A 243793-nucleotide genomic window follows, 5' to 3' on the forward strand; every position below is an offset into this window, starting at 1 on the left:
GCTCCATTGCGTCTAACTTTTGCTGTGTTTGTCTCTGATTTTGTTCCATTGTGTCTAACTTTTGAAGATTATGTTCCATTGTGTCTAACTTTTGAAGCTTTTGCTGTGTTTGTCTCTGATTTTGTTCCATTGTGTCTAACTTTTGAAGATTTTGTTCCATTGTGTCTAACTGTTGCTGTGTTTGTCTCTGGCTTTGTTTCATTTGTTGCATTAATTCTAATAATAATTTATTACTGTCTGGAATCTGATCCTCTATGCTTTTCGGCAGTGCATTTGCACCGGCAACATTCACAGTTTGACAAGCAGAAAATGTGTCTCGACTTATTTGAGAAAACGGTGAGGACGCAAAACCTGAATGTACAGTATTTGCAAGATTGTGTCCTGTCATATCGGATTCCTGACGCGAGCTGTTGCCGACCGATCGATCGATAATGCTTCCCTGTTCACTAACTGTTTCACTTCCTACACCATTATTTGCAGCCCGCTCCATTTCCCTATGCACTATTACCAAATTACTACTTTGAACATTTGTGAATTCATTACATGGTGGCGCTAACACATTGCTTTCGTCTTCACTGTCATTTCTCAGTTTACTTTGGAGCCTAGTATTAGTTTTTCACACGCCATTATTGTCACAATATTTCATACGACAACACAGAAAAACACAATTTGAAGAGCAAAAATACGAGAACACATTAACATAGCACTGAAAATAATATCTAGTTAATTGCAAGCGAAGCTGCGAAATACTTGGTATATGGGTGCCACAACTGTTTTACTGTACAACAATGAAAGACTGCAACTACAAAGGAAATTCTCTCTATGATTACGCGCTAGCAATAAACAAAGGCTACACTAACTACACAAAGTACAAGAAAAAATCAGAAGATTCCAGTGAGGTATCCTTGGCTAAGGGTCGACATATGAAACGTCCCCTTTGAAAAATTATACAAGACTGGTCTATATGAAACGTCCCCTTTGAACAATTATACAGGACTGTGCTTAAGCTGACACACAATATTTTTAGCGCAATGCAATCTGACTTCCAAAAATCCCTACTAAAGAATGGCCCTGATTAACATTAACCTATACGTTTCACAAATCACTTACCTCACAAAAATCTTTGTTACTCGAACTACTGCAATACAGCGAGCACCACTACTGCCAGCTAAATAAAAGATTCAAACTACTGAAGGCACTAACTACTGATAGGCATAGTTAGCGAATGAAAGATTTTAATAGAGAACAAACAATGTATTTACCTTAATAGTCATAATATATATATATATCAGTTCATGACACCAATTCTTACAAATTTCAAAACTCCGCCATCTCTCTCCCCACGTCCACCACTGCTGGCGGCTCACCTCCAACTGCGCAACGCTACGCGCTGTTAGCATCCAGCTGCCGCTGCCCAACACTACAATGGCAGACAACAATGCAAACCAGCCACAGACTGCACACGGCACAGCCAGTGATTTTCTTACAGAGCGCTACGTGGCGGCGGCGTTACTAATAAAAAAACCTAAACAGGCTACTTACAGTCTGTGTGATTTAAAATCTGATTTAAGAACTTCTTCAGTAACACATTTCCATATGTAAAAATAGTCAAATTTATGAATCAGAATGTTCAGCATCACGACTATAGGGTGGGAATTCGGGTCTCCCACCGGAGTTGACATAAATTCTTCATTATGGCACCTGTGATATAGAGATGTGCATGAGTCAAATTGCGACCAACAAGGAACTTGACGTAGCATTCCACAACAGTGGTTTTCAACATACGTGCTGTCCCATACGAATTCTTCATTATCGAATTCATGTCTACCTCGGTTTCTCCTTCAGCAGCTAAGAAACGAATAATGACACGTTGGCACTGTTTTGACACATTTAGAATAACGTCGCCATAGTTCACGTTTCAGCATTTACTGCATGCACATCGGAAAGACATGAGTGCCACACTAAATCCTTGTCTACATATCTGTGCTTACATAACTGTATCACAGTCATGCTACATTGAATATATGCGTCAGAAACGTCCTCAAATGGAAACTTTTTGATCGCTCTTTATAATAATGATATTGTCCTTTAAAATTTAATCATAATATTATGATTATTCCGAATATGAGCAGCTATACAGGGTGTTACAAAAAGGTACGGCCAAACTTTCAGGAAACATTCCTCACACAAAAATAAAGAAAAGATGTTATGTGGACATGTGTCCGAAAATGCTTAATTTCCATGTTAGAGCTGATTTTAGTTTCTTCTTCCACCTACGCTCAATGGAGCACGTTATCATGATTTCATATGGGATTCTCTACCTGTGCTGCTAGAACATGTGTTTTTACAAGTATGACACAATATATGGTTCATGCACGATGGAGCTGCTGCACATTTCATTTGAAGTGTTCGTATGCTTCTCAACAACAGATTCGGTGACCGATGGATTGGTAGAGGCAGACCAATTCCATGGCCTCCACGCTCTCCTGACCTCAACCCTCTTGACTTTCATTTATGGGCGCATTTGAAAGCTCTTGTCCACGCAACCCCGATACCAAATGTAGAGACTCTTCGTGCTTGTATTGTCAACGGCTGTGATACAATACGCCATTCTCCAGGGCTGCATCAGCGCATCAGGGATTCCATGCGACGGAGGGAGGATGCATGTATACTTACTAACGGAGGACATTTTGCACATTTCCTATAACAATGTGTTTGAAGTCACGCTGGAACGTTCTGTTGCTGTGTGTTTCCATTCCATGATTCATGTAATTTGAAGAAAAGTAATAAAATGAACTCTAATATGGAAAGTAAGCGTTTCCGAACACATGTCCACATAACATATTTTCTTTCTTTGTGTGTGAGGAATGTTTCCTGAAAGTTTGACGGTAGCTTTTTGTAACACCCTGTAAATGTGGATATCTGTAACCATGCAAACTTATGAGATATATTTTTGGATTTTAGCGTCCGCGCAGACCTCTGTGTATGGCAAAGCAGTTTATTTAGTTTTCCTCCTCAAAAGACAATCTCACATTAACATTTGTGGGCTTTGTTCCGTGTTTCCCAGGCCTGCAACAGTGTGATGCCTTTGTGCTTTGCTGGTCGGCTACTGGTGCAGTGCAGCCCAGGCAAGTGCAGTTTCTGCACAAGGGAACAGGCGCCACTAGTGATATTTTTTCTTTTAATTTACTGACTTTAGGTGTCCATAAAGAAAACTCAATAGTGGAGTGTCAGTCATGGCAATGTGAACATAAGGACAACAGCAGTCCCAATCCCTGAGCAGAGAAAAATCAGTGACCCAGCTGACACACCTGTGATTACCCAGGCAACAATGTTTTGCAAGAGGGCTTATCTGGGTGTTAAAGCATAGGGCAGCCTTGTGGCCACTGCCAGGAGCCCCACGTGCCCCAGATTTTGCACAATGATGGCCCTCAGCTTGAATTTACTATACACTATATTGTCTTCCTCCGGCCAGCAAATAACCCTCGCTCACCTTAATTAACAGAATTCAAAACAGAAAAGGACCAAAATTTAATTTATGGATGCTTTGTTATGAAGTGGAACCTCGTTTATTTGGGCTAGGTAGGACTGTAGATCATCTGGATTATAGAAAATCCAGATGATCCAGAAATCAGAAAGGAATTAGAGTCACATTGACTAAACTCCATAAACACAAAAGCTATATATATTTCCACATCATCACACAAAATGTACATTTTCACATATTTTGATTAGGTAATAAGAAAACATAGTATTTTGTACACTAAAACAAACACTAAAATTCTTTTGAGGCTATTCATACTTCATTTCTATATGGCATAATCATACCAGCATTGCACCAGTATTATTTCAGCCGAAAAAGTTTTTGCCTGGAATTTCAAATGAACAATAATTTTTGTCGCCTCTGTATGTGTCACAATATCTTCAGAATGACTACTAACTTCGTCACCTAATCCATCATCACTGTCATCGTCATCTGCAGAGGAACAAATGGTGTTGACCATCATTTATGCTTGTTGCATCCATATCTGAAAATCCTGGAAGCTTTGCAATAGGTTAAGTTAACTCTGATGGGTCAAAATGTCACCAGTTTCTTTATTCAGCCTGCAAACTGCATCGGTGGACTCGCAGATAGCTGGACAAAGCGTGTTTAACAGTTACCTTCGGACACTGCCACTTTCATTCCCTTTGATGTAATTTTACACTCACAATGCGTGAGGGCAATACCGTAGGGCACAGTTCAGTGTCAACTTGATAAGTGACGCCTTGCCAGGATCCATGTACGGCAGTTAGCTGAATTTAAATTTAGTCGTTGTCACCACTGATTTTAGCTTGTATTATTTCAATATAAACAAATACTGTGTAGTTACTGTACAAAAAAAGAGATCTAAATAAACAGTAGGCATGGATTAATGAAGGTCAGACAAACAAGGTTCAACTGAACTTTAAATACATATGTATTTTGTATTTAGTCTAACTGTAAGTATTTTTGTTTCATTCTGTAGCATCGTTTGACATAGTAAAGAAGTTTGAGGCGATCTTTTCTCTGAAGAAACCTGTAATTAAAACTTTTCAATACTTTCTTAGATAATATATCGTTGGAACATACAATGTGTGTAGGAGAGGATAGGAACACAGCAAACAGTCGCGATGTCATTGATTTTTTTATTAGTCTTGCATATCCAGATTTAAGCTGTAAATAGCCATCTTCAGTGCTAAAATAGAAGGTGAAAGATGTCAAATACTTTTGGCTCACCCAACCTCATTTCTTTAATCGCTCTCTTTGGGACTGTCAATATGAGGGTGACCGGGTGGCAAGGGCTGTAATTACTCTTTGCTCGAATTAAGTCAGTTGATGGACCTCGCAACCTTCACTATTTTCCAAGCTCTGTTGATGGACATTATATAAAGGAGAGGCGACAAGGTGAATTTGAAAAAGTTAGATCTCTAAATCTCAATAACGACACGCGGCAACAAAGAGACAGTAGGCAATGATTCACACCGCTGGCAGCCACAAAACGTACTTATGGAGCTGACGACGTAGCTGCCCTGGATAGTAATTACGTAAAAATGGAAGACATTAGAGACATCTTACTCCAGGAACATGACGTAAAACATAACAACATTGCATTTCGTGTAATTCACATGACAGTATATGACGTAAATTCTACGGCAGTACTTGACTCTGGCAGTCCCATTTCAGTAATTAGTGACACAGCCTTTAGCAAATGTAAGTCGAACGATTGCCCCACACATCCGTTACGTAAGATTAAATTACAAGGTTCTATCGTTGAAAAAAGTGTAGATGTACTCCAACAAACCAACTCACAATTCTTTTGCCAAAGCCACAGTTTCTCTATGAACTTTCTTGTTGTTCCATTACTGTCGACGGAAATTATATTGGGAGTAGACTTTTTGAATGAATACAAAATGTCACTGATATGCAGAACCTTCTTGAGATTTTACAAGCACATTCCACAGTTTTAACTCACAAAACAGGAACAATCAAGGGATTTCAATACCAATTTCGTGTTCGTGAGCATACTAAATTTTGTGTGAGACCATAGGTAATTCCGGCACATTATAGGGTCCGTGTTAGAACAGAAATACAATCTATACTTGACGAGGGAATTAATGAGCCTGCAGTAAGCTCATACAACAATCCATTACATGTTGTTGAGAAGAAAAATGGATCGATCATGCTTGTCTTAGTTTCGAGACAAATCAGTACTATTATCATCCCTGAAACAGGCAGGCCGCAAACGTTGGAAGAACTTCTACAAAATTTTAATGGTGTAAAAGTGTTGTCTTCTATTGATCTCAGCTCCAGCTTTTATCAGATCGAACTTCATCCAGAATGTAGAAAATACAAAGCTTTTCTTTGTTTCGGCGTTTGTTATCAATTTCGGAAACTTCATTTTGGTTTGAACATTTTTTCGGCAGTATTCTTACGTGGGCTATATTCCATGTTACCTGAGTTCTTAAAACGTCACATCACCTTATATGTGGGCGATATTCTGATAGCAGAAGCCTCATGGGAACAACATAATCGCATCCTCAACCGTGTGTTACGTATCTTTGCAGGATCTGGAATTACAGTTAAGTTGGAAGAGTCTGAATTCGGTAGGACAAAGGTGAAGTTTTGGGACACATTATTTCTTCTGAAGGCATTCAGCAGGATCCTGAAAAGTTAGAAGCAATCGGAGCCATTCCAGTTCCATCCACAAAAAAACAAGTCCACAGTTTTCTAGGTCTCGTAAATTTTTACCGTCGTTTCCTGAATAAGCAAATTCTAGTTACACCAAAACTTGGTTCTCTTACTGAAAACAAATACTATTTGGAACTGGGACGAACAGGCACAGTTGGAATTCAGTTCTTTGAAAGGAGCGCTACTTAACGTGCCAATACTAGCTCATCCAGATCTGTCACAAGATTTCTGCCTTAGCACGGATTCTTCTAAAGTCGGTCTTGGTGCCCATTTACTCCAAGGAGCCGTAGAAAATGAGGCTACTGTTTAGAAAACCATTGCTTTTGCTAGCCGAGTGCTAACAAAATCTGAAAAAATTATTCCGTTACTGAATTAGAAGCTTTAGCTATCGTTTGGGCATTTAACAAATTCCGTTTCTTTCTTTCTGGTAAGCACGTAAAAGTATACAGTGATCATTGTGCATTACAATTTCTTATGTCTTCAAAATTAAATCATGACAGGTTAAAACGTTGTTTCTGCAAGAATTCTACTTCACAATAGCTTACATTCCCGACAAGGAGAACATTGTTGCGGACGCACTGTCACGCGCACCGGCTGGGCTTGAGAAAAGTTACACAGAAGGCAACCTCGAGAAAAATTTCAATATTCTTTACATTTAGAAAATCGCCTTTGAAACCTTCATCACCACATCTTTAAAGGACATTGCTCATGAACAAGATAAAGATCCGATTTGGAAAGACATCAAAAGTAAATGGCATGAAAAGACACACACACAGATTCTGTATTATTATCTGGTTAGAAACAACATACTCTTCAAACGCTGCACTGTTGATGACAAGCTATGGGTACTTTGCATTCCAGACGTTTTTGTTGATAAGCTCACCTGGTACATTCATTTCAGCTACGCACCTTTTGGTCCAAGAAAATGTTGTCATATTCTTCGGCCGACTTGTTTCTTTAACACTATGGAAAAGAGAATCCGAAGATCTTGTCTATTTGTAAACTTTATCAAAAAGCTAAACCATCTACCATCTCACATCGTGCTCTGTTGTTTCCTATCATTCCTTCTAAATTAAAAGAATTTGCTGCTGTTGATCTCTTGGGACCCCTTGTCCGAACATTGAATGGATTTTCGTACGTTCTAGTCGCTGTTGAACTTACTTCAAAACTTGTTTCTTTCACACCGTTACGTAAAGCCACTGGACGGTCTGTATCAACGCCTTGTTAAAAATGTCTTACGTGAAGTTGGACTCATTAGTCAAGTCATTTCAGATAACGGACCGCAATTCAGATTTGCTCTTTGGTGACGCATGCTTCGGAATCATAAAATCAAACCTGTTTTTATTTCATTGTACTCACCACATTGTAACCCATCTGAACGGATTATGAAAGAAATCAATAAGCTTTTCAGACTTTATTGTCACAGAAAGCATCAGTATTGGGACAGATATTTACAGTTATTTCAAAACGTGCTGAATGAAATGCCGCATGACTCCACTGCTTTACCACCTATTCTTGTACTGAAGAATGAAGAACCACCGAACAGAATCAGAGAGCTTGTACCTTTTCCTAATACACGTAAACTTCGACACAAAGACATAATTGATTTGACTATTAAAAATATAAATTCTGCAGCAGACAAAAGGAGAAAACTACACGGTAAAACAAATGCAAAGAAATTATATATTGGTCATAAAGTTCTCATTAAAGCTCATTCACTGCTGTCCACCATTGTAGTAGTGCATTGTCTCTGTTTACTAATGGAGCGATACACCTGGAGTGAGTACACTGATATGGTTGGTGCGTACTACATAGCGCACCACAACGGACGAGCTGCACAGCGGATTTATCAGCAACAATATCCTAATCGCCGTATCCCTCATCATACGACCTTTGACGCTGTGTACCAACGTCTGCGTTAGACCGGGTCATTTAGCAGCTTACCTGAACAGGGATGCCGTCGCACGGTAAGAACGCTGCAATTTGAGGAAGCTGTCTTGCAGCATGTGGAGCGGGATGTTTCAATCAGCACTCGTGCAATTGCACGTCACATGGGGACGAATCAGACGAATGTTAGAACAGTCCTTCGAGAGCAGTTGTTACGTCCATTTCACTTACAGCGTGTCCACAACCTGGAACCAGTTGATTATCCAACCAGAGCACAGTTTTCGCAGTGGTACCTGGAAGAGTGTGAAATGCATCCTGCATTTCCATCCTATGTGTTTACCGATAAAGCAACGTTCGGGCATGATGGAGTCTTCAACATACACAATTCGCATGTTTGGAGTGAGGATAACCCATATGCCACAGTTAATAGCGCTCATCAAGTGCGGTTCTTCGTTAATGTTTGGGTCGGTGTTGTTGGAGACTGTTTAATTGGGCCGTATCTGCTACCTAGTTGTTGTCTCTTGCTCATAAAAAAATTGAGAAGTGTTTGTTGGTTTAATTAATTTGCTGCCAGAGAAATCTTCATCTACCGGTTTAAATACTCCTCATGGGAAAAAATTAGATTAGGGAAAAAATTTGTTTTGATGCCCCCTACAACCTCCCACAGTTTGTCGGTTTAAATACTTTTCACCCTGCATAGACGCCTAATGAGGTTTGAATGAGGAATCTACTACACTTAAGTAAGTTTTATTCGGGTGCTGGTTTTTGCGTACGCTTGGATTTGCATGCAAGTAGACTGGAATCAGATTATTTCGAAGGCAATGTTCGATGAAAATTATAGTGATGGTAGTCTTCATTATTTTTGACTTATATTTCCTTACTGTGGATGCAGTCAGTCAGTTGCCTGACGAGATAATTCATTGTAATGATTATTCTATCTCATGATAATCTGATTGGAACAGCAACTGTTTTTCATTATTATATAAAGAAACAGTCTGAGTTACAAAGTTATTTTTATTACAAATAACACGTTTGGCCTAGTTAAGGCGTTGTAGACGGTTTACTTGCCTGATTTTCACGTTTATATGATGTACGTGAGGCTCTACGCTGCGCTTCGTTCGGTGATGTTCACGATTTCCGAGTGGATTTAGTCCGACAGAAATGTTTGTTCATCATCAGTTTTGACAAATCTCCTTTCCAGCCGGTGATATGAAATGCTCTTGATAGCTTTTCATAAAATCTGATGAACCTTAACCAGGCGAAACATGTTATTTGCGGCACGGTTTGATTCCTCTTGCGGTTGCTTCGGTCGGTAAGCAGCACCAATCGTCTTCCTGTGTTTCTAATTGTGATTGGTGCGTGTGGTTTTTCGGAATTTTAGGTCCACAACTTTGTGTCCTAGATTGAATTGCTTCAGTGCCGTGTAAAGTGATTTGGTGGTTTCTTTGACGTATAGATTTTCTATGGGAAATTAGTCCTGGTTCGTTGCTTATTCCAACGGTTTTCTTAGAGGGTCATACGATGTGTCAGATGCGGTGGAATTGCATCTGGATCAACCACCTTGTAAACCTTCATCGTGAGAGGCAGAGGTTTCAGTAGTGGAAAGTTGCTCGCTTTTAGACAAGATGTAGACGAATCAGGGTGAACATTTCGAATATCAGATAACAAGTTTCTGGCAGCTTTGTCTGTTTTCAACGTGCGTTTTGTGTGGTGTCTTGGCTACCACGTTTTGTTTTGCATTGATGGAGATTTGCTGCAGGTAGAGTTTGTTGACTCATTTTATTGTATTGCACGGTGTTGTTGCATGTTGGTAGAGCACTTGCCCGCGAAAGGCAAAGGTCCCGAGTTCGAGTCTCGGTCGGGCACACAGTTTTAATCTGCCAGGAAGTTTCATGTTGTTGCAAGTTGGGAACGGGATGGTCTATGTTTTGTATGTACTACTCGCGATTCACTGCAGTTAACTTTGAGTTACGCACCTTAGCCGCGGCACACACGGCCTGGTCTACCCTCAATATCAGCCCATAAGAATGACTGTCCAGACTGTTCATCCTAAATCTGAAGCTCCCTGAAAATACCCACAAGTCTAGCATTTAAGGGGAATGGAGCACGGCTCACACGATATACTGTAGCTTCCAGCAAGTTTCTCTGAGTAATACAAATCATGTGCAACACAAGCACTAAACAAATATAAAAGTGTCCACGTAATTTTACCTGTGAGAATGCTCCAAAAAAATATCGTTTCGATAAATATGAGAGGGAATTATTTAATATGTTTAATGGTTCAATATTTTAATGCATGCTATACTCTGGAAACACACGTGACTTAGTCTGGTTCGCTTCTATTGTCAGTGTTTCCTGTGATCAAAGATTTATGCAAATAAACTGCACCTCCAATAGAGGTGAGTTGTGACATCCAAACTTGAAGCTGACGTCCGCCAGATTAGATGTCCCAAACATTAACTTCTGGTGTAAGTATTTTTTTCAAAAATGCCAGATTGAGTCATTTACGGGAGCACTAATCGTTCTGTTTACAGTTCAAAGTGTAAATTAATCACAAATCATTCGTAAGTTGACTTTCTCAAGCAATACTTTCTTTTATATGCATGCATTTTGGTTGCGATGTTTATTTTTACTGTAGCGGTTTTATTTCTATAATTTGACTTTTGATTTCCGTTCAAGTCGTAAAGCTCTTTGGGTGAATGGTGCGAGAAATAAAGACTGAAACCGACCAAACACAGCAAAATAGCCTCTCAGCATTTTCGGAAAGAGGACATAGATCTAACATTAGTTTCGTCAGTCCGTATTAAGAAAATTGCTAGATTACGAAAGCAGACTTTTCACATCACATACTTCTCTTCCTGGTTATTCAAAACTATAACAATGGTAAAGTTACATTAATCAGGCCAGTACGTCATATAACTGTATCAAATATGCATGTGAGACCGAAGAAACATCTTTCCTTTCTGAATCTCACTCATCCATGGAAGCACCGTCACATTTACTATTAAATACGACTTTTGTGTGCACTCAACAGAAATGAAGAGCAAGATGCAATTGTAAGCTGCACAGTTTGCTAATGTTTTTTGGATCTATCATGGCGGAGCCGGCTTCAAAGCAACGTACAGTGTTAAATTTGGCGCCATCTGCCCTTATTATACCTCCATAGCACCTACCTCGTGACGTAAAAAGATGGCGAGTGACGCTACAATCTCGGATTCTGCAGGATCCAACGCGGCAACTCCTTCTTACGTATCACCAAATTCACTGTGAAGATTATGGATGGTAGGTAAGCGAGTGATGATCGCTGTAATTAGGAACTTTCTGAAATCCAAGTAGTACCGGTGTTGAGGTGGTCTGGGTGTTTAATACATACAACGATTTCATTAGCATTGGTCACTCACTCAGTTTTTATTTGAACAAATGAGAGATCATTTACTAATTACGAATCGCAAGAAACTCTTCGTTGTATGTCCTTACAATTTAACTCCTGGGAAAACATATGTCCTTCTAGCTCAACTTCTGTTACGTTTTCGTTCTTCCGCAATACTGTTTGCATAAATTCCTGTCTCACAAACGCCATTACTTCAGTCTCGTGTAACGCTGTCCTTCAATATTTTGCGTCCACTTCAAACTACATTTGACACCCACAGACAGACACTATCATGTACAAATAAACACGTGATTGTAAATAAAGAATAACTTCGAAAACTGAGGCACTGGTTTGACGATATCGGTCACGGTTAATTTTGTTCCATCAGAAGAATACTCATGGAAATTACAGTTTGGATTCTCCAGCCACAAACTGTTCATTTCTCCTCCTTGCCAAATTTCTCACAGCTGCAGAACCAAGTTCTTGCCCCGGTCTTATTATTCCTGGGTTCCACCATGCCATTGCTCTGTTCTTCAGCACAGGGAGTGTTGTTTCGCTACAAATGAAAAAAACAAACAGAACTGGTCCCTGCATCATTGTAGCTATGTGAACATAGTACACAGACTGTGCTACACCTTGTGCCTGGTGGAACCCCATTCTAATAATTATACCTATTCCGCTTAACACGACCGCCTTAACTGATAGATAAACAAATTGTTTCTTTGACCCATATTTATCCTTACTATAAACTTTGAGTTTACTCATGGATTTCTTATTACGGAGATACATGTACCCCACAATTCCAAGACAAAGCAAGTTAAAACTTACTGACAGAGAAATTCCCACGAGGAATATTATGCGACTATAAATCAGGTAATCTTTGTTCGTATATTCCAAAGTAAAACTTGCAGCACATATCATACTCCAGGGTATCACTGCATACAGAACGTGACGACGGAATACCTTTCTGGCTTCAGCAGGTTGCAGGTCATTAGGAAGCCTGAGATGACGAATACATGAGTACATTTGATAGCAGAACGTGCTCAGCCAGATACAAGTGAGAAGTGTGAGGGCGCTATCGATTAGAACCATCGTAGATAAGTCTGGGACGCCTACCATACGATACATGACCTCAGAACACAAGATCTGGATTATACCCGTCATCTGAAAGGACATCAATATCTTTCCAGGCAAATTATGTAGCTGGGGAAGGTACATTTGTACTCCGACAGTCAAAAAGCGAAAAAGAATATTTATTGCTATAAATGAGAATTCTAAAAATTTTAAGTTGTCGATTTTAAAATCCTTGTATCTCAAAGTGGCATCGTTTAAACTTTCCTTGAAGTACAGTGTTGTTTTTGTCGGCTTTAAATTTCCTCTTAAAATTTCTATCTCTGGTAGAGTAAACGTTTTGTTCGATCCATCTGCGTAAATTTTGACATCACATAGCTTGGGAAGCTTAAGGGAGGAAAAATCCCGACATTTCAGCAACAGAGTAGCTCTGGAAACAAAGCAGATGGCGTCTTTAACATTCGATTCCAGACACGATTGGTCGTAAGGACTATCGAAATAGCAGCGAGCATCGTGCACGGATTGTATCATACTAAAGGGGACGTCCTGACAAATGCTGAACGAGTTGACTGTCATCCAGGCCAAGAGGCAGATGTTGACGTTTACTCTCTGTGTGTAGGCCAGGTAGCTGGTCACGGGTATGTGGGGCAACCTCTGCACCATATCGTTCCACAGCTGCAAACGGCACTGCTCGCGTCGTTGAATGGTTTCTGGAGGCAGATCTTCCAGTGGACACGTGGGGTCGTCCAGCGAGTTCGCCAACAGCTGCATGCAGGCGGTGTCCACAGAGAGGGTAGCGTTGCTTCTGTCCTCCAGCAGCCACTTCTCATCTGCAAAAACCAGTCACGTCAAATACTTGGTGGTGGTGATGATGATGGTGGCGCTCATACACTAAAGGTAGCTGAACTCAAAAGCTCCTCTGGACGATAAGATTGGGTGCTGTTTATGTAATTATCGATTACCCATGGTTAGAATAGGTCACAACCAAATATCCAGGGATAATTACACAAAAACATGTAAGGCGGAATGTAAATACATATTTTGGTGTTCAGAAATACAGATATCAGAGTTCCTGCGAATGAATACTTCGCAAGTTTTCTTCGTTTGCAGTGTGTCTGAGAAGCTCCCGTATCGCTCTTGGCTTTGCAGATTTGAGAGGTGGTGTTGGTATCCCTGCACTGAATCTGACTGAAAGCGTTGTCGTCAGTAGCGTATTGCTTTGTTTCAGTATTTCATGGTTTGAACTGTGAATCCATGGAGATATAGTTACTCTGTAAAGGAGAGATTAGTGCTGTGTGTGTGTGTGTGTGTGTGTGTGTGTGTGTGTGTGTGTGTCTTTTACACGAACGTCCAAAGGTAGGACAAACAGTGACAGAGGGAATGAGAGAATTTGCCGCGGTCCACCTCGTAAAGCAACTCTGCTAGACTTAAAGAAATGTGCTTTTTTTTTTTTAGGCAGTGCCTAAGACAGGTCGTATGTTGGACGTACGGAAACGCAAGACGAAATGTGTACCGCCATCACCCAATAGCTCAGTAATCTCCAGTGACAACCATTAGCAAAAACAAGGAGCTCAATTTCAGGTACCACAGTCAGCTGTGTGTGGCAATATTAAAAAAGAACTGAAAAAACAGACTTTGTCTAATGTTTGTAAATGTGTTTCTTATTACGACATGGAGCAACGAGTCTCCCTCTGCTGTGCTTTGTTGCTTCAATTTCTGCTATATCTCGCTCAAGAGTGTTATACACATGTATTATTAATTAAAGTGCCACGCATCGTTTTCCCGTCCGAATGCGAAAGCGGATCTCAGGAACTACTGTGGGGATCTCGATACCGTTTTCGCAAGTAAATACACTATGTGATCAAAAGTATCCGGACGCCTGGCTGAAAATGACTTAAAGTTCATTGCACCCTCCACCGGTAATGCTGGAATTCATGAAAACACGACCACACCATAACACCACCACCTACGAATTTTACTGTTGGCACTACATACGCTGGGAGGTGACGTTCACCGGGTATTCACCATACCCACAGCCAGCCATCGGATCGCCACATTGTGTACCGTGATTCGTCACTCCACACAACGTTTTTCCACCGATCAATCTGGCAACGTTTACGCTCCTTAGACCAAGCGAGGCGTCGTTTGGCATTTACTTGCGTGATGTGTGGCTTATGAGCAGCCGCTCGACCATGAAATCCAAGTTTTCTCACCTCCCACCTAACTGTCATAGTTCTTGCAGCGGATGCTGATGCAATTTGGAATTCCTGTGCAATGGTCTGGATAGAAGTCTGCCTATTATACATTACGACCCTCTAGAAATTCAACGGTCTCTGCCAGTCAACAGACGAGGTCGGTCTGTACGCTTTTGTGCTGTACGTGTCCCTTCACGTTTACACTTCACTATCACATCGGAAACAGTGGACCTGGGGATGCTTAGGAGTGTGGAATTCTCGCGTACAGACGTATGACACAATTGACACCAAATCACTTGACTACGTTCGAAGTCCGTGAGTTCCGAGGAGCGTCCCATTCTGCTCTCTCGTGGTGTCTACTGACTAAGGCGGTCGCTGATATGGAGTACCTGGCAGCAGGTGGCAGCACAATGAACCTAATATGAAATACGTATGTTTTTTTGTGTGTGCGGCTACTTTTGATCACGTAATGTACACTAAGTCGCGAGGATCGCTTGTGTGTATAGTTTACAAATTGCTCAGCCATAGACACATAGTGTTACCCTGTTAAGCTGGGACGGATCATTAGTTTCCTAATAAATGTACGAGATATTGCACACATTAGGATTATTGTTTTCCAGTAAATGGAAAATCCTCATTGCGTGCAAGAGTTGGAGAGAAACCCTCTTCGCGTTATATGCGCCAGGATGTCACACTGCTCAGACCACATTTTTAGAAGTGAACGTGAATGGAAATTTTTATTTTGACGTATTGCAAACGTGGTTAATACCTCAGTTCGGAGACAAGGCACCCATCGCTACAATAGGACGGAGCTCCAGTGCACTTTTTTTTCAGGTGGGTGGGTTTCTTAACGTACAACGTCTCCCCTCATTGGGCGTGGTCGTGTAATATCTCCAGCCCCAATGAAATGCTAACCATGAATTCTGGACCTTACCACGCCAAGAACTCATTGTTGTTGTTGTTGATGTTGTGGTCTTCAGTCCTTAGACTGGTTTGATGCAGCTATCCATGCTACTCTATCCTGTGCAAACTTCTTCATCTCGCAGTACCTACTGCAACCTACATCCTTCTGTATCTGTTTAGTGTATTCATCTCTTGGTCTCTCTCTACGATTTTTATCCTCCACGCCGCCCTACAATACTAAATTGGTGATCCCTTGATGCCTCAGAACATTTCATACCGACCGATCCCTTCTTCTAGTCAAGTTGTGCCACAAACTTCTCTTCTCCCCAATCCTATTCAATACTTCCTCATTAGTTATATGATCTACCCACCTAATCTTCAGCATTCTTTTGTAGCACCACATTTTGAAAGCTTCTATTCTCTTCTTGTCCAAACTAATTATCGTCCATGTTTCACTTCCATACATGGCTACACTCCATACAAATACTTTCAGAAACGACTTCCTGACACTTAAATGTATACTCGATCTTAACAAATTTCTCTTCTTGAGAAACGCTTTCCTTGCCATTGCCAGTCTACATTTTATATCCTCTCTGCTTCGACCATCATCAGTTATTTTGCTCCCCAAATAGCAAAACTTCTTTACTACTTTAAGTGTCTCATTTCCTAATCTAATTCCCTCAGAATCACCCGACTTAATTCGACTACATTCCATTATCCTCGGTTTGCTTTGGTTGGTGTTCATCTTATATCCTCCGCTCAACTGCTCTTCTAAGTCCTTTGCTGTCTCTGACAGAATTACAATGTCATCGGCGAACCTCAGAGTTTTTATTTCTTCTCCATGGATTTTAATTCCTACTCCGAATTTTTCTTTTGTTTCCTCAATATACGGATTGAATAACATCGGGGATAGGCTACAACCTTCTGTAACTTCCTTTCCAACCACTGATTCCCTTTCATGCCCCTCGACTCTTATAACTGCCATCTGGTTTCTGTACAAATTGTAAATAGCCTTTCGCTTCCTGTATTTGACCCCTGCCACCTTCAGAATTTGAAAGAGGAATAATTAAGTCCCACGTGCCTCAACATTACAAGACTAGTGAAAAATTTGCGCGGAAGTGCTGAGGAAGCCTTTCGAAGCATAACTAAAGAGACAGTTCGCAAGACGCCAAGGGAAGTGGGCGACACACTGATATCTGTGTAAGGCACGATGGTCGACATACAGATCCCGTATACATGACTTTTTTATATATCTGAATACTCTGATATACAATACACTATTCTGACGTAGGGTACGAGACTTCCGGACACGCTGTATGAAGGAGGACGCATTCTGAGTTCTCGTTTTTCCGATACTTCAGTTTTGTTCGTCAGCTTAGCGACGTTATCACGGTGAATTAAGAGAAGTGACGGAGCAGATTCGTCACCAGTTCGTCTAGTTAGCGCGAGAGTGTCAAGGAAAAATTCATCAAACTCCAGTAGTATAAGATTGAAGAAAAATCTTATGTCACACTGAACGGTTTATTCTTAATATTTTGTGAGCATGACTTCCAAACCTCCTGTAGAAATGTACAAGTGTTAGTTCCACAATATTTCGATATATAGCATGTAAAATACGTTTTTCCGTCACAAATTTTGACCTTGATTTTTTCAAAAAGCAGGGAGTGTCTGGCAAAAAGTTGAAACAGGCGTCTCTTTATTTTGATAGACTCCCAGAGGGAAATTTGGAGTAGGAATTAAAATCTAGTGAGAAGAAATAAGAACTGAGGTTTGCCGATGGCTTAATTTTGTAAGAGACAGCGAAGGACTTGGTAGAGCTGTTGAACGGAATGGACACTGTCTTGAAAGGAGGATATAAAATGAAGATCAACAAAACCAAAACAAAAATAATCGAACGTAGCAGAATTAAATGAGGTGATGCTGAGGAAATTAGATTAGGAAACGAGACACTTAAAGCAGTACACGAGGTTTGCTATTTGGGCAGCAAAATAGCTAGTGATGGCCAAAGTACAGAGGATACAAAATGTACACTGGCAATGGTAAAAAAAAAGCGTTTCTGAAGAAGATAAATTAGTTAACATGAAATATAGACTGAAGTGTCAGGAAGTCTCATCTGACAGTATTTTTATGTAATGCGGCCAGTGAAACATGAACGACAAACAATTTTGACAAGAAGAGTATAGAAGCTTTTGAAATGTGGAGCTACATAAGAACGCTCAAGATCTGATAGGTAGCTCACGTAACTAGTGAAGAGGTATGAACAGAATAGGGAGAAAGGAATTTCTGGCACAACCTGGCTGAAAGAAGGGATCGATTGATAGGACATATTCTGAGAAATCAAGGGACCACCAATTTAGTATTGGAGAGAAGTGTGTGAGGGGAGGGGGTCGAAATAGTAGATGGAGACCCAGAGATGAATACAGTAAGCATATACAGAAGGATGTAGGTGGCAGTAGTTATTTGAAGATGAATGAGCTAGTAAAAGATAGTGTAGCATGGAGAGCTGCATTAAACCAGTCTTCAACAACTACTACTATCTATTGTAATGGGTAAATCACTGTACTCGTATTAGTTGACCATATCATTATTGCACCAGTGAAAAGAACACCACCAAATATCTTGCTTGCCATACGAGGGTTGCCCAGAAAGTAATGCACCGCATTTTTTTTCCTTCGACGATTCTTTATTGAACATAATGAGAATTACACACACGGAAGAGTAGTGTTTTATCTACACACCCTATTTTTCCATGTAATCTCCATCCTGTTCTATGGCTTTTCTCGAGCGCCAAGCAAGGGCATGTGTGCCCTGTCGGTACAAACCCTTGTCCTGGTGGCGGAGCCAGTGCTGCCCTGTGTGAATCACCTCCTCATCGTCCGCAAAATATCTTCCACGAATGGAATCCTTTAATGGACCAAACAAGTGGAAGTCAGAGGGGCTACGTCAGGGCTGTCAGGTGTGACAGCCGTGGATGGTCTCCCCGACCGCTGCAAATCGTGGAGCTCCGTCGAACCTCCTTCTGATGACCTCACCCTCTGTGCCCAGCGACTAACTGTACTTCTGTCGACAACAGATGCTCCATAGACTTTGCACAAGCGTTTGTGGATATTCCCCACGGTTTCTTTCTCTGCAGTGAGAAATTCAATGACGGCACGTTGCTTGTACTGTACATCACCTACAGACGATATTTTGAAACTGTCCTGAAGCTACGCTATCTGTAGGAAGTGTCGGAAACTTGGCGCGCTCACTCAGGAGACTTCAAATATTACAAACGTAACGTTTTGCATCCACAGCATTGTTTTCGGCTGAGAAAAAAATGCGGTGCATCACTTTCTGGGCAACCCTCGTAGAAAACCGCGGAAGATCTAAAACCTGATGTCCAGAGGGGTATCTGAACATCATTCCCCGAATTATAATACAGTTGACAGTCATCAGTGCGTAAACATAAAGTGGATACGTCCTTGTATTAAACTTACCTACTGGGCTTCTTTCTATAGCAGACAAATATTGTGGAGTGCAGAACCAGTAGGAATGATAGAAGGAGTACAGTGCGTCAGCTAGACCGAACATTTGCGATGCCTCTGGCTGTTGCACCTCGCATATCTTACTGAAGTCGTCACGAAAGTAGGGATACCACCCTTGATGAGTCAGTAGCTCACCACTCAACTGCGGCCGCCTGCAACATACAAGTTGGAAAGTTAAAAGTTAAAAACCAGTAAAATTGGCATGCCAAGTCACGTACAGTGTATGCACGAATGTAAAAATATCCATAGTGAATTTTCACTCAGCAGCAGAGTGGGCGCTGATTTTGTAACCTACTGGCCGATCAAAACTGTATGGTGGACTGGGAGTCTAACATTGGACCTTCGCCTTTTTTTAAACTAAAAGTCTTGTTGTTATGAATTGGAAAATTATACAATACCATTGCCGGCCGCTTTGGCCGAGTTGTTCCAGGCGCTTCGGTCCCGAAACGCCCTGCTGCTACGGTCGCAGTTTCGAATCCTGCCTCGGGCATGGATGTGTGTGATGTCGTTAGGTTAGTTAGGTTTAAGTAATTCTAAGTCTAGGGGACTGATGACCTCAGATGTTAAGTCCCATAGTGCGCAGAGCCATTTGGACCATTTTTTATAGAATACCATTATCAACATATCGTTTAAACTGTTTACATAAAACACAGAACTTTTAAAAAGCGACAATACCAGTGTACAGTTGGTACACACTACTATTTCTTGCGGAATATTTTCTCTGATTAGCGGTTATGCTTGAGCAAAGAAATTAAACAGTTATAGTGCAACAATAGGCACAGTTACATGTCATTTTCAGATAAGAATTTCGTGTGTATTGCAATGAAGTGAACATATGATATTTATGTTAAAGACATGAAATATTTGTTGAAATTTGTAATAGATAGAGGTGATATGTCAAATATGTATTAATTAAAATGTATACACAGTACAATCAATACCTCAAATAGAACTCTGGCTAAGCTGGCCAGACACAATTCGCGACCGCCGGCCGAAGTGGCCGATCGGTTCTAGGCGCTACAGTCAGGAACCGCGCGACCGCTCCGGTCGCAGGTTCGAATCTTGCCTCGGGCATGGATGTGTGTGACGTCCTTAGATTAGTTAGGTTTAAGTAGTTCTAAGTTCTAGGGGACTTATGACCACAGCAGTTGAGTCCCATACGGCTCAGAGCCATTTGAATTTGAAGAATTCGCGACCTGTCCTCAAGGCCAGTACCTCATCTCCTACCTTCCAATCTTCACTCAAATTCTACTGCACTCCTTGCAGGACTAGCTCTCCTGGAAGAAAAGATACTGAAGAGATATGCCCAGACAGTTTTTCACGCTGTAGCTGTTTGTTCGTTCATTTGAAACATCTGGGATCCAGTCCCGATTCGGCACACAGTTTAAATCTGCCAGGGAGTTTCAGATTAGTGCATACTCTAATACAGAGTGAAAATTCATTCAGAAAACAATCCGCTAGGTCGTGCCTAAGCCATTTTTCGACAATATGCTTTGTTCCAGGCGTGTTAGTCTCGAAAGTTGTGAAGTGGATTTTCTGTGAATTTTTAAAGTATGGAGTGCTACGGACAGAAGCAGAGTTGTGATGGAAGGTCTTGAGTGGTGCCTGCGTAGCTCAGTCGGAAGAGTATCTGTCCCCAAAAGATAAATTTCCTGGATCCCAGTCCCGGTCCACACACCAATTTAACCTGGCAGAAAGCTCCGTGACTGGATTAACTGATGGGACAGGTGCAATACTTCTGCAAGACTGGAAGGACTGCTGAAATCAGAGGTCTCAAAGCAAGATGATGTCTAATCAATAAACTTGAATGTAATATGTATTACGGTATGTCATATGGGATTCTGTCTGGTTGAGTGCAGTGCGGACACAATTCGAGCTACTAGCCAGTCGGCGGCCGTGCTGTGGCCAGGAGGCGAAGGGCAGTAGCTCGCTTCCAGCCAACGCAGTCTGGCTCCAGAGGGGTTTTTCGCTAGCGGGGCGTGACTTCAGCGTCGGGTAGCCGTTGAGTCTTTCCAGTTGTACTTATTTGCGCATATGCAGCGCAAACTATGCTGATTACATGGGAGCACGAGGTGTCAGTCGAAAGAAAATTTGATTACGAATCCAGTGGTATACAGACATGACCTGCAAATCCTATATGAGAGGATATAAAGAGAAAAATAGATTTGAATACAAGTAATTCATTAAATAATTTGTACCTTTTCAAGTATTCGTTCCACCAAAGAGATCGAGGATTCAATTTGTAGCTCTTCATAAGACGCATTGGTGAAGTCTCTTACAAAGTTTCGAATCAAAACACCTTTCAGACATCTAAATTTCCAATTGTTATTCTATCGAGCAACCAATTTTGGTGATATATTACTCCATCTTCAGGGCCACTGACCGATATATAGGAAGATTCCGATCTTTGGTCCAGTGAAACCAGAAACCTGTACCATTCAGAGTTATATGATAAACAGTAAAGCTACCACGAGTATAAACAATTCTCGTCACTGCAAGAACAGACTGTAAAGGTTTAAACTTTGATTTGAAGGCAAATTATGGCACCTAAAATTGTTATTATATAAGAGTATAATGTGGGATTCTAACAAGCAGGCAATGGTGCAAACGGAACTTTAATCTAACTTAATGTACAAATAGTTGTAGAAAAGGATAGGTAATCACATGAAGCCCATACGTGGCGTCAGTGTCCGCACTTTTCGCTGGTGGTGGTGGTGAGAGTTGGCGAAGGTTTTCTGGAGGAGGTGACCAAGTCTTTTGAAGGTCGGCTGCCAACTTCCTCACAGTCAATCAGTAAGGGAATGCAGCAGATTTAGTTTGGGACGAGTTGAAAGATGTAGCCTCTGCCTGGGTATGAGTGGTGGTACAGCTGCATTCGTTGAGTGTTTGTAATAGTTCGCGTTCCGTGGGACTTAGAAATATTTCTGCACTGTTCAGACTCTGTTTTTACCGTGTTGGACTTAAGTCTCAAGCTGACTTATGGAAACTTCATTTAAATTTATTAACTAATCGACATTTAGGACAGTGAATCATTGCATCAATTAGTCAGTTTCTTGGTGACCATAGTTCAGTAATTTCATAGCCTTGAATACGGTCTGATGTTTTCCAGATAATTTATTTATTTTTTAAATTAATATAGTGAGTGGCTATCCTCTGTTTGGGGCTCGAACCATTTTATCATTTCAGCATAATAACTTGTGTTGCTCACCAGTCGACCGTTTAGTGAGAGATTAATGGGACAATAAACTATTTTACTAAAACTTAATCATCAGTGGTTGTAGAGTTACCTATGTAGAACCGAGTAGATGTTAGAGTTCTGATTAATTCTCCGAAACTACACTCATGCTCATAAATTAAGGGTATTTGCAGAATGTGGTGGCACACAACGTGACACTACACAAAACTGGAGCTAATAGCATAGGCACATAGGGAACACACACGACACAGATCTGTAAGTCTACGGTATTGGCGATAAGTTGAGAAAACCGTCCCAAAACACCTGTGCTGCAAAACGCCACTGTTTACTGCACACATACCCCGACATCAATATCGGGTATGATCACCATGCACACGTACACAAGCCACATAACTGGTTGGCATACTCTGGATCAGGTGGTCGAGCAGCTGCTGGGGTGTAGCCTCCCATTCTTGTACCAGTGCCTGTTGGAGCTCCTGAAGCGTCGTAGGGGTTTGAAGACGTGCAGCGATACGTTGACCGATAGCATCCGAGACGTGCTCGATGGGGTTTAGGTCTGGAGAACAGGCAAGCCATTCCATTTGCCTGATATCTTGCGTTTCAAGATACTCCTCCACGATGGCAGCTCGGTGGGGCCGTGCATCATCATCCATCAGGAGGAAGGTGGGACCCATTGCACTTCTGAAAAGGCGGACATACTGGTGCTAAATAAAGTCCCGATACACCTGACCTGTTACAGTTCCTCTGTCAAAGAAATGCAGGGGTGTACATGCGCCAGTCATAATCCCAACCCACACCATTAAACCACGACTTCCATACAGGTCCTTTTCAAGAACATTAAGGGGTTGATATCTGGTTCCTGGTTCACGCCAAATGAAAACCCGGCGAGAATCACTGTTCTGACCATACCTGGACTGGTCCGTGAACATAACCTGGGACCATTGTTCCAATGACCATGTACTGTGTTCTTGACACCTGGCTTTACGAGCTCTCCTGTGGCCAGGGGTCAGTGGAAGGAATCCTGCAGGTATCCGGGCGAATAAACCATGTCTGTTCAGTCGTCTGTAGGCTGTGCGTCTGGAGACAACTGTTCCAACGGGTGTGGTAAGGTCCCGAGAAAGGCTACCTGCAGCACTCCGTAGCCGTCTGCGGGCACTGATGGTGAGATAACAGCCTTCTTGTGGTTTGTACACACTGTGGACGTCCCGTATTGTAGCACCTGCACACGTTTTCTGTCTGCTGGAATCGTTGCCATAATCTTGAGATCACACTTTGTGGCACACGAAGGGCCCGTGCTACGACCTGCTGTGGTCATACCCCGAGGTGATTTAAACCCGAAAACCGCCCACCAGAGCGTTGTTTCACCATGTATCAGCTTTATCCTTAATTTATGCATGAACATGAGTGTATTTTACTGATTTTTTTAAAGCAACTGAACCTTAAGAAGCAGAGGTCTGCCGCAGGTTAGCTGTGAAGTGCCAGTAATTTGTATGAGGGATATACAAAGGTTTACATTTTGCTCAAACGTCAAACAGTTCCAGTTTTGTCTGGTATCGCTGAAACCATTACTACAAACGTTGTGCGACGGCAGTTATTGCAGTTTTTTTTTTCCTTTATTGAGTTTCGATTCACCCCGAAGGGGGCGGGCTGGCAGCAGCTTAGTACGCTGCTCTTCAGCCTACAGAATTTTTAAAACATAAGAAAATAAGAAACAATAAAGGCAGGCGATAAAACGGTGACTTAAATCGTAAAACGGCGGAAAATTGTGGAAAGTTAAAACATAAGACAAAGGGGTTGGCGATGCTAATAAAATACACAGGACGCAGGCAGGTAAAATTGTAGACAGACAATTAAAAAACACGGTGACAGTCTAGTTTGGTTTCTGTTCGCAAGAGATATAAAAATCACACCCAGCGACAGTATGATGTTCGTTCGCAACACTACGGAAAAAGACGCGCAACACTTATCACTGACTGGAAACACTACACTAAAAAGTCGGCACGAAGATGACACAGCACAGCCAAGGGCAGATGGGGGCGCGGCGGGGGGGGGAGGGGGGGGGGGGGGTGCTGGACAGATGACGGGAAAAAAACGGGGGAGGAGAGGAAAAAGGAAGGGGGCAGGGAAACAGACGGAGGGACAGGACTCATAAGGGGGGTGGGGAGTAATTAAGGCGACTGGTGGATTTTCTAATGGTCTACTGTAAATAGTGATACGAAAACCACGGAACATACGCGCAATGCTGCGCTCTGTGAACTAGAAGCTCTGCCACCGCCGTTGCAGCCTTGCACCCCTTATACACACATCAAAAAAAGTTTTGCATCACCCCGGTTCCCAAGAACTCCTGAAGATAGACGTTGACTGTGGATATTGTACCACAAACACAGTCTCTTTGACTATTCAGAGATGTCACTAGACCCGCCCAAAGATATAAACAACCGTGCATGAGCAGCGCCTATTAAACAGAGGGGGTCCGACAGCCGAGCAATTCCAGTCATTCCACCAGGAAGGAGGTACACAGCTCGTGTTGTCTGTAGTTCACCCATGCCTAGAAGATCAATACCGCGGCTCGATCGCGTCCACATTGTTACTTTGTGCTAGGAAGGGCTCACAACAAGGGAAGTGTCCAGGCGTCTTGGAGTGAACAAGAGCGATGTTGTTCGGGCATGGAGGAGATACAGATAACTGTCGATGACATGCTTCTCTCAGGCCGCCCAAGGGCTCATACTGCAGTGGGTGACCGCTACCTACGGATTATGGCTCGGAGGAACCCTGACAGCAACGCCACCATGTTGAATAATACTTTCCTTGCAGCCACAGGACGTCGTGTTACGACTGAAAATGTGCACAATAGGCTGCATGATGCGCAACTTCACTCCCAACGTCCATGGCGAGGTCTCCCTTTGCAACCATGACACTAAACAGCGCGGTGCAGATGGGCCCAACAACATGCTGAATGGACTGCTCGGGATTGGTATCACGTTCTCTACACCGATGAGTGTCGCATATGCCTTCAACCAGACAATCGTCGGAGACATGTTTGGAAACACCCCGGTCAGGCTGAACGCTTTAGACACACTGTCCATCGAATGCAGCAAGGTGGCGGTTCCCTGCTGTTTGGAGTGGCATTATGTATGGCCGACATACGCCACTGATGGTTATGAAAGGCGCCTTAACGGCTGTACGGTACATGAATGCCATCCTCCGACCTATAATGCAACCATATCGGCAGCATATTGGCGAGGCATTCGTCTTAATGGACGACAATTCGCCCACCAATAGTGCACATCTTTTGAATGTCTTCCTTCAAGATAACGACATCGCTCGACTACAGTGGCCAGCATGTTCTGCAGACCTGAACCCTATCGAACATGCCTAGGATATATTGAAAAGGGCTGTTAATGGACGACGTAACCCACCAAACACTCTGAGGGATCTACGTCAAATCGCCATTGAGGAGTGGAACAATCTGGATCAACAGTACCTTGATGAACTTGTGGATAGTTCAAATGGTTTTAAGCACTATGAGACTTAACATCTGATGTCATCAGTCACTTAGACTACTGAAACGTAACTAACCTAAGGACATCACACACATCGAAGCCCGAGGCAGGATTCGAACCTGCGACCGTAGTAGCATTGCGGTTCCGAACTGAATCGTCTAGAACCGCTCGGCCACAGCGGCCGGCGGAGTTGTGTATAGTATGCCACGACGAATACAGGAATGCATCAATGCAAGAGGACGTGCTGCTGGGTTTTAGAGGTACTGGTGTGTACAGCAATATGGACCACCGCCTCTGAAGGTATCGCTGTATGGTGGTTCAACATGCAATGTGTCGCTTTCATGAGCAATAAAGAGGGTGGAAATGATGTTTATGTGGATCCCTATTCCAATTTTTTGTACAGGTTCCGGAACTCTCGAAACCGAGGTGATGCAAAACTTTTTTTGGTGTGTGTGTGTGTAGATCTCTGGCGTTCGACTGCGTATCGATATCGAACTAAAATAAACACACTAACCTGCGCCACCACCTCAACTCCTTCACCTGCAGTCACCTAAAGGTCCTTTGCCAACAATCATTCAGCCTTTCCTGTCTTTTGAAGTGTTTCACCATTCACATGAGCACCAATTTTGCAGCTCCTTCTCAACTGCTGCCATCAAATGCTCCAGTGGCATCAAGGTCACCTAGACCATCTGCACCATCGTAGTCGGTTCTATCGCCCTGACATCGACAGCGCCATCATCAAAACCATTCACATCTTCGCACCGCTATCATACCCACCGCCAGTGCCAATTCAACCATATCTGCCACCATTGCACTGTTATCACCATCATCAGAATCTCCTATTCATGTCCCTACTTACACCCGATTATTGCCACCTACTATCCCATAAACGTCTTCAATGCAGTCATAAGACCGCACAAACGAGATTCAGCAGATAGTCTCATCCTCCATCCCCCCTACTCCAAAAACAAAAAAACTTCACTAAATTCATGGACATGAAACTAAACATCCTCTCAACTATCATCTTCCAATCTGTCCATCCTCCACATTTCATTTCTTCTCCTCGAGCACTTACAACCTCATGCGGTCTCAATATAGATCTAAAGTTCAGAACCCGAAAATACAATTAGAGGAAACCTGAAAATATACCCCAAACTCATAAATGTCCTAAATCATACGTAAGTAAGATACTATCGCTATCAAATCCGTCTACCCTCACTTCTGCAGCCACCTACTCCGCAGCCCTCCTGCTTTTGGCTTCTAGTCTCACCTCTCCTACTGTCCTCACTCAGACAACAATATGCTCCACACCACCCACTGACACTTACCATCATGGTTAAGGACGTCGCCCCTAAAATCAAGGGGAGGAGGTCATGCTGAATATCAACTCTAACCCCAACTTAGAAGTCTGAACTGTCATCCACATCCATAAACAACCAAGGTCCCACCAATTTAGTCCGTCTTTTCTCAGAACTTCTAGCAGCATTTATAAACCAGTCAAAAACAGCCTTCATTTATATACAACGCCATAAAGTCAAACTATTCAAAGCTCAGCTACACGCCATCCACTGTCTTCACTGTCTCGACTACAATGAAGTACAATGGACACCGCATAAACCAGTGCAAAAACCCTCCAACTTACAGACACTGCAGATCTCATCATCTTCACAATCTCTCTAACCTGCAGACAAAGATATAGTAAAATTTGTTAACATAGTTCTCAAAAACATCCACCAAATCAAGTGTCCCCACAACCTAGAAAAATTCTCTCTAGCTGCCCAGTCAGTGGTCCACCTCAATGGAATCATCACCTATTCGCACAACCAGCTGCATTTTCGCAGTTTACCAATTCTATAGCTGACCTCTTCCCTCTACTAACTTTCCTAAATACAGATAGCATTACATTATCCTTTCAACGCAGCCTAGCTCAGTAACAAATGTGCCCGAAAGACTATCCATGCTTTTACCCCACGGCACTATCTACATGTCACCCTGTAATATACAACAAAGCAATAACCCACACACAGTAGCCATGCCAGTTACAGAGTGGGGAACCAATAACCCCCAAACAATAGCCACATGTGGCTTATCGACTGGGTTCCTCAAAAACATCACTATCTGGCTACAAAACCTGTTCAAACCCTGTCCACTCATCTTTCTGTCTGAATCATCCTATCCCATATACTTTCTTCGCTCACACTGAGCAGTCCTTCTCCACACATAACATTGTAGCTGACTGAATATCCACAGTTGTTTCCATGGTTAGCTGAAGTGGGGGCATAGGTTGATTGCCTTTCTTTCAGGAGACCTAGTCCACTTTCTCGGCACACCTGCCTCCAAAGAGACTCAGATGCATAGTTTCAGACGTCTGATGTGATAGGAAGCGATCAGGTCTTAGTCCGACTGTCAGTCCTAATCCACACTCCCCACCTTCATACCCACCGCACCATAAGCCACTTAAATTAATCGAAGAACATCACGACAAAATCTGGGAAGCCTCCTGGAAGCTTATCTACATACAAATCGAAAGCCACTTTCTTGTCCTCCACACCACGAAGGCGTCTCCAATAACGTAGCTTGACAGAAGGTGCAAACACACACACACACACATACACACACACACACACACTAGTGCCATCTAACCCTCTGACTTCTCACTCCACGAGCTCTTGAAAATCCCGTAAGCACTTCCGCTAGTTCTTCCACACCCATGACGGGGAGACTACTACGACATCAGCAGTTACAGAGATATGACGCGAATGTCCTTAAAGTAGAAAGAAACTTGCACTGGCGACAAACATGCTCCAAACTCAATACGACACCATCCATAAACGACAGCAAGTAAGCCGCGCGGGGTAGCCGCACGGTCTGAAGCGTCTTGTCACGGCCCGCACGGCTCCTCCCTTCGGAGGTTCGAGTCTTCCCTCGAGCTGGCTACTCTAGTCGTGCCATGTCGTTATCTTGAAGGAGGTCAGTCATAAGACGTGCACGATGGGGGCGCAAATTGTCGTCCATGAAGACGAATCCCTCACCAACAGCCGTGTACCGCAAGTCTCTAGAGGAACGGAAGGTTCCAAATGATTGGAAAAGAGCACAGGTAGTCCCAGTCTTCAAGAAGGGTCGTCGAACACATGCGCAAAACTATAGGCCTATATCTCTGACATCGATCTGTTGTAGAATTTTAGAACATATTTTTTGTTCGCGTATCATGTCATTTCTGGAAACCCAGAATCTGCTCTGTAGGAATCAACATGGATTCTGGAAACATCGATCATGTGAGACCCAACTCCCTTTATTTGTTCATGAGACCCAGAAAATATTAGGTACAGGCTCCCAGGTAAATGCCATTTTCCTTGATTTCCGGAAGGCGTTCGACACAGTTCCGCACTGTCGCCTGATAAACAAAGTAACAGCCTACGGAATATCAGACCAGCTGTGTGGCTGGATTGAAGAGTTTTCAGCAAATAGAACACAGAATGTTGTTCTCAATGGAGAGACATCTACAGACGTTAAAGTAAACTCTGGCGTGTCACAGGGAGTGTTATGGGACCATTGCTTTTCACAATATATATAAATGACGTAGTAGATAATGTCGGAAGTTCCATGCGGCTTTTCGCGGATGATGCTGTAGTATACAGAGAAGTTGCAGCATTAGAAAATTGCAGCGAAATGCAGGAAGATCTGCAGCGGATAGGCACTTGGTGCAGGGAGTGGCAACTGACCCTTAACATAGACAAATGTAATGTATTGCGAACACATAGAAAGAAAGATCCTTTATTGTATGATTATATGATAGCGGAATAAACACTGGTAGCAGTTACTTCTGTAAAATATCTGGGAGTATGCGTACGGAATGATCATATAAAATTAATTGTTGGTAAGGTGGGTGCCAGTTTGAGATTCATTGCGAGAGTCCTTAGAAAATGTAGTGCATCAACAAAGGAGGTGGCTTACAAAACACTCGTTCGGCCCATTCTTGAGTATTGCTCATCAGTGTGGGATCCGTACCATGTCGGGTTGACAGAGGCGATAGATAAGATTCAAAGAAGAGCGGCGCGTTTCGCCACAGGGTTATTTGGTAAGCGTCATAGCGTTACGGAGATGTTTAGCAAACTCAAGTGGCAGACTCTGCAAGAGAGGCGCTCTGCATCGCGGTGTAGCTTGCTGTCCAGGTTTGGAGAGGGTGCGTTTCTGGATCAGGTATCGAATATATTGCTTCCCCCTACTTATACCTCCCGAGGAGATCGCGAATGTAAAATTAGAGAGATTCGAGCGCGCACGGAGGCTTTCCGGCAGTCGTTCTTCCCGCGAACCATACGCGACTGGAACAGGAAAGGGAGGTAATGACAGTGGCACGTAAATTGCCCTCCGTCACACACCGTTGGGTGGCTTGCAGAGTATAAATGTAGATGCAGATGTAGAATATGCTGCCGATATGGTTGCGCTATCGGTGGTGAGGATGGCATTCACGTATAGTACCGCCGATAAGGCGCCTTCCATAACCACCAGCGGCGTACGTCGGCCCCACATAATGTCACTCCAAAACAATTGGGAACCGCCACCTTGCTGAACTCGATGGACAATGTGTCTAAGGCGTTCAGCCTGACCGGGTTGCCTCCAAACACGTCTGCGACAGTTGTTTGATTGAAGGCATATGCGACACTCATCGGTGAAGAGAACGTGATGCCAATCCTGAGCGGTCCATTCAGCATGTTGTTGGGCCCATCTGCACCGCGCTGTATGGTTTTGTGGCTGCAAAGATGGACCTCGCCATGGACGTCGGGAGTGAAGTTGCGCATCATGCAGCCTATTGCGCACTGTTTGAGTCGTTACACGACATCCTGTGGCTGCACGAAAAGCATGATTCAACATGGTGGCTTTACTGTCAGGGTTCCTCCGAGTCATAATCCGTAGGTAGCAGTCATCCACTGCAGTAGTAGCCCTTGGGCGGCCTGAGAGAGGCATGTCATCGACAGTTCCTTAGCGTAAGTTAGTTTACGTTAGATTAAGTAGTGAGTTAGCTTAGGGACCGATGACCTCAGCAGTTTGGTCCCATAAGATCTTACCACAATTTTTTTCCAGCACGTACTGGAAAGCTTCCCACCAACTTATCAGCCACAATTCTCCCTATACTACTCACTCCCTCACAACTATTATCCCCTTCCTGATACTTCAAATAAAGGAAAACTTACCGCCTCCTACAGGCAAGAAATACTCACCATCCCCAACAATCCTAACATAAGCACTCCATGGCCCTACTTGTCCACCATTGGAGATACACACCCGCTGCCCCAGTCGCTCCCAACCTCAGGCGTTTACTCTTTATGCCATGAATATATTGAAACACACCAATTCAGCACAAATTGTAAAGCCATATCCAATGCCCACCCCCTCCCTCCAGCCTCTCCAGACATCAATCCATTATTTAGTCAATCCTCATCGCTGCTTAGCCTTTTTTCATTTATTGAAACTGTTCATTTCAATAAATGAAAAAATGGCTAAGTACATGACCTTCGGACTCCATTTCTTGCCGAAACAATGCCATTATCTATGCTAGAGGCAGTATTACACGGTATTAGCGTGACTTCTCAATGAGGTCACTAACTCGTTTTGTCCCGTGTATGGTGACGACACGCTCTGTTTTCTTTTCATTTACTACAGGGTTTTAAACATTATAATCGTTTAACAAAATATGAACACTTAGGTAGTATATGGCAGTAACGGAATTATCTCTAGACAAAGTAATAACACGATTCAATGAAATACACTGAGATGACAAGTCATGGGGTACCTGCTAATATCATGTCGGACCTCCTTTTGCCCGGCTTTGTGCAGCATCTCGACGAAGCATAGACTTAACAAGTCGTTGGAACTCACCTGAAAAAAATATTGAGCCACGCTACCTCTATAGCCGACCATAATTGAGAAAGTGTTATCAGTGCAGGACTTTCTCAACAAAATGACCTCTCGATTATGTCCCATGAACGTTCGTTGGGATTCATGTCGGGCGGTATGTGTGGCCAAATCATTCGTTCAAACTGTCCAGAATGTTCTTCAAATCAATCGTGAACAATTGTGCCCGGTGACATGGCCCACTGTTATCCATAAAAATTCCATCGTTGTATGGTCTCCAAGTAGTTGAACATAACCATTTCCAGTCAATGATCGGTTCAAATGGTTCAAATGGCTCTGAGCACTATGGGACTTAACATCTGTGGTCATCAGTCCCCTAGAACTTAGAACTACTTAAACCTAACTAACCTAAGGACATCACGCACATCCATGCCCGAGGCAGGATTCGAACCTGCGACCGTAGCAGTCGCGCGGTTCCGGACTGAGCGCCTAGAACCGCTAGACCACCGCGGCCGGCCAATGATCGGTTCACTTGGACCAGAGGACCCAGTCCATTTCATGTAAACACAGCTCACATTATTATGGAGTCACCACCAGCTTGCTCAGTGCCTAGTTGATGACTTGGGCTAATGGCTTAGTGGGGTCTACGCCACTCTCGGACACTACTATCCGGACTCATCTGACCGCGTCACGGTTTCCCAGTCGTCTGGGGTCCAGCCCGTACGGTCACGAGCTGCAAGTGTCGTGCAAGGCACTCGCGTCGGTCGTCTGCTGCCATAGCCAAATAATGCCAAATTTCGCCGCACTGTCCCAGCAGATATATTCGTCGTATGTCCCACATTGATTACTGCGGTTATTTCAAGCAGTGTTGTTTGTCTCTTAGCACTGCCAACTCTACGCAAACACCGCTGCTCTCGGCCGTTAAGTGAAGGCCATCGGCCACTGCGTTGTCCGAGGCTAGAGATAATGCCTGGTATTTAGTATTCTCGGCACACTCTTGACACTGTGGATCTCGCAATATTGAATTCGCTAACGATTTGCGAATGTGTCATGCGTCTAGCTTCAACTAGCATTCCACGTTCAAAGTCTTAATTCCCGTCGTGCGGTAATAATCACGTTGGAAATCTTTTCACATGAATCACCTGCAGTCAGGTTGGATGATTGTTGGCAAAGGACCTTTAGGTTACTGCAGGTGAAGGAGCTCCGACAATGCACTATCCTTTTGTACCTTGTTTACTCGATACTACCGCTATCTGTATATGTGCATATCACTGCCTCGTGACTTTTGTCCCATAAGTGTAATTTGCTCTGCTTATCTGCTGCGTAGTATGTTGCCCATAGACAAAAAACTCAAAACTTTATGTTTTGCCATACGGCAGGTCTTGTCATGGGGGAGCCTCGTCAGAGAGGTCCACCGCATGAGCGTCTTGGGGAGTGATTCCAGTGGTGGTTTCCCGTTGCCTTCCACTGATGATAATGAAGACAACACAACACCCTGTCCCTGAGCGGAAAAAATCTCCGACCCAACCGGGAATCGAACCCGGGCCCCTTGGCGTGACAACCCGCCGCGTTGTCCGAGGCTAGAGATAATGCCTGGTATTTAGTATTCTCGGCACACTCTTGACACTGTGGATCTCGCAATATTGAATTCGCTAACGATTTGCGAAATGGAATGTGTCATGCGTCTAGCTTCAACTAGCATTCCACGTTCAAAGTCTTACTTCCCGTCGTGCGGTAATAATCACGTTGGAAATCTTGTCACATGAATCACCTGCAGTCAGGTTGGATGATTGTTGGCAAAGGACCTTTAGGTTACTGCAGGTGAAGGAGCTCCGACAATGCACTATCCTTTTGTACCTTGTTTACTCGATACTACCGCTATCTGTATATGTGCATATCACTGCCTCGTGACTTTTGTCCCATAAGTGTAATTTGCTCTGCTTATCTGCTGCGTAGTATGTTGCCCATAGACAAAAAACTCAAAACTTTATGTTTTGCCATACGGCAGGTCTTGTCATGGGGGAGCCTCGTCAGAGAGGTCCACCGCATGAGCGTCTTGGGAAGTGATTCCAGTGGTGCTTTCCCGTTGCCTTCCACTGATGATAATGAAGACAACACAACACCCAGTCCCTGAGCGGAAAAAATCTCCGACCCAACCGGGAATCGAACCCGGGCCCCTTGGCGTGACAACCCGCCGCGCTGACTACTTTTTTTAAAATCTCATTTTTTCTTTATTGTTCGTTGAATTTGTTCTCGGCGGACGTCCGATGACACTCGTTCAGGTTGTTCGTTGATCCCTTCACTCAGTTTTTATTACAGAGGGTAACTAAATCCTCTGACCGAACACGCTGAGCTACCGTGCCGGCAACCACTCAGCTCTCGGGGCGGACTTCAAGCTAAAAGACGAACCCAAAAATTGAAGATTAAACGGAGTCCCAAAACATTTTAAATGGCTAGTTGCTGCAACCATCTCCTTCACTATTGCCCACCAGTCACTTTTTTTAGTCCATCTTGAATTAAATATTTAAGTAGGTTTTATAACAGTAAATAATACGGCCTGTGGAAAAAAAAATGAAAGAAACATTCACGAATCATAACGAGTTCGAAAAGGTTTGAATATACGCTGGCTTATACCTTATTATGTAGTTTTCAGTGCTGTTCTTGTCTTCTTCTATCTTGTAGTTCGCTATCTGCTCGCCGATGAGTCTCATATCGTGTACCCAACCCCTTAATTTTGTGTGCAGCATGTCTCTCAGACGTTCCATGTTCTTAAGCCATCCACGGAGTTGCTCATCATTCGTGTGGTTACCCTGAGAGACACAGAAAATAGCTCAAATTATCCGCATAATATTCACAGACAGCAGCCAGTCTTAACTTACACTTATAGTTCCTGCTATTACATAACAATTAGATTAGTTTCGGCGCATCACTACTCATTCAATTTTGTACATCCTCTACAACATTAGTGCAAAGTAAGTGCCTAGCGATGTCTTGCCCAACACACAAAATTCTTAACCTAAAACATCAGACAAGAGAGCTCTAGATATTTCTAGGTAGTTTCAGCACAAACGTTTGAATGTCTGAATACGTGCTCTCGTGCAACATGTCCGAATAAAATATTCTAGGATTGAGAGCAGCATCAGCCTCCTACGTGTATAACCACCTGACGAAGCTAGGAGCCCAAGAAGATTTTATTCAAACTTTTGAACGATTTTCGAAAAGAGAATCGTTTGGTCGTTGAGTTTCGTGTCGAAATCTTACTCGTTACCAATACTGTGAGGAACGTGCTGTGTCCGTTTACAAAAATGGTTCAAATGGCTCTGAACACTGTGGAACTTAACATCTGAGGTCATCAGTCCCCTAGACTTAGAACTACTTAAACCTAACTAACCTAAGGACACCGAGCGAGGTGGCGCAGTGGTTAGCACACTGGACTCGCATTCGGGAGGACGACGGTTGAATCCCGCGCCCGGCCATCCTGATTTAGGTTTTCAGTGATTTCCCTAAATCGCTCCAGGAAAATTCCGGGAGCACGGCCGACTTCCTTCCCCGTTCTTCCTTAATCCGATAAGACCGATGACCTCGCTGTTTGGTCTCTTCCCCAAAACAATCCAATCCTAACCTAAGGACATCACACAGATGCATGCCCGAGGCAGGATTCGAACCTGCGACCGTAGCAGCAGCGCGATTCCTAACTGAAGCGCCTAGAACCGCTCGACCACAGCAGCCGACGACCATTTACATGTGTAATGACTGACAACAACCGCTCCACGTCAGAAAATTATCTGAATTGGTTGTGCACAAATTAAATGTCAGTTTGATTCAAAACTTTGTATCATTGTGGTTTCGCTGCTCGCTTTTATTGAAAATTTTCGTTTGTTGTTTGTTACTTGGAACGAAATTGTCTATTACTGACAATCACTCAATTATTGCGGATTTGAAAGAATGTAGCACACAATATTTATGGATCTTGCGAATTTCGGACAGGGAAAAATAACTCTACCCCAGTTATTCAATCTGAGGGTAACAGAGAAGCAAAAGCAGAGAAGATATCTCCAATTTCTTTCGTTGTTTACAAAGAGAATATTGTGCAATCATTTCTTTATACACATCAGGGGGCAACCATTACTTTGTCCTGAAAGGCGCACATAAGGCAAAAGTCCACTATCCAAATGCAATTGATTCCTAGAATGCATAACTTCCCGCGGTAGTCTAATGGAAGGGACGCTGCTGAGACAGTGTGTTATTTGCTTATTGTGCACTGATACGCAGTATGGCTAGTCTGTATTTACGTCTCACTTGCAATACGTCTGAAACTTCTGTATTGACCTGAAATCATTCTGCGTTTCTGAATGTGTTAAAGTGTATTTTGACTTGGAGTCTAGTGAAAAACCTGTGGATTCATTTATAATTATTCTCACTCATATTATTTACCACTTTTATCAGTAATCTTTTCTTGTTGTACTTCATGGTGTTTCCTTGCGTATTTGTTAATACAGTGTGATGGAAAAATCTTTCCTCTGCTGGAAATTTAAAAACTAGCCGCTAAATTCCGCAGTTCGATTTTATACTATTGTTTTTACATTAATTTGTTGTCACCTACAAAAAAGTCATCTCCGAAAGTCTTAAAGCATGTTCTTTTAATCCTGGGCCCTTCGAAAGTCAAATTTATAACAGGATAAGGCCTCTTTTACCTTATGAAGAGATATTCTGAAAAAGAGTTTGTAAAAAGATTGGACTCTATGAAAAAAAATGTATTATCAGTTCCTACCTTCCTTGATGAAGGAAAGCAAGGTTTTAAGCATAAACAGTTTCATATTAAGCCACATTTAAAGAAAAGATGGCTTGCGTCACAAACTCGAAAATACTTTATTAATAAAAAAACCATAACTGGCTGCAAAGTACAATTAAAATCCCATGTTCTAAAACTCGAGTTGGCAGGCCATCAAAGTCGTTCGTTGAGTTAAGCGAACGCAGGAAGAGACGTAACACACAGCTATTGAGAAAATATTCTGGAGCCACAGAATTTCCCTATGTCAGTCAAATGGAGCAACGAGAATGTGGAAATGTTAAGGTTTCTAAAGTAGTTAATGATATTACTTCATCTCCTACGCGAGGACCTAAGTCCGCATCTCGTGCTCTAGTGGGGCCGGTACGGTAGCTCAGCGTGCTCGGTCAGAGGGTTAGCTGCCCTCGGTTATAAAAACTTAGCTAACGGATCAACGATGAACTTTAACAGGTGTCATGGGACGTCCGCCCCGAACATATCGAACGAACAAAATGACAACAGCGAAACAAACAAAAAAAGTGGCTAGCGTTGCTGTCTCTGAATCATGGGGTCCCGAGCTCGATTCCCGGCGGGGTTGGGTGTTTGTGTTGTCCTCATCATTTCATCATCATCCGGGAAAAGTGGGGTGACTGAACTGTGAAAAGATTGTGAATTTGTATGGTGTCAGAGATTTGATGTTTTGCCAGATTCCTTATATTCACACTACACTCGTGAAATGGTCGTACGGGAAAATGCCCACTTCATCGTTACCTCGGAGATGCTGTGTCCCATCGCTCGAACGCCGACTAAAACTCCACGTTCAAACTCACTTAAATCTTGATACCCAGCCATTGTAGCATCAATAACCGATCTAACAACTGCGCCAGATACTTGTCTTATATATGCGTTGCCGAGCGTAGCGCCGTATTCTGCCTGTTTACATATCTCTCATAATGGTTCAAATGGCTCTCAGCACTATGGGACTTAACATCTGAGGTCATGAGTCTCATAGACTTAGAACTACTTAAACCTAACTAACCTAAGGACATCACACACATTCATGCCCGAGGCAGGATTCGAACCTTCGACAGTAGCAGCGGCGCAGTTCCGGACTGGAGATCCTAAAACCGCTCGGTCACAGCGGCCGGCACATATCTCTGTACCTGAATACGCATGCCTATACCAGTTTCTTTGGCGCATTTGGTACTGGTAGATTCGATCAACAAGTGCGTATTACGGATATGCTTGTCAACTCAAGTGGGCATCCCTGCAAGGAAGACGATGTTCTTTTCGGGAAACACTATCGGGAAAGTTGAGAGAACCGATATTTGCGACTGACTGCTGAATGATTCTGCTGCTACCAACCTACACGTCGCGTAAGGACTGCGAACACTAAATAAGTGAAATTTTGGCTTGCTCGGAGGGATATTGAGAGTAATTCTTCCCTCAATCCATTTGCGGGTGGAACAGGCGTGAAAATTAAAGAATGACGACAGCGTCATCTGCAAACAACCTAAGAGGGCTGCGCAGATTGTCTCCCAGATCGTTTATATAGATAAGGAACAGCTATGGTCCTGTAACACTACCTTGGGGATCACCAGAAATCACTTCTGTTTTACTCAATGACTTTCCGTCAATTACATCGAACTGTGACCTCTCTGACAGGAAATCGCGAATCCAGTCACATAACCGAGACAGTATTCCATAAGGATACAGTTTCACTACTAGCCGCTTGTGTGGTACAGTGTCAAAAGCCTTCCGGAAATCCAGAAATACGTAATCAATTTGAGATCCCTTGTCAACAGCACCAAACACTTCATGCGAGTAAAGAGCTAGCTGTGTTTCACAAGAACGATGTTTTCTAAATCCATGTTGACTGTGTGTCAGTAGACCGTTTTCTTCGAGGTAATTCATAATGTTCAAACACAACATATATTCCAAAATCCTGCTGCACATCGACGTTAATGATATGGGCCTGTAATTTAGTGTATTTCTCCTACTACCTTTCTTGAATATTGGTGTGACCTGAACAATTTTCCCGTTTTTGGGTACGGATCTTTCGTCTCTTTCACGTTATATATGATTGTTAAGTATGGGGCTATTGCATCATCATACACTGAAAGGAACCTAATTGGTATACCGTCTGTACCAGAAGACTTGCTTTTATTAATTGATTTAAGCTTCTTCAGTACTCCGAGGATATCTACTTCTACGTTACTCATATTGGCAGCTGTCCTCAATTCTAATTCTGGGATATTTACTTCATCTTCTTTTGTGGGTACATTTCGGAAGTCTGTGTATAGTAACTGTGCTTCTGCCTATTTTCGCTCTACGCGAATGTCGCATCGATGAATGGATCTCGTGAGCAGGCATGACATGAGGCATGCAGGCACCCACTTGCGAGAGTTTAGTCACAATTCTGATGTCTGTTTGTGCTGTTCTGTTCGTCTTCTTTCCCCGTTTTTCCCCTTTTGATGCTTTTTTAAAGTATCTGACGACGAATCTACTGGATGTGTTGCAGGTATTTAACAGTGAGTAGTATGGAGTTACTCATTACAGAAATTGAAAAGAGATCAGCTGTTTACAACAAAAAATTAAAAGAATACAGTGATTGTAATTTCAAGAAAAAACCTTGGGCTGAAGTTTGTTTGCAAGTGACTCAAAACTGGAATGGCTGGAATGAATTGGCAACAAATGACAAGAAAACTAAAGCTAATTTTAAATAACTAAACAAGCCTGTTATTATAAAAATGTAATGAAACCCAAAATTAAGAAAAACATATACTTATTATAATTCGTATGTTGCTACTAAGAACATTGTCATTTTACATTTGCACCAACCACGGGCTAGATGCTGCCATATTGCCAAGACATTGAGCCTTAGGGTGAAATGAAGTAATTTGGAAAGCAGTCACTCACTTCAGTACCTGAAAAATTGGCTCATAAACCAAGTCGAGGTATTCCATCCACGGGACAGTCATAATATTAATCTTCAGCGAGTATTCGATCTTTTCTCCTGACAAAGTTGTACAGTGCGCAGCATGCTTTTACAATGTGGTCTGCTAGCTTTGTTTGAACATCTAAAGGACGGTGAAATATGCGCCATTTATTGGCCAAAATGCCAATAGTGCACAAAAGGCATTGGCCATCCAGTTTGTTCATAAGGCAGTATGTGTGCTTGTGAGCTATTTAAATTACCTGCATTTAGCTTCTCACCAAGTGTTGAATTTTTCAAAATGTTTGAATCAGTGTTAGCACCGTAAGACCCTAATAAATTGCTGTGAAGCAGTAGTTAGCGTCAACTTTAGCGAGGAATAAATTGAAAAAAAGTTTTCGCAGTTGAAAAGCAAAGATCCAGAATTAGACGTCTTCTGTATTTTGATGGGTTTGCTGTCAATTCCACCAATGCAGTTAGGGAAATTTATCCATCGGTAAAATTGTTTTGCAATCTCCTCAGTCCTCTTTTGGTTTTGGCTGACATTTAAAGTGTTGTAGACATTTCAAAGTTGTGCACAACCATCTTTTACAATGCTTCCAATAATACTGGCGCCTAAAAAGTATTCGAAGTGCAATGCACTAAAAAGGTTTCCGTTGGTAAGATATCCGAAAATAAAGTCGCAAATCAACTTATAAAATTAAACAGTTTAAATACTAATTAAGTTTCTGCATAGGGCCAATGCATTACAGTTAATGTTTTCTTATTGTTTCAGGGGCAGAGGTTCAGGAAAAGTGAAAAATTAAAGAATTGTTTTCTAAGAGAGATGGAAGGTCAACAGGTCAACGGAAAACAGCATCAGCAAAAAAATAGCAACTATATTCATTTTGATGAACTTTTTTTGTGCCCTTTGATAAGGGCAGAGTAGGTACGTTTCCCGCAGATAAAATGATGAAGAGCAAGAGCGTTCTCAAGAAAAGTTCACCCATAAGGTACCAATTCTGTTGACGAACAGGCTACGCCTGTAACGCCCAGCAATAACAAAAGCCTAGGGGTTCGTTGGTTGGGGAGGGGGGGGGGGGGGGCAAACAGCGAGGTCATCGGTCCAATCGGATTAGGGAAGGAAGTCGGCCCAGCCCATTCAAAGGAACCATCCCGGCATTTGCCTGAAGTGATTTAGGGAAATCACGGGAAACCTAAATAAGGATAGCCGGACGCTCGTTTGAACCGTCGTCCTCCCGAATGCAAGCCCAATGTGCTAATCACTGCACCACCTCGTTCGGTAAAGCCTAATGATGTCGCGTAGTATGAAACATTATGACTGAATATATTAAAAGCGAAACAGAGCTGTGAAGACAATGAAGATAAAAAATTGCATTGATGTTGGTTCCAATGTCAGGAAAATTAAATGAACAACGTAAACATCACGCTAAAGATGAAATTTTAAACATAATGTGTAGTGCTAAATACTTCAATCGTCAGCCACAACCAGCTTATCCAGAATCATCGGAAATTAGCTCCTCGTCAGAATTACTACACGCAAGATCAAAATCTGCATTCACAGAATACTAGATCACTGCAAAGTTTTGCAGTGACTTTTCGGTCAGCCTTGTGCTCAATCTTCCGCAAGTGGGAGCGATATATGTAACCTGTGAAACCAGTAATATAGCTTAACGGTTATTAATATGTATCAATAAAACAACACATTATTAAATTAAATAGGTTGCTAGTATATTTACTTATTATGTATCACGATAGATAATGTCGATAAATGAATAAAGAATAATTTATTACGCTATTTTTTTACTTAGCTTAAAGTTACTGACCAACATTCTTCTGGTGGTATGTACTCTCTCCACGTCGTATCATTATATACTATTCATGGTACAATTATTCCCAACAGTTCGTCAAAACTACTTTTTGCCAATCCATATACTGGAAAAACTTCTCAGGGTACTCGCATAATTCTAAAAATAATTTGTAAAACTGTCCTTTCAGTAATCCTTGATTTGTTGTTGGATGAACCCAATAAGATGTTTGGGTGGCTTACTTCTTGCTCGAAGCAAAAAAATGATCGCACAAGAAGTTTTAATGATATCCATTGGGAAACTGTTTTAATTTAACGATTTATTTTTCACTGTAGGTTTACCTCGTTGATTTTCAGCAACAGCGATTTTTTTTTGTCGCCGCGCCTAGTAATCGCTAGTGGAAGCCGAACCTTTCAATGTTAACTGCCGGGTTGCCACTGCGAATGCGCAGAGAGCTACTGTTCAGAATGAGATTTTCACTCTGCAGCGGAGTGTGCGCTGATATGAAACTTCCTGGCAGATTAAAACTGTGTGCCCGACCGAGACTCGAACTCGTGACCTTTGCCTTTCGCGTGCAAGTGCTCTACCCTCTGAGCTTCCGAAGCACGACTCACGGCCGGTCCTCACAGCTTTACTTCTGCCAGTATCCGTCTCCTACCTTCCAAACTTTACAGAAGCTCTCCTGCGAAACTTGCAGAACTAGCACTCCTGAAAGAAAGGATATTGCGGAGACATGGCCTAGCCACAGCCTGGGGGATGTTTCCAGAATGAGATTTTCACTCTGCAGCGGAGTGTGCGCTGATATGAAACTTCCTGTCAGATTAAAACTGTGTGCCGGACCGAGACTCGAACTTGGGACCTTTGCCTTTCGCAGGAGAGCTTCTGTTAAGTTTGGAAGGTAGGAGACGAGGTACTGACAGAAGTAAAGCTGTGAGGACGGGGCGTGAGTCGTGCTTGGGTAGCTCAGTTGGAAGTCTGCCTTCGGCGGTGCTACGGCACGGACGTCTGTTTACGTCCCTGCCGGAGTAGTTCGCGCTCGCGCAGTTGTTTACCTCTTCGGAGTACTCGCGCGTTTAGACGACTCGATATAGAATGGCACATGCATACCGAAAGTCGACTCTCAAGATTAGTTTTTCGAATGAATATGCGAGACCGAAAGCCTACGAAATAGAAAGGTTCCTACGATACGAAGTTAAACTTGACTACAACGAACTTATCGGAATCCACCTCTCCATAGTGAGCAGTGTCGTTTACGTCAAGCTGATAAACGATGCAGTATGTGACAGAATCATCCGAGATACTAAACATGGACTCAAATTTCGTCACTCTGATGGACATGTTGGAGAAGTAACTATTGATCGTGCAGGACTGGGCTTACGAAACATACGCATTTTCGAACTTCCCTTCGAGGTTCCGTCTGACTTGGTCGTTGACGCCTTACGCCCATACGGAAGAGTGCTTAGCCACGTTGAGGAAAAATGGTACAACTTCACGACTTACCCCGTTCTCAATGGGATGCGTCAAATCAGAATAGAACTGACACAACATGTACCCTCGTACTTGTTCATCGGCGGATGCATAGCTATGGTCATCTACGATGGACAACCCAAAACATGCTCAGGCTGCGGGAAAGAGGGCCACGTACGTTCCGAATGTATGCAGCGGAGGATAGTGCAAGTTCCAAATGGCGAACCCGTACCTCCGTCCACGTTGACGCCGCTGCCACTAACGTATGCGGACGCATTTCGAGCAGATCCCATCCCGAAGAATGACCAGCTACAGAATCCTGACAGTTTACAGCAACCGACTGCAGCAGAGACCGCCTCCAGTGACGAAACGACGCACACCTCTGCCGCTCCGGCGCCGATGACGCCCTTAACCGAGCGGAAAGGATGGCTAGGAGGTATGGAAATTGATCCTGCGGTTGTGCCGACAGCTGCTTTCGTCCCTGAGCACTGGGAGTCACTTCCGCACTCGGATACGGAGGCGCACACGCGCAAACAACGATCGCCGAAGCGCCACAAGAAACGACGGCTAGCGCCGTCAGATACCTGCTTACTGCAGTCCACGTCAGACGGACTTGGGTGTAACGTCGATACAGTGCATCCGGATGCGCAACGGGAGGTTCTTCCCTCCACACAGCAGTACGACGCGAATCATGCTAGACAGGGGTTGAATACAGACACACCGGACGGAAAGACGACGGAAGGAGTCCCTCCACCCACCGCAGCAACGCCACCGCCTTCGGTCAGCCCGGCCCGAGAGACACAACGGGAGCTGGGCCTCCAGCACAGGAATTGGGCCGACCAATCCGATACTGACCCACACATCGACAACGCACCCGCAATGGCGAGTGCTGTGTCCACCGGATGTTAAATTGCCTGTCAAATTGCAATTATTACGAGACATGTTGCATGCGTCAGAAGTCGACAAAGTTCTGCTGCAGGAAGTATGTGTTGAGAGCTTCTCCGACCTCTATGAGTACGATACGTACATTACACCTACTACCGACGGTGGCAGCGGAACAGCGATACTTCTACGTAGCGACATCGTTGCCGAGGACGTGGTGTACCTGCCGTCAGCGCGAGGACTGGCGCTCTCAGTGCTGGGAGTACGGGTCGTTAGCATTTACGCACCGTCGGGGTCCGACAGACGGCGCGACCGATCCCGATTTTACGCAGAGGATATTGCAACACTATTCTTAGGTCGGTATGAACATGTCTTATTTGGAGGCGACTTCATCTGCGTTCTCGCATTAAAAGATCAACACCCACGTTATACTTCATGCCCGGAGCTGCGGCAACTCATACAGGACATGAATCTCATTGATACATGGGAGAAGATACATGGCGACAGACGTGGATACACCTACGTTACGAGTCACTCTGCAAGTCGTCTCGATCGCATTTACGTAACACGTCGTCTCGAACCTGCGATCCTCGATGCGGAATTGTGGCCTGTCGCCTTTTCAGATCACATAGCATATACACTCCTGGAAATGGAAAAAAGAACACATTGACACCGGTGTGTCAGACCCACCATACTTGCTCCGGACACTGCGAGATGGCTGTACAAGAAATGATCACACGCACAGCACAGCGGACACACCAGGAACCGCGGTGTTGGCCGTCGAATGGCGCTAGCTGCGTAGCATTTGTGCACCGCCGCCGTCAGTTTCAGCCAGTTTGCCGTGGCATACGGAGCTCCATCGCAGTCTTTAACACTGGTAGCATGCCGCGACAGCGTGGACGTGAACCGTATGTGCAGTTGACGGACTTTGAGCGAGGGCTTATAGTGGGCATGCGGGAGGCCGGGTGGACGTACCGCCGAATTGCTCAACACGTGGGGCGTGAGGTCTCCACAGTACATCGATGTTGTCGCCAGTGGTCGGCGGAAGGTGCACGTGCCCGTCGACCTGGGACCGGACCGCAGCGACGCACGGATGCACGCCAAGACCGTAGGATCCTAAGCAGTGCCGTAGGGGACCGCACCGCCACTTCCCAGCAAATTAGGGACACTGTTGCTCCTGGGGTATCGGCGAGGACCATTCGCAACCGTCTCCATGAAGCTGGGCTACGGTCCCGCAAACCGTTAGGCCGTCTTACGCTCACGCCCCAACATCGTGCAGCCCGCCTCCAGTGGTGTCGCGACAGGCGTGAATGGAGGGACGAATGGAGACGTGTCGTCTTCAGCGATGAGAGTCGCTTCTGCCTTGGTGCCAATGATGGTCGTATGCGTGTTTGGCGCCGTGCAGGTGAGCGCCACAATCAGGACTGCATACGACCTTGGCACACAGGGCCAACACCCGGCATCATGGTGTGGGGAGCGATCTCCTACACTGGCCGTACACCTCTGGTGATCGTCGAGGGGACACTGAATAGTGCACGGTACATCCAAACCGTCATCGAACCCATCGTTCTACCATTCCTAGACCGGCAAGGGAACTTGCTGTTCCAACAGGACAATGCACGTCCGCATGTATCCCGTGCCACCCAACGTGCTCTAGAAGGTGTAAGTCAACTACCCTGGCCAGCAAGATCTCCGGATCTGTCCCCCATTGAGCATGTTTGGGACTGGATAAAGCGTCGTCTCACGCGGTCTGCACGTCCAGCACGAACGCTGGTCCAACTGAGGCGCCAGGTGGAAATGGCATTGCAATCGTTCCACAGGACTACATCCAGCATCTCTACGATCGTCTCCATGGGAGAATAGAGGCCTGCATTGCTGCGAAAGGTGGATATACACTGTACTAGTGCCAACATTGTGCATGCTCTGTTGCCTGTGTCTATGTGCCTGTGGTTCTGTCAGTGTGATCATGTGATGTATCTGACCCCAGGAATGTGTCAATAAAGTTTCCCCTTCCTGGGACAATGAATTCACAGTGTTCTTATTTCAATTTCCAGGAGTGTATATGCACGGTCTCCTTGAGTCGTCAACAAGTGTGGAGGAGTCGCAGTGTTTGGAAACTGAATACAGCACACCTCAGGGAACCTGAGTGCAGACGCATAGTCGAAGACGCTTGGCACGTGTGTGAACGACGCCTCCCGACATATCCGACGACGTTGCAGTGGTGGCTGGAATGCGTTAAGCCTGCATTGCGCCGAGCGTTAATTGCATACGGAAGAGAGCAGATGATGTGGAGGCGACACACGACGGAATTTTATTTCACGATGCTCCGTGAACTTTCTGTACAAGCACCTTCACAGGAGCGTCGTGCTGGTATAAAACGAGCACAGGCCCAAATAATGTCTATAACGCGCCGCCGTCTGGAGGATGTCGCAATCCGTGCAAGGGCCTTTGAACGAGTCCGTGGAGAATCACCGTCGATGTATCACGTTATCAGAGAAAAACAACGTAGCCGCAGAACCTTAATACAGACGGTCGTACTGCCAGATGGCTGCCGCATGACAACGCAAAAAGATATTGCCAACGCTTTCGTGGAACACTACGGTCATCTCTATGAAGAAGCGGAACACGATGAGGCAGCCTTTCATGAGGTCCGACGAACGCCCACCGCGTGTCTCGACGAGTCGGCCAACCTGGAGTTAACAGGTGAAATCACAGTTGACGACGTAATGGAAGCGATTAATAAGGGAGCGTCGCACAAATCGCCGGGGCCCGACGGGTTTCCGTTAGAGTTCTATCGTACATTTAAAGATCTCATGATTCCACGATGGACTGCCATGTACTGCGAATTGATGTCTCCCAACGTACCTCTTCCACCCTCCTTCGTGGAAGGAATGATCATCCCCTTCCACAAACCATCTGGCGGCACAGGGATACAGGCCTAGCGGCCACTGACCCTTCTTAATTGCGACTACAAGATCTACGCCAGGATACTTGCAGCACGCTTTAAATGCGTAATACGCCAAGTGATTTCACTCGACCAAACCCAGCTAGGAGGAGATAGCAATATACAAACGGCACTCAGCGACTACCGCGATGTTATCGCACTGGCATCAACATGTCTCCGGGGTGTATTGGTATCGATAGACTTCGATCGCTCATTTGATAGGCTGAGTCATGCTTATCTCACGGACGTGATGACGAAAATGAAGTTTCCGGAAAGTTTTGTCACCGTCGTCATGAGGCTACTCCACGGAGCCGCATCCAAAGTGCTCATCAATGGACGCTCGGTGGGGTCCATCACCATCTCACGATCGGTCAGACAAGGGTGCCCGCTGTCAACGATCTTGTATGCCATCGTGCCATCGCTGTCGAGCCGCTGCTCTGCAGGCTCCGGAATCGACTCCAAGGAATGACGATAAAGCACAACTAGTTTATATGCCGAACATACGCAGATGACCTAGTGTTTTTAGCACGGTCAGGCGACGAGGCAAGAGCTGCCTTGCATTGGAATAATTTGTATTGTGTGGCTACGGGAAGTCGCCTGAACATGGCAAAGTCGGGAGCGATGAACATCGGGAGAGGACTCCCGACAGGAAGTGTGACACCATTACAGCCGATCAACAAGATGAAATGCCTAGGAATTATCTTCACTACAGACGTTCGACGCACGGCGGCACTGAGTTACAGACATCTTCTGCAAACAATTCGTGCGAGTGTCCGAAGTCACAGGTTAAGGGCACTGGATATGATACAACGGGTCACCTTTGCCAATACTTTTCTAGCCTCTCGCATCCCCCACCTGGCACAAGTTCTTCCTATGCCGGTGGTGATGGCCCGCCGAATCCTGGCGGCACTAGGATATTTTGTGAGCACAGGTCTACTTTATAAGGTAGGATACGAAACCCTCACCCTTCCTCGTAGTCGTGGAGGTCTTGGACTAGTCCACGTACGCGACCGAGCAGTGGCTATTTATGTAACCACAATGATAAAGATGTGGACACGACACCAGACAAGTCTGACGGGCACCTTGATAGACGAACTCGCTCCACCTTCTCGTCCGCCTCCGGTAGCGGTGGCTCACATCTCACCATCGCTTGCCCATTTGCGAACCTTCTTTGTGGAACACAGTTATGTACATATGGAACTACCGACTACCAGGACGGCAACGGCATGTGATATATATCACATCTTGACTCGACGACGGCCGAATAATGCCGTAGAGCGCCGCCAACCAACAGTTACGTGATCAGTGGTATGGCGTACAGTGCACCATCCACACCTTGATACGGGAACGCGCGTACTGTGGTATCAGGTGGTAAATGGGAAATACGTGACTCGTTCCAGGTTGCATACAGTTCATATGGCGGACGAGCCACTGTGTCCGCAGTGCAATGTTATAGACACAGAGAAGCATCGCCTGATATGCGGTCCTTCGGCGGACGTATGGTGTTTGGTCAAAAAAATGATCGCCTTCCTCCTTCGGGTGGGGCCGCAAACAATAGAACCACGCACACTACTTCTCGCAGATAGGACATATTATCCCCGAACAAAGACAAACGCAGTGACTTGGATTCGAGGTTTGACTGTGCGTTATCTTTTCCGAGACGGCAGTAAGAATGTGCTTGACTTCTGGGCCTTACTACAGGAACATCAGTCACAGCTTATGAGACATCCGAGATATCGAATATATTACGCAAATTTTTTAGGGAGTGCCTTAATTGATCCCCCACCCAGTTGGGGTGTCCCGGGTAGGAGAATGTAATTATTGTCTATAAGTATCAGAACAAGAAAGGACCAGGACAGTGGAGAGGATCCACAAACACACGTGAAGACGTACCCGACACCAACGCGAGGTATGACGGGATTAGCGAGGTACGCGCCTGAAAGAGGAACGTAGACCGTTATTTTTTGTCCTAACAGAAGCAGGATATTTTTTTAACTATTATGTAAAAAAAAAGTTGGTAGAGCACTTGCCCGAGAAAGGCAAAGCGCCGAGTTCGAGTCTCGGTCGGGCACACAGTTTTAATCTGCCAGGAAGTTTCATCTACTGTTCAGTTTTAATACAGGGTGTTTCAAAAATGACCGGTATATTTGAAACGGCAATAAAAACTAAACGAGCAGCGATAGAAATACACCGTTTGTTGCAATATGCTTGGGACAACAGTACATTTTCAGGCGGACAAACTTTCGAAATTACAGTAGTTACAATTTTCAACAACAGATGGCGCTGCAAGTGATGTGAAAGATATAGAAGACAACGCAGTCTGTGGGTGCGCCATTCTGTACGTCGTCTTTCTGCTGTAAGCGTGTGCTGTTCACAACCTGCAAGTGTGCTGTGGACAACATGGTTTATTCCTTAGAACAGAGGATTTTTCTGGTGTTGGAATTCCACCGACTAGAACACAGTGTTGTTGCAACAAGACGAAGTTTTCAACGGAGGTTTAATGTAACCAAAGGACCGAAAAGCGATACAATAAAGGATCTGTTTGAAAAATTTCAACGGACTGGGAACGTGACGGATGAACGTGCTGGAAAGGTAGGGCGACCGCGTACGGCAACCACAGAGGGCAACGCGCAGCTAGTGCAGCAGGTGATCCAACAGTGGCCTCGGGTTTCCGTTCGCCGTGTTGCAGCTGCGGTCCAAATGACGCCAACGTCCACGTATTGTCTCATGCGCCAGAGTTTACACCTCTATCCATACAAAATTCAAACGCGGCCACCCCTCAGCGCCGATGCCATTGTTGCACGAGAGACATTCGCTAACGATATAGTGCACAGGATTGATGACGGCGATATGCATGTGGGCAGCATTTGGTTTACTGACGAAGCTTATTTTTACCTGGACTGCTTCGTCAATAAACAGAACTGGCGCATATGGGGAACCGAAAAGCCCCATGTTGCAGTCCCATCGTCCCTGCATCCTCAAAAAGTACTGGTCTGGGCCGCCATTTCTTCCAAAGGAATCATTGGCCCATTTTTCAGATCCGAAACGATTACTGCATCACGCTATCTGGACATTCTTCGTGAATTTGTGGCGGTACAAACTGCCTTAGACGACACTGCGAACACCTCGTGGTTTATGCAAGATGGTGCCCGGCCACATCGCACGGCCGACGTCTTTAATTTCCTGAATGAATATTTCAATGATCGTGTGATTGCTTTGGGCTATCCGAAACATACAGGAGGCGGCGTGGATTGGCCTCCCTATTCGCCAGACATGAACCACTGTGACTTCTTTCTGTGGGGACACTTGAAAGACCAGGTGTACCGCCAGAATCCAGAAACAATTGAACAGCTGAAGCAGTACATCTCATCTGCATGTGAAGCCATTCCGCCAGACACGTTGTCAAAGGTTTCTGGTAATTTCATTCAGAGACTACGGCATATTATTGCTACGCATGGTGGATATGTGGAAAATATCGTACTATAGAGTTTCCCAGACCGCAGCGTCATCTGTTTTTGACAATTGTAACTACTGTAATTTCGAAAGTTTGTCTGCCTGAAAATGTACTGTTGTCCCAAGCATATTGCAACAAATGGTGTATTTCTATCGCTGCTCGTTTAGTTTGTATTGCCGTTTCACATATACCGGTCATTTTTGAAACATCCTGTACATACCGCTGCCTTCAGTCAGCCACGTCCGTCCTTTGTGTGTTTTCCGTGTTTGTATTACTAGTGCGCCTTGACTTCAGATTGAAGTTACAACGCATGTTAGTATTTAGAAACTGAAAGGCAGAGAACTGAATAGTCAGTCTCGAGAGATTGTGCATAACCTTTTAATGTATACAGAAGATGATTACACTCAGGGAAGGGACATTCTGGTGCAATAGTTTCAGCTGAGACCCCAACTGGCCACAGGAGTTTCGTGTAGCATTATCCAGAAAATAAAAAGGGAAGGCAGGCTATCTGATTATGGCGGAGGAAGGAAATTTGAAAGTCCAGATAAGAAACGTAGACGCAAAACAGTTATAGAGATTTATAGTTTTGATGAGGTCGTTGTTAGAATTGTGTGCAACACTTGTTGTTGTTGTTGTTGTCTTCAGTCCTGAGACTGGTTTGATGCAGCTCTCCATGCTACTCTCTGCTGTGCAAGCTTCTTCATCTCCCAGTACCTACTGCAACCTACATCCTTCTGAATCTGCTTAGTGTATTCATCTCTTGGTCTCCCTCTACGATTTTTACCCTCCAAGCTGCCCTCCAATGCTTAATTTGTGATCCCTTGATGCCTCAAAACATGTCCTACCAACCGATCCCTTCTTCTAGTCAAGTTGTGCCACAAACTTCTCTTCTCCCCAATCCTATTCAATACCTCCTCATTAGTTACGTGATCTACCCATCTAATCTTCAGCATTCTTCTGTAGCACCACATTTCAAAATTTTCTATTCTCTTCTTGTCCAAACTAGTTATCGTCCATGTTTCACTTCCATACATGGCTACACTCCAAACAAATACTTTCAGAAACGACTTCCTGATACATAAATCTATATTCGATGTTAACAAATTTCTCTTCTTCAGAAACGCTTTCCTTGCCATTGCCAGTCTACATTTTATATCCTCTCTACCAAAAAATGAGTGCCTACAGTGGAAGGAATTATAGAAGTATGGTAGAAGCTATAGACTTTCAAGGTAGCAACACTAGTGCAAGGCGGTTATTAAAGAAATTAATTTTCCGTAGAAAAAAAATCAAGCTAGGTCACATTATTAGAGCGAAGCGAGATCTTATTAAAAAAAATGCATATTTGAAGCAATTAAATTAGAGACGAAAACAGGGACACTTTTTACGTTGGTGAAACCTTCATTTTATCATCACGTTTGAGTGGGAAAGCATGGAAGAGAATACAACTGGTCTCAAAGGGACCACTCCCAATAACAACTCTTGCAGGTGATGAAAATGGCTTTATTCCTAAGTTGCTTGTCATGAGGATGTCAAATAAAGTAACGGGAGATCACCGCAACCACATGAACCAACAAAATTATGAAAAGTGGTTGATAGAAAAGGTGATTCCCAATTTAAAACCTAACTCTGTCCTAATTCTCGGCAATGCCCATATCATTACGTTAAAATAAACAAAGCTCCATCTTTCAATTATCCTAAAGAGTATATCAGAAAGTGGCTAAGGAAGGAACATATGTCACTCTCGGATGACATGCTGAAATCTATTGCATATGCATGAACCAAGCCAAGGTCAGTCGAGTACTCTGTCGATAAGATACAACAAACTGCTGGTCATGTTGTTTTATGGCTTTTTCCTTACCACCGGAATTAAGTCCGATACAGAATATTTGCTCTATTGTTAAAGGTTGTGTGGTTTAAAGCAACGTTCTCTGCAATGCAACATCTGTTAGACATTGTGTGATGAGAAATTTAATTCAGTAACTAAAGAAGATTGGATTCCATTGTACGAACACGTTAAAAAATTGAGCAATGCAGCAATAAATCTCTTTCCAGGATGAAATAAATAAAATAATAATACACATATGTAGCGTAGATCGTGCTAGCGAAAGTGATTACAATGATTCTCACTCTGAAGTTGATAAAGAACTGGAAGGAGTGAGTGAACTGCCTGATAGTAACTGAAAGTCAGTGTATCCTGTTCAACGCGCATACGCTTGCGGCGAGCTCCACGGAAGTTCTCTATGTGACGTCACACATGCTTCTGGCTACGAGTGCATATGGTGGAGGTAGAGCTCTGAGAAGTCTGGCAGTGAGAGTACTTTCAATGTGAGGCAGTCTGATCGGGTTTCGGTTCCTCTGCCACTCCCACTCACTTGTCGCAAACGACCACATACAGAATTGAGGAATAACTGTCTTGGAACTGCCATCGTAAGGCTAGTCTGTGATATACAATCATGCTCATAAATTAAGGATATTTGCAGAATGTGGTGCCACACAACGTGGCACTACACAAATCTAGGCACATAGGGAACACATACAACACAGATCTGTAAGTCCAGAGTATTGGTGATAAGTTGAGAAAACCGTCCCGAAACACATGTGCTACAAAACGCCACTGTTTCCTGCGCATGTACCCCGACATCAATATGGGATATGATCACCATGCACACGTACACAGGCCGCACAACGGTTTGGCATACGCTGGATCAGGTGGTCGAGCAGTTGCTGGGGTATAGCCTCCCATTCTTGCACCAGTGCCTGTCGGAGCACCAGAAGTGTCGTAGGGGTTTGAAGACGTGCAGTGATACGTCGACCGAGAGCATCCCAGACGTACTCGATGGGGTTCAGGTCTGGAGAACAGGCAGGCCACTCTATTCGCTTATATCTTCTGTTTCAAGGTACTCCTCCATGATGGCAGCTCGGTGGGGCCGTGCATTAGCATCCATAAGGAGGAAGGTGGGACCCACTGCACCCCTGAAAAGGCGGACATACTGGTGCAAAATAACGTCTCGATACACCTGACCTGTTACAGTTCCTCTGTCAAAGACATGCAGGGGTGTACGTGCACCAATCATAATCCCAACCCACACCATTAAACCACGACCTCCATACAGGTCCTTTTCAAGGACATTAAAGGGTTGGTGTCTGTGGTGTGCGTACTGTAAGACCTTCGGTACACACACCATCAGATTATTTGACTTCTCGCTCTAACGAAGTAGGCGAGTGTCAGCAATATGTCTCGTGGTCTTATCGTGGCGTGTTTATCTTCTGCCGTTAGGTCAGACGATAGAAATGCCACTTGCACGCTTAGAGTAGCAAATTGACGGTGACCAACTTTTAACAGAACTTGATTAATTTTCGCACACATTTATTAAAATAATAACAACATAAAATTACTTAACTTCATTCTGGATGTTATTTACAATTGACAATCTGAAGTTTCTTTGGTACTCGTACGTTAATCTTATTCTCACATATCTCTGATACTTGACAAAGTGTCTATACATTTATCTCCATGGCTATGTACAGGAATATGATAATCTTATTAGGCGCAGACTAATGGAGACTGGTAAATGTAGGTGCAGATAAATGCAAACTGACTAATTGGAGGTCTGTACACCCCCCCCCCCCCCCCCATGAACCATGGACCTTGCCGTTGGTGGGGAGGCTTGCGTGCCTCAGCGATACAGATGGCCGTACCGTAGGTGCAACCACAACGGAGGGGTATCTGTTGAGAGGCCAGACAAACGTGTGGTTCCTGAAAAGGGGCAGCAGCCTTTTCAGTAGTTGCAGGGGCAACAGTCTGGATGATTGACTGATCTGGCCTTGCAACATTAACCAAAACGGCCTTGCTGTGCTGGTACTGCGAACGGCTGAAAGCAAGGGGAAACTACAGCCGTAATTCTTCCCGAGGACATGCAGCTTTACTGTATGATTAAATGATGATGGCATCCTCTTGGGTAAAATACTCCGGAGATAAAATAGTCCCCCATTCGGATCTCCGGGCGGGGACTACTCAGGAGGATGTCGTTATCAGGAGAAAGAAAACTGGCGTTCTACGGATCGGAGCGTGGAATGTCAGATCCCTTAATCGGGCAGGTAGGTTAGAAAATTTAAAAAGGGAAATGGATAGGTTAAAGTTAGATATAGTGGGAATTAGTGAAGTTCGGTGGCAGGAGGAACAAGAGTTCTGGTCAGGTGACTACAGGGTTATAAACACACAATCAAATAGGGGTAATGCAGGAGTAGGTTTAATAATGAATAGGAAAATAGGAATGCGGGTAAGCTACTACAAACAGCATAGTGAACGCATTATTGTGGCCAAGATAGATACGAAGCCCACACCTACTACAGTAGTACAAGTTTATATGCCAACTAGCTCTGCAGATGATGAAGAAATTGAAGAAATATATGATGAAATAAAAGAAATTATTCAGATAGTGAAGGGAGACGAAAACTTAATAGTAATGGGTGACTGGAATTCGAGTGTAGGAAAAGGGAGAGAAGGAAACATAGTAGGTGAATATGGATTGGGGCTAAGAAATGAAAGAGGAAGCCGCCTAGTAGAATTTTGCACAGAGCACAGCTTAATCATAGCTAACACTTGGTTTGAAAATCATGAAAGAAGGTTGTATACGTGGAAGAACCCTGGAGATACTAAAAGGTATCAGATAGATTATATAATGGTAAGACAGAGATTTAGGAACCAGGTTTTAAGTTGTAAGACATTTCCAGGGGCAGATGTGGACTCTGACCACAATCTATTGGTTATGACCTGTAGATTAAAACTGAAGAAACTGCAAAAATGTGGGAAATTAAGGAGATGGGACCTGGATAAACTGAAAGAACCAGAGGTTGTACAGAGTTTCAGGGAGAGCATAGGGGAACAATTGACAGGAATAGGGGAAAGAAATACAGTAGAAGAAGAATGGGTAGCTCTGAGGGATGTAGTAGTGAAGGCAGCAGAGGATAAAGTAGGTACAAAGACGAGGGCTGCTAGAAATCCTTGGGTAACAGAAGAAATATTGAATTTAATTGATGAAAGGAGAAAATATAAAAATGCAGTAAATGAAGCAGGCAAAAAGGAATACAAACGTCTCAAAAATGAGATCGACAGGAAGTGCAAAATGGCTAAGCAGGGGTGGCTAGAGGACAAATGTAAGGATGTAGAAGCTTATCTCACTAGGGGTAAGATGGATACTGCCTACAGGAAAATCAGAGAGACCTTTGGAGAGAAGAGAACCAAGTGTATGAATATCAAGAGCTCAGATGGCAGCCCAGTTCTAAGCAAAGAAGGGAAGGCAGAAAGGTGGAAGGAGTATATAGAAGGTTTATACAAGGGTGATGTACTTGAGGACAATATTATGGAAATGGAAGAGGATGTAGATGAAGACGAAATGGGAGATACGATACTGCGTGAAGAGTTTGACAGAGCACTGAAAGACCTGAGTCGAAACAAGGCCCCCGGAGTAGACAACATTCCATTAGAACTACTGACGGCCTTGGGAGAGCCAGTCCTGACTACACTCTTCCATCTGGTGAGCAAGATGTATGAGATAGGCGAAATACCCTCAGACTTCAAGAAGAATATAATAATTCCAATCCCAAAGAAAGCAGGTGCTGACAGATGTGAAAATTACCGAACTATCAGTTTAATAAGCCACGGCTGCAAAATACTAACGCGAATTCTTTACAGACGAATGGAAAAACTGGTAGATGCAGACCTCGGGGAGGATCAGTTTGGATTCCGTCGAAATGTTGGAACACGTGAGGCAATACTGACCTTACGACTTATCTTAGAAGAAAGATTAAGAAAAGGCAAACCTACGTTTCTAGCATTTGTAGACTTAGAGAAAGCTTTTGACAATGTTGACTGGAATACTCTTTTTCAAATTCTAAAGGTGGCAGGGGTAAAATACAGGGAGCGAAAGGCTATTTATAATTTGTACAGAAACCAGATGGCAGTCATAAGAATCGAGGGGCATGAAAGGGAAGCAGTGGTTGGGAAAGGAGTGAGACAAGGTTGTAGCCTCTCCCCGATGTTATTCAATCTGTATATTGAGCAAGCAGTAAAGGAAACAAAAGAAAAATTTGGAGTAGGTATTAAAATTCATGGAGACGAAGTAAAAACTTTGAGGTTCGCCGATGACATTGTAATTCTGTCAGAGACGGCAAAGGACTTGGAAGAGCAGTTGAACGGAATGGACAGTGTCTTGAAAGGAGGATATAAGATGAACATTAACAAAAGCAAAACGAGGATAATGGAATGTAGTCAAATTAAATCGGGCGATGCTGAGGGAATTAGATTAGGAAATGAGACACTTAAAGTAGTAAAGGAGTTTTGCTATTTAGGAAGTAAAATAACTGATGATGGTCGAAGTAGAGAGGATATAAAATGTAGACTGGCAATGGCAAGGAAAGCGTTTCTGAAGAAGAGAAATTTGTTAACATCGAATATAGATTTATGTATCAGGAAGTCGTTTCTGAAAGTATTTGTTTGGAGTGTAGCCATGTATGGAAGTGAAACATGGACGATAACTAGTTTGGACAAGAAGAGAATAGAAGCTTTCGAAATGTGGTGCTACAGAAGAATACTGAAGATAAGGTGGATAGATCACGTAACTAATGAGGAGGTATTGAATAGGATTGGGGAGAAGAGAAGTTTGTGGCACAACTTGACTAGAAGAAGGGATCGGTTGGTAGGACATGTTTTGAGGCATCAAGGGATCACAAATTTAGCATTGGAGGGCAGCGTGGAGGGTAAAAATCGTAGAGGGAGACCGTGAGATGAGTACACTAAGCAGATTCAGAAGGATGTAGGTTGCAGTAGGTACTGGGAGATGAAGCAGCTTGCACAGGATAGAGTAGCATGGAGAGCTGCATCAAACCAGTCTCAGGACTGAAGACAACAACAACAACACACTGGTTACAATACCTCGCGTGTTCAGGTGTCACTGCGCGAGTGTGATCCGCGAGGAGAAAAGGTTCTACGTTAGCAGCAATATCATTGGCTGCGTTACATATTAATACGCGGATCGGTGGAAGCAGAATTTGGCCGTCTTTATGGCAGCGCCATCTCGTAGAGCCGAGACGGACGAGCGCTGCACCTGCGCTGTTGTGCTTAGCGGGGCGCGCTCTATTGGGAAAGTTGTGTACGCGCTGACTACGCGGAACTATGTACACAACATTGTCTGGTTTCTGGTTCACGGCAGATGAAAACCCGGCGAAAATTACTGTTCAGGCTATACTTGGACTCTTCCGTGAACATAACCTGGGACCACTGTTCCAATGACCATGTACTGTGTTCTTGACACCGGGCTTTACGGGCTCTCCTGTGACTACGGGTCATTGGAATGCACCTTGCAGGTCTCCGGGCGAATAAACCATGTCTGTTCAGTCGTCTGTACACTGTGTGTCTGGAGACAACTGTTCCAGTGGCTGCGGTAAGGTCGCGAGCAAGGCTACCCGCAGTACTCCGTGACCGTTTGCGGGCGCTGATGGTGAGATATCGGTCTTCTTGTGGTGTTGTACACTGTGGGCGTCCCGTACTGTAGCGCCTGGACACGTTTCCTGTCTGCCAGAATCGTTGCATAATCTTGAGATCGCACTTTTTGGCACATGAAGGGCCCGCGCTACGGCCTACTATGTTTGACCAGCCTCCAGTCGCCATAGTATTCTACCCCTCATAACGTCATCAATATGTGTTCTTTGAGCCATTTTCAACACACAGTCAGCATTAGCACGTCTGCACACTTACTCGCTGCGCCGTACTCTGACATGCACTAACACACCTCTGCGTATGTGGACTGCTGATAGCGCCACCGTGCTACGACCGCAGGTCCAATGCACCGCATGGTAATACCCCGAGGTGATTTAAACACGCAAACCGCCCACCAGAGCCGGCCGGAGTGACCGAGCAGCTCTAGGCGCTACAGTCTGGAACCGCGCGACCGCTACGGTCGCAGGTTCGAATCCTGCTTCGGGCATGGATGTGTATGATGTCCTTAGGTAAGTTAGGTTTAAGTACTTCTAAGTTCTAGGGGACTGATGACCTCTGCAGTTAAGTCCCATAGTGCTCAGAGCCATTTTTTGGAGCCGCCCACCAGAGCGTTGTTTCACCATGTATCAGCATTATCCTTAATTTATGAGCATGAGTTTAGATTACGAAGCCAGAAGGTTTGTGCATCGTAGATTCAGAAAAGGTCTATGTGCCAAAGACACTAATCTACTGTGAATAAATATACTAAGAGACAAAAAGGACTCGCTGCGGAGGAATTATCCGAACTGGAAAATTATCGAGACAATAGCACGTTGGTCCACCTCTGGCCATTAAGCAATCAGTTGTTGATAGAGTTGTTAGATGTTCTAAGGGATATCGTACTAAATTCTGTCCAATTGGAGCGTTAGATCGTAAAAACCCCAGCTGACTGGAAGGCCCTACTCAAAATTCCCCTAGAGATCCGGTGACTTTGCTGGCCACGATAGGCTTCTGCAAGCATGAAGACAAGCTGTAGAAGCTCTCGCCATGTGCAGGTGGACATAATATTGCTGACATTACTTAACACTTCCAGACTGAGATGCCGTGGTCCATACATTAAACTCTCCTCTGACGTTTCGCCTTCGACTGCGGAAGGCATCCTCCGAGGACAAGCGGCGAACTGCAACGAGACCGCGGGTGAGCGCGTATATATAAGCCATCCAGAGGGCGCCGCTGTCAATCACGTGACGTCGGCTGTGCTATAATCTCTGATATTGCCAAATTTCTCAATTGGAATTAATCGATTGTCACGCTGTTGCTGCAGTGTTGACATCCATATCTTATCCAGCTTAATGCCTTCATCTTTTCTATTAAAATTATTGCAGTGTTTGTCAATCTCAATGGCCTCTCTGTACATTCACGCATAATAATGCTACGTCTTTGCTATGACGGTCGTCTCACTAAACTTTATTTCATGATCACCTTCCTGAAACACATGATCCGCTACATCTAATTTATCAATATGTCCGAGGTGGCAGTTCCTTTTATGTTCACCCAGACGGGTGTTGACGTTTCTTTTTGTTATACCTGTATAGACCTTTCCACAACTGCACGGAATTTTATAGACACCTGGTGTAGCTAGATGTTTTGTCGCTTATCTTTTACGGATTTTAAACATTCTTTTATTTTCGTGGTGGGTCTGGAAACAGTTTCCACATCGTACTTGCTTAAATTTGTTTTCCAGTGCGATCAGTGACCTTACTGATTAATGGTAAGATCACTTTCCCCTTGTGCTGGTGTCTAGCCTCGTCCGTCGTGGTTGTCAGCCTAGGGCGTAGTCCACCATCTATCTCTCTGTTGGAATACCTATTCTTCTTGAAAGTCGCTCTAAGGTGTTCAATTTCATCGTCTAAGTGAGCTGGTTCACATATTTTTTGTGCCCTGTCTATTAATGTTTTTTAGAAATTTTAACAATTTTCAGCAATTTTAAGCAAGTCCGACGTGGAAACTGTTTTCAGACCCACCACGAAAATAAAATAATGTTTAAGATCCGTAAAAGATAAACGACATTCTCTAGCTACACCAGTTATCTATAAAATTCCGTGTAGTTGTGGAAAGGTCTATATTGTTGTTGTTGTTGTTGTCTTCAGTCCTGAGACTGGTTTGATGCAGCTCTCCATGCTACTCTATCCTGTGCAAGCTGCTTCATCTCCCAGTACCTACTGCAACCTACATCCTTCTGAATCTGCTTAGTGTACTCATCTCTCGGTCTCCCTCTACGATTTTTACCCTCCACGCTGCCCTCCAATGCTAAATTTGTGATCCCTTGATGCCTCAAAACATGTCCTACCAACCGATCCCTTCTTCTAGTCAAGTTGTGCCACAAACTTCTCTTCTCCCCAATCCTATTCAATACCTCCTCATTAGTTACGTGATCTATCCACCTTATCTTCAGTATTCTTCTGTAGCACCACATTTCGAAAGCTTCTATTCTCTTCTTGTCCAAACTAGTTATCGTCCATGTTTCACTTCCATACATGGCTACACTCCAAACAAATACTTTCAGAAACGACTTCCTGATACATAAATCTATATTCGATGTTAACAAATTTCTCTTCTTCAGAAACGCTTTCCTTGCCATTGCCAGTCTACATTTTATATCCTCTCTACTTCGACCATCATCAGTTATTTTACTTCCTAAATAGCAAAACTCCTTTACTACTTTAAGTGTCTCATTTCCTAATCTAATTCCCTCAGCATCACCCGATTTAATTTGACTACATTCCATTATCCTCGTTTTGCTTTTGTTGATGTTTATCTTACATCCTCCTTTCAAGACACTGTACATTCCGTTCAACTGCTCTTCCAAGTCCTTTGCCGTCTCTGACAGAATTACAATGTCATCGGCGAACCTCAAAGTTTTTACTTCTTCTCCATGAATTTTAATACCTACTCCAAATTTTTCTTTTGCTTCCTTTACAGCTTGCTCAATATACAGATTGAATAACATCAGGGAGAGGCTACAACCCTGTCTCACTCCTTCCCTTTCATGCCCCTCGACTCTTATGACTGCCATCTGGTTTCTGTACAAATTGTAAATAGTCTTTCGCTCCCTGTATTTTACCCCTGCCACCTTTAGAATTTGAAAGAGAGTATTCCAGTCAACATTGTCAAAAGCTTTCTCTAAGTCTACAAATGCTAGAAACGTAGGTTTGCCTTTTCTTCATCTTTCTTCTAAGATAAGTCGTAAGGTCAGTATTGCCTCATGTGTTCCAACATTTCTACGAAATCCAAACTGATCCTCTCCAAGGTCCGCATCTACCAGTTTTTCCATTCGTCTGTAAAGAATTCGCGTTAGTATTTTGCAGCTGTGACTTATTAACTGATAGTTCGGTAATTTTCACATCTGTCAGCACCTGCTTTCTTTGGGATTGGAATTATTATATTCTTCTTGAAGTCTGAGGGTATTTCGCCTGTCTCATACATCTTGCTCACCAGCTGGTAGAGTTTTGTCATGACTGGCTCTCCCAAGGCCGTCAGTAGTTCTAATGCAATGTTGTCTACTCCGGGGGCCTTGTTTCGACTCATGTCTTTCAGTGCTCTGTCAAACTCTTCACGCAGTATCGTATCTCCCATTTCGTCTTCATCTACATCCTCTTCCATTTCCATAATATTGTCCTCAAGTACATCGCCCTTGTATAAACCTTCTATATACTCCTTCCACCTTTCTGCCTTCCCTTCTTTGCTTAGAACTGGGTTGCCATCTGAGCTCTTGATATTCATACACGTGGTTCTCTTCTCTCCAAAGGTCTCTTTAATTTTCCTGTAGGTAGTATCTATCTTACCTCTAGTGAGATAAGCTTCTACATCCTTACATTTGTCCTCTAGCCATCCCTGTTTAGCCATTATGCACTTCCTGTCGATCTCATTTTTGAGAAGTTAGTATTCCTTTTTGCCTGCTTCATTTACTGCATTTTTATATTTTCTCCTTTCATCAATTAAATTCATAATTTCTTCTGTTACCCAATGATTTCTACTAGCCCTTGTCTTTTTACCTACTTGATCCTCTGCTGCCTTCACTACTTCATCCCTCAAAGCTACCCATTCTTCTTCTACTATATTTCTTTCCCCCATTCCTGTCAATTGTTCCCTTATGCTCTCCCTGAAACTCTGTACAACCTCTTGTTCTTTCAGTTTATCCAGGTCCCATCTCCTTAATTTCCCACGTTTTTGCAGTTTCTTCAGTTTTAATCTACAGGTCATAACCAACAGAATGTGGTCAGAGTCCACATCTGCCCCTGGAAATGTCTTACAACTTAAAACCTGGTTCCTAAATTTCTGTCTTACCATTATATAATCTATCTGATACCTTTTAGTATCTCCAGGATTCTTCCATGTATACAACCTTCTTTCATGATTCTTAAACCAAGTGTTAGCTATGATTAAGTAGTGCTCTGTGCAAAATTCTACTAGGCGGCTTCCACTTTCATTTCTTAGCCCCAATCCATATTCACCTACTATGTTTCCTTCTCTCCCTTTTCCTACACTCGAATTCCAGTCACCCATTACTATTAAATTTTCGTCTCCCTTCACTATCTGAATAATTTCTTTTATTTCATCGTACATTTCTTCAATTTCTTCGTCATCTGCTGAGCTAGTTGGCATATAAACTTTTACTACTGTAGTAGGTGTGGGCTTCGAATCTATCTTGGGCACAATAATGCGTTCATTATACTGTTTGTAGTAGCTTACCCGCATTCCTATTTTCCTGTTCATTATTAAACCTACTCCTGCATTACCCCTATTTGATTTTGTGTTTATAACCCTGTAGTCACCTGACCAGATGTCTTGTTCCTCCTGCCACCGAACTTCACTAATTCCCACTATATCTAACTTTAACCTATCCATTTCCCTTTTTAAATTTTCTAACCTACCTGCCCGATTAAGGGATCTGACATTCCACGCTCCGATCCGTAGAACGCCAGTTTTCTTTCTCCTGATAACCACATCCTCTTGAGTAGTCCCCGCCCGGAGATCCGAATGGGGGACTCTTTTACCTCCGGAATATTTTACCCAAGAGGACGCAATCATCATTTAATCATACAGTAAAGCTGCATGTCCTCGGGAAAAATTACGGCTGTAGTTTCCCCTTGCTTTCAGCCGTTCGCAGTACCAGCACAAAAAGGCCGTTTTGGTTAGTGTTACAAGGCCAGATCAGTCAATCATCCAGACTGTTGCCCCTGCAACTACTGAAAAGGCTGCTGCCCCTCTTCAGGAACCATACGTTTGTCTGGCCTTTCAACAGATACCCCTCCGTTGTGGTTGCACCTACGGTACGGCCATCTGTATCGCTGAGGCATGCAAGCCTCCCCACCAACGGCAAGGTCCATGGTTCATGGGGGGGAAGGTCTATATAGGTATAACAAAAAGAAGCGTCAACACCCGTCTGGATGAACATAAAATAAACTGCCACCTCGGTCATATTGATAAATCGGCTGTCGCAGATCATGTGTTTCAGGAAGGTAATCATGAAATAAGGTTTAGTGAGGCGACCGTCATAGCAAAGACGTCGCTTTATTATGTGCGAGTGTAGAGAGAGGCTAGTGAGATTGCCAAACACTGCAATAATTTTAATAGAAAAGATGGAGGCATTAAGCAGGATAAGATATGGATGTCAACATTGCAGCAACAGCGTGACAGTCGATTAATTCCAATTGAGAAATTTGGCAATATCAGAGATTATAGCACAGCCGACGTCACGTGATTGACTGCGGCGGCCTCTGGATGGCTTATATATACGCGCTCACTTGTGCTCTCGTTGCAGTTCGCCGCTTGTCCTCGGAGGATGCCTTCCGCAGTCGAAGGCGAAACGTCAGAGGAGAGTTTAATGTATGGACCACGGCATCTTAGTCTGGAAGTGTTAAGTAATGTCAGCAATATTATGTCCACCTGCACATGGCGAGAGCTTCTACAGCTTGTCTTCATGCTTGCAGAAGCCTATCTTGGCCAGCAAAGTCACCGGATCTCTCCCCAATTGAGACCATCTAGGGGAATTTTGAGTAGCGCCCTCCAATCAGCTGGGGTTTTTACGATCTAACGCTCCAATTGGACAGAATTTAGCACGATATCCCTTAGAACATCCAACAACTCTATCAACAACTGATTGCTTAATGGCCAGAGGTGGACCAACGTGCTATTGTCTCGATAATTTTTGAAACTCTTTCTCTTGAATAAATCATCCAATTTTTTGAAACTGTAATCATTTGTTTGTCTGTACATGTCCATCACATCTACTGATTTCCGTCCCATTTGGATAATTCTTTAATGGTGGATCGTTTTCTCGATTGCCTAAGAGTGTATAGCGACGATAATGGAAAGTGTTGCACCATTGAGAGCCAGTTCGATATTTATCGCACTTTCTGGAGATGTTCATCACGTAACGAGTATTAAATGATTAAGCTTCTATTCCATTTGAAAGTCATGTCAATCATCAGTATGAGATGTCACTGCCACAGACATGAGTACACTCTCACATTCGTTTTGATATGGAAGCAAACAGCCTCCAGATGTCATTTTGAAGGATTTTTTGGTATGCTTGAAATACATGCTGCATTAGTTCATAAAAAATATTAGCTAGACGCTGGTATGAAACTATTCGTCTTAGAATCGCATCCCAGATGTGCTCTATGCATTACTCATCGGGGACTGGGCGAGCCAGGCAAGAATTTTGCATTCATCAAGGGATTTCATGGTTTGAAGTGCACTGAGTGGACTCTCGTTGTTCTACTCGCATATTCTATTTGCATGATAACAGGGTGTCCAATTCTTAAGACATAGAGGTGAGCAGTCAGCCTCCTTTCTACAATTACCAAATCAAATGGATGTTCAGATACAACAGTTCTCACACCATGATGCAATGAGTTGGATAGGTATGCATTCTGAGAATCTCTACTTCCTGTGACATTTCATCAGGCCGTCTACGGACAGGCCCCGTACCAGCGCACAGCTTCAATACAATGCTTTATCCACGTTTGCGCTGATTACACACAAATGCAAATTAGTATGACAAAGTAAGATACGGCAAATGAAAGAGGAGTTTGAGGCTAATCAGCCGAGATACTGGTACGATTTATACGAATTTTGTAAACAAATTTGCAAGTCGGCCGATGTGACCGAACGGTTCTAGGATCTACAGTTTGGAACCGCGCAACCGCTACGGTCGCAGGTTCGAATCCTGCCTCCGGCATGGATGTGTGTGATATCCTTAGGTTAGTTAGGTTTAAGTAGTTCTAAGTTTTAGGGGACTGATGACCTAAGCAGTTAAGTCTCATAGTGCTCAGAGCCATTTGAGCCAAATTTGCAACATTTGCAATTTACTGAATAATTTGTAACTTTTGAACCAATGCAAGTACAGAGTAGGGCGAGTGCTCATTTGAAAGGTCTCATCGAAGTGCAACGACTAAGAAATTTGCACTATTAATATTTCACTGGTAAAACACCAATTTTATTAATTTGCTGCTAATAATTAATCATAACAAGCAACACAAGGCAGATACACTATCAGCAAGGCAGTGTCGTTATATCCATTTGAACATCATTAGTCTGCGATATTTGTAATTATTATATGTTGTCTTTGTTTACTAATAATTTTTGCATTGTTTTGCTCATATCTGTTTAACTTTTGTATATAAGTAAATTTTGATCAACGCATTAGAAAGAATGCTTCAAAGTGGTACCTTATAAAGAACTGTGAGGTTATTTAGTGGCACAAATGAACAAAAACTTATTTTCGCGCTCTGCAAAGATAAGTTTCACAAAACATTAAAACATTAATTCTGGACAAACAACTGCAGCTACAGATTAGTGTAATGTACGTTTTTGATGAGAATTTGAGAGCGCATATAATGACGCATACAGAATTAAGATTGCTCTTCTATGTAAAAAGTTATCCAAAGAAGTGGTGATCAATGGAAAGGAGTTAGATGGCGTAGCTTGGAGAATTTGGGTTAGAGGGTATTTAAGCAGGCACTCCGCTGCTCGACTCGCTGCGGCCCACTTCGTTACCGTCGCTCGCCTACGCCACTAGACCATCACAATGTCCGGGCGTAGGAAAGGAGGAAGAGGCAAGATTGCTGCCGCCGTCGAGCTTCTGCTAAAGGCAGTCGGGAGCAACGGTTGCGGTAACAAGAAGAAGAAGAAGCGGAAGTCCGTGGCACAATTACAGTGCTATAAGTGCCAGAAGATGGGACACAGCCAGGAACTATGACGGCGCGGTGCGGTGGCGTGTGTGATGTGCGGGAAACCGCACGATACACGCAACTGCGACAAACGAAGGGGCACCGCGGCCGCGTGCATAAATTGCGGCGGCGCGCACGACGCAAATTCGCGCAGCTGCGGCGACCTGAAGTCTGGGAAGCGGCAGAAAGGGGTCACCACACATGAAAAGATGAGGTGGACACCACGCCTTCCTACTCAAGCAGGGGAGGCGAGCAGCACCACAACAATGACGAGGAGGCCGTGTTTCGCGAAACGTTGCGGAAAGCCAGCCAGGACGCCATTGCCGCGCTCAAATCCGCCGTGGCGGAAGAGAAGGCGGTTGTGAGGGCTGGAACTCGGCGAGATGCGTCGTGAGGTGACTCAATTGAGCGTAGCCCTGTACCTGGCATCTCGCAAGACATCTGAAGAGCCGCGACCCCCACCAGTACGGGGGTGGATGCAGAAACGCAAACAACTGTTTCCCTGGCTGATGCGACAACGTAGGTTGCTAGGGAGGTGGTCACGGAGTTGGAGACACCAGCCGACAGCAAGAAGACGGCCCCCTCGGAAACGGCCGCCCCTTCTGCTTCTGCAGATACGCAGACGGCGGAAGAGGCGGCCATGGAGACCGAGGGAGAAGAAGACGAGCCGGAATTTGAGTGCCTGCCCCTCCCCAATAAGAATTGTGTGAGGGAGGTACTCGGCAAGATCGCAGACTCCCTACGCGACGGCAGCTGTTCCCACCATGGAAACAGATACCGCTTCACTGAAACAGATATCCCTCCCCTCCCCCACAAACAGTATTCCTTCCACAGGGGGTGCGAACCCCCAAACCAGAAGGTTAAAGGGAGGGAACTCGCCCGGCGTGCAGATCTGGAGTTAATAAACTGCTACCCGACCTTCACCGACGACAACTGGAAGTAGATGACGGAACCAGCCGTCCTGTACATCAAACAGAACACGCCGCTAGTGAACACCTTGCGTCTGAACAAAATCGAGTTCTGACAGCCAGGAAACCACAAGAAGAAGAAGAATAAGAAGCCGCCAGAGACATATGACCGATAATTCTTTGTTGCAGATAACCCAGAGGCCCATCCAGAACCAGAGGCAAAACAATCCAACTAGCGAGGAATAGAGGAGGAGCAGCTTCCTAAAGCTTAAACTCCTATGACTCGGGCCAAGGACAAGGCCCGTCATTTTAGCGTCAGTGACAACAGCTCGAGGAGAGAGTTCTGCGCGCCTTTGGCGACGGCAGACTTGCGTTGCTCGACACGACACTTTGGTGATAGTTTTTGCAGATGCAGAAGTGCTGCAACTTTCGCATGTGCGCGCAAACGGAAGACAGGAGTTTTCACGAAGAATCCGGACTTCGGTCATTTTTAGTGTGGAACACAGTAGGGACTTGTGTTTTTCACGCGTTGTGTGTTTTGGTGATTGGTTTTGTAAGCAAACGGGACTTTGCTGCAAAATAGTAGCTGTGGGTCTGTTTCCATTGGAGGGCCGCCACACTTAGCCGCTGAAGCTCTACTGTGGGACTCTTTACTTTGAGCTTTGCGAACTGTGTTTTGGGATATCAACGGGCATTAGTTTCTGATACGGTCAGATTTAACTCTAATTGTTTTTACCACGTTTAGGTGATTGATTCTGAAACAGTACCACTGCACTTTAACTGTATTTAAACCAGTCAGGCTTTGAATATTTTGTGGCATCCGACACCGAATTCGCGTTAGTGTCGGGAGAACTTTATATCATAGCGATTAGGCCATGTTATAGCGAAGTGATCGATTTGCTAAATATCGATCGATGTTATTCAGCATTGAACAACTTTTATTACAATTCATAGAGTTTTCAGTATCGCAATTGGTCACTCGAGCAGTAATTAAAGCACCACGTAACTGTTTGGAAGACGCCAGAATGAGATTATCACCCTGCAGCGGAGTTTGCGCTGATGTGAAACTTCCTGGAAGATCAAAACTGTGTGCCGGACCGAGATTCGAACTCGGGACCTTTGCCTTTCGCGGGCAAGTGCACTACCGTCTGAGCTACCCAAGCAGGACTCACGCCCCGTCCTCACAACTTTGGAAGATACTACCAGAGAACTGTATTTGTGAATTTTAAGAACTTAAAACACACATTGGATTTGTCATTTGAATTCAGCCCTTGTTAACATTTGTACTTGCGGTCAGCAGCATCGAAAGTGTTTTATTTATGCACTTTCAACATTCTGGCAATTACACCGTTTACTTATGTGCCAGCATTTCACATTTGCAGTGGATTATCTCGCGCTTACATTAACCTTTGCTCTTGCAAAGTTAATCACTCAACTATGTCACCTAGACAAATCTGTTCCAGAAATTACATTACTCTACACTGATTTTGTTGTTGCGATTTTTTTCCGTCAGTGTGTTATAGAAAGTTCATAAGGGAGGTTCACTGTACAGCACGGCACTCACAGAACTATTGAAAAAGAGTGCGGAACTTGTGTGGGCAGTGGAATGTCGGAGGGCGTTAGAGGAGCTGAAGACAGTTTTGATGTCTAGTCCCGTATTGGTGTTCCCAGATTTAGAGAGGACGTTTATATAGTTCAAAATGGTTCAACTGACTCTGAGTACCAAGAGACTTAACTTCTGAGGACATCACACACATCCATGCCCGAGGCAGAATTCGAACCTGCGACCGTACCGGTCGCGCGGTTCCAGACTGTAGCGCCTAGAACGCCTCGGTCACTCCGGCCAGCGTTTATATAGTCCTGTGACATTTAATCCTGCTCTCGGGTGTGTTCTGGGTCAGTAGATCAGTGGTGGGGAACATCCTATTGCTTTTGCATCGAGACAGCTTAATAGGAATGAGAGAAACTATATGACTATAGAGAAATCCTTAGCCTCACATACACACATCAAAAAAAGTTTTGCATCACCTCATTTCCGAGAGTTCCGGAACATGTACAAAAAACTGGAATAGAGATCAACATCATTTCCACCCTTTTGACTGCTCATGAAAACCACGCATTGCATGTTGTACCACCATACAGCGAGACCTTCAGAGGCAGTGGTACAGATTGCTGTACACATCGGTACCTCTAATACCCAGTAGCACGTCCTCTTGCGTTGATGCATGCCTGTATTCGTCGTGGCATACTATCCACAAGTTCATCAAGGCACTGTTGGTCCAGACTGACCCACTCCTCAACGGTGATTCGACGTAGATCCCTTAGAGTGGTTGTTGGGTCACGTCGTCCATAAACAGCCCTTTGCAATCTATCCTAGGCATGTCTCGATGGGGTTCATGTCTGGAGAACATGCCGGCCACTCTAGTCGAGAGATCTCGTTATCTTGAAGGATGATGTGCACGATGGTGGCGCAAATTGTCGTCCATGAAGACGAATACCTCGCCAATATGGTTGTACTATGGGTCGGAGGATGGCATTCACGTATCGTACAGCGGTTACGGCGGCTTCCATGCCTACCGGCGGCGTACTTCGGCCCCACATAATTTCACCCCAAATCAACAGGAAACCCCTACATTTCTGCACTCCCTGGGCTGTGCGTCTAAGGCGTTCAACCTGACCGGGTTGCCTCCAAACATGTCTCCGACAATTGTCTGGTTGAAGGCATATGCGACACTCATCGTTGAAGAGAACGTGATGCCAATCCTGAGCGGTCCATTTGGCATGTTGTTTGGCCCATCTGTACCTCGCTGCATGATGTCATGGTTGCAAAAGGAGACCTCGCTTTGGACGTTGGGAGTGAAGTTGAGCATCATGCAGCCTATTGTGCACATTTTCAGTCGTAACACGACGTCCTGTGGCTACACGAAAAGTATTATTCAATAGGGTGGCGTTGCTGTCAGGGTTCCTCCGAGCCATAATCCGTAGGTAGCGGTCACCCACTGCAGTATTAGCCCTTGGGCGGCATGAGCGAAGCATGTCATCGACAGTTCTCTGTATCTCCTTCATGTCCGAACAACATCGCTCTGGTTCACTCCGAGACGCCTGGGCACTTCCCTTATTGAGAGCCCTTCCTGGCTCAAAGTAACAATGTGGACGCGATCGAGCCGCGGTATTGGGCGTCTAGGCATGGGTGAACTACAGACAACACGAGTCGTGTACCTCCTTCCTGGTGGAATGACAGGAACTGATCGGCTGTCGGGCCCCCTCTGTCTAATACGCGCTGCTCATGCAGGATTGTTTATATCTTTGGGCGGGTTTAGTGACATCTCTGATCAGTCAAAGGGACTCTGTCTGCGATACAGTATCCACAGTCAACGTCTGTCTTCAGGAGTTCTGGGAACTGGGGTGATGCAAAAAATTTTTTGATGTGTGTATGAAATGATGTGTTTTTGATGTTACCTTTACAGGAAGCAGTTTGAAGCGGTAACTGATCACATGCTCTGAAGTGGGTATTACAGCTGAAGGACCCATACAGTAGACTAACTAGATGCGCTTTAAGACTCCGTAAGTTTGACTAAGAAGTAATTCGGAAACCAGGAAAGTAACATGAAAATTCAGACACTTTGAGCAGGAGCAATAGTACAAGTACTGTGCCAGGCCGTAGCTAAGTGACAAGGAGCACGGAACATGGACAGCGACAACAGGCAATACATGACGCAACTGCAGTTAAGCACGTGTTACGGTCTCTTGTGGAAGGTCACAAGCTTAGTGTCATGAGTGACGGTAGCACCCACCAAGAAGGTAGAAGTTCTAAAGGAAATGCATGATCTTGTGCTGCTTAATCATAGGGGGTGCAGGGGCAGTAGCATGATGGTTGTCCCTGTCCTCGGGTTATCATACACCAAGGCGGAGGACGGGAAGGATTCTAGTTGTGCCAGAGCTGTACCTCTTCGTCTGGAGCAGGATGGGGGTGTTGCGGAACCAACATCTGGAAGGAGGAGTTCTGTCTACCAGACAAGACGATCATGCTCCAGAAGCTGGAAAGAGAGATCGACTATGCAAAGGCTTCAGAGAATACTATGAACTGAGACTCAGGGGTCATGCATTAGCCAATGCAGTCTGAGTTTACTGTTTCTAAATCTACATCCATATTCCGCAAGCCACCTGACGGTGTGTGGCGGAGGGTACCCTGAGTACCTCTACCGGTTCTCCCTTCTGTTCCAGTCTCGTAGTGTTCGTGGAAAGAAGGATTGTCGGTATGCTTCTGTGTGGGCTCTAATCTCTCTGATTTTATCCTCGTGGTCTCTTCGCGAGATATGCGTACGAGGGAGCAATATACTGCTTGATTCTTCGGTGAAGGTATGTTCTCGAAACTTTAACAAAAGCCCGTACCGAGCTACTGAGCGTCTCTCTTGCAGAGTCTTCCACTGGAGTTTATCTGTCATCTCTGCAACGCTTTCGCGATTACTAAATGATCCTGTAACGAAGCGCGCTGCTCTCCGTTGGGTCTTCACCACCTCTTCTATCAACCCTATCTGCTAGGGATCCCACACCGGTGAGCAGTATTCAAGCAGTGGGCGAACAAGCGTACTGTAACCTATTTCCTTTGTTTTCGGACTGCATTACCTTAAGATTCTTCCAATGAATCTCAGTCTGGCATCTGCTTTACCGACAATGAACTTTATATGATCATTCCATTTTAAATCACTCCTAATGCGTACTCCCAGATAATTTATGGAATTAACTGCTTCCAGTTGCTGATCTGCTATTTTGTAGCTAAATGATAAGGGATCTATCTTTCTATGTATCCGCAGCACATTACACTTGTCTACATTGAGATTCAATTGCCATTCCCTGCACATGCGTCAATTCGCTGCAGATCCTCGTGCATTACAGTACAAATTTCCATTGTTACAACCTCTCGATACACCAAAGTATCATCTGCAAAAAGCCTCAGTGAACTTCCGATGTCATCTACAAGGCCATTTATGTATATTGTGAATAGCAACGGTCCTATGACACTCCCCTGCGGCACACCTGAAATCACTCTTACTTCGGAAGACTTCTCTCCATTGAGAATGACATGCTGCGTTCTGTTACCTAGGAACTCTTCAATCCAATCACACAATTGGTCTGATAGTCCATATGCTCTTACTTTGTACATTAAAAGACTATGGGAAAGCCGGCCGCGGTGGCCGTTCGGTTCTAGGCGCTACAGTCCGGAACCGCTGGACTGCTACGGTCTCCGTTTAGAATCCTGCCTCGGCATGGATGTGTGTGATGTCTTAGGTTATTAGGTTTAAGTAGTTCTAAGTTCTAGGGGACTGATGACCTAAGATGTTAAGTCCCATAGTGCTCAGAGCCATTTTTTTTACTATGGGAAACTGTATCGAATGCCTTGCGGAAGTCAAGAAACACGGCATCTGCCTGTCAACCCGTGTCTATGGTCCTCTGAGTCTCGTGGACGAAAAGCGGCAGCCGGGTTTCACACGATCGTCTTTTTCGAAACCCATGCTGATTCCTACAGAGTAGATTTCTAGTCTCCAGAGAAGTCTTTATACTCGAACATAATACGTGTTCCAAAATTCTACAACTGATCGACGTTAGAGATATAGGTCTATAGTTCTGCACATCTGTTCGATGCCCCTTTTTGAAACCTGGGATGACCTGTGCCCTTTTCCAATCCTTTTGAACGCTACGCTCTTCTAGAGACCTACGGTACACCGCTGCAAGCAGGGGGGCAAGTTCCTTCGCGTACTCTGTGTAAAATCCAACTGGTATCCCATCAGGACCAGCGGCCTTTCCTTTTTTCAGCGATTTTAATTGTTTCTCTATCCCTCTGTCTTCTATTTCGATATCTACCATTTTGTCATCGGTGCGACGATCTAGAGAAGGAACTACAGTGCAGTCTTCCTCTGTGAAACAGCTTTGGAAAAAGACATTTAGTATTTCGGGCTTAAGTCTGTCATCCTCTGTTTTAGTACCATTTTGGTCACAGAGTGTCTGGACATTTTGTTTTGATCCACCTACCACTTTGACATAAGACCAAAATTTCTTATGATTTTCTGTCAAGTCAGTACATAGAACTTTACTTTCGAATTCATTGAACGCCTCTCGCATAGCCCTCCTCACATTACATTTCGCTTGGCCTAATTTTTGTTTGTCTGCAAGGCTTTGGCTATGTTTATGTTTGCTGTGAAGTTCCCTTTGCTTCCGCAGCAGTTTTCTAACTCGGTTGTTGTACCACGGTGGCTCTTTTTCATCTCTTACGATCTTGCTTGGCACATGCTCATTTAACGCGTATTGTACGATGGCTCTGAACTTTGTCCACTGATCCTCAACACTATCTGTACTTGAGACAAAACTTTTGTGTTGAGCCGTCAGGTAGTCTGTAATCTGCTCTTTGTCACTTTTGCTAAACAGAAAAATCTTCCTACCTTTTTTAATATTTCTATTTACGGCTGAAATCATCGATGCAGTAACCGCTTTATGATCGCTGATTCCCTGTTCTGGGTTAACTGTTTCAAATAGTTCGGGTCTTTTTGTCACCAGAAGGTCCAGTATGTTACCGCCACGAGTCGGTTCTCTGTTTAACTGATAAAGGTAGTTTTCAGATAAAGCACTTTAAAATATTTCACTGGATTCTTTGTCCCTGCCACCCGTTATGAACGTTTGAGTCTCCCAGTCTATATCCGGCAAATTAAAATCTCCACCCAGAACTATAACATGGTGGGGAAATCTACTCGAAATATTTTCCAAATTATCCTTCAGGTGCTCAGCCACAACAGCTGATGAGTCAGGGGGCCTATAGAGACATCCAGTTACTATGTCTGAGCCTGCTTTAACCGTGACCTTCACCCAAATTATTTCACATTTCGGATCTCCGTCAATTTCCTTCGATACTATTGCACTTCTTATCGCTATAAACACACCTCCCCCTTCACTGTCCAGCCTGTCTCTGCGGTATACATTCCAATCTGAGTTTAGGATTTCATTACTGTTTACGTCTGGTTTCAATCAACTTTCCGTCCCTAGTACTATATGGGCGTTGTGACCGTTTATTAATGAGAGCAGTTCTGAGACCTTTCTATAGACGCTCCTGCAGTTTACTATTAGCACATTAATATTGTTATTCCCTGTTGCATTTTGCCTAGCGTCCCAGGAGCCGTCTTGTCGGGCTTAGGGAGGGAATTCTCTAACCTACAAAACCCACATGTGCACTCCACACGTACTCCGCTACCCTTGTAGCCGCTTCCGGCGTATAGTGCACGCCTGACCTATTCAGGGGGACCCTGCATTTCTCCACCCGATAGTGGAGGTGGAGAAATTTGCACACCAGATCTCCGCAGAATCGTCTGAGCCTCTGGTTTAAGCCTTCCACTCGGCTCCAATCCAGAGGACCGCGATCGGTTCTGGGAACGATACTACAAGTACTAAGCTGTGATTCAACCCCGCGAGCGAGGCTTTCCGCCTTCACCAACTCCGCCAACCGCCTGTACGAACTGAGGATGACCTCTGAACCCTGACGGCAGGAGTCATTGGTGCCGACATGAGCAACAATTTGCACTCGGGTGCACCCAGTGCTCCCTATCGCGGCCGGCAGGGCCTCCTCCACATCTCGGATGTGCAAGCACACAGAGTGAACACTGGCCTTCTTCCCCGACCTTTCCGCTATTTCCCTAAGGGGCTCCATCACCCGCCTAACGTTGGAGCTCCCAATAACTAACAAACCCCTCCCCCCGTGTGCCTGCTCGGACCTTGCTGAAGGAGCAGCCACATGTCCACTCACAGGCAGAGCGGGCGATGCCACTCGGCCAGCCTCCACAGTTACCCTCCGTCTCGTGCGCCGCGAACGCCGCTAAACCCGCCAATCCCCTTTGGGAGAGGGTGGCCCAGCCGCGCCCGGAACCCGCGAAGATGTCTCGACAGCAGGGACAGTGGGTGAAGCATGTAACACCTGGAGTGTGCATGGGAATTCCAGAATTCAATGAGGGGGCTGGAGGAGGTGTTTTCTGGTTTGCGACAGGTAGCTGAGAATGGGAGAGTATTTGGGGAAGTTGCAGGAGAGAGCGAGAAACTGCATAAAGCACATGAACAGTTATGAGGACACGTACAGCTAGTAGTGTAGGTGGTGTCATGTTCAGTACAACAGCAGAATAGAGGTTGGATAGTCGCTGCGGGTAGGATCTTTACGACTGTGTTTGGAATAGCGGATGCTGGTGACATAAGGGAACTGAAGGGATTAGTGGAGGTAGTGAAGGAATTGGCTGAGAATAATAAGTCAGTGATGAAGTGGTATACCATGCAGATATCGCGTGGAGAGTGAAGTGTTCAACAACATGCCTATGCTCCAAAAGCTGGAAACAGAGATGGACTATGCAAAGGCTTCAGAGAATACTGTGAACTGAGACCCAGGGGTCGTGAAAACACGAGTAGATTGATGAAAGACTCACGATGAAAAGACTACTGCAATAGTTAGTGGACAGCATCTGGGACACGGGAATGGAAATAATGAGTTTTCAAGAGACGTCACGATTACATGGAGAGTCTTGTAGTCACCAGAAGGTCGAGGTTGAGAAAAGTGCAGAGAGAACTTTTGTCAGTTCTAGGATTGATGGATGTGTGTGATGTCCTTAGGTTGGTTAGGTTTAAGTAGTTCTAAGTCTAGGGGACTGATGACCTCAGATGTTAAGTCCCATAGTGCTCGGAGCCATTTTAACCATTTTTTGAACTGGATGTGATTTTGTGTGCTGGTAGGATCCCAGTATTGCACAGACATGTACATTTTAAGTGCTACTCCATACACTCCTATATGGTGAAATTGGGAGCCCAGGGGAAATTTGTGCAAGTGAGGACAGGTGGTGTTGGTGATGTCTGAGGAGGGAGACAGTCATGCAGTGGTGACGGGGGAAGAGTTGCAACAATGCCAGAGGGAGGAAGTTACAGTATGTCCAGCTTGTGTGATTTCAGTGAGTGTAGATGCACGTGCAGCGTAGTTATTGCTGGGCAGCACAAGGGTCTACTTTGCCTGAGACATATTGTAGAACTTAAGCTGTATTTCCAGGAAACAGGAGTATATTGGATTTATTCTGTGTACTATAGTGTGGTAATGCTAGAGAGTTCCTATTAGCGAGAAAGTTTCATGCGGGCGAGACAGTTGGAACTGAAAGACAGTGACTTGTTGATTAACGGGACAGCATGCGACATAACAGGGCCAACTGCTAGCCATGATGACCAGAGTTACTCACTTGAACGTAACACAGCCACAGATTTACAGGTTGGACGAGCCACTGGAAATACTTTCCGAACACAACCTAACCCTTCTGAACCGTAGGTGGAAGTCACACCTCATCCTTTCTCTAGACCAATTAATAGCTGCACAGGAACGAAGAATCTCTATGGAGCAGTTAATGCAACATGTTAAACAGTACTGGGAAGGGCAATGACGAGTAACTTTACTTTGCCCATAGTGACAAACTCTGCTTTGCATAGCCTTCATCTATTTGAGGCAGAGAACTGCCCTGCAGACCAGTCCACTGGTAATACAGATCACAGCACGTACGACCCCTGGAGCGTGCAACTGAATATGGTTTTAAGTGGGATAGATGTAATCAATTAAATAGCATAAGGAGCCATTTAGCATGTAAGGGGTGAAGCGAAATGCACACTCCGAACTTTGGAAATTGTACCACCGGATGTTTTGAATGGGGTAATTATATGCGACATAAAGGTAGGCAACCGATCCTAAGCAAGACCTGTGGGACTGGGTTTTCTTCATGGAGGGTTGTAATGTAGCACTGTTGCCAGGCCAAGAGTAAATTTGTGAGAAGGTGTGAGGGAACTCTACATTAGCCACCGGCGGCTGGAGAGCACAATGTGTCAACATTTGAGCTACAACAAGCTTGTGAGGTTACTGTGAGACTGGCGTGCCTCACTCATCGTAACGTGCCAGCAAAGCAGTAATGCAGGACACACACAAGGCAACGTCTCCACTATTGGAGTTTTGGTGGTGTTGCCAAGCACATGACCAGAAGATACAGTACGAGAAGGAACTTGTCCCCCTTCTTGCAGCGGTGTACCGTAGGTCTCTAGAAGAGCGTAGCGTTCCAAAAGATTGGAAAAGGGCACAGGTCCTCCCAGTTTTCAAGAAGGGACGTTGAACAGATGTGCTGAACTATACACCTATATCTCTAACGTCGATCAGTTGTAGAATTATGGAACACGTATTATGTTCGAGTATAATGACTTTTCTGGAAACCAGAAATCTACTCTGTAGGAATCAGCATGGGTTTCGAAAAAGACGATCGTGTGAAACCCAGCTCGCGCTATTCGTCCACGGGACTCAGATGGTCATAGACACGGGTTCCCAGGTAAATACCGTGCTTCTTGACTTCTGCAAGGCGTTTGATACTGTTCCCCACAGTCGTTTAATGAACAAAGTAAGAGAATATGGACTATTAGACTAATTGTGTAATTGGATTGAAGAGTTCCTAGATAACAGAACGCAGCATGTCATTCTCAATGGAGAGAAGTCTTCCGAAGTAATAGTGATTTCAGGTGTGCCGCAGGGGAGTGTCGTAGGACCTTTGCTATTCACAATATATATATAAATGACCTTGTGGATAACATTGGAAGTCCATTGAGGCTTTTTGCAGAATATGCTGTAGTATATCGAGAGGTTGTAACAATGGAAAATTGTACTGAAATGCGGCAGGATCTGCAACGAATTGATGCATGGTGCAGGGAATGGCAATTGAATCTCAATGTAGACAAGTGTAATGTGCTGCGAATACATAGAAAGAAAGATCCTTTATCATTTAGCTACAATATAGTAGGTCAGCAACTGGAAGCAGTTAATTCCATAAATTATCTGGGAGTACGCATTAGGAGTGATTTAAAATGGAATGATCATATAAAATTAATCGTCGGTAAAACAGATGCCAGACAGAGATTCATTGGAAGAATCCTTAGGAAATGCAGTCCGAAAACAAAGGAAATAGGTTACAGTACGCGTGTTCGCCCACTGCTTGAATACTGCCTACCGGTGTGGGATCCCTACCATATAGGGTTGATAGAAGAGATAGAGAAGATCCAACGGAGAGCAGCGCGCTTCGTTACAGGATCATTTAGTAGTCGCGAAAGCGTTACAGAGATGATAGATAAACTCCAGTGGAATACTTTGCAAGAGAAACGCTCAGTAGCTCAGTACGGGCTTTTGTTGAAGCTTAGAGAACATACCTTCACCGAGGAGTCAAGCAGTATATTGCTCCCTCCTACGTATATCTCTCGAAGACACCATGAGGAGAAAATCAGAGAGATTAGAGCCCACAGAGAGGCATACCGACAATCTTTCTTTCCACGAACAATACAAGACTGGAATAGAACGGAGAACCGGTAGAGGTACTCAAGGTACCCTCCGCCACACACCGTCAGGTGGCTTGCGGAATATGGATGTAGATGTAGAAGTGGTGCATTGGCACAATAGCTGTACTGCAACCTCGTATGAACACCTGTTGATTTTGTAGCAGATTGATTCATAGTTAACAGTACCATCAGGCTGCACGGGCTATGCCAGGCCAGGAGACAACATAAAGTCACACCCTTCAGTCCTGTGTTTGAGTTCATGCTGGAGTAGCTATTGCCTACACTATGAGCGCCCATTACACTCTGTACCACAGTGTAGCTGCCCTGCCGGCCCACTCCAGCAGCAGCCGGACTTCTCCCAAGAGGCAACATGCTACACCCCAAGCACAGCAGCTGCCTACCGACAATGCACTAGGCGCGTCTCTTGCTACTCGCCATGGCCATTTCAGTGTGGTCATTCAGCAAAGAGGAGCTACTTCTGCAAGTTTCCTGTACACGCCACTGATTTCAGTGTTGTGACTCACTCAGAATAGCCATGGGCCCAGCACCGAGTGCAGATTTCAATAAAGCAGTGCCCATGTTGCAGCCAGCTGGCTAACTGATTGCCGGCACACTCCTGTGGGGCAAGTGCGTGATAGCGAATCTACCACGCCACATAAATAATGCATAAGTTAAAAGTAAAGTGTTAATTCTGGCAGCCGGTCCTTCCTGGATCTCATCGGCCTGCCATCTAGCCTCAACCCTGGGCTACCCCACCTCTTGACACTGCCCCACAGTACCCCTAGGGTTGGCTATACAGTGCACAAAAATTTGTCTGATATTTTATTAAATACTGTAATTACTGGCTACGTAACGTCTTACTACCTCCTTCCACCTCCCTCCCTACCCTCCCCATCCCCCAGCCCCCCATCTCACAACCATTGGGAGCAACATATCCTGAATTAGCAAATGGCAGTTATTGGAATATAGACCTATCTCCTCTCAACATGTAACCATCGAGCTTAGGCTTGTGTAGCAAGATCTGGTATGAAGTTTTCCAAATCTATTTAGGAAATTCTGAGAAATTAAAAACAAGAGATATGGACGAATTTCTTCCTCATCCTTGTCTGTTCCGACTTTGCTCTCTTTGTCTAATAGCCCCACATGACATGCAGGAGCATCAGAACACTTGCAGATAATTAACATTACAGTTGGAGAGACAAAGATAGTATGAGCCAGATAAATCAGAAAACAGACTGCGAGAACAAATCTCTGACACTGGCTGTCTGTGCCACATTCTCGCCCTCTTCGTACATATGACACAGCTCAAAAGAGGGAAGAAAGCACCACTTACCATGTGTTCGAATGCGAGGGGAATGAAGAGTTGTGTGGCATGTGTCACGCCATGTGACAGCAGCTGCACATACTCTCGCCAGGAGTTGGACATCTGATCCATGTAGGCCGTCATCGCGGCCTGAATTTCTGGAAAAGAAGACAGACAACGTAAGTAAGAGGACAGTGAGAGTTCTGGCAAACAACTGTTGACACAGAGCCATCACTCCTGGAAAATGCTGAAGTCAGCATTACTGAAATCGCAATATCAGTAAACTGTTCTTTCTTGGAATTTCCCTTCCCCACCTCCCCTTGTGCCCAATGGCGAAACGTATGTGCCTGTCAATGTGGGGGGGGGGGGGGAATCTAAGGCTAGCCCCCAACCTGTCTAGTATTTTTAATTTCTATATAACCTGACAACCAGGAATGATGGCCGGGGTTGCCAATTCATTTCATAGCAGGACCCCTTTAGTTGTCATCCGCGACACCCTTATAGCGCAGCAGTACATCGACGACATTTTACGCCCCATTTTGTACCTCTTCATGGCAAGCCATCCAGAGCTTACATTTCATCAAGATAATGCCCGACCGCACGTGGCGAGAGTTTCTGCTGCTTTTCTATAAACTTGCCAAACCATACCTTGGCCAGCAAGTTGAACAGTTGAGAACGTTTGGAACATTATGGGCAAAGCCCTCCAACCAACTTGGTATACTGATGATCTAACGCGCAAGTTGGACAGAATTTGACACGATCTCCCTAAGGAGGACATCCAACGACTGTTAATCAATGCCAAGCAGTATAACTGCTTGCATAAGTGCCAGAGGTGGACCACCGCGTTACTGACTTGCTCAATTTGTGAACCTCTTTCTCTTGAAAGAATCATCCATTTAATTTGAAATTGTAATAATTTGTTTGTCTGTACATGTACATCACACCTGCAGATTTCGGTGCTGTTTGGAAAATTCCTTCGTGGTGTGTTAGAGTGTATTATTATTGTTATTACGTGTACATTCGAAATTCATGTTTAATGATCATTTTTCATTATTCCAAGAAAAGGCCAGAAAACTCTCACCTTGGTAGTTAAATGTAAGCACACTGGACAAAGAATTAGTCACTCTTAAGAGGTGTCCCGTAACACCAGCCTGTCTGGATAACAACCTCAATTTAGAGAGGAGGAGAGTCGATAAGATTCTTCGGATATGCCATATTCAGCTGAATCCGCTCATTAATGATCCCGTAAAACTAAAATTATGCAGAGCATTGGGGACTGATGGTTACCGAAAGAAGCAGTCACAATCGTTCTGGCATCAGCCTTGTTAAAGAGGGCAGAGAAGCGGCCAGAAGTACGGGCCATCCACTTGGCATTGAGATAGGATGAAGAGGTAGAGAAAGTATTTGGAGATATTGATCATGCAATTCGGTACGGTATGCAAACGAAGATGAGAAGTAGATCATCATATGGCAATTTGACAGGTGGAAAGAACAGAAGATATAGCTACGAGATAATATGAGCTTGGTACTGTAGTGCCCACTCACATTAATGTGACCATCTGTCAAAAGCCTGAACAACCACCTTTTGCTGTGCAGACTGCTACAAGACATGCAGGAAGGAGTCAGTGGAGTTCTTGCAGGTACCGACGGGAATGTGGAGCCATGCTGACTGCACTGCAGTGGCCTGCTGGACTAGTTTCCTCGCTTGAGGATCCATGACGCGAACAACCCGATCTAGATGGTCCCACAGATTCTCGGCTAGTTTTAAATCGGGGGAATTTTGTGGCCGGGGGAGTACGGAAAGCTCATTCTGGTGCTCTTCAAATCATGCACGCACACTGCGAGCTGTGTAACACGTTGCATTGTCCTGCTGGTAGATGCCAGCGTGCCAAGGAAAAACAACCTGTATGTATGGGCAAGCATGGTCCCCGAGGATATTTGCGTACTTCTGTTGATCCATTCTGCCTTCCAGAATGACGAGATCACCCAGGGAATGCCACGAAAACAGTCCCTAGACCATAACGCTCCCTGCTCCAACATCAGTGTTTGTTCGCAGACGTTACACGTCAATGGCCATCTGTCTGATGGAGCATAAAACGTGATTCACCTGAAAAAGCGACCTGTCGCCATTCAGTGCACGTCCACTTACGGTATTGGCATGTAAATTCCAGCCTTTGTCACCAATGGACAGCAGTCGGCATGGGTGAATAAACCAGGTACCTGCTGCGGAGGACAATATGCAGCAATGTTCGCTGAATGGTCCTTTAGGAGACACTGTTGGTAGCCCCTTGGGTCATCTAGGCAATTAAATGATCAACAGTCGCCCGTGCACAACTCCAGAGCCTGCGTTCACCCTCATCATCTATGGCCCATAGTGCACCACATTTGCCTCGGCGTCGGTTCTGGATAGCGTCACTTCACTATGCACTGTGTACTTTAACCACGGCTGTGCACGAAGAGTTTACAAACTTTTCTGTTTCGGAAATGCTTCCACCCGTGGACGAAAGCCAACTGCAGTATCTCGAAGTTGAACACTACTACAAGAACTACACGAGCATATACACTCCTGGAAATTGAAATAAGAACACCGTGAATTCATTGTCCCAGGAAGGGGAAACTTTATTGACACATTCCTGGGGTCAGATACATCACATGATCACACTGACAGAACCACAGGCACACAGACACAGGCAACAGAGCATGCACAATGTCGGCACTAGTACAGTGTATATCCACCTTTCGCAGCAATGCAGGCTGCTATTCTCCCATGGAGACGATCGTAGAGATGCTGGATGTAGTCCTGTGGAACGGCTTGCCATGCCATTTCCACCTGGCGCCTCAGTTGGACCTGCGTTCGTGCTGGACGTGCAGACTGCGTGAGACGACGCTTCATCCAGTCCCAAACATGCTCAATGGGGGACAGATCCGGAGATCTTGCTGGCCAGGGTAGTTGACTTACACATTCTAGAGCACGTTGGGTGGCACGGGATACATGCGGACGTACATTGTCCTGTTGGAACAGCAAGTTCCCTTGCCGGTCTAGGAATGGTAGAACGATGGGTTCGATGACGGTTTGAATGTACCGTGCACTATTCAGTGTCCCCTCGACGATCACCAGAGGTGTACGGCCAGTGTAGGAGATCGCTCCCCACACCATGATGCCGGGTGTTGGCCCTGTGTGCCTCGGTCGTATGCAGTCCTGATTGTGGCGCTCACCTGCACGGCGCCAAACACGCATACGACCATCATTGGCGCCAAGGCAGAAGCGACTCTCATCGCTGAAGACGACACGTCTCCATTCGTCCCTCCATTCACGCCTGTCGCGACACCACTGGAGGCGGGCTGCACGATGTTGGGGCGTGAGCGGAAGACGGCCTAACGGTGTGCGGGACCGTAGCCCAGCTTCATGGAGACGGTTGCGAATGGTCCTCGCCGATAGCCCAGGAGCAACAGTGTCCCTAATTTGCTGGGAAGTGGCGGTGCGGTCCCCTACGGCACTGCGTAGGATCCTACGGTCTTGGCGTGCATCCGTGCGTCGCTGTGGTCCGGTCCCAGGTCGACAGGCACGTGCACCTTCCGCCGACCACTGGCGACCACATCGATGTACTGTGGAGACCTCACGCCCCACGTGTTGAGCAATTCGGCGGTACGTCCACCCGGCCTCCCGCATGCCCACTCTACACCCTCGCTCAAAGTCCGTCAACTGCACATACGGTTCACGTCCACGCTGTCGCGGCATGCTACCAGTGTTAAAGGCTGCGATGGAGCTCCGTATGCCACGGCAAACTGGCTGACACTAACGGCGGCGGTGCACAAATGCTGCGCAGCTAGCGCCATTCGACGGCCAACACCGCGGTTCCTGGTGTGTCCGCTGTGCCGTGCGTGTGATCATTGCTTGTACATTGCTTGTACAGCCCTATCGCAGTGTCCGGAGCAAGTATGATGGGTCTGACACACCGGTGTCAATGTGTTCTTTTTTCCATTTCCAGGAGTGTTGTTCATCCTGTATATTTAAGAGTACAGTGATTGCAACACAAATGGTCTCCATTGACTGACAAAAGAACCAAGCAATCAACTTTGTAAGTCTGTCCTAACAGGGAAATAAGTTCACAACTACATGCAAGTTCTTGAAACAACAGAAGGAAGGCTTTCTCAGTCAGAGTTCGTTCTCTACTACTCAACTATCAAATGTTTAAGTCCTCACTCTCCTTGAGCGGAACATGTTGGAACAGATTAACACCTAAGTTACAGTCTGTACGAGTTCACAGTCTTGTGAAGTGAGTCTGACAGAATACCAACAGGCCGGCAATCTGGTTAAGAGGTCCCTTAGTGGCGCCAGCGGCATACGGTTGGCGGTGCTGGGTCTGGAGCAGACTTCATCTTTTAGCTGGCTGCATCTTAACTGCGGTGATCATCTTTTTTCACTTTATTGTGATTTCATTCCTCTGCGCCATATGGGCAGTGAACAGTAGGCAGCGGCACAATCCGCCGCTCTTCGGCGGAGTGTTAGATTTAATAAAAGATGAAAACGTTAGATATAAAAGGCAATAAAGGGGGACATAAGAACAGAATAAGGGGTGGCAGTGGCGGTTAAAATAAACACATACACGGAGATGTTCTTTGTGGGATAGTTAAAAAAAGTCCACGTAAAGTTAAAAAAACACAGTTGGCGATTTGTATAGCACGTAAGAAACACTGAAGTCACATCCATAAGTTAAAGGTTGGCCACAGTATTAAAACACATCAGAACGACGACACTTTAAAACCACTGTATGAGATGGAGCACAAACGACGATAAGTAAATACTACCGGGAGGGACCTTTTAAGAGAGGAGAGACCTGAGAGGAGGTAAAGGAGGGGACATGGGGGCCAGAGAGGGTGGGAGGAAAAGCAAGAGGGTTGGTGGCGCACCAAGGGGCAGGAGACGGCTGGTGTGGGAGGTAGAGGGGGAAGGCAGGCCAGGAGGGAGCGCAGAGATGCAGAAGGCCATGACTTTTTTTTTTCATATGTGGTATGTTGCAGTACAGCATCACCAGTCGTTGGTGGTCTAACTGTGTTGGTGAGGCAGTAATTTCATTCACAGGGCAGTGACACTGCGTCACTGCAATACACTTTGGAGGTGTAGAGGTGGGACTTGGAGTCCTGTACCACCCTCCAATGGTGACAGTACTACATCTGTCAGGCAGAAAAACTCAGCCCAACGTGGGTAGGTAGCGTGGGAAAGTAGTGGACGTATAATGGGGGGCTAATCCTGCAAAAGGATGCATCCACAGTGGGTATGCCAGGCCAATCGCTAGCTGTGGTCGGAATACGATTCCTCTAGGATGGTTAGAGGAACTGGATGTCAATGCCAGTGGCTTGGAAGTGTGGTCCCAACATACTCCGCATGACAGTGGAATAGCAACTTGTGGTCCATCTGGACCCCTAGATGGTTGGTCGTCGGGGACCAGGACACCTGCATGCCTGCAAACGAAATATTGCGGCGGAGGGCTGGACTCCGTTTTGTGAAATACACTGCCGTAGTTTTGGCGACATTAAGAGCTGTTTTGTTTGTCTGGCACCAGGTGATGGTGGTGTCCACCTGTCGCTAGAGGCGGGCGACGACGGCGTCAGTGATACAGTCAGTGGTATATAGTGCCGTGTCATCAGTATATTGTGCCAGGAGGCACTAAGGGGTGACCGGCACATCATTCACATAGATATTAAAAAGAACGGAGGACGGCACCGATCCTTGTAGAATGCCTGCCGATAATCGGCGAATGCCAGAACGCATTACCCATTGAGCTACTAGAAAAGTCCTACCCCAGAGGAAGTCATCCACAATCTTGACATTGATATCTGGTATAGGGGTCTCTGTCAGCAACTTGTGCATGAGGTTGTCGTGCCAGATCTTGTTGTATGCGTCCTGAAAGTCCAGAAAAACGGCAGCTGTCAACTTGGCAGTATTGACGCATTTGCTGACGTGTTCTGTGGTTTGTACGACCTGAAGTTCGGCAGGGAGGTGCGAAGTAAATCCGAACTGTTCAGGTCGGATCGTCCCAGCCGCCGCCAGAGGTTGGAAAGTCGGTGGAGGATCATAGATTCAAGGAGCTTCGCCATGGTATTTAAGAGGCTGATGGGCCTGTTGTTGGTGGGGACTGTAAGTTCCTTGAACCGCTGGCGATCGCAGTCAGCTTGATTTGCTTCCACTGAGAGGGGAAAAAGCCAGACGTCCGACGATCATTTAAAACCTTGGTGAACAAGAAGAGAGGCGTACACAGAAGGTGGCAGAGATGTTCATTTAAAATTCTCTCCAATCCAGGGCCTGACTGACCACGTTTCCAATGTAGGATCTGCTGGACTTCTGCCTTGGAAGTAAGGTGGAGGGCGACAGAGGTAGATGGTTGCAGAAAACGGCAACGGCTGTCAGGACTTCACGTCCCGCCTAGAGTTCGTACGGGGAAAGGTCCTGGACAAGGGGCTGGTTTTGGGCCTCAGACGCATCCATCAGAGTTTCCACAATTTGGAGGGTATCATACGACAAGCCTGCTGCTTTGCGAATAGGATGGGCAGTCACGAGCATAGAACATCGCAGGGCGCGAATGACAGCCCAGTCAGTCTTATGGTGTAGGAGGAAAGTGGACGTCCTGTCGTCCCATTGTTTGGACCTCCAGTCAGCGAGCCGCCGACAAAATTCGCGCTGCAGGCTCCACTTTGCGTTTGTCGCGAGGATGACAAAACTGCTTCTATCGCCGGCGGTATCAGTTCTTTTGTACCCTCAGCTCCCATAACAGGGGAGGCAAATCGTCCAGGGGGATTAAAGCCCGAGGTACAGTGGAAGTGGAGAGCTTCACTGCTTTCTGTATTTTGGCAGTCAGGTAATTCACGGGATGGACTATAGTGGGTGGTGTTGTCATGTTGAGATCCTGCCGAGTTGTGTTAGTAGGTATCCTGGCGAACTTCTCCCAATCGGTGAGGGTCACAGTGGAACGAACATCAGATGAAAAAACAGAGGTCAGTTTGTGGAGAACTTCCAGTGAAAACTGAGTGGTGATGTTTTTGAGTATGGCCACATCCAGAACGTCTGTCTGGCAGTTGGAAAGGATGGGTATATGTGTAGGTTCATGGGGGCCATAGACCAACATCGCTAAAGTATCTCCCAGGTCAAGGAGGAGTTGGCCTTTGGGGTTAGAGACCCGAGAATGCCAAGCCAGGTGCTTGGCATTGAGATCTGTCCCAATAATGAGCCCGTCGAAGGACATCAATCTGCCAAGGTCCGCTTCAAGCAGTGGCTTGTTTGGTTTCAAGTACGCTACTGCAAAGTTAATGACACAAAGGTGTGTGTAGATGGTAGCCACTGTGTCCTCTATGTGTTCCATTGGCCAGAGAGTATTTTCAGTATGGACAAGAGCTTTGTTGAGAAACACTGCCATGCCTCCACCACAGCGGTCGAGGCGGTCAGAGCGGTAACATACCATGTTGCAAAGGCGGAAATTGTCCGCTGGTTTGAGGTGTGTTTCTGTGACCAGTAAAATATCCACACGATGGTCATGGAGGAAGGTGTTCAGCTCCGACTTCATCTGTTTGATGCCATTGGCATCTCTCTTGTTATACTGGTGGACCAATGGGTTCTCGAAACGGAGCTGAAGCAGTTCCTCCTTGACCTCCTCTGCCTTAACCTCCGGTGGCAAATCCTTGATGACGATTTTGGTTCGGCTATTTCCCGACGTCTGTTGGGTAAAGTAAGGCATCGCCCTTGATTTGACACATTCGAGAATGGTAAGATAGTCGTCCCTAATGTCGAGCAGGTATTTCACACGATCTTTTTGGTAAACAGCCCGTAATTGGCCACAGATGAGCCGCTGGAGCTCAGCGTTCAGCTTTATATAATTAGTGACATTATACACCACAACATGGGGTATCTTCTCTTTCTTCAGAGGGCTTGAAGGGGTGTCTTGAGAAGGGCGGTCGGGAGCAGCAGCCATTTCCTCATCCACAGGACCATCCGGTGTGGCGTCCCCAGGAGGGAGGTACCGGAGCTCGATCCGCTGTCACCACGGCCCGCATGGGCAGGGGAGTGCTGGAGCGTCGGCCAGTGGACTTTCCGACTGGGTCAGAAAACTCGCCACGGTGGCGGGACAACGTAGGAAGAGGTGCTCTCATAGGTAAAGCTGGGTAGTGGTCAGACTCAGCCGTGGCGGCCGCCGCCTCACTACGAGAAAGATCAACTACTAAGTGGTCAGGTGAGGCGTCGGGAGACGACGACACAGAAGAACGGTACCTGACACGGGACGGTGGACAATCGTCACGGTGATGACGGTGATCGGTTTCATTACTGGAGGTATCCTCCGGGGATTTGTGGCGGTTGGCGCGCTGCGAGGTGGCGGAACATCTGGCGCGATTGGAAGCCGGAGTGAGCGGCGATTCCGACGCGATTCACCACGAGGGGCTGCGGTGGAAGAGTCGGAGAGCCGCGAAGGCTCTTCCGCGGACTCCTCCATTGTAGACTTGGATCCGCCTGACGTAGCCAGGGGCCCAGCAAGAGGGGACTACGCACACTCAAAACTTCCCAGCTAATCTGGGGCAAAAACTGCGAAATACCAACTCCAAAAAGGCAGGTAAACAACTTTGACATAGGGTGAAAGGTACAACGATACGACACGGAAACGCACTCGTACAAGAAAACACTTCCAGGGATCCAATCTGTAGCACGCCGTGATCGTCGCGGAAGCGGTCCTAAATACCCGCACGACGGAGATACACTTCTTCCTGATTGGCTATCCGTGGCATTGGCGGATGCAGCAAAAGGTTCGTGGTATCACCGACCTCTCTTGCTGATATACAGAGCCAGTGTACGCGGAGGCCCTCTGCACGTCGCGCTGCAAATGACGGGAGTCGGAATGTCGTGTAGTCGCAGGGGCGGAGCTGGCGGTGTGATGCCGTGTGGCGTCGGCGCTTGACGGCTTTTGCGACACGCCACCAATGATCATGGCTTTCTGGACGTCAGATAAATCGCACAATTTCCGCATTACGACACGCTTTATATATCCTCCACTGCTAGTGCTGTCACCTGCGGTCTGCGAGTGGTGATTGCACAGTTACGTTGAACATATTAGTCACATTAATGTGACTAGACCGTGTAGGAACGAGAGAGGGCCGGCCACGGTGGTCGAGCGGTTCTAGGCGCTTCAGTCAGGAACCACGCGATTGCTACGGTCGCAGCATCGAATCCTGCCTCGGGCATGGATGTGTGTGATGTCCTTAGGTTAGTTAGGTTTAAGTAGTTCTAAGTTCTAGGGGACTGATGACCTCAGATGTTAAGTCTCATAGTGCTCAGAGCCATTTGAACCATTTTCTGAACCAATGAGAGAGGTGAAAGACTAATTGAGTTCTGTTATTAAGTTCAGTGAGTAATAAGAATTATACTATTCATAAATCATAAAAGGAGGAAATAAACTTGGGAAAAATCTACAGACACGCGAACATTCCAGCTGGATTACATCATGGTCAGATTCCAAAATCAGACATTTGACTTTAGAGAATACCCAGAAGTGGATATAGACTCAGATTACAATTTGGCAATAATGAAGAATAGATTAAATAATGAAGAATAGATTAGGGGAATCTTCAGGAAGAATCTATATGGAAAGGAACGGAATCCTGAAGTACTGAGAAATGATGAGGTATTTTGAAGTTATCTAATACTGTAGATACTGCGATAGTAAATTCCACAATATGCAGTTAAGCTGAAGACAAAAAATCATCTCTATAAAGGGCAATCACAGAAACTGGACAGACAAATATAAGTACAAGAAGCAATCGCGGAAAAATCTTGAGGAACAGAAGACGTACTTCAACAGATCGACGAGAGAAGACTGTATACAAATGTTCAGGAAAAGAAAGGGAAGATAAGTGCGAGTATTTTTGTACAATCGGCTCAACAGTTCATCCATGCACGTTCCTGAGAAGAATAATATACAGAAGAAGGAAAAGAAAATTGAGAAAACCCTAGGTGGTCAGTTTAGCTTTACAAAGGTAAAGGCTTCAGTCTGACAGCTATGAAGTTGTTAGTGATAGTAACACTTAAGAAATATCAAGACACGTTCATAGGATTTGTCAACGTAGAAAAAACATACGACAATGTACAATGGTGCAAGATACTACGGACAATAGCTGTAAGCTATACAGAAAGACGGATTATATGCCATATGCACAGGAAAAATAAGAATTGAAGAACAACAACAAAGTGCTCGGATTCGAAAAACTATAAGGCATGGATGTAATCTTAAGCCCATACTTCTCAATTTCTATATTGAAGAAGCAATGATGGAATTAAAAGTAAGCTTCAGAAGTAGGATTAAGATTAATGTTGAAAGGATGTCAGTGATGAGATTCGCTGATGACAATGCTATTCTCAGTGAAACTGAGGAAGAAGTGTAGGGCATGTTTAATGGAATGAACAGTCTGTCGAGCAGCTAAACAAAAGAAAAAACGAGTAATAAGAAGTAGCAAAACTCAGATTTCTGATACATTTACCATCCAAATTGGGGACGACGAAGTAGATGAAGTGAACAAATTCTGCTAGCCTGGAAGCAAAATAACTCGGAACGTACAAATTAAGGAAGACATAAAAAGAAAACTCGAAGATGGCATTTCTTGCTAAAGAAATCTACTAGTATCAAACAACGTCCTTATTTTAAGACAGAAATTTCTGAGAATGTGCGTTTGGAGGACAGGATTGACGCGTGGGACTACGGGAAAACCGGAAAAGAAGAGAATCGAAGCGTTTGAGATGTGCTGCTGTAGAAGAACGGCGAAAAGTAGGTGGACCGAAAAGACATGAAATGAGGAGGCTCTCAACAGCAGAAAGAAGAAAGGAACGTATGGAAAACAATGAAAAAAAGGGACAGCACTTTATTCTTGGTCTTCTACTCTTATTGTTTCCTCCTGGTTCTTGTACATATAGTGTGTTACCCATCTTTCCACATAGCTTACTCCTACTTTTCTCATAATCTCGAACATCTTGCACCATTATACGTTATAGAACACTTTTTCTAGATCGACAAACCCTAAGAATCAGTCTTTTTTTTCTAACGTCTTGCTTCCATTATCAAGTGCAACCTCATAGTTGCCCCTCAGGCGCCTTAACCTTTTCTAGAGACAAACTGGTCTTCGCCTAATAGAGCCTCCGTCAAATTTCTTTTCCATTCTTCTATATATGATTTTTGGCAGAAACTTGGATACAGAGGCTGTTAACCTGATTGTGCCATAGTTCTCGCATTTATTTGCCTTTTCTACCTTCGAAACTATGTGAATTATGTTTTCCAAGAGCCTGATAGTATGTCTAGTGTCACAGAATCCTCAGACCAACTTGAATAGTCCATTGGTTGCCACTTTCCCGAATGACTTCAGAAATTCTAAGGGATTATTATTTATCTCTTCAGCCGGCCGATGTGGCCGAGAGGTTCTAGGCGCTTCATTCCGGAACCGTACTGCTGCTACGGCTGCAGGTTCGAATCCTGCCTCGGGCATGGATGTGTGTGATGTCCTTCGGTTAGTTAGGTTTAAGTAGTTCTAAGTCTAGGGGACTGATGACCTCAGATGATAAGTCCCATAGTGCTTAGAAATATTTGAACCATTTTTTTCTCTCTCTTCACCCTTATTTGATCACAAGACTCCCAAATCTCTTATACTGGATCCCCAGTGTCTTCCAATGGTAGCTCGTATTTCTTCTATCACACTTTTAAAGTCTTTAAAGTCAAGTAAATATAGGAATGAAATACCAACAGACTGGTTTGGAACAGTTTCACAAATCACCCCTTCTAATATCCATCACCATCCATAGGGTAGTAGGCTACCATATGTACTCCTACTTACTTTTATACAAATAAGAAGTCATGTATATACCAGTTTTCTTGAAACAGTTTCATCAAACTAATCAGAAAAAATTTAAATCCCTCCAATAATTTATCTTCCTCCTACTATTTGTCTCTCGCCTCTTCCACCTGGTTCATCATATCCTCTCACACTTCCACCAATCTTCTCATAACCTGCCCCTCTTTCTCTTGCTTCTTGTTCCTTTCCCACCTGTACATTCACACCCTGCCTCTCTTCCACCTGTCCCCTCACAATCTGTTACTCCACCTGTCTCCTCACACTTGCTTCTCTTGAATCTGCCTCCTCACTCCCTCCACTTCTGCCACCTGCCTCCTCAAACTTGTTCCTCTTCCATCTGTCTCCTCACCCCCTACACTTCTGCCACCTGCCTCCTCACACTTGTTCCTCTCCCATTTGCCTCCTCACTCCCTACACTTCTGCCACCTACCTCCTCACACTTGTTCCTTTTCCATTTGCCTCCTCATACCCTACACGTCTTCCACCTGCCTCCTCACACTTGTTTCTGTTCCATCAACCTCCTCACACCCTATACTTCCGCTATCTGCCTCGTCACACACACTTTATTTTATATGAAAACTACATTATTGTTAATTAAGTGCACTCCATGGTTCAATGTGTGTTGTCTATATCACAAACCAAATTATATTTTGAAAATTAATGAAAAATCATTGACGAAAGTGGACACAGAAATGATTATAGTCTTACCCTGATTGATAACACACTTAATAGAAAGAAGAGACAGATTATAATAACACGTCTGTATCCTCCTCAGAAAGCACTAACCTACACTGATAACAAAATTAACACTTATGCTGCCTGTAAACATGTCTCCACTGGTACTTGCAATGAACAAATATCCCGTAAATTTAGGAATACTATTTTCTGCTTTTTGTTGAACAGTAAAGACAAGATTTCAGTTCTAGAAAAGAATGCAGTTTATGGATTTCCTGCAATTTGTCTGGTAATTTACATGTAGGTCAGTTAGGCAGGGCTATAACTAGTAGACTGACTGAACATGAAAGTAGTTGAAGACTGAGAAAGGAAGAGTCAACCTCTGCTGGACATGCTCTGAATGAATGTCAGTCTTTTGATGTTAAATGTGATGTTTTCAATTGAGCAAATAAAGGCCGAAAACCAGCATTATTTGGAATTCTGATTCATAATAAACGCCAATCACAGATCTTTACTTACTCGTTAATGACCAAATACAGTTTCTTTACTCAGGTTTGCTAAAGTAGCAGCAGCTAGTTAACATTTTTTTCTCACCATCAGATAATATAATACTTTTGTTGTAAATAGTATAACTGTTCCTCATGTAGATTCCATTGACTCCTTACCCCCTCTCTACCATCTTTTCCTTGGCAGTTTATCACATTCAGCAGTTATTTAGTGTATAAACATAGTAGTCTCTACCAGTACTCACTTGTGTACTGTTTTGGACTTTACAGTCTAATCTTTGAGTATAACGTAAAAAAAACGCTTATTTGTTAATTGCTTCTTTGCGTATTTCAATATTCTTGTTTTTTTTTTATAGATGTATAGTCACAAAAGATCACATACCCTTGGAATAAAGTCTTTGGTTCATAACGAACTATTAAATAAATATTGTAGAGAAATTTCAGCACTCTCTGTTTGGTGTTTAATTATATTGATGTACTTCTTCCTTTCCTTGTAGTTTCTGTACTTTCTTCTTTCGTTGAACAATTAAACTTTTCTTCTGCTTCGCAAGATTTCTTCGCAGTTACCTTACTTGTACCAATGTTGTTTGTCCAACTTGTTGATTGCCTCTTAAGACCACTAAGCAACTGCCAACACGTAACAGTAGACGTAACTATATTGTAGTCAATTTCTACATCATAACGTTGCCTGTAAACAGTAGGAAGCTACCCATAAACACGATGGACACTTCGCGGCGACCTCTTAATGACTAACCAAGTGAGTGTGTGTTTATATGTATAACCTATCATTTCCTTCAATCTACAATAACGTCTAGTACGACTATGCAGTTTCAAAGGCAACAAATGTACTGGCTGTAGCAGGATGTGACCACACAGTCTCAGGCGACATTAATGTCTTGTAAGCAACAATGTCAGGTGGGGGGAAGTTTCCCAAAGCAATAATGCCAGCAGTATGAGTACAGGGTGGTCCATTGATAGTGACCGGGCCAAATATCTCACGAAATAAGCATCAAACGAAAAAACAACAAAGAACGAAACTCGTGTAGCTTGAAGGGGGAAACCAGATGGCGCTATGGTTGGCCTGGTAGATGGCGCTGCCATAGTTCAAACGGATATTTTTATTGTATATTCGTGTAGTACGTAAAGAAATATGATTGTTTTAGTTGGACCACTTTTTTCGCTTTGTGACAGATGTCGCTGTAATAGACACAAACGTATAAGTACGTGGTACCACGTAACATTCCGCCAGTGCGGACGGTATTTGCTTCGTGATACAATACCCGTGTTAAAATGGACCGTTTACTAATTGCGGAGAAGGTCGATATCGTGTGCTATGTATGCTGCTCGGTATCCTGGAAGACATCATCCAAGTGCCCGGACCATTCGCCGGATAGTTACGTTATTTAAGAAAACAGGAAGTGTTCAGCCACATGTGAAACGTCAACAAATGATGATGCCCAATTACGTGTTTTAGCTGCTGTCGCGGCTAATCCGCACATTAGTAGCAGAAAAGTAGCGCGAGAATCGGGAATCTCAAAAACGTCGGTGTTGAGAATGCTACATCAACATCGATTGCACCCGTACCATATTTCTATGCACCAGAAATTGCATGGCGACGACTTTGAACGTCGTGTACAGTTCTGCCATTGGGCACAAGAGAAATTATGGGACGATGACAGATTTGTTGCACGTGTTCTATTTAGCGACGAAGCGTCATTCACCAACAGCTGTAACGTAAACCGGCATAATATGCACAATTGGGCAACGGAAAATCTACGATGGCTGCGACAAGTGCAACATCAGCGACTTAGGCGGGTTAATGTATGGTGTGGCATTATGGGAGGAAGGATAACTGGCAGCCATTTTATCGTTGGCAATTTAAATGGTGCACTGTATGCTGATTTCCTACGTAATGTACTACCGATGTTACTACAAGATGTTTCACTGCATAACAGAGTGGCGATGTACTTCCCACATGATGGATCTCTGGCCCATAGCTCGCGTGCCGTTGAAGCGGTATCGAATAGCATATGTCATGACAGGTGGATTGGTCGTCGAAGCACCATACCATGACCCGCACGTTCACCGGATTTGACGTCACCGGATTTCTTTCTGTGGGGAAAGTTGAAGGATATTTGCTATCGTGATCCACAGACAACGCCTCACAACATGCGTCAACGCATTGTCAATGCATGTGCGGACATTACGGAAGGCGAACTATTCGCTGTTGAGAGGAATGTCGTTACACGTATTGCCAAATGCATTGAGGTTTACGGACATCATTTTGAGCATTTATTGCATTAATGTGGTATTTACAGGTAATCACGCCGTAACAGCATGCGTTCTCAGAAATGATAAGTTCACAAAGGTACATGTATCACATTGGAACAAGAGAAATAAAATGTTCAAACGTACCTACGTTCTGTATTTTAATTTTAAAAACCTACCTATTACCAACTATTCGTCTAAAATTGTGAGCCATATGTTTGTGAATATCACAGCGCCATCTATCACAAAGGGAAAAAAGTGGTCCAACTAAAACAGTCACATTTCTTTACTTACTACACGAATATGTTATAAAAATGGGGGTTCCTATTTAAAAAAACGCAGCTGATATCCGTTTGACCTATGGGAGCGCCATCTAAGGGGCCAACCATAGCGCCATCTGGTTTCCCCCTTCAAGGTAGACAAGTTTCGTTCTTCGTAGTTTTTTCGTTTGATACTTATTTCGGACTGGCCACTCGGGGCACCAGATGTCCTCAAAGCTCTAGAAATTTGGGAAGAAACAGACAGCATCTTTCTGCATTGTCTCTTTTACCATAACGACAATGAGTGAGAATCTTTAAAGGCAATGTAGGAGTTTTGTGTACCTACAGTCTAGACCAGACGTGGCCAAATGCGCTACTGGGAGCGGGGCCCCCGTGTGTACCCGCAGCGCAACAAGACGTGCTTTTCTCCATGGTGTCGTTAGTGTGTAAGTAGGCTGTTTCAGTTTTTTTATTGGTAACGCCTCCGCCACGTAGCGCTCTTTATGAAAATCACTGGCTGTGCCGTGGGCAGTCTGTGGCTGGTTGGCATTGTTGTAATACTCGCCATTGTAGTGTTGGGCAGCGGCAGCTGGATGCTAACAGCGCATGGCGTTGTGCAGTTGGAGTTGAGCCGCCAACGGTGGTGGACGTTGGGAGAGAGATGGCGGAGTTTTGAAATTTGTAAGAATTGGTGTCATGAACTGATATATATATATTATGACTATAAAGGTAAATACATTGTTTGTTCTCTATTAAAATCTTTCACTAGCTAACTGTGCCTATCAGTAGTTAGTGACTTCCGTAGTTTGAATCTTTTAGTTAGCAGGCAGTAGTGGCGCTTGCTGTATTGCAGTAGTTCGAGTAACGAAGATTTTTGTGAGGTAAGTGATTCGTGAAACATATAGGTTAATGTTAGTCAGGGCCATTCTCTTGTAGGGATTATTGAAAGTCAGATTGCGTTGCGCTAAAAACTATTGTGTGTCAGTTATGCACAGTCGTGTGTAATTTTTCTAAGGGGACGTTTAATATGTCGACCCTTAGCCGAGGATACCTCACTGCAATCTTCTGATTTTTTCCTTGTAGTTTGTGTAATTAGTGTAGCTTTTGTTTATTGCTAGCGCGTAATCATAGAGAGAATTTCCTTTGTAGTTGCAGTCTTTCATTGTTGTACAGTAAAATAATTGTGGCATGCATGCAGTTTTGCACGAAGTATTTCGCAGCTGCGCTTGCAATTAACTAGATATTATTTTCAGTGATATGTTAATGTGTTCTCTTATTTTTGCTCTTCAAATTGTGCTTTTTTGTGTTGTCATGTGAAATATTGTGATAATAATGGCGTGTGAAAAACGTAATACTAGGCTCCAAAGTAAACTGAGAAATGACAGTGAAGACGAAAGCAGTGTGTTAGCGCCACCATGTAATGAATTAACTAATGTTCAAAGTAGTAATTTGGTAATTGTGCATACGGAAATGGAGCGGGTTGCAAATAATGGTGTAGGCAGTGAAACAATTAGTGAACAGGGAAGCGTTATCGATCAATCGATCGATCGCTCGGTCGGCAACAGTTCGCCTCAGGATTCCGAAATGACAGGACACAATCTTGCAAATTCTGTAGATTCAGGTTTTGCGTCCTCACCGTTTTCTCAAATAAGTCAAGACACATTTTCTGTTTTTCAAACTGCGAATATTGCCGGTTCAAATGCATTGCCGAATAGCACTAAGGAACATGTTTCAGACAGTAGTGCATTGTTATTACAATTAATGCAACAAATGGGACAAAAGTTTCAAAAGTTAGACACAATGGAACAAAATCTTCAAAGTTAGACCCAATGGAACAAAATCTTCAAAAGTTGGACACAATGGAACAACACCAGAGACAAACACAGCAACAGTTAGACACAATGGAACAACACCAGAGACAAACACAGCAACAGTTAGACACAATGGAACAAAATCAGAGACAAACACAGCAAAAGCTTCAAAAGTTAGACACCACACTTGAACAAACACGTGAATATTTAACTACTGGGTTACATAACATTGAATCGAAATGCCAAAAAATCTGTAATGAGGTAAAAACACAAATTTGTGAGCATTTTCAACCTATTTTTTCCCGGCATGAAAATGCATTACAGAATCATGAACCAGCCATAAAAGAACTACAAACTATTGATCGTGAAAATCACACCTTGCAAGCTAAAATGGACTCAGTTGCATCCACCGATTCGGTTACGCAACTTGCAAGAACTCAGGAAAACTTAAAGGACACAGTAGATTCGATTTCAACACAAATGGACACTCTGAAACTTGTTTCAGAAAAACACACTGAGGAAATGTGTTCACTATCGGAGAAAGTAGTCGAACTTTCAGATCAATTCATTAACTTATCTACAAAGGTAGATGATGATCTGAATGATACAGAAGAGTGCGAACAAATTAGGAAATTCAAACAAAATCAGAATCAAATTAATACACAACACCAAAGAGAAATCCGGGAAGTGCAAGATCAGCTGACACAGGTAATACAAGAATTACGTATTTCAGAGGACACTCGCGCTCCAACACAGGAAGAGGGACTTAGAAATACGGAAAAGCCACAAAATAATAACACAGGGCATTTCGGAAATTATGAAAGAAATTGACAAGGTGCACCGAATTTTGAGATGGAACCGCCGACACGACGTAACAATGACAGATATGCTACCCGCCGACACGATGATTTTGACTATAAGCTGTTCATTACTGCACGTAAATTCAAAACATTTAAGAATTCTGGCAACGACATCCATCCACAAGCGTGGCTCCATCAATTCTCTCATTGTTTTCCTCCCAACTGGTCATTAGAGCACAGATTAGAATTTATGTGTGGCTACTTGGAGAATGAACCAGCTGTAAGAATGCGATCGGTCATTCACGATTGTCACAGTGAAGGAGAATTTTATCATGCCTTCCTCTCAGCATACTGGTCTCAAGCTACACAAGACCGAGTAAAACATAGCATCATAATGATGAAACATTTCGAACAATCTGAATTTTCCAGTCTCGTCAAATATTTTGAAGACATGTTGCATAAGAATCAATATCTTTCAAACCCATATAGCCCTTCAGAACTCATCCGCATTTGCATAATGAAATTGCCGGAACATTTAAGGAATATTATTTTAGCAGGACGATGCAAAGACGACATTGAAGCCTTTCAGGGACTGTTACAAGAACTGGAAATTGACACTGACAATCGCGGAACGCGAAAACAGGAGCACAACAATTACGGGTCACACCTGTCACAATTCCGCGATGACAGAAATAATACACGACAAGGCTATTCGTACAACGTAAATCGTGACCAAAACAGACACCACCCATATGACAACCACTGGCAGAGTAATAATAGTTACAGAGAAAAATCGCATTTCCGTAGTAATGAATATGACAGAGATAACCATAGAAACAGACAATATGGGAGCCAAAACAATTACTATCAAGGGAGACAGAATAACTTCAGACGCAACGGTTCACCACGCAGTTACGATTCCGGGAGAAATTCTCCGCTACGTGAGCGACAAACAAGAAACTATGTAAACTACCGACAAAACGACAGACCTGAATTGCATCAGAACTGGCGAGCTTCAAACAGGTCAGGGCCCTCTCGGCAAGGTGAATTGGTAGAAGTTAGGTCTCCTAATCCCAATAACGACGCGCGCCAACAAAGGGACGGACGATGACTCGCATCGCAGGGAGCCGCGTGCGCCGGCTGGCTCAGAGAAAAATAACATAGACACTAACCTTGAGAAAAACTCCAGTATTCTTTACCGACTTATACCGCATGATAATTGCGTTGAAACTGAAACTCTGCGTAATAGGAAGAGTAAAGGTTTACACCACATTTCACATGTAAAACCGTTTATTGAAAGATAATCTGCTTTTTAACTTTGTCTTTGCCATAAAGCTGTTCACATCACGTCACTAGTATACTTTGTCAGACTAAGAATCTGTTAACATGCAACAATGTTTTGAAGTTAACTATCCAGTCTAGAACTTAGAGAACTTATTTAGACAGTATTTACGAGTGCTTTGTTATAGTGGACAGACGTCACAGTGTTATTGTGTGTGTACATTCTTGCTTGTTAGTTGCACTATTACATAACGATTATAAGGCTTACATACTTAGAACATTTACCAGTACTGCTAATGAGATTTTAATGCAACATTTTGGTTTACTTGAAAATACATTCTTTATTTGAAGTACATTCGGTGAGATTAAAGATGACTTAGCATTTGGTTTCTCTGATAGCTACACGATTATATCACGACGCTACTAATATGTGACACGATTTACATTGTTGCTTTTGCGGTGTATCTGTTTTATATCTGCACAGTTTTTCTGTATTATTCTGGAAAGTAAAACATGTTTTAGTAGTAACTTTTGTGGTATAGCTACAATGAGACAGCCTTTATCGTAGCACAACAATACGTTACATTATAGTACTTTCTTGATCATGGTAAGGTACGTAATAACTACGATATCTATACGGAAAGCATTTCACTTTCGTTTATAATGAGGTAAGTACATTGACTTCAGCAGAACTTTGCTTACAGAGGACGATAACTACGACAGTTCCACAGAATTATCTTACAGCAAACCGCACATTTAGCATTACAGGGCAAGCATTTGAGTGATTAATTTGGTACTTAAACCATTTAACCATTACAGGGCAAGCATTTGAGTGATTAATTTGGTACTTAAACCATTTATTTATCAAGATTGTTGAATTAAAAAGAAAGTTTTTCGTGGTACATTTCATTCCATTGCTGTAATCTGTAACACCTGAGGGTATAATTACATTAATCCTCAGGGGGGTACACGCTTACTTTGTGTATCATGTGTTTGGCAAGCACAAGGAGCCCTAGCTAATATGGTATTTGCTTATACAACTTTACACATCTGTACCATATTTCTCTAACACATAAATTACACAGCTATCTGGTCATTTAACTGAGAGACAAATATTTTTTTTATTACGTCAGTGACACATGTTTACGCAATCACACAGTTGGATAATTTCACAGTTATTAAATTCTATTTTGTTTGTACTTTGTGAAATGTTCATATTTTTTGGGAACCATCGTGATACTATGAGAGCTTTGAATGATGTATTTGGTATGGGATCATGATTTTTAAAGTACGTTTGAGGTAGATGACACTATTGAAATGAGCAGAGAATATTTTTTAGGTTTTGAAGTTATTGCAGAAAGCTACGATGATTTTGAGATTTAGCTGAGTTTTTATGATGTTATTATGACGATGACAATGTGTATTATGCTGTTGCGGTATGTTTATGATCAATAAGCTGATGGTATAAGAGTTATTTGATTATGCTACGTATCTGTTATTATGAAATATTGAAGAATTGTCGACGAATAAGGTAAGGAATAATGAGTAGTTGTTCGGAACTCTGGTTTGTGAAAAAGGTTGTTGGAAACCAAGAATTGTACTTTAAGAGTTATGAAATGTATGTAAATGCGTCAATGTATTACAATGCCAACGAAAATTTTTTGGACACTGTTATATTTATAGGATTTTGTTTCTACAGATTTGTAACGCAAATTCTTGACCTGTGAAATATTTTTATATGAGTCTGCCACTGGAGCGGAAACTGGTGTCGTAAATATTTCGATAAGACAGTTAAGTGACTACCTGCACGTAATGCGTCGTGGGCACCCAGCTGCGCGACAACCACCTGACAAAAGAAAGCCATTAGTGTGTGCCTTTCAGAGGCACAGGTAAAAAAAGAGGAGGCCATTATCCTCGCTATTGACATTCCTTTGTAGAAAGCACCGCAAATACGACACGCTCATTACTGAGAAAGATACTTACATCTGACACCTGATTATAACAAACGTCTTTCTACGAGAGTTGAGAGAATTCAACTAACTTATGAAATGTCACATGACTATTCAATGATATTTTTATGCTTTGTCCATAGTTGCTTATTTCATTTGATATCTGTTTTCCAGCTGTGTTGCAGCACTGGTTTTATAAAATTAAATGCATTTGCTAATGTGAACACTTTCTGTCGACAGATCTATTAAATAATTATTTTATGATCCACATTCTTCGAAAAAGGAGCTCTTGGAATGGAAAGAGCAATAAGAAGCGACTAATAACAGTAACTGTATATATAATTTTCTTTTCAAGTACTTGGTAATTTGTTGTAGCATTAGTTTTTGTGGTGCACTACTTTCATTACATAGACATTAAGATGTGATTATAGCTTTCCCTTATCTGCATTGTTGTCTTTAGTATACTTTTTTTCTGCTTGTGGGTTTTTTCATGTTTAGATATAAGTTATTACATTTAATGCTGCTTGCTTTGCAAATCTGCATTTTTTTTGGGTCATTGCTGTTTGTGTTAATTTGTTTTGTGTTGCTACATTGCGTCGTCCCTTAGTTTAGCATCTGAGCTCAGTAGGTTTAAGTTAGCTCAAGAGGGGGTAGACTATATAAGAAACTAACTATGATGAATTGGAAGGAAAGCATTGAGAAGCTATAAGAAAATGGTTTGGCCAAGAAAGTAGTGTACAGTGAAGGAAAACTATTTTTGAAAGAGGATGAGAACAGAATACAGAAAGCATGCTTGGATAGGATTTTTTTTTGGCTGGAGCAAATGTTGAAATAAGAGGGGCGATCTATGGAATGAAGTTTTGGGTTGGACTCCAGTACCAAATGTTACCCTGAAAACAAATCCTGTCCTTTCCTTTTGTGTTATCCCACTATGTGTTTGTGTACCCTTGTGTATTTATTTTCTTACTGTCTCTGTGTACTGTTTAATAGAATTTTTTCTATTCTAATACTAAGCTACATTCACTATGATGAGGAATACTGTTATCCTCAAATATAATTTACATCAATAATATGTTTTTTACTTTGTAAAGATGTTTAGACATTATTTATTCTATTTTGTTTTAATGCTCATGTGTGAATTTGATGTTTCGAAATTTATTCTGATTTTTTATGTATGTGCTCCTGTCACAATTCCTGTAACACTGATGTATATGTTATTTCGATTCTTTTGTAAAGCCAGTATTACTGCAAATGTTATCTGTACTATTATATTCTTCAATGATATATTTTGTACCTTTGTTATTGTATTCTCATGTTATAAAATTGTAATTGACACCTGTTCATCAAATTAAGTAATTTGTAAGTTACATTTCACTGCACACATTTCTGTTGGTCATAGTATATGGACAATATGTGAGAAGTAGGGACTGATAGTGTTTGTACGTGTGTTAATAATTCAGTAAGGGCCTGGATAACAGCATTGCTGGTTCTAAGGACATTTCAAAAACAATTTTTCTGAGTGCACAAGTGGTGGTTATGGACTTGCTATATTATCCGCAAGACTCTTCAATGGTGATTGTGCGCCTGCACAGTCAAACAGATGGCTGCTGGCCATCTCTACAAGGACTACAGTGGGTCTACACCTTTGATGACCCACCAATACCATTATTTCTACAAGGACTGCAGTGGGTCTGCACCTCTGGTGGCCCACCAATACCGTATTCTGTACCAGGACTACAATGGGTCTACTCTGTGATGACCTACCTACCAATATTCTTCAAAACTTCGACTGACTCTGCTGTGGGTTTGCTCTGTTGTGGCCCATTACCTGTCTGCATGTCAAGAGTCAGCACTGTCTTTCCGTTGGAAGGACAACACTACTTCTTCAAGACTGCATGGAAATCCACTACTTCCGTGTGCATTTTCTTTTACTACTCAGACTTTGAGAAAAACACTGCAATTTTACTTTGATGAATGATCTGTCTTTATGGACTGTGAGAAAATTTTAGCTTTTGACCAACATTGTATCGATAAGTGTGTGCATTTCATTTCTTTGTTATTGTAATTATGAAATAATTTTTCAAATCTGTATTGGCCACTGCCCAAAACAATTTGTAAATTTTTTTGTGGGGAGCATGGGGGCTATGTAAGTAGGCTGTTTAAGTTTTTTTATTGGTAACGCCGCCGCCACGTAGCGCTCTTTATGAAAATCACTGGCTGTGCCGTGGGCAGTCTGTGGCTGGTTGGCATTGTTGTAGTACTCGCCATTGTAGTGTTGGGCAGCGGCAGCTGGATGCTAACAGCACGTAGCATTGTGCAGTTGGAGGTGAGCCGCCAACGGTGGTGGACGTTGGGAGAGAGATGGCGGAGTTTTGAAATTTGTAAGAATTGGTGTCATGAACTGATATATATATTATGACTATAAAGGTAAATACATTGTTTGTTTTCTATTAAAATCTTTCACTTGCTAACTGTGCCTATCAGTAGTTAGTGACTTCCGTAGTTTGAATCTTTTAGTTAGCAGGCAGTAGTGGCGCTTGTTGTATTGCAGTAGTTCGAGTAACGAAGATTTTTGTGAGGTAAGTGATTAGTGAAACATATAGGTTAATGTTAGTCAGGGCCATTCTCTTGTAGGGATTATTGAAAGTCAGATTGCGTTGCGCTAAAAACTATTGTGTCAGTTTAAGCACAGTCGTGTATAATTTTTCCAAGGGGACGTTTCAAGTGTTGTCGGTGTCGAAGTCTCATTGACCTTCGTCGTAGAACATAATTAGTGAGAAGAGAATGGCTGAGGAGGAGTTTAGACCTCCAGTGGGTATTAGATCTCGCACTTCTAATTGATCTTGCAAAGCATCTGAATGTCGTGGGCACAACTTTTCAGGGTAGTTATTAACTAATTACCGATGTTTTTGAGATCGTTTTGCATTTTTAAAGAAAATTTCCATAGTGGATAAAGCACCTTTCAGGAAGATTAATTACGAAGTTTTCGAATATTGCGCTAGTTATAAATTAATTAAATACTTGATAGGAGTCAGCTATCGAGCAGTTTCAAGAATGCTTTTTAATATCATCTTGAGTGACGTTTTCCTCCCTGAGAAAAGTTCACTATCTTTTAAAGAAATCAGCAACTTCGATATTGTGGGGTATTCTTTCCTGTTATATGTGTCGACAAATTGTATCGGGGCGGCCGGAGTGGCCGAGCGGTTCTAGGCGCTACAGTCTGGAACCGCGCTACCGCTATGGTCGCAGGTTCGAATCCTGCCTCGGGCATGGATGTGTGTGATGTCCTTAGGTTAGTTAGGTTTAAGCAGTTCTAAGTTCTAGGGGACTAATGACCACAGCATTTGAGTCCCATAGTGCTCAGAGCCATTTGAACCATTTGAACACTGCTTTCACCGATGATCTACGGTGGTGTGAACCTCAGTGGAAATAAACTAGCGTGATCACAGCTGTTCAGTTTTATAGCCCCGGTTCGTCGGAGTGATGGTTCTCGTACACGTCTGCGACGATTGAAGAACTCCAGCCACAAAATAAAACTTTTTCAAACACTAAGACGGCAAAAGGCGGTCCTCTGGCTAATATACTCTAATACTGTCTTCTCCTCTGTGTATTCTACAGACGAGAAACGCGAAATCCCAGCCAAAAGGACGGAGTTCAAATAACGTCTCAACGTAAGTATAGGCAGAAGAAGTGCTCTCAATCACTGAAAGCTGCGTACTCAAGGATGACTTCCAAACCACAGGCGAAGTCCAGAATCGTATAAGTTCGCAACCGTTCTAACTATAAACTCTCCTGAGGACAAAGACAGTAAGTCCGCCTGTACCAACAAAGCTGATACTGAGCGACCGCCACACACGGGCGCTCAAAAACGGAAGACCTTTCTTCTCCACCGCTGGCTTCCCAGCAAGACACGGATTCCCTCCCTCGTAACCACGGAAGGCGAATCATATTCTCGAAACCCCGGAATATTCTCCCTCTCTACAGATTCTTCCGAACGCCGAACAACCATATTTTAGTCTTCTATCGTCCAGCGCGGAAAGTTTGCGAGGGCATTCCTATACTCGTACAATGGTACACTTCTGAGTAAAAATCTTTGGAAATAACCCAGTCTGCGTGATTTCCGAGGTGACGCTTCCTCGTTCCTCTCAGGTGTCTACATTTACATCTACATGTAGATTTATACTCCGCAAGCCACACAACGGTGTGTGGCGGAGGGCACTTTACGTGCCTCTGTCATTACCTCCCTTTCCTGTTCCAGTCGCGTATGGTTCGCGGAAAGAACGACTGTCTGAAAGCCTCCGTGCGCGCTCTAATCTCTCTAATTTTACATTTGTGATCTTCTTGGGAGGTATAAGTAGGGGGAAGCAATATATTCGATACCTCATCCAGAAAGGCACCCTCTCGAAACCTGGACAGCAAGCTACACCGCGATGCAGAGCGCCTCTCTTGCAGAGTTTGCCACTTGAGTTTGTTAAACATCTCCGTAACGCTATCACGGTTACCAAATAACCCTGTGACGAAACGCGCCGCTCTTCTTTGGATCTTCTCTATCTCCTCTGCCAACCCGATCTGGTACGGGTCCCACACTGATGAGCAATAATCAAGTATAGGTCGAACGAGTGTTTTGTAAGCCACTTCCTTTGTTGATGGACTACATTTTCTAAGGACTCTCCCAATGAATCTCAACCTGGTACTCGCCTTACCAACAATTAATTTTATATGATCATTCCACTTCAAATCTTTCCGCACGCATACTCCCAGATATTTTACAGAAGTAACTTCTACCAGTGTTTGTTCCGCTATGATATAATCATACAATAAAGGATCCTTCTTTCTATGTATTCGCAATACATTACATTTGTCTATGTTAAGGGTCAGTTGCCACACCCTGCACCAAGTGCCTATCTGCTGCAGATCTTCCTGCATTTCTCTGCAATTTTCTAATGCTGCAACTTCTCTGTATACTACAGCATCATCCGTGAAAAGCCGCATGGAACTTCCGACACTATCTACTGGGTCATTTATATATATTGTGAAAAGCAATGGTCCCATAACACTCCCCTGTGGCACGCCAGAGGTTACTTTAACGTCTGTAGACGTCTCTCCATTGATAACAACATGCTGTGTTCTGTTTGCTAAAAACTCTTCAAGCCAACCACACAGCTGGTCTGATATTCCGTAGACTCTTACTTTGTTTATCAGGCGACAGTGTGGAACTGTATCGAACGCCTTCCGGAAGTCAAGAAAAATAGCACCTACCTGGGAGCCTGTATCTAATATTTTCTGGGTCTCATGAACAAATAAAGCGAGTTGGGTCTCACACGATCGCTGTTTCCAGAATCCATGTTGATTCCTACAGAGTAGATTCTGGGTTTCTAAAAACGACATGATACTCGAGCATCCAAGATTTGCAGAGCTCCCGGTTATCCTTCGGTCTGGCTACAATATCAGTCGGCCGCGACTCTATTGTGCTCCAGCGCTCAGGTGCCCCAACGTCCGTCTTGCTACTTCCTGTGTTCAAGCAGCACCAACACACCTGTGCGGGCCTTCCACCCAGGGTTTGCGTTCCACCTGCCATTTAATTTCCACTGGTGTTCCAACCTCTACTAGTATCGGCAGTCGTTCATTACGCCGTTTTGATAACAAAGACACTCTGTCACCTTTCATGCAAAAGCGTTAACAAGTATTTACAAGGAATACGTGACAATGTCAGTATTTTTAAATATTCATGTATACGACGTACAGCCTATCAAACGATACCTAATTGTGGTTGTAGATGACGGCAAAGTATGTAGATGAGTGCTTGTAAGGTGCGAAATTATAGCCACCTTACAACTTAAATCGATTTGAAATGGGTTTTTTGTGTTTTTCAACTCCTTTTTGTAGTGGGCGTTCGAAATGCTCCTCCTGAAACTCACCTGGAGCTTACTGAATTTCAGAGTAATCGCTTGCTCAGGGAGAGGTTTCACACTGTAGAAAATATTAAAATGTTTTACAATGAGTTCCCTCGAGAACAATTCATGCAGTTGTTTCGAATAGCTGCTAGAGTCTGCAGTATGTTCTCGACCATGTATTTGTATGAAAGTCTTTTCTCATGGATGGACGTACGAAAATAGAAGCTTACGAGTAGTCTTACAGATAATCATCTGACTGGAGTCTGTGTTTGATGACGAGTAAACTGACTCCAAACAGCGAGGTGCTAATAAAAAGACTTTCAAGACAACTGTAGAGTCATCAAAATGGATGCTGCTTTCTCGTTCTAGTAGGGCATCTCTGAACTTAACACTTATATGTCTGATTAAATGAATTAAGATAATCGATGTTTAGTAAAAAACACATGTGTTCATTTATTATGACTGATATTTGTGACCACGAAGATAGGTCGACGATATTTCTTTTTTTTTCCTTGATCTCTGTACGCCGCCCCTCCCCTTTCCTATTTCTTCACTGAACGACAGAAATTGGAACGTCTTATACTGGTTTTAGCTGCTGTCAAGCTGTGCACTGGATTATTTGCGGCTCTGCTGTACTCATTATGGTATTAGTCGGTGAAAAGCTAGTTCTTTATTTGTTTGTCTGTCGCTGTTTTGTGCCTCTACTGAACTGCAGACTGTCAACCGCTTTTCTGCCGTCTACTGGTATCATCTATACGTGCGTGCCTCCTTTAGGCTTTTCGAACGAGGCGGGATACGGCACGTTCGCACAGGGACAGATGTCGCATATGAAGTTCGAAAAAATTTCGCTTACTCAGTAACACAAAAAAACAACTAAACTGTTTTATGCCTAATAATCGACATGCAAAGCCTTACATGTAGGGATGGCCCATAAAAGCATGCACGCTAGCGTAAATTCATTTCCTTTTCTTCATGACAGAATTGTTACAAGCTGTTGTTACTTTTTCATTCGATGGCACATTTGTACAACACAAGACTGGTCTCTAAAGCTACAGTGTCTCAAATATCATGCACCTGTTAACACTGTGTCACAAGCATTCATCACGTTGTCGTACTGTAATAATTGTGAATGAAAAGAATTTTCTAACGTGACTGCAGACTCGAGTGTCAATTGTCGACCGTGTATTATCGGCAGTCCCCAGTTCTGTATGCGAGGGAGAGAATGCGCATTGTGCCTGCACGGTAACACATATGCCCATAGAGCCCGCGGGCGGCCTCGCATTCGGCAGTGCCTATACAAGACAGTATGTGCCTGGCGCAGTTGTTGATCGGTTATTGCTGCTACAATGGCATCTCCGAGGTAGCGATGAAGTGGGGATTTTCCGTACTACCATTTCATGAGTGTACCGTGGATATCAGGAATCCGGTTAAACATCAAATCTCCGACACCGCTGCGGCCGGAAAAAGAGCCTGCAAGAACGAGACTGAAGAGAGTCGTTCAACGTGACAGCAGTGCAACCCTTCCGCAAAGTGCTGCAGATTTCACTGCTGGGCCATCAACATGAGTCAGCGTGCGAACCATTCCTAGAAACGTCATCGATATGGGCTTTGAGAGCCGAAGGTCCACTCGTGTACCCTTGATTCCCGCACGACACAAAGCTTTACGCCTCGCCTGGGCCCGTCAACACTGACATTGGACTTTTGATGTCTGGAAACATGTTGCCTGGTCGGATGAATCTCGTTTCAAATTGTATCGAGCGGATGGACGTGTACAGGTATGGAGACAACTTCATGAATCCATGGACCGTGCAAGTCAGCGGGGATTGTTCAAGCTGGGGGAGGCTCTGTAATGGCGTTGGCCATGTGCAGTTGGAGTGATATGTAACCCCTGGTATGTCTAGATACGACTCTGATAGCTGACACGTACGTAAGCATCCTGTCTGATCCCCTGCATCCATTCATGTCCATTGTGCATTCCGACGGACTTGGGAAATTGCAGCAGGACAATGCGGCACCCCATACGTCCAAAATTGCTACAGAGTGGCTCCACGAACACTCTTCTGTGTTTAAACACTTCCGCTGCCCACCAAACTCCCCAGACATGAACATTATTGTGTATATCTGGGATGCCTTGAAACGTGCTCTTACGGATTTATGGACAGCCCTGCAGGATGCATGGTGTCAATTCCCTCCAGCACTACTTCAGACCTTAGTCGAGTTCATGTTACGTCGTGTTATGGCACTTCTGCGTGCTCGCGAGGGCCCTACACGATATCAGGCAGCTGTACGAGTTTCTTTGGCTCTTCAGTGTATATCTTCACATGGAGCATGCTGTGGGAACTCCCGTCTTCGAAGGTAACATCCGTGTTAACAGGGCTGCATGGGTACGAGCCTGGCTTGACGACCGTTAGGCGTCTTATCGCACGTCGACTAGCTCGCTAAAACACCCAATCTTAATCCCATAAAAAAATGTCAGGAACTAGAGTGTGAAACGTAGCAGTGAACATCCCAGCAAATTGAAAACTCGTCATGGACTGTGCGGCTGATCCTGGTGGAGGTTCGAGTCCTCCCTCGGGCATGGGTGTGTGTGCTTGTCCTTAGGATAATTTAGGTTAAGTAGTGTGTAAGCTTAGGGACTGATGACAGCAGTTAAGTCCCATAAGATTTCACACACATTTGAACATTTTTGAAAACTCTATAAGTTATAATGAATTCCTTCAAATGGCTCTGAGCACTATGGGACTTAACATCGTCAGTCCCCTAGAACTTAGAACTACTTAAACCTAACTAACCTAAGGACATCACACAACACCCAGCCATCACGAGGCAGAGAAAATCCCTGACCCCGCCGGGAATCGAACCCGGGAACCCGGGCGTGGGAAGCGAGAACGCTACCGCACGACCACGAGATGCGGGATAATGAATTCCTTCAGCTTGACGTGGCTTACTTGAAGAAACTTGTCGAGTCTCTTCTTCGCCGAACTCAGGACATTACCAACTCTAGAGGCGGTGTGCTGTACTCCAGTATTAGCGTCATCTTTCGTGGGGGGAGGGGGGGGGGAGGGACTAATTTTTTTTGTCTAATTTGATTACCTGACGTCAACTGAAATTTTTCGTCAACTTTCTTCCTTATTATTGTGTCTAACAGTTACCTTAGTTGCAACTTAGTTGTATCAACAGGCATCGCATTTTTCGTCCGCGTGCAGGGTCAATACCATGTGCGAGAATGTATGTTTGAATCGCGGGTAAGGCTGGTATCACACTATTATATTTTCTTGTCAAAGAAATTTGATCAAATCTTCGTCATTTTCTTTGACAAAAATCTCCTACATGGTGCAACATGGGGTATTACACCGTCATCAAATACATTCTTAGTCAAAAAACGACGCACCACGAAGGAATTATCCGAATGGGACGGTAATCGGTAGATGTGACGTACATGTACAGACAAACAAATGATTACAATTTCAAAGAAATTGGATGCTTTATTCAAGAAAAAGAGCTCCACAAATTGAGCAAATTAGTAATGCGTTGGTCCACCGCTGGTCTTTATGCAAGCAGTTATTCGGCTTTCACTGACTGACACAGTTGTTGGATGTCCTCCTGAGAGAAATCGTACTAAATTCTGTCCAATTTGAACGTTAGATCGTCAAAATCCCGAACTGTTTGTAGGACCCTTCCTATAATGCTCCAGTCTCGACTAGGGAGAAATCTGGCAACGTTGCTGGGTTTGGCAAGCATGAAGACAAGCAGTACGAACTCTCGCCGTGTGTGGGCGGGCACTATCTTTCTGGAATGTAGTGCCATGAAGGGCGACGAAACGGGGCGTAAAATATCGTCAAGGTACGACTGTGCAGTAAGGGTACCGTGGATGACAATCAAAAGCGTCCTGCTATGAAATAAAAGACACCCCAGACCCTTACTCCTGGGTGTCGGGCCGTATGGCAAACGACAGTTACGTGGGTATGTTCAAAATGTGTGAAATCTTATGGGACTTAACTGCTAAGGTCATCAGTCCCTAAACTTACACACTGCTTAACCTAACTTAGCCTAAGGACAAACATACACAAACATGCCCGAGGGAGGACTCGAACCTCTGCCAGGACCAGCCGTACGTGGGTATCCCATCGCTGTTCGGGCATCTGCAGACACGTCTTTGCTGATCATCGCGGTTCAGTTGGACGCAAAATTCATCAGCGAAGACAGTTCTACTCTAGTCAGTGAGATTCCACATGAGATCTAGCCACCAAAAGCACAGGAGATGCACAAAAACACATTTGGCTAACACCCTGAAAAATTAAAAATTCATCAGAATGTAAACAAGATAATTACGGTTAAGTGTTGTTAAACTATATTCTGCTTGGGCATTCCCGAAATCAGTATAGTTTAAAAGCTTACATTAAGGCTGCAGTAATAGTAAGACGCAAACACAAATTCAATCGTTATCATACGGATTGGATTGGATTGTTTGGGGGAAGAGACCAAACAGTGAGGTCATCGGTCTAGGGAAGGATGGGGAAGGAAGTCGGCCATGCCCTTTCAAAGGAACCATTCAAGCATTTGCCTGGAGCGATTTAGGGCAATCACGGAAAACCTAAATCAGGATGGCCGGACGCGGGATTGAACCGTCGTCCTCCTGAATGCGAGTCCAGTGTGCTACCATTGCGTCACCTCGCTCGGTGTTATCATACGGCTCAGAGGAATATCGGTACGCATTAACACTCAGAATTAATCACACTGGTGAACACGGACACAAAATGTCAACGGTACCAAGCATCAAATATTCAATGCTAATCTCAGGTCAGCTCCGAAAGGACAATGTTCAACATAAAATTTTCACCAAATTAATTTTCCCCTGTGACCGTCCTGAAATAACAATCTCACAGCCTTTGGTGTCATGAGCCAATGTTAATGCACTCGGGCTGACGTCTTTCCTAAGGCGCTTCTGGAAGTTAACAGCCAAGCTTGTAGTGCGGGAAACACACCAGAAACAAGGCAGCAAGTGGAAACGTCTCATTCGGCGACAACATGGAGCAATATGACAATGTAGCACATCTCGTCCGTCGACGGTGAAAACCGTCCGCACATCCCGTCTGTCGACGGTGAAAACTGTCCGCATTTACTCCAACTCATGATTCACCTCGCGAGCACGTCTGTTCCCTTAAAACTCGGCGTAACGCTGTTGCCCCTTATCGGCGAGGAAAGTAAAACCTTAGACTGGTATTACACTATGAAATTTTTTTGGCAAAGAGGCTTTGTCAAGTATATTTGACGTTATGTAGGGGCCTCGCCTCAGATTTGATCAAAGAAAGAAATTAACTTCTGTTTACTGTAAACGACTTGCATGTATAAACACACTGTGGAACTAAAATAAAATTGAAACACTATTATTTTTAGTCTATTTGAGAAGATTTCAACACTTCTAAGAGTGATTTCATCAGAATTAAAATGGCCTATAACATAGTTACAAATTCGCAGGAGAACACATTTTTTTATAAAAAAAAGTGTAAGTACTGACTAACAGTAAAAGACAGCCCTTCTAGTCTGTTCATTAATTTATGTGATATACGAGTACTGCCTCTATCTTTTATTGTTAGTCAGTAGTTACACTTTTTATATAAAAATGTCTTTTCCTATAAATTTGTAACTATGTTAATTGTTTTAATTCTGATGAATGCACTCTTAGAAGTGTTGAAACCTGGTCAATAAGACCAAACATAATAGTGACCGAGGGCTCATTTGTTTCAATTTTAATTTATTAACGGTCACTGAACCAAGTAGCCATGTTTAAAACTTTGCGACACTGTGCAACCATTGTGTATTGTGTGTATGGCGTGGAGAAGTAAATACAAAATGGAAAGGAGGTCGTATTTCGGAGCTTACTGTAACACTATAAATATGGAAAGGCGTTTTGTAATCTGGGATGAAACAGAATTATATCCGTTTTCAGACAGGGAGATGCAAAGCCACCCTCTTCATCAAAGCGAGTTAGAATAGCCTGCACTGACAGACTTGTATAAGAAGTGAAAACCATGACAAATGTAAGGCAGATTCATTGCAACCATTGATGGTTATTTGTTCGTTGAAAAGGGAATTATAGATCTGTTGTTATTTGCTAAGGACAGAAAATTACCACAATACAATTGATTGATGGTGCAGCAGTGGTAGCTGAAAGTCAGTAGCAACTGAGTTTTGTTCAAATGGCTCTAAGCACTATGGGACTTAACATCTGAGGTCATCATTCCCCTAGACTTAGAACTACTTAAACCTAACTAACCTAAGGACATGACACACATGCATGCCCGAGGCAGGATTCGAACCTGCGACCGTAGCGGTCGCTCGGTTCCAGACCGTAGCGCCTAGAACCGCACGGCCACTCCGGCCGGCAAGATTAGAACCTGCGACCATAGCAGCAACGCGGTTCCGGACTGAAGGGCCAAGAACCGCTCGGCCACAACGGCCGGCAATTGAGTTTTGTGCTAAATGTAACTGAACATGTGCTAGCTGTAGGTTAAGATGCGCACATAAAGAAGAACGCATCACTGACTGACGTGCTAGAAAACTAAATGTTGCTGCCGGGAAAGAGAAATTTGATAGGTACACGCAAGGCACAGAAGCAAGGACAAGGCCAAAAGGTCTTTTATAATAATTAATTAGATTAGATTAGATTAGATTAGATTAATACTTGTTCCATAGATCATGAATACGACACTTCGTAATGATGTGGAACGTGTCAGGTTAATAAAAGATGTCTGTACAAGAAATTACATTACACAAAATATTGCATGACACTAATGATTAATTTTTTTTTTTTTTTTTTTACTTACTTTATATCTAAAAATTCAGCCAATGAGTAGAAGGAGTTGTCATCTAGAAATTCTTTTAATTTATTTTTAAATGTTAGTTGGCTATCTGTCAGGCTTTTGATGCTGTTTGGTAGGTGCCCAAAGACTTTTGTGGCAGCATAATTTACCCCTTTCTGTGCCAAAGTCAGATTTAACCCTGCATAGTGAAGATCATCCTTTCTCCTGGTGTTATAGGTATGCACACTGCTATTACTTTTGAATTGGGTTGGATTATTATCAACAAATTTCATAAGGGAATATATATACTGTGAGGTTACTGTGAGGATCCCTAGATCCTTAAATAGATGTCTGCAGGATGACCGTGGGTGGGCTCCAGCAATTATTCTGATTACACGTTTTTGTGCAATGAATACTTTTCTACTCAACGATGAATTACCCCAGAATATGATGCCATACGAAAGCAGTGAATGAAAGTAGGCATAGTAAGCTAATTTACTGAGATTCTTATCACCAAAATTTGCAATAACCCTAATAGCATACGTAGCTGAACTCAGACGTTTCAGCAGACCATCAATGTGTTGCTTCCAGTTTAACCTCTCATCAATGGACACACCTAAAAATTTTGTAAATTCTACCTTAGCTACAGACTTCTGTTCAAATTCTATATTTATTACTGGAGTTTTGCCATTTACTGTACGGAACTGTATATACTGTGTTTTATCAAAATTTAAAGAGAGTCCGTTTGCTGAGAACCACTTAATAATTTTGTGAAAAACATAATTTACAATTACATCACTTAGTTCTTGGTTTTTGGATGTTATTACTATACTTGTATCATCAGCAAAAAGAACTAACTTTGCATCTTCATCAATGTGGAATGGTAAGTCATTAATGTATATCAAGAACAGTAAAGGACCTAAGACCGAACCCTGTGGGACCCCGTGCTTGATAGCACCCCAGTTTGAGGAATCAGCTGTTTTAACATTACACGAACCACTTATTTCAACTTTCTGCATTCTTCCAGTTAAGTATGAATTAAACCATTTGTGCACTGCCCCACTCAAACCATAATGATTTAGCTTATCTAAAAGAATTCCATGATTTACACAATCAAAGGCCTTTGAGAGATCACAAAAAATACCAATGGGTGATGTCCGGTTATTCAGAGCATTTAATATTTGATCAGTGAAAGCATATATAGCATTTTCTGTTGAAAAGCCTTTCTGAAAACCAAACTGACATTTTGTTAGTACTTTATTTTTACAAATATGGGAGGCTACTCTTGAATACATTACTTTCTCAAAAATTTTTGATAGAGCTGTCAGAAGAGAGATTGGGCGGTAGTTGTTGACATCCGACATATCCCCCTTTTTATGCAATGGTTTTACAATGGCATATTTCAGTCTATCAGGGAAAACACCCTGCTCCAAAGAGCTATTACATACGTGGCTGAGAATTCTACTTATCTGTGGGGAACAAGCTTTAAGTACTTTGCTGGAAATGCCATCAATTCCGTAAGAGCTTTTACTTTTCAGTGAGTTTATTATTTTACTGATTTCAGAGGGAGAGGTTGGTGGAATTACAGCTGTTTCAAACTGTGCAGGTATGGCCTCTTCTATTAATAGCCTTGCCTCTTCTAGTGAAGATCTAGATCCTATTTTCTCCACAACATTTAAAAAATGATTATTCAAAATATTTTCAATTTCTGATTGTTTGTTAGTGCACTTGTCATTCAATTTTATTGCACTAAAGTCTTCCTGTGCTCTTGGTTGCCCTGTTTCCCTTTCAATAATATTCCAAATTGCTTTAATTTTATTATCAGAGTTACTGATCTCAGACATGATACACATGCTTCTGGACTTTTTAATAACTTTTCTTAGTACCGCACAATAGTTTTTATAATATTGAACAATTTCGGGGTCAGTACTCCATCTTGCTGTTAGATACAGTTCTCTTTTGCGGTTGCAAGATATTCTTATTCCTTTAGTTAGCCAAGGTTTTTTACATGTTTTCTTGGAATTATGTTTAACTATTTTCTTGGGAAAACAATTTTCAAATACCCTTAAAAATGTATTGTGAAATAAGTTATATTTCAAGTAATGTCCAAAATCGTTAAAATCGTGTCTAGTTTTGTGAATGTACACTTATATTCAGAAAAAAAGAGAACACTTTGAAAGTCTAGAGATATTCACAAGACATGTTCATTAGTATCTTCTACAGAAGTGATTAGCATTTCAGTCACCTTGGTTCAGCGTGTCCTGTTGCCTAGTAGGCACAGGGTCCGCCATGGGCCCTGATAACTTGTTCTGTGCGTGACGGCATCGACGCGTGTAAGGCGCGAATGCCATCCTATGGTATAGACATCCATAATGCATTCATGTGGTTGCGAAGTTCATCTGTGGTGGTTGACTTTGGGTCACAGCGCAGCACACATCGTTTCAGCATATGCCATACATTTCAATTGGCGACAAGTCTGGTGATCTGGCAGGCCAGGGTAAAAGGCTAACATCCTGAGACATCAAGAAGGCACGTGCTGGTGCAGCAACATGTAATCGTGCATTGTCTTGGGAGTGTTGTGCGGAAAGGGTACGGCTACTGGTTGCTGGATGTCATTCACGTAGGCCACACTGGTCACAGAGCCCTGGACACGAACCAACTGTGATTTGTGGTTGTACCAAGTGATGGGGAGCTCGTGAATGAGTCGTTGAAATGAACGCTTCACTCCAGTGAAGTGTGAACTAACCACTCAATGTCAATGAACTGGTACTTCAAACTCTTCACAGATAGCACACTCCATACTTTTTTCTAGTTCACTCACTTTCTTTCCCTCTCCCTCTCGCACTACATCGGCGCTACGTCACTCATCCTCCCTTCATTTCAGTCAACCTTTAGTCCTCCCTCTACTGCCTGTAGACGAATCGCACGGTGTTTGTGGGGAACGATAGGTTTACGAGGGGTTGGGGAGGTGAGAGGCGAGGGGAAGACAGCGTCAGCTGCTTCCTACAGTGCTGACATCATTACCTGTGACTATTTGTGCAGTTAATCTTCGCGTTTACGGGTAGCCTACAGTTGACAGCGCTTGCAGACAAATGAATATTAAAGATAAAACGAAGAGGCTGGCTGTGTGAGCACGCACAGCCAACATGAAAATAAAAGGTTTGTTAATAACAATGAAAGAGGGATTTTGCCTGAAATCGTACTAATGACTAAAGGTGACAGTTTACGTTTTGAATATGGAGGATTATTATTCTAAAAAAAAATAAAATCTACAGGAAAACGTCTGAATAATTACTTAACGAAAATATATAGACTTTGTGCCAGTGGTAAACATACTCATTCTATTTTGGATTAAATTTTAATGCCGGCCACGGTGGTCTCGCGGTTCTAGGCGCGCAGTCCGGAACCGTGCGACTGCTACGGTCACAGGTTCGAATCCTGCCTCGGGCATGGATGTGTGTGATGTCCTTAGGTTAGTTAGGTTTAAGTAGTTCTAAGTTCTAGGGGACTAATGACCACAGCAGTTGAGTCCCATAGTGCTCAGAGCCATTAAATTTTAATAGGAACATAAAATTGGACTGCATTTCGTTGTTAGCCCTAGTTTTCAGTCCATGAGTACAACAAATAATGTTTCATTTGGCAGATGAAGACTTTTTTGGGCGCTTCATTAGAAAATGTCGAGGAAGATTAAATGTAATACCTTCATTACATGTGACAGGTTCTCTGTTTATCTTTCCTTTGTCCCCTTCGACCATGCCCTATTTAAGTTAACTCAGACGCTGTAAGAGCATAAAACGTTGCGTGCACGTTACTGTATAGTTCAGCCATCTGTTGGTAAAATTATGAAGTATTACGAAGCTTTATTGTACGAGCGAAGCGAAGCGAGCGTAGCCGCGGCTGAGCGGCGAACTTGGCAACTTCGCCAGGCTTCCGTACTTCATGAATGAACTACTTCATTTGAACACTTCACGGCAAAGAGTGAAATTAACGACGTAGTTCACGGGAATGAACGAGTTCGACCCATCTCTAGTTGTACCCAAAAGCATCCCACACCATAAGGCGAGTTGGCGCTGTATGTCTCTTGCAAATGCAGTCACTGTGATGCCACTCCCTTGTCTGCAGCGAACCAAAATGAAGCCTTTATTTTCAAACAAACAGAACCTGGATTCGTCCGAAAACACTTTATGGTGCCATTCCTGTCCCCAGTGACGTAGTTCCACACCATTGCCGTATAGCATGTTTCCGCACATTCGTCAAAGGTAGACGAAGAAATGGACTACGCCCACGTAACTCATGCCGTAATAAACGTCGACTGACTGTCACTCCTCATAACGTACGATATGTTACACTATTACTGTGTTGCGCCAGAGCCATGGAAGACGCAGATCTGTCCCTCAATGCCATTTGGATGAGATGTCGATCTTCTTGATGGGTGGTCTGGGTGGTGCGCCCTCACCCATCTCTTCGTGTTCTACGGCCTTCCATGAACCATTCTGCACACACCCATTGCACTGTCGCAACACTTCGTCCCACACGAGCAGTAGTTTCATCTACATCTACATTTATACTCCGCAAGCCACAAAACGGTGTGTAGCAGAGGGCACTTACCTCTCTTTCCTGTTCCAGTCGCGTATGGTTCGCGGGAAGAACGACTGCCGGAAAGCCTCCATGCGCGCTCGAATCACTCTAATTTTAGATTCGTTATCTCCTCGGGAGGTATAAGTAGGGGGAAGCAATATATTCGATACCTCATCCAGAAACGCACCCTCTTGAAACCTGGACAGCAAGCTACACCGCGATGCAGAGTCTGCCACTTGAGTTTGCTAAACATCTCCGTAACGCTATCACGCTTACCAAATAACCCTGTGACGAAACGTGCAGCTCTTCTTTGGATCTTCTCTATCTAATCTGCCAACCCGACATGGTACGAATCCCACACTGATGAGCAATACTCGAGTATAGGTAGAAGGAGTGTTTTGTAAGCCACCTCCTTTGTTGATGGACTACAATTTCTAAGGACTCTCCCAATGAATCTCAACCTGGCACCTGCCTTTCCAACAATTAATTTTATATGAACATTCCACTTCAAATCATTCCGTACGTGTACTCCCAGTTATTTTACAGAAGTAACTGTTACCAGTGTCTGTTACACTATCATATAATCATACAATCAAGACTCCTTCTTTCTATGTATTCGCAACACATTACATTTGTCTATGTTAAGGGTCAGTTGCCACACCCTGCACCAAGTGCCTATCTGCTGCAGATCTTCCTGCATTTCGCTGCAATTTTCTAATGCTGCAACTTTTCTGTATACTACAGCATCATCCGTGAAAAGTCGCATGGAACTTCCGACACTATCTACTAGGTCATTTATATATATTGTGAAAAGCAATGGTCCCATTACACTCCCCTGTGGCACGCCAGAGGTTACTTTAACGTCTGTAGATGTCTCTCCATTGAGAACAACATACTGTGTTCTGTTTGCTTAAAACTCTTCAATCCAACCCCACAGCTGGTCTGATATTCCGTAGGCTGTTACTTTGTTTATCAGGCGACAGTGTGGAACTGTATCGAACGCCTTCTGGAAGTCAAGGAAAATGGCATCTACCTGGGAGCTTGTATCTAATATTTTCTGGATCTCATGAACAAATAAAACGAGTTGGGTCTCACACGGATGGATACATCACATTCTCTCATACCAGTAATACGCCCTCTTTCAAACTCACTGATTTAACGATTCGGTTCGCGCGTAGGAATGTGAGGAATCCAGCACGTCTGCTCAAGTTAACTGAGCCATTACCTTCGGCTCATAGCGACAATGACAGCCGCAGGCAGTTTTTACTGGTAGTTGCTGTTGCGCCGCGATATCGATGTTGACCTTGAACCTGAGAACCGCCATCTTACAAACGCTAACCATTTCTGCAGACCATAGTAATGTACGTCTCCTCTGAATATGAACGTCCTGTCTCTAGTCGTTCAAAGTGTTCTATATTTTCTGAAAATGAGTGAATTAAAATGAGTCTCAAAGCCGTAAAGAGATTCACGCAACAAACTGTAATCGGCATAAAGCATCAGAAAGTACATGGCAAGCATGCAGATATACTCATAATCATTTCCTTTTGAACTTAAATGCATCAGGTCACAATTTATTTCTCATGTTGAAGGATTTTTCGATTAAGGATTAATGGGAGAGCTATGTTGCATACTGTGGAAGAACATGAAAAACCATCAAAGATAGTAAGTACACTACTGGCCATTAAAATTGATACACCAAGAAGAAATGGAGATGATAAACGGGTATTCATTGGACAAATATATTATACTATAACTGATATGTGATTACATTTGCACGCAATTTGGGTGCATAGATCCTGAGAAATCAGTACCCAGAACAACCACCTTTGGCCATAATAACGGCCTTGATACGCCTGGGCATTGAGTCAAACAGACCTTGGATGGCGTGTAGAGGTACAGCTGCCCATGCAGCTTCAACACAGTACCACAGTTCATCAAGAGTACTGACTGGCGTATTGTGACGAGCCAGTTGCTCGGCCACCATGGACGAGACGTTTTCAATTGGTGAGAGATCTGGAGACTGTGCTGGCCAGGGCAGCAGTCGAACATGCATCCAGAAATGCCCGTACAGGACCTGCAACATGCGGTCGTGTATTATCCTGCTGAAATCTAGGGTTTCGCAGGGATCGAATGTAGGGTATAGCCATGGGTCGTAACACATCTGAAATGTAACGTCCACTGTTCAAAGTGCCCTCAATGCGAACAAGAGGTGACCGAGACGTGTAACCAATGGCCCCCATACCATCACGCCGGGTGATTCGCCAGAAATGCGATGACAAATACACGCTTCCCATGTGCGTTCACCGCGATGTCGCCAAACACGTATGCGTCCATCATGATGCTGTAAACAGAACCTGGATTCATCCGAAAAAATGAAATTGGTGCACCCAGGGTCGTCGTTGAGTACTCCATCACACGCGCTCCTGTTTGGGATGCAGCGTCAAGGGTAACCGCAGCCACGGTCTCCGAGCTGATAGTCCATGCTTCTGCAAACGTCGTCGAACTATTCGTGTAGATGGTTGTTGTCTTGCAAACTTCCCCATCTGTTGACTCAGGGATCGAGACGTGGCTGCACGATCCGTCACAGCCATGCGGATAAGATGCCTGTCATCTCGACTACTAGAGATACGAGGCCGTTGGGATCCAGCACGGCGCTCCGTATTACCCTCCTAAACCCACCGATTCCATATTCTGCTAACAGTCATTGAATCTCGACCAACGCGAGCAGCAATGTCGCGATACGATAAACCACAATCCTTTTTCAAAGTCGGAAAGGTGATGGTAAGCATTTCTCTTCCTTACACGAAGCAACGCAACAACGTTTCACTAGGCAACGCCGGTCAGCTGCTATTTGTGTATGAGAAATCGGTTGGAAACTTTCCTCATGTCAGCACGTTGTAGGTGTTGCCACCGGCGCCAACCTTGTGTGAATGCTCTGAAAAGCTAATCATTTGCATATCACAGAATCTTCTTCCTGTCGGTTAAATTACGCGTCTGTAGCACATCATCTTCGTGGTGTCGCAATTTTAATGGCCAGTAGTGTAATAACATTAAAAATAGCAGGTTCTAAGTTGATATCATGCAGTTCCTCCTCTTACAGTCCTTGGCGGAATTTAGTGTGTTATACCGTGCAACTACAACTTTACAGACTATTACCAATTTTATTACAATTCCAATGTCTGTAATTTTTATCTGTATCTCTTTGTAAAGTATTTTATATGACGAGAGCAATTTTCTCGTAAATCTAGTCATCTGTTACTACATGGAATTTATTTGGTTTTTTGATGAAGACACCTTAGTCGGTGTCGAAGCCACGTTACAATAAAGTCTTGCTGTAATCGTTGGGCTATATTATACAAATCATATTCTTGTATGGTTGCTGCTCACATAAATGTTCAAAATTGTTTTATGTGTTATTAATTTTACGGGTATTTCTTTTATTTTTGAATTAATTAGATGTTCTTTTATTAAATGTCGAAATATGTTTAATGATTTGTTTGCCATTTGACAGAAGAAAGAGTTAATAAACGCTTTGTGTTAATATCCTGGTTAAAATTATCCCAAGCACCTTACCACATCCTAACTCCCCCTTCGCTCCAATTATGGTTATTATCTAGTTCTAGATTTCTTGTTTTATGTGTACTTTGATTACTTTACAGTTGTCAGCTCCAACACAACCCCATTATGTTCGAGTTCATTTTCTTAGAAGAGATTTTGTTCAAAGCATACCTTAATGGGTATATTACGCTTTACGTGATAATACATCCAGATAAGATACTCACCACTTGTTTGCACCCTCCTGTAAAGAAAATAACCTTCAATGTTGTCCTCACATTTTTTCCTGGCGTGTATGGCTTTTGTGATACGCCGAACAGCGTGCAGTAATTGGGAGAGGATAGGACGCCTCACATCATCCGTTGCCAGCGTTGTCGCGTTCCATTCCGTGTCGTTCAACCTTTCAAAGTAAATTGGAGTCAAAAAATGGTTCAAATGGCTCTAAGCACTATCGGACTTAACATTTAAGGTCATCAATCCCCTAGACTTAAAACTACTTAAACCTAACTAACCTAACGACATCACACACATCCATGCCCGAGGCTGGATTCGAACCTACAACTGGAGCAGGAGCGCGATTCCGGACTGAAGCGCCTAGAACAGCTCGGCCACATCGGCCGGCAACATTGGAGTCACCTCACGTAACAAACGATATTCTGAAAGTTAACTGCCTTTTGTAGATCATAATAATTATAGTTTTCCCATTCTGAAGTTTTTATGTTTTCCTTTGATAGAGGTGCCGAGGTCATTAAAGATGAATCATGGTATTAGCGTGAGTTATTCCGGTGTAAATTATGGGTGGTATGCGAGTCTACTGACACAGTGTTGTGAAGTGAGTGGTTTCTATTGAAACACAAGAATACCCGTACACATACTCATCCAAAACTACGAGCGGACTAGGTCATGCTCTTGTACATGAGGATCATTACATTCGTATGCCTTTACAGAATACGCAGATATCCATAAACAATGTATTCACAGGTTAATGTTTAAATTTCATAACCAGATGGTGACCCTCTTTATCACTTCATGTAAGTCTTCCAGGCTTCCTTTAAAACAGTATATCTCAGTATCTGTTTCTCTGCACCATAGTCGCATTCAGTGCTTTCACTATAGCCCCTCTGCTTCAAGATGTGGCCGCATCCCCCTTGTGCTGTTCTGATGTAGCCAAGTCTTGAGCGTTTGCGACGAGGAAGATCAAACTCTTCTTCAGTTAGTAGAGTCTGGACCAGGCTATTTAGAATTGAGTTCTTATGGAAATCTGTCTTCTTAAGAATTTGCATCTTGGCACATTTGATTCTGAGGTTAGTAGAAGCAATATTGGACGGAAGAGGCGCCACTTAGTGGGTGTTGGCCTGGCAGTCCCCTTAACGGTTCTCATAGCCTCCTCTGTCTTATTTGTACGTGTGCCATTTTCCTATGTAGGGGCACAGTATTCATCAGCTGAGCACATAAGTTAAACTGCAGGATTACTCCCCAATTGTACTGGCAATACGGTGCAGTAGATTTACTGGTGAGCTAAGCTTCTTTGACAGGTTCGTGTATGCTGCATAAATAACAATCACAAGTAGAGGGAGCCACACAAATGTTATCGAAGTAGTTGTGGGAATTTTTGATCCCATCCAATGGCATGTGTAACTGCCTCTGCGACTCTTTATTATGGAGATGAAACACTGTGACCCCTGTTTTCCTTGGGTACTCTTTCAGTATGGTGTTAACGTGGGAGGCTAAGTCGACGCAGGCAGGAGATTGAATGCTGTGACCCCGACTTTGCTTCGGTTTACCTGGAGCCTCGTTTTGTGAAAGTACTCATTCAACACGGTGTCAACTTGGGAGGCTACCTCGACCTATATTTTTTTTAAAGACCCTCCCGGGCCGCTGAAACTTCAAGGTCACTACCCAAGCACCGTACAGTTGGTAGTATAACTAACAGTCCGCAGCTCGTGGTCGTGCGGTAGCGTTCTCGCTTCCCGCGCCCGGGTTTGATTCCCGGCGGGGTCAGGGACTTTCTCTGCCTCGTGATGACTGGGTGTTGTGTGATGTCCTTGGGTTAGTTAGGTTTAAGTAGTTCTAAGTTCTAGGGGACTGATGATGTTAAGTCCCATAGTGCTCAGAGCCATTTTTTTATAACTAACAAACAAGCGAGGAACTGGAGGCGTTGCGTCTTCTGAACCAATAACAGCAGCGAACAAAAGCCGGTTCCGGCGTCGACGCTACCACGTTGCCAGCTTCCGTGTAAACATTGTATGAGGGCTATCCACAAAGTACATTACGTTTTGGAATTAAAAATAAATAAAGTATTGGAATTTTTTTTATTATATGAAGGTGAAAGCCACACTTAAATACTACTTTTCTACATAGTTGCCATTTAAATTAAGGCACTTATCGTGATGATGGACGAGCTTGGAAATTCCTTCGTCGTAAAATTCGGCCGCCTGCGCCTTCAACCACGTGGTTACCTCTTCTTGAAGCTGTGCGTCGTCATCAAAACGCTGCATGGCCAACCACTTCTTCATTGCTGGGAATAAGTGGAAGTCGCTCGGTGCAAGGTCGGGACTGTACGGGCGTTGTCGTGAATCAGCAAGATCTTTGAGCCCAACTTTCCCCTGCGCTTGTTTTGTATTGCTCTTCTGAGGTTGTGCAGAGTTTGGCAACACCTTTGAATGTTTATTGTAGTGCCTACTTCCAGGAAATCCACAAAAATCACACCTTTTCTGTCCCAAAAGACAGTTGCCATCACCATCCTTGCCGACATTGTCTGCATGCATTTCTTGGGTTTTGGGGGGGGGGGGGAATTTGTGTGCCCCCACTGCATTGACTGCAATTTTGTCTCGCAGTTCACATGCTTAACCCATGTTTCGTCACCAGTAACGATGCGATCGAGTAATGAGTCGCCATCTTTCTCGTAAAACGTTAACGCTGCAACCATTCGCTGATTTTTGTGAATCTCTGTCAAGATTTTTGCTATCCACCTTGCACAAAACTTGTGGTAACCAAGCTTTTCGGTAAAGATTTCGTGCAACAAACTTCGTGAAATTTGTGGAGAACTCATAGAGTGTTCCGTTATTGTGAAATTACGGTTTTCACGGACCGCGGCATCGACTTTTTCGACAAGTTCGGCAGTCAATTTGCTGGGTCTTCCACTTCGCTCTTCGTCGTGAACGTTAGTACGGACATTTTTAAATTTTATGACCCATTGACGCACTCCGCCTTCAGTGATTATGTTGTCCCCATACACTTCACAAAGCTGCCGATAGATTTCTATCGGTGTACAGTTTTTTGCAGTCAGAAACCTTATTACAGCACACACTTCACACTTTGCGGCATTTTCAATTAACACTGACATTTCAAACTGTCACAGTAACTCAACGGAGTACAGCACGAACCTCTCACTAGCACGGCAGGATGCCGACTAAGTGGCGGAATGCCATGACACCAAGATGGCCGCGCTAGCCCCGCCCCTAACGGACACAAACGAAAACGTAATGTACTTTTTGGATAGCCCTCGTATGTTAGTGCGCGAACGCCTGCTGTTGTGTTGTGTTACCGCCTCGACTACGGTTTTTGTTTGTTTAACAATGTCACCAAAACAATGTCGTTCACCAAGCGACAATCTATTGCGCCGTGCAGTGCCATTAAATAGTCAGGCTTTGCAATTGTACGGAGTTCGTGTGAGTTTTACGAGCAAGAAAAAGAATTTGTTTCTGTTCATGGGCATGCGTTGATTCCTGCCGATAAAGTTTTAAGGAGTACTTCGAAAACTCTAGGACTCAGTGAAAGAACAGTTATAAGGAAAGGGGTGCTACTTCAAGATTTACAAAACAGTGAAGTAAACAGTATGTAAGAAAGTCCCTGGGGAAGAAACAGTATGTTTTTAAGTATTCCAGGCAAGTAAAAAAAGCAGCCTCGTCCTGTTACAGGTATTAATTCTTTCCAATCCGATGCAATTCAAATGGTTCGAATGGCTCTGAGCACTATGGGACTTAACTTCTGAAGTCATCAGTCCCCTAGAATTTAGAATTACTTAAACCTAACTAAACTAAGGACATCACACACATCCATGTCCGAGGCAGGATTCGAACCTGCGACCATAGCGGTCGCGCGGTTCCAGACTGTAGCGCCTAGAACCGCTCGGCCACTCCGGCCACCCCGATACAATATGTCGACACATATAACAGGAAAGAATACCCCACAATATCGAAGTTGCTGATTTCTTTAAAAGATAGTGAACTTTTCTCAGGGAGGAAAACGTCACTCAAGATGATATTAAAAAGCATGGGCTTCAGTTTTAAAAAGTTAGATGGACGAAAACTGTTACAAGAAAAAGCACATGTCATTGCAGCTTGTACCATTTTCTTACACAAAATTGTAGGAAAGGACATACACTCAGTCATATGGTTAGACGAAACCAGGGTCAACGCTGGAGAATCAGTTGAGAAATGCTGGACAGATGATGCTCCGAATAGCAGCGGTCATCAGCCAACAGGAAGAGGATCCCGATTAATTGTGGCCCATACAGGATCTTCAAACGGCTTTGTGCCTGAAGGACTTCTAGTTTTTCGATCGACCGCCCACGGTTTCTACAGTGGTTTAAAAACTTGTTGCTCCAGTTTAGTGTTCCGACAGTTTTTGTGACGGACAATGCACCGTACCATTCCGTGATTTTAGAAGAAACTACCACCACTAGTGACCGTAAAGAAACTATGGTGCAGTGGTTGCAGGCGAGAGACATTGCTGCTGACATGAGCATGACAAAGCTGGTGTTATACTCGCTCGTGAAACAAATTAAGCCTGTGGCGCCTAAATACATCGTAGATGAAATTGCAAGCGAACAGGGTCACTTGTGTAATTAGGCTACCGCCTTATCACTGGCATTTTAATCCAATTGAATTGGTTTGGAGTGAAGTCAATGGGTACATTAGAAGTAACAACAAGACTTTTACTATAACGGAAGTGGAAAGACTGCTACGTGAAGGTCTTCCTACTGTAGACGCTACCTCATGGAGGAAAAAAGTAGACATTGTTGCTAAACTGATAAGAGAAGCACAGACTCTAGATAGCATTATAAATGAAAACGAACAATTAATGATTTCTCTTAATGATGATGGTGATGACGAAGACGAAGAAAACGGTTTTGGCGCCGATTACGATGGTAGTGAAGGAGAACTGGATGGAACTGCCCCATTGACATCGTAAACTGGTGAGTGTAAATGTATACAGAATTAATTCTTTCTCTCTGCAATCGGGTAGGTTATGCATGTTTTGCTTTATTTCTTTGTTGCTCCAGTTTAGTGTTCCGACAGTTTTTGTGACGAACAATGCACCGTACCATTCCGTGATTTTAGAAGAAACTACCACCACTAGTGACCGTAAAGAAACTATGGTGCAGTGGTTGCAGGCGAGAGACATTGCTGCTGACATGAGCATGACAAAGCTGGTGTTATACTCGCTCGTGAAACAAATTAAGCCTGTGGCGCCTAAATACATCGTAGATGAAATTGCAAGCGAACAGGGTCACTTGTGTAATTAGGCTACCGCCTTATCACTGGCATTTTAATCCAATTGAATTGGTTTGGAGTGAAGTCAATGGGTACATTAGAAGTAACAACAAGACTTTTACTATAACGGAAGTGGAAAGACTGCTACGTGAAGGTCTTCCTACTGTAGACGCTACCTCATGGAGGAAAAAAGTAGACATTGTTGCTAAACTGATAAGAGAAGCACAGACTCTAGATAGCATTATAAATGAAAACGAACAATTAATGATTTCTCTTAATGATGATGGTGATGACGAAGACGAAGAAAACGGTTTTGGCGCCGATTACGATGGTAGTGAAGGAGAACTGGATGGAACTGCCCCATTGACATCGTAAACTGGTGAGTGTAAATGTATACAGAATTAATTCTTTCTCTCTGCAATCGGGTAGGTTATGCATGTTTTGCTTTATTTCTTTCTATGAGCGTGGAGAGTGTGTTATTTGGTATGCTTAGGTTTATATTATTATACGACGTTTTTCATGCAGCTATTACTGTAACAATTTGGAACGACTTTTGATAGATATTGTCATTAACTTCGGGTGTTTTTATTTCCCGGTTTCATATACTATCAAACGCTTAGTCTCCGTCGTCGTTCTGCCCATTGTTAGAATAACGTACTTTGTTGCACTTAATGTATAAACGTTGATTGTAGCGTACATTTACAAAACGTACTTCGGAGTTGTGGACGTGTGCGGTGGCAGCTATTGCAACCTCGCAATCGCAGTGTAGCCAATCACACGCGAGCTGTCAAGTGACATGTTTCACCAGCCCAGGTATAGACAGTATGCAATCAGCTCCACACGTTCAATTTGGCCCTAGGCTTCCATAACGAAAAACAGTACAAACTCCCCATGACCCTTGTGTGCGAAGATGTTGGGCAAGGAAAATCTTGGAATGGAACCTGGATCTGTGGCGTCGGATGCTGATCAGCGGCGACTACAGGATTTGTACGTTGCCTGGCGATCGTCGGTCCCAGTGCAGGTTTCGGCCATGCGGTCACACGGTTTCAGCAGCGGAAATGGGTCCGAAATACTCAGGGCAGGTGTGATGTACGGATAACTGTCGCACCTCTTCTTGACGAGAAGAAGGGATCGGTTGGTAGGACATGTTCTGTGGCATCATTGTTGTTGTAGTCTTCAGTCCTGAGACTGGTTTGATGCAACTCTCCATGCTGCTCTATCCTGTGCAAGCTCCTTCATCTCCCAGTACCTACTGCAGCCTGCATCCTTCTGAATCTGCTTAGTGTATCCGTCTCTTGGTCTCCCTCTACGATTTTTACCCTCCACGCTGCCCTCCAGTGCTAAATTAGTGATCCCTTGATGCCTCAGAACATGTCCTACTAACCGATCCCTTCTTCTAGTCAAGTTGTGCCACAAACTTCTCTTCTCCCCAATCCTATTCAATACCTCCTCATTAGTTATGTGATCTACCCACATAATCTTCAACATTCTTCTGTAGCAACACATTTAGAAAGCCTCTATCCTCTTCTTGTCCAAAGTATTTATCGTCCATGTTTCACTTCCATACATGGCTACACCCCATACAAATACTTTCAGAAACGACTTCCTGACACTTAAATCTATATTCGATGTTAACAAATTTCTCTTCTTCAGAAACGCTTTCCTTGCCATTGCCAGTCTACGTTTTATATCCTCTCTACTTCGACAATCAACAATTATTTTGCTCCCCAAATAGCAAAACTCCTTTACTACTTTAAGTGTCTCATTTCCTAATCTAATTCCCTCAGCATCACCCGATTTAATTTGACTACATTCCATTATCCTCGTTTTGCTTTTGTTGATGTTCATCTTATATCCTTCTTTCAAGACACTGTCCATTCCGTTCAACTGCTCTTCCAAGTCCTTTGCCGTCTCTGACAGAATTACAATGTCATCGGCGAACCTCAACGTTTTTATTTCTTCTCCATGAATTTTAATACCTACTCCAAATTTTTCTTTAGTTTCCTTTACTGCTTGCTCAATATACAGATTGAATAACATCGGGGAGAGGCTACAACCCTGTCTCACTCCCTTCCCAACCACTGCTTCCCTTTCATGCGCTTCGACTCTTATAACTGCCATCTGGTTTCTGTACAAATTGTAAATAGCCTTTCGCTCCTTGTATTTTACCCCTGCCACCTTTAAAATTTGAAAGAGAGTATTCCAGTCAACATTGTCAAAAGCTTTATCTAAGTCTACAAATGCTAGAAATGTAGGTTTGCCTTTCCTTAATGTTTCTTCTAAGATAAGTCGTAGGGTCAGTATTGCCTCACGTGTTCCAACATTTCTGCGGAATCCAAACTGATCTTCCCCGATGTCGGCTCCTACAAGTTTTTCCATTCGTCTTTAAAGAATTCGTAGTAGTATTTTGCAGCTGTGACTTATTAAACTGATAGTTCGGTAATTTTCACATCTGTCAACATCTGCTTTCTTTGGGATTGGAATTATTATATTCTTCTTGAAGTCTGAGGGTACTTCGCCTGTCTCATACATCTTGCTCAGCAGATGGTAGAGTTTTCTGAGGACTGGCCCTCCCAAGGCCGTCAATAGTTCTAATGGAACGTTGTCTACTCCCGGGACCTTGTTTTGACTCAGGTCTTTCAGTGATATGTCAAACTCTTCACGCAGTATCGTATCTCCCATTTCATCTTCATCTGCATCCTCTTCCATTTCCATAATATTGTCCTCAAGTACATCGCCCTTGTATAGACCATCTATATACTCCTTCCACCTTTCTGCCTTCCCTTCGTTGCTTAGAACTGGGCTTCCATCTGAGCTCTTGATATTCTTGATGGTTCTCGTTTCTCCAAAAGTCTCTCTAATCTTCCTGCAGGCAGTATCTATCTTACCCTTAGTGAGATAACCCTCTACATCCTTCCTGTCGATCTCATTTTTGAGACGTTTGTATTCCTTTTTGCCTCCTTCGTTTACTGCATTTTTATATTTTCTCCTTTCATCAATTAAATTCAATATTTCTTCTGTTGCCCAAGGATTTCTACTAGCCCTCGTCTTTTTACCTACTTGATCCTCTGCTGCCTTCACTACTTCATCCCTCAGAGCTACCCATTCTTCTTCTACTGTATTTCTTTCCCCCATTCCTGTCAATTGTTCCCTAATGCACTCCCTGAAACTCTGTACAACCTCTGGTTCTTTCAGTTTATCCAGATCCCATCTCCTTAAATTCCCACCTTTTTGCAGATTCTTCAGCTTTAATCTACGGTTCATAAGCAATAGATTGTGGTCAGAGTCCACATCTGCCCCTGGAAATATCTTACAATTTAAAACCTGGTTCCTAAATCTCTGTCTTACCATTATATAATCTATCTGATACCTTTTAGTATCTCCAGGATTCTTCCATGTATATAGCCTTCTTTTATGATTCTTGAACCAAGTGTTAGCTATGATTAAGTTATGCTCTGTGCAAAATTCTACCAGACGGCTTCCTCTTTCATTTCTTACCCCCAATCCATATTCACCTACTATGTTTCCTTCTCTCCCTTTTCCTACGCTCGAATTCCAGTCACCCATGACTATTAAATTTTCGTCTCCCTTCACTAACTGAATAATTTCTTTTATCTCATCATACTTTTCTTCAATTTCTTAGTCATCTGCAGAGATAGTTGGCATATAAACTTGTACTACTGTAGTAGGCGTGGGCTTCGTGTCTATCTTGGCCACAATAATGCGTTCACTATGCTGTTTGTAGTAGCTTACCCGCACTCTTATTTTCCTATTCATTATTAAACCTACTCCAGCATTACCCCTATTTGATTTTGTATTTATAACCCTGTATTCACCTGACCAAAAGTCTTGTTCCTCCTGCCACCGAACTTCACTAATTCCCACTATATCTAACTTCAACCTATCCATTTCCCTTTTTAAATTTTCTAACCTACCTGCCCGATTAAGGGATCTGACATTCCACGCTCCGATCCGTAGAACGCGTTTTCTTTCTCCTGATAACGACGTCGTCTTGGGTAGTCCCCGCCCGGAGATCCGAATGGGGGACTATTTTACCTCCGGAATATTTTATCCAAGAGGACGCCATCATCATTTAACCATACAGTGAAGCTGCATGCCCTCGGGCAAAATTACGGCTGTAGTTTCCCCTTGCTTTCAGCCTTTCGCAGTACCAGCACAGCAAGGCCGTTTTGGTTAGTGTTACAAGGCCAGATCAGTCAATCATCCAGACTGTTGCCTCTGCAACTACTGAAAAGCCTGCTACCCCTCTTCAGGAACCATACGTTTGTCTGGCCTTCTAACAGATACCTCTCCGTTGTGGTTGCACCTACGGTACGGCTATCTGTATCGTTGAAACATGCAAGTCTCCCCACCAACGGCAAGGTCCATGGTTCATAGGGGGGGGCTGAGGCATCAAGGTATCACAAATTTAGCATTTGAGGGCAGCTTCGAGGGTAAAAATTGTAGAGGGAGACCAAGAGATGAATACATTAAGCAGATACAGAAGCATGTAGGTTGCACTAAGTACTGGGACATGAAGAAGCTTGCACAGGATTGAGTAGCATGGATAGCTGCATGAAACCAGTCTCAGGACTGAAGACCACAACAGCATCGGTTTGTCGATCTATGTGGTATCAGATGTTTATTCCAGTTTGGTGGAGAGCGTGTGACCATCGTATGTTGGCTGGGGCGAGGCAACACACACAGGGTTGAGATAAGTAATATTATTGACTTGGTACATATGTACCATGTATTTGTAAAAAAAAATTATGGGGTCTTGCCGCTGTAAGTGTTGATTTTAGCCTTTAACTATACCTATTTAGGCAATCTGTTTTATATTTTTTTCTGAAGAAGGCGTGGTTACCCACGCTTAAACCTATGTAAACACCAGGTAGTTTGTGCAATCGAGGCGGATTTTTCGTAATTATTTCGATACTTACGATTGCTGAGGCGCTGCAGTGCTGAAAGTTCTTAAATAAGTAATACAATGGTTGACAAAATTTTGTGACTGGTAGAAATAATTTAAAAGATAAAAAACATTACATACATATAATTATATTTTTGGAGAAATAAAGTTATGTTTGTGTTCCAGTTTGAAATATCAGAGAACGGTCATGGTTTATTGAAATTAGTGAGCGTTTCGGTCTATTCAGAGTGAATTTATGACTATTAATGTTACAATTTTCATTGCTGTTTGTTGTTGTGGTCTTCATTCCGGAGACTGATTTGAAGACTTCTCCATTGTACAGTATCCTGTACAAGTCTCATCATTTCTGAATAACTATTGCAACCTATGTTCATCATCTAAAGTTTTAACTAATCGATCCACCCTCTATCCTTCAATTTTCTTTTGTAGCCCAAATTTCATAAATTTCTATTCTCTTTTTGTCTGAATTGCTTACAGTCCACATTTCACTTTCATACAAGTCTACACTTTAGACAAATATCTCCAGAAATTAATTCCTAACACTAATATTTATATTAGATGTTACTAAATTCTTCTTTCTCAGACATACTTTTCGAGCTATAACCAGTCTGCATTTTGTATCCTCTCTTCTTCGGCCACCTTCAGTTGTTCAGTTGCCCAAATAGCAAAACTCATCTACTACTTCTAGTGTCTCATTTCCTAATCTAATTATACTTTTGAATCTCAAATATCTAACTTTCAGTGGTCTAATAAATTCGTTTAATAACTTCTGGATACCTTACGCCACACACCGTCAGGTGGTTTGCGGAGTATGGATGTAGATGTAGATGTATTCTCTGACATTATAATAAAATAAAATAATTGAATTATCCTTCTGCGCTTGACAGAACATGACAATAGTATTTGAATATTTTATTGATGTACTGTAAATGACATTTATTTAATCGCATTCACCTGACCCTGGCATAAGAAGCTGAAACCAAAATGAGATTTCCTCTCTACAGCGAAATGCGCGGATATGAAACTTCCTGGCAGATTTAAACTGTGTGCCGAACCGAGACTAGAACTCGGAACCTTTGCCTTTCGCAGGCAAGTGATCTACCAACTGAGCTACCCAAGCACGACTCAGACTCGGTTCTCACATAGACCTGTGTGAGTCAAATGGCAAAGTGTTCCTCTGAGGCTCCCCATTCGGTAACAGCCTCGGTGCTACCCGAGTAACTTTGTTGAGTACTTGTGTATCTGTGCAGAGACTTCGACACCCATTCAACAGAGTGACACTCTATTACTGCTCTATCGCCTGTTTACTGGTATGCAGAATCTAAGAGGCCTCCCAGCGGTTGCCGACCTGCAGGTGCCAGAGCAGGCGGGTAGTGTCACTGAACTGAATGTCAGTCGATGTCAGCGTAGAGGTAGGTTTTTGAAATGCTCAGGATAGTTGCGCAGGTGGCAGGGAGGGTGTTGGCGAACTCGGGAGTCTTATAGGGACCCTTTGCCGTTTTATTCACGTATGTGTCAATGTTGCATCCGACTGTGATCACGCCAAATGAGATTGCAAAGCAGGCGATTGGAAAAGCATAAACACCCTTTTCTGTTTCAGATCAAGTTCACATTTCCTAGAAGGGGTTTGAAAGGTCTTCAGTGGTTCCATCTACATGATTACTCTGCAATTCAGATTTAAGTGCTTGGCAGAGGGTTCATCGAACCACAATCATACTATCTCTCTACCATTCCAATCCCGAACAGCGCGCGGAAAAAACGAACACCTAAACCTTTCTGTTCGAGCTCTGATTTTTCTTATTTTATTTTGACGATCATTCCTACCTATGTAGGCTGGGCTCAACAAAATATTTTCGCATTCGGAAGAGAAAGTTGGTGACTGAAATTTCGTAAATAGATCTCGCCGCGACGAAAAACGTCTTTGCTTTAACGACTTCCATCCCAACTCGCGTATCATATCTGCCATACTCTCTCCCCTATTACGTGATAATACTAAACGAGCTGCCCTTTTTTGCACCCTTTCGATGTCCTCCATCAATCCCATCTGGTAAGGACCCACACCGCGCAGCAACATTGTAACAGAGGACGAACGAGAGTAGTGTAAGCTGTCTCTTTAGTGGACTTGTTGCATCTTCTAAGTGTCCTGCCAATGAAACGTAGCCTTTGGCTCGCCTTACCCACAAAATTATCTATGTGGTCTTTCCAACTGAAGTTGTTCGTAATTTTAACACCTAGGTACTTAGTTGAATGGAAAGCCTTGAGAATTGTACTATTTATCGAGTAATCGAATTCCAACGGATTTCTTTTGGAACTCATGTGGATCACCTCAGACTTTTCGTTATTTAGCGTCAACTGCCACCTGCCACACCATACGGCAATCTTTTCTAAATCGCTTTGCAACTGATACTGGTCTTCGGATGACCTTACGAGACGGTAAATTACAGCATTGTCTGCGAACAACCTAAGAAAACTCCTCAGATTGTCACCAAGGTCATTTATATAGATCAGGAACAGCAGAGGTCCCAGGACGCTTCCCTGGGGAACACCTGATATCACTTCATTTTTACTCGATAATTTGCCGTCTATTACTACGAACTGCGACCTTCCTGACAGGAAATCACGAATCCAGTCGCACAACTGAGACGATATCCCATAGGCCCGCAGCTTGATTAGAAGTCGCTTGTGAGGAACGGTGTCAAAAGCTCACCGGAAAACTAGAAATACGGAATCAACTTGAGATCCCCTGTCGGTAGTGGCCATTACTTCGTGCGAATAAAGAACTAGCTGCGTTGCAGAAGAACGATGTTTTCTGAAACCATGCTGATTACTTATCAATAGATCGTTCCCTTCGAGGTGATTCATAATGTTTGAATACAGTATATGCTACAAAACCCTACTGCAAACCGACGTCAATGATATAGGTCTGTAGTTCGGTGGATTACTCCTACTACCCTTCTTAAGCACTGGTGCGACCTGCGCAATTTTCCAATCTGTAGGTACAGATCTATCGGTGAGCAAGCGGTTGTATATGATTGCTAAGTAGGAGCTATTGTATCAGCGTAATCTGAAGGGAACCTAATCAGTATACAATCTGGACCTGAAGACTTGCCCGTAACAAGCGGTTTGAATTGCTTCGCAACCCCTAAGGTATCTACTTCTAAGAAGCTCATGCTAGCAGCTGTTCGTGTTTCACATTCTGGAATATTTCATCCATCAATGATTCCATTCATCAATGAGTGGCTTCAGGCTAGAGGCGGAATTTAAAGGTATTAGCATGGTGTGTCCTAGGGGCTGACCAATTGGTTGTGCGGTGTGGTTAGCAATGGTTATTGTCTCGGAAAATAGGAAAAGTAGACTACAGCGTAGGCGAACGCCATTCCCGCAGAGTTAACAACGGTTCCCGTCATACCACCAAAGTTAAGCACTTCGGGCTTGGATAGCACTTGCATGGATGATCATTCCGGTCTGCTGAGCGCTTTTGGCAAGCCGGGTACACTCAGCCCTTGTCAGGCCAATTGAGGAGCTACTCGATTGAGAAGTAGCGGCTCCGGCCACGAAAACTAACAATGGCCGGGAGAGCGGTATGCTTATCACGTTCCCATCCATATCCACAAGCAATGACGCCTATTCGCAGAGGATGAAGCGGTGGTCGTTCGGTACCGTTGGACCTTCCGAAGCCTGTTCGGGTGGAGTTTAGTTTAGATGACATCATACAGAAGAAATTTAAGAAGAAAAGAGGATTAGGCATACGATTATTGGTTGTGGTCCCGAGTGGCGTACGTACCACTGTACAGGGCAGGTATGAACGCAGTCGGCAGCGATGTGGCACACGAGCTGGTTACTGAGTTCCCACGCCTCGTTCTGCGAAAGATCACGAATCGCCGCCATGACGACGTCGCACTGCTCCTCGTCTGCGAGCCACGGGACTCCATCTGCAGACAGCGGCGGTTGGTAGCTCCAGGTGCCCGGTCTCATGTGCGAAACAGCTGGCACCACGGTGGACGGCGGCCTCAGGTTCTCACACGTCGCGTACAGCCTGTAATCACCTGTGAAACGTTGTTCAGTCACCTTGTGGTTTGTGCACTGACTGCTCAGACAGATCTTTCTTAATTACTTCATTACAGGGTGTTACAAAAAGGTACGGCCAAACTTTCAGGAAACATTCCTTACACATAAAGAAAGAAAATATGTTATGTGGACATGTGTTCGGAAACGCTTACTTTCCTTGTTGGAGCTCATTTTGTTAACTCTCTTCAAATCACATTAATCATGGAATGGAAACACACAGCAAAAGAACGTACCAGCGTGACTTCAAACACTTTGTTATAGGAAATGTTCAAAATGTCCTCCGTTAGCGAGGATACATGCATCCACCCTCCGAGGCATGGAATCCCTGATTCGCTGATGCAGCCCTGGAGAATGGAGTATTGTATCACAGCCGTCCACAATGCAAGCACGAAGAGTCTCTATATTTGGTACCGAGGTTGCGTAGACAAGAGCTTTCAAATGCCCCCATAAATGAAAGTCAAGACGGTTGAGGTCAGGAGAGCGTGGAGGCCATGGAATTGGTCCGCCTATACCAATCCATCGGTCACTCAATCTGTTGTTGAGAAGCATACGAGCACTTCGATCGAAATGTGCAGGAGCTCCATCGTGCATGAACCACATGTTGTGTCGTATTTGTAAAGGCACATGTTCTAGCAAAAATGGCTCTGAGCACTATGGGACTCAACTACTGTGGTCATTAGTCCCCTAGAACTTAGAACTACTTAAACCTAACTAACCTAAGGACATCACACACATCCATGCCCGAGGCAGGATTCGAACCTGCGACCGTAGCACATGTTCTAGCAGCACAGGTAGAGTATCCCGTATGAAATCATGATAACGTGCTCCATTGAGCGTAGGTGGAAGAACATGGGGCCCAATCAAGACATCACCAACAATGCCTGCCCAAACTTTCACAGAAAATCTGTGTTGATGACGTGATTGCACAATTGCGTGCGGATTCTCGTCAGCCCACACATGTTGATTGTGAAAATTTACAATTTGATCACGTTGGAATGAAGCCTCATCCGTAAAGAGAACATTTGCACTGAAATGAGGATTGACACATTGTTGGATGAACCATTCGCAGAAGTGTACCCGTGGAGGCCAATCAGCTGCTGATAGTGCCTGCACACGCTGTACATGGTACGGAAACAACTGGTTCTCCCGTAGAGCTCTCCATACAGTGACGTGGTCAACGTTACCTTGTACAGCAGCAACTTCTCTGACGCTGACATTAGGGTTATCATCAACTGCATGAAGAATAGCCTCGTCCATTGCAGGGGTCCTCGTCGTTCTAGGTCTTCCCTAGTCGCGAGTCATAGGCTGGAATGTTCCGTGCTCCCTAAGACGCCGATCAATTGATTCGAACGTCTTCCTGTCGGGACACCTTCGTTCTGGAAATCTGTCTCGATACAAACTTACCGCGTGACGGCTATTGCCCCGTGCTAATCCATACATCAAATGGGCATCTGCCAACTCCGCATTTGTAGACATTGCACTGACTGCAAAATCACGTTCGTGATGAACACTAACCTGTTGATGCTACGTACTGATGTGCTTGATGCTAGTACTGTAGAGCAATGAGTCGCATGTCAACACAAGCACCGAAGTCAACATTACCTTCCTTCAATTGGGCCAACTGGCGGTGAATCAAGGAAGTACAGTAGATACTGACGAAACTAAAATGAGCTCTGACATGGGAATGAAGGCATTGAAACTGTAACATCCGTGTAAGCGGCAGTCTACAAACGTAAGCATTGCACGGCTACAGAACAACACTGGACATAGAAGTCGTATCACGTCGTTTTGGCAGATAGGTCCTCGTTCTGATTACTGCATCACGATGGATGTATTTCGAGTGTGGTGTCTCCGATGAGAGCGAAGATCGTCACGTTGAATTTGTCGTTCACTTATATGCCCAGCACCTGGCGTCATTGTATGGGGTGCTTTTTGGTACCTACACAATACATAGCGGGTAATTTGGACAGCAGCGCTACTTTTATGATTTGCCCTGTTCTCCAGATCTGCGCAACCTTATCTTTCAACAAAATAATTCAAGATTGCATGTTGCCAATGCTGTTCCTACCTATCTCGATACAGAAGATTTCGATTGTTGCCCTGAACCTTCTATTGATCTTCCACCACGGGTGCCCATGCGCAGAGCGGCAAGGGACTGCGGTTCGAGGCGCCCCCTCCATCCCCCACCCACCCACCCACGTGCTCTGAGGGAAAATAAATAACGTGTTATTCCTTTTTTATAGAATGTGAGTACCATGGCCTAGTATTTTAGTCACAGGATGAAGTTATTAACAGGATCGAAACGTAGTTTTTATAGATAACTAAAAGTCGTCATCCGTCTTCCAAAATATTAAAAAATATTCCATATCGACTGGTCTAGTCTCCCCTTCCCCCACATACAAAGTGTCCTGTAGACATCCTTGTGTCTCACCCACTGAAAACATTTGGTCTGGGGTTGACAAGAAACTGGCATCCGCTGAAGCACCACTGAATGACGTACCCATATCTGACATCCGAGGGTATTTCGAGTGGATGCCCAGCCCGACTGTAGGCATTATTGATGGCACCCTTGACAGCAGCATGTACTAAATTATGCACCCTGTATATCCTCCAACCAGCTACAACTGTAATCATATATTCTGTCTATCATACTGTATACGCACCTTACTTTATTTGTTGTCCTTTCTGCTGTGACAATTACAATGACCAGATAAGTCCTTTGCTATTCTGTAATATACTGATTATTCCTTGCTACTGTAGTGTTATCTTTATGCTGTGAGAAAGGAGAACAGGCGCTCCAAGACGCGGAAGCAGAGACGATGCTGAGGGCAGACGAAACTAGGAGAGATATTGTTACATGAAGTAAACCGTAAGGGGAGAGCCTTGCGAAAATGCAGACGCCCCCAGACGCTTTCCCAGGAATTAGCATGTAACTTCATATGTCGTCTAGACGCTGTGGTAGGTTGCCACCGAAGAACTTTGTAACCAACAGGCACGTATTAGCACATAAAGCCAGCTTGATACCAGCCCTGAGAACAGCAACGTCAGTAGGCTCACAACGGTTAGAAAGAGTGCGACAACGACAAAAAGCTATTGACCTAGCAGTCTCTACTCCGGGGATCCCGAGGGGCGGGGCTAAATGACGTATAACAATAATGTTGCAAGCCTTATTTGGCAGAGCAGTTACGCTTAGCTTTCAGCTGAACAATGTTGATACCAAATACGGACTTAGTGCAACTGCATTAACATCCCCGCCTTAGGAGCAGTAGAGGGGATTTAACTAAACCATGATTGGCAGGCTCCTCCAAGAGACCTGCGGGATTGGCTGGGTGGCTTTAAGTGGGAAAAAACAGTGCCCCACGCGACTCTTTAAAACCCCTAGATTCCGCATTTTGCCGGAGTACTCAGTCAGACGATCTGGGCGCCGAATCCGCGTCCGTCGACTCCAGCCTCGGTCCAGCTCCGCCTAAGTCTGCTCTCTCACTTGGAGTGCCTCAGTGAACAGTGTCACATTCAGTATGTTTTGTTTTGCACCTAAGTTGTTGCCTTAAGATGTTGCTCGTGTTTGGCACTGTGGTTAGCATCCACTCCTGGGACTTCTGCACTGGCTTGTGTTGTAACAGTGTTACTCATGTTTTTTCTAACCCTAGAACTAGCCTCCAGTGTATTAGTTAGTCTAGGCTGGAATAAACAGTTATTTCAAAACCCTGTTTGTCCAAGAGTCTCCACAACGAGTTCCCTACCGAGTCTCACCACCTGCATTTCTAGTAAATGCCTGTACCAGTATTGGCTCCGATAGAAGAAAACAATTAAATGCCTTCACTGTGAATTGTCCTGCTGCCTTCTGCTCTGCACCGCTCGGGAGCGCAGACAGACCAGTAACCACTTTTCTCCCTCTCCCACCTATGTCAGGACACGAAAATTCCTAGTTAAAATGGATGTAGACATTTTTGAATTAAATCGTATTGTTTACATTATATGTGATAGTAATTGCATAACAGAGCAGGTCTGAAGTGAACATGTCGCAAGAAAACATAGAATTCACAGTGAAAGGGAGTTGTTCTGTGATTTAGTATCTTTCTTCTAAAAGGGAACATAAGCAAATAAATTTATGATCGTATGCCTGTTACATTGGGTAAAAACTGCCCTTCCTACTCCACTATCAAGAACAGGGATGCTACATCTCAAACAGATCGTTTCAACACTGAAGATGAAAAGCAACAGGTCCGGAAACCGTGGATTCTGTTAATTCCATGACACTGGATGATCGGAGAATAACTGCTGGTGTGGAAACCGTGGATGCTGTTAATTCCATGACACTGGATGATCGGAGGATAACTGCTAAAAAGATATCCAAGACCCGGGGTATATCCCAAGTATGTGTGGATCATATTATTCATGAGATTTTGTACTTGAAAAAGATTTCAGACATGTTCCACACCCATGAGAATCATCTCATTTTTGGGTCTATGGAACGAAAACTGAATATAATCTAATCTAAAATGTCTCAATGTATACCAAAAGCGTGAACAAGTGGTTGCTTCAGTCAATTTTGATCCAATTTCACCGGAATGCTGTGGGAGTTTTGAGTCATCTCGTCATCATGGACAAACATGGATGTACACTTATGATCTATAGACCAAAGAAGGGTTCAAAGAAGGATTCAGAGAATGGAGACGCAGCGGTCCTCCACTTCCAAAGAAGTTCAAAACACAGAGAACACCAGGCAGGTTGCTCCCATCCGCCTTTTGGGATAAATTATTATTGACTACTGACAACATGATAAAACCATCACGGCAAAGTACTACGTTGAACTTCTCGACAAACTGTAGCAACAGTTGGTCTCCAAATGTCAAGGAAAGCTGAGGAAAGGGATCTTGTTTGTGCAAGACAATGTATCTCTTCACAAAGCGCCCATCACGCGACAAAAATTAGTAGATCTTCACTCTGAAATCCTCAGCCATCCACCCTATTCACCTGACTTGGCCCCTCAGACTACTATCTGTTACCAGACCTCAAGAAACGTCTCAACAGAAGACGATTTCTGAATACTGAGGAAGCTAAGAAGGCTGCGGATGAGAAGTTTGCAGCACAACCGAGTCTCTTTATTTTTTATATAGATCGGTTAAAGAAGCTGTGTCAAAGACGTCATAGATGTATTGAGCTCAATGGGGAATGGTCTGAGTAAATAAGTTTTTTTCAAACCCATAACAGCATTTTTTCTTTATAAAGCCATGGACTTATCAGCATCCCCTCGTACATCCATAATAGCGACCTCTGAAGTGTTTGGTAGAGAGTATTTTCCATTGTACTACATATTGGGGATTCGCATTCTTCAATTCAAGTACGTTGCACGGGAAAAATGACTTCTAAATTTACTCTGTGCCTGCAGTAATTAGGGTAATCTTGTCTTTATGGTCCCTATGGGTACGTAGGTGGCTGCAGTTTAATCCCAAATTCCTCACTCAATACTGGTTCGTCATACTTTGCAGGCTCTCGCTGGACAGCAGGCCACTGTGTTACGCCAATTTTGCTTTACAATGTTCCCGTGACGCTCTTCCGAGAATGAAACATGCCTTTAAGCATTCGTGTTGCCGTCTTTATACGCTTTCGACATCCCCTCTTAGTTCCCTTCGCTGTGGCTCCCATACACTTTAAGTAATATTCTGGGATGGATCGCACAACAGTTTCCTAAGAAACTCCTATATAGACCGATTGCATTTTCCCACATTGCACCAATGAACCCTAGTTTATCACCTACCCTCTGTGACTGAGCCTATATGATCGTTCCATCTCCTGTCTCCACAAATTTCTACACCCAAATATTTCTACGAGTAGACTGACTCCAGTTAGTGAAGAGCACAATTCGATACTTCTGAACGTTTAAAGCAAGTTAGCAACCTTTGCACCGCTTTGAAATCATATCAATATCTGGCTGGACATTTATGAAGCTTCTATCAGACAACTCTTCACTATACATAGCTGCATCACCTTAAGTTGCTATAAAGTTTTCTGGTGGGTAAATGACATAACACAAACGGTAAGTGTCACAACATAGATCCCTGTGTTTACATCAACATCGGTCGGATGACCTTCCATTCACGCTTTGTCGTCCCTACCACAATCCGGTCACAAATTACATTGGACACACCATTTGATAGTCCGAGTAGTCTATGTAGTAGGCGTTGGCGTTACAGTTAGTTTAATGCTATTAGAAAATCAATAAAAATACCACCTCATTGCCTTGAATCGTTGTTTTTACATGTTTTGTGTGGGAAGCGCTAGTTCGGTTTCGTTTGAACAATGTTTTTCAGAATCTATGGCAGTTGGAATGGAGCAGATCATTCTGTTCGAAGTGCTTAGAAAGTTCCACGTGATATTCTCAGACAGACAGTTTCAATACTAACTGCTGTCAATGAATCAGATCATTCGGAGCACGGACAGTTCGACGAGTTGTCCACACACGAAACATGTACAACCGTTAAGCCGGAGTCTGTCGGTCCTTAAATTCACCGTTGTCCAAAATAAGCAGCGTGGAATGTACTCGGCTCGACACAGAGGATTTTTGAAATCAAACATTGACTTATTTCTAAATGACTTCATTGGCGAGATGGAGGCTGTGAGTTAGCCAATTAGGTGTATGGAAACGACCACATAAAATTTTGCAAAACGCGGGGGGAGGGAGACACTTACGACATTGCGGGAGACGTCAGAGCGAGGCTTCTTGAGAGTACTAGGATTGTTTCTGGCCATAATTGTTACGTTTGTGAACCGTGACTATGTGGGATAATTATTTATTTGTAATTTCTACTACCAGTCACTTATAATTTATTTTATGTTTAATCTGACATAATACAACGCGTTTCAAAGATGTTCTGTTCATCATTAGGCGTTTATACATACATAAATACATACATACAGATGAATGTTGCTTAAAAATAAATTGTCTTGCACTAAATTAATCTAGAACTTTTTTCTCCATTGTTCGTTACTGTAGTAGTTGGTGTGACATTTGGGAAGTGGGAGGGGAGGCTGTGGATGGCCGGAAATCGATGTCAGTGATGCCTTCTGCTGGTTTTTCTTGTTGTTGGTTATGTCCGACAGGAAGACGTTCGAAGCAACGGCGTCTTAGGGAGCACGGAACATTCCAGCCTATGACTCGCGACTAGGGAAGACCTAGAACGACGAGGACCCCTGCAATGGACGAGGCTATTCATCATGCAGTTGATGATAACCCTAATGTCAGCGTCAGAGAAGTTGCTGCTGTACAAGGTAACGTTGACCACGTCACTGTATGGAGAGTGCTACGGGAGAACCAGTTGTTTCCGTACCATGTACAGCGTGTGCAGGCACTATCAGCAGCTGATTGGCCTCTACGGGTACACTTCTGCGAATGGTTCATCCAACAATGTGTCAATCCTCATTTCAGTGCAAATGTTCTCTTTACGGATGAGGCTTCATTCCAACGTGATCAAATAGTAAATTTTCACAATCAACGTGTGTGGGCTGACGAGAATCCGCACGCAGTTGTGCAATCACGTCATCAAACAGATTTTCTGTGAACGTTTGGGCAGGCATTGTTGGTGATGTCTTGATTGGGCCCCATGTTTTTCCACCTATGCTCAATGGAGCACGTTATCATACGGGATACTCTACCTGTGCTGCTAGAACATGTGCCTTTACAAGTACGACACAACATGTGGTTCATGCACGATGGAGCTCCTGCACATTTCAGTCGAAGTGTTTGTACGCTTCTCAACAACAGATTCGGCAACCGATGGATTGGTAGAGGCGGACAAATTCCATGGCCTCCACGCTCTCCTGATCTCAACCCTCTTGACTTTCATTTATGGGGGCATTTGAAAGCTCTTGTCTACGTAACCCTGGTACTAAATGTAGAGACTCTTTGTGCTCGTATTGTGGACGGCTGTGATACAATACGCCATTCTCCAGTGCTTCATCAGCGCATCAGGGATTCCATGCGACGGAGGGTGGATGCATGTATCCTCGCTAACGGAGGACATTTTGAACATTTCCTGTAACAAAGTGTTTGAAGTCACGCTAGTACGTTCTTTTGCTGTGTGTTTCCATTCCATGATTAATGTGATTGGAAGAGAAGTAATAAAATGAGCTCTAAAACGGAAAGTAAGTGTTTCCGGACACATGTCCACATAACATATTTTCTCTCTTTGTGTGTGAGGAATGTTTCCTGAAAGTTTGGCCGTAGCTTTTTGTAACACCCTCTATGTATAAACGCATGATAATGAACAGAACATGTTCGAAACATGTTGTATTATGTTAGATCAAACATAAAATAAATTATAAGTGACTGGGAGCAGAAATTACAAATAAATAATGACATTAGGACTGACGTAAGGCTGCTCGAGTCTCACTTAAGACTTTGCCTCTCAGAGCAACGACAGTCTGTGCTACTGTTGCTGACGCCATAGGTCGTCCGGTCCATGCTGGGCTACAAACATGCTGCCGCAGACGACGACTTCCCTCCGGCCCCCAGACATTCTGTCCTCTCATCTCCTGCAACTACCCATACTTGAGTTTGCGACGTCTAGTTTGGACGTCACTCGGCGTCGATCACTATATTTCTACAAAATTTTTGTTGATTATAAGATGAAATATCAAAACATAAATGTGGCAATCGGTCCGTCGATTATGGTCTACAAGAACGTAATATTCGTTGTTCTAATAATAATTATTATTACTGTCATTCTGGTATGCGACGTTGTTGTTGATTTTGTAGCTTTCCTAAGTCAGTTCTGAAGTACTGAAATATCTAAAAAGACCAGTGAGGGGCTTGTGAGACAGTCCGTCAGCTACACAACAAAGATGACATGTTCAGAATCAGAGAACTGTACCTCGTTCACAAATTTGAGTATGTTAATCATGCCACGCTTACTAAAGCTGGTATTAATCCGAAGGAATACCTCCAGTTTGTGGATAACTGTCGGGAATTTTAATAGTTGTGGAATCAGATCCGCACCTAACTGTCTAATTTACATGAGTCAAAACATCACATCTTAATTTTTCTTCTCTATTACTCTTTATAATCAGTCTCCACTACAGCTTTAAGTTTCATTACTTCCTGTTATTAATTATAATAGCCTAAAGAGACTATTTGGTTGCATGTCGATTGAAATGAAATAATAATCCTCAGTTTCCTGTTACTGCATTCATCAAGTTTGTTATAATAAATTTACTTCTGACATCTATTCTTTGATTAGTTAGTAATCCTACATCTGTTTTATAGTGTCCATTAACTTTGAAAAGCAATATTTGTGCTTAAAGCGAAAGCAAACCATTACGCATCTATTACATTTACACAACATTGTGCCATTATTAAAGAACATCTCGGCATTGCCTACGAATGTTATCTTTGGCTCCATTTGCCAATATATGAATTTTACTTTTCCGGTATCATATGGAGCTAATAATTAATAACCCAATCCCAGCAAAACTAGAGCTGAATCATGGCAATATTCACCAAGTAGACCAAGAGTAAGGTCTAGCAATGACTGTTAGTTATGCTGCTTTTGACACTAACGTTTAATGTGATTACAATTATATCTACTATTATGAGTGATAGTATATACGTCGTGTAACTGTCTTATACGTTCACTATGATTACATCTACCAACTGAGCTACAAAGGAATAATATATCATTTACGTCCACTTCATTCTTATCCCAACCAAAGGTACCCACGTAACAGAATCCATTTAAAAATATTATATTGCAGTTACCTGGCGCTTCCAAGCTCTATCATCATAGTTTGCATGACAATTTTTTGTCTCTAAATTACAATGACTAGAGCCATGAAACCAAAAATCCTCATTAATTTAATGGGCATGTCAATGTTTTCTTCTTTTAATTACTGTGATTCATCTCTGAGCTGTATTTTGCCTGTAATTGTCTCCGTGTTTACAACGGATATCTTGTCAGGTAACTAACAAACGTTTGATGCAGAAAACAGCCAAAGTTGCGAGATTCATTTCTTTTTATTTAACTTATGATCAGTTTCGCGTATCGGAACCCCTTCTCAAATCATCCAAACAGAAAAAAAATTGTGCATTTGACGGTTGCACGCAAACCGTGTTAATATTGTAGGTATTTGTGTATAAATCTCGTTTTTCAGCGACCATTGGTAGGACAAACATACAACTTGTAACCAGTCATCAATTAAATAAAAGGAACTGAATTTCGCAACTTTAGCTGTTTTCTACATAAAACTGGCTAACACGAGTTGCAGTCCTGTTATCAACCCAGCATGCTGGAAATCCAAAAGTAACAAACTTGCTGCCATTCGTTGGCTTTTACTCGTGTCAGACAGTCGTCGAGTCGTCGTGCTACAGTTTGATGCTTTGTACTTGTGTGAGAACAGAAAAAACTAACGGATTTGAGAGAAAAAAAATGTGATAGCTAATTACCCAACAATGATCGGATCTTTTTAAAATTAATCCAACTGAGTTTGCCCACCGATATGGTGGTTTGGCTGCCCACGAGTCCACGCCGGAAATACTGCCAGAAAGTTTACGGCCAGGCTTTTATGGCTTATTAATGGTATTCTCCCTGCTGATTCCCTTATGAAGAGTAAAACAATAACTGGCGAATGCGACTAAAGTCTTCTTGACAAATTGCATGAAAAAAGAGGCAATGAGCCGTAGACTGCAAGATGCAGAGAAAAAAGGAGAAATTAATGTTTCTATAAATAGAACAGACACTAAGAACGTGAGAAGTGACCTCGGAGCCGTACAGTTCATCGGGCAATCCGTTTCATTAAGGGAGTGAAGATCAGGTTAGCTCGGCCGTGAGCTAATCTCGTCAGCAAGCATTTAAAATTTCCTGTCTGCTCCGTGTTACTGCTGCTTCTGCTGATGTCCTTTGCTTCCGGTGACACTATTATGCAGTGAACTGACAAAGGGTGGCTTTTGATAGGATTGCTGGTAGTTGTCACTATTAACTGAGAAATCATGATGTATATATTGTGTTAAGCACTGCGAACTTTGTAGTAATACACCTGGTATTTAAAAAAAATCATTAAAATCTTGAACATAGCTGTAAAGTGCAACTGTGATGCGACAGGCTTGGTAAGGTGGAAAGAGTCAGCCAACCAGTTACGTAACACAGGTTTATTAGAACCCTTGATCTATATTTCGATAATCATACAATTACCTTCTTCAAAGGGGGATTTTAATGATTGTTACATAATGTGTTGAAAAGGTGAGTTAAAAAAAGTGGTATGTTTTTTGCCAAATAAAAATTCACCTCAAAACCAATAAAATAAGTCACGGTCGTCAGTAATTAAAAGTATAAACACCACAGATAACACTTTTCAACCCGGTTTTAAATACAGTTTTATCCGTGAAATTCACACGTTGTTAACTTATGACGATAACTTGTTATTTCATTGGCTTTGTGGTCAACTGTTACTTGGTAAGAGACAAACGGCTTTATTCTAACCTATCTTTTCAACACAATATGTAGCAAGCGTTACTTTCTCCTTATGAAGAAAATAATTTTATAATTATCGAAACCTAAGCTAGGGTTTCAATAAATCTGTTTACGCGATTGACTGGATGATGCTTTCATTTTTTCCAAAACATAATTAACCTATAAATGGAAAAATTTACTCTCCTAACCGATACAGAAATCTCGGCTGAATTTTATCTGAGGGACGGCTGATTCACCCGGTGCGCTCCATATTCTACTACGTATTTGTCGAGCGACTTCGTTCCTTCTCGTGTGTTCTCCGGAGTCCCTACCCTGTCATCTGTTTAACACAATTTGAACTTTACCGAACTGGAATAATGTCACCATTGTGGCCAATCGGTGAGAGCCTTTCCCTGACAGTTACTACAACAAAACAAATTCTTTTTATTGATATTTGTAATAATTATGACTATACGGCGCCCACTCTGCGGCAGGGTATCTTGTCTCTTAGCCGCGCCTCACGTTACGGACGTGTTGCGAGCACCATACTGTACGGTTCGCCATGAAAACTACTCTCGTTCTCCGCGCATGCGAGCACACTCCCAGTACGGAACTCAATAAGCTCCTACTCGACGAAAAACAGGGCACCTGAAAATGAATGTAGCGCTTACAGAGAGCTGTAACCATTTAATGCACAGCGACACACCGATAAGACCAGTAAGAACATAAAAGAAAATTACGTACTTAATAGGAGTTCTACACTCCTGGAAATGGAAAAAAGAACACATTGACACCGGTGTGTCAGACCCACCATACTTGCTCCGGACACTGCGAGAGTGCTGTACAAGCAATGATCACACGCACGGCACAGCGGACACACCAGGAACCACGGTGTTGGCCGTCGAATGGAGCTAGCTGCGCAGCATTTGTGCACCGCTGCCGTCAGTGTCAGCCAGTTTGCCGTGGCATACGGAGCTCCATCGCAGTCTTTAACACTGGTAGCACGCCGCGACAGCGTGGACGTGAACCGTATGTGCAGTTGACGGACTTTGAGTGAGGGCGTATAGTGGGCATGCGGGAGGCCGGGTGGACGTACCGCCGAATTGCTCAACACGTGGGGCGTGAGGTCTCCACAGTACATCGATGTTGTCGCCAGTGGTCGGCGGAAGGTGCACGTGCCCGTCGACCTGGGACCGGACCGCAGCGACGCACGGATGCACGCCAAGACCGTAGGATCCTACGCAGTGCCGTAGGGGACCGCACCGCCACTTCCCAGCAAATTAGGGACACTGTTGCTCCTGGGGTATCGGCGAGGACCATTCGCAACCGTCTCCATGAAGCTGGGCTACGGTCCCGCACACCGTTAGGCCGTCTTCCGCTCACGCCCCAACATTGTGCAGCCCGCCTCCAGTGGTGTCGCGACAGGCATGAATGGAGGGACGAATGGAGACGTGTCGTCTTCAGCGATGAGAGTCGCTTCTGCCTTGGTGCCAATGATGGTCGTATGCGTGTTTGGCGCTGTGCAGGTGAGCGCCACAATCAGGACTGCATACGACCGAGGCACACAGGGCCAACACCCGGCATCATGGTGTGGGGAGCGATCTCCTACACTGGCCGTACACCTCTGGTGATCGTCGAGGGGACACTGAATAGTGCACGGTACATCCACCGTCATCGAACCCATCGTTCTACCATTCCTAGACCGGCAAGGGAACTTGCTGTTCCAACAGGACAATGCACGTCAGCATGTATCCCGTGCCACCCAACGTGCTCTAGAAGGTGTAAGTCAACTACCCTGGCCAGCAAGATCTCTGGATCTGTCCCCCATTGAGCATGTTTGGGACTGGATGAAGCGTCGTCTCACGCGGTCTGCACGTCCAGCACGAACGCTGGTCCAACTGAGGCGCCAGGTGGAAATGGCATGGCAAGCCGTTCCACAGGACTACATCTAGCATCTCTACGATCGTCTCCATGGGAGAATAGCAGCCTGCATTGCTGCGAAAGGTGGATATACACTGTACTAGTGCCGACATTGTGCATGCTCTGTTGCCTGTGTCTATGTGCCTGCGGTTCTGTCAGTGTGATCATGTGATGTATCTGACCCCAGGAATGTGTCAATAAAGTTTCCCCTTCCTGGGACAATGAATTCACGGTGTTCTTATTTCAATTTCCAGGAGTGTATATGACTCCGCAAGGACAACATATTAGCGATAATCTATTTCAGCCCTGCTGATACTTCTTCCTTTGCACAAACATCCTGTTCCTTCAAACTGCCGATGCAGTCCGAGAATAGCCGCGCGGGATTAGCCAAGCGTTGTGTGATGTCCTTAGGTTAGTTAGGTTTAAGTAGTTCTAAGTTCTAGGGGACTGATGACCTTACAAGTTAAGTCCCATAGTACTCAGAGCCATTTGAACCATCTGATTAGCCGCGCGATCTCATGCGCTGCAGTCATGGACTGTGCGGCTGGTCCCGGCGGAGGTTCGAGTCCTCCCTCAGGCATGGGTGTGTGCGCTGGTCCTTAGGATAATTTAGGTTAAGTAGTGTGTAAGCTAAGGGACTGATGACCTTAGCAGTTAAGTCCCATAAGATTTCACACACATTTGAACATTTTTTTATCCGAGAATGTTGTTGGCGTTTGGAGTGCTACATTGTGTGGCTGACGATATCTTCTTTCCACCGTGATGGATGACGATTGTTAGAAACTGAGACTCAGAATGCTCTCCGCCATTTTCTCTTATGATACAGAAAATTGCACTTACGCATCGCCGTGGGTGGACCGGCTTCCGATTCACGCCGCTTGGGCAACGATCAAATTTGGATTTCTCTATTAAATTCCCTGTAATTCTTATCGCTGTATTGGCAAGCATTAGGTAGTTATAGCCGGTTGTAATCGCTACATTCATTTTGAATTGTCCTGTATTGGAATGTCTGAATCTACGTAATTATGTAAAAAATATAATTATAGAAATACACAAAGAGCCCGACTGTGACAAGATGCATCGCAACCCCTCCCCCTCCCACCCCCCTCCCGCTGACCATGTTTTTATAATGTGGAAACTATCGATCATATCGGGTAACCTTTGACTTCAACCGTTTCTCACACACCCGGGAAATGTTATGAACTCAATGAAAGCGTTACGGACAGCTGTTGGGTAACTTGCAGACTCTGAAAATCATACTCATGATATCTTCTCAGTAGGAAATCCATTGACCTAAAAGTTGAAAATGAAGTGCAGTTGCCTCCCCCCCCCCCCCCCCCCAATAAACATAGTCCTTCACTGCTAGGTTGAGATTGTTTTATCTTGTTTCACCAACAGAATGTGCAAGCCAAGTCACGACTGAGCACTTCATAACTGTACGTTGGATAACGTCGTGTAAATTGATACTATACGAAAATGTACTCACTTCTTTGTGTACAGTAGTCCCACCGTATCAGTTTTTCACCGAAAGTGAGTCCTTTTAGGCCTTTGACGTTTGCAAGGCGGTTGCAGACACAGTCGAGCAACGTGGTGCCATTGGCTGCCAGCAGAACCAGCAACGATGCAGTTGCGTTCACTGGATGCATTGTCAGCAGACTGAGATGGGAACGCAGTGCGTACCGCGGAGAGAAGGGCTCAATATAACGATATGCGTAGCGGAAGTCCTTCCGCAGGATGATTAAACCGCAGAAAGATTTACGTCTCTCGTGCGTATCACAGCCACGTTCCTTTTTGCTGTGAGAGTGACCTGCTGCTAACACACAGTCGTCACAAAAAAAAACTATTCGTTCGATTTATGCGCACGTCTGCCACATGTTTTCAGGACGACAGCGAGTTCCACTAATAGACTTGCAGGAGGTGTCCAGAAGTGATGTTTCATTATTCCGGCACAAAAATCGCCGGGCCTGTCCTTTTTTAGTACTGACTTGCAAGCTGAGAGAAATAGTACATAACTGCACTTCTAGTAAAAATAAATTTGTTGAGCACAACCCACATCTATAAGACTACTCTGCAATTCACACTTAAGTGCCTGGCAGAGGATTTTCAAACCACCTTCAGACTATTTCTGTACCGTTCCACTCTCTAACAGCCCTTGGAAAAAATTACCACTTAAATCTTTCAGTACGAGCTCTGATTTCTCTTATTTTATTGCGATGATTATTTCTCGATATGTAGGTTTACGACAGTAAAATATTTTCACATTCAGAGAACAAAGCTGGTGACTTACATTTCGTGAAAATATCTCGCCGCAACGAAAAACGCCCTTTTTTTTTTTACCTGCCATCCCAACTCGCTTATCACGCTCGCGACACTCTCTCCCCTGTTTCACGACAACACAAAACTTGTTGTCCTTCTTTTGACTTTTTCGCGTGCCTCCGTCAATTCCATCTGGTAAGGATCTCATACAGCACAACAATACTCTGACGAACAAGAGTAGTGTAGGCATCTCTTTAGTGTACCTGTTGCATCTTCTAAGTGTTGTCCCAATAAAACTAGATCTTTCATTTGCCTCCTCCACAACGTTATCTATGTGATGGATCCAAGTTAAGTTGTTTGTGAATTTTTACTAAGTATTTACTACGATGGTATCTGCTCTTTCGGACATGTCCGAAAGAATTGTGAATTGTAATGCCTAGGTATTTAGTGGAATTGACAGCCTTCAGATTTGTGTGACTTATCACGTAATCGAAATTTATCGGATTTCTTTTTGTACTCACACTTTTTCTTATTAAGAGACAATTGCCACTTTTCGCTCCATTCAGATATCGTGTCTAAGTCATTTTGCAATTGTTTTTACCCTCTGATGACGTTGCTAGACGGTAAATGGCAGCACCAGCTGCAAAACAATCTAAGAGGGCTGCCCACATTGTCTCTTAAATCGTGTATGTAGTTTAGGAACAGCAGAGCGCATTCAACACTTTCTTGAGAAACCCCGTGCATCACTTCTGTTTGGCCGGCCGCTGTGGCCGAGCTGTTCTAGGCGCTTCAGTCTGGAACCGCGCTACCGCTACGGTCACAGGTTCGAATCCTGCCACGGGCATGGATGTGTGTGTTGTCCTTAGGTTAGTTAGGTTTAAGCAGTTCTAAGTTCTAGGGGACTGATGACGTCAGATGTTAAGACCCATAGTGCTCAGAGCCATTTCATTTGAACTTTTCTTTTACTTGATGACTTTCCGAAAATTATTACGTACTGTAACCGTTCTAAGAGGGAATCACGGATCCAGTCACACAACTGAGACGACACTCAATTTGAGATCCCCTGCCGCTAGCACTTATTACTTCGTCCCAGTAATGAGCTACTTGTGTTTCTGAATCCGTGCAGACTGTGTTTCAATAGACCGTTACCTTCGAGGTACTTTATAATGCTCGAATACAGTATATGTTTCAAAATGCTACTGCAAATTGACGTTAATGATATGGGTCTGTCATTCAGCAGATTATTCCTCTTTCGTTTCTTGAGTATCGGTGTCACCTGTGCAACTTTCCACTCTTTTGGTACGGGTCTTTCGTCGAGCGAGCTGTTGTATAAGATAGCTAACTATGGGGCTATTGCATCAGCATACTCTGAAAGGAACCTTACTGGTAGGCTGTGTGGACTGGAAGACTTGCCTTTATTAACTACTTTCAGCTGCTTCGCTACACGGAGGATATCTTCTTCTATGTTACCCATGTTGGCAGTTGTCCTCGATGCGAGTTCCTAATGCTTAATGACGTATGCATGCGATCCAGTCACATAAATGAGACCAGCTGTCAAAAGCCTGAATAACCACCTTTCAGTGCAGACATACAGGAAGAGTGTCATTGAGGTTCTGGAAAGCACTTACATGGGGGTGGAGCCATACCGACTCTAGTGCCGTGGTCTACTGCACTAGGTTTCTCTGATGACGATCCATGGAGCAAACAGCCCGATCAAGGTGGTCCCACAGATTCTGGATCAGGTTCAAATCAGGAGAGTTTGGTGGCCAGGAGAGTACGATTCATCTTCATCATCATCCTCAAACCATGCACATACCCTGTGAACTGTGTGGCACGTTGCATTGTCCTGCTGGTAGATGCCATCATGCCGAGAAAAAAACAGTCTGCATCCACTGGTGGACGTGGTCCCCAAGAGATAAATGAATACTTGCGTTGATCCATTGGTCCTTCCAGAATAACTAGATCATACAGGGAATGTCGTGAAAACAGTCCCTAGACAACAACACTCGCTTCTCCGGCCTGGATCCTTCCGACGATCGTTGCAGGAGCGTACATGCCAACGGCCATCTGTGTATGCGTGATTCATCTGAAAAGACCACCTGTTGCCACACAGTGGACGTCCAACTGAACTAATGGAATGCAAATTTCAGTCGATAAACAGCAGTCAGCGAAGGTGAATGAACCAGAAGCCTGCCCGTACACGGCAATGGTAGCTGAATGGTCATTGAGGAGATACTTCTGGTAGTCCCTTGGTTCACCTGGGCAGTCAGTTGCTCAACAGTTGCACGTCTATTCACCCGTGCGCATTTCCGCAGCCTTCATTCAGCAATGTTATCTATGACCCATGCTGCACCACGGCTGCCTTGGCGCTGGTTTTGGACAGCACCATTTTGCCATGCACAGTATATTTTAACCACAGTGGTACGTGAAGATTAGATTAGATTAGATTTACTTTCATTCCAATTGATCCGTAGTGAGGAGGTACTCCAGATGTAGAACATGTCAGGAAAACAACACTGCATGACAAATATTTACAACACAAACAAAAGAGCTAATGTACCATCCCACAGGTGTCAAGTGGCATGGTCCTCATTTTTTAATGAACGCCATATGAAAGAATCATTTTACAAATACTAATGCATTGAACTTAAAATAAAAAAGTTTTTTATTTATTTAAAGCATAATAAATATGTAATACAACTACTAAATACTTATTTACAATGAACACATTACTGCACTGAAATTATGCAGAAGTTATATTGTACTTATATATATACACACACACACAAATCAGTCGGTTCTACTGAGAAATTCATCAATGGAGTAGAAGGAGTTGGCCACCAATAAATCCTTTAGGCTTCTCTTAAACTGAATTTCATTGGTTGTGAAGATTTTTATAGCTGCTGGCAAGTTATTGAAAATGTGTGTTCCTGAGTAATGCACACCTTTTTGTACAAGACTAAGTGACTTTAAATCCTTGTGAAGATTATTCTTATTTCTAGTATTGATTCCATGAATTGAGCTGTTGGTTTGAAAAAAGTGATATATTTTAATGACAAATTTCATTAAGGAATAAATACATTGGGAAGCAGTCGTTAGTATCCCTAGTTCCCTAAACGGGCTTCTACAAGATGTTCTTGAGTTCATTCCACATATAACTCTTACTGCATATTTTTGTGTCCGGAAAACTTTAGCTTGGCTTGATGAATTGCCCCAAAAAATAATCCCATATGACATTATGGAATGAAAGTAAGCATAGTATGCCAGCTTTTTCATTTTTATATCCCCGATGTCTGACACAATTCGCATTGCAAATAGAGATTTGTTAAGACGCTTCAGCAGTTCTGTGGTGTGCTCCTCCCAGTTGAATTTATTATCAAGCTGTAATCCCAAGAATTTAACACTGTCCACTTCTTCTATCTGCTTGTCATCGTCTGTTAGGCATATACTCGTGGGACACCCCTTACAAGTTCTGAACTGCATGTAGTGTGTTTTTTCAAAGTTTAGTGACAAAGAATTGGCTAGGAACCATTGATTAATGTCCACAAATATTTTATTAGCTGACCTTTCTAAGACTACACTTGATTTGCTATTTATTTCAATCACAGTTTACAAACTTAGCCGTTTCGGAAACACATGGAACCTTGGCTGAAAGCCAATGATCACACAATTTTGGACGTTTGATAAATCGCTCCGTTTCTGCATAATGTGTACATCTAAGGAGTCCAGGTTTTACAGACCTTACTTGAGCTTGATCCATAATGACAGGCCGATCCTCAGAAAATAATAATTATATTATATCAACAAACGGCAATTGAAGTTAATCTCACGTACTAAAAACTAACAAAACTATATGTACCACAATATGGACTGGCATGAACAAACAAAGTGAAATGCATTTTGGAGACGAACTGAGCAGGTGATTAATGATATCATAAAACTCCGATTTAGCAAGAGAAGGCGAGCATCAGTGCAGAACGGCCTAAGGCCAGATCAATACATTATTTCTTTTAACCTAAATAAGGCCGAGACTGAGGGTAAATGGCTGCACGTCATTAACAGGGCTAGGCTGCGACGCAGCAAGAAAAATAAAAATGTGTTTATTCACCTCTAGCGAGACAAAGATTATCTGAAGCCACACTTGGCGACGCAGACGGTGGTGAGACCCACGTTATACAGGGTGTTACAAAAAGGTAAGGCCAAACTTTCAGGAAACATTCCTCAAACACAAATAAAGAAAAGATTGAAGGAAGGTAATGTTGACTTCGGTGCTTGCGTTGACATGCGACTCATTGCTCTACAGTACTAGCATCAAGCACATCAGTACGTAGCATCAACAGGTTAGTGTTCATCACGAACGTGGTTTTGCAGTCACTGCCATGTTTACAAATGCCGAGTTGGCACATGCCCATTTGATGTATGGATTAGCACGGGGCAATAGCCGTGGCGTGGTACTTTTGTATCGAGACAGATTTCCAGAACGAAGGTGTCCGTCAGGAAGACGTTCGAAGCAATTGATCGGCGTCTTAGGGAGCACGGAACATTCCAGCCTATGACTCGCGACTGGGGAAGACCTAGAACGACGAGGACCCCTGCAATGGACGAGGCTATTCTTCGTGCAGTTGACGATAATCCTAATGTCAGCGTCAGAAGTTGCTGCTGTACAAGGTAACGTTGACCACGTCACTGTATGGAGAGTTCTACGGGAGAACCAGCTGTTTCCGTACCATGTGCAGCGTGTGCAGGCACCATCAAGCACCTGATTGGCCTTCACGGGTACACTTCTGCGAATGGTTCATCCAACAATGTGTCAATCCTCATTTCAGTGCAAATGTTCTCTTTACAGATCAGGCTTCATTCCAACATGATATAATTGTAAATTTTCACAATCAACATGTGTGGGCTGACGAGAATCCGCACGCAATTATGCAATCGCGTCATACCCACAGATTTTCTGTGAACGTTTGGGCAGGCATTGTTGGTGATGTCTTGATTGGGCCCCATGTTCTTCCACCTATGCTCAATGGAGCACGTTATCATGATTTCATACGGGATACTCTACCTGTGCTGCTAGAACATGTGCCTTTACAAGTACGACACAACATGTGGTTCACGCACGATGGAGCTCCTGCACATTTCAGTCGAAGTGTTCGTACGCTTCTCAACAACAGATTGGGTGACCGATGGATTGGTAGAGGCGGACCAATTCCATGGCCTCCACGCTCTCCTGACCTCAACCCTCTTGACTTTCATTTATAGGGGCATTGGAAAACTCTTGTCTACGCAACCTCGGTACCAAATGTAGAGACTCTTCGTGCTCGTACTGTGGACGGCTGTGATACAATACGCCATTCTCCATGGCTGCATCAGCGCATCAGGGTTCCATGCGACGGAGCGTGGATGCATGTACCCTCGCTAACGGAGGACATTTTGAACATTTCCTGTAACAAAGTGTTTGAAGTCACGCTGGTACTTTCTGTTGCTGTGTGTTTCCATTCCATGATTAATGTGGTTTGAAGAGAAGTAATAAAATGAGCTGCAACATGGAAAGTAAGCGTTTCCAGACACATGTCCGCATAACATATTTTCTTTCTTTGTGTGTGAGGAGTGTTTCCTGAAAGTTTGGCCGTACCTTTTTGTAACACCCTGTATAAAAGCATTTTGAGACCAAAAATATCTCTGTCTTTCGTCTCTACATCTACATCTACATTTATACTCAGCAAGCCACCCAACGGTGTGTGGCGGAGGGCAGTTTACGTGCCACTGTCATTACCTCCCTTTCCTGTTCCAGTCGCGTATGGTTCGCGGGAAGAACGACTGTCTGAAAGCCTCCGTGCGCGCTCTAATCTCTCTAATTTTACAGTCGTGATCTCCTCGGGAGGTATAAGTAGGGGGAAGCAAGATATTCGATACCTCATCCAGAAACGCACCCTCTCGAAACCTGACGAGCAAGCTACACCGCGATGCAGAGCGCCTCTCTTGCAGAGTTTGCCACTTGAGTTTGTTAAACATCTCCGTACCGCTATCACGGTTACCAAATAACCCTGTGACGAAACGCGCCGCTCTTCTTTGGATCTTCTCTATCTCCTCCGTCAACCCGATCTGGTACGGATCCCACAATGATGAGCAATACTCAAGTATAGGTCGAACGAGTGTTTTGTAAGCCACCTCCTTTGTTGATGGACTACATTTTCTAAGGACTCTCCCAATGAATCTCTACCTGGTACTCGCCTTATCAACAATTAATTTTATATGATCATTCCACTTCAAATCATTCCGCACGCATACTCCCAGATATTTTACAGAAGTAACTGCTACCAGTGTTTGTTCCGCTATCATATAATCATACAATAAAGGATCCTTCTTTCTATGTATTCTCAATATATTACATTTGTCTATGTTAAGGGTCAGTTGCCACTCCCTGCGGCAAGTGCCTATCCGCTGCACATCTTCCTGCATTTCGCTACAGTTTTCTAAGGCTGCAACTTCTCTGTTTACTACAGCATCATCCGCGAAAAGCCGCATGGAACTTCCGACACTATCTACTAGGTCATTTATGTATATTGTGAAAAGCAATGGTCCCATAACACTCCCCTGTGGCACACCAGAGGTTACTTTAACGTCTGTAGACGTCTCTCCATTGATAACAACATGCTGTGTTCTGTTTGCTTAAAACTCTTCAATCCAGCCACACAGCTGGTCTGATATTCCGTAGACTCTTACTTTGTTTATCAGGCGACAGTGCGGAACTGTAGCGAACGCCTTCCGGAAGTCAAGAAAAATAGCATCTACCTGGGAGCCTGTATCTAATATTTTCTGGGCCTCATGCACAAATAAAGCGAGTTGGGTCTCACACGATCGCTGTTTCCGGAATCCACGTTGATTCCTACAGAGTAGCTTCTGGGTTTCCAAAAACGACATGATACTCGATCAAAAAACATGTTCTAAAATTCTACAACAGATCGACGTCAGAGATATAGGTCTATAGTTTTGCGCATCTGCTCGACGACCCTTCTTGAAGACTGGGACTACCTGTGCTCTCTTCCAATCATTTAGAACCTTCCGTTCCTCTAGAGACTTGCGGTACACGGCTGTTAGAAGGGGGGCAAGTTCTTTCGCGTACTCTGTGTAGAATCAAATTGGTATCCCGTCAGGTCCAGTGGACTTTCCTCTGTTGAGTGACTCCAGTTGCTTTTCTATTCCTTGGACACTTATTTCGATGTCAGCCATTTTTTCGTTTGTGCGAGGATTTAGAGAAGGAACTGCAGCGCGGTCTTCCTCTGTGAAACAGCTTTGGAAAAAGGTATTTAGTATTTCAGCTTTACGAGTGTCATCCTCTGTTTCAATGCCATCATCATCCCGGAGTGTCTGGATATGCTGTTTCGAGCCACTTACTGATTTAACGTAAGACCAGAACTTCCTAGGATTTTCTGTCAAGTTTAAACTTGGAGTGAAGCTCTCTTTGCTTTCGCAGTACTTTCCTAACTTTGTTGTTGTACCACGGTGGGTTTTTCCCGTCCCTCACAGTTTTACTCGGCACGTACCTGTCTAAAACGCATTATACGATTGCCTTGAACTTTTTCCATAAACACTCAACATTGTCAGTGTCGGAACAGAAATTTTCGTTTTGATCTGTTAGGTAGTCTAAAATCTGCCTTGTATTACTCTTGCTAAAGAGATAAACCTTCTTCCCTTTTTTTTATATTTCTATTAACTTCCATATTCAGGGATGCTGCAACGGCCTTATGGTCACTGATTCCCTGTTCTGCACATACAGAGTCGAAAGGTTCGGGTCTGTTTGTTATCAGTAGGTCCAAGATGTTATCTCCATGAGTCGGTTCTCTGTTTAATTGCTCGAGGTAATTTTCGGATAGTGCACTCAGTATAATGTCACTCGATGCTCTATCCCTACCACCCGTCCTAAACATCTGAGTGTCCCAGTCTATATCTAGTAAATTGAAATCTCCACCTAAGACTATAACATGCTGAGAAAATTTATGTGAAATGTATTCCAAATTTTCTCTCAGTTGTTCTGCCACTAATGCTGCTGAGTCGGGAGGTCGGTAAAAGGAGCCAATTATTAACCTAGTTCGGTTGTTGAGTGTAACCTCCACCGATAATAATTCACAGGAACTATCCACTTCTACTTCACTACAGGATAAACTATTGCTAACAGCGACGAACACTCCATTACCGGTTGCATGCAATCTACCCTTTCTAAACACCTTCTGTACCTTTGTAAAAATTTCGGCAGAATTTATCTCTGGCTTCAGCCAGCTTTCTGTACCTATAACGATTTCAGCTTCGGTGCTTTCTATCAGCGCTTGAAGTTCCGGTACTTTACCAACGCAGCTTCGACAGTGTACAATTACAATACCGATTGCTGCTTGGTCCCCGCGCATGTCCTGACTTTGCCCCGCACCCGTTGAGGCTGTTGCCCTTTCTGTACTTGTCCGAGGCCATCTAACCTAAAAATCCGCCCAGCCCACTTCACACAACCCCTGCTACCCGTGTAGCCGCTTGCTGCGTGTAATGGACTCCTGACCTATCCAGCGGAACCCGAAACTCCACAACCCTATAGCGCAAGTCGAGGAATATGCAGCCCACATGGTCGCAAAACCGTCTCAGCCTCTGATTCAGACCCTCCACTCGGCTCTGTACCAAAGGTCCGCAGTCAGTCCTGTCGACGATGCTGCAGATGGTGAGCTGTGCTTTCATCCCGCTAGCGAGACTGGCAGTCTTCACCAAATCAGATAGCTGCCGGAAGCCAGAGAGGATTTCCTCCGATCCCTAGCGACACACATCATTGGTGCCGACATGAGCGACCACCTGCAGATGGTTGCACCCTGTACCCTTCATGGCATCCGGAAGGACCCTTTCCACATCTGGAATGACTCCCCCCGGTATGCACACGGAGTGCACATTGGTTTTCTTCCCCTCTCTTGCTGCCATATCCCTAAGGGGCCCCATTACGCGCCTGACGTTGGAGCTCCCAACTACCAGTAAGCCCACCCTCTGGGACCGCCCGGATCTTGCAGACTGAGGGGCAACCTCTAGAACAGGACAAGCAGCCACGTCAGGACGAAGATCAGTATCAGCCTGAGACAGAGCCTGAAACCGGTTCATCAGACAAACCGGAGAGTCCTTCCGTTCAGCCCTCCGGAATGTCTTTCGCCCCCCTGCCACACCTTGAGACGACCTCCCACTCTACCACAGGTGAGGGATCAGCCTCAATGCGGGCAGTATCCCGGGCAACCACAGTCTTAGTCCGATCGGGGATGCGTGGGACGAGCTGGCCGTCCCCGACAAACCCCCATCCGGACCCCCACAGTGATGCCCATTGGCAACAGCCTCAAGCTGTGTGACCGAAGCCAACACTGCCTGAAGCTGGGAGCGAAGGGATGCCAACTCAGCTTGCATCCGAACACAGCAGTTGCAGTCCCTATCCACGCTAAAAACTGTTGTGCAAAGAATGTCTGAGCTAATCTACAGAGAGCGCAAACAAATCAACACAAAATTTAAGCGGTTATTAAAATAGAAGATTTCCTAGTAAATGCAGTAATACTGCAACTTGCGCACTGCTGACTCTGCTCGGTGGCGGTAGGAGACTACGCGATTTTACACTTTTCAGGTACTAAAACGCGATGCTACAACTCTCAAATACTATAATACGCCCGAAATTTATGAATTAAACAATGCAAGTACCAAAAACACCGCACAAGTATGTGGAAATAAGTGAAGGTGTTGAGAGCTTTGCTTTCTGCAAAGTGAAGACAATACGCCTCACATATCATGGCAACAGATAGCAAAGCGGTAGTTAATTATTCCTGCGGGAATTATTGTGGGCAAAGAAACATTAAGGAAAGGCAAACCTACATTTCTAGCATTTGTAGACTTAGAGAAAGCTTTTGACAATGTTGACTGGAATACGCTCTTTCAAATTTTAAAGGTGGCAGGGGTAAAATACAGGGAGCGAAAGGCTATTTACAATTTGTGAAGAAACCAGATGGCAGTTATAAGAGTCGAAGCGCATGAAAGGGAAGCAGTGGTTGGGAAGGGAGTGAGACAGGGTTGTAGCCTCTCCCCGATGTTGTTCAATCTGTATATTGAGGTAGCAGTAAAAGAAACAAAAGAAAAATTCGGAGTAGGTATTAAAATCCGTGGAGAAGAAATAAAAACTTTAAGGTTCGCCGATGACATTGTAATTCTGTCAGAGACAGCAAAGGACTTGGAAGAGCAGTTGAACGGAATGGACAGTGTCTTGAAAGGAGGATATAAGATGAACATCAACAAAAGCAAAACGATGATAATGGAATGTAGTCGAACTAAGTCAGGTGATGCTGAGGGAATTAGATTGGGAAATGAGACACGTAAAGTAGTAACGGAGTTTTGCTATTTGGGGAGCAAAATAACTGATGATGGTCGAACTAGAGAAGATATAAAATGTGGACTGGCAATGGCAAGGAAAGAGTTTATGAAGAAGAGAAATTTGTTAACATCAAGTATAGATTTCAGTGTCAGGAAGTCGTTTCTGAAAGTATTTGTATGGAGTGTAGCCATGTGTGGAAGTGAAACATGGACGATAAATAGTTTGGACAAGATGAGAATAGAAGCTTTCGAAATGTGGTGCTACAGAAGAATGCTGAAGATTAGATGGGTAGATCACATAACTAATTAGGAGGTACTGAATAGGACTGGGGAGAAGAGGAGTTTGTGGCACAACTTCACTAGAAGAAGGGATCGGTTGGTAGGACATGTTCTGAGGCATCAAGGGATCACCAATTTAGTATTAGAGTGCAGAGTGGAGGGTAAAAATCGTAGAGGGAGACCAAGAGATGAATACACTGAGCAGATTCAGAAGGATGTAGGCTGCAGTAGGCACTGGGAGATGATGAAGCTTGCACAGGATAGAGTAGCATGGAGAGCTGCATCAAACCAGTCTTAGGACTGAAGACCACAACAACAACAACAATTTTGCAGCAAGAGGATCTGGCAAACGCTTATTTGCTCAGTTAAAAAACGTGGAGTTGAATGTATTGCAGACGCCAGGCCAGTAAAACCGCTGGGTAGGACCGCACTAATGGTTACGATCTGACAGAGGAAGGAAGTGCGCTAGGTGCTCCACGAGACTGGCTCAGGACAGTCGAAGGTAACTAAAAGTTCCTTGGGAGTGCCGCAGCATACATGGAAGAGTACCTAGGCTTAGATGTCTGAACAATCTGGTACTATTTATTTACTTTTTTTTCAATTATTCTTGGATGTTTCTGTCAGTACATGGGTGGTGCAGTCGAATGTGACAGGTAATTTTCCACTGTTCTTTTGGCGTCTGTGTGAGGTATTTGGGGAATACTGTGTTCCAATCTACTTAAGATATTAAATTTCTTTAAATTGTCAATGAATGTTTACTGTGCCTCACAGTACGACTGTATCATCGTAAACTGTCAGTAAGCGCCCTGAATTTCCACTTGGGAACTTGGGAAGCTGATTCACTGCTCTGACGTAGAAATAAAAGTCTGTAGAACATACTATCTGTGGTGTGCGTACTGTAAGACCTTCGGTACACACACCATCACATTATTTGACTTCTCGCTCTAACGAAGTAGGCGAGTGTCAGCAATATGTCTCGTGGTCTTATCGTGGCGTGTTTATCTTCTGCCGTAAGGTCAGACGATAGAAATGCCACTTGCACGCTTAGAGTAGATTGACGGTGACTAACTTTAAACAGAATTTTATTAATTTTCACACATTTTTTAAAATAATAAAAAGCATAGACATTACGTAACTTGATTCTGGATGCTGTTTACAATTGACAATCTTAAGTTCCTTCGGTCTTGGTACGGTAACCTTATTCTCACATATCTCTGATACTTGACAAAGTGTCTATACGTTTATCTTCATGGCTATGTACAGGAATATGATTATCTTCTTAGGTGCAGACTGAAACTTGACTATAGACTGGTACAGAATAATGCAGACTGGTACAGACTGGTGCAGGCAAATGCAGACTGACTAATCGGAGGTCTGTACACTCGTTATAATACCTCGTGCAGTCATGTATCACTGCGCGAGTGTGATCCGCGAGGAGAAAAGGTTCTACGTCAATTGTTCCCTTATGCTCTCCCTGAAACTCTGTACAACCTCTGGTTCTTTCAGTTTATCCAGGTCCCATCTCCTTAAATTCCCACCTTTTTGCAGTTTCTTCAGTTTTAATCTACAGTTCAGAACCAATAGATTGTGGTCAGAGTCCACATCTGCCCCTGGAAATGTCTTACAATTTAAAACCTGGTTCCTAAATCTCTGTCGTACCATTATATAATCTATCTGAAACCTGTCAGTATCTCCAGGCTTCTTCCATGTACACAGCCTTCTTTTATGATTCTTGAACCAAGTGTTAGCTATGATTACGTTATGCTCTGTGCAAATTTCTACCAGACGGTTTCCTCTTTCATTTCTCTCTCCCAATCCATATTCACCTACTACGTATCCTTCTCTCCCTTTTCCTACTATCGAATTCCAGTCACCCATGACTATTAAATTTTCGTCACCCTTCACTATCTGAATAATTTCTTTTATTTGATCATACATTTCATCAATTTCTTCATCATCTGCAGAGCCAGTGGGCATATAAACTTGAACTACCGTAGTAGGCAAGGGCTTCGTGTCTATCTTGGCCGCAATAATGCGTTCACTATGCTGTTTGTACTAGCTTACCCGCATTCCTATTGTTTTATTCATTATTGAACCTACTCCTGCATGACCTCTATTTCATTTTGTGTTTATTACCCTGTAGTCACCTGACCAGAAGTCTTGTTCCTCCTGCCACCGAACTTCACTAATTCCCAGTATATCTAACTTTCACCTATCCATTTCCCTTTTTAAATTTTCTAACCTACCTGCCCGATTAAGGGATCTGACATTCCACGCTCCGATCCGTAGAACGCCAGTTTTCTTTCTCCTGATAACGACATCCTCCTGAGTAGTCCCCGCCCGGAGATCCGAATGGGGGACTATTTTACCTCCGGAACATTTTACCCAAGAAGATGCCATCATCATTTAACCATACAGTAAAGCTGCATGCTCTCGGGAAAAATTACGGCTGTAGTTTCCCCTTGCTTTCAGCCGTTCGCAGTACCAGCACAGCAAGGCCGTTTTGGTTAGTGTTACAAGGCCAGATCAGTCAATCATCCAGACTGTTTCCCCTGCAACTATTGAAAAGGCTGCTGCCCCTCTTCAGGAACCACACGTTTGTCTGGCCTCTTTATAGATACCCCTCCGTTGTGGTGTACCTACGGTACGGCCGTCTGTATTTCTGAGGCACGCAAGCCTCCCCACCAATTGTAAGGTCCATGGTTCATGGGGGTAGGTGATGCGGGTAGTAATGTGTAATACACAGACATCTGTACAGACCATCAGACAATAATTTCAAACTGCATCAGTATCGACTGCAAGTATTATGACATTTTAGGGGGGAGGTGAGAAAACTTGGATTTAATGGTCGAGCAGCTGCTCATAAGCCACACATCATACAGGCTCGCTTGGTGTTAGGAGCGTAAACATTGGACGATTGAACAGTGGAAACACGTTGTGTGGAGTGACGAATCACGATACACAATGTGGCTATCCGATGGCAGGGTTTGGGTATGGCGAATGCCCGGTGAACGTCATCTGCCAGCGTGTGTAGTGCCAACATTAAAATTCGGAGGCAGAGGTGTTATGGCGTGCTTGTTTTTTTTATGGAGGGGGGCTTGTTGTTTCGCATGAAACCATCACAGTACAAGCCTACATTGATGTTTTAAGTACTTTCTTGCTTCCCACTGTTGAAGATCAATTCGGGAGTGGGGATTGCATCTTTCAACATGATCGATCACCTGTTCATAATGCACGGCCTGTGACGAAGAGGTTACACAACAGTAACATCCCTGTAATGGACTGACCTGCACAGAGTCCTGACCTGAATCTCAAGACCACCTTTGGGATGTTTTGGAACCCCGACTTCGTGCCAGGCCTCATCAACCGACATCGATACCTCTCCTCAGTGCGTGAAGAATGGGCTGTAATTCCCCAAGAAACCTTCCAGCATCTGATTGAACGTATGCCTGCGAGAGTGGAAGCTGTCATCAAGACTAAGGGTGGCCAACACCATATTGAATTCCAGCATTACCGATGGACTGCGCCACAAACTTGTAACTCATTTTCAGCCAGGTGTCCGGACACTTTTCATCACATAGTGTAGCTAACAGAGTCATAAGTTTCCTGAGGGAATGCTAATATCATAGCAAAATTTAACACACCTCAACATTCGGTGTGGATGCGAGGCAATAAGTGTGCCCCGAGTGGCCTCAAGCTGCTTTTCTCCCTCTGTACTGTCATACATTTTTTTAATTTTTTGTGTACATATTCTACTTATCTAACTATTTAGATTAATCAGCTCTCTACTCTGTACAGCGTTCAGTTTATCACCCCATTTTGGTTGTACTTCAGTGATAGTGGTGTGGTGGAATGGGAGTCAAGACCGATGTCTAATATGAGCAGCCCCATCTTCATCACTTCTGCTTCTTCCCTTTGACTGTCTGCAGCTTCCAGCTGCCTAGGTTTTATCTCAGTTTTAAGCATATGGCTCAAGCTTCTGTCACGCAAATTTTCAACCATGACGACCAAGTCACAAATCCTGGAGCTGATCATTCTCCTTACCTCGTTTAACATCATTTTACGTTAATTTCCAGCGAAATGAAGGACTGCTAACCAAGATCTTTAGCCTCTTCAGACCCGTTATCATCATGCATGTTTCGAGCAACCATTCACCTGCGTTGTGCCATATCCCCACAGGACAATCGGCCTGATGTAACAAGATTCGTGATTCCTCGGACCAGGCTACACGTCTCCACTGATCCATGAGGCGATCTCGATGTTCACATGCTCAATACAGTCGTTATTGCCAATGTCGTTAGTTCAGCACAGGAACTCGCATGGATCATCTGCTCAGAAACCATGTTAAGATGTGCTCCAAACTGTGATCTGATACACTTTCGTCTGCACCAGCAGTGAGCTTTGCCATCAGATCTACCAGATTGGAACCTATCGTGCTTTACGTTCTATGATGAGGGGTTGACTTCCAAAGCTTTGCCTACTCGTGCCTTGTGCGTCCTTCAAGCACTTTGCACAGATACTCACGACAGCAGCGCGCCAACAAAGGACCAGTTTCGCCGTTTCCGATATGCTCGTTCCAAGGCCAGGGGTCGTGACAGTCTGTCCTTTGACAAAGTCGCTTGTGCCAGCGGATTTCCCCACGCGCAGCCCATATCGTCGCTAGAATGATTCCCCATTCGTCACTTCTGCACTTAAATGAATCGCTCCATGCAGAAAGTGCTTCAGTCACAAAATTGTAGCGGTCGCGCAGTTCCAGACTGAAGCGCCTAGAACCGCTCGGCCACTCCAGCCGGCCCAAAATGCAAGGTAGGAGAGGGGAGAGCTATTTTTGCTTCAAAACATATATAGTCTGTGATATGTCGCAACAGGCATATAATACGATTTGTGGTATTTATAGTGCTCTCTTTTTGAGATAAGTTCATGCATTTACTCTTGTTGAAGCACAATTTCTCCCCTCTCTATTTTTTAATTATCCACCATTCTGATGAATTCGTAGCAAAAAGTACCCACTCACCAGAACATGAAGCCAGGACCTCCAGATACAAACTCCCCAGGGCTGAATGGTGCACTGAATAGCCAGTACATAACAAATAATGCATAACACATAATGGCTAATGCATAACACGTCGGCTCCCACTGATAAGGCTGACGTCACTGACAAAAACTATGACATCATTGATAATTTCATTCATAAGATTGATGACGTCACCAGGTTAATGACTTACGTCACATGATGTTACAAATGTGAACAAAGTTTTCCAGGTTGCCTATAGCCCTACTACCGGTGTCAGTTTCCTCCAGCGCTACTTCAGGCATTAGTCGAGTCCATGCCGCGTCGTGTTGCGACACTTCTACATGCTCGAAGGGGCCCTTCACTATATTAGGCAGGTGTACCAGTTTCTTTGGGTCTTCAGTGTATATCGTACATCGCCGAGGGGGCCCTTCACGATACTAGGCGGGTCAGGATACCAGGTGGGTCTTCAGTGTATATCGTGCATGGCAAAATGGCGATATCCAAAATCAGTGCCGAGGTAACTGTAGTGCACCAATGGGCCATAGGTGACGGGTGAGCAACGGTTACGGAGATGTACGAGGTGCGACATTAAAGTAATGAGACTGATGTGGAAAAAAAAAATGATGCTTACCGTTTTAGTCAAGTTTAGTGTTGTCTCCTTCAAAGTAGTTCGCTTGTGATTGCACACACTTTTTTCAGCGCTTCTGTCATTGATGGTAACATTTCTGGAACTCATCTTCTGTAATAGCCTCCAAGACCCTCGTCACAGCGTTTTGGACATAGTGTGTTGTTTGAAAATGGTGTCCCTTGACCGCCGTTTTGACTCTTGGAAATAGAAAAAGTCGCATGGAGCGATATCTGGTGAAAAAGGTGGCTGTAGTTGTACTGAAATTTGTTTGTACCGGCAGAGCAGTATGAGATGGCGCATTATCGTGATGCAGAATCCAATTATGAGCAATGTTGGCATGGATACAAAGAACTCTTTTACGAAGTTTTTCTAAAATTTCTTTGTAGTAATATTGGTTAACTGTTTGTCCAGGAGGCACCCACTCTTTATGAACCATTTCCTTCGAATCAAAGAAGCACACAAGCATGCATTTCACTTTTGACTTTGACGTGCGAGCTTTTTTTGGTCTTGGTGATCCCTTTGAGCACCATTGCGAAGTTTGGCGTTTTGTCTCTGGACCGTACTGAAAAAAACCAACTTTCATCACCAGTGATAACACGGCTGAACAATTCTGGATTAATTTCCGTTTGCTCTAACAGATCGGCTGACACATTTGTCCGTGTTTCTCGCTGTTGTGGTGTGAGTTTTTTGTGGACCATTTTTGCACAAATCTTTCTCATGCCTAGATCTTCAGTTTTTATTAGACGAACCGTTTCTCGATTGATGTTCAGTTCTTCTGCAATCATTTTCATGGATAATCGTCTATCAGATCGTACGAGTTCACGCACCCTGTCTAAGTTGGCATCTGTCCGTGAGGTTGATGGTCCTCCACTGCGGTCTTCATCTCCAACATTCGTTCTGCCTTCACTAAACATTTTATGATAACGAAAAACTTAAGCTCTTGACATAACCTGCTCTCCAAAAGCCTTCTAAAGCTTACCATAAGTTTTCGTCGCGTTTTCTCCCAATTTAACGCAAAAAAGAGCAGCATACCGTTGCGCAATATTATGCGGTTCCATATCCGTGACGAGAGACACAAACACGTGTTAATTTATTACAGCACAACTCGCGACTGAGCAGTTGCATCGGCGTGCCGCTTGGACTAGAATCAGCTTATAGACCAAGGTCAAATATATTGTGCCTACGCAATCCTGTAGGGTTGCCACATTTTGCAAAGAAAATCAGTCTCATTACTTTATTGTCACACCTTGTATAAGGGTGAATAGATATGCTGTACAATTAATTAATGTTTCTTTAAGGGAACGGCACCTCCACAACTAGGACCGATTGCAAATGGTTTATTACCTCAGCACCTGTATCCTTACCAAGATCAGTCTCACTGCAGTGATCTTAATTGTGCCAAATATTTGTGCAAGACAGATCCTGGCTTTATCGTTGGGGTATGTGTGTAGTGTAAATCTTGTGAAATTACCCTTTCTCAATGCTGCCACCCCTGTAGTAGTGGTGGGCTATGTGTGCACAACCCGTATAAACATTTTTTTGGGCTATACGTGAAACAAAGATTTTAATAACAATAACAGTAACATAAGAGAAGGATTGTTCGATTGGTATCACGCTACAGACACCAGGTCAGCATTAAATCTCGACGGGCACCGATCAGTGTCAAGTCATATGAAACGTTATAATATGGAGCACAGTTACATTCACAGAAACGACCTGCAACAACTGACAGTGTGTTTATACACGTTTCAGTCACAATGTCACCACCGCCTGTGTTCGACGTCAATGTGCAATAACCACTCACAGACAGCAGGTGACAGAACTAGCAGCAGGGAGGATATAAAGTGTTTCGGGGAGGGAAGGGAGGGGGGCGGAAAACAGTTGGTTCATTGTCGAAATGTGGAAACGGACGTATAGATAGGACGTCCAAAACGGCCTGATGATTGACTTTCGGGTCTAAGGTTGGAGCATTCCCAAACGGTTAAGTTTGTAAGCTGTTCGCGTGCCGCCTTGGTTAAAGTACACTCAAGCACCAAAGAAAATGGTATAGACATACATATTCAGATACAGAGATATGTAAACAGGCAGAATACAGAGCTTCGGTCGGCAATGCCTATATGAGACAACAAGTGTCTGGCGCTGTTGTTAGATCCGTTACTGCTATTAAAATGGCAGCTTATCAACATTTATGTGTGTTTGAACGTGGTGTTATAGTCGGAGCATGAGCGATGGGATACAGCATCTCCGAGGTAGCGACGAAGTGGAGATTTTCCCGTACGACCTTTTCAAACGTGTACCGTGAATATCGGGAATCTGCTAAAACATCACATCTCCGACATCACTGCGACCGAATAAAGATCCTGCAAGAACAGGACCAACGACGACTGAAGAGAATCGTTAAACGTGCAGAAGGGCATCCCTTCAGCAAATTGCTGAAGATTTCAATGCTGGGCCATCAGCAAGTGTCAGCGTGCTACCCATTCAAAGGAACATCACCGATATGGGCTTTCGAATCTGAAGGTCCACACGTGTACCCTTGATGACTGCAGAACACAAAGCTTTACGCCTTGCCTGGGCCCGTCAACACCGACATTGGACTGTTGATGACTGGAAACAAGTTGCTTGTTCGGACGAGTCTCGTTTCAATTTGTATTAAGCGGATGGACGTGTACGGGGAAGGAGACAACCTCATGAATCTATGGACCCTGCATATCAGCGGGGGAATGTCCAAGCTGGTGGAGGGTCTGTGATGGTGCAGGGCGTGCGCATTTGGATTGATATGGGACTCGTGATACATCTAGATACTACTCTGACAAGTGACACGTACGTAAGCATCTTGTCTGATCACCTGCATTCATTCATGTCCATTGTGCGTTCCGACGGACTTGAGCAATTCCAGCAGGACAATGCGACACCCCATAAGTCCAGAATTGCTGCAGAGTGGCTCCACGAACACTCTTATGAGCTTAAACACTTCCACTGGCCACCAAACTCCCGACACATGAACAATATTGAGCTTATCTGGGATGTCTTGCAATGTGCTGTTTAGAAGAGATCTCCACCCCCTCATACTCTTACGGATTTATGGAAGCTGTATAGGATTCATGGTGTCAATTCCCTCCAGCACTACTTCAGGCATTAGTCGAGTCTATGCCACGTCGTGTTGTGGCACTTCTGGATGCTTGTGGGGACCCTACACGGTATTAGGCAGCTGTATCAGTTTCTTTGAGTCTACAGTGTATATCGTGCATGGCAAAATGGCGATTTCCAACATTGGTGCTGTGATGCACCAATGGGCCATAGATGACAGGGATGAACGACAGTTACGGAGACGTATAAGAGTGAATAGATGTGCAGCTGTTGAGCTACTGACCATCCAGATGAAACAAGGGGCTACCAACAGTGTGTCAGAAACGACTGTTCACTTAACACTGGTGTGTAAGGGGCTTCGCAGTAGGCACCGTGTTCATGTACCTATGCTGAGCAGTGTTCACCAGCGATGAAGGCTGGAATTTGCACCCCAGTACCACAAATGGATGTCCATTGAGTGGCTACAGGTGGCCTATTCAGTTGAATCAGGTTTTATCTTCGATCTGACAGATGGCCGTAGAAGTGTGTGACGTGAAACGTCTGAAAGTAAACACCCTGTATCAGTCATTGGAAGGAATCAGGCCAGTGGAGGGAGTGAAAAGTACAATGGATCAACACAAGTATGCATCTATCCTTGGGGACTACGCTCACTGCTGCATGCAATTTGCTTGTCCTTGGCACGATGGCATCTACCAGCAGCACAATGCAACATCTCAGACCGCTCGTAAGTGTGTGAGCGTGTTTCGGAGAGCACTAAGGGGAGTTTTCTGTGCTTGCCTGGCCACCAGACTCCACGGTACTACCTCGATTGGAATGCTTGTGCCATGGATAATCCGTCGAGAAACCTGAAGCAGGTGGCCACATCCTTGTCGGTAGCATTCAGAACCTCTCTATTTCTCTTTCTGCACTTCTTTAAGTGATCTGCATTGCAAAAGATGGTTATTCTGGCTTTTGACAGTGAACCACTTCCTCTTGCCAGGATGCTTGCCACATATCCGGAGGCAAATCGTACCTGAATTTGGAACCATCTTCATCTCCCGCTGACGTGCCGGTGATTTGGTCAGAGGTTTTTGGGAATATCTGCAACCAGTCGCGTTTTCAAAAATGGTTCAAAGGCTCTGAGAACTATGGGACTTCACTTCTGAGGTCATCAGTCCCCTAGAACTTAGAACTACTTAAACCTAACTAACCTAAGGACATCACACACATCCATGCCCGAGGCTGGACTCGAACATGCGACCGTAGCGATCGCGTGGTTCCAGACTGTAGCGCCTAGAACCGCTCGGCCACTTCGGCCGGCCCAGTCTCGTTTTGTCAGAATCCAATTTTTCTTTTAACGCGCTTAGCGACTTACCAAATGGTACATAGTTTTTAGTTAGTGTTTGTAGCATAGCATGGGTCTTTGTGGGGCCTTTGAAAAACAGAAAAAATGTGGCAAGGTGTCAGGAACTATCTACGTCACAAGTTCAACTTCGCGGTATTACTGTTATTAGAACCATGGGTTTAATCCTGGTGCACAAATCACTTTAGAAAACATAGCTTACATTTTCTAGATATGTTGATTACACAGCAGTACACAAACTTTTCCACAGACGACAAATCTCATTTGCTTTACAACACGTAAGCAGACTAAATACACTCCTGGAAATGGAAAAAAGAACACATTGACACCGGTGTGTCAGACCCACCATACTTGCTCCGGACACTGCGAGAGGGCTGTACAAGCAATGATCACACGCACGGCACAGCGGACACACCAGGAACCGCGGTGTTGGCCGTCGAATGGCGCTAGCTGCGCAGCATTTGTGCACCGCCGCCGTCAGTGTCAGCCAGTTTGCCGTGGCATACGGAGCTCCATCGCAGTCTTTAACACTCGAAGCATGCCGCGACAGCGTGGACGTGAACCGTATGTGCAGTTGACGGACTTTGAGCGAGGGCGTATAGTGGGCATGCGGGAGGCCGGGTGGACGTACCGCCGAATTGCTCAACACGTGGGGCGTGAGGTCTCCACAGTACATCGATGTTGTCGCCAGTGGTCGGCGGAAGGTGCACGTGCCCGTCGACCTGGGACCGGACCGCAGCGACCCACGGATGCACGCCAAGACCGTAGGATCCTACGCAGTGCCGTAGGGGACCGCACCGCCACTTCCCAGCAAATTAGGGACACTGTTGCTCCTGGGGTATCGGCGAGGACCATTCGCAACCGTCTCCATGAAGCTGGGCTACGGTCCCGCACACCGTTAGGCCGTCTTCCGCTCACGCCCCAACATCGTGCAGCCCGCCTCCAGTGGTGTCGCGACAGGTGTGAATGGAGGGACGAATGGAGACGTGTCGTCTTCAGCGATGAGAGTCGCTTCTGCCTTGGTGCCAATGATGGTCGTATGCGTGTTTGGCGCCGTGCAGGTGAGCGCCACAATCAGGACTGCATACGACCGAGGCACACAGGGCCAACACCCAGCATCATGGTGTGGGGAGCGATCTCCTACACTGGCCGTACACCTCTGGTGATCGTCGAGGGGACACTGAATAGTGCACGGTACATCCAAACCGTCATCGAACCCATCGTTCTACCATTCCTAGACCGGCAAGGAAACTTGCTGTTCCAACAGGACAATGCACGTCCGCATGTATCCCGTGCCACCCAACGTGCTCTAGAAGGTGTAAGTCAACTACCCTGGCCAGCAAGATCTCCGGATCTGTCCCCCATTGAGCATCTTTGGGACTGGATGAAGCGTCGTCTCACGCGGTCTGCACGTCCAGCACGAACGCTGGTCCAACTGAGGCGCCAGGTGGAAATGGCATGGCAAGCCGTTCCACAGGACTACATCCAGCATCTCTCTGATCGTCTCCATGGGAGAATAGCAGCCTGCATTGCTGCGAAAGGTGGATATACACTGTACTACTGCCGACATTGTGCATGCTCTGTTGCCTGTGTCTATGTGCCTGTGGTTCTGTCAGTGTGATCATGTGATGTATCTGACCCCAGGAATGTGTCAATAAAGTTTCCCCTTCCTGGGACAATGAATTCACGGTGTTCTTATTTCAATTTCCAGGAGTGTAGTATGCCTAAATCTAAAGCTCAAAGACTTCGTGTTGGAGCACAGTTTTTCTTACATCAACAGTTGCATTTTCTAAAGCTGAAAATTGATGGAGATAGTTAAATTACACTCTTTATTGCAAAAATAACATGTATTCATTATTACAGAATCAAACCCTGCAATTTAGAAATCCTGTAAAACTAGAGTCCAAGATGCCATTTCTTATATATTTCTTGGTAATGAAATTACGTGTAACAGTTTTGTTTGCTTACTACATATTGATTATAAACTAGACGTCAGAGCTTGTAATGTCACAAGGTCCAAGAGTGGATAATTGTTGTCGCCACATCCGGATTAGCGCTTAACATTTCTACAAGGCTACCAAAGATACTTATGTAAAGTTATTCATATTAACTGTAAGTTTTTCGTAATTTTGTCTATGTTGCGAGGGCAGAGTAGAGACACAAAATAGACGTTGACGATCCAGCGGTATAGGATTATTATCTGTAAATTTTGCGTTTCGTTGTTGCTAACGATTCAGTAGTTGGCAATTTTCATCAGCCCTTATTGACGAAAATTTTCCGTTGCAAGAGCGCCCTTTACGCCTAGTTTGAAAGGTCCTTCGCGCATGGATGCACCAAGGGCGCCACAGAAGCGATCCTGACCGTTAGAGGAAGGCAGTACTAGCCAACCTGACTTAACTTTGTAGCTGGTGCAAATAACTACTGCTAGAATCGCTGCAGAAAATAGAGTATTCCACTCAGTCGGCCGTTTTGTCCGAACCCAAGTGTTGAGTAACCCCCACAGCAAAAGCTTTGCCTCTTGGGACCCGGCTTTTTCTGCAGTCTAGAAGCGTTTCCGTGGGTGGTGCAGACCGTCTCCAGAGCGCGTGGCACTACTGCTTAGATGCTATCTGGAGATAGTTAACTGAGTGCTACAGGTACCAGGAGGTCGAAGTAATGTCAACGGTTAGTCCGATAATAATCAACCCATGGTCTAGCTGTGGCAACCTGACCATATGAAATTACTATGGTCTCTCGTAATTGCAATCGCAGCCGCATGAGCGATGCCTCTATGCAGCAGCTGAGGTAAATTGCTTCGTTCAACTGCTGTGTGCCACCACCAGACCGCATCTGTCTTGCTCGACCCCGCTGACCTCTTTTATCCCTCCCTTTTTTTATTGTTATAATTTATGCGTACAATTGTTCTTCATTGGCCGAGCATTGCCTCTCCGTCCAGTATGCACTAATTTGCGCTCAGGCACCTTTGCCGCCGATTTCCGTGCCTTTTTATCTCATATGAATTCCATTATTGATATGTTTGTGATACTTCCTTTTCAAATTACACCAGTTTAAAATACTTCCTGGCCGATTAAAACTGTGTGCCCGACCGAGACTCGAACTCTGGACCTTTGCCTTTCGAGGGCAAGCGCTCCTTCCTTTCAGGAGTGCTAGTTCTGCCAGGTTCGCAGGAGAGCTGTAAAGTTTGGAAGGTAGGAGACGAGATACTGGCAGAAGTAAGGGTGTGAGGACCGCGCGTGAGTCGTGCTTCGGTAGCTCAGATGGTAGAGCACTTGCCCGGGAAAGGCAAAGGTCCCGAGTTCAAGTCTCGGTCGGGCACAGTTTTAATCTGCCAGGAAATTTCATATCAGCGCACACTCCGCTGCAGAGTGAAAATCTCCTTCCAGTTTAAAATAGTTTCTAGTCGGCTATTATTTCACAAAAGTTGAGGTGGCCCCTTCGCTGTCCTGAATCGAAGATAATTTTGCATCTACTTCATTGTGATCATGCAAACATGGTAGAATTACACATGTAGTAAGGAATGAATCTGATGCTTCAGCCAGCCCTAGATCTATGATATTTCCGAACCTGGGCAAAAACTAGATAGACTTTTCAAAAATATGTTCATTTTATAACGTACATCTTTCTGAACAGTTTGATATATAAAACATATGCATTCGAGAAAATGTGAGACTGCAATTTGGTCTTAAGTGTGCCGAAGCGCAGTGCCACGCCATTTCACACAGCATTCTTCAATCGCATGTCATTGTATTTCGCTCTGTGGAGTTCAAACATGTATATTTTGTAACGGAAGCCATCAAATCTATATTCAGGGCAGTTGAAATTAAAACTTCCTGTGGTGCATCTCCTGCTCTCAGTCAGCCGGTTTGATATCCTATCCCTCTTTTTAAAAAAATCACAATACTGGGTGGGATTATTTGTGGCCGGAAGAATAGCAACTCTTCAGAAAATTTACAGTCTTTATTGCCTAGTAGCTAATAACTTTCTCTTTTGTGTGACATAAAATTAAATATAGGAAACATAAAACCAGTAAAGACAAGAGACAACCAAGACAGTACACATTTCTTCAATCCTTAGGTCCCAGCATTTTTTTCCTCTCTAATCTTGCTACAGCTTTACCCTACGTGCTTTCCTTTCTGCGGAAGAATCTATTGCATCATCGAAGTTCGTCAAACGTTTTGCACACATAAAAAATCAAAATGCCGTTGTCTAATACAGAAAAAGCTGTTAATATGAATAGTACCCAAGATTGATGAGGTTTCTCGATTTTATTACGTCTATTTTATCACTGCCTGCTAGATAAGACGAAATAGACCTTTCTAATATTGCAGCAGTTGTAACACATGCTAAGCGATACTGTTTTAGCACAAATGGTCATTTTTATCTACCTCATTTACATAAATAACACGACGGAATATAATTCACGAAGTACCAATTTAAAATGCCTATTAGGCCTAATACAAGCAAAAAGTTTTTATGTTAGGAAATAGTTTCACATTTCATTCAGATGCTCCAGCATCTCCAGCATGAGATCGGAAAGCAGTAGAAATATGAAATTTTTATATAAATATGGAATCGTCATATTCTTCTATACCATTTGCTTGATGTTCCTGTGCCTTCTCCTTCCTCGTTCTAATTAATAATTTTTTCATCACTAATTCTGTGACTTTTCCTGCCATTGTCAAAACTTATTCTCCAGTTGACTTCGATAACCCTTCCAGAATCACGGGTTTAGTTATGGCGCCTTTATTTTTCGCTTAGGTGTTGTGTGTTTGTACAACGCGTTTTCTGCGCTGTTCCAAAAATACAACTTAAGCGGCTGCTACTGGGGACTGTACAACTGGCCCTTAATAGTATAGCAAATTGGCAAAAATTTTCTGTCGAAATTTCATTTTCTTGGATGCACCGAGAAGATAATGAAGCGTCCGCTAAATCACGCAGGGCTAACAGGTAATTAAGACTTGTGGAAAGGGCCAAGGGAATTGGAGTCGGATTCATTTCACAATTGTAATTTATTATCATTTAGTTCACAAATACACTTTTGAAAGAATTAAATTTGCTTCGCGGATGAAGGCCTCCAAACAGATGCTTTAGAATAAGTTCAATTTTGAAAAGACATGACACACAGTTATATTTACGAATAAGATAAATCGTATGCATATATGAGATGAGCATGTGGAGCGACTGAAGACCGCCGGATTAAATCTTCAAAATTCCAAATATACTATGATGATTACTGAAGGCAGATGGCCACAATGTTTTAAGATGCTAACAGGGCTGATGGCCGACAAGGTGCACCGAAAGAGAGAAACGCAATAAGATGGCTGAAGGCTGCAAAGTTAAATTCTGCAAATTAAGGAAATATATATTGCAACAATCGGTAAAACAATACATCAAGTTTAAAAATTTCATTTTTGCAATACCTACGGCGGAAAGCCCACAATAATTTGTAAAATCTTTCAGAGGAAATTACAATAACCTTTCAAGAGCAGAAAGCGAGAACGTTTGGACTTTAAGGAAAGTCTGAGAACATGTTTCCAGCGCTGAAGGCCCACAACTAACCTTGCTAAATCAAAAATATAAAATACAGTTAAATTACAACATTGCTCGCGGTTCGTGGTCTTGCTGTGGCATTCTCGCTTCCCGCGCACAGAGTCTCGGGTTCGATTCCCGGCGGGGTCAGGGATTTTCTCTGCCTCGAGATGACTGGGTGTTGTGTGTCTTTCATCATCATTTCATCCTCATTCACTCGCAAGTCGCCGTAGTGGCGTTAAAGAACTTGTGGAGTGGCGAGGGGTCTCCCGGCCATCAATACACTCATTGACAACAACATTACCACTGCCAATAGGATAATTAAGAGAATGGCACTCAGGAGTCTCCAGTGGATCGGTCTGCCATCCTTCACTCAGGCGAGACAAGTGGTGAGTCCAACTACACTTAACTCCTGCGAACCCAACCAAGGGACAGTCACAGACTGACCGACACAACCGCTTGCTTGCCACGACGGAGTACACGAGAATTCAAGGCCCCCCGAAAAAATTTACAAGTATCACTACATCTACATCTACATGACTACTCTGCAATTCACATTTAAGTGCTTGGCAGAGGGTTCATCGAACCACAATCAAACTATCTCTCTACTATTCCACTCCCGAACAGCGAGCGGGAAAAACGAACACCTAAACGCCGGCCGCGGTGGTCTCGCGGTTCTAGGCGCGCAGTCCGGAACCGTGCGACTGCTACGGTCGCAGGTTCGAATCCTGCCTCGGGCATGGATGTGTGTGATGTCCTTAGGTTAGTTAGGTTTAAGTAGTTCTAAGTTCTAGGGGACTAATGACCACAGCAGTTGAGTCCCATAGTGCTCAGAGCCATTTGAACCATTTGAACACCTAAACCTTTCTGTTCGAGCTCTGATTTCTCTTATTTTATTTTGATGATCATTCCTACCTATGTAGGTTGGGCTCAACAAAATATTTTCGCATTCGGAAGAGAAAGTTGGTGACTGAAATTTCGTAAAAAGGTCTCGCCACGACGAAAAACGTCTATGCTGTAATGACTTCCATCCCAACTCGTGTATCATATCTGCCACACTCTCTCCCCTATAACGTGATAATACAAAACGAGCTGCCCTTTTTTGCACCCTTTCGATGTGCTCCGTCAATCCCACCTGGTAAGGATCCCACACCGCGCAGCAATATTCTAACAGAGGACGAACGAGTGTAGTGTAAGCTGTCTCTTTAGTGGACTTGTTGCATCTTCTAAGTGTCCTGCCAATGAAATGCAACCTTTGGCTCGCCTTCCCGACAATATTATCTATGTGGTCCTGCCAACTGAAGTTGTTCGTAATTTTAACACTAGCCCCAAACAAGCGTGTATGTGAACTGAGCTGCCAAAACTATACACCATGGTGGGTAGCAACAACAGGTGAGGAAAAGACAGTGCCTAAAAACTACGTTAACGGCCAGGGCATTTAACCAGAACACTAAGGGCCACAAGGCAGAAAATTCCGCTGTTGCACGTAACTATGGGTAAATTAATTTGATCAATTCCACCTGACGGCGGCTATCTCGAACACTTCACTCGTTGTTGCTCACAGGAAAACGTCCACAACAGCAACGTCGAAACCAACAACGTAATGCTCAAAACCACTCAACCTTCACGTCCTGGGTCAGTGAGCAGCGATGCTCGTACCGATCGGACAGCTGCAGATAGGCTCCGACACTGTGCAGAGACCGCCAGCGGGCCCAGTCGACTACACCGCATGGAGATGTCCTCGGACCAACCAACCGACCAACAATCCACCCAAAGTCAGGGCCGCCTTAAGTGATGCGTGGCGGCAACGGTCGAGCGGACGATGTCCACACAGGGCTCACTGCTGCTGCAAGACGGCGACTTGTTGGCCCGGGCTGCGCTCCAGACGCGTTGCAACTGTCTGCCAGGGCCCAACTCACCTCCTCGCACGTTCTGGCTCACTCCATGACAGATGACAACCGGGAAGTAATAGCAGCCGAGCAAAGATCCTATCAGAGGGGATATATCGATACGCGCTACTAGCGCCGATGACGGTCAGGCAAAACAGCATCTCAGTAACACCAGTAATCAACGTTGTGAGATGGAAATATGTTAAAACAGGGAGTAAAATACCAAACGGTGGGACGACGAGCCATGCACGGCTCAGATAATATGTACTCTTTCTTACTTGTTATTCCTGTTAGTCGTTTATTTCCACTCTGGTAGTCTTAGTCTACGGATTCTGCTAATAATTATAACACTTATCATTCGCATACCGAATCAACCACATAAACAAATAGTGATTGACATTCACCCGTTCGGGTTTATTCGGCTCAGCTTGTACATCCCCATCCCCTTTTGTCTGCGGGAAAGGTTTTTTTTATTTCTACTTGCGATGAGGATTCCCCTGCCAGGCACATCACATACAGTATGCACGCATTAAAAAAATCAACAAATGATTCGTTCAGAAATCAACTTAGAATGTGTTCATAAATGTTCAAAAACCGACAGGGCTGCATTTAAAAATCATATGAATAAGCGATAGACCAAAGTGCACTGGATGCTAGGCGCTTTGTGAAGCAAGGTTTTTTTCTTTAAGAATATGAATTTGGCGCCTCCTTAAACTGCCACCCAGGCAGATACCCCAGTTTGCCCCCCCCCCCCCAAAAAAAAACCGGACCTGGCTTTATCCACTATCAGTGGACAGGGCTTTACAGCCATGTCGAGATCCAATCTGAATTTTTACAGCCTGGTGGGACGTAAATTAGTAACGGTTTTGTTGACTGTCACTTCGCTCAGGAACCTGTACCACCATAGCGAACAGGTCTTGTCTATTGGTCCATTCATCTGAGAAGCGACCACAGTACAGAAACGGTACTGGCTACCATTATTCGTCTCCTTTTGCACAAGCAGCTTCAAAAATGTCTTCTCAACAGTAATGTAGGGGTTGCCCACTACTGCGCTTGAAACCTCTCTGTTGTCAGGATGAAGACCGAGAGACTTGTGTGGCGTCGCCAGGCTCAATAAAAGAGGATTAAAGATACGGGTTACTTATAAATGATGGAAAAACGAATTTTTTATGACTTTCTTCAATACTATAGTCTTTCCTGATTCCATTGATATATATATTATAGGGTTTCAAATGACCTATATATACCAAATTTTAAAGTTACAGTCATTTATGCGGCCACGCCCCATTTATTTCTGGTACAGAAACCAGTATTATTTCGAAAAGAACTGTGAACTTTCTGTTTCCAGCGATTATACGTATGATACATTGTGTATGTTGGTAACAGTGCAGATTTCTAGTGTCTGTAAATGATTATCTTTGCTAGTATTTACTTTCTGTTTCGTTGAAGTAGTTTGTTCACGAGTTACTGAATCTTTGTTGCCCAAGTGCTACATATATTTGAGGAAGTACATATCCTTCAGTGTGCAATAAATACGAACTATGGCACGCATCAAGAAATTCAGTAAAAGGAAATTCCGTCTTAACAAGTTAACAAACAAAGCAAACCACACTAGTAACCTATGTTCAGGGAAGAAACTACCACATGGCACGCCTCCTGGTGATTCAAATTTTTGTGTTGACAATGACTCTGTTTGTAGTGGATTTGTTGTTGTTGATGTCAGCATTTTATCTTTTTGATAAAGGATGTGGCGAAATGTAAACAATGTGATGGCGTAGGCTATCTGGAAATAACTGAACAACAAAGTAGCAGGAAGGGTTTAGCGTCCAAATTATTTGTTCTGTGTAGATCCTGCAATAAATTTACCACGAATATGACTTCAAGCATTGTACATAAGGGGTCCAGGAAATGACTTGGGGGGGATCTCTGCAGACATCAAGAGACTCTGGCATAAAATGGGGGTGATACGCGATTACAAGAACTCAGCAAGAGAGTTCTCACAGCCTCTGTCACCTCAATTCTCCAACTTCCTACCTACACGTGGTGCCCTTGTTAAGCCGAGCAACTCAACGGAAGGTTGGGTAACCAACCCCAGCGGGAAACTAAGTCGGTGAGAAGATAGGAGTTGGAGGACAGTGGAAGGCAACGGAAAACCACCACTGAACTACCCCAAGAAAACCCCATGGCTTCGCTCAGCTCAAAATGTTCGGGGTTTCAAGTTCCCCAATCGGATCTCCAGGGGGAACCAGGTTCAGAGGAGCTTCACGAAGAGTAAGATGGCGCAAAGAGAAGCACTGCATAGGAACATGGAATGTAAGATCCATGTATCAAGGAAAACTAGACATAGTGAAAAGAGAAATGGAGAAAATTAACATCGACATATTGAGAATAAGTGAAATGAGGTGGACTGGCATGGGAGAATTTCCTTTGGATTGCCATATGGTGTATTATTCTGGGCACGATAACAACAGAAGTAATGGAGTAGCCTTCATAGTTAGTGATAAAGTGAGAAAAGCTGTAATGGGGTGCAAATATAAAAATGATAGAATGATGTCCATCAGACTTCAAGGTCAGCCCCTCAACATCACAGTAATTCAAGTTTATACGCCAACAACCTATGCTGAAAAGGAAATTATTGACCAGTTCTATGGAGATTTACAAGAATTACTACTGTCAACACTAAAAAAGTATATCGTCTTCATAGTTGAAGATTGGAATGTTGTTGTTGTTGTTGTTTTGTTGTTGTTGTTGTTGTTGTCTTCAGTCCTGAGACTGGTTTGATGCAGCTCTCCATGCTACTCTATCCTCTGCAAGCTGCTTCATCTCCCAGTACCTACTACAACCTACATCCTTCTGAATCTGCTTAGTGTACTCATCTCTCGGTCTCCCTCTACGATTTTTACCCTCCACACTGCCCTCCAATGCTAAATTTGTGATCCCTTGATGCCTCAAAACATGTCCTACCAACCGATCCCTTCTTCTAGTCACGTTGTGCCACAAACTTCTCTTCTCGCCAATCCTTTTCAATACCTCCTCATTAGAATGGGTAGCTCTGAGGGATGAAGTAGTGAGGGCAGCAGAGGATAAAGTAGGTAAAAAGACGAGGGCTGCTAGAAATCCTTGGGTAACAGAAGAAATATTGAATTTAATTGATGAAAGGAGAAAATATAAAAATGTAGTAAATGAAGCAGGCAAAAAGGAATACAAACGTCTCAAAAATGAGATCGACAGGAAGTGCAAAATGGCTAAACAGGGATGGCTAGAGGACAAATGTAAGGATGTAGAAGCTTATCTCACTAGGGGTAAGATAGATACTGCCTACAGGAAAATTAAAGAGACCTTTGGAGAGAAGAGAACCACGTGTATGAATATCAAGAGCTCAGATGGCAACCCAGTTCTAAGCAAAGAAGGGAAGGCAGAAAGGTGGAAGGAGTATATAGAAGATTTATACAAGGGTGATGTACTTGAGGACAATATTATGGAAATGGAAGAGGATGTAGATGAAGACGAAATGAACAGTGCAAGGAAGTTGAAGATAGTAACGGAATGGGGAAGACAAGAGATCTTTATAATAAAATTAGAGAAATTTAAGGAAAATTGCAGGTAAAAATTGGAATGATAAAAGATAGAAACGGGAAAGATCTGAGTGAAGCAGAGGATGTTAAGGAAAGATGGGAAGAATATGTAGAAGACCTATACAAGAAAGAACTGCATAATGACAGGGCTCCTACTGCTGATGTTAATGTTAATTTAGAACTAGAGCCAGACATTTTGGAGAGCGAAATCCAGTGGGCCCTTGATAATATGGCTGATAACAAAACTAGTGGACATGATAAAACACCAGCAGAATTGTTTAAAGTCACTGGAAAGGATGCAGTGAAAGTGCTGCACTCAATATGTCAAAAAATATGGATCCCTCAGCAGTGGCCAGAAGACTGGAAAAGATCAGTATTCATCCCCATTCCAAAGAAGAGAAGTTCTAAAGAATGCTCAGATTACCGAACAATCGCACTTATCTCACATGCTAGCAAAGTCATGGTAAAAATCTTATAAAATAGACTTCGCCAATATCTAGATCGAGAGCTACCAGAAGAACAAGCTGGATTTAGGAAAAGAAGAGGAACTAGAGATCAAATTGCTAACATTCGGTAGATTGTGGAAAAAGCAAGAGAATTCCAGAGAGATGTGTACCTCTGCTTTATTGACTACGCCAAAGCCTTTGACTGCGTCGATCACAACAAATTATGGAACGTACTGAAGAACATGGGTGTACCAGATCACCTCATTCATTTGATACGAAGTTTATACCTTGACCATGAAGCCACGGTGAGAACTATGTATGGAACAACGAAATGGATAATGATTCAGAAAGGGGTCCGGCATGGCTGCATACTGTCACCGCACTTATTCAATCTGTATGCAGTACATGTGTGTTAGGAATGCGAGGCCAGATGAAGGAGAAACAGGGATTAAAATAGCTGGAATAAATGTAAACAACCTCAGGTACGCGGATGATACGATCCTGTTGGCAGAAAGTGAAGAAGAATTGAGAACACACTTGCTGTTGGTGAAAGACGAAAGTGAAAAGGCCGGTCTTATACTGAATGTGAAGAAAACGAAAATTATGGCAACTACACCTGCCAATTCGTGGGATATAGCAGGAGAAATCATGGAGGTAGTGACCACATTCAGTTATATCGGTTCCCAGATATCTGCTGATGGCGACTGCAGCCATGAAATCCGGAGACACCTGTTGCTCTGTAGACAGGCGATGTCAAACCTTGACAAGGTTATAAGGTCCAGAGATATAACACTAGCAACAAAGATCTGTATTGTGAGGGTTATGGTCTTTCCAGTTGTGCTGTGTGGATGTGAGACCTGGACTATTAGAAAGGCTGAACGGCGAAGAATTGACTCCTTCGAATTGTGGGGTTGGAGGAAACTTCTTAGGGTTCCATGGACTGCAAAGAGAACCAACAGATCAATATTGGAGCAAATAAAACCAGATTTCTCCCTGGAAGGTCTAATGTTAAAACAGAAGCTGACCTACTTTGGACACACAATGCGAAGGCATGCCTCGCTGGAAAAAAACATTAATGTTGGGGAAGATTGAAGGAACTAGAAGAAGAGGACGTCACAGGATGAGATGGATCGATGGCATCACAGAAGCAATGTGTTCCAACCTGGAAGGTCTACGGGAGAAAGTCCAAGGCAGGAAAAAGTGGCGTGATTTGGTTCATGGGGTCGCGAAGAGTCGGAAACGACTAAACGAGTAGAGAGAGACAGAGAGACTGTACATAGTTCATATCCTGTGAATTTGAAGTTAGTGTATGCAATGAATGCAACAGGAAGCGGAAAAAAAGCTGCTCAAACGTTTTGTGGTTTGATGGATCTTCCTCCTCCTCCTTCTCCCAGTAGGTTCAGCAAGTACATAAAAATACTTTTAGGTGCCTTGACGGTTGTGTCTAAAGCATCTATGAAACGTGCAGTAAAAGAAACAGTAAATATTAGTGGAACCAGGGACATTGCTGTTGCACTTTATGGGACATGGCAACGTCGAGGACATCGTTCCTTGAATGGTGTTGTAAGTGCTACTTCTCTGGAGAATGGAAAAGTTGTTGATGTTGAGTGCTTATCTAAGTACTGCCACACTTGCCATGGTAACACTGAAGGACATACTGAACATCAGTGTTCTAAGAATTATGATGGTTACAGTGGAGGTATGGAGTGTGATGGGGCTCTAAAAATATTTCAGAGGTCGGTGCCCGTTTATAACGTTAGATATACGAAGTACCTAGGCGATGGGGACTCTAAAGCTTTCAATAAAATTAATGAGTTCAGTGTTTATGGTGATGCCTTGGTAACAAAACTGGAGTGTTGTGGACATGTGGAAAAGAGGATGGGTGCTAGACTGAGGAAGCTACGAAGAGAAATGGAAGGGAAGTTGTTATCTGAGGGAAACTCTCTGTCTGGCCAAGGCAGTTAGACAGAAAGTAAAATATACCTTCTTCAGAGTTATTATGGACTGGGCATCAGACGAACTGCACCTCTGAATGTTACAGCAATGCGAAAAGCTGTATGGGCCATCTACTTTCGTAAGTTGTCCACAAATGTGTAATATTGGACTAAATAGGACCTCAATTTGAGGAAACATTTTGGAATAAAATTGCATCAATTTCTTTGTAATCTTCTAATAACCCCTAGCAGCTTCAAAAATATTCAAAATACTTCTAATTTGTTTAGAAAGTGTGCTACATTACCTGATATCAACAAAAAATGTGTAAAACATATACATTATAAACAGCGCCTGAAAGAAATCGGTGTTGATTTTTACATAATATTGAGCCGGAAAAGTAGCCTGTATCCTTAAATATGACTTCATTTATTTGTGTGAATACATCTCGTCGCTGTATCTATATCGGAGGCCGGTGGCTTAGCAAGCCGGTGAGGAATCCTCTGAATCCAGTGGCTGGCTCAAGCTGCTGTACCTTGCAGTGTCAGCTATCATAGTTTGTTAGTTACGTGTCCCATTGATCAATAGAACAGGAAACCGTTATGATGTGGAACAAGTCAAATGCACAAGAAATGCGCACAGGAAACAATTTTTTTTTCTTTTTTTGTTTACATTATAGTGTTATACCTAAATATTTCTATTATCTATCCCATTCCCTTTAATGGCACAAAATTCATATATTATATCTCCAGATTTCTTTACTCATGGAGTGAAAGGCTATTTACAATTTTTACAGAAAGCAGATGTCAGTTATAAGAGTCGAGGGACATGAAAGGGAAGCAGTGGTTGGGAAGGGTTGTTTCATCTCCCCGATGCTATTCAATCTGTATATTGAGCAAGCAGTAAAAGAATCAAAAGAAAAGTTCGGAGTAGGTATTAAAATCCATGGAGAAGTAATAAAAACTTTGAGGTTCGCCGATGATATTGTAATTCTGTCAGAGACAGCAAAGGACTTGGAAGAGCAGTTGAATGGAATGGACATCTACATGACTACAATTCACATTTAAGTGCTTGGCAGAGGGTTCATCGAACCACAATCATACTATCTCTCTACTATTCCACTCCCGAACAGCGCGCGGGAAAAACGAATACCTAAACCTTTCTGTTCGAGCTCTGATTTCTCTTATTTTATTTTGATGATCATTCCTACCTATGTAGGTTGGACTCAACAAAATATTTTCTTTTCGGAAGAGAAAGTTGGTGACAGAAATTTCGTAAATAGATCTCGCCGCGAAGAAAAACGTCTTTGCTTTAATGACTTCCATTCCAACTCGCGTATCATATCTGCCACACTCTCTCCCCTATTACGTGATAATACTAAACGAGCTGCCCTTTTTTGCACCCTTTCGATGTCCTCCGTCAATCCCACCTGGTAAGGATCCCACGCCGCGCAGCAATATTCTAAAGACGACGAACGAGTGTAGTGTAAGCTGTCTCTTTAGTGGACTTGTTGCATCTTCTAAGTGTCCTGCTAATGAAACGCAACCTTTGGCTCGCCTTCCCCACAATATTATCTATGTGGTCCTTTCAACTGAAGTTGTTCGTGATTTTAATACCCAGGTACTTAGTTGAATTGACAGCCTTGAGAATTGTACTATTTATCGAGTAATCGAATTCCAACGGATTTCTTTTGGAACTCATGTGGATCACCTCAGACTTTTCGTTATTTAGCGTCAACTGCCACCTGCCACACCATACGGCAATCTTTTGTAAATCGCTTTGCAACTGATACTGGTCTTCGGATGACCTTACTAGACGGTAAATTTCAGAATCATCTGCGAACAACCTAAGAGAACTGCTCAGATTGTCACCCAGGTAATTTATATAGATCAGGAACAGTAGACGTCCCAGGACGCTTCCCTGGGGAACACCTGATATCACTTCAGTTTTACTCGATGATTTGCCGTCTATTACTACGAACTGCGACCTTCCTGACAGGAAATCCAGAAATCCAGAAATACGGAAGCAGTCTGAGATCCCTTGTCGATAGCGGCCACTACTTCGTGCGAATAAAGAGCTAGCTGCGTTGCACAAGAACGATGTTTTCTGAAACCATGCTGATTACGTATCAATAGATCGTTCCCTTCGAGGTGATTCATAATGTTTGAATACAGTATATGCTACAAAACCCTACTGCAAACCGACGTCAATGATATAGGTCTGTAGTTCGATGGATTACTCCTACTACCCTTCTTAAACACTGGTGCGATCTGCGCAATTTTCCAATTTGTAGGTACAGATCTATCGGTGAGCGAGCGGTTGTATATGATTGTTAAGTACGGAGCTATTGTATCAGCGTAATCTGAAAGGAACCTAATCGGTATATAATCTGGACCTGAAGACTTGCCCGTATCAAGCGATTTGAGTTGCTTCGTAACCCCTAAGGTATCTACTTCTAAGAAACTCATGCTAGCGGCTGTTCATGTTTGAAATTCTGGAATATCCCATTCGTTTTCCCTGGTGAAGGAATTTCAGAAAACTGCGTTCAATAACTCCGCTTTAGCGGCACAGTCGTCGGTAACAGTACCATCGGCACTGTGCAGCGAAGGTATTGACTGCGTCTTGCCGCTTGTGTACTTTACATACGACCAGAATTTCTTCGGATTTTCTACCAAATTTCGAGACAATGTTTCGTTGTGGAACCTATTAAAGGCATCTCGCATTGAAGTCCGTGCAAAATTTCGCGCGTCTGTAAATCTTAGCCAATCTTCGGGATTTCGCGTTCTTCTGAACTTCGCATGCTTTTTCATTGCCTCTGCAACAGCGTTCGGACCTGTTTTGTGTACCATGGGGGTTCAGTTCCATCTCTTACCAATTTATGAGGTATGAATCTCTCAATTGCTGTTGCTACTATGTCTTTGAATTTTAGCCACATCTCGTCTACATTTGCATAGTTCGGAAGGAATGGAGATTGTCTCTTAGGAAGGCTTCTAGTGACACTTTATCCGCTTTTTTTAAATAAAATTATTTTGCGTTTGTTTCTGGTGGATTTGGAAGAAACGTATCGAGCCTAGCCACAACGACCTTGTGATCACTAATCCCTGTATCACTCATGATGCTATCTATTAGCTCTGGATTTTTTGTGGCTAAGAGGTCAAGTGTGTTTCCGCAACCATTTACAATTCGCGTGGGTTCGTGGACTAACTGCTCGAAATAATTTTCTGAGAAAGCATTCAGGACAATCTCGGAAGATGTTTTCTGCCTACCACCGGTTTTGAACAAGTATTTTTGCCAACATATCGAGGGAAGATTGAAGTCCCCACCAACTATAACCGTATAACCATATACAGTGTCTTGAAAGAAGGGTATGAGATGAACACCAACCAAAGGAAAACGAGGATAATGGAATGTAGTCGAATTACGTCCAGTGATGCTGAGGGAATTAGATTAGGAAATGAGACACTTAAAGTAGTAAAGGAGTTTTGCTATTTGGGGAGCAAAATAACTGATGATGGTCGAAGTAGAGAGGATATAAAATGTAGACTGGCAATGGCAAAGAAAGCGTTTCTGAAGAAGAGAAATTTGTTAACATCGAGTATTGATTTAAGTGTGAGGAAGTCTTCACTTAAAACTTCCGGGCTGATAGGCCGTGGTCGAAGTATAAAACTCTCTCCTGACGTTTCGTCTCCGACTGCGGGAGACATCCTCGGAGGTAAAGCGGCGAACTGCGAAGAGAACTCGAGGAAGCGTGATTATATAGGCAGTACAGAGGGCGCCACTGTTGATCACGTGGCGTCGGCTATGAGATTCTCTCTGGTAACATTCTCGATTGGAAGTAATGGATCGTCACTCTTGCGGTGCAACGCTGACATCCAAATTTTATCCAGTTTAACACCTTCGTCTTTCCTGTTAAAATTATTACGATGATGAACAACGGGCGTTGCAGACTGTCAGTAAGAGACCAGACAGATGGTATCGCTATGTCGATGATACGTTCGTAGTATGGACACACGGAGCAGAGGAGTTTGATGCCTTCCTGACACATTTAAACAGCATTAATCCGAAAATCCAATTCACCATGGAGACGGAAAGGAATATGTCTGTGGTTAAACGACGGGACGGAACGTTGGGCCATAAGGTACATAGAAAGTCCACACACACTGATCGTTATCTACACAAAGAATCAAACCACCACCCTAGACAAAAAAGAGGTGTAATGAAAACTTTGGAAGACAGGGCGTACAAACTTTGTGAACCTGTTTATTTAAAAGATGAGATTGAACATCTACGCTCAACTTTCGTGACGAATGGCTATTCTAACAAGAATATAGATCGAGCACTGCGCTCTAGGCAGAGAATAAGGAGTAACGACGAACAACAGTGGTCCAAGGGCAAAGTTTTTCTTCCGTTCATTATTAAGGTCACAGACCGCATTGGGAAAGTTTTAGGCAAGTATGGGGTGGAAACTATTTTCAGACCCACGAGGAAAATAAAAGAATTTTTAAGTTCAGCAAAAGATGCACGACACCCTTTGGCTTCACCGGGGGTATATAAAATTCCTTGTAGTTGTGGACAGGTTTACATCGGTACCACAAAGAGAAGGTGAACACCCGTCTTGTTGAACATAAGAGGAATTGCCGCCTGGGTCACACGGATAAATCGGCCGTAGCGGAACATGTTTACCAGGAAGGTGATTATGAAATAAAATTCAGCGAGACGAGCGTCATATCAAAAATCTCTCATTATTATGCACGCTTGTATAGAGAGGCTATCGAGATTGATAAACATCGTAATAATTTTAACAGGAAAGACGAAGGTGTTAAACTGGATAAAATTTGGATGCACCGCAAGAGTGACGATCGATTACTTCCAATCGAGAATGTTGGCGTTACCAGAGACAATCTCATAGCCGACGCCACGTGATCGACAGTGGCCCCTCTGTACTGCCTATATAATCAGCGCTTCCTCGAGTTCTCTTCGCACTTCGCCGCTTTACCTCCGAGGATGCCTCCCGCAGTCGGAGACGAAACGTCAGGAGAGAGTTTTATACTTCGACCACGGCCTATCAGCTCGGAAGTTTTAAGTGAAGATAATACCGGCCGTGAAAGCTTACATTGTATGATCAAATGTGAGGAAGTCGTTTCTGAAAGTATTTGTATGGAGTGTAGCCATGTATGGAAGTGAAACATGGACGGTAAATAGTTTAGACAAAAAGAGAATAGAAGCTTTCGAAATATGGTGCTGCAGAAGAATGCTGAAGATTAGATGGGTAGATCACATAACTAATGAGGAGGTGCTGAATAGAATTGGGGAGAGGAGGAGCTTGTGGCACAACTTGACTAGAAGAAGGGATCGGTTGGTAGGACATGTTCTGAGGCATCAAGGGATCACCAATTTAGTATTGGAGTGCAGAGTGGAGGGTAAAAATCGTAGAGGGAGACCAAGAGATGAATACACTAAGCAGATTCATAAGGATGTAGGCTGCAGTAGGTACTGGGAGATGAAGAAGCTTGCACAGGATAGAGTAGCATGGAGGGGTGCATCAATTCAGTCTCAGGACTGGAGACCACAACAACAACAATAATTCAAGAATTCATCTATGGTAGACAAGGAATTGTAAAAGAGGTATGATTTCAATTTGTTTTTGAAACTATTACTGCTGTCTGTCAGACATTTTATTTCATTTGGTAATTTATCAAAAAGTTTTATAGCAGCATATTTTACCCCTTTCTGTGTTAAAGATAGGTTAAGTAAAGGATAGTGTAGGTCTTTCTTTTTTCTTGTCTTGTAAACATGAATGTCGCTTTTGATTTTAAACTGGTCCATGCTGTTGAGAAAAAATTTCATTGCTGAGTCATTGTACTTTGAAGCAGTTTTAAGAATTGCTAACCTTTTAAACAGATGCCTACAAGATGTGCGACTATGAACCCTACACATTATTCTAACTACTTTCTTTTGACCAGTGAATATCTTTTGCCTAAATGGTGAGTTGCTCCAGAATATTATTCCGTATGCCATCAGAGAGTGGAAGTATGCAAAGTATGTTAGCTTACTAACTTCTACATCCTCATTATTCTGATTGCAAAACTTGCTGAACCTAGTTGCTTTAGGAGATCCAAAATATGAATTTTCCAATTAAGAAATTTCATCTATATGTACACCCAAAAACGTAGTATGCTCTACCCTGGCTACTGACTTCTTTTGATGTGCTACGTTTATTGAAGGAATTATACTTTTTGCAGCAGAAAATTCGATGTTCTGTGGTTTTTTTTAAGTTCAGAACAATCCCATTCGCAGAAAACCAATTAATAACTTTTCCAAAGACCTTATTTGTATCATTTTCTATTGAACTTTCTTTTACTGGATTAATAATTATGCTTGCATCATCAACAAACAGTGTCAGTTTAGCATCTTGTTTCACATAAGAAGGGAGGTCATTCACATGTATCAAGAACAGGATGGGACCCATGATCGAACCTTGTCGAACACCTAATGTAATTTCACCCCAGCTATATGAAGTGGCCAGTGACTCCTTCAAGCTCTGCTCGAAGATAGCAATGGCGACAGCGTGTGTTGTGTTGTGTCTTACACACTGTTATGGAAGTACTCTATCCCTGCAGGTCACTGCCGGTGTTGTCACATCTGATGGACCGCGATATCGGACGCCATGATGTCTTGTTGAATGCTGATCCTCGCCCATTGGTTTGGTAGGCCGTGTGACCCAAGCGATGCTGTATTTTAGAGCAGTTTGTGCCCCGCCTGGAACAGTGTTGGTGGGCCCCTGGACTTCCCATCAGTTGCGTGTCGCACTAGACCCATGGCTACAGATTGCTGGTCATCTCTTAAAGCAGCAGGAGAATGACTACTGCTGGAATAATCTCATACACAAGATGTTACAGTACAATAATCAGAGAATCGAGTGCGAACGACATGAAGGCCATCAATCCCTCTGACTGACTCTAGCCTAGCGAGGAGGAGTATTTATAGCGTTGAGGATAGGCTCTGCTTTTTGACATCATTCGTCACGACCGAATTGGTTCTGCTCTTTACGAGTTGTCAGCAGTTTTCGGTTCTGCTACATTTGCTTAACGAATTTTTTTAGTGTCTTACTGCTTTGTCAAATAGCTGATCGGCGTTGTTGTGCCCATAGCGCTTCTTGCATAATATTACAAGAGTAATGGAGGCAGCCTGGTCTGCACTTGTCTAACCCTTTTCCGCTGATGTCGCTCGCACTCACACACAGAAGAGTCGATGTCGCACTCACGGTGACCGACTAACCGTGTCGTAATGTTTTGCGCCTAGAGGCTGGCTCTTGTTGATACGTCCATGTGCTTGATCAATGTTGTTCTGTTTGGACTCCCGTTACCTTACTTTCATGATGTGTAACACTATATTTTCTGAATATATCAAGTGACAGATGTCTATGATGAGGACACAGTCAGTAGGACGGCAAGAGACGATGTTGGAAGCTGTAGACCCATGTCTTATTGATAGCGGCCTCACAGAGGAGGAACTCGAGGGACTTCAAGACCCAACAGTGCCCGCGGCCCCAAACGCAGGGACTGTCGAGTCTGTAAGTTTAAGTTCGATATTAATGGGGCTGAACACTAAATTGAACAAGCAGGCTCAAAAAGCCAAGAAACAGAAGGAAGGTATTAGCTTTCGGTTCACGCCCACAGCCAGGCTGTCACAATCGGGAAGCGTTGGACAGCACAGACACGCTATCAGCTGCCTGTCAGCCGCTTGCGGCTACAGCGGGGATATGGCGCCAGCACTCGTGGCCACGCTTCCCCCGGAAAAGCACACACACACACACACACACACACACACACACACACACACACACACACACGCGCGCGCATAAACACTAGGAGTATTCCTGGAGGACTACCGCAAATGTAAGATTTCGCAAGTACGACTTGGAGACGAGAAACCGCGATTCTGCTACAGGAACTTCCCACTAAACGCTGAATATGTCCTTCAACGGACAGTAAATTGATATAGGAGAGTCTTTGTTGAACTAGTCTGGTGATGCTGTTATCTGCGTGATCTACGCACACCAAACCTGCATCCAGTACAGCCAAACGATCATCTGTTTTGTATCACAACGTATAACGGACACTGATTTGTTATAGGTGCACTGGCTGGTAGTCAAACTCTCAAAACGACACAGTCATTGACCACGAAAATACATTTTCACACCGACCTCTCGACTCAGATGATACACTATCTTAAATGGTAAAAAAACTTGAGACTCATTTCAAATAGGTGATGACATCAATCTACCTCCTACATGTTGACCAAAATATATGTATGTCGGTCGTAGTCGTAAAACGTCGTGTGCGATTGTACTGAATGCTTCCTGCGAAAATTATTTTGAACAATTAGTTCAGGAGCCCACCCGAAGTCCTAGCAATAAATAATACTGATCATACAATGAAGGCTTTCACTGTTGTACTGTTGTTGATAATTCTTCGGGGTTATATGGCCGTGGTCCATGAAATCCTTCTATTCCTAATGTTTCGTCCAATACTACGTTGGACATCCCCAGAGGTATGGCTGGTGCTGCTGAGTCCTGCCAATTGACGAATCGTTCGTCGTAGAGCAGCCTAAATACCGAGGAAAGTGGGCGTGGTCTAGCTTGCACATAGTAGCTGAGAGAAAACTAGTCAAAGATAAAATGTAACTAACGATAATAGTCCGTCATAGATAAAAATCACTTATCGATTCTGTAACGCCACTGTCCATATCTCGCTCAATTTCAAGGCCTCTTCTTTTCTATTAAAATTATATTCATGTTTATAAATTTCAATAGCCTCCCTATACAGTCGTGGATAATAGTTCGTAGTTTCAGAAAACTTAAGTACATGGTAACCTGGCTTAAGTGCATGTTCCGCAACAACCGATTTATCTATTTTTCCCAGTCGACAAAGACTTTTATGCTCCTTTACCCTCGTATTCACACTTCTTTTCGTAGTACCAATATAGACCTTGGCACAAGTACACGGAATTTTATACACACCGCTAGATGATAATGGTGGCATTCTATCTTTAACAGAAGGAAGTACTTGTCCTATTTTTCTGGTAGGTTTGAATACAGGTTTCACTTTATGTTTCAACTTTATGTTAGGAACAGAAGGATTCCATGGACCATGGCCATATAACCCGGAAGAATTATCAACAACAAATAATACTGACCAAATAGCGAACATCATTACGGATACAGAGATTAGTGATCACAAGGTCGTAGCTAAACTGAATATCGCAACATCCGAATCTACCAAAAATAAACGCAAAATATATCTATTTAGAGAAGCAGATAACAATTCACTTGACGATTCCCTAAGAGACTGTCAATACTATGTAAGCGTTGAGCAGACGAGAATTAAATAAGCTCGAAATGTAGCACGGACTTCAGCATGAAATGCTTTTTATGGATTGCACAACGAAAGACACACTGCTCGTGTGTAAAGCAGTCTACACCAGTGGCAAGACACAATCAATACCTTCAATGCACGATGGCAATGTTATTGTTACCGATGACAGAGCCACCAAAGCGAAGTTACTGAATACGGTTTTCGAAATTCCTTCAGCAAAGAAGATGAAGTAAATATTCCAGAATTCGAATCAAAATAGGTTTTCAACATGAGTAACTTACTTTTAGAAGTAGAGATCCTCGGTATAGCGAAGCAACTTAAATCACTTAATAAAGGCATGCGACCCCGGTAGCTGAGTGGTCAGCGCGACAGAATGTCAATCCTATGGGCCCGGGTCCGATTCCCGGCTGGGTCGGAGATTTTCTCCGCTCAGGGACTGGGTGTTGTGTTGTCCCAATCATCATCATTTCATCGCCATCGACGCGCAAGTCGCCGAAGTGGCGTCAAATCGAAAGGCTTGCACCCGGAGAACGGTCTACCCGACGGGAGGCCCTAGTCATAGGACATTTACATTTACTTAATAAAGGCAAGTCTTCCGATCCAGATAGTATACCAGTTAGGTTCTTTTCATATTACGCTGACATAATACCTTCGTACTCAGCAATCACATACATACAGCTGCCCTCCCGAAGGAACATCCGTACCTAAAGACTGGAAAGTTGCACAGGGCACACGAACACACAGGAAGGAAAATAGGAATAATCCGTTCAATTACCGACCAATATCACTGACGCCGATTTGCAGAAGGATTCTGCAACATATACCGTGTTCCAACATTACGAAGTACTTCGAAAAAAACTATCTGTTGACACGTAGTCAGCACCGATTGAAAAAATACGCTCTTGTGGACCAAAATTAGCCCTTTTTTCACACAAAGTGGTGAGTGCTATCGACAGGGGATTTCAAATTGTTTCCATATTTCTGCTTTTTCACAAGGCTTTTGACATCATTCGTTGCAGTCGGCTTGCAATAAATCTGCGTTCCCATGGAGTACCGTCTCAGTTAATGGACTGTATTCGTGATTTCCTGTCAGAGAGGTCATGGTTCGAAGTAGCAAAGGACGTGTTACAAGCCCACGGCAATTCCGCATCTGTATAAACGACTGAGGAAACAATCTGAGCAGCCACCAGATTGTTTACCGTCTAGTATGGTTGCCTGAAGATCTAAAATAATTGCAAAATGATTTACACGAGATATCGCATAATGCTAAAAGTGGCAATTTACTAAAAGCAGTCCGTTAAGTTTCGATTATGCAATAACTCACAAATTTAAAGGCTGCCAATTCAGCTAAATACCTAGAAATCACAATTACTAACAATTTAAATTGGAATGGTCACACAGATAATGTTCAAGGCGAATCAAAGGTAGCGTCTTATTCGCTAAACACTTCGAAGATTCGGCAGATCTGTTAAAGAGATTGTCTACACTACGCTTGCACGTCCACTTCTGCAGTACCGCTGCGCGGTGTGGGATTCTTACCAGATAGGATCGGCGGAGGACATTGAAAACGTTCAAAGAAGGGCAGCTTATTTTGTACACTACTGGCCATTGAAATTACTGCACCATGAAGAAATGCAGATACAAACGGGTATTCATTCGACAAATATATTGTACTAAACTGACATGTGATTACATTCTTACGCAATATGGGTGTATAGATCCTGAGAAATCAGTACCCAGAACAACCACCTCTGGCCGTAATAACGGCCTTCATACGCCTGGGCGTTGAGTCAAACAGAGCTTGGGTGGCATGTACAGGTACAGCTGCCCATGCAGCTTCAACACGATGCCACAGTTCATCAAGAGTAGTGACTGGCGTATTGTGATGAGTCAGTTACTCGGCCACCATTGACCAGAGGTTTTCAGTTGGTGAGAGATATGGAGAATGTACTGGCCAGGGCAGCAGTCGAACATTTTCTATATCCATAAAGGCCTGTAGAGGACCTGTAACATGCGGTCGTGCATTATCCTGCTGAAATGTAGGGTTTCGCAGGGATCGAATGAAGGGTAGAGTAACGGGTCGTAACACATCTGAAATGTAATGTCCACTGTTCAAAGTGCCGTCAATGCGAACAAGAGGTGACCGAGACGTGAAACCAATGGCACCCCATACCATCACGCTGGGTGATACCCCAGTATGGCGATGACGAATACACGCTTCCAATGTGCGTTCACCGCGATGTCGCCAAACACGGATGCGACCATCATGATGCTGTAAACAGAACCTGGATTAATCCGAAAAATGACGTTTTGCTATTAGTGCACCCAGGTTCGTCGTTGAGTGCACCATCGCATGTGCTCCTGTCTGTGATGCAGTGTCAAGGGTAACTGCTGCCATGGTCTCCAAGCTGATACTCCATGCTGCTGCAAACGTCATCGAACTGTTCGTGTAGATGGTTGTTGTCTTGCAAACGTCCCCATCTGTTGACTCAGGGATCGAGAAGTAGCTGCACGATCCGTTACAGCCATGCGAATAATATGCCCGTCATCTCGACTGCTAGTGATACGAGGCCGTTGGGATCCAACACGGCGTTCCGTATTACCCTCCTGAACCCACCGATTCCATATTCTGCTAACAGTTATTGGATCTCGACCAATGCGAGCAGCAATGTCGCGATACGATAAACGGCAGTCGCGACAGGCTACAATCCGACCTTTTTCAAAGTCGGAAACGTGATGGTACGCATTTCTCCTCCTTACACGAAGCATAACAACGTTTAACTAGGCAACGCCGGTCAGCTGCTATTTGTGTATGAGAAATCGGTTGGAAACTTTCCTCGTGTCAGCACGTTGTAGGTGTCGCCACCAGTGCCAACCTTGTGTGAAGCTCTGAAAAGCTAATCATTTACATATCACATCATCTTCTTCCTGTCGATTAAATTTCACGTCTGTAGCACGTCATCTTCGTGGTGTAGCAATTTTAATGGCCAGAAGTGTATTATGGCGAAATAGGGGAGAGAGTGCCATGGATATGACATGCGAGCTGGGTGGCAGTCCTTAAAACAAAAGCGTTTTTCGTTGCGGCGATACCTTTTCACAAAATTTCCATCGCCAGCTTTCTCTTCCAAATGTAAAAATATTTTATTGACGACCACCTGTACAGGGAGCTACCATTTTCGTAATACAATAAGCGACGTCAGAGTTGGCCCGGAAAGATTTAAGAGTTTGTTTTTCTCGCACTCTGTTCGAGGGTGGAACGGTAGAGAAATAGTCTGAAGGTAGCTCGAAAAACCTCTGCCAGGAACTTTCCTCCGAAGACTGGATTGATGCAATTCTCCATGCTAGTCTATGTTCTTCATCTCTTTATAACTACTGTGACGACAGCCAATTAAACCTTCTTACTGTATTCGAGAGTTGGTCTCCCTCTACAATCTTATCCCCCACACTTCTCTCCATTACAAGTTTGACAATACCATAATACCTCATGTCATCAATCGATCGGTTTTTTTTTTTTTTTTGCCAGCGTACCCTATAAATTTTTGTTTTCCGCAATTCGAGTCAATATCTCCACATTAGTCTCCTCTTCTTCGCCCATCTACATTTACTGCGCTGTCCAAATAGCGAAACTCATATAGCACATTTCCAAAATTAATTCCTATATCATCGCCCGATTTAATTCGATGAAATTCCATTACGCTTTTTTTATTTTTGTTGAAATTCATTTATAACCACTTTTCAAGACACTATACATACTGCTCAGCATCTCTCCCAGGTCTTTTGCTGTATCTGACGCCGGCCGGAGTGGCCGTGCGGTTCTAGGCGCTACAGTCTGGACCCGAGCGACCGCTACAGTCGAAGGTTCGAATCCTGCATCGGGCATGGATGTGTGTGACGTCCTTAGGTTAGTTAGGTTTAATTAGTTCTAAGTTCTAGGCGACTGATGACCTCAGAAGTTAAGTCGCATAATGCTCAGAGCCATTTGAACCGTATCTGACAGAATTACCATGTCATCAACAAAGCTTAAAGGTTTTATTTTTTCCTCCCCAAACTTTAATTTCCTCATCAAATTTCCCTTTCTCTTCCTTTACATGTTGCTCGATGTACAGGTTTAGTAACATGGGGAACGGCCTAAAATTCTACCTCAGTCTGTTGGTTGGTTGGTTGGTTGGTTGGGTGTGGGATTGAAGGGACCAGACTGCTAAGGTCATCGGTCCCTTGTTCCACGATAAAATCACACGAAATAAAAACTGTCAGTCGTTAAAAACGGAGAACTGAGAGAAGGGACGACACAATACAAGAAAGGCAGACAAAGACCAGACAAACGGAACTAAAATCTCACCGAGTGTGAAGGTGGTTGGCCGACCATGAAAATAAGGAAAAGCCAACCACCAAATGACATTAAAACCCACAGTTTAAAACCACAGGCCAAAGGCCCAAGTCAATACAGGAAATAAAAGGACAAACACTCAAATCATACGATAAAAACCCCCTGCCCGAATAAAACTCAACACGAGGTCCGCCATAGCATCGTCATCACATAAAAGGGCAGGGAGGGTATCAGGCAGCGCAAACGTCTGCCTGAGTCCTGTTAAAAGCGGGCAGTCCACCAAAATGTGGACCACCGTCAGAGCTGCCCCGCAGCGACATAGCGGTGGGTCCTCCCGGCGCAACAAATGGCCGTCCGTCAGCCACGTGTGGCCAACGCGCAGCCGGCAGAGGACGACAGAGTCCTTCCGAGAGGCCCGCATGGAGGAGCGCCACACACGGGTCGTCTCCTTCACCGCCCGAAGTTTGTTGGGCGTGGGCAGGGTGCACCACTCGTCACCCCAGGCACCAAGCACTTTCTGGCGCAAAAGCGACAGGAGATCACACTCCATAAGGCCGAGTTCCAGAGCCGGTGAACTCACTGCCTGTTTAGCCAGCGTGTCAACCCGCTCATTGCCCGGGATGCCGACATGACCTGGGGTCCAAACAAAGACCACGGAGCGGCCGCAACGGGCAAGAGCATGGAGCGACTCGTGGATGGCCATCACCAGACGAGAACGAGGAAAGCACTGGTCAAGAGCTCGTAAACCACTCAGGGAGTCACTACAGATGACAAAGGACTCACCTGAGTGGGAGCGGATATACTCTAGGGCGCGATAGATGGCAACCAACTCGGCAGTGTATACACTGTTCCCGGGTGCCAGCGACCGTTGCTCACAATGATCCTCTAGAGTAAGAGCGTAACCAGTGCGACCAGAGACCATCGAACCGTCGGTATAGGTCACGGCAGATCCGGGAAACTCGGCAAGGAGAGCAACAAAGCGGCGGCGGAGGGCCGGAGGAGGGACCGAGTCTTTCGGACCCTGTGCCAAATCCAGCCGAATGCATGGTCGGCGCACACACCAAGGGGGCAGACGGAGATTGGCCCGGAAAACAGGCGGGAGAGGAAAAAACTCAATCCCACACAGTAGAGCCCGGATGCGAACCGCGATCGTACACCCTGACCGGGGCCGCCTGTCTGGAAGATGGACGATCGAGTGCGGGAACAGGAGACGGTAGTTGGGATGCCCTGGCAAGCTACAAACGTGGGCAGCATAAGCGGCCAGAAGTCGGTCGCGCCGGATCCGCAATGGAGGAACACCAGCCTCCACAAGTAAGCTGTCAACAGGGCTTGTCCGAAATGCTCCTGTGGCGAGTCGGATCCCGCAGTGATGGATGGGATCCAGCAATTGCAACGCTGATGGCGACGCCGAACCATAAGCCACACACCCATAATCAAGGCGGGACTGGATCAGCGCTTGATACAGCCGGAGAAGGGTGGACCGATCGGCACCCCATCCGGTGTGGCTAAGGCAACGGAGAGCGTTTAAATGCCGCCAGCATGTTTGTTTAAGCTGCCTAATATGAGGCAGCCAAGTCAACCGGGCATCAAATACCAGTCCCAAGAACCGATGCGTCTCTACCACAGCAAGAGGTTCACCGTCAAGGTAAAGGCGTGGCTCAGGGTGAACCGTGCGATGCCGGCAGAAATGCACAACGCAGGTCTTAGCGGCCGAAAACTGGAAGCCGTGCGCTACAGCCCACGACTGCGCCTTGCGGATAGCGCCCTGCAGCTGGCGCTCAGCAACTGCAATGCCAGCGGAGCTGTAGTAGAGGCAGAAATCGTCTGCATACAACGAAGCTGCGACGGACGATCCCACCGCCTCAGCGAGCCCATTGATCGCAATTAAAAACAGGGAGACACTGAGGACAGACCCCTGTGGGACCCCGTTCTCCTGGACCCGGGAGGAACTATGGGACGCAGCAACTTGCACGCGGAAGGAACGAGACGACAGAAAATTCTGAATAAAAATCGGGAGCGGGCCCCTAAGACCCCACCCATGAAGTGTGGCCAGGATGTGATATCGCCAAGTCGTATCGTACGCCTTCCGCATGTCGAAGAAGACGGCAACCAGATGTTGGCGGCGTGCAAAGGCTGTACGGACGGCAGACTCTAGGGAGACCAGATTATCGACGGCAGAGCGGCCTTTGCGGAACCCACCCTGAGACGGAGCCAGAAGGCCTCGAGACTCGAGGAGCCAACTCAACCTCCGGCTCACCATACGTTCTAGCAACTTGCAAAGAACGTTGGTGAGGCTTATGGGGCGGTAGCTGTCCACCTCCAGCGGGTTCTTGCCAGGTTTCAACACGGGGAGGACGATGCTTTCTCGCCATTGAGACGGGAACACACCCTCAACCCAGATGCGGTTGAAAACATCTAGGAGGCGTCGCTTGCAATTCACAGAGAGGTGTTTCAGCATCTGGCTGTGGATGCGGTCTGGCCCAGGAGCCGTATCTGGGCAAGCAGATAGGGCACTCTGGAATTCCCAGTCGCTGAAAGGAGCATTGTACGACTCCGCGTGGCGCGTGTGAAAGGAAAGCCTCCAACTTTCCAACCGCTCTTTCCGGGAGCGGAAGGCCAGTGGGTAATTCGTAGATGCGGAACACTGAGCAAAATGCGCTGCTAACCGGTCCGCAATCGTGTCGGAGTCAGTACACACCACTCCATTCAGCGAAAGCCCAGGTACAGAGACAGGCGGCTGATAGCCATGGAGTCGCCTAATCTTAGCCCAAACCTGCGATGCAGAGGTACGGACGCCAATGGTGGAAACATACCGTTCCCAGCACTCCTGCTTCCGTTGGCGAATAAGGCGTCGGGCACGGGCACGGAGCTGTTTAAAAACGATGAGGTTCTCCAAGGACGGGTGCCGCTTATGGCGTTGAAGAGCCCGCCGGCGATCTCTAATCGCCTCTGCGATCTCGGGCGCCCACCAAGGCACAGTCCTCCTCCGAGGGGACCCGGATGAACAGGGAATCGCAGATGCCGCCGCAGAAACGATGCCGGTGGTGACCGACTGAACCACCGCATCAATGGTGTCAGGGGAAGGAGGTGCGATAGTGGCGAGAGAGGAGAACAAGCCCCAATCAGCCTTATTCAGAGCCCATCTGGAGGGGCGTTCAGAAGAGTGACGCAGTGGTAGTGACAGAAAGATGGGGAAATGGTCACTACCACATAAGTCGTCATGGACACTCCAGTGGATGGATGGTGAAAGTCCGGGGCTGCAGATAGAAAGGTCGATGGCCGAAAATGTGCCATGGACGACGCTGAAATGTGTCGGCTCTCCCGTGTTTAAGAGGCAGAGGTCAAGCTGCCTCGACATCTCTACCCCGGCCAGTAATCGCGGCGCTACCCCACAGGGGGTTATGGGCGTTAAAGTCGCCCAGTAACACAAAAGGAGGAGGCAGTTGTGCTATCAATGCAGCCAACACATGACACGAGACATCACCATCTGGCGGAAGATACAAACTGCAGACAGTAATAGGCTGAGGCGTCCACATCCTTACAGCGACAGCCTCTAAAGGTGTGTGAAGAGGTACACATTCGCTGTAGACAGAGTTAAGGATGTAGACGCAGACTCCACCAGATACCCTCTCATAAGCTGCCCGGTTCTTGTAATAACCCTGATACCCACGTAGGGCAGGGGTCCGCATTGCCGGAAACCAAGTTTCCTGTAGGGCAATGCAGAGGAAAGGGTGACTGCTGATGAGTTGGCGAAGCTCAGCAAGGTGGTGGAAAAAAGCGCTGCAGTTCCACTGGAGTATTGCTTTGTCCATGTCCGAAAAAGGCGTGAAGGGGCCGAGGAGGCAGATCACGCCACTGGGTTATCTGCTGCCACCGATGGAGGACCAGTACAATCTGCTTCCATGGCGTCTGAGGGTCCGGCGAGATCCAGGTCCTCAGCGGACGCCCGGATCTCCACCTTATCCCCGGACGCAGAGCCTGTAGGGAGCAGTGGGGTGGATGCCACCGCATGGTCCTTGGCCTTAGAGGTCTTCTTCTTCGTCTTGTCTCTCTGGTCCTTGGGTTTCATTGGCTGGGAGGGCTCCAGCGAGTCAGTCTCCGGGACGGAGGAGGAGCGGGAAGCCCTGCGATCAGCCGCTGGTCTGCTTTTCTTCCATTGGCTGACGGCACCCTTCCCAGAGGCGGAAACCTGGGAAGGAAGGGACCCAAGGGACCCTTTCCGTGCTATTCGAGCAGGGGAAGTTTGAGGCTTCCCCAGCTTAGAAGTGGGGACTGATGTCCCCGATGGTTGGGGGGTTGCTGCTCCTGAGGCAGGTAGTGCAGGAGCAGCAGGGAGTGAAGTGCCCCCCACCATCAAGGGGGCAGGCGTAGCATTCCGGCTCTGAGAAGTGGCAGTCTGAGGGAGAGCTAATGGGGCCATAACAGTAGTAGCCGCGGCGTAAGAGGCAGGCATTCGAACAGGATGGAGGCGTTCGAACTTCTGCCTGGCCTCAGTGTATGTCAGGCGGTCCAGGGTCTTATACTACATGATTTTGCGCTCTTTCTGGTAGATCCTGCAGTCCGGCGAGCAAGGTGAGTGGTGCTCTCCGCAGTTTACACAGATGGGAGGCGGAGCACATGGAGTATCGGGATGTGATGGGCGTCCACAATCTCGACATGTGAGGCCGGAAGTACAGCGGGAAGACATATGCCCGAACTTCCAGCACTTAAAGCACCGCATCGGGGGAGGGATATATGGCTTGACGTCACAACGATAGACCATCACCTTGACCTTCTCAGGTAAAGTATCACCCTCTAAGGCCAAGATGAAGGCACCGGTGGCAACCTGCTTATCCCTTGGACCACGATGTACGCGCCGGACGAAGTGAACACCTCGCCGCTCTAAATTGGCGCGAAGCTCGTCATCGGACTGCAATAGAAGGTCCCGATGGAATATTATGCCCTGGACCATATTAAGACTCTTATGGGGCGTGATTGTAACCGGAACATCCCCCAGCTTGTTACAATCGAGTAACCGGCGGGACTGGGCGGAGGACGCCGATTTGATCAAAACCGAGCCCGAGTGCATTTTGGACAAGCCCTCCACCTCCCCGAACTTGTCCTCTAAGTGCTCGACGAAGAACTGAGGCTTGATGGATGTAAAGGATTCACCATCAGCTCTCGTACACACCAGGTAGCGGGGCGAGTATGGTTCGCTGGCATCCTTAGTCTTTCGTTCCTCCCATGGTGTAGCCAGGGAGGGGAACGATTTGGGGTCATATGTAGTTGCGTTGTATTGAGCCCTGGAACGCTTGGAGACTGCTGGCGGCTGGCCACCAGCAAGAGATGATGTACCACGCTTCTTTGCGGGTCATCCGCCCTGATGCCACCTACTCCGACCAAGGGCCCTCCCCACGGGCGCCACCCAGCCTCAGCAACGACCACCTGGCAGGATGGCCATTGCCGGGAGTCCCAATGCCCCAAGGAGATAGGCATCTACTCCTTGGCATACGTGGGGAGTTAACGGCGCTGGCATCAGCAGAGCGATCCCTGTGTAGTCAGGGGGCTACAACCAACAGGGTACATGGCGGCCCCACCACAACGGACTGGCTACCGTGCTGGATTTCAGGTGATGTAGTCCAATATCGTCATTGGCGCATAAAGCGGCACAGCATAGCAGACTGCAAGAAACCGCACCCAAGAACAAATCCACGCCCAAGAGATGGTAGGTGAGCGGGACTGCTAAGTGATGACGACAAACCTGGCTAGAGATGGTAATGCTTGATGGACACATCGCTCCTTGTAAGGCGCCCTTCCCCAATCGGCTCGCTCTTCGGAAAATTTAGAAGGATGGAGGTCAAACCCGTTAGGGGACCATCTCACAAGGCCAAAACGTTTGAGACTCCTTTTAGTCGCCTCTTACGACAGGCAGGAATACCGTGGGCCTATTCTTACCCCCGAACCCACAGGGGGTCCTCAGTCTGTTCATGTCATTCGACTCTTATAACTTCACTCGTCTTTCTGCTACAGCTCGATCGAGACTGGCCACTGATTAATGATTAAGAATCAGTGTCAGGTAAAAACAATTCGGACCATGAATATTCTCGGAGTTAAGGAACACCATTTAAGCTAGCAGCGAAACCGTAGCACTAGTTGCTCCGTGGAGTTGACGAAGCGGCACAGACCACACCGCTCACACTTTACAACCAGCGCTCTCCATGGCGACGGCTCAACCCACCAATGTTAAGTACACCAGACAAAGAATTAGGCACCCCAGAAGACAGAATCCAAAAATCGTGCAACGTCGCCTTTAGCCTAGATAATGGCCCCAATATGGCGAGGAATAGAATCCATTTGTGTCATATAGAGCTGCAGTTTGAGTTCTACAACTGCAGTCGGCGACCCATAGACCATTATAAACATGCATAGATTACGGTAGTTTTCCTAGTTCCTTTGGTCAGTTAAAATCGTACCCCCATTATTGGTACGTTAGGTGTTTAGCATACCTATCGGGCGTTACCTCATAACGATCTGTCTCTTTACAAATGGTTCTGAGCACTATGCAACTTAACTTCTGAGGTCATCAGTTGCCTAGGACTTAAAACTAATTAAACCTAACTAACCTAAGGACATCACACACATCCATGCCCGAGGCAGGATTCGAACCGCACGGCCACACCGGCCGGCCGTTTCTTTACATGTGATCAGTGACTGGATTCCTCCAAAAACTGGAAGCTGTAAATTGTCTGGAAAATGAGTCTGGATATATAAAGGACTGGGTAACTATAGAACATTTTTGCTCTATATAGCTATTCTCCTGTTCATTACTTAAAAATAAAAAGTACACTCCTGGAAATGGAAAAAAGAACACATTGACACCGGTGTGTCAAACCCACCATACTTGCTCCGGACACAGAGAGGGCTGTACAAGCAATGATCACACGCACGGCACAGCGGACACACCAGGAACCGCGGTGTTGGCCGTCGAATGGCGCTAGCTGCGCAGTATTTGTGCTCCGCCGCCGTCAGTGTCAGCCAGTTTGCCGTGGCATACGGAGCTCCATCGCAGTCTTTAACACTGGTAGCATGCCGCGACAGCGTGGACGTGAACCGTATGTGCAGTTGACGGACTTTGAGCGAGGGCGTATAGTGGGCATGCGGGAGGCCGGGTGGACGTACCGCCGAATTGCTCAACACGTGGGGCGTGAGGTCTCCACAGTACGTCGATGTTGTCGCCAGTGGTCGGCGGAAGGTGCACGTGCCCGTCGACCTGGGACCGGACCGCAGCGACGCACGGATGCACGCCAAGACCGTAGGATCCTACGCAGTGCCGTATGGGACCGCATCACCACTTCCCAGCAAATTAGGGACACTGTTGCTCCTGGGGTATCGGCGAGGACCATTCGCAACCGTCTCCATGAAGCTGGGCTACGGTCCCGCACACCGTTAGGCCGTCTTCCGCTCACGCCCCAACATCTTGGAGCCCGCCTCCAGTGGTGTCGCGACAAGCGTGAATGGAGGGACGAATGGAGACGTGTCGTCTTCAGCTATGAGAGTCGCTTCTGCCTTGGTGCCAATGATGGTCGTATGCGTGTTTGACGCCGTGCAGGTGAGCGCCACAATCAGGACTGCATACGACCGAGGAACACAGGGCCAATACCCGGCATCATGGTGTGGGGAGCGATCTCCTACACTGGCCGTACACCTCTGGTGATCGTCGAGGGGACACTGAATAGTGCACGGTACATCCAAACCGTCCTCGAACCCATCGTTCTACCATTCCTAGACCGGCAAGGGAACTTGCTGTTCCAACAGGACAATGCACGTCCGCATGCATCCCATGCCACCCAACGTGCTCTAGAAGGTGTAAGTCAACTACCCTGGCCAGCAAGATCTCCGGATCTGTCCCCCATTGAGCATGTTTGGGACTGGATGAAGCGTCGTCTCACGCGGTCTGCTTGTCCAGCACGAACGCTGGTCCAACTAAGGTGCCAGGTGGAAATGGCATGGCAAGCCGTTCCACAGGACTACATCCAGCATCTCTACGATCGTCTCCATGGGAGAATAGCAGCCTGCATTGCTGCGAAAGGTGGATACACACTGTACTAGTGCCGACATTGTGCATGCTCTGTTGCCTGTGTCTATGTGCCTGTGGTTCTGTCAGTGTGATCATGTGATGTATCTGACCCCAGGAATGTGTCAATAAAGTTTCCTCTTCCTGGGACAATGAGTTCACGGTGTTCTTATTTCAATTTCCAGGAGTGTATTTATATCAAAACTGAAATAGTCAATGTTTAATTCAGGGTTTATTCGAAAATTGTTGATTTGTAATGTGAAACAGAGGTATGTTGTAGCAAGATTTTTTGCACGTCTAGTTCAGGACCAAAATGAGGAGCAAATCTCCAAGGTCATGGAATGTGTCAGTACATGAAATTACGACATTAAAGTGATAACAGATAAAATGAAATGTTTATGAACCCAAAAAAAAAGACAAGCCATAAGTTTATGTAAACGCAGTCAACGATATAACGCAGCAACCAGCTTAATTTTTCAAGCAACTCCCCGACAAAATGGAAGGAGTGACCCATGAGAAAACTCATCAGTTTCGATTTGGAAGCGCGTGGATTACTGCTAAGATTTTTGAATTCTTGTGAATTCTTGAAAAAGGATGCAGCGGCATACTGCACACCTTTCTGCACAAGAGTCAGGGAAGTGTGATTCAAATGCAAACTGGATTTCTGTCTAGTATTAACTGAGTTAAAGCTGCTAATTCTTGGGAATAAGCGGATGTTAACAAGAAACGACAGTAAAGAATATATATATTGAGAGGCCAATATCAGAATACACAGACTAATGAACAGGGGTCGATAAGAGGTTGCCCAAACTGGCTGTTTCTGAGCCAAAAATATCCTTTGAGAATGAGAAGAGTTACCCCAAAATATAATACGTCATAAGCGAATGAAAATAAACAAAGTAGACCAATTTTCGTGTCGAATTGTCAATTATTTCAGATACCCTTCGAACCCCAAAAATGGCAGCATTAAGACTTTGAACAAGATCCTGAATGTGAGCTTCCCACAATAGTTTACTATGTATCTGAACAGTTAGAAATTTGAACTGTTCAGTCTCACTAATATGCCCATTCTGTGAAATTAAGACGTTGGGTTTTATTAAACTGTGTGTTAAAAACTGCAAAGATTGAGTCTTACTATGATTCAGCGTTAGTTTATTTTCTACAAGCCATAAACTTCTGTCATGAAATGCATTATTTGAAACAGTGCCAACGTTGCACTCAACATCCTTTACTACCAAGTTAGTGTCATCAGCAAACAGGAATATTTTAGAATCACCTGTAATACTAGAAGGCATATCATTTATATAAATAAGATACAGGAATGTCCCCAGCGCTGATCATGGGGCAGCCCCATTTGACTGTGCCCCACTCAGACCCCACATCATAGCCATCATAGCATTTATCATTTAGCGCTAGGAAATGCAATTTCCTCTGCAAAAAAGTTAAATTTAAGAAATTCACAAAACAAAAATATGTCAAACATTGCTCCAATACTTCATCAAACCTATATAAAACATGTTTCTGTTACTCATAAAAAAGTTTCCATTTGTCAATAACAACAAGAAAATCTCTTGCCTTTGATCATGATGAAGACCGTTCTATTGACTGCAAAATAGCTGCAATAATTATATTTATTTCTTTATGTTTTGCTTGTAAACTGTACTTACATCAAATGTAATTACTTTGGTTACATAAAATCGCAGAAATTACGTGATTATTAAATGCAATTTATATTCTGTAAGTATATAAAATACAAAATGGAGGAACGCTTAATGATGTGTGGTTCTAATTATCTGCAAAAGAAACGAAAAAACAAAGATAAGTCACAGCTCCCAGTGTCACTCTTACACGTTCATTTATGTTTCGTCCCTACTAATGCTACCAATACTACCGCAATCCTATTATTTACTACATCATTAATTTAGTGTTCCAAAACTATCTACTCATATTTTTGGTACTGTGCAGTTCTTGCTGCAGTTAGTCATTGAGGATCAGATCCAGTACATCTACAAAACTGCAGGAATGTTGATTACTGTGTTTCATCTACTCTCCAGACATTTTCCATAGGATTGGGATCTGGTGATTCAGTAGACCATTCTAAGTGCAAATGGTTCAAATGGCTCTGAGCACTATGGGACATAACATCTTAGGTCATCAATCCCCTAGAACTTAGAACTACTCAAACCTAACTAACCTACGGACATCACACACACCCATGCCCGAGGCAGGATTCGAACCTGCGACCGTAGCAGTCGTGCGGTTCCGGACTGAAACGCCTAGAACCGCTTGGTCACCGCGGCCGGCGTTCTAAGTGTGATAAGGTGCCTGAGTGTTCGTCAAACCAGGCACTTACGCGGAGTCCTGTGAAAGCAACTGTTGTCATCTTGGAAGACGTAAGTGTCCTCAGGAGCCTCGTTATGAATATGGAGTATAACAGGCAACTTCTGATCACCAAGAATTTCCAAATTAACATCCTGATTTATGTTCACGGTAACCTAAATGAGTGGGCTCAAATCGTGGTAGGAAGAACCCTCAAAACATCGCAGAACCACCTGTGGCCTGAACTACACTCCATATACTGCGGGTTAAACGCCTCTTTGGCCAGTCGGTGCTTTCGACAAATCGCATCATTGGAAAAGCGGCAGAATGGCGACTCGTCGGGCTCACTACACGACTCCAGTCACCTACTTTCCAGTTTCTGCGTCGTTTGTTCCACCTCCACACCTACATTACATGCCGTTTCCTGGGTAATTTTGCTCGAAAACTGTTTGAGACGGACATACATTCACTGCCTGCAGCAGTTCATGTCGTATTTGAAAACTATTGTCATTGGCAATGTGACAATGCATGGCACTCGCCTCTGATCCCTGTCGATTATGATCTTTTTACGACCACTGTTCTCATGCCACGTAACATGGCTGCGATTGCTGCACCATTCCTTCTGTACACGTTGGACATTCCACTTTGATACACAAACAAATCGGGCTACTTTAGTCACTGTGTGGTCGTGGGCACATACAAACACAGCACCTTCAGTTTCTGTTGTTGGGTGACTACTTGTAGCCGCGGATGGTGTCTCTGTCGTCTCTCCTCTTAAAAAAGAAAAAAAGCACTCCGTGTTCAGGCCACGATTGGCCTACTGGGACCATCCTACCACCGTGTCATCCTCAGTGGAGGATGCGGATAGGAGGGGCGTGGGGTCAGCACACCACTCTCCTGGTCGTTATGATGGTATTCTTCACCGAAGCCTCTACTATTCGGTTGAGTAGCTCCTCAAGTGGCATCACGAGGCTGAGTGCACCCCGAAAAATGGCAACAGCGCACTACGGCGTGGATGGTCACCCATCCAAGTGCCGAAACTCCCGACAGCGCTTAATTGCGGTGATCTCACGGGAACCGGTGTATCCACTGCGGCAAGGCCGTTGCATCTCCTCTTAAGAGTCTGAATAATTTAGAGTTTCGAAAAATGATAAAAAATGGCCTTTGAAAACACACCAACCACCGTTGTTCCCTACCAGATCACTTACCTGCTGATCTGTTGCAGGTATTTCGTCACCCAGTAAAGAAGTGATTTAAAAAAACGGATAGCTGGGTAGCTTTATGGACCAATGAAAGTCAGTATAATCTGGGAATGGTTCGAATCCTGGTGGAGGGTAAAATTTTCACTGCCAGCGTTTGGCCGACAAGGGGAGGAGAGGTGGTGGCGTGAAGTTTCTGATCACCAGTCTCTGCGCCAGTTTCCTGGATTCAGTTCCAAACTTCTCTGCAGCGTCTCCTGTAGTGAGGGCATGTGACACTGTTGATGGTAATCCGTCCCCTGGATGGTAACGTTAAGCTCGACGACCCCCTTGGTGCTTTTCGAGAGGAATAGACTGTGTTGGCATCCTGTTTCACCCTTCCCCTTCTGTTATCATCTCCACACGAACATGACATTACACTACTCGCACACACACACACACACACACACACACACACACACACACTTCACAGTCACCTACACTTAACAGATATACGTATCAATACAGCTCATACTTCGCGAAGGAAAGGTGTCTGCGGGTGCGAGTGATACGAAAAACTTTCCAATTAAGCGGCTGAACCTGCCCTTTAGTGTCTCCCAGCCATTCATACTATACAACTTGGCTCTACTATCTGGCAATGCATCTATTTATAAATGGACACGTAAATGAGAGGTAGTGCTGTCAAAAGCTACCTAAAGTCTCGCTCACAATAACGCAGCCGTCGGGTGAGCGGTGGACCTGTTTTAGGTCAAGGCAAAAGGACAAATCTTCAGACAAACAATGTCCTCAGCACAAAGACCAGTCTCCAGAGAGAGCGCAGAAATGAATTAACATGAACCACTATTACGAAACAAAATAGCACTAATGCGCTGCTTCCTGGACTCGGGTAGGCGCGCCGGCCCCGGATCGAATCATCTCGGCGGCTTAACGACGGAGGCCGGTGGGCCGGCCAACCTGGATGTGGTTTTTAGGCAGTTTTCCACATCCCACTAGGTGAATACTGGGCTGGTCCCCACGTCCCGCCTCAGTTACACGGCTCGCAGACATCTGAACACATTCGCACTATTCTATGGATTACACTAGACACAGACAGTTGGGGTATACTAAAGCCATCCCAGGGGGTACAGGGTGGCGGAAGGAAGGGCATCCGGGCACCCCTTAAATTAACTTTGCCAAATTCGATTAACCATGCCGACCCTGCATCATTGCGGGAAAACAGCGCAAGCAAAAGACAGAAAGAAAGACTATTATGAAACAAGCTAGCCATGGATCAAGAATGCAGTCACAGTGACAGGTGTCTGACTATAGAGCTTACCACGCTACATGTCGATTTGCAGTTCCAGTATTTCGTGGTGCACATGTAGCAAAAGCACAGTCGCAACCATTGTAGTTGCTGCGTGCTTCGTAATTCTAAACACCACGAACAGCTCGTTGATAGCTAATAAAAGGCTGTTCTCATGGAAAACAACACTTGCCACAAAATGGCGGTAACTGCTGCACGATGAGCCTCGCAATGTTGACACCTTCAGGAACTGGAACGGAACTGGCTGGAGAGCAGCTCTCCAGGCTACTTAAAGACTAGGTCGATGAACCACAGCGCATATCTGCTATGCACGGAAACGTCCTTGTAGCGAACGTAACACAGGTTGGAGGTGTAGCCGTTCCTAATGCTCTGGTCGACTGGAGAGGCAAAGTTCCTGCCTTGAAGTTGGATGGCCCGAACTCTCGCGGATTCCCAGAACGTGGGAGACTTTGTATGTCTCCGCCACCGCGTAACCTCAGAAACGATTCTAAATAACTGCCAGGAAACCAAACTAGATTTCGCTATCTTCAATATTAAATAAAATGGAAATACTAAAATTATCCCACTCACTCGAATCGATGATCCTCTACGTAGACAATGCCTCGGTAGTGTATACAGACTTCTGAAAATTAGTTTAGTGCTATTAAATATGTAATTAAAAGTAATTATCAATTAAGTAACTGACACGCCTAAGTATGGTATCAGCTATTCGGAAATTTATTGTCAGCTCGACTCTGTGATCAGAATTAAAGGAGTAAGTTTATTTCTCTTTCTGCTCCTGTGGTGGGAACTGGTCTGGACGGACGCTGTGGCCTCACCACGTGCGTTATTGCCTGACAAAGTCACTGCGTTACAGTCCGTTCGGCTATTCTGTTCCGTCTCCAAATAGGCCCATCTTGCTGCGCTGATTCTATTCAGTCGACTAGCACACACTACCTCACTGCCACGAATTACGTCAGCGGTGGAGGCTACAACATCCCTGCCGTTATACTCTCTTTATTCGCCGCCTCTTACATCTCTTCTCTCTTTCAAGTCGTAAGGCAGGATACGGTGCGGATCAGAAAACTGAATTTATAAGTATTATACTAGCGTCGAGATTGATAAGTATTTATTGTTACCGACAGATTTCCCCCCATAATCAAAGTTCACAGAGCACTATATGCTACTGTCTTTTAACTGATATGATGAGCAATTTAATGGAACCTTGAAACAGTTCGCCTGACCAACTACTATTTCACAGAACTTCTTCGTCATCTGCAGACAAATCGTTTCAAAGTTAAAGTCTCCCGATCGAACCGTACAACTACAAGGGGCGTTCTGTAAGTAATGCAACACATTTTTTCCTCGGTCAGTTTCAGTTAAAAAAAACGTATCATTTGTTGTGAGACTGGGCAAAGTCGGACAGCGCTGTATCTAAGACCTTTTGCAACCCATGGAGAACCAGGGTGAGCTGAGTTAATGCAACAGGACCCTCTTTTTTGACCACTCGTTGGAAATGGGAGAAAGTTGTTGTAGCTCCATCAACTGTGTACAATGTGTTTGGCGAACGCTTTCTCCTGCAACAAAAAGTAGCGGAAAAGACAGCACATGCAGTTATGGGAATTGGGAGAAGGGTGAGGATTTTGCTGCTATATTGTGATGCGTCTCCAAACTACATACAGGTGCAGCAGTAGGAAGGAGATTTGCATCCCTCAGGGAGCATTCACTTCTGTCACCCAAACATTCTCTCTCTATCATCATTATTTTGTAACATCCGACAGAGAAAAAGACTATCCTATTAAACACACAGATATTGATCCATTGGAGTTGGTGACCAATGATTGAAGTCACCTGCACAAACCAATGTAAAGTTTCATCACCTGTATTGTAAAAGGACCATATTCCACAGACTATCAGTCGCAAGAAAAGGTCCCTGTTTTGATGCTTGATAACTTGTTTTCTCTGTTGTAACACTTTTTTTTTTTCATAACGACCTCAAGGTCTGTATCAGGTTCTAATTTAACAATGACACGTATTGATCCATTAGCTCTGAGTGAAAGCTGGAAGCTGCACAGTGTAAATTATGCTGCTGCTCTCAACACACACACAGGATGATTGAAATAAAAGAGAGTCACAACATATGGAATCTGCAAGAGTTTTAGGGTATTGTAGAGCGTGTCCCTCCAAGACTCTTTCCCCATCTCAAACAAGCGATGTCAGTCAGTCATTATGTGGTAATCAACAGATTACCAATGGATGGATGGTATGCAAAAGACACTGTCGATATACTGTATTAAGCATCACAGTTGTTGGTGTGATCAATTTTAGTAATTTTTCTTGTATTCTTCTTGCTGCCACATACAAGAATTGTCCTGCACCAAGCAGGAAACATGCAAGTACTCACGCATTTCGGCGTATTTTCCCTCTAGTTATTCGTATTTTTCTGTAAACTTTTTCCTAATCTTATGTCACTTCTGACAATGTGATCATGACATCACTTCTGGCCACGCAATCTAAAACTGCTTGTAAATGTAGTAGTACAGTACTCAACACCTAGTGCAAATGCGCTATATTTTCAGGTTGGATGGTATAGTATAGCACTGTACTCGAACGCTTCCATCCACATAGTTTACAGTTGCAGCGCATTTGCTCCATTTGCTGTATATCTGTGCTTGTATCACAGATGGTTCAGGGAGGAAGGCAGAGTGGTTTCAGGTCTGTTGTTGGCTCCATGTGGTGCGAATAGTGTGCTACAATGAAGGAAAGCTGAGGTATTTCCCCCGCTACGGAAAGTGTGCTTTTGTTCAGGGAGGGATTAGGTTCAGAGAGAGATTAGACTCAGCGCACCACTCAGGATTTTGCCAGTGTGGCATAGCCCAGCAAAAGACGTGTAGCATATCCAGGTGGGCAGCGAGACACTATGTGTTCTTAGATACAGAGTGCTGTATTATCAGCTGTGGGACTGCAAAATACAACTGCAGAATGGATCGCATGTTTGGCCCTGTGCAGGACTGATTAGGTGTTTTGAACACTAACAAACAGTATTTACAATGTGCTTCTATGTACTTTTCGCCAATCACAGCCTTGTGGTGTCACCTAACAAATACACTACTGGCCATTAAAATTGATACACCAAGAAGAAATGCAGATGATAAACAGGTATTCATTGGACAAATATATTATACTAGAACTGACATGTGATTACATTTTCACAATTTGGGTGCATAGATCCTCAGAAATCAGTACCCAGAACAACCACCTCTGGCCGTAATAACGGCCTTGATACGCCTGGTCATTGAGTCAAACAGAGCTTGGATGACGTGTACAACTGCCCATGCAGCTTCAACACGATATCACAGTTCATCAAGAGTAGTGACTGGCGTATTGTGATGAGCCAAGTTGCTCGGCCACCATTGACCAGACGTTTTCAATTGGTAGCAGATCTGGAGGATGTGCTGGACAGGGCAGCAGTCGAACATTTTCTGTATCCAGAAAGGCCCGTACAGGGCCTGTTACATGTGGCCGTGCATTATCCTGCTGAAATGTAGGGTTTCGCAGGGATCGAATGAAGGATAGAACCACGGATCGTAACACATCTGAAATGTAACGTCCACTGTTCAAAGTGCCGTCAATGCGAACAAGAGGTGACCGAATCGTGTAACCAATGGCACCCCATACCATCTCCTCAGGTGATACGCCAATATGGCGACACGCTGCTAATGTGCGTTCACCGCGATGTCGCCAAACACGGATGCGACTATCGTGATGTCGTAAACAGAACCTGGATTCATCCGAAAAAATGATGTTTTGCCATTCGTGCATCCAAGTTCGTCGTTGCGTACACCATCGCAGGCGCTTCTGTCTGTGATGCAGCGTCAAGGATAACCGCAGCCACTGTCTCCGAGCTCATAGTCCATGCTGCTGCAAAAGTCGTCGAACTGTTCGTGCAAATGGTTGTTGTCTTGCAAACGTCCCCATCTGTTGACTCAGGGATCGAGACGTGGCTGCACGATCCGTTACAGCCATGCGAATAGGATGCCTGTCATCTCGACCGCTAGTGATACGAGGCCGTTGGGATCCAGCACAGCGTTCCGTATTACCCTCCTGAACCCACCGATTCCATATTCTGTTAACAGTCATTGGATCTCAAACAACGCGAGCAGCAATGCCGCGATACGATAAACCGCAATCGCGATAGGCTACAATCCCACCTTTCTCAAAGTTGGAAACGTGATGGTACCCATTTCTCCTCCTTTGCCGCGCGGGATTAGCCGAGCGGTTTAGGCGCTGCAGTCATGGACTGTGCGGCTGGTCCTGGCGGAGGTTGAGTCTTCCCTCGGGCATGAATGTGTGTGTTTGTCCTTAGGATAATTTCGGTTAAGTAGTGTGTAAGCTTAGGGACTGATGACCTTAGCAGTTAAGTCCCATAAGATTTCACACACATTTTTTCTCCTCCTTTCTCGAGGCAACGTTTGACCAGGCAACGCCGGTCAACTGCTGTTTGTGTATGAGAAATCGGTTGCAAACTTTCCACATGTCAGCACGTTGTAGATGTCACCACCGGCGCGAACCTTGTGTGAATGTTCTGAAAAGCTAATCATTTGCGTATCACAGCATATTCTTCCGATTGGTTAAATTTTGCGTTTGTAGCACGTCATCTTCGTGGTGTAGCAATTTTAATGGCCAGTAGTGTATTTACAGGTGACAATATACTACTTTATGTCTGTTAAGTAATAGTGATACATGTGAGTTGACTGCTGCCTTTGATCCTTTCCTGAAAAAAAGAGAACCATCTGCCTCTTAATTGACTTGCATATGCCTTAAAAGATGACAGAAATTAGATGGAATGTTCGGTTGAGATGGAGTTGTAACAGGTTGTGATCTAATGGTGGACTGATGATGCATCATAGAGAGAGGGAGGGAAGAGGTTGCTGCAGGTCATTTAACCATTTGTTCCCGTTGTTCTCTCAGAGTGTAGCAGTTGTATGGCATAACCTGCGTTCAACGCAAATACAACTACATGTTCTGTGTGTGAGTGATTTACAACACTGTCTACCTGTGATCGTTAACAGCAAACCTCTCAGTCATCATGTGCGATTATGACGAAACATGTCCATTCTGTTTCGGCACCCTCCTCTAGATGAACGGAGATTTATGCAACGTACTCAATCTTGTGTCATAAAATCGAGTCTTCAGTTTTATAACTATAATGATTCTAAGTTAGTGACAAGTGTTTGTGAGGTACTGCAATGTCTCTGTATACATCTACTTCACAATTGTCCTGTTTACACAGTTAGTGGTAGCATGGCGTGTAATTTCGCATATCAGGTACCGCTGTTATGGGTTTGTCTGTTTCCTCATAAGACGCGTTCTCCATTACTAACGATCATTTTTTATAGGACTGATGCGAGCATATTATAATTTCTTAAGCATGATGAGATGTGAACAGTGGACACTGTACACCTCTGGACAGCTATAGTGTGCATATATCACAAAGAATCTTACATTTTAAGGAAATAATTTTATCTTCTTAAAGTTCATCACCGTAGTGAGTAGGATAGAAAACTTGCAGGGTGGATGAATGCCAGATGTTCGGCATTTAGTGCATGTCCCGGATTAGAGTGTATGTTTCTTTGTTCTACGATCATTCCTTTCTCTTACCAATATCTTCTTGGTACTGACCCTAGACACCAGAACAATGCTTTAGAATTGATAGCGCCGTTGATTTATCAGATGTTCAAATGTGTGTGAAATCTTATGGGACTTAACTGCTAAGGTCATCAGTCCCTAAGCTTACACACTACTTAACCTAAATTATCCTAAGGACAAACACACCCATGCCCAAGGGAGGACTCTAACCTCTGCCGGGACCAGCCCCTCAGTCCATGACTGCAGCTCCTGAGACCGCTCGGCTAATCCCGCGCGGCCCGTTGATTTATGTAAAATGCTTCAAATACTGTGTCTGGAGTTCCATCATGCATAAAACCACACGTTCTCTTCTTTTTAACTGTCTGTTATATCATCACAGCAATTTCATATTTCTGCTTAGGTTTTTTTTGTGGGGATCTGTTTGTCTTCCCATTATATGTACGAGTGCCTGGTGGTGGATATGCACATGCAGGATGCAGAAGTGATGATTTTGTATGGTGCAGGATACGAATTGTGTTTACTACATTGATATAGTATGTGGTGATATAGCCCAGCTGGAGTTCGGTTTCATGCCAGAAAATTCAAGCTTTCCTTGATATTAGCAGTGCAGTATAATTGAGGAAGTGTGTTCGGCAATATATTTCATATTTCATGGTCCGTACACCACTTATGCAGGGTTTGGCTGTAAGTTAAATATAACTGCTGTATGTTTTTTTCGATCTGTACGAAATAGTTTTGCCGCTGAAAGTCTCGTAAATTGTCTGTGTGCAGAAAATGACGGACAGTGCTCCCACACTGGCAGCAGGAGCAGCAGTTTGGCAATTAAGAACCAATCAGAATGCTCCATTCACAGAAAGTTCCATGGTGTCAGAGAGTCACAAGACATCTTTTGTGCAGGGTATAGGAGCTTCTACAGACTGGTTCGAACAAGAAGGGTCCGAGGTTTCTATGGAAGGTTCTGTGATGTCTGTGAGTCACATGATGTTTTCTTTCTTTGAATGTTCAGAGGCAAGTTCAAGCAGACCATCCTCCTCTAGCTCGGACATGCAAGATGCTGCTCCTCACCCGCCATTGTGGCTTTAGAGTATTTCCAGATCAGCAGCTGTAGGACATCGATAATGCCAGCTATTTTTCTCGTCTGTACGTCTGTATGACAGTACTTCGAATTCTGTTAGTATATGACAGTATTCCACACATTGCTTAAACACCAGATTTAACTACTCCCAAAGCAGTTTGTGTTAAATGACAAAGAGTATCCATGTGCCAGGAATGGAAAGGAGGGAAGCTGTGGGTATTTCCTGTGTGATGGGGAGTTATTACTTTGTGGCTGCCCCTGAGGCTACCATGTGGCAGTGCCATGACCGCAGTGGATGGCCTCTCTCCAAGTAGACGTAGAGACTCTGGGGTGAACGTCTTACCTCTTTTGCTTTGGAAGACTGACTGGACTTTTATGGAATGATCTACAGTTACAGCACGCACTTTCATCAGCATGAGTTGTGAAGTGTTACAGAGCCCCATCCTGCTGCATCTACATTATTTTATGATGTACGTTTGTCTTCTTCATACATTCACCAAATATCATTGCATTCTAAGCGTCATGCAGGCGGTCATCGACATGGTCCTCAGCTGCATGTATAAAGCTAATATACCCATTAAACTCCTTCTCCTGCACAGGCATCTCATTCACTGAACACAGAGTACGCACAGTAAACAATTATGTCCATCCTCCCAGTCCAGCAGCTAGACACAGACTGTGCATAATTTCCCACAATTTTCCCCCAGACCACCATCTTTGATTACATCAGAGATAGGCAGATAGGGGGGGGGGGGGAGCGGGAGGCGAGGGGTCAACACCCTCTGGTGGTGGTATTGTAAACTAGGTCAGTTGGACTCTGGACCTCATGATGAACACACTGGATGGAGCTGCTGTCGATGATAACTCAAATTGTTGAAATAAACAATGCATACAAAATAAAAGACTTATGTACATCCTGTCCAGCAGCCCAGCACAGATTGAGTACTTTTCCTGCTAATTTCAAGATGGAGGAGGAGAGGGGGACTGGGTGGGGAGCAGGTTGGAGTTTCAAGGTTAGCGTACGTAGCCCAATTGGCCTATTTTCTTGCTAAATTTTAAATTTCCTGCCATCACGTCACTGTGATGTTGCCACATCTATGGCTGCGATCTTGGATCCGCCATCTTCAAGAAATTTTACAACAGTGCAGAATGGAGTGACGCTCTTTTCTCCCTACTACTCTCGCCGACGTTACTGGTCACTGCGTTCGTATGTGTACATTGACACTGGGTGGAGCCGCGAAAGCAGCGAACTTACGAGGGACACGAGACATCTGATACCAGTTATACACCGTCTACAGAACTCCAGAGTGACTGAAAGCCTTCTATACCGTTTTCTTGAACCGAACTGAATACATAAGACAGGTAAAAATATTCCGTTTCCTGCAAAATTTTGACCGCAGAATAATTATTAACCCATGTGACCACTGTTTAATAGAAATATTCAGATGGACGAGATGCTTTCACCGTGTAACGGGAAAGAAAATATTTCTATGAACCCCACAGTGTCACCATTACATCTTGTAACGTACTGGCAACATTCATAAACGTGTGTGTGACCTCCTTTACAGACAGATCACGCGGCATAAGGATCTGTTACTTCACTTTGGAAGCCTAAGGCCTATTCGCAACAACGACAAAAATACATTGAGGTGACAAAAGTCATGGGATAGCAGTATGCACATATACATATCGCAGTAGTATCTCGTACACAAGGTATAAAATGACAGATCATTTGTACTCAGATGATTTATGAGAAAAGGTTACCGACGTCATTATAGCCACATGAAGGGAAATTACACACTTTACTTGGAATGGTAGTTGGAGCTAGACACATGAGATATTCCATTCCGGAAATCATTAGGGAATTCAATATACCGAGATTCATACTGTCATGAGTGTGCCGAGAGTACCAAATTTCAGGCATTATCTCTCACGACGAACAACGGAATGGCTGACGATCTTCACTTAACGACCGACAGCAAGGGCGACTGCGTTGGGTTGTCAAGGCTAACATACAAGCAACACTGAGTGAAATAACCGTATAAATAGTTGTGTGATATACTACGAAAGTATCAGAGGAGGGCGAGGAAATTTGGCATTAACGTGCTATGGGAGCAGACGACCGATGCGAGTTCCTTTGCTAACAGCAAGACATCGCTTGCAGCGCCTCTACTGAGCTCGTAGCCATAACGGTTGGAACCTCTTCACCCCTCATTACCTACTGCAACCTACATCCTTCTGAATCTGTTTAGTGTGTTCATCCCCTGGTCTCCCTCTACGACTTTTAGCCTCCACGCTCCCCCCCCCCCCCCCATACTAAACTAGTGATCCCTTGATGCCTCAGAATATGCCCTACCAACCTATCCCTTCTTCTGGTCAAGTTGTGCCACAAACTCCTCTTCTCTCCAATTCTATTCAATACCTCCTCGTTAGTAATGTGATTTACCCATCTAATCTTCAACATTCTTCTGTAGCACCACATTTCGAAAGATTCTATTCTCCTCTTGTCTAAACTATTTATCGTCCACGTTTCACTTCCATACATGGCTACACTCCATACAAATACTTTCAGAAACGACTTCCTGACACTCAAATCTATACTCGATGTAAACAAATTTTTCTTCTTCAGAAACACTTTCCTTTCCATTACCAGTCTACATTTTACATGCTCTCTACTTAGACCATCATCAGTTATTTTGCTCCCCAAATAGCAAAACTCATTTACTACTTTAAGCGTCTCATTTCCTAATCTAATCCCCGCAGCATCATCCGATTTAATTAGACTACATTCCATTATCCTTGTTTCGCTTTTGTTGATGTTCATCTTATATCCTCCTTTCAAGACACTGTCATTTCCGTTCAGCTGCTCTTCCAGGTCCTTTGCTGTCTCTGACAGAAAATCAAAGTCATCGGCGAACCTCAAAGTTTTTATTTTTTCTCCATGGATTTTAATTTCTACTCCGAATTTTTCTTTTGTTTCCTTTACTGCTTGCTCAATATATAGATTGAATAACATCAGGGAAAGGCTACAACCCTGTCTCACTCCCTTCCCAACCACTGCTTCCCTTTCATACCCCTCGACTCTTATAACTGCCATTTGGTTTGTGTACAAATTGTAAACAGCCTTTCGCTCCCTGTATTTTACCCCTGCCACCTTCAGAATTTGAAAGAAAGTATTCCAGTCAACATTGTCAAAAGCTTTATCTAAGTCTACAAATGCTAGATACGTAAGTTTGCCTTTTCTTAATCTATTTTCTAAGAAAAGTCGTAGGTTCAGCGCCTCTACTGAGCTCGTAGCCATAGCAGTTGGAACCTAAACAACTGAAAAACCGTGGCCTGGTCAGATGAGTCACGATTTCAGTTGTTAAGAGCTGATGATATGGTTGGAGTGTGGCGCAGACTCATGAAGCCATGGACCCAAGTTGTCAACAAGGCGCTGTACAAGCTGGTTCAAATGGCTCTAAGCACTATGGCACTTAACATCTGAGGTCATCCGTCCCCTACATTTAAAACTACTTACACCTAACCAACCTAAGGACATCACACACATCCATGCCCGAGACAGGATTCGGACCTGCAACCGTAGCAGCAGCCCGGTTCCAGACTGAAGGGCCTAGAACCGCGAGGCCACAGTGGCCGTCTGTGCAAGTTGGTGGTTGCTACATAATAACAGGGGCTGTGTTTATATGGGATGGGCTTGATCCTATGGCCCAACGGAACCGAACCACAAATGGTAATGAATGTCGTGTAACGACGGCCTCCCGTCGGGTAGACAGTTCTCCGGGTGCAAGTCTTTCGATTTAACACCACTTCGGCGACTTGCGCGTCGATGGGGATGAAATGATGATGATTAGGACAACACAACACCCAGTCCCTGAGCGGAGAAAATCACCGACCCAGCCGGGAATCGAACCCGGGCCCTTAGGATTGACAGTTCGTCGCGCTGACCACTCAGCTACCGGGGGCGGACACCACAAATAATATATAATAATAATAATTTGGCACCCAGATCGCCTTACATGAATCCCATCGAACATTTATGGAACATAGTTGAGAGGTCACTTCGTACAAAAAATCCTGTACCGGCAATATATTCGCAATTACGGACGGCTACAGTGGCAGCATGCTTTAATATTTCTGCCAGAGACTTCCAATGACTTGTTGAGTCCATGCCACGTCGAGATGCTGCACTACACTGGGCAAAATGAGGTCCGACAGTGTATTAGGAGGTATCGCATGACTTTTGTCACTTCAGCGTAGACACAGTTGGATGGTAGCGAATGCTATACCATCCCGCGGATGGACAATTAAGATACCGATGCTCTCTGTGAGCACAGGATTACATCTCGATCTTTGAACAACAGAAGTTAAGTCTCGAAAATCATGAATAGCTTCAATTTTGTCTGGATCAGGCTGAATTTCTGAAGCACTCACAGTATGTCCAGGAAACGTCACTTGTCTCCTACCAGATTTCGATTTCTCGAAATTAACATTCAATCCAAAACCTCAAATACATAGCACCAGATTATGATTCTCCTAACTGTTATCTGCAATAAAGACGTTATCCTCTTCCTTAAATCAACAGGCAAAATGCTGTTGGAAAGACTAATACAATCAGTCGAGTTCACATTAAGCCCAAAAGGGAGGCTACGGACTCAGAAACAAGAGCCATAACACAAAAATACCGTCTTTTTTCGATATGTGGAATAAAATTCAATATTCCAATAAATTGCTCTCAAATCAGTAGGTTACAGAACACTGACTCCATGAAATTTTTCTCAAAGTTCATCCAGCGTTAAGGGTCTCTCAGTCTCAGGTAGAGTGACAATATTTATTTGTCGAGAATCCAACACAAACATAATACCATCTTCTTTCTCCAGAAAACCAACAATGGATTAGCATAAGGAACAACAGCGGGTTCTTTGGCGCCTCGTCGTAGCACTTTTCAGTATCTGCAACTACTTGACACAGCAATGTACAAACAGAATAACGTCAGTTTTCGCTAACGGATCTGGAATATTTTCTGCGGCCGAAAACTGTTGAATTCCCGGATGCGCACATCGGGAAGACCAGACCGCAACGGCGTGGTGGACGGCGGCGCATCTTAACAGTTTACACTATCACTTGAGAACTCAAACATGACGCCAGAGGATAGGATACTGCGGTCATGACTCAGAGTGGCTATAAAAGAGTGTGGGCTTTTTACAGAAGAGTAAATCGTTTCTCGCCTTTTGGCAAGACCAATGTGTAGTTTTATTTATTAGAATGATTAATACACAGTACAGTCAGCCACTAACATAAATTTCGCAGTACCTACATGTCATTTAATTCAAATACATAACATATCATCGAGACTTTATTTGCCACCGCAAGTGATTCAGCTGCTGTTGATGAACCGGTGTGCCGGTCTCTGTGACCGATCGGTTCTAGGCGCTTCAGTCTGGGCAATTCTGCCTCGGGCATGGATGTGTGTGTGATGTCCTTAGGTTAGTTAGGTTTAAGTAGTTCTTAGTCTAGGGGACTGATGACCTCAGATGGTATTCCCATAGTGCTTTGAGCCATTTTAACCATTTGACGAACCGTTGTGTACTCGTACTGGACTTGTGCAACCAGTTTCATTGTGAACCCATCTTTCATCTAAAGTTTCAAGAGTGGTTCAGTAGCTGTCCTATAAAACCGCCATGTCGCTGCATTGTGGTAGCCTTTTTTGTCAAGAAATGCAACTCACTGCTGGTTTGAGCAGTGTGGTCTTTTGTTAGCCGTATTTCAGAAGCTACGATAATACATCTACATCTACATTTATACTCCGCAAGCCACACAACGGTGTGTGGCGGAGGGCACTTTACGTGCCACTGTCATTACCTCCTTTTCCTGCTCCAGTCAAGTATGGTTCGCGGGAAGAACGACCGCCGGAAAGCCTCCGTGCGCGCTCGAATCTCTCTAATTTTACATTCGTGATCTTCTCGGGAGGTATAAGTAGGGAGAAGCAATATATTCGATACCTCATCCAGAAACGCACCCTCTCGAAACCTGGACAGCAAGCTACACCGCGATGCAGAGCGCCTCTCTTGCAGTCTGCCACTTGAGTTTGCTAAACAACTCCGTAACGCTGTCACGCTTACCAAATAACCCTGTGACGAAACGCGCCGCTTTTCTTTGGATCTTTTCTATCTCCTCTGGCAACCCGACGTGTTACGGATCACACACTGATGAGCAGTACTCAAGGACTGGGTGTTATAATTAAAGTGTGTGCTGTAATTATCGTATGACAACGAAACTTCGAAGATATTCTCCTGCGTTAACGCGGAATCCATTTACGCTGGAAAAAGCATTACTTCCAGTTTTGGCCACCAGGTGCAAATCCGGCGCTGAAAGACGTATATAAATATTTCCATATACACTCCTGGAAATGGAAAAAAGAACACATTGACACCGGTGTGTCAGACCCCCCCATACTTGCTCCAGACACTGCGAGAGGGCTGTACAAGCAATGATCACACTCACGGCACAGCGGACACACCAGGAAACGCGGTGTTGGCCGTTGAATGGCGCTAGTTGCGCAGCATTTGTGCACCGCCGCCGTCAGTGTCAGCCAGTTTGCCGTGGCATACGGAGCTCCATCGCAGTCTTTAACACTGGTAGCATGCCGCGACAGCGTGGACGTGAACCGTATGTGCAGTTGACGGACTTTGAGCGAGGGCGTATAGTGGGCATGCGGGAGTCCGGGTGGACGTACCGCCGAATTGCTCAACACGTGGGGCGTGAGGTCTCCACAGTACATCGATGTTGTCGCCAGTGGTCGGCGGAAGGTGCACGTGCCCGTCGACCTGGAACCGGACCGCAGCGACGCACGAATGCACGCCAAGACCGTAGGATCCTACGCAGTGCCGTAGGGGACCGCACCGCCACTTCCCAGTAAATTAGGGACACTGTTGCTCCTGGGGTATCGGCGAGGACCATTCGCAACCGTCTCCATGAAGCTGGACTACGGTCCCGCACACCGTTAGGCCGTCTTCCGCTCACGTCCCAACATCGTGCAGCCCGCCTCCAGTGGTGTCGCGACAAGCGTGAATGGAGGGACGAATGGAGACGTGTCGCCTTCAGCGATGTAAGTCGCTTCTGCCTTGGTGCCAATGATGGTCGTATGCGTGTTTGGCGCCGTGCAGGTGAGCGCCACAATCAGGACTGCATACGACCGAGGCACACAGGGCCAACACCCGGTATCATGGTGTGGGGAGCCATCTCCTACACTGGCCGTACAGCTGTGGTGATCGTCGAGGGGAAACTGAATAGTGCACGGTACATCCAAACCGTCATCGAACCCATCGTTCTACCATTCCTAGACCGGCAAGGGAACCTGCTGTTCCAACAGGACAATGCACGTCCGCATGTATCCCGTGCCACCCAACGTGCTCTAGAAGGTGTAAGTCAATTACCCTGGCCAGCAAGATCTCCGGATCTGTCCCCCATTGAGCATGTTTGGGACTGGATGAAGCGTCGTCTCACGCGGTCTGCACGTCTAGCACGAACGCTGGTCCAACTGAGGCGCCAGGTGGAAATGGCATGGCAAGACGTTCCACAGGACTACATACAGCATCTCTACGATTGTCTCCATGGGAGAATAGCAGCCTGCATTGCTGCGAAAGGTGGATACACACTGTACTAGTGCCGACATTGTGCATGCTATGTTGCCTGTGTCTATGTGCCTGTGGTTCTGTCAGTGTGATCATGTGATGTATCTGACCCCAGGAATGTGTCAATAAAGTTTCCCCTTCCTGGGACAATGAATTCACGGTGTTCTAATTTCAATTTCCAGGAGTGTATAATGCATTAGGAAGGAGACTTGCGCAGAAAAGCTCTGACAAATGAGAAAGGCATAATGTTGATTTTATTATTGACCGCCGCTTACACAATTTGTTCAGTATGCGCTCTGGAGACGTCGACGAGATGCAGCATTCGTAAAACGACGTAATCAACAGTTGCTAGCACCAGTTATGCCGCAATATGAGGAACGTGTTCCAGCATACCGGCCTTCAGATGAGGCAGAGCCAAAAGTCACAACGATTCAAATCAAGTGATCTAGCAGGACATGCATCTGGAAAACTTCTGGAGATAATACGTTCGTGGAAGGTTACATTACACACATCTTTCTCTGGGCGAGCGACATGGGGTGTTGCCCCATCTTGCATCAAAACAGTGGTTTCCAGACATTTGCACTCTTCCAAAGCCTAGAAAATTCAAAGTAAGGCAATTAAATGTGGAAATGCTAATGGAAGTACTCGATGAAATATCAGGTGATACGGGGCCTTGTATATCAGATTGTGGACAAAGATATTTGACAACGAAATACACTATTATGAAGTTCTACATCAGTTTACTTTCGAAGATGAAGCAGTACAGTCGTATGTGACTGAAACTAGTCCTCCAAATGAGGTCCTCCAATGTTTATGCTCCTTACACCAAGCAAGACGTCGTTTGGCATTTACCGGCGTGATGTGTGGCTTATGAGCCCGCTCGACGATGAAATCCAAGTATCCTCACCTCTCGCCTAACTGTGATAGTACTTGCAGTGGATCCTGATGCAGTTTGGAGTTCCTGTGTGATGGTCTGGATAGATGTCTGCCTATTACACATTAGGACCCTCTTAAACTGTTGGCAGTCTCTGTCAGTCAACAGACCAGGTCGGCCTGTGCGCTTTTGTGCTGTACGTGTCCCTTCACGTTTCCACTTCACTATCACATCGGAAACAGTGGACCTACGGATGTTTAGGAGTATGGAAATCTCGCGTACAGACGTATGACACAATTGACACCCAATCACCTGACCACGTTCGAAGTCCGTGAGTTCCGCAGAGCGCCCCATTCTGCTCTCTCATGATGTCTAATGACTACTGAGGTCGCTGATGTGGAGTTCCTGGCAGTAGGTGGCAGTACAATGCACCTAATATGAAAAACGTATGTTTTTGGTGGTGTCCGGATACTTTTGATCACATAGTGTAAGTAAAATAAAATTGCTATTATACAATGGATAATGTTCTGAACTACTTTCTACTGCGCAGACAGATTGACAAGAAAGTAAATGTTGGAAGAAAATTACCAAATAAATTTATATTCCATTCACATACTTTTCATTCAGATTTTCTGTCACTGCCTTCAGAACTGGAGTCTCTGGATGAGGGTGCTAGACTGACAGTTAAAGAATTATTATTTCCTCTCTAACAACTTCTTTCCGGTAATCTTCTTCTTGCAGTATGTCAGTGTGTCGTTCACCCTCTTTCCAATCAGCAACGGTGATTTTGTCTATTGCTTCACAGATCAGCCTTTCAGTGTCGGCTACTTTAAAAGTAATATACACTACTGGCCATTAAAATTGCTACACCAAGAAGAAATGCAGATGATAAACGGGTATTCATTGGACAAATATATTATACTAGAACTGACATGTTATTACATTTTCACGCAATTTGGGTGCATAGATCCTGAGAAATCAGTACCCTGAACAACCACCGCTGGCCGTAATAATGGCCTTGATACGCCTGGGCATTGAGTCAAATTCAACACGAGACCACAGTTTGTCAAGAGTAGTGACTGGCGTATTGTGATGAGCCAGTTGCTTGGCCAACATTGACCAGATGTTTTCAACTGGTGACAGATCTGGGGAATGTGCTGGCCAGGGCAGCTGTCGAACATTTTCTGTATCCAGAAAGGCCCGTACAGGGCCTGTAACATGTGGCCGTGCATTATCCTGCTGAAATGTAGGGTTTCGCAGGGATCGAATGTAGGGTAGAGCCACGGGTCGTAACACATCTGAAATGTAACGTCTACTGTTCAAAGTGTCGTCAGTGCAAACAAGAGGTGACCGAGACGTGCAACCAATGGCACCCCATAATATCACGTCGGGTGATACGCCAGCATGGCGATGGCGAATACACGCTTCCAATGTGCGTTTACCGCGATGTCGCTAAACATGGATGCGACCATCATGATGCTTAAACGGAACCTTGATTAAATCCGAAAAAATGAAGTTTTGTTATTCGTGCACCCAGGTTCGTCGTTGAGTACACCACCGCAGGCACTCCTGTCTGTGATGCAGCGTCAAGGGTAACCGCAGCCATGGTCTCCAAGCTGATAGTCCATGCTGCTGCAAACGTCGTCGAACTGTTCGTGTAGATGGTTGTTGTCTTGCAAACGTCCCCATCTGTTGACTCAGGGATCGAGACATGGCTGCACGATCCGTTACAGCCATGCAGATAAGATGCCTGTCATCTCAACTGCTAGTGATACGAAGCTGTTGGGATCCAGCACGGCGTTCCGTATTACCCTCCTGAACCCACCGATTCCATATTCTGCTAACAGTCATTGGATCTCGACCAATGCGAGCAGCAATGTCGCTATACGATAAACTGCAATCACGATAGGTTACAATCCGACCTTGATCAAAGTCGGAAACGTGATGGTACGCATTTCTCCTCCTTGCACGAGGCATCACAACAGTTTCACCAGTCAACGCTGGTCAACTGTTGTTTGTGTACGAGAAATCGGTTGGAAGCTTTCCTCATGTCAGCACGTTGTAGGTGTCGCCACCAGCGCCAACCGTGTGAGAATGCTCTGAAAAGCTGATCATTTGCATATCACAGCATCTTATTCCTGTTTGTTAAATTTCACGTCTGTAGCACGTCATCTTCGTGGTGTAGCAATTTTTATGGCCAGTAGTGTATTTATCTGCCACATATTTCTTCACCTATACCAAAGCTAGTTCTATTGAATTTAATGAAAATGATCAGGAAGTTACTCGCATCACCCTGTGACCATGTTAGAGAGCTATGGAATCAATTTCGTATTTTTAACGCTGTCTTTTCAAATCTTAACGAGCTTCAACAGCTCTGCTCTTGTTTGCGTTTCACTATGTCATACGCACTTACGGAAAGATAGTGCAACATCAAGAAATAGTTGTGCGACACAAACGACAATTGGTAGGCATACTTCTACATCTGAAAAATGATACTAGTAGCGTCACTGAGAGGATGAAAATTAGATTTGCTTTAAATACAGTCTGTAACGGTCGTGAGTGTTAGTTACCTTTGAGACTGGACGCTATGAATTGAGGTATTCAAGAATGCCTTTAAGGCGGCAAAAACGTCACTATCAACACCTCACTGAGTTTTTGATGGAGGTCTGTAATCGGGCTATGGGTGATTGGTTGTTCCTTCTCTGATATTGCAAAAAGACTTGGCAGTAATGTAGCCACTGTACATGATTGCTGGCAGCGGTGGTCACAAGAGTCTACGGTCGCAACAAAACCGGGCTCCGGACGGCACGTCGCCCTTCCGAGAAAGAAGAGCATCGAGTTAGGCGCATGGCTCTGGCGCATCGTACTGCATATGCAGCAGCAATTTGAACAGCAGTTGGCAGTTGGCACCACAGTGACACAGCGAACTATTACAAATTGGTTATTTCAAGGACAGTTCCGAGCCAGACGCTCTGTAGCGTGCGTTCCACTGATCCCAAACCAGCGGCACTTGCGACTTCAGTGATATCAAGAGATTGGAGGGCAGGGTGATCTATTTTGTTTACTGATGAAAACTTGTTCTGCCTCAGTGACAGTGATGGCCGTGTGTTAGGAGGAGGCCAGTTGAAGTCCCGTAACAAACCTGTCTGTGTGTTAGACACACTGGACCTACACCTGACGTAATGGTCTGAGGTGCAATTTCGTATGTCAGTAGGAGCACTCTTGTCATATCCAACGCACCCTCACTGCAAATTTGTACGTCTGTCTGATGATTTAACCTGTTGTATTCCCTTTCATCAACAGAATTTCAGGGAGTGTTTTCCAACACGATAATGTTCACCCACATATCGATTTTGTAACCCAAGATGCTCGACATGTTGTCTTGGCTTGCTCGATCACCAGATCCGTCTCCCAGTTACATTGTTGTTGTTGTTGTCTTCAGTCCTGAGACTGGTTTGATGCAGCACTCCATGCTACTCTATCCTGTGCAAGCTGCTTCATCTCCCAGTACCTACTGCAACCCACATCCTTCTGAATCTGCTTAGTGTACTCATCTCTCGGTCTCCCTCTACGATTTTTACCCTCCACGCTGCCCTCCAATGCTAAATTTGTGATCCCTTGATGCCTCAAAGCATGTCCTACCAACCGATCCCTTCTTCTAGTCAAGTTGTGCCACAAACTTCTCTTCTCCCCAATCCTATTCAATACCTCCTCATTAGTTACGTGATCTATCCACCTTATCTTCAGTATTCTTCTCTAGCACCACATTTCGAAAGCTTCTATTCTCTTCTTGTCCAAACTAGTTATCGTCCATGTTTCACTTCCATACATGGCTACACTCCAAACAAATACTTTCAGAAACGACTTCCTGATACATAAATCTATATTCGATGTTAACAAATTTCTCTTCTTCAGAAACGCTTTCCTTGCCATTGCCAGTCTACATTTTATATCCTCTCTACTTCGACCATCATCAGTTATTTTACTTCCTAAATAGCAAAACTCCTTAACTACTTTAAGTGTCTCATTTCCTAATCTAATTCCCTCAGCATCACCCGATTTAATTTGACTACATTCCATTATCCTCGTTTTGCTTTTGTTAATGTTCATCTTATATCCTCCTTTCAAGACACTGTCCATTCCGTTCAACTGCTCTTCCAAGTCCTTTGCCGTCTCTGACAGAATTACAATGTCATCGGCGAACCTCAAAGTTTTTACTTCGTCTCCATGAATTTTAATACCTACTCCGAATTTTTCTTTTGTTTCCTTTACTGCTTGATCAATATACAGATTGAATAACATTGGGGAGAGGCTACAACCCTGTCTCACTCCTTTCCCAACCACTGCTTCCCTTTCGTGCCCCTCGACTCTTATTACTGCCATCTGGTTTCTGTACAAATTATAAATAGCCTTTCGCTCCCTGTATTTTACCCCTGCCACCTTTAGAATTTGAAAAAGAGTATTCCAGTCAACATTGTCAAAAGCTTTCTCTAAGTCTACAAATGCTAGAAACGTAGGTTTGCCTTTTCTTAATCTTTCTTCTAAGATAAGTCTTAAGGTCAGTATTGCCTCACGTGTTCCAACATTTCGACGGAATCCAAACTGATCCTCCCCGAGGTCTGCATCTACCAGTTTTTCCATTAATTTGTAAAGAATTCGCGTTAGTATTTTGCAGCCGTGGCTAATTAAACTGATAGTTCGGTAATTTTCACATCTGTCAGCACCTGCTTTCTTTGGGATTGGAATTATTATATTCTTCTTGAAGTCTGAGGGTGTTTTACCTGTCTCATACGTCTTGCTCACCAGATGGTAGAGTTTTGTCATGACTGGCTCTCCCAAGGCCGTCAGCAGTTTTAATGGAATGTTGTCTACTCCGGGGGCCTTGTTTCGACTCAGGTCTTTCAGTGCTCTGTCAAACTCTTCACGCAGTATCGTATCTCCCATTTCGTCTTCATCTACATCCTCTTCCATTTCCATAATATTGTCCTCAAGTACATCGCCCTTGTACAAACCTTCTATATACTCCTTCCACCTTTCTGCCTTCCCTTCTTTGCTTAGAACTGGGCTGCCATCTGCGCTCTTGATATTCATACACGTGGTTCTCTTCTCTCCAAAGGTCTCTTTAATTTTCCTGTAGGCAGTATCTATCTTACCCCTAGTGAGATAAGCTTCTACATCCTTACATTTGTCCTGTAGCCATCCCTGTTTAGCCATTTTGCACTTCCTGTCGATCTCATTTTTGAGACGTTTGTATTCCTTTTTGCCTGCTTCATTTACTGCATTTTTATACTTTCTCCTTTCATCAATTAAATTCAATATTTCTTCTGTTACCCAAGGATTTCTAGCAGCCCTCGTCTTTGTACCTACTTTATCCTCTGCTGCCTTCACTACTACATCCCTCAGAGCTACCCATTCTTCTTCTACTGTATTTCTTTCCCCTATTCCTGTCAATTGTTCCCTTATGCTCTCTCTGAAACTCTGTACAACCTCTGGTTCTTTCAGTTTATCCAGGTCCCATCTCCTTAATTTCCCACATTTTTGCAGTTTCTTCAGTTTTAATCTACAGGTCATAACCAATAGATTGTGGTCAGAGTCCACATCTGCCCCTGGAAATGTCTTACAACTTAAAACCTGGTTCCTAAATCTCTGTCTTACCATTATATAATCTATCTGATACCTTTTAGTATCTCCAGGGTTCTTCCACGTATACAACCTTCTTTCATGATTCTTAAACCAAGTGTTAGCTATGATTAAGTTGTGGTCTGTGCAAAATTCTACTAGGCGGCTTCCTCTTTCATTTCTTAGCCCCAATCCATATTCACCTACTATGTTTCCTTCTCTCCCTTTTCCTACAGTCGAATTCCAGTCACCCATTACTATTAAATTTTCGTCTCCCTTCACTATCTGAATAATTTCTTTTATTTCATCGTACATTTCTTCAATTTCTTCATCATCTGCAGAGCTAGTTGGCATATAAACTTGTACTACTGTAGTAGGTGCGGGCTTCGTATCTATCTTGGCCACAATAATGCGTTCACTATGCTGTTTGTAGTAGCTTACCCGCATTCCTATTTTCCTATTCATTATTAAACCTACTCCTGCATTACCGCTATATGATTTTGTGTTTATAACCCTGTAGTCACCTGACCAGAAGTCTTGCTCCTCCTGCCACCGAACTTCACTAATTCCCACTATATCTAACTTTAACCTATCCATTTCCCTTTTTAAATTTTCTAACCTACCTGCCCGATTAAGGGATCTAACATTCCACACTCCGATCCATACAACGCCAGTTTTCTTTCTCCTGATAACGACATCCTCCTGAGTAGTCCCCGCCCGGAGATCCGAATGGGGGACTATTTTACCTCCGGAATATTTTACCCAAGAGGATGCCCTCATCAATTAATCATACAGTAAAGCTGCATGTCCTCGGGAAAAATTACGGCTGTAGTTTCCCCTTGCTTTCAGCCGTTCGCAGTACCAGCACAGCAAGGCCGTTTTGGTTAGTGTTGCAAGGCCAGATCAGTCAATCATTCAGACTGTTGCCCCTGCAACTACTGAAAAGCCTGCTGCCCCTCTTCAGGAACCATACGTTTGTCTGGCCTCTCAACAGATACCCCTCCGTTGTGGTTGCACCTACGGTACGGCCATCTGTATCGCTGAGGCACGCAAGCCTCCCCACCAACGGCAAGGTCCATGGTTCATTGGGGGGGGGGGGGGGGGGGCCCAGTTACATATGGAACGTAATCGGACGACAACTCCAGTGTCGTCCACAACCAACATTAACCGTCCCTGTATTAACCAAGGTCGCACATTGAATAGTGGCCACTGTGGTGGTAAACTTACACGCAAAACTTCTTCTTGCTAGCACTTCGGTGTCTTTAATGTTCTATATTTAGGCTAAATCTTTAATCACTGTGGATCTCAGCCAGGCCCCGTTATTAAATTCCATTGTCTGAAGATTCCAATTTTGTTACAATATTTGTTGTATGAATGTAACTGGGTTCAATTTGGGCTCTCAACCATAATGGTGGTCTTGTCTTGCCTGTTAGTATTTTTCAGATATCAAATTTAAGATTGTTTGTCACTTTCAAGATGACTTATTATCTTCAGTGAAAATTTCTCAGAGCATATTTGGCACATTGAGGAGGTCTTGCACTGGCTGAAGGAGTTGAGGCTCACAGTTAAGCCTTCTATGGTAAAGTTTTCTCAGTCACAAGAGTCATTTTTGTGTCATAATTTCTCCCTATGATATTAGTGTTGATCAGAGCTGCACGAAGACTATTTACACTTGTTCACCACCTAAGAATCTCAAGGCTGTAGGAAGGTTTATTGGAATAATTAATTTTTTTCTTAAGTTGATAAGTAGCTTTTTCCAATTTGCAAGTCTGTTGCATGAATTAAGAAAGAAAGTAAGGAAATTTGAATGGGGTGCTTCCCAGCAAGTTACTGTTGAGAGCCTTAAGACCACTTTAACTACAGCACCCATATTGATGACTCATGACTTTTGAAAAAAGTTTGTAGTTCAGTTGGATGCATCTGTGTTGGGTGTAGCAGTAGTTCTTTTATGGGAACATTTGTCAGTGAGAAGCCTGATACAGTATGTCACTCATACCCTGTAAACATTAGAAGATACATACTAAGTTTACAAACTGGAAGCTTTGGTGGTGCTTTTTGCCTTCGAGAACTTTTGTATGCCGTGAACTAATTCACACGTGAACAGCTGGATGTTAGTGTCCTGCAGGCACAATGTTTCGCCAAGTAACATTGTTAGGATGATGAGGTGCGCTATCAAACTGATTGCCAGGGAGCTGGCACATGGCTTATATCTTCTCTCCCCCCCTCTCTAGCCTGGCATTCTGAGCAAAGTCCTCACCCAGGTGTGAAGGTACATCCAGCATCTCTTCTTTCGCCCCCCCCCCCCCCCCCCGGCTCCTGTCACTAAGTTGCTCCATTTGAGGTTTGCACCTAGGGATGCGTATTGGCAACACCTCCACAACGGAAGGAGAAGAGGAGGAGATATAAGCCCTGCACCATCTCCTGTCATTCAGTTCATCAATGCATCTGATGATGGCAATGTGGTTGCTTGCTGAAATATTGTGCCTGTTGGACACTGACCCCTGTCTGTTCCATCATGAGGTAGACCAGAGGAGTTGAAAAATCACAGTTTTGCAAATACTTGGAGCACTGCCCGTCTGCACTTGAAACTGATAACCAAGTCCATTGTTGGATGTTAGGAAGACTGAGATGGATGGGACACATTACCCGATGGGCAATCAGGATCTCTACCTTCCAATTTAAGGCACATCAAATATGAGAGGTGGATAACATTATTGCAGATGATCTCAGTTTTGTGTCTGGGGAAGACGACAGTGAACAGTCTAGTGGGTGGACTTCTAAAGACAATGGTCAGCAGCTGGTGGAAGACATTAGTGTGATACTCACCCATCTACCTGCAATATTTAAAGACATTGCTGAACAGCAAGATTATAATCCCAAATTAATGGAAATTAAACACAAGACAAGGGCTGGAGAAAAAGAGAAGACCTGTTATTTAAATGGAAATTGTTGTGGTTGGCAGGAGAGCCAACACCGTGTTCCTAGAGGAGGCCGAAAGGCACACGTTTTAGGTCATGCAGGCTGACGTGAGGTCTGGAACAGGACCAGGAAATTAGAATTTAGAAACAACGGACGTAGCTGGTGGAGTACTTAACTTTAATCCATTAATGATGCACGTCGCTCGTGACAGTACATGATTCACAATATCAATAATAACTGTGAATGGCGCCTTGCTAGGTCGTAGCAAATAACGTAGCTGAAGGCTATGCTAACTATTGTCTCGGCAAATGAGAGCGTAGAAGTCAGTGAACCATCGCTAGCAAAGTCGTTTGTACAACTGGGGCGAGTGCTAGGAAGTCTCTCTAGACCTGCCGTGTGGCGGCGCTCGGTCTGTAATCACTGATAGTGGCGACACACGGGTCCGATGTATACTAACGGACCGCGGCCGATTTAAAGGCTACCACCTAGCAAGTGTGGTGTCTGGCAGTGACACCACATTCCTCCCCCGCAAATCTGCGTACGGTTGTGGCATAAGGCTTCCATGCGCCATGGGGAGGACTGCATGTTGACGTAAGCGACGAGGTGGGGAGCCTAACAACAGGGGATTCTGTGCCACCCGCACTCTGCCATTCGGACTGCGGGGAGCTGGGAAACGCCTGAAAACCTGGTCCATGGTGCACGCCAACATACAGTGTATGCGCCCGTAGAGAGACAGGAGGGGCCGAAGGGTCGACCTCCATCGAGCCGGGGCACCCGACGGGCGAAGACGACATATGGTCCGAAGCGGGCAAGAGTTCCGTGTCGGAGGACAACTGGTCACGGGAAGCGATCGGCGCTGCGTGACCCAGGGAGGCGCCCGGCGGTTGCAGCGACTCGTCCACTGCGGGCGTCGCCGGCGGGAGAACAGACGGCGGCGGCGGCAGTGGCGGCGGCGCGTCGCCATGGGGCAAAATGGAAGGCAGCCTCGGTAACACCTGGGGCTGAGGCGAGCCAGTATATGGGTCTCCGGGGCGCTGACCGGTCGGCACCGTCGCTGAAAGTAGACGGCGAGCGGCAGATCCCCTGCGACGACAGAGGCGTAGCTGATTGAGATGCCGACGCCCCTCACCAGAGGCCCCCAGAACCAGATACATAGCGCGTCCGAGGCAGCGAAGAATGCGCCCTTCGAGCCAACGCTGTAAACCTCGGTAGTGGCGGTAGTAGACAACGTTGCCTGGAGCAAAAGCGGTTGTCTGCCACTACACAGGAACCTGATGCAACGGATGTAGCAAAGACATCAAGGTTCGATGAGGGCGACTGTGGAGCAACTCAGCCGGCGAGTGACCATCTCGGGGCTGAGAGCGATACGAGGACTAAAAGAGCAATAACGCGTCCTCCCGAGAATGCGACTCTTTCAACTTCAACATCTGTGACTTGAAAGTCCTGACCAATCGTTCAGCGGCACCTTTTGACTGTGGCGAAAATGGCATGGACGTTAGATGTTGAATACCATTGGCCTTGCAGAATGACTGAAATTCTGCGGACATGAATTGTGGGCCATCGTCGGAAACAATAGTCTGTGGAAGACCTTCAATGCAAAAGATAGCGGATAACGCTTGGATGGTGGCAGATGACGTCGTGGAAGATATCCAGACAATAAAAGGAAAATTACTGAATGAATCTCCCACAACCAACCATCGAGCATTCCAGAATGGACCAGCAAAGTCGATGTGTAAGCGTTGCCAAGGGGAAGTGGTTTTTGGCAATGCAAAGAATTTCCGCAGCGGTGCTGATTGGTGTTCGGCACACACCATGCAAGAAGAGCGCATATTCGTAATCGCGGCATCGATTCTGAACCAAGTACAGTGCTGACGAGCAAGTTGTTTCGTTCTCACTATACCCCAATGTCCTTGGTGGAGAAGCTGTAAGACAGAGGACTGTAATGAACATGGTACCACAACCCTGGACTGATCATTATCAGAACGCAATAGCAAAACACCACATCGCACAAAAAGTCTCTTCTTGTGAGCAAAAAATCGGCGAACCAAGGACCATTGCGTAGCAACAAAAAGCAGAATGGTAGAAGGACAGGGTCGGCAGCTGTGGCTGTAGCTACATGACGAAAATCAATCTGAAACGATTCGACCACGTCATCGGTTTCCACATCAATGAATATGCAAACAAGTTCGGAGGAATCGAATGCCCTATCCTCAGCAACAGGCAATCGAGACAACGCTTCGGCGTTTCCGTGCTTAGCAGTGGACTGATACAAGATATCGTAGCGGTACTACAAGAGGAAAGTAGACCAGCGAATGAATTTCTGCGCTGTACGTAGAGGTACAGGCTTGGTCGGATGAAAAAACGATGTCAAAGGTTTGTGGTCTGTGATTATGGTAAAGTGACGACCATACAAGAAATCATGAAACTTTGTAACACCAAATACGAGAGCCAATGCTTCTTTCTCGATCTGTGGATAATTTCTTTGCGCAGACGAGAGAAATTTGGACGCAAAGGCAATAGGGCGATCGTGCGATCCATCTTTGTGCGCAAGCACAGCACCGATCCCGAAATCCGATGCATCCACCATCAAGAAAAGGGGCCTCTGGGGATCGAATGGCGTAAGGCAAGTATTGGAAAGCAACGCCGATTTCAACTGGCGAAAGGCGCGTTCGCATTCTGTCGTCCAGACGAACGGAACATCTTTACGGTGTAAGCGATGAAGCGGAGCTCTAATGGAAGGGGCATGCGGAATATATTTATGATAATAGTTGATTTTTCCCAGCACACTCTGTAGCTGCTTCAAATTCTGCGGCGACGGCAAGTCTTGTATGGCACGAAGGTGCGTGGGACTGGGACGTATGCCTTGGGCATTGAGTACATGTCCCAAGTATGGCAAGTCCTGAGCAAAAAACACACATTTGTCCTTCCGCAAGCGAAGACCATTTTGTCGCAAGACCTGAAATAATGTTCTGAGATTAGCCAAATGTTCTTCTCCCGTCTTTCCGGAGGTCACAATATCGTCCAGATAATTTGCTGCAGTAGGGACCGACGCACAAACAGTTTGTAGATATTGCTGAAACAATGCTGGGGCAGATGCACACCCGAATGGCAGTCATTTGAATCGATACAAACCAAGATGCGTGTTAACCACCAGAACGCGCTGGGATTCTTCGTCCACCGGTATTTGCAAGTACGCATCTGGTAGGTCCAACATCGAAAAATATTTACCTGGGCACAGTTTGCCAAAAAGATCTTCCGGGCGGGGTAAAGGAAAAGTTGCAATCACTAGTTGCGAATTCACTGTTGCCTTGAAGTCCACACAAAGTCAACTTTCCGGAAGGTTTTGGCAAAATTACTAAGGGTGATGCCCAGAGAGAAGCCTGCACACGTTCAATTACACCTTGTGATTCCAAATCGTGTAATGTTTTTGCGACCTCATCACGCAATGCGTGGGGAACATTGCACGCTCTGAAAAATTTCGGTTGCGCGTTTACTCTCAGTTCCAAATGTGCTTTATAGTTCTTAGCGCAAACCGAGGCCCGGTGCAAAAATGTCTGCAAATTATTCACATAGACGAGAAACACTGTCTGAAGGCACCGTCTGGTTCACTGATAGGACCTGATTTACTATAGACAAGTTCACTGCAGAAGAAGAACGAAGGACGTAAAATGACACAAGTTTTGTTTGCCCCTTGTATGTTGCAAGAAGGCTGCACTGTCCTAACACGGGTATCTTTTGTCCTGAATAGCTAGTTAACATTTGCGGCACGCAACGGAGGTGTGCCCAGCTGTTTGTACATGTCTTGATTGATCAGTGGAACTGCAGCTCCGGTATCGAGCTGGAATGGTATAACTGTGCCGTTAATGTCCAAGTCTACAAAAAGTTTATTGTCCTGCTAACGACAAGAGCGACTGTCTCGTGCAATGTGAACTGACACTGGTACATAATCACTTGCGATTTGATGGGAGTTCCGGCGATGTCGACGCACACTTTTTTTGGGACGAACATCGTCACTGTTAGAGAGAGTGGCACTGCGCGAAGTGGAATGAACAACATGAATTTTCATGGGCAATGTTTCGCGAGCCTGAGTATCCTTGGTTCGATTCCGATTCCGGCGACAAGCAAAGGACGTGGAACGGTTTTGAGGGAGGGATTTACTAGTTTCAAAATCTGTTCCCTTATACGAACATCAGAAACGTTCTGTGCAATTGCATCACATACCATAGTATCTGAATAAAGGGATTCCACATTGACACTCAAAAGCACAATCCCTAGTAAGGCCTTGCAAGGTTGCAACCCACTCCCGATTAGTCTGACCTGCCGTACGTTTTGTACGAAAGAAGGTATACCGTTTCACAACGACATTGACTGATTCTTTGAAATATGCATTTAATGCAGACAAAATTTCTTCGTAGGACAGAGGTGCTACGTCGCGTTGGGGAAATAATTTAACTATCACACGGTACGTGGTCACGCCAACCGACGATAACAAAAAAGGCTGCCGCTCGTTACCTTGTTCTGTAGGCGGCGAGATGGAATCCAAATTGGCGTGTCCACTCCGTCCAGCTTTCCAGTGCAGCATCAAAAGGTCGAAAAGTTGGTGCAACAGCGTTTTGTGGCTGCGTCAGCGGTGGAGCGGTGGCTGTTTTGCATTGCACGTTGACCCTGGACGAGCTGACCAAGGGCATCCAGTAAGGCCTGCGTCTGCTGAGTCTGTAAGCGATAAAATTCGGACATTATATCTGGAGATTGTGGCGAAGCCATTACACAAGTAAATCAGGGCAATATCGATAAGAACACTTTTACTCTCGTCGCCAATGTTGTGGTTGGCAGGAGAGCCAACACGGTGTTCCTAGAGGAGGCCTAAAGGCACGCGTTTTAGCTCACGCAGGCTGGCGTGAGGTCTGGAACAGGACCAGGAAATTAGAATTTAGAAACAACGGACGTAGCTAGTGGAATACTTAACTTTAATCCATTAATGATGCACGTTGCTCGTGACAGTACATGATTCACAATATCAATAATAACTGATAATGGCGCCTTGCTAGGTCGTAGCAAATAACGTAGCTGAAGGCTATTCTAACTATCGTCTCGACAAATGAGAGCGTAGAAGTCAGTGAACCATTGCTAGCAAAGTCGGTTGTACAACAGGGGGAAGTGCTAGGAAGTCTCTCTAGACCTGCCGTGTGGCGGCGCTCGGTCTACAATCACTGATAGTGGCGACACGCGGGTCCGGCGTATACTAACGGACCGCGGCCGATTTAAAGGCTACCACCTAGCAAGTGTGGTGTCTGGCGATGACACCACCGAAATTTTCTTTGTTACCCAGCCAGAGGGAGCAACCAGAGTAGGATACAATCATCTTGTGTGTGTTGCAGTTCTCGTTTCCGTGCTTGCTAAGAAAAACTGGAGAGGAATTCCATTTTATGCAAGACACTGTTTCAGGGTTTTGTTTTCACCCAGACATGTGTCAGAACTTTTGTGCTATCTTTTGTGGAATTATTTGTTTATTTTCTTTCTGAAAAACTATTGTTACGTGTTATCCTCTTGTGTGGATTATATGAACTTTTGGCACAAAAGTATGTACATTTGCAAAAGGAGCAGTTATCATGTGCCAACTTTTTTGAATTAGTTACAGAGTTGATGCATACATCATTGAGTAGCGGCATTAATGTTGTTCATTTACAGTATGTCTAAAAATATTTTATAGTAAATTTGGAAGCAATGTTGTTACATTTACATACCTCCTCATGAAGCTATTAGTTGTGTACACTGGTAGTTTTACTTCTGCTTATAACTCTCTTCCCCCAACATTACAACTAGTCCTATCTTGGGAAAAGCCATGTATAACACTGCCGGCTACTATTAAATTAGTGATATGCCAATGACATTATTTCTGTGAAAAGATTTTTAATATTGTGATTGTGATGATGTGCAGTGGTAAGGTATCAAACAAATTATGTTCCCCTAAAGATTTATACTGAAAGGGAGCAGTAGCAAGATAAATGGGAATTGAACCAAGGTTCTATAAGTAATTAAGTAAACTGTAGTTATGTAAAAGGAAACGGTTGCCATACTAATTAAGCAAAGTGATACCCATTTTTATCATTATTCAAACTGTTGTCGATGCTTTCTTCCTCACCTATTAACGTGTTCATATTTCCTCTTGCAAAGTGTCATATGCTGAAGCAGATTAACTACGTTCCACTGTGATGCCCTCATTCTGTTCTGTAGTCATAACTATAGCTTCCATAGAAACAGGTGATTGGACTGATCTATTCTTCGCTGGGGGACTCTCTGTCTGCACGCTAGTATATGTTTCATCACCTGCCTGCCATAACGCATTCCTGAGCACATCTATTACTTCACATGTAGCAACCTGTGGTGCTTTGCAGGCTCTCTCTCGAATATAAGATTCATGATGTCTACAATGTTATTGTTTCTTATGTTTGGCCTGCAATATACACGGTCTTCAGTTTTTCACATTGTTGCTGTTGTGGTAATGTCGTGATGCAAATCCTCTTCTGTGAGCAGCTGAAGTACCTGGACCTCCGCCCCTACCTCATTGAACAATATTAGTGCAATACCTACCACCATAATTTTGTTCATTGTCATAGTGATTAACCTTATTATTATTATTATTATTATTACTGTGACGATCATGATCACTTTACCAGTGACTTTCATCCTCTACTCTTTCTAAAAACACAGAAAAGCTTTTGTGATTGCTTCCTGTGTATCTCTTTGAACCCCTCTGACAGCTTTTTCCTCAGATTCCAAAAAAAATCTGATTCGGATCAACTACTTCTTAAGTGTGTTTGTCTTCATTACCAGGATTCACATAAATCTTTCATAGAGTTTCTACATCTATTGTCATATAATCTAGCCATTATGAATTCTTGCCATACAGAATCTTGTTTTTGTTCTGATCAGTATTCCTCAGTAAACTGTTGCTTGAATTCATTAAACATCATCTGATCAGTGTTCAGATTTAGTCCCCATCGATTAGCATTGCCTGCTAATGTACTGACAACTACCTGATCTGTCAGGTAATCAATTGACACTTTAATTACAGGAAATTACTACAATTGAAATAGATATGAAGTAATTGTATCTTTTGTACTGATTATTTGTATTCTTAAAGGATGTTCAAATCCTTGAATTATTTAGCTCAAGTGATACCTGTACCATTTTAATATTTGTAGCCAATTGCTTATTCTTGATTGCTGCTGTTGGAATATGACATTTAAATCTGATTCAACTATTAGCATGGGGACCCAGAAACTAATCTATTGGTAGACTCAACTTGAGGCTGAACACTTTAGTCACAACAAAGTATAAATAAACACAAAAAAGAATCTTTGAACTGAATAATTTAAATCCTATCCTAGTAATTGCACTTTGATGAAATTTTAACTCTCCATTTATGAAAACTATGTGGAGTATTTCAGAACTTATGCTCGCTGAATAATTATGTACTTTGCAGCTCCTCAAAGTTTATTACTTTTGTTAAGAAACATAATTACTTTTCAGTGCAGTAAAATAGGGTGCTCAGATTTATCATAGCACTTGGCATAGTACCCCGTCTAGGTAAATGATTAAAGATAAAATGTGATCGTTTAACACATAGTTTAAAAAATGCAAACTTATCATTGAAAATGAAACCACATAACTGGTCCATGCAATTATACAGTACTCAACTAATAATTTGAGATGAAGGTGGTGGCAGTGTCGATCTCCTGTGCTGTTC

At 44.3% G+C, this 243793-nt stretch overlaps 1 protein-coding gene across 2 annotated transcripts; it reads right to left on the reverse strand.

Annotated features, from left to right (window-relative positions):
• Nucleotides 1-11473: 11473 nt before the first annotated feature.
• Nucleotides 11474-241218, reverse strand: LOC126299255 (uncharacterized). Of its 2 annotated transcripts, none has more exons than XM_049991050.1 (7): nt 240556-241218; nt 135721-135982; nt 121739-121911; nt 79288-79415; nt 34345-34520; nt 19111-19310; nt 11474-13366 (listed from the first exon to the last, which is right to left on the reverse strand). In XM_049991050.1, exons 1-7 carry the CDS (start codon nt 240623-240625, stop codon nt 11871-11873), a joined length of 2505 nt encoding a protein of 834 aa, XP_049847007.1. In that variant the 5' UTR covers nt 240626-241218; the 3' UTR covers nt 11474-11870. The 2 variants fall into 2 exon arrangements, with proteins under 2 accessions (XP_049847007.1, XP_049847006.1); XM_049991049.1 differs by lacking the exon at nt 240556-241218 and adding an exon at nt 150855-151036.
• Nucleotides 241219-243793: the final 2575 nt, after the last annotated feature.

This window comes from Schistocerca gregaria, chromosome X (assembly GCF_023897955.1).
Source record: "Schistocerca gregaria isolate iqSchGreg1 chromosome X, iqSchGreg1.2, whole genome shotgun sequence".
Classification (NCBI taxonomy): domain Eukaryota; kingdom Metazoa; phylum Arthropoda; class Insecta; order Orthoptera; family Acrididae; genus Schistocerca; species Schistocerca gregaria.

Excerpts from the sequence above, each read along its gene's own strand:
- LOC126299255 (XM_049991049.1), bottom strand. The coding sequence starts at position 151,014 with ATGCATCCAGTGAACGCAACTGCATCGTTGCTGGTTCTGCTGGCAGCC. Across the intron at positions 34,521-79,287 it reads CCCTCGCATTCGAACACATG|GGTAACCACACGAATGATGA; the intron begins GTAAGTGGTGCT and ends TGTGTCTCTCAG. Across the intron at positions 19,311-34,344 it reads ACTGAAAACTACATAATAAG|GCGGCCGCAGTTGAGTGGTG; the intron begins GTATAAGCCAGC and ends TGTATGTTGCAG.